This window comes from Melospiza melodia, chromosome 15 (assembly GCF_035770615.1).
Source record: "Melospiza melodia melodia isolate bMelMel2 chromosome 15, bMelMel2.pri, whole genome shotgun sequence".
Classification (NCBI taxonomy): Eukaryota; Metazoa; Chordata; class Aves; order Passeriformes; family Passerellidae; genus Melospiza; species Melospiza melodia.
Window position 1 is genome coordinate 9,717,376 of NC_086208.1, and position 265,001 is coordinate 9,982,376.

At 40.4% G+C, this 265,001-nt stretch overlaps 1 protein-coding gene across 13 annotated transcripts; it reads left to right on the forward strand.

Annotated features, from left to right (window-relative positions):
• Nucleotides 1-101,767: 101,767 nt before the first annotated feature.
• SEMA6D (semaphorin 6D) lies at nucleotides 101,768-231,423 on the forward strand. 13 transcript variants are annotated; one of them, XM_063169710.1, is made up of 19 exons: nucleotides 101,768-101,848; nucleotides 216,678-216,819; nucleotides 217,199-217,310; nucleotides 217,904-217,964; nucleotides 218,070-218,132; nucleotides 218,219-218,320; nucleotides 218,541-218,631; nucleotides 218,909-219,028; nucleotides 219,477-219,565; nucleotides 220,310-220,527; nucleotides 220,636-220,767; nucleotides 220,965-221,120; nucleotides 221,202-221,375; nucleotides 222,096-222,236; nucleotides 222,336-222,413; nucleotides 223,205-223,296; nucleotides 223,641-223,697; nucleotides 225,505-225,672; nucleotides 227,741-231,423. In XM_063169710.1, exons 2-19 carry the CDS (start codon nucleotides 216,711-216,713, stop codon nucleotides 229,042-229,044), a joined length of 3,267 nt encoding a protein of 1,088 aa, XP_063025780.1. In that variant the 5' UTR covers nucleotides 101,768-101,848; nucleotides 216,678-216,710; the 3' UTR covers nucleotides 229,045-231,423. The 13 variants fall into 13 exon arrangements, with proteins under 13 accessions (XP_063025780.1, XP_063025787.1, XP_063025790.1 ...); XM_063169717.1 differs by having other exon boundaries at nucleotides 223,235-223,296; XM_063169715.1 differs by lacking the exon at nucleotides 101,768-101,848 and adding an exon at nucleotides 117,390-117,407.
• The last annotated feature ends 33,578 nt before the right edge of the window (nucleotides 231,424-265,001 follow it).

The following is a 265,001-nucleotide window of genomic DNA, read 5'->3' on the forward strand; positions in this document are numbered from 1 at the left end:
AAATTGCTTAAAAATAAATGTCCTATTAGGTATGAGCATAAAAACCCCACTCTCATTTTAAACCCCATACATCTGTGTGTAGTGAATCTGCTAGAAGTTTTGCTTTCCTTTTTAGAAAAAAAGCAAGCAACAACAAAATCAATAGCTGAAAATAACTGCATCTTTACAGTTACTTGCAAAACAGTAAAGAATAGCCTCAAGAATATTCATTTTGATCGGTTTTGCCTCTTGAGTAGACTCAAGTGGGTTAAACAAGCCCAGGAAAAGGCAGCCATTGTTATAAACTCCTTGTGTTTGTGTACTATTGCTAAATAAACTGTGCTTTAAGAATGTTACTGATCTCTTCTCCACACTGCTCACAGAGCTCCAGAGAGGATTACAGCACTTTTTAAATGTAACTTTGTAACCCAGGATATATCTGCATTACCTGGGATATTCATACTGGTTTTATTTTACTGTTTTTACTGACTAAAATAGACACTTCCAGCAACACAGCCAGGAGACCAGAAGTTTAACGTAAACCCCATCCTGAGAGAGACTGTGGGATAAGAACTGATTCTTCAGGGACAGTGGGGATAGGATTACAGTTATACAGTGGCGGTGGAATTATTTTTTTTTAACTGTATTGCCGTATTTCAGTTTTTGAAAAGCAGACGACTTTTTTCAAAGTAGTTGCTGAAACTTTTATCTTGATTTGATTGTGTCTGGGTTTCTTTTATTTGTGAATATTCCAACATCCAGCCTTTGATGTTACCTTTGAGCAGAGCCTTATCAGGTCCTGAAAATAGCTTCACAGATGAAATTTTTTTCTATTGTGTTAGCCTGGTTTGAAAAGAACCTAATTGACCTGCTATAATAAAAGATTTGACTTTAAAGTTTGATCCCAGCTTACAAGGGTTTGCATCTCTTGGTTCTGCCTTTTGAACGCTTAAACAAGAGACATTTTTCAGTTTCTAAAAGCCTTCTAGCTCATCCACATGTATGGACAGTACCTAATGGACCCTACCCATTTATTCATTGGTCTCCACAGCTGTGAAATGTGATTCTTTTTGCATTTTCTATTTTTAGGTCAAAATGAAAAATCCATTTGTCTTATTTAGCTTTTAAAATATTTATTTTATGGTATTTTACATTCTTTCTGTTTGCCTTGGGGTATTTCTTCAAAACTCATTTTAAAATGTGCACATGATTGATTTAGTTTTTGAGACAGGCAACAGGAACCAGGTTTCACTTCCTCTGAAACTGCAGAAAAGTGATGGGGCCTTGTTAGAGAAAGGGACTATTGCATTTGCCTTGTAAGGAAGAAGAAAAGCTGTACTGAAAAGAATTACCATGATGAAACACGAAAAAGAGTAGGCTGAATTCTTTTTGGGATGTGCTGGCTCTGCAAGGTGAGAATCTGCCCCAAGAATTTTTCTGCAGTCTGTAACTTGAGAGAGGCATGAAAATAGATGCCTCTATTATGAATGATGCCTCTTTATGAGAAGTAAAGCCAACAACATTTTATTGTCCATAGATCTTACCGCCCCAGTGGAGAAATATGATGATTTCTTATTGAGAAGCAGAAATAGATTCTGTATTTGCAATGTCTCTCCTATTTCCACTCCACAGGTCTGCATAATCGAACATGTCAGGTCAAAGGATGGAAAATTTTCTTTCCGGGGGAAGGCAGTGATTGATCTGCTGAAGGCTGATTCTGCAGACAGTGCTCAGGTGCAGGGGCTCCTGCTCTCTTACACAGACCTATTGATGAGAACTGGAGCTCTGCACTTTACAGATGCTGGGCTGGGGCTGAACAACCCAGCTCCGTGTTTACGCGGTCAAAATTCTCACATCAGTTAATGGGAATTGTGTGAGAACAAGAATTTAGTAAAAAGAGAGAATGGCAGGATTTGGACCTGTACCAAATGCTTAGGGAAAGGCTGTGCTTCCTGCCCTCTCAGTTAGAAGTTGGGTGTTGTGAGGCAGTCAGTAATGCCAAGACAGTTGGCAAGTGAGCAAAAGCAAAATAATAGAATTAAAGGAGAGAAGGACTTCTTGCAATTAAAATTGCATGTACTGGCATTTCTAGTATGTGGCAGAGATCCTGCACATTTTACTCCTGACTAACAAAGAACAGAGCTGTGTATGTCACCATGGAAATGTAAATGGAGTTCCTTGACAAACAGAGAAATGTATGCCATTCCTTTATGCTCAGATGAACTGCTCATAGTGGGATGCAAGAGAAGAATGGGATGTCTGTTACAGAAAAGATATGAACATGCAATTGTAGTACCTTGTTCTACCTTCTGTTAGATTTTCATTAGGAGCTTAAAACATACAAGGAGGAAAAAAGAGAGTGATTTTTTTCTAGCTAATTATTTAATACGGTATTTATAGCAGCAGTAAAAAAATAATACTGATCAACCATGTGGCAAAGAGCACAGAGGTTAAAGTGTAGATTTGTACACTATGCTGCTTCTGCCTGAGATGTCTATCTGCTTATTTTTCCATTAAAAAAAAGGATGTATGTTTATGAATAAAAGGAACTTTCAAAAGGACAGGAAGCTGTGTTACAATATTATGAATCTGATTGAAGAGATTTTGTTTTGTTTAGTTTTTATGATCAACAGATGTTTGGGAAATTTTTGTTCTAATTCTGACTGCATCATTCTTTCCTTGCCTGGGGAATGAGAATGTATAGAGGGCAAGTTAAAAATTTAACAACAACCTGTACTGGGAGCTCAAGGATTCAACACTTTTCTAATATTCTGAAGGTATCAGATTATAATTTTGCTCTGTTCCATTTGGAACAGAGAGCTAGGTAAATAATATTAAACATTTTCTGAGTTTTTTGTTGTTACTTTAACATATATTTGCACTTGATTTCACCAAACACTCCCACAATGAGTCTGAGAACTCAGTGTCTGGCTCAGATGTTTGGATATTTGAACTAGAAATGTTTTCAGAGATCAGCAAAGGGAGATGGAGTTGCCAAGCCAGGTGCTCTAAGTCAAACCATAAAGGCAAAGAAAGCAGTGAAGGATTTAAATCCAAATGCTCTATTTACCTTTTTTACCCCATTTAGATTTATATTTTGTGACTATCATACGATGAAATAACTTTAAAATCTTCAGCAAGCCAATAAACTTTGCAGTATCCTGTTTTCCCCTTAGATATAAGGATGAGGTTTCTGCAACTCAGAAAGGAAAATTTTTAATGTCATCTGTTGTTCCTTTAAATTTGCTTATTTTAATTTATTTCTAACAGAAATCACCCTGTCACTTCTTTAACCCATCTTCCTGATTTAAAATAATTCATTCAGGGCAGCAATGATGGTTCACCCAGCCTGTTTTGGATATGGAATCTTAAATATTCTCAAGGAAGTTTGTCATATAGACAGAGAGTGCTCTTTGTAAGTTGCAGAAGATATTTTTTGAGTAAAGATAAGGAAAAAATTAATGGAAATCATGAGCAATCTGAAGATTTTCTAATAACAGAAAAGGTCAGTAAATTAGTAATTGTCTCTGAAATATAATCATAATACTGCCTAGTGACTAAATTGGCTTTTTAAAATATGCTCAGGAGTGACGATTAAAAGATTCTTTATGCATTATGAATTAAGTATATTTTTTTTAATTTGGAAGAAATTCACTTGTAGGAAAATTATGAAAATGCAAGGTATTCAAATATAATAATAATAATATCATTTCTGTAGATATCAGGTGAAAAAAAATGTAAGCCAAGGTGATGCTCTTTGTTTCCTTGGTACAAAAATGCAACTGGTTTTGATATTAAAGTGATGCCAGACAGCAACACTTCACATTCACTTGGGACAGAAAATACCCAGGTGACCATTCAGGATTGCTGTAGGGAGGCAGAATATTGGGCAGTCAGAGTGAAAACAGTGCTGGAGAAAGGACTGTAGTAGACTGTGTCTTCATTTCTCACAAGGTATCTATTTTCCCTCAAAAGTTAATATTTCTTCAAAAGTTGGTATTCCCCACCCAGGCTAATGATCCTTCAGGATAACTTTAAGGTACTTGTTTCCCAAATGCCTTCTGAAGGATATGGTAGCACTTTCTGCTTTCTGACCACCATGTCTCATAGCCTGGATCTCATCTTGATTCCTGCTGAATAACAGAATTTTGATGACTGCAGCTTCCTTCTCCCCCAACCACATCTATGTACACTGATAAATATTGTACTCACTGCTTTTATCCTTTGGGCTTCTTTTGAGGGAGAAGTTACCTGAGACTGGCTTGTTACATCTTCATGCAATGTTTAACTAGGAAGGAAGCACAGTGCTCTGTTCTTACATTGCCTCCAGTGACTTGTTTGCCAATCAGTGCAAAGCTCTGCACTGAGCCTGGTGTTCTGGGAAATGTTTCATTGTACAACTTTTTCTGACCTGCTCCATTTTCTGTTTACAGAGATGTGGATGCTGGGGGGTGGTTACAGCAGGAGAAGCAAGAACAGGAAAGTAAATTTGAGGGGATACATTTGCAGGCCCTTGTATGGAGCAAGTGCAATCAGTTGTTTTAAAGCACACCCCAGTTATGCTGGCATCCCAGGGAAGCTGCTCTGCCTTGCATTGTGCGCCCCAAAAAAGAGAAAGCTCATGTATCTCAAGTTCTTTTTTAAATGACATCTACAATTCAGCACAAAGCACACTACAAAGTAAATAGCATTCTGCAGTGATTGTTCTCAACCCAAGGGGTTCAAACAACCCTGCCTTGCCCATAGCACCTCAAAGTCTCCATGCTGTCTGAATTGTCTCAGGAGCCTAATTTGAGCTACTCAGTTCATAAACCCCATTTTAGACCAAAACTGAATGAATAAATGAAACTGAGAGTTTTAACATTGCTTTTCCTCTCTCTGTGGCTACAATAGACATATTTGCTTTGTGTTATAGTTGAATTATGCAGCCATCTGCCCCACCTCGTGCGGAGTTTAGCAGTGGGAAGATGAAGAGAGCTGGTGTGCATTTAGGAATAGGGGAACAGGCTTGCACAAAAGCTTAGGGTGGGTGTGTGAGCAACAAGTGTGCCTCCTGCTTTTAGGATTTCTTCCTGCAAGGACATAAAACAGCATTAGGTTTATGGTACTTTAATGCTACAGTGAGTGACTTGGGAATAAGAGGATTAAAAGACAACAGGCAGTATGAGACTTGTAGCTTTTAACTCTTCCCAAAATGGTGATGAAGAGCTGGATACAGAAAAATTAGATTTAAATTCTTCCTTGTGCAGTTTATGAGATAATGCCATTCATTATATTTAATAATAGATCTACTTCTGTTGTATAGATTTTTACTCAAGGATTTGGTAAATCTGTAAATTGACTATGACAGCATACAATTTTTTACTGTCTGCAGACAGAGGCTGTGATCCAGGCCACAGGTACACAGGAGCTGGCCTGGAGCTCATGGATCCTGGCCATCCCTTGCAGCAGGGAGACTGCAGGAGCAGGTAGGAAACAGTCACACGTTTAGTTCATTGCTAACAGGACACAATGAATGAAAGTTCATAATGCCTCGTGCTGTAACCCGGTGGTGAAAAGAAGTTTTAGCACAGTTCCTCTGTTTTCGACTCCTCTTTTTTTTTTTTTTTTTTTTTTTTTTTTTTTTGGCAAAACTTTTCTGCTTTGCCTCACTGCTGAAGTCAGATTTGGATGTCTGTTTTTCATTTATTTTCCCTAAATCTCACAGGTGCTTTCACTTTTTGTGAAAGAAAGGTACCTGTCAGGTAAGGACTGGTTGTGTAGGTCTCGAGATGAATTAAACCTGGGGCACACAGAGGCACCTGAAAACCACCAGTTTTAAAGGGGATGTGACACTTGGTTAGATGAACTCTGTTCTACCAAGGGTCTAAAATGAGCTTCTGGCTGTAAACAGCCTTTGAGGAGAGACAAGAAAATGAGTCCATATGAGCCCAGAATTGCTGCAGGTGCATAAATGCCCTAATTTGAGATACAATTCTGTATCATAATCATCCAAATAGAGAAAAAAATGTATTTTTTGGCTGCCTAGAACAGAGATGGTAAATGTTGTTTCTTGTGTTCCAGGGGGATTACTCACATAGAAATAATATGCCAAAGACTTGGCTTAGATTAAAAGGATTTTAAGCATAACAGAGAAGCCATCCCCATCTCTCTGTGAATAAACTGGTAGTTTCAACATAGTTCCTGGTATACTCTTGTCATATCATAAAAATTAATGGAGTTTATACAGCTGCATTTCAGCTGTCAGATTCACCGGGGAAATACTGACTTGCAAACTGAAGCAGTGCTTGGTCCAGCCTGGAGAGTGCTCCTGACCCAGTGTGGGCTCAGATCATGGGTCCCTAAGGGAAATCTCACACTACAAACCTTGACTGCAAGTTTGGTGTCCGTGTACAGAAAAATGGAGCTTTTGGGGCTGTCAGTCAGGCACCATTCACAAGGAAAGACTTCATTTCAGAAAGGGAGAGAGGAACCTGCCCAGAACAGTCTGGTTTGGAAGGACAAAGAGAGGAGCCAGTTTTGTGCATTGTCTGCTAGGCAAGGATATCCTGAATGAATCAATGGCTTGGATTTCTGTTAATTCTGAGGAAAGGTGGCATTATCACATGAGTCTTAGCTAGTTTGGCATGGGCTCTTTTTTTCAAATATGAAACCCGGTAGTATTGTATTCAAAAGAAAGAGCAAGACAGCCTGTATTTCAAAGCATCATTTTCAGCTAAAATCTCACTCTAGGCAGAGTAAAAGAATGCATTCAGTAATGAAGAGGAAAATGCAGAGATGGAAGAACTCAAGTTTTCTCAAAAAACCTTCTCTAAAAAGACTCAACTTAGGAAAGCTGTCTGTATCAGTTTTGATAACATGGCTCTTGAGGACATGTAAAATCTCATTAAATATATGAGGGTCCAGAACAGAAATGTTCAAGAGAAAAACTAGAGCAGATTTATCTAGGAAGCACAAAAGAAAAATTCTAACATAATTTTTAAAAATTTCTAAAGAAAAGTTTTAGCTGTCTTGATGAAATGGACAGCCATGTTTGTAGGAGGCCCGCTGAATTGTTACTGCTAATATTAATATTGGTAATAATATTATTACTATGGAAAATAGTAATTACCAGAAAATCAGGTATTGATCTGAATTAATAGTGATAAAGCTAGACATAAAAGTTATGCTACTAAGCATAACCTTTTACCCAACATTTTCTAGAACATCAGAAAAAGCTCATGAATCAAATGGAAAGTTTAAATGTCAAAACATGATATTACTGCAAAAATAGAGCACAGGCAATTCTCTCTTTGCTATGTTCTCTGAATGGGAGTTCCCTGCCTTTGTAGGGTAAGATGCAGCACAAGGACACAGCTCATTTCCCAGACTGTTCCTACCCAGTATCAGAAATATCATGTTCAGCATTGGTTTTGCTGCTGTAGACAGGTCTGTGAATGACAATTCGGGAATTGTCAAAATCCTCAGTGAAGTAGACAGCTGGAGAGCTTGTCACAGAAAAATTGCATTAAAAGATTCCAGTTCACCAAGTCTTTTTTCCCATGTGCTCAAACATCTGGAAAACGGAAGAGCTTTCTGTATGTATGTATGTAGCCAGACAAAATGTTGTACAGACTTCTGCCTACTAGAAATTGGTATAATATTTGTTGTACTTAGATGCCCAAGGGACACACTACAGTCAGGAGCTGACAGGTACCAAGTATCTACAAAGATTTATAAAGAAGAGCTTGAAAGATGCTTGAAAATTATGTAACAAAGAAGGAATAATATATAATAAGCTGATTCTGTTCTGATTTACATCTGTATATGTCTGAGGTAATTTATGGCAATCATAGCAGAATTCTAGATTTGTATTTTGACTAAGTTTGATTAATGCAGGAGACACTGATCTTGCTATAAAGTTCTAAACCTTCCTTTTACAAGTTATTAAAAACCCCAAAATTCTATATGTTATTCACCAAGAGATGCTAATGTTATTACTTTTCAAAGGTTTTTAAACTAATTTTCCAGTTTAAAATACTGATTTACAGAGAATCACTAATTGAAAATACAGCACAGTATTCTTTTCTGGTGCCTGCACTACCTAGGAGTGCTCTTCACAAAAAAGTATTCTTGTCTGATAAAAGATTCCACAACTAAAGTCATTAATAAAATTAAGATTGAACAATTTTCTTGAATCTCTTCTACTTTCTGGAGGGGTCATGACTGCACTAATGAAGGTTAAATAGACTGAGGAATGATTGGTAGAATATCTGTGGGAGACCTCAGAAATGTGTAGCTTATAGAAAAAGCATTATAGCACCTACCACATCATCTGTCATATCAGGTGAAAAAAATCTTCCTTCAATTCCCCAGGCATTTCAAAGATAATTACTCTAAATACAATGGGTGAAGAATCCTATTAGTTACGAGTCAAGTATTCAAGCTCATTTTTTTTTTTCCTCCTTCTGTTTTACAATATTTGGCTGGTTTTTCACCATCACTTTTTTAAATGTACAACTGTGTTGAGTCCTATATTGAAACTGAAGCCACAGGAACATGTAGGACGTGCAGTGCCCCAGGTCAGTTTGCTATGCATGAGCAGGACAGCAGGCAAGGAGCCTTCTTCTGCCAGAGGCTGGTCCAGGCCCCATCTGCATCCTCTGGTGTAAGGATCAGTGCTAGGACTCCCTGAGCAGACAATGGAAAGTAAAAAACTTTGATGTGTCCTTATATTTGTAAAGAACAGATATAAGGACGCATTACAGACTTGTCCAGACATGAACTGAGGAAGGACATGTTGTGCATTGTGAAAATAGTGCAGCAAATGTGGAGTCATCCTGTGAGAATTTGAGACTGGGCATGTTTACTGTGTGCAGAGTACAGTTAGCTTAGTGGGGAGATGTCTGCATCTGAAGGAAAAGAATAATTCATGATTGCCATCGCTTTGCAAAGCTGAGTTAAAGGTTAATACCAAAGCCATACATTTTGCTATTTTTGCTGTGGCTGTGAACCTACAAAAATTGCTTTGTGTTAATGGAAAATCCCATGACAGACTAACAAAAGATTTGACTGTGGCTGGAGGAGATTGACTTCTTGCAGAAAAAATGCCTATCAGGAAACCAAACTAAAACATGAGGTTTGCTCATTAAGAGACCCTTGCCTATGTTGGCATGAAGCTGGTGAGGTGTAACGACATGGGATGAGCACAAGAAGTGCTCATCATTCCTGGGAACCTGGGATTTTATGTTTTGTATTTCCACTGCCAATGGATATGATCATTTGTTGTTTAAATGGGGTTTTTTTGGCCAGTATGCATATCTCCCAAATGGGAGAATGCCAAAAAGTGCTTGAATTCCGGTGGACAGAGTCCATGGTTATATGCAGGGTTCAACAGTTTCTGAGCAGTTTTGACATTTCTTCCCAGAAGAGACAGCTGGCTAGGAGTGAGGTATGAAAGGAAGCAGGTCCAGCTAACTGCATATCCTTAACAGTATCTTCAGGGACTCTCTGCAGTGTGTGCTCAGCCTGAGTGCAGATCTTCAAGTCCTAAATTCTGTTACACCTGAGATTTCCATCAGATTAAAGAAAACCCAATCTTTCTCTTGCCCAGAGCAATTGTAGGCCCAAACTTTTATAAGAGACTGACTGATGATGGTTCTTTTCTCTGCTGGTAGGAAAGTCATAGACATTAAACCACCATCAACCTTTAGGTCAATATGTTAGGGAAGACACATAAAATTGGGCAGCCAAGCAACTTGAAATCACTGATGCCAAATCAAAATTGTTCAAACTCAGCAAAATAGTCACATTGGAAGGCAACATGCCTTAGCAGTCATGCTAGTAATAAAGAATTCAAGAGGAATCATATTAAAAATAGGAAATATAGTTGTAGCAGAAAATAGAAAAGTAGCAAAATATGAAAAAGTGAAAGTCATACTGCAGTACAACAAGAGTGAGAGTTTTAAACTCCAGTGCAGTCTTGCTGCTAACATATGGCTGGAGAGCTGGAGCTACTCAAAATGTAAAATCAGACACCCTAGAGACCAAATGTCTAGAAGAGATTCTGATTCTGGATAAATACACCTTTAATCAACATGAAGAGATGAGAAATCAGAATCACCAGGCAGCAGCCTGTCTCCATCAGTATGAAGAGCACACTTGGTAGATGCAGTGTACATCAGATGCCAGGACACAAACACTCACCCAGAGCTGTCAGAGACTGACTGGTGTCAGGAAAAGAGGCTGTGCAGGAAAGCCCTTGGAAAAGCCATTAGCAAGCAGGAGGCATTAGCAAGGCAGTCACAGCTCTGTAAGGGCCCTTGGACACAGCAGCAAATGGCAGGAGGAGAAAAGGCTGTTTCCTGCCCCATTCACTTACATTGGCAAGGAGTTACTGAGGCAAAGGGAACAATCATTAGAAGGGTCCACATCCTTAGGTCAAAATAGCTGATTCCTTGATGAACTCAAGTGAGCAAAATCTTCTGCTAAAACTTTGAAGTCTCTGGCACTTGCAGCTGATCAAATCTACCTGATAACATCTGCATCATTTGTAATATTATTTTCGACAGAGAACAGTATTTGTCAGAAACCTTGAATGCTTTAATTGTATACAGGAGGCTGGCAGGGAAGGGCTGAGGGCTCAGTGTGTCCCAGTTTATTTGCTGCAAATATTTTGAAGTGTATTTTTCATCATGGCTTTGAGACAGCAAATGCCCTCTATATGAAAAATGCAAAATATTACCTTCCCCTTTCACTGTTTTGAAAGTTGGAGGGATGAGAGGAGGGATGAGTAGGGGAAGCTGTGGCAAGAGAGTGATGTAGAGGAAGATCATTGGCTTCAGCAGGATGGATGTTATACACTTGCAACGGTTTGGACCCCTGGTCCCAGGTTACAGAGAGAGCACAGAGGCTGTAATCACAAAAGAGAGCACTTCCTTTGAATTTGAGTGCCCTTCATCTCTGTCATCCAACATATTTTCAGTTTCTTCATTAGATGTACGTAAAGCTAGTAGTGAAAGTCTCTGTTGCTTTTAAAAGCTTTGCTAAGCAATTCGGCTTTGGAAAAAAATAACCTGTGAAGTAAATAAATAAATAAACCTTACAAATGTGTTTTTACATAACTGTGCAGAACTGCACATCACCTGCTGGCACTTCTGAATTCAGTGTGCTGCATATCTAATTGTTTTTGCTCTCCTGTATTTTGCTTCCCTTTCAAAAGCTTTTTCTACTTCAATTGGTAAAACATCTTGTGGGCAATTCCTCTGCTTGCAGCCTTGCCTGGCACATTGTTTTTCCTTCACAAATATTATAAGGAAATAGAGAATGACTGTCTGGGATGATATAGGTTCTTTTGTTGCTATTACATATGGAGAGACTTGTGTTGTAAACCAGCTACCACCTGTTTTCTTCTGAAAATGAAAAAGCAGTTTCTTGTTTTTTATAAAATGCATGAAACATCTAATTAATTTTGCTTGTATACATTCATTTACATAATAAATCCTTATAAAACTACATACTGAAATCTTGACCAAAATCCTCAGTAACCCATTAAGACTTTTTGTGTGTTTAATAGTATTTTCATGATTTGGAAAGGGAGGGGGTGTATAGTGACACACTGTGATACTAAAGTCAAAAAATCCTGCAAATCATTCACACTCAGTTTTGGAGTGACACCTCCTTTGTAGCACTGTGCAAGCCCTCTCAGGTCAGCTCTTCTCAGATCTTACAACTTTAGTGTTGGCACCCTGGAGTTGTTCTCTTGCAGATGGGTTGGGCACTATTGCTTCCAGCATTTATGCATGTATTTCTCCCAGAAGGTTTGGAGTTTGACACACATTGCCCTGTAGAGACTTAAGAGGGTGTACTCCACCTCCAGCTCTGCAAAATCAGTGGGATCTGTTGCAGAAGGTTTAAAGGCTTGTTGACAAATTTTGAAATCTGAAGTTTTCACTCTTTCACTCTCTATCTCAATGCACAAATCATGTTTAAAAAATGTTGCTACCTTCTGCTCCATCAAAATAATGCAAACTCTTTCTATACTGTTTCAGCAAAGAATCTGTCATATTAAGAGCTGTAAGACATTTGTGCCTCAAACACCATTCTGCCTTGATCGAGTAGGTATCAACAATTTTGTTAACAATCAGTCACAAACACAGAAAAAAAAAATGGGAGAAAGGCAGTATGGCACTCAAGGCCGAGCACAGATAGATGGAGTTTAATCATCTCTGGAGCCTCTCTGGAGACTGTGAAGGATTTTAGAGAAGGCCATATGTGACTGTTAAATTGGCTCCAACAAATCAAAATTATCTGTAGCAAAATTTGATTTTTAAATCTATTTTTTAAACCAAAGTACTCGAATTTCAAATAAAACAAGTGGAAAAGGAACTGTCATTTTTTAGGACAGAAAGCTGTTTTCTTCATTGAAAGTAACTGCTTCCTACATGGTTTTTTCTGAAACTGTTACTCTCCAATTAAAAAGATTGTCAATAATGAAACATAATCTAAGTAAAGTCAAATTCTCTTGTTCATTTAAATTTTGAGGTGGTGCAGCATTTGCTGACCAGGTCTGAGCCTCAAACCTCTTCAGAAAACCACTTTACAAAGAAAGATATGTTTGGTTCATGTCAAGTGACTAGAGTTCATCAATTTTTTCTCCTTCTTGGGGATAAAAGGACCTGTGGTTTTTAGCTGTTTTAGCTCCAGTGGCTAATTCTGAGTTCACCCCCTACTCACCCCTACTCTGTGAGTTCCTATGTCTCAATATTCCCTGCAGTGAACGAGGAGTGGCTGAGGGAGCTGAGGGGGCTCAGGGGAGACCTTTTCACTCTCTACACCCCCTGAGAGATGGGGGTCGGTCTCTTTTCGAGAGTAACAAGTGATAGGATGAGAGGAAAAGACCTAAAGTTGCACCAGGAGAGGTTCATTCAGATGGGACATTAGGGAAAAGATTCTTCTCTGAAAGGGTTGTCAAGAATTTGAACAGGCTGTCCAGGTAAATGGTGGAGTCACCATCCCTGAAGGTATAAAAATGTCACGTGCATGTGGCACTTAGGGACGTGGTTCAGTCGTGGACTTGGGAGTGCTGAGTTAGTGGAGGGATTCAGTGATCTCAGAGATCTTTTTCAACATAAACAACTCTATGATTCTGTGATTCCACCCTAAATTAATTCCAACAAGGTAACTGGTCAATTATGTATTTCTAACCAAACACTTGTGCAATTTTAGAGGAGTATTTTTCCAAGGTGGTCATAAGTTGCAAAGATAGTTAGCACTAGGCAATCATCATTTTGAAGAATAGATGTTGTCACCATTAAAAGTGGGTACTTAGAGCATATAGTAGCAGTGTCACATTCATCACAGCATCTAAGAGACAGGATGCTTAAATGCAGTGAGAAGGCTGTTAATGCAGAAATGTTTTAAAACTGCCATCAGATGTCTTGTAGTCAATACTGGTACTTTACATAAAAATTGCCTGCACTGATGATAAGGTAACTTGTCTGAGCTCAAATCATTGGAGAACAATCAAATATGATAAATGATTGCCAGCTGCTGCCATTTTCAAAGTGGAGACAAAGAGCTGAGATAATGCAACTAAGACAATTCACAGGAACTTCAAAGGAGCAACCCCTTCAAGTATTGTGTCATCCCTGACACTCAGTCAATGTAAATGATACCTGATTTTTATAGGCAGTAACAGGCTTATTTTCGATACACCCAAAACCATCTCTCTGTATTTAGTAGACACCATCTATATCAAAAAACAGCATTATATATCTAACTTGTCCATAATTATTATTTAGAATGCCAAATTATTGAGACTGCCAAAAAATATTATCACCAGACCATCTGTAGTGAGCAATTGCAGTTGTTGGTGACTGTATTCATGGTCAAGGGGGCAGAACACTGTTACAAAATAATGTCTGACTGAACTTCAAATTCAGTGCATTAGCAGAGTGGGTGCATAAACCAAAGGATAATTTTTATTTTATAATAAAAAGTTGCTATATATATTGTATGCTTTTATATTCAGGAAATTTCCATGAGCTTACGTGCAGCAGGGCAAAAATATACCTAATTTTTTTTCGATGAGAAAGGAAACACCTGTTTGGGGACCAATTAAGAACTTCATAGAACTATCAGTCCTAATTACTAAATAGCTACAGGATTCTCATTTAAGCAAAATCAACCATACTTGAAAACTAAACTTAGAATGTAAATGATGCAATCATTCATAATTCATTCTGCCAAGCACACAAAAGCAGAGTCTGCAGTAGGCTGTTTTTAAATCTTTTGTGCAGATTAATACAGCCAATACTAGATTTAAAAAAGCTGTTAAGGAGAAACAGATCTTCTAAGTGTACTATTTTTTATCCAGCATTTTATTACTAATCTTCAGCTTGAAAACATCTGTTTTAGAAGAAAGACTTAGCAGAAAACGTAAAGTTACAGTTTCTGTTTGAGAAGAGTAATCTACATTTTCTGCTCAACAGAAATATTAGCTGCTCATTAAAGAATGTGGTATGGCCATTTGGAAGATTCAGACTTGCTTGTAACTGTTCAATTAAATCTTAAATCTGGCAGCAGATAATGTCTACTGTCCATACATTAGTGGAATCAATGATCCAAGGTAATCCAAGGATAATTTCTCCGGCAAGCTAACTGAGGGCAAGACCTCAAGATCTCAGGTGCAGCTACAGCTCTCCTGGGGACAAAGAGAAGGCTTTAAATATCCATCCTTGATTTGCAGGTCTCAGCCCTTTTGCAGGCTAGAACAACCACACAAATTAGTTGTCCAAGCTCATGTTACTGCTGCTGTTTCTTTTATCAATGGAAACTCACTAGAGCAGGTGAATATCAGCTGATCTTACATGGCATTTTTATGTGAAATCACTTTCTTCAGAGAAATAAATACCACCCTATGCACACATAGATATTATCCCCAGAGAAAGTTGGTTACTTAGTACAACACGTTCCAAAGCAATAAATTATAGTTGTTTAGACAATAACAACAACAACAACAATAAAATGAAACATATATGTTTATAGTGTTATTCACTTACCAAAGTGCAGATTTTAGCTGAACCTGAGCAGTTCAGTCTATGGTATTTCTTTTTACCTGTATTAAACACTTTCTAAGCTACTATTAATCCTATGAGTAGCTTGGGAAAAAAATTGCACAATAAATTATATTTATGAAATTTAGTTTGTAATTGCTTGAAATAATTGTGAGATCGTCTTCGCCATCTCATTCTTTATCAATTATTGCGGAGAGAAAAAACTGAGCCTACTCATTAGTCACAAATTCTTTGCTGATGTCGTAAATATATATATAAATATAATGTATTCCTGTACATATAATACTTTTCTATTCCACCTCTGTGATCTATCCCTTCAGAAAATATTATTAAATTCCCTGTGCCTTAACCTTTGTTTGACAAAAAATATAACACTCCTTCAAAACCGTTTTCCGCAGCCATTCCTAGCAATAAAACACTACACAATATAACATCTCCCTAATTTCTGTCTTAGTCTACAGGACATACAGTTTCATGAAACCATTAAAACTCCTGTGGATTTGCACTATCTCACCACTAGGACTCTGTTTCTCCCGTGGGACAGTGTCCAAGCAGGGCTGATGGGATCCATGTGAGTATAGCACTCACAGGGATGGCTGGGTACACACTATCCTCAACAACCTCTTCACCATTAAAGCTGATTTAGGACATTCTGTTAACTCTTGTTTTCTCCTGATTGTTCAGCTTCAGTCTGTGATATCATGTATTGCTTCCCTCTTTTTATTCACTCTGGTAAATCACTTTAAATGGGGCTTTCTGCAGATGGTCACTGTAGGAGTGCATCTTTGGTTGAAGATAGATGGTAAGAAAGGAAGTTTGAAATTGCAGCAAATCATGGATGCTTGTCCCTCCTGTCATACTGAATACCTGTATATTCACTCAAGCTTTTACTTGAGTTGAGGTTTGTGAAGAGTTGAATTCCCTAGAGGGTGTGCTGAGATTTTTAATTTAATGCTCATTACTTCAAGAACCACGATGCATTTGCATTTGCAGGGCAGGAAAATAAATGTTTAAATGGAACTTAACCCCATCTTTTGAAAATCTACAATTTATTTGATCTCTCTTACTGGTCACTTTGGATTTCATTTAAGAATGATGGCATGAAAAAATAGGAAATCACTGTATTCTTTCATAATTTGAAAATATAACATTACAGGTAATCGAATATAATTGCCCAGAGATTTAAGGAAGTGTTTCCACAGACAATAATTTATCTAACAAGAAAGAAACCCCCATTGTACACTCAGAAGGGTTAAAGGTGAGGAAGTGGGAATACAAGTTATGCTATGCAATCAAATTCTTGACATAATTGCATTTGTCTTTGTGTTTTGTGTGCAAAAGCACATTAAAACATGTTCTAAGAGTAGTATTTACTTTAAAGAAATCTTTCTGCGCGTGCATTAGGAAACATGAAAGAAACTATGTAAAAGTTCAAGCCTTCAGCATGTTTAACCATTTATGAGTAGTTTATGAATATTTTATTAACTGTTACTTGAAAGAACAACAAAAGTGCTGCTTGCCAATTCAGAGAAAGTAAGTGATCTTTAGTTTAATGATTTAACACATATAAGCTTTATGAAATGTGCTTGTTGCTATGGTACACATGCATTTCTCTGACAGAATAGATGCACATGTAACAGGATGCACATGGCATTCTTTGCGTGAAGAATTTCAGTCCTTTTGGATCATTTTTACTCTGTCTGACTTTTTTCTTCTACAGGCTTTGTTTCCTCCATTTACTCTTTTTTACTGAATAGTATTCTTTGCTCTAGGAAAAAATGCATCCAGCAATTGAATCAACCCCTTTCTGAAAGTGAACAACCTTGTGATGCACTTTTTGAAAGTATCTGTTGCCTTTACCAGAGTTGAACTGTGACATATTTTGAAAGATTCTGAAAAAATATTACTATTTCTGCCAGTGGGAAGTGCAAGAGATGTACTGAAAATTGACCTCAAATTCTTACTATACAGGGTATTTTTACCTCTTTGTATATTAAACACTATATAATATAACCTCTTCCTAATTTCTGTCTTACTCTACAGGATATACACTTTCTTGAACCATTCATAATAATAATAATAATTAACTGTGAAATAGTGGTTGTTATTTTGACTATGATTTTTTTAAAATGTCAGGTGAGTGTAACAGAATGTTCTGTTTGTGTAGATCCTGAAACAAAGGAGGCAGTAAAGGAGGGACAACTGAAACATCAAATAATTTGTATTATTAAAATCTGATTGAAATCAAAGAGATATAATGTTGATAGGAAACTATCAGAGAGGATGACATGTAATAGGATATTTAAATGTAGAGACAACTTAGAAGAGAAGAAGCTGGGGATATAATAGATGAATACGTTAGCTAGGACATGGAATTATGAAGAATGATATTTGAGACACTGAAATGGCAAGTGTAGATAGAAAGTTCAAGTGAATGTGTCTATTTCCTGAAGCCAATAAGAAGAAATAATGAGGGAAGGCATATTTAAATTACAGGCCTAAGAAATCTGCCATTCCCACTTAAAAGTATGGAGATCCTAAGAGTTTCTGCTTAGAGATTAGATTGTCTGTGGGACAATCTGTTTCCTGGTTAAAGCAGAGGAGGTTTTGTTTGGTTTGTACTACTACAAAGACAAAACTATAGGCAGTGCAAAAACAAGGTCAGCTAAATTTTGCAGGAAAAAGATCATGTCAAAAAACCCACGCAGTGTTAAATAGATACAGTACCACCAAAAGAAGTCCAGGTAGGAGGACTGGGAGAGAGACACAAAGACTAATTCAGTGCATCTCCACTCAAGAGAAATAAAATAGAAATGTATATCGGTGATGAGTCATGAGGCAAAACTAAGGACTTCATATACCACTGTAATAACCATCCAAAAAAAAAAAAAGTGAGAATTCCAAGGAATAAGAGGATATCTGCCATATGACTTGAATTGCTTCACAAGCTCTTGATTTAAATGCTCTGCAGGAAAAAAAGGCTGCTATATTTGCAATTGAGTTATTAGATCACAAACCAATTCAATTTCAGCTGAATCATGGGACCAGATGCAATATGAGCCTCAGAAATATTGATGATATTACAAATATTACACTAGAGAAATGTAGCTGAGAGCTGGTGATACACAGTATATGTACTGTGAGTCCTGTAAGCAAAAATAAGCTGTTAATAAGAAACCTGTGAAACAAGCAACATTATCTCTCAGCATCTGTAACAGCTGACAGGCAGAAATACCTTACTGAGCAACAGTGCAGCATAAAGAGCAATTTGCCCAACAAGGGCCATCAAAAGTACTTCAAACTGAAATATCGAGGACAGCAGCATTGATAGAGATCCTCCTCTTCCAGCAGCCCTAGGAAAACTATTGAAGAAGAAGCAGGCATATCTCCAAAGGGGTTGGTACATGTCAGAGCAGCACGGCATGAATCTGCCTCCAAACAGCACTGACAAAGTCTTTTGGTAAACTAGACATGGGCATTGGCTCAGAAACTCTTAATGGTGAAGAACAACATTTCTCACAAACAACCTCTGAGGGTTCTTACCAGCTTTGCCAACATTCAGGAGTGACTATATTGTGGTAAATTTTACAGGCTCTCCTGTCATCTGACAAAGTCTTCTTCATCTTATGGTAAGTTCCTCCAAAGCCAAGTAGCTATGGATGCTTCCAGGAAGCATTCTAGTTTACACCAAACTGAATGAGGCATTAAGATCAGAGCAGATAACAGCTTTTATTTTAGGAAATTGAAAGGGCAAGGATAAAGTAATGCAGTGCTATGACATCAAATTACAGTGACTGCTGACTAAGAAAAGAGAGAGCACAAGGCTGAGTGGAGAAAAGCTGGTAATAAGCTTCCCTACTTTGGACAATTTCTTTGTGCATCCAAAGCTTTAGAAAGCTACCAGGAGAAGTTATCACCACAAGAATCAAAACCGCCTTATCCCTCTGGACTTAGTTTCCTTTCTTGTTAGTGATTCACACCCACATTCCCATATCTGGGAACAGTGTTCTCACCAGGCTGCAAAGCAGGGTTCCTTCTGCCTCGCTGGCTGGAGCACTGTTGAGCTCCATGTGGAAATAAGTATTGGCTGAGAAGTATGAGCAGGACTTTATTCTCCTGGCTCTTACCTGAGATCTGATCTAATTCCTCCTTTAGTTAATGTTATTTGTACATATTGAAAAATTATTGGCAGAAAAATAATCTTCTTTTCTCTTTCCTTGCACCCCCAAATAACTTAACAACTTAGTAGATGACAATGAGAGTTGAAATTCACTCAGACAGAGAACAGAATGAGATCTGAATCTCCATGCTTCAAAATTTACCTAGCCTTTAAGATACTAGAAAAGGGAAGATTGATGAAAATTACCCATTTGTGAATCTTTTCCTGAAAAGATGCCAAAAAACTATTCAACAAAGATAATCCAAATCTGTTAAGTATTTAAGGGGACTAAGTGAAGCTGCATCTTTGTTGAATTTAGTGCATAGGAAAAAAAAAACACCCACCATTTATCTACAATTTTGTTTAAAGGGAACTAAGCATAAATTCCAGGCAATTTAATATCTGATTTTATAAGACAGACAAATGCTCACAACTTGAAGCAGACATTGTCAAGAAGAAGCAAGAGAGGGGGAACATTCTCTTTTCCAGTAACGAATGTTCAACTGAGATCATGTGTGGGGCAGAAAGGGAAGTGCAAAGAGTACAGTGATTGACAGTGAATAGAGATTTCTGCCCCATGTGGTCACAGTGTAATTGTACAAAGGAGACTGCCGATACAAATACACGGGCTGACCTGGCTCCAGGACGTTCACACAAGTATTGTGGTCAGAAAACTGAAAGGTGCTACTGTCTGCCAAAGTGCCCCGTTCAGACAGTGTTGCACTGCAGTGAAATGGGATGATTCCCTGCCAAGCGGGCATTTCAGTGTAAGAAATCTGACCGCGGTACCCTCAATGCCTTCTGCAGAGTCAGTGGGAAAGGCAGCCAAGAGCTGGGTGGTGATGGCAGGATGGAGAGAAAAGGATCCCTGTGGCAGTGCTGGACCGTCACAGCACACAGAGGTCTGTAAGAGCCTGAGCCGGCCCTGCTGTGCTCCGAACAGGATTGTCTGTCTGTCTGTTCTCCAGTGCCTGACGGCCCCGAGCCCACCCGGCCATTCCGCCACTGTCCTCCTCCACAAGGCAGGGAACACAGTGAGGGGAAAACGTCATGGATCGAGATAAAACCAAGATGAACACTGACCAGTGACTGCCACAGGCAAAGCTTGATTTGGGATAAATTTATTTAATTTATTTCCAATTTAAAATAGACCGGAACAAAGTTAAAAACACTCCGTTCCCCGCCACCACCACCTTTCCCCTCGGCGGAGCCTTCACTGCCTCGCCCTGATCCTTCCATCTCCTGTGCCCTGAGGGGCTCCCGTGAGGGGCTCAGCCCTGCCCTGGGGCCGCTGGGCTCCAGCCGAGTGCAGCCGGGACAGCCCCGCTCGCCTCACGGCCGCCCCGCACCTGGAGAGCGACACCCGGCACCGAGCAGGGAGCGCAGGGCAGCCGGACAAGGTGAGCACAGCCGGGACAGGGCCGAGAGGTGCCGGAGTGCGGAGGGGAGCCGGGCTCTTTCCCACTCGGCTGCCACCCCAGCACTGCCACCAGGTCAGTCCTCCTGGCTGGGTCTGGTTCATGGTCACAGTGACAGTGAAATCAGGTGCAGTTGCAAAATAATGGCCGACACTGAGTCCACTCCCAAAACCAAAGAGAGAACAGGGACCTAAGTGCTTCAGCTCCCTCGGAAAAGTAGGAAGAAATGGGGTTTGGAAACCTCAAAAACGCCACCAAGACTTACAGCAGCAAAAATACTGAGGGCAAATTCCCCGCACAGTAATCCCCCAGTGTCAGACCGACCCAGCACACGGGTTTTCAGGCTGAGAAGGGCAGCGGGACGGGCTGTCCCTCAGGGGGGCTCTGGGCGGGCAGGGCTCAGCAGAAGAACAAGTGACAAAGGCTGTGGCACTGGACCTGCCACTGATAGAAAAGGAAGGAGAGAGGGTTTCAGAGAAGATATCAAAGTCAGCTCCCTTGCTTATGGCTGTAAGCCAAGCTGCTGTTGCAGAATCTGAAAAACAAAATTTGCACTACAGGACTGTAACCAAAAAAAACCCCAAAACCAAAAAAACACCACTATATAATAGTGTCCTCATCCCCACACAAGTATCACTTTCCCCTGTAGCAAACCTACTACTTATTTGTAGAGGAACCTGTATCTGGAGAAGAGTGTGATGTTTTCCTCAATAGATTATGCATGAAGATAAACTTTAAAATATTTCATCTATATGCTTTAGTTTCCACTATTTCCAAAGAGAATATCTGTTTTCTGAACTCAGGACTAACCAAATGATTTTTATTTTTCAGTAAAAGTGAGAGTGAAGCATTCAGATTAGACATTAGGTTGCAACTCCACGAATGTTGGTCTTTAAGAAACAATGGCAAAAGACCCAAACCAAACCAAAAACTAAAACTCAGAGGCTGCAAAGAAATGAGCTTATTTTTTATTTTTTAAATTCAAAGCCAGCTCTCTCTAGTGTTGGTTGAGGGTGTTCTGAGAAGTTAGTGATGCAAAACCTGTAACGACACAAACCCAAACCGAAAAGAAAGATTTCCGGTTCATACTAAAGTCAAAAACTGGGGCTTTTGCTGGAGAAGTTGGAGCCCCTGAGCTATCTGCTCTAACTGTGCTGCAGGTGCTAACGAGGAGCGGAGGCGCACTCCGAGCGGCGCTGCCTCGGCCGGACGGGACCCGGCAGTCTCCGGGAGCCAGGTGAGCCCAGGGAGTCGGCCCGTGTGCCACGGGAAAGTTCTCCCGGGTAGAGCAGGAAAAGTGGAAGAGTTACTGTGCAGAGGACGGTCTCTGCCTGCCGCCTTTCCCCGCGGCTGAGTCAAGTGCCTTCTGCACTGATCGCTGAGGAGGGCTCGCAGCGCGGCTGGGGCCGGCCGGGAGGCGCCCGGGGCAGCCGCGGGGTTGCTCAGACGCGGCCGCGCTCCCTGCAGGGATGCGGGAGAGCGGCCCGGGGCAGCGGGGCCGCCTCACGGCTGCGGGGACAGCGCGGGCACAGCGCGGGAGGCGCGGCAGGGCCGCGGGCAGGTGCGCGGGGCGGGCGGGGCCGCGGACAATGGGCGGGGGCGGGCGCAGGTGCGGGGCGGGGCGGCGGGGCGGGCCGGGGCGCGGGGCGGGGCGGGGCGGGCCGGGCTCCAGCCGCGCCGCCGAGTCCGCCGCGCCGCCAGCCGCGCCCGGAGCCGCGCAGCGCCCGCCGGCCGCCGCCGCACCCGCGTAAGTCCGTCCCTCTCTCCCTCCCTCCCTCCGTGCCCCAGCGCCGCGGCCGCGGCTCCGGCCGTGCCCGCCCGCGGTGCCGCTGCCCGGCGCGGAGCGGCCGTGCCGGGGGATGCGGGCGCTGCGCGGGGCTGCGCCGGGCGGGTCTCGCCGCCCGCCCATTGTCTGCGGCGCCCCGAGCCCGGGGGCGAGGTGGGGCCGAGCTGGGCCGGGCCTGGGAGGGGGCGGCTCGGAGCCGCTGCCGGGGTGATTCCCGGGGGCTTTCGCGCACCCCGAGCCCAGGGACTGCCGCGGGGTACGTGTGTCTGTCCGCCCGGCACTCGGGGCGATTGCGAGCTCGGCGCTGCCGGGGCTGCCGTTCCCGTTAATTCTTGTCAGGTGTTTCTTCTTTCCAGTTTTGCTCCCAGCTGGAGCCTCAGACGTTTTTACTCGTTGAGTAAGGAAAGGTTTATTTGTTTTAAATGATGTTACCTCTTCTCGGTTGTCTCGGAGCAGAAGCCGCCGTGCTGGAGCAGGTCTCTCTCCGCAGCATTCATGAATCCCCTTTGCCATCATAAGACATGTGCATCTCGAGTAATCAGTGAGATGTATGAGAAGCATGAATATTCTGTGACAGGGACGCTGAGCACCGGCACCTGCGAGCATCCTCTCCTCTTACAAGTCTGTGTCCTGATCACTTTGTTTGCTCACCCACAAAGATGTATTTCTTTAGCTGTGCAAGGCAGCAATAATCCAAAATATCTCATGTAAGAAGTGGTACAACTCGTGACACCCAACTGCTTGTGTGCATCAGGTGGTGCTGGGTGCTAATCTCAGTGGACCGACCAAATGTGCGTGCCTGCCTTGAACGCTTTTTGTTTGATGATCCTTGGTGGACTTGCTAAGTGCATTAGTCTGCTGAGGCTTAGAGTTTTCTTGCCCTGGGGAGCAACACATCCTATGAACACCTCTGTCTAATGTAGAGTTTGATTTCAAAGGGAAGCCCATGATGTGGAACCGGCATTGTGATTATGGAAACTTACGATAGATTTTCCTTAAAGAAACAGGAGACCTTATAGTGGTTTTAAAAATGAAATACAAGGTTTTTACAGGAATAAAATGCTTGCATTATCCCTCAATGCAGCCATTTAGTCCCTCTCTACAACAGTAGCAATTTGTTTTAATTTTCTTTTTTATTTCTCTTTCTGTAATGATTTTCTCTTGATTCAATTCCTTTTCTTTCCTGGCACTGTGGATGTTGGTCTCTGATCCAATTCTTAACAGCATTTGTAACTACAGTTCAGTTTATGCCCTCATCTCAAGGAAAAGAAAAAGCCCAATGTTACAGGCAGAACCTCTGTTAATTTCACAACTTTGAATCTGTAAGATTTTCTTTTCCCTTTATTGTTTGTTTGTGTTCTCTTTCAAATGTTAGTATAACTTGGCCCGTTTCAGGCAGGTCTTGATTGAGAAGGTGATATAAAAACACACTGGCTCCCTTTAATGATCATTTTGATTACTGCGATTGTGTGTTCTCCAGTTACAGTGTGATGTGACTTGTAAGTCTCTACATCTCTTCTCCCCTTGTATTATTCCTTTTCACCAAAATATTTAGCCCCAGCAAGCCCATTTTTTACATAAGTCAAATTTGGTTAATATGATGCTTAAATACACAGAATCGCTATGGTGTTTTTCTTTCCTCAAGAAAAACAAGAATGAAATTAGGATGTGTATAAGGAAAGGCTTAATAGGCAGTGGAGAACCAGAGATTTCTTATGGAAAAGAGCCTTTACCAATCTTTATTGAGTTTGCTTGTCTGCATGAAGAAAAGAACTGTTGTTTTGTTATCTAGCAGCTGTAGGAAGATTGACAGCTACAAATTGCAAATCTATGAAGGATCTGCCCATGACACAATTTTTAGTTCATTTAGAGCGTTATCCTACACATCTTGTCATTTGCAAAATTATATAAACAAGACCAGTAAGTTTGTGAAGAAGATGTAAATGCAGTGAATATACTGTAAAGATTTTGAAGCTCTTTGGGATAATTAGCAGAAGCTTGCCTGAAATATGACATTACTACAGTAAATTTAATTCAAATAGGAACACGCCATTGAAAACATTATATTGTAGAAAAGAATTACATATTTTAAAACATGCTAGCTCTGTCAGAAGAACATTAAGTGTAGTAGTCTTTTTGTTAAGAGAGCATCACTGCTGTTGTGGTGTGCTTTGCATTTCTAAATAGAATCTAATGAATTACAAACATTCATTATGCTACAAGCAATTGCTGAAACTTCTCAGCACCCCAAAATAGAGATTTATTTATATGCTCATATCTGCATGTTTTCTGATTATGGTGTCATTGTAAAAATAGAAATAAATAAAAAAAACCCAACTGTTGTTCTGAAATGAGTTCTCTCCTAGCTGCAGATCTTTGATTGGTCTTCCTCTGTCTTGGAAATTGATGTTTAAATACCTCACTGTGTTCAGGTTATGGAACTTTCTGTTGGGAAGTGTGGGAAAGCTACAGGAGGAGTCTGAGAACATTCTTTGTTGGATCCTGGAAGAGTTAAGGGCATATGATCTGCAGCAGAAGGTCAGGTTTGCCAAATGTCTGAGAAAGAAGATAGCTGAAATTTCAAAGGTCAAAAAGAGCAATGTGCTAATTTTAAAGGACATCTTGCGTAAATATTACTTTTCTTAACATGCTAAAATGTGAAAAAAAATTCTTGTTCTGTGTTTTTATGTAAATGTTTAACAACTTAGTCTTTCTTAAGCATGATATTTGTAACACAGTTATTGTTTTTCTAATGCTGCTTCCTTCTGTGTGGACTCAAGAATGAGCCACTGGAAAGGGTCTGTATTTATAGGCCCAAAGCAATTTACAGCCTTTGAATGCCTCAGTTCATGGCTATACTTGGCACTGTAGATGTGAACTGTCCCTTTGCAAAAATGCATTTCTTTAAAACATGTGGGTCTTTGGAGTTCAGTTTCATCCCACATGCTCCTGGGTGCCATGGGAGCCCAGCAGAGGTGGGGGTCACAGCCAGGGACAGGGGGAGTGGAGCCCCCCTCGTGTCCCCTTGTGCTCCAGCACTGGGGCTGACGTGCTGAGGGCTGAGACAACACTGGGTGGTTCCTCTGGGGATGTGAATGGAGTGGGAGGATCACATCTCTGCTGTTCACAAGGAGAGGTACTGAAAATTTATTATTGAGTTCTCCTGCTCTTTAGCGCTGGTTTTAATTTATTTTTAAATACTCTCTCTTAAACCTTTGTCTTGGGAATCAATTCCTGCCTTGGCACTGTATTTTTAAATTAACCCAAACCCAGGTGGATTCAAAATGCAGGAGACCCTTTTATAAACGACAGTGTTAATGACAGATGATGAAACACAGGCTGGAGAATACATACCAATTTATCTCTTGGTTTTCTGTGCCATACTACAGCTACATTGATTATTCCTGATACTCCAGGTGATTCTCCTTGAATGTGTTGTGGTGAAACAGAAAATTGCAAAAGTGCACATCTGCAGGAACTCTAGGTCATAAAGCCAGTCCTGGGTTTGATCTGAAGCAATCAAGTATTGTCGGTCCCTCAAGGAAGTGCTTAATGCTCATCTCTCTTCCAGACAAGGAATTCAGTCAGTAAGCATGGCAGGTACAGGAAGTTTTAAGGGAGAAAAGTCTGTGTCTCAAATTATGGTGATATTGTGGATACGTTAATTGTGAATTAATGTAAATGGTGTCCAGAAAATCAGACAAATCTTCAACATAATTATTAAAGTAAGAGAAAGGAAAAGAAAGATGAAGTATTTTTGAAGGCTGATACTGGGCAGTGTCTCACAGCTAGAAATGAATGTTATTCAGTGAGAGAATGAGGGAGGGGTTTTGGGGAAGGTTTTTTTGATGGTATAAAACAACTATTTCTTCCCTTGTAAGCTGAATATCACTTGACCTTTCATACAATTCAGATGTTTGAGACCAGCCTCCTTTGGCAAGCCAGAGTCATTGTGTTTCAGTGTGCTCTGCTCCTGTGGCAGGCCTGCAAACGCTGCTGTTAGCCAAGGGTCTGCTTCTTTAGCTTAAGTAGGGAAGATCTCCACTTGGAAAGAAGCCTTTGAGTCCTTTCTTCCAGAGCAAGAGGAGTTCCTATCAGATTTGCAGTAGTACTTTTAAGCAGCTTCAATTACATATTCTTAACTTTGTTTCACTAGCAGGAGCTCCCCTTTCAGTATCTCTGACCTTTTTCAGTGAGGTTAGCTTAGCTTCTGCTGAATCCACCCTGCCTGTTCTGCTAGGTTGTAATTCCCTTTACAAAGTCCACTTTTACCTTTATTTTGTGACTTCTGGTTTTGATCATATTCCTTCAGTTCTCAGAAATATTTCGTATTCCTTAATACTTATGTTTCCTGCTGATACACCACTTCTATCTCTTTTAGTCTATCCAAAGAACCCAATTCCTTTTCTCCAACTGTTTGGTTTACTCACTAGCTCTAAGATCTCTTTACACCTACAACTTTTTCTCCCACTTCAAAGCTAGTCATGACAATGTGACATATTTTCTGTATCCAGCTGTAGCATGTATCTGTGACTGGTATTATGTTTCTGAACTTAAGTTTTCATGCCACTAACACCACACATGAAGTTTTCTCTGTGAAGAGGGTTTGCCCTGCCAATAGTGTTACTGTGAAAGCAGATGAAACATCCATGTTGTTGAAATCAGCAGAATTGCATCCTGAGGGTGAGAGCAGAACCATTGCACAGAATGGCTGAGACGTGATCCTAATTTTCTTTGTTAAAAGGTAACTGACAAACTGCTGATGAATTCTGTTTGCTTCTAAACCAAAAAGAGCCATCTTCTTGAGACAACAGCATTGCTCCTTTTCCTTGCCACTCTTCCAAGGCTCAAAACTTTGAGATATATTTTCTTCTACAGAGCTTAGTTTTGGTCTACAATGTGTTACAAGTCTCTCTGGGAGGGGTCAAAGCCTCCCCAAAGCCAAGATTTTGGCTTTTTTTTTTTGTAGTTGCTCTAAAAAGGAGTAGTCCTGCATTTCTTCCTGACTATTAATGTCTTGCTTGTTCATAATGGGAAATACTATTGCATTTCCAATACTGACCAAAGTTTTAAAATCTGCTTTAAAATGCTTTAACCTCATTTGTTTGTTGGTGTGTGCTAAGGAAAAGAGTGAGTTCTTCACATATAATGAAAATGCACAGTAGAGAATCAGACATAGCCAACCTGAAAATGTCAGATCAATGTTCAGCAAATCAAATGTTCAGCATCTTTGAATTAGGTTTGAGGTGAGGGAGGCCCACTTTGTCATTTCAAGTAAGTATTACTGTTTTCACTTTCCCATAATCAAAGAGCAGGTGAATGAACCTGTCTAAGGCTGTAAAATTAAAAAGAAAAATTGCCTTCAGAAGGATTAGAAATCAACCATTTACTTCATAAAGCAAAAGATCAAGATGAGACTTTTCAGCTATAAATGAGAAATTACATAAACATTATTAGCTTGAAAATGTGTGTTTATAGTGCAAATTCTAATGCAGTAATCTGTCTTTTTGTTTCATAAAATAACAATAAAAGTGAAAAATCACAGCATATAAATGGTAGTCAAAAAGTCAAATATCCAAATTTTTTCTAAACTAAAGCTTAATGTTTTCTAGACAGTCTCCTTAGATTTCTCACCCCTGTTCTGGCAGTGAGTCAAATCTTTTTCCTACTTGAAAAGGGACAAAACTCCACTCTTTCTCCAAATTGCTTGAGGAGAGAAGATTTTCCTGCTCATTGCCTGGATAGCTCCACCAAATTTTAAAAAACCAAACAACTAAATAAATCTGGGGAGGGTTTTCCCATGTCCCTGAAAATGTAAGATAAAATGTGTTGAACACATGCTGAATTTCCAGAGAAAACAGCTGTTTAACTCTAAACTCAATGGAGAATTTCCCACACTTATAAAGTAGCAAGTTTTTCTTCTTCCACATGAATCATTAGCCTCTGTCATGAGGACATATTAAAAATTGTTTTGTTTTGATGAAATATCAAGTGTTTTCACCAATACATGAAAACCTTCAGATTTTCCCAGGAAAACATGTCCCTGCTAAAGCATTCCCATTTTGTCTTAACAAATCACATACAGCATAGTAATGTCCTTGCTTTATCATACATCACTGATGAATAATTTATTTAAAAAGGAAAAAAAAGGGAAGGAAAAAGCCTTTATGTAAAATGTCCATATGATGACATTTGTAACAGGAAATGTTGGGCAGCTTTGGGCAGGCACACAGCTCCTGTCCTGCCTTGGGCACACCATGGGTAGTCTGGAATATTCCGTGTGCAGATCCCCAGGCCTGCAGGGATGTGTCTGTGCTTGAAAGCCAGTTCAGTAGGAAAAGCAGTGTGAATTAACACAACTGGAGCCCTCCACTGCTGCGAGGACTCCTGCATAGTTTGAGATTCCCCACCTTGTACTTCTGTACACAGTGTCCCTGTGAGTGCCTCTGTCTGGGGGATGGAGCTGTGCACTGAGAAGCCATTTCACTGTGGGCATCGAGCTGGCAGGGCTGCACGTGCGTGGGTGAGGGGGAGAAATTACCTGATGGTGGTGGCAGCAGAGATTCCCATAGCAATCCAGCCCAGGACCACTGCATACTCACAGTGGTGGTGGATGGGTGCAGAGTGGAAGGGATTGGTACGTGTGTAGGTATTTTCTGGCTTGAAAATAAGCTGGAGTGAAGAGCAAATGCAGTTAAACCTGAGAGCACTGCAGTCTGAGAAGTAACACTGCTCTGCAACCACACCACCTTGTAGAAATGTGGTTCAGCTCATTATCTGTGAGTACGGAATTTCTGAAGATGGAAATTATTTGCAAAAGGGGATTTACCTTGTTAGGCGTTCAGTTGTTTAAAAGAGTTTTGTAGTTTAACTTCGGATGTGATGAGAGGAAATACATAATTTTCATGGGGCTTTTTGCTTTATTGAAACTGTAAATGTTGAACTCTTCTTCCTTGTGCATTATTTCAGTGTGCTCTGAGCATCTACCAGACAGTCATTGAGAAATTGTTGGAAATGTTTTCACCACTTTGTTTTCTGGCAGACAGTTGTAATCCAGTTTGTCAAATGAATTTTCTTGATTGCCTTGCAGCATATGCAAAGTACTTAAAATTGTTGTAATTGCCTCTGAAGAGCTGGGGTGGGGGAAGAGAACAACACAAAAGAAAACAAGCAAAAATCCAGCTTCTATTATTATGTAAGTATAAAGAAAATTGTGCTGAATAAAACCAGCACAAAAAATATAACAGGGGTAATATAATGACAGCAATCAAATCCTTCAGAATTGTGTGCAGTGATTGGTCAGGGCTGAGGGGAACACAGATTGTTGTGTAAAACATTGAACAAACTAAACTTGGACACTCAAACCCATTTACTGTCTGACTCACTTGAATATAAATATTTGAGTTGTCAGTTCTGCAGGACTCTTCCATGTGGGGGATCTTGCTACGGTTCAGGGGTATCCTCTGCCTCTACGTCCACTGTTCAAAACTGCTATAATCAATTTCACTTCCACTACTGTGATATTTAATGTATTTTAGAAGGCTTGTATGGAATTACCATCTCTGTTTTTCTGCAGAATTTGTAACTTACACTGAGTTTGTTGCCTCCAGTGAAGAATGAAGAAATGTTTTTTTCCGCATATTATGATAGGTTATAGATAGTCTTAAGCTATTTTTTTTATTCTTTGTTAACTTACATTTTTCTTACCAAAATCACGCTTACAATATTTGTCAGGAATCCGTGGAGGGCAGAGGTATAAACTCTTAGCAAACAGACAGGGCTTCATAGTGAAGTGAGAAAACACTCTGCAAGATTCATGGTATGAATTAAGCTCCTAGTTGATTAGCTTTTGCAGCAATTTTTCCAGCCACTCAAGAAAGGCCAATGTGTGGTACAATAAATCCAGAGATCTTAGAGCTGATATTCCTGTATTTTAGCCTCTCTCTTTCTAAAATGTCAGCAGTCCTTGTAAATCAGGAGGTTCTGCTTGGTATTCTGGGCAGTGTGCCTTAGGAGCCAGGCTGGAGGGAGCACCAAGATTGTTGCATTTTGGCTGAAACTCGAGAGTTTTCTGGAGAAAGCACACTGCGTGGGAAAAGACCTTCTCGATTTGTTGCCAGGAGGTGTCACTGCAGCTCAGGAGTAACCATTTCATCCCTTGAGGCCCGTTTTTGTGGTGTTGGGGTCTCCTCTGAGTGCTGGTGTCGAGGGATACAGCAAGGCCTGGCCCTTTATTGCGTGGCTGGGGGAGCAGCGCTGAAACTGTGCAGATTATTAATTGATATATACACAAGTAAAGAGAAGATATCAATGTGTACTAAGCGTGTTGCTCCCCAAAAAGGCCCTTTCTGCATCCCTGGTGAATATGCAGTGCAGTGCTAGTGGGGCCTCCTGCCTTTGGGAATTTGTGTGTGCATGGGGCTGCCTGGAGCAGCTGTTTGTGCTGCCCTGGTCCCGTTCACCTCTCAAGGCTGGAGCAGAACCTCAGCAGTCTCTGATCAAATGTGTCATGCTGGAATGAGCATGGCAAGATATCTGGTGAAAATGCCAGGCTCAAGAAGCTGGAGCCATGAGTAGTTTTGGGAATCATATCCTTGAATGCTACTGATAGCAATCTTTCAAAACAATTTAAATAATTTATTTTAATGCATGAGGAGCTTTTTATTCACAATCAGTTTTGCACAGCATATTATATGTATTTTATACAGCCTGCTAATGAGCTGAAGACTTGTTAATTATATGTGTGTGGAATGCCATAGCTGCTGAATTATGCACATTATTTTTCTTTACAACGAAGCCTTCCTCTTAACTGTATCTGCACCGCTTGAAATGTGCATCTCTGGCTGCTGATACAAACTCCTCTACTGTCACTTGGTTATTGTAAATCTTCTGGTTTTGATGATGTGAAGGATTAGTCTGAAAGGTGGAAGAGTTGGTTAGGCAACATAATATACTGTTTGAAAACAGCTTCCTGTGCTGCATAAAACAGCTTTTGGGTATTTTATATCCCCTGAAATAAAAGAAAAAAGTTTGATAAAGGAGCATAAAATCTGTAATGGTTCACTTAACTTTCTTCATCTGTCTGGTCTGTAATTCATTACTGTTTTCTTATTTAATATTGTCCTCTTGATGTAGAAAACAAAAAAAAAACTCCAGGAAAAACTCAACAACAAAAACTAAAGTTATAGGTATTTTTATAGCAAAATATTTTAAAATACCAGATTATTATTGTCAAAATTGTAATAAACATAGAGATAGGTGCCCTTTTTCCTGAATTTATGTTTACAAAATTTATAAAATGTAGTGGCAAAGCTGATTAGCTGTTTCTTACTTTGGTAAAATCCAGAAAGCCACAAAAATATGCAATGCTGGTGATACCAGTAACTTACTAAACAACACATTTTTATGAAAACTTGGTGTCTAGTATAGAATTTAAATCATTACATGGAAATAAGAGTTTCAAAATCCCTGTGTCTTTTACGATGAATTATTCATATTAATGAATACTCAGATCCAGCTCAGTCTGTTGAATGAGAATGATGTTTCATTTACATGTGTTGGAGGTCATGCTGGTAGATCTTGGGGAAACATGGAACCTTTGCTTTTGCCAAGAGCTTTAACCTCACTCATATTTACTGTGGGGCTGCTGCTAAAGTCTGGCCATGGAGTGCTCTTCAGTGGGCTTGTCCTGGAAGCCTCCACCCGTGAGAGATGGGCAAAGAAAGTGAAACCCTGGATGGAAAACTTGGAAAATGTTGTTAGCTGGATGTTTGGCACCTCTCTCACTTCTCCATCTCCTCGTGGTGCTTCCAGGTTTCATTCTGGCACTCAGTGTGGTGGTCTGGATTTGGCAGCCTTGATTTGATGGAGATCAGGATGTGTTGGCAGCTTTCTCAAGTCAGTGTTGGACTACCCAAATTACTGGGCTGTGTCCCCCTCCTGGGGATGGGCTCTGTGGGCTGCTGGGGAAACACTCCTGTGTTTGTGCAGGGAATGTTGGGGAGCAGGGGGAGTCTGAATTGGCATTTCTGTCATGTTGAAAATCCTGAACTTTAACAGTGCCACAATGGCAGCAGGGCTGGTGGGCTGAAAGTTTGAATTGCTTTTCAGTAGCAAACACTGATTGGCATTTTTGTGTTTGTTTTTGAAAGAAACACCCAACAAAAAAAAACAAACAAACCTCCAAAAACAACCCAGACTAAAAACACCCCAACAAAAACCTCTCAGTTTTCAGTTTAGAAAAGTTTGGGGTCCTTCTTTTTTTTTTTTCTTTATGATGATAATTGTGTTGTAAACCCTAAATTTGTGCAAGTGGGTAGGAAAAAGTAATTTTGCTGAAGATTCTTAAAACTTTGTTGGTAATAGAGAAGGGAAGAAAGCAAAGCTATAATAGTAATATTATGTGTTTAATGAAAGGAAATACAGCTTAATTTATTGTCCTAAATTTTAGAGTTTTTAGATGAGGGAGTTGTATATGGCTAAAATAAGCTGAAGAAGGTTAGTGGTCTATCTTGATCACAGGCGCAGACTACACGAAAATCAGTACTGCCTTCAACAAACAAAATATTTGTAAAACTTTCACCTGAAGAAGTTGTTTGTGAGAACAGCATTAATACACTTCAGACTGAGCATCTTCTACATTTTCCTCCAGTTATGGGTTATTTTTGAGATTCACAGGCTGCATTCTGGGTATGTCCATCTCAGACGTGTGCTCTTGGGGAGAGGAACAGGTGCAAGGAACAACATCCTAAATTAGCCTGCAGGTTTTTCAGTCTTTGCTGTTGTTTGTATGGGGTGTTCGGGGGATTTCATTTGTTGTGCTAATGTCAGCTTGTTTTAAACAAGCCGTGAAATGACTGCTAGATTAGGAGCCTTAAAGGATTATATACATCCTTCAGCTAGGTGCTGCTGCAGTATAAGCACAGTAACAATAATCAGCTTAGTTAAGTTCAGACAGGTGGTCTAAAGGGAAAAGTTCATTTTCCCTCCATCCTCAACAGTGGAACATGTGATTACGTCAAAAACTAGAGAAATTGCTTTGGGCCATCTTCAAGTCTTATGTTCTAGGAAGTCAGGGTTGTTTTGGTTTTCTGGGAATTGATTTAACACTGATTTTGTGACATCATAACATGGCATGGACATGAAGAACTTCAATTTCCTTATCTGCTTTTTAAAGTGGTAAAAGTCCACTCACCATCATGGCAAGATGGTGAGTGGGTTTCCCTTCCTAGCCAGCTGATGACCTTGTACTCATTCAACATTTGGTAATGAGAACAAATTCCTAGTTTTGTTTTGTGGGACTTTCCCCTTTGCTGTACACCATATTGATTTTTCTCTTCCCGCTTTGGAAGTGTGGTACCTTTGCAAGTGAAGAGACTCTTTCTGCGTGTGGTGAGGAGAGCCATGGGAGCAGCTTCCAGGAGCGCTGAGCTGTGACTCTGGGCAGCTCCTTGGCTTCCCCCTTGGGCCAGCTGCCTGCCCCACAGCCCGGGGTGCTCAGGGTGATCTCATGTGCAACATCTTTGTAGGTAAGGCTGAGGGGTAGCTCCAGAATGACTCCTAACCACTGCACCTGTCCCAGCAGCTTGGGATTTCTGCTTCCACAACAGACCCATTCTGTTCTCCTCAAGTTCCTATGTCTAAATTAGCTTATCTTAGAAATAAACTCCTTGCTTTGTATGTGTAAATGTAAGTGCCAAGTTAAAGGGATATACCAAATATGTTTATACCTAGAAATAACTGTAAAACCAGGAAAAGGATATGGAGCTGTGCAATTACTTGTGAGGATTCTGAGACTGAATGAGTTATTTTTAAGCATTTCATTACAGGGCTTAATTAAGTGCTTGCCAAACTTGGTAGGTTAATGTCAATTGTTCACAACCAGTTTGGAGTACAATTTATTGTACTGTCTTGGAGAAAATTCATGTGACCAAGAAAGTGTCTGAGGTAATTGTTTCTGTTGTGATTTAGGAATATTTTCTTTCCTACAGCATTACTTTGGGTGCTTTCTGTGATTGGTATGAAACCATGATAGCTTTAATTTTGGCAAAAAGTATTTCTATTATGACCATTCATGTCAAAATATAATAAAATAAACACACAAAAGAGGCACAGTTTTAAGACTCTGAAATAAAGCCATAGAAATTTTAGTTAATTGGAGGAATTCATAATGTTTTTTTTTGCTTTTATTTGGAGTTTATGTTTTGGGGAGGGGTGTTTATTTTGGGGGGGTTGGGGTTTTTTTGTGTTTGTTTGGGGGTTTTTTGTTGTTGTTTGGCATTTTTGTTTTGGTTTGTTTTTTAATAGTGATTTAAAATTAGCCTAAAAATTAACATGGAAATCCCTTGAGCTACAGCTGAAAAGAAATTGGAGGCAAGAGGTGCTGTAAAATAGGCACATTTTGTGGTTTCTTTTGGGACAATCTTTAGAAGACCATTCAAGTCTGAATATTAAACTCCACATAAGTAAATTTCAAAGTAGAAGCCCAGGAAGAATTTGTATTGTGTTATAAGGAACCCTTTTGTATGCCTGAAGACTCTAGATACGGAAAAAAGATTATTTGCTATAGTATTCTGAGCTCATTTTTTCATTTCACCTGGATGAGATGAAAGTACATTTGGGATGGTAGATTTTCAGACTCTTTGTCATTATCTTGGTTTTGATTCTTTATGGATTGTCCAGATAGAGATGTCAACATAGTGCTTTATTGCAGAGAGCACCAATATGTAAAAAATGCAGAGAGAAAAAAAATCTTTATTTTTCCCTGTGCTGTGCCACAAATAAATTGTGAGAGAAATGAGCAAGAAACTGATTCCACTTGAATTGTGGTTGAAGAAGGGCATTTCATCCTTCTCTGTCATGCAAATCCAGTTTGATTTTTTTTGGAAATGCTATTACCCTCCAAAACCTGTTCTAGCTTCCCTCATTGCAGTAGCTTTTGCTTATAATAATGCACGACATACTGTATCCTTTTGGCACAGATTGATCTGGGGGAGCAGAGTGGAAACATACATTAGTGAGACAATGTAAAGATTTCACACTCCTGCTGCTTCCGTACTGCTTGTGTTTGAGATAAATGACAGACTCCAGGACTCCAATTCTCCCCCTCGTTTGCACTTTCTCTAGACACCAAGGAAAAGATTCAGAAGCCTAAACATAGATATCTAATGCCATTTTAAATGCTTTGGGTACCTGAGACATCTGTCAGGGCTAGCAGGTGTGACAGATGACTTAATGCCTTTTTTAGCACCGGTTGAGAGCCAGGGTGGGAAGCCCTCAGGCATCTGAAATAGCACCGAATGTCTTTCTTTAGGTACCTGTCTGGCTCCTGAATGCTCTGCTGTAAAATGAAGTAGATCAGGGTAAAAATGCTTTAAACAATTGTGTAGGCATATTTGTATGTGGTTAACCAGGGGTAATTGGTAAGTGAAAGTTAGTGATAAAAGTGAAATTTCTCTGCATTTTCTTTTGTATCAATTTAAATTCCTTTAAAACTCGCTTGTAGTACAACCTCTATGCAAATTTGCAGTTGTACAACAAGTGAGGCAGGGGCTTTGTTTTTTAAATGATCAGTTACAAAGCTCTAGATAATCCCTCCTATTAAGCTTGTTGTGTTTTGAACTACAGAGGTTGCCGCTTGTAAGCTAACGAGTGTCAAACTCCCATCACTGGATCAGGCAGGTTTCCAGCAGTTTGAGCAGACACTGACTGTTCCCATCCAGCTGGGGCCATTGCGGAGGTGAGGCTGTGGATTGTGCAGTGCAGGGCTGGGAGCAGGCAGAGCCTTTGACCAGGCTGTGCTGAGGTGAAGCTGTGCCACAGCAGTGCCCTCTGTGCAGTGCCCTCACACACCTGGGCTGTACCTGCCCTGCTGTGCCCTCCCCTTGTCACAGGCAGGGACAGGGACAGGGACAGCTCAGACTGAAATTCTCTCTGCAGCGGAGGTGCTCTGAGGAACCCTCACCTCACAGCCCATGCCCTGGGTGTGCTGTTAGTTCAGAAGTTTGTGCAGCATCTCTTATTTTGAGGGGTTTGGTAGCTGGGTAATGCAGATAGTTAAATAAATTCAGTAAATTCTAAATGGCATATTCTGGAAGCAGTAGTTACCCATCAAGCTCTGTGATCAAAAGGCAATGTTTTGGTATTATATTGTGTGTTAATGTCTCTGTAGTCAATGTGTAGTTAAACAATAAGGCACAACAGGCATTAATCCCTTTTAAATATACTCCTGTCATGATGTCAGAGGTGTCCCTGGGAATGTGCTGAGGAGTGTGGTAGTGTAACTGCCTCAGTGGTGCAATAATCTTTCATGAATTCATTTCTGAGGGCATCGCATTGCTGCTACGAAATGGAAATTTAAATAAATAAATGAAATCCTCAAGGAGTTGCTCTGCAGTTTATAGGGGATTTTGACTGAAGTTTGGCCTCCCTGCTGCTGCATTCTGTTTCCATGTGAGTTCTTGCTTCGTTCATGTCCAGACCAGTGTGCCATGGTGCCAACTACCAGAGCTATCAAAGCTGCAAAGCACACACACAACTGCACTCAGTGGTCCAAGTAACTTCTCCAGTATGTGCTATCCATAATTTATTCAAAGCAAAGCCAGAAATAATTTGTGCTTTAAAAACAGCTTGGGTGGTGAAAACCATAATGCAGTGCAAGTCATTTTCTTCTTTTTAATAGCGCTTGACACTTTGCAGTACAGAACATCTACCTAACAGTGCATTATTGCACAGTGCAGGAGGAGCAAACAAAAATAGGAGCAGACTTGTTTATTGGGGTTTTGTTTTTTTTGTACAACCACAGTTAGTACAAGATGTTTTTATTTTAAAATATGGAAGTGTATATATTCATAGGTTTTAACATCTGTTCATTTCTAATTGTTTTCTTACCAGCTATTCTTAAATGTTTCAGAGAAAACCCAAAGGCTTATTAAAATTTTTAGTGAGAAAGCTTATTTTTTCAGGGCATACAGAATGTTGCCTCTAAAGAAATATTAGTGAATTTCTCCTTTCCCTTGACTTTAATGACTTTATAATTATACTTTGTCTTAAAGGAAATCTACACAGGTTCACTGTTTTTCATCTTCCCTGGATAAAAGCTAATCTTGCCCTGGAATGTGGACAGATGGGGAAAACCATTGTAACCATTAGTTATGACTGTTTCTGCGCAGAAATTGTTTTTAATTTAATTTTACTCTGAGAAGGAAAACAAATTTATCCACATCCCACCATGTTTTGGTTGCTCTCTGTGTGGTGATCAGCTGGAGAACAGTGACGTAGAGCATTTCATAGGCTGGAAGCCATGACTGCAAAATCAACATGGACAGATAATGTTTTGTTAAGAGATGGCACAATTAATAAGCAGGCAAGAATGTATTCATTTTGTTTCCTTGTCAAGTTATGTCAGGCTAGGTATTGACTTGAGCAGGGCCTTTTCTGTTAGGGCCACTGGAAATTATTCTTGTTGTCTTTATTGTGGGGTATGATCTGTTTCCTAGAGCTATTTAAAATATTTCTTTTAATTGGCTATTTTCATATGAATATGAAATACAGAAAAAGCCTTTGGTTTACTTTATATAGTGGGGTTTTTTCTGACGTTTGGGATTTTAATGCTGAAAATGTTATTTTTCTCTTATCTCTGTATTTTGTGGCCTCAAAGGAAGCTGTGGAAGGGGATCCCCTTGTGGAACTGGCTTGATAGTGTCTCTTACAAGTTGCATGTGACTCTGTGAAGCCACAGTCGTGTCTTTTCCTGCTTTTGTGCTCTAGTCCTGCAGCATCTAATAAATGTGTTAAAAAATAAAAGCAAAGCAGCCAGCAGTACTGTGACAGTCATAAGGGTGAAGAAGGAAAGATAGGAATTTTCACTTTAAATCTGATGGCAAACGGAAGTGTTTGTCTAAATATTTGCAATATCTCGTAATGAAGGGCTATTCTAAAATAGAACAAAATTTATTCCTTATCCTTTCCTGAAGCTTAGGTATTTATATATCTGAAGTTTAGGTATTTATATAACAACTGTAAATTTCTGATGTTCAGCTAAACAGAATGTGCTGCCTATTTATTTATTTAGTTATCAAATTCTTAGTCCATAGCTTTAGTATACCAGGCCTTGTATGTTCATCCCCTATGGAAACTCAATATTCCTGGCCTTTTAAGCCTTCTTCCTTGCCTCTAATCATTTCATTGCCCATCCCTGGACCTCCTCAATGTTTTCTGGTGTTGACTCGTGTAATTGCCTTATTGTATTTTCAATGTTTATTCTGCTTCTCCATGTGCTGATACTTTTCCCCTGTGTGTTTGCAGTTCAGATTGAAGCTAATGTGCAAGCAGGACTGTGCAGGGGATAGTTCTAGCAAATGGCTCTGAACCTCCTTTAAAACATGGGGTAAAAACCTTCTGCAGCAACCTCTGCTGCCTTTCACACCTTCCTTGCTCTGTCTTCCTTCTGACTCCAGCCAGGACCCAGAACCACCTCCAGTGCAGGAGGAGGGAGCTAATTCTTGATTCCTGGCTGCTGGACCCCGGGGGTGTCACTGGCCATTCCAAGTCCACCTCAGTGCAGTTTGGCAGCTCCAGCTGGTGTGCTGCCTAGGAGCTCTTGAGGAATTTTCCTGGCCTGGATTCTCTGCTTCCTCCTGCTCATAAACCCATTGTGAGCTACATCAAGGACTTTAAAGTGTGGAAAACTGGCATGTGCAAAATATTTTCTTTTTCCTTGTTCGTATCTCTGAACTGGCTTAACTGCAGAGGTCATGCCAGGGGAGGGCTGAATAAGCTCCCTGATAACAGGCAGTAGTTAAATCTGGCTGGTTTTGTCCAGCTGCAGCCAGAGAGCAGTCCACATTGTTCCCTCTGAAGTGCCCTGCCTTGTGCTTGAGCTTATTAATTTGCTATACAAGTTTGTTTTACAATTTACCATGTCTTCTACAGAGACAGGGCAATTCATTATGTCACTCTGCCTTCATCTCTTTGTGCCTTGGTAACCACACTGGGATACTTGGGAAGGGAAAGACCTCATGGCACACTTGCTCAGGGTCTGGATAGTAAACCAGAAAACTAGTTAGGTTAAGAACTGCATGTTCCATTTGCTAATTCAATTTACTGGTGGGTTTTTCAAGTTTTGTTTTGTTTTTCCTTCACTCTTTCCAGAACAAGAAAATTCAGTTGGTCCTGCTTCTTCAGTGAAGTTTAAACCTTTCAAATCCTCTCTGAGTTGCACAAGTAGCAGAATAATGCTTATAAAACTTAAAATACTTTGTCTTTCAGGATGAGAGAAACAAGATAGGTGGCAGAGTTTTATTATAGACTCTACCAGAGACCCGATTAAAGCCTGCCAAATCTTTGTCTGCAAGGCTAAGCAGTCAAATCAGTTTTATGCCTTATACCCCATATTTCAGTAAATGCTTTTTTGTAACTGTTGTGTGTAAAGTGAAATCAAAATAATTACCAAAATAAAGAGGCCACTGTACCATATATACTAATGCATGTCAAATTAATCCTTTAAACTGTTTGAGGGCTATTAAAACTGTTCTTTGCTTTGAGAGAATTGGATATTTCTCTCAGGGAGAAAAAACCAAGGTCTGGAATTTATTGAGTGTAATTAGCTGCAGCTTGCAGTGCCAGCTCTTTGCTGTTCTTCAGCAAGCTCTAATTCATTTCCCCCACACCTGATGATGCTGCAGGTGCTGAAGGAACTTAGGAGGAGCTTATGCATCACGAAGTGCTTGAGTGGTGAGAGGTTTTGAAACATTTAAAAGAGGAAATGTAAGAGGAGAAAGAAACTCCTGATCTTTACAAATATAGAAACAGGCATCCTACACAATCCATCCTGTAGTATTCTGACGTAAAGCTGTCGAATGAATAACTTGGCATGCTTCTCAAGACATATGAGTGTATATGAAATAATTCTTCTCATGGCATATTCTATAAATGAATTTAGGGTACAAGAGAATATGCATTATTCCTTCTGTAAATATAAAATTAACTGTTGGATTTTCCTATTTTGACAGACATACTGCTATTCAACAGTTTCATTTTATTATGCATGTAAATGTGTATACAAGCAAGAAAAATGTGAATCATAATTTTGAGTCCATATGCTAGAGACCTTCTTCTGAGTTTGTCATTGCAATATTTATTGAAGTAGAAGACCAAAAAGCTCTTTCAGCCTTTGGGTATGAATCTTAGGTATGGTGAGCAAGTCTGTCTGAACTGTGTTTTATTTTGTACATGCATGTACACACAGCACCCATCTCATGGAGAAAAGGGTAGGGTCATACTGTAAGCACAGAAGAAACTCCCATTTCTTCCATGTGGCAGTAATGGATATTATGGGGTGGGGGAAAGCTGTATTTGAAGTAGAGGAATAAATATTCTATTCTTCTAACTTAGTGCTCAGAACTGACCTTTCTCGTAACTACTTGACTCACTGCAGAAATTGCTTATGTGGTCCACAGGGCCCCTGTAACACCTACCCTGCTAAATGAGGGGGAAAATTCAATGGTCAGTGGGTAACACCATGGACTGGCCAGAAAGGTAGTAATTTTTGCATGTGAAGGTGTTGAATTTTTCTCAGACTTCCATAGTACTTATCGGTCTGCCAAAGAATTAATAAAAAGAGTTTAGATCCTAGACTAAAATATGGAAATTGTAGTCTACACACTTTGCATGCAATCAGTAAGTGCCTTTCAACACTTGCTCTGTTGCTGAAAGCAAGTGTGCAGCTCTAACTGCTGCTTGGAGATTACATTCAGTGAAAGTAAGGAAGCACATTCCCAGGGGAAGGGAGCTGAGTACAGAGAGGTGTACACAGGTGTATTTTAAGGTCAGTGGTTATCTGTGCAGAGCACTGCATGGCATCCAGACTATGGCACACTTCAGGTCCTCCTTTAGGAAGGAATTCTGCAGTAAACTTTAAGGCAATGTGTAAAGATGGCAGATCAAAGTTGTTATTGACATAGGCAGATACAATCCCACAGACACATCCATTGTGAGCTGTAGTTTTGAGGCTTGGTGTTAACTCTGAAAGGAGCTAACAAAGCCAGATGAGCAGAGAGCAGGGCGGCACATGAAATTGATTTTTGACAAGTGAAAAACTGCTCATACTGGAAGAGCTCCATGTACACATTGCTTCTTTCTTCCCAGCCTCACGTAGTGCAGTGCTCCACCATCAGCTCTCTTTCAGGTGATAAATCATTTTGAGGTCTCATCTACTTACTGACTTCTCGTGTATGTGGAATAAGGTAGCAGAATCTATCCCTGGTAAACCTAATTATATCTCTGTGACTGTGAGAAATCAGCTCTTTGTCTCAGAAAAGATTGCCTGCATCTAACACAACCTTACGAAGTCACAGAAAACCTGGGGAGGGGGGGAAGAAAGGAGCATGCCAGTGCTGCCATTTTAAGGAATTTGCCCATCCACTTAAGAAGAAAGGAGAGGCACTGGCTAATCTCAATATTTGTGTCTCCTCTGTGTTCTCACAGTAACTTGGAAACATTAAAATATTGTCAGAAATTTTTCATTAAATGAGTATTCTAAGGAAATGTTCACTAAATATGAATTTCAGGAAATTTGGTCTTCATTGAAAAAAGGCTTCACATGTCATTAATCACTTTGACGGTATTTGCTTAATAATTGTATGCTATAGAAATAGCATACAATTAAAAAAATCTGAGTTGAGAGTTTACTTTTAAGGAGAAGGACAAGCTGACTTCAATTGGGTCATTTTTCACATCGAATCTCTGGAGTGCTAGAAAGGGGGGGAAAATAGTTTCTAGGGAAAAAAGCTCCTGTCTGAATGAAGTACTGAATTTGAAGCTGATGGTGACCGAGTCTTAGTGTTCTAACAATTGTTAAAATTCTTTGATACATTTTCTTGTGTTTTTAGAAGACTTTTTCCTCTTTATTATTTGCCTTTGGCTGTGTCAGTGCATTGAATGTAGTCTGATGGAATCATGTAACGTGTACGTTGGTTTATTAATTATAATTAGAGTTAAAATACAACTGCTCAGATCTTAAGTTATCAAAATGGATTTTTTTTTTCTTTTATCACGAGGTAGATTTATCTTTTGCATGTCCCTTATCTGGCAGTTGTCCCTCTGCTCCCACTGTCAGTCACCACAGGTGTGATCTTTACACTGCTCTTGTGGAAGCAAATTCCTACATTCAAGAGACAAAATGAACTGGTTAATATCGTCAAAACATTTGTCAATTTCTCAAATTAGGTGCAAATTAGAAGAGGTATTTTGCTAAGCAGAGCTGCTAATAGGAGCTATATTAATAATGAAAGGTAATTTAAAAGCATGACTGCACAAGCAGAACAAGGCTTTGAAAAGGTCCGAACATATGCCTGTGACTGAATAAACCCATTAATTCCTTACACATTTCCATTCTTATTCCAGGCAATCAAAATGAAAATATGCAACTCTTCAATAGCAGCGCTTTAGTGGAGCAAAGGAAGATGTGTTACATGCAGGATATCACAGTGCATATGTGGTTGCCTATAAAAAGTCATGCAGACTGGCAGCACACTATTTTCCCCATCAGAAAAAAAAGCATGGATTCTTGTGGAGGATGCTTTCCTTACAGAACTTCCCTTGCTGATCACCTTTCAGTTGCATCATGCTCAACATTTAGCAAATCAAAGTTAAAAATTTATGAATTATGGTAAACACACCACCTTGCTGATTTATGATGTGCAACAGGGACAGAGAAATAAACTACTGAAACATTGTAGCTTTTGTCCTACTGTGGGACCAGCCTGTCTTGCATGTTTTTAAATGTCCCTGTATAATGGAGGAGTCATTCAAATATATAAATATTTACTTGAGTGGTGCTGCTGTGATATGTTGATTTGCAACATTTTTTTATTTTTTAAAAATCTTGGTGCAGAAGTTCTGTCATTACTCAGTAGACCTGAAAGGATGGATCTTGCTTTAAAAAGAGCTGATGAACTGTTCTGGCTGGATTTGCAAAGAAAGAGTAGGGTTAGATAACAGGTCCTGTAAGTGTTCCCTAACCTTTCACTGTCCATCTCTGACCTGCTTTAACCAAACCAAGAATTTATGACTGTCACTAAATGACTCTGCATGATTGAGGTTTGTGTTGCTGTTCTCTTTGCCAGCTGTTCTCTCTGTGTAAGAAAGGGCAAAAGTCTAGTACAGGTCTTATTGATGGTCACAGCAGTTTTACAAATGAATGAGAATTCTTCCCTTGAGATCCTCTGCCACCAGTGCTGAAATATTTGATAGAGGAACTTGCCTGAATATTTGGTGGATGTGAATATCTTTGGTATGATGAGGAGACATGGTGACAGAAAATAGAGAACAAGAAGGACTATTTCAAGGGGAGAAATGAGGAATAGGAGAGCAAAGAAGACATAAGGAAAATAATAAAAAGGTTACAATTGAGGAGGGAAAGAGAAGGTGATAATGGGAAGAGATACGATTTTTAAAAAGTTGTATGAAGAGTTCTACACTGAAACCTGTAAAATGAGGGAAGGCAAGAAAAAAGAGAAATTGAAAGAGAATGGTTATTTGAGTCTCTTGAGCTAATAACTTCTGAACCTCTGCATTTAAAAGAATTGCTTTTTAAGTTCAAGGAAATTAGAGAATACATCAAAAAGACATGCTGTGAAAATGGCTGACAGCAATCAGGAAATTCAGAGTTAATGCTAACACTATCTCTACTGGCTGTTGTACTGCTTTGTTACTGGGGTGGCTCACACTTGTTGTCCTAATCTTTAATACAAGATGTATTGTGCTTCCTATCAGAAAAAGGACACACTACCCAAATTGGTACACCCATTACTTCTCTTATCATCCCCTGCTTAGGCTTTGCTCCAGGTAATTTTAAATGAGAATTTCTGAAATCTTGAAATTAAACTTTAGTTATTAGACATGATCCTTCAGACCTTGTGTAGGGAGCAACTCCTCCTCATTCTGAGTTTGATAAATGCTTCCCTGCATGTATAATAGAGCAGCCCTGAATGAATTCATATTTGCTTTTGCCTCAGGAAGAACAGCAAGGTTAGGTAGGTGACTCTTAAGTAAGATCCTTTGTCTATTGACATTATTTTTGAACACTTCTTCCTCAGGCTGTGGCAATGTGTACTAAATAAACAAACATCACACCTAGCAAAGCACATGCAGCCACAGAGGTGAGTCCCAGGTGGCTGAGAGCTGTGCATGTGAATTATTTATTTGGGGAAGGGTGTTGATAGTGTTATCCTGTCACCAGTTTTCTCAAACTACTAGTGTTTCGCTACTCAGTGGTGGAAATAGTTAGTGTCTAGCTTATTTTTTAAAAAACTACAATTAAAATCAGTAAAGTTCACTGTTACACTGTGTCTGAACCATCAGAAAAACTCCCAAGAATGGGATAAACTGCTGCTTTTCCAGGTGGCTGTATTGCTAGTCCTTAAGGCATGTCCCAGAAATTTTTGCCTTGCATGCATAATGTTTGTAATGGTAAAAGTGCTAATTTCTTGTCTGATCAAACAGATATGCTAACTGGTGGAATACTCAGCCTCTTCTAGGCCACTTTCATTGTTTACTTGCAATAAACAGAATACAATTAGGTACATAACCACATATAGCAAACAACTTTTGTTAAAGAAGTGAAGTACCTTGATTCCAGCTTCAGCTGCAAAGAGAGTATTATCTCTGTCCATCAAATTATCTGCAGGATGTGTGTCTCGATTTTTCCATAGATGCCAAAGCAGTTAATATCATTTACCCACTGCTTTTACAGCAAAAGAGAAGTTCCATGTGATAGCTGTGGTGTTCTCATTCTGAACCAGTCCATTAAACTGTGGGAGAAAGCCTGTCAGGAAGGTCGCTTGGAGAAAGGGACCAGTGTTACTAAGAGACTCAGATATGAGGATGGAGCAGAAATTACTTCTGAGTCTAAGGGGATCGATTATTCCACTGACTGTGCCTTTCATGTTTTATGTTTTGTGCTGTAAATATTTATGGCTCTGGTATTTTGTTTGTTGTTTTGAAACATAATGAGTTTTTGTAGCATAAGCAACCTCCCTGCTCTGCCAGCCCAAAAAGAGACAGTGAGTGCAATGGAAGTGTCAGGAGAAGCCTGGCATGGCTATGATGTGACACTTTGTCTAGTACATTGCCATGTTATTCCTGCAGAAGTTTGCTAATTAGTCATTAAACTACAGTCACCCCTACAGTCTTGTCCAAAATGTCACATGGATAGCATTGATTCAGAACCAACAGACAAAAATGATAATTTTTTTCATCCTGTCTGCATAATGTTGCATTATTTCATGTGGTGCCTTGCAGTCCCTGCATGGTATGTGCCCATTTTAGCAAGTGCTACAAGCTGGATTTGGAGAGGGGAAACAGCCCTGGGGCTTGCAGGCTGGAATGACAGAGCCTTGTGCAGCCAGGGCTGCTGTGCAGCTCAGTATTCTTCCCATGCTGATGATGTGTTTTACACTCCTTGCTGGATTGGGTGCTGGGTTTGTATGGGGAAGTGGCTGGGGCAATACTCTGGGTCAAAAATTCTCCCCTGGCTGTGCTTATATTAGAAGGAGATGGTGCATATGCCCCACTGCCTCCTGTGCCTTAATGTTATTTAAACCCTTCTAAGGAGTAAAGTGGAGTTTAGAAGGCAGGAGGAGCCATGTGCCAGCCCTGTGAGCTGCCTGCAGAGACCTGGGCTGGGGGAAGCTGTTGAAATGGGGTTTCAGTAGCAGATGCATGGTGTCCACACTTAGTGGGATTTCTCTCTGGTTTTAGTGCTAATTTTCACTGAATTAAAAGCCTGGTAACTTGCTGCAAGCTACAGATGTTTTTAGTTTGCCCTAGGGGACAGAGCTGTGAGGAGTGGCCAGTATAACCCTTAGAGAGATGTTCACTATTCTTTATTATTTGGCTGTCACTTAAAAACCTAAGCCTCTCAAGAGCGCTGAGAACCCTCTGTGTGACAGGGGGCTCATGTGGACAGCCTGGAGGTTCCTCTGTCCCAGAGCTCTGACCCAGCCTCCTCCAGTGTGAGCCAGCCCCACATCCAGGGCCACAGTGGAACAGCAATGAACTTCCCCAGTTAAATCAGCAAGATGAAACATTTGGCACAGTTTTGTGTACTGTTCTTTCTGGGAGAAATCACATTTGATGATCCTGTCTCCCAGTGTAAAGTTCAGCTGCTCCATCAGTTGTGCTTTTACAGTGCTTGGCTGGGTGGCTGCATTTATGGATTGTGTCGGGATTCTTTTTACCAAAAGTGAAACACCAAAAAAAATACTCCCACAAACCCAAAACAACACAAACAACCCCCCCTCAATTGTCACCAGTTTTTAATATGTCATAATTTTTAAATAATACTTCCTTACCCTAAACCAGCAAGCAGTTATTGTGTGTTTATCCATGTTGTTTTTTTTCAAAAATGAATGTTGTAAAAAGTTAAGTGGTGCATAAAGCTATTTGAGGAGTAGGGAAAATATTTGCAGTGTACATTTGATAAGCCAAGTCAGCACATTTAATCACAAGTTTATTGGAAAGTAGTTGAGAAGTCTAAATTTTTTGTAGGCAAAAAAACCCCAATAAATAGAAAGGGTACCTTAATTCAGTGAAAAGGGGCAAAAAAAGTTCACATCTAAAAGGGAATTTTTGGGTTATTGTGGTGGGTTTCTTGTTTTTATGTAGTAGGTCTGATTAACAATTAAAATGATACATTGGTAGATGCAGTGAATTTTGTAGGTTGTAGTGATGTTGGCTTGGAAGCCTTTGCTTGAGAAAGTAATTGAAAATGCTGAAAAGAGACTGTAATTGAAAAGAAAGTCCTAGGCTTTGCACACTACCTAAGGATCACTTTTTCATGGCCTTGTAGATCACAGCAGAGGAGCCATTGTGTTACTCAATATGAGGCTCAATATAGTTTAATTGGAAAGCAGATACTTTGGTTATTAGACTCGTAATTGAATTAAATGAAGGTCAGATTTAAATGGCTAATGGCCTTTCTGGCTCAAAACTCTTCTAAGATGAGTAAATGGTAGTAGCAGTAAGCTCTTCTAAGTGATGATGGTAGTAGCAGTACCTCTCTTAAACAAAAAAAAAATATGAGAATGGGAAAATCCTAAAATCTAGGAAGATCTAAGTGGAATTTTAAACTAATGTTCTCTTGGCCTTATTGAGCAATTGAGAAACAAGTTTGTAGCAGCCAAGAACTCTTACAGCAACTAGAAGTGACTGGGAAGTTGAAATAGATCATCCCAGAGGCAAAGAGGAGAAAAAAATTCAGCCACTCCACAGTGTGGAGAAGAAATGGAAGCTATCAGGGTTGTGTGGGAAATGCATTTCTCTAAGAAAACCAAAATTTTGATTTCAAATCTATTTTTTTCTTTCCTTTTTGTTTACATCCAGGTGAGATACTGCTCTTCATTGATTTGACCTATGGGGAGAAGTTGAGAGCAGCTGTAAGTGACATTTTGAGAAAAGTTAGATCCTAAAAACTGCTCATGTGAGTGACTGGCTGTGGTGCTGGGCAGGGTCTCTACAGAGGTGTTGACATCTGCTGTTGTAGAAAAATTGTGCAGCAATGTTTGCTGCAGGCTGTTTCTCAGTGCTGTGTGTGTGCCCTGTGTGGTGCCTGGGAGATGGACATTGGGAGCCTCAGCATCACCTTCAGGGAGAGCAGGATTTGTGCAGAATCATTTCACAATTTATCCAAAGTTTGGGCAGCCATTTGGGCACCTGATTTCAGCACGTGGCTCTGGAATGGGAACCTTGCATTGCATGTCTGATATTCCTTTCAAAGCCTTGTTAAGTAATGTGCTGTGCTCTTTACATGATTACTTTTGGGCCTCAACCAACAGACATTAACATGTGGAAAAGCTCCCATTGACTTTAATTAGGGCTGCCTTAGTCACATGCTGAACACTTAATTGCTGTCTGAAGCAAGGCCTAAGTGAGAGGTACTTTATAGCTACCACAGGTAAACTGATATTATTAGAATGATTTTATTTGTAAGTAAGTAGGAAGTACAATTGTCTGTATAATTCTTACTATTTTGCCCTGTTATTTACTAATAAATAAAATCAATTTTCATTTAAACTGTTGATTAGGTACACCATGGCTGTACTTTAATATAACATGAGAATGATGTTGCCTGATTTGAATTTTTAGAGGTGGAGCCCCAAGGCGTTTTTTTTTTACTGTCTTTATATTAGATTTATGAAAAGTAGAATATGTGTACCTCTGGATGGTTCTAAACATGAACTTTTATTACTTGTATTATTGGTCTTACTGATGCTTCCTTTTTTGTATGAAAATGTTGAATAATTATACTAACTTGTAGTAAGATGGAAAAGAATGCTAATTTAGAGGACTTCCCTTAGTACTCTGAGCTAAGTCTGGGACATGCCTTTTGGATACTGTAATGCCTTCCTCAATTACATTTTGCAAGGAAAAGGAGACTTGTCCCAGAGCATATGACAGATGAACAGACTGTGGGATTGTATGCATGTTAAATTCCTGTTAACATTAATCAGAATTACACATGCACACTGAAATGAATAAACCAGCTGATTTGCCTCAGATACCTCACAGAAATGCCTCTAATTCCTGCAAACTGTGCCCATTCCTCCAAAGGGTGCACTCATGTGGAATTTGGGAGTTGAATGTGACCATGAAAGAAAATGTGGGTACCAAATGCAAAGGATAGAGTAGCATGACCAAGGCAAAAAGCAATAAAAGTTATTTTTGCTGCAGAGTTATTAATGAATAAGCTCAGAAAGGACATAAACCCACCAGGAAGAGAAATAGGTAACATGGAAGTCCAAGCCCAAATTTTTAATTAGTGAATGAGAAACAGCATGTGGTAGATGTTGCATTAAACTTGTATGTGACTTGGCTGGTGGTATTGGTTAGATTTTGTCATTTGGGGTAAGGATTATAGGTCTTCCCTCTTTTTAGATGAAAGTATCTAGAGCTGGGTAGTTTATTTGTGACCCCTTGGGTCTGGTGTGGTAACCTCAGCCCAAGTGCAGATGTAACTACTCAGAGACAAGGTACAGAAGAGGTCCAAAGGCTGAACCACGGGGTTCTTGTGAAGGGCATCCTGCAGAGAATTAGAGAGGTAGAGAGAGAATGAGGAGAAAGAAGAGCTGAGGGAGGGAAAAGACACTGAGCAGAGTCTGATCAGTGCTTTTAAGCTGGATCTGAGGGTGAAAGAGAAGCTGGAATATTGACTGTTGCTAAGCTTTTTCTAGGAATTTGGCTATCCTTCCAGGAAGAGCTGCATGTGTTAGAAGAGCAGGACAGATGTGACATGGGAAAAACGGCATGAGGCTGGCAGTGACATTGAGGAGTAAGAGTTACTGGAGCAAACAGGGGATAAAGCATGAAAAGTGATGAAAAACTTACATTTTGATGTAAGTTGACGCTGAAGATATGAGAGGCAACAAAGAATGACATAGGGAAAGTGAGCTTCAAGGAGAAATCTGGAGAAATCATTAGATACACGGGAAAAAAAAGAGAAAATGTTACCAAAAAAAGGGAGGAAATAGTTAAAATCAAAAAGAACTAACATAAAGAAGTATAGGATTACAAGCATACAGTTCTGCCAGGGCAGAAAACAGGAGTATTTTAACTAGAAAGATGTCAGAGCTGAAGGATACAAACATTTATAGTAAAAGATGTCAAGTTGGTCAGTTGTCTCCTGCCAGCAATGCCCACAGCAGGACATAATAGTGGAGAAAGCAAATTTTGTGGATGAGCTGTGCCTGTAGGTTGGCAAACCAAGCCTTCCTTCTGTAGGGAATGAAGAGAGAGCTGTGGTTAGGAGCAGAGCCTGGAGAAAAACAGAAGTTCACAGAAATAGACCTGAAGAAAAATAGGAAAGGGAATATTTGGAACAGAAGAGAAGTCAGCATTGTGCATAAGCTGGAAGTAGTTACACAGATAAGTATGAAAGAGGGGCAACTGGCAAACATTCTGAATATTAAGAAAATTGTGGGTGTTTTGTCTGAGTACTTCCAATTTGGGGACAAGTTATGTGTTAACACACACCAAAAAACTGAAATGTAAGATCAGAGCTGCTTTTATGGGACCAAAAAAAAAAAAGGAGTTTTGTATTATAGTGAAAGTATATTTATTTAGTACCTTTTGGCTATATAAAATTGGTTTTGGACTGGTTTTAGGATTCTTCATAAAACAAAGACTTATTAAATTTACTTGGCAGCTGTGCAGTAAGGTAAAAATGAAATAAGCTGTGCTTGTTTGAGTTTTTTCTTTTTTTTTTTTTTTTTTTTTTCTTTCAGCCTTTGGCAGTTTTCCAGTTTTTATTTTAAGCAGATTAGACCCAAAACCAGTGATTACATTTAACATCTTTGGAAACTTTTGATCATATTTAGCTATCATGAATTGTAGGGGGAAGTGTCCTGGAGTCCAGTTTGTGACCTAATTCAGTGTGGGTTTCGTGAAGGAGCTCTGCTGGCTGGGTTAGCTGGGGTAATTAGGGCCCTGAGAGGTGGCACAGTTTCTCTTTCATCCTGTGACATGGGCACTGTGCTCTGCTGAGGAGTGTTAATGAGAAAGGGACTGTGCCGACTGAATTATTGCTGTTGAGCCTCACAAACTAAAATAATAGAAAATAATAGGTTTTTTTGAAGTGTCACTCTACAGGGGTTTTAAATATGAATGGCTGTATTGACAGGTCAAAAGTTTTTTCCTGGAAATATTTTTTTAGGACTAATTAGTCATTTCCACCCATTACTTTAATGAAGAAATTTAGATTTAAACAGGTTTCATTCATTTGCAAGGACTGGCAAAACAGTTTTCTAGATATAGTATTCAAAATATTATCTACCCTCTCCAGTAGGTATAGGATTAAGTCAATAAAAAGATTTGTATGCTGACCTGCTATTCTTGGTGGTAACATTGGAAAAATGAAATAAATATATATAGACCTTACAAATACAGAGCAGTGTTTTCAGAGGAACACAGGTAGTAGGCTTAAGAGAAATTACCTAATAAAAGGTGCTTGGTGGGTACTTTTCAGTATTGCTATCTTTATGTAAAACCATCTTTTTTTGTACAGTTATGGATTCCTTATTGAATTTTGAATGTTGAAGTATTTTCCATCCTCAGTAAATTTTATTCTAGAGCTTGACTTCTTTTTTCTTTCTAACTTGGACTATTTGAGCATAGTTTAATTTTGTATACCTATGAGATTCTACAGAAGATTTCAATTTCTTTCCTTTTACTGGAGTCTTAGCTTAAACCTCACATAAGTTACATGTTCTACTTCATTTGTCATCCTTACCTTCTGACTGAAAAGAAATATTTCATCTGTGTTTTTTGTTGTTTCGTGGTGGGGTTTTGCCCCTCTTTATGAAAGACTCAGATTTTAGTACCAGTGCTGCCTGTGTTGGCTGAAGGCTGTAGACTGCAGAAGTGGACTGCACTTCAGATCTGACTTGTTAAGGGAATGCTTTCTTTAAATGCAGCCTTGTAACTTCTTTGATGTTAAAAAGTGAAACTTCTGCAGGAGTGCTTCAAGTGGAGAGGTCATTGTTCAGCTGGAACTAAGCTGATTCCTTGTGATCATAAAGATGATGTGTGGAGTTACTGACTTTCCCTGAGTCTTTTCCCAGATGCACCAAGGGCAGGCTATTTTACTTTGCTGTTAATTTTGTCATTATTTATGTGTTCTCTCTTGAAAAGTTTCTGTTATTGCTGTAAATTGCTTTACTCATAATAAGTATGTTGTTATGTTGAACTTTTCGAGGGAAATCTATTCATCTTCAAATTGAAATACAGTTTTCAATTTGTTTACAAAAGAGAGGAAAGTACATTGAACACTTGAGACATAAATACTGGTGGTGACTCGAGGAGATTTTTGTGAAAGTTGATTAGGTCTGTGCTTAAAAACAACAGTTTGTTGCTTATGTATTAGAAATTCTAAAACACAGTACTTGGGCAAATTGAAAAGCTTCCTGCAAGATGAAAAGAGATAAAATTGAAGCTAACAGAGGCTTACATTGCTACAACATTTAAATAAAATTGTGTTGATTCTCTGATGTTCTATTCATTATGGCCTGAACCTTTAAATATTTGTGCCTATGAATAACTGTTTATTTGAGTAAATGTTCCCATTTGTATATATATTATCAAGAAAAGATTCTTGGATCTAAAAAGCTTTACAGAATCATTGTGCAGATCTTATCTTTATCTAAAACTTTTATTTCTCTATTCATTAAATATAATGTAGTATGTGACCTATCTTAACAAGCGCTAGTTGCTTTAGATTCTTGAATTTTTAAGGGTTAATGTTTCCAGCTATGTGTGAGCATCCCTCACCCTGGGAGAGATTTATCACAGGACAAGTTCAAAACTTTGTAACTTGATTTTTTGTGCACTTGGCTATTTTGTTCTAGATGCTTAAAAAGCAAGGGGCAAATATAAAGGCAGGCTCGCTGAATAATCACCTCCAGCTCCTGAAGGAAGCAATTCTGAAGACTAACTAAAACAAGAAAGGGACTTTAGGACTGAGTGAACACTTCAAATAGCCTATAATTCAGAAAGGCTACCTGCAAGGAAGGAACGGATGTCATGAAAGGGAGGCAGAAAAAAACCCTGAGTGTGCCACTGAGCAGCTGGGAGAGTGATGAAGTACTAAATTCTACCAAAACATTTGAAGATAGAGCTGTAGTATACCTTAGTGCCATAATGCATCTATATGTATGCAGCTGTCATAGGAAAAATTGTGGATGACTTATTAAAAGTGAGAGAGTTTAGAGAATGCCCAGCAGAAATCCATCTAGAAATTCAGGCAGTGAGGATACCATCATGTGGAAATTGCCTGATCTAAGGGAGCTTAAAAAACAACGTTTCTTTGGGGTTGGTTGTAATCAAGATTTGTTTTTCTCTCTGTAGGTCCCTTATACAGGGAAAGAGATGAACTTTAGTTCCAACAAAGATACATAGTCCAGAATGCTCACAACTGGGCTCTTTCTCCTCACCCATTTATCAGCTGGCTGTGTCCAAATGAGCAGCAAGGACAACCAAAAAAGTGTTATGGGCCTGGCCTGTTCAGAAAAACTGACACATTTATCTAAAACTGTGTAGAAAAGCACTGGCCTTGCAAACATGCCAGTCACTTCTGGCCTCTGGAGTTTTAAAGTTTTAAAGGATGAAATTAACTCAGGGCAATACTGTTGGTTGGCTCTCATGGTACTCGAAATGCAAAAGCCTCAAAATTGTGTTCACAGTGTTGGCTGGTACAGTAATGCCAATGTAGAGTGAAAAGGTTTCACACTGAGGAAGGAATGTGTGCAAATAGGTTCCTGCTCAGCAAGTCTCCTCTCCCACAGATGTGTTGTGTTGTTCACTCCTCTGTTCATGAGGTGGGCAGAGGGCGGCTGCCATTATGCCAAGTGCTCCTGGTTATGTGCAGCTGCCATAAAGCCAGGTGGTCCTGGGCATGTACCACAAACCTGTACCTGGTCTCTCTCTGAGCAGCTGTTGGCAGCTGCTTTGCCTCTCAGAGTCACCTGTAAAGCTCTTTCCTCTCAGTTCATGCCTCTGTTGGCATTGAAGAAGGTGGGGGTCCAGTTGCATCACTGGGGGTGAGGCAGCAGCTCCAATAACTGAGGGCCCTATGGGTCTGCAAAATCTGATGAGCCTAATTAGATTTCCCTGGTTTAGTTTCATTTCCAGATCAAGCAATGAGTGGATGAGGGGGGGAGGTGGGGGTGTAGTTATGGGCAGGGGAGAGATCACCTTGTTACCTGGTTATATTGTATATATTATATATATACATGAAACCAGGCAGGGCTAGTTTTATAACACAGAAAGCCCAGTAGCTGTAATACTTAAGTGTAATTAATTGGAACTTGAGATAGTGAATAAAAAATAATCTGAGAGAAAAATTTTAAGTATAAAACCATTTATGTGTCACTATAGTTTACAGCAACATATGAAATCCACAGCTGTATGCAATATTTTAGTGATAATGTTCTTTTAGAACAGAATAATATATTGCTCTGATATTATATTATCAAAATGCAAGACTTCTGAAAGAAACAGTCTCTTTTGTTTAAAAGATGAGTAAATACTGACACAAACTGTCGTGATGTACAACCTATAAACCTGGAATAGACAATTATCCTTACAGGGGGTTTTTTAGCACCTTCATTTTTCTATTAACAGACATGAACATAGTAAATGATAAAGAGGATGAATGATGAGAGAAGGAGAGGAAACTGAAAATACTTAAACATGGGGTTTTTTTTCCCCCAGGTAGTAATGAGAAATCGAGTAAATAGTAAGAAATGGAAGACACTGTATTTGCATAATCAAGGTTCACAAGTCATGAGCAAACATCTCAAACACATTGATAGAAAGGTTTTTTTCTTTTTAGTTCTCCAAGGTCTCACTCTATGCCATTTTTAGGGTGGTTTTTAACATTCTGGGGCACTGCTGCTTGTCATCCTGCACGTCTCTGTGGGAGCAGGAGGGGATGGGGACACTGGACCCTCCAGGCTTGTGGCAGCTGCTCCCACCAACACCAGTGAGCATGCACGGGGTGAGGTGGGACCAGTGAGGAGTCTACACAACGGGAGCTCCCTCCCAAGGTGCCAAAACCCTTTCAGAGCCCAGAGTGACCGGCAGGGGACACTCGGTGGCATCCTGCCCTTGCAGGTGCTCTGTGTGGCAGGGTGGCAGGGCTCAGGCTGGGATCCACGTGGGGACGCTGTGTGCTTCAGGCTCCAGACTCTCCACACCAGCTCTGTGTGTGTAACCATGCAATCAAACTTAGCTGCAGTTGGAAACTTGTGTTAGTTCGTGCCCTCATATTTGTCCTGAGAGATTCATTGCAGTGTATCCTACATTAAGATTTTCAGCCAAATAATGTTGATAAATACTGTTGGAATTGGTTCAGGGGCAGAATTGGTTGAGCAGTGAACAGTGAAAAGAGAGTCCTGTGCCTTGAACCATGAGGGATAAAACTAAATCAGAGCAATCCCTCAGGTCCCCAGCATGTGAATGGAATTACAGAAGTAACAAAACAATATTTTTCAATGTAATTATTTTATTTACTTCCAGTGCACAGATTTCTAAGCAGAAATGAATTTAGAACAACAAAAAAAAAAATTCTTGCTGTGGAAGCAGAGCTGTATTTTAACTTCCAAGAAAGGCAGACATATACTGGTGTTGTGGAAACATAAAAGCTACTTCTATAAAGCTAACTACCACATGAGTATGTAATCTTTGAAGGCTGCATTTACTTTGATTAAAGAACAAATTATGCACATCCATAATTTTATTTAATGCAGTTTGGATTGCTTTGGGTCATTTATCTTTGGCAATAGGAGTAAATTTGATCGGCGAAGCCAAGAAACAACAGGTTTTTCAGTTTGATCACCATGAAAGCTTTGTTATGGGCAACAGATTTAAAAATAATTCCAGGGACTAATCTGGAGTAATGGCACAAGTTAAACTGTGATTTCATAAGGTTCAGGTAAACCAAAGAGGCAAAAGTATTTTATTGTCACAGATTATGTTGCAGTTTTGTTCTTGTAATACAGAACTGGAAAGAAGCAGGACTCCTCATCTGAATAACTGTGTATTCTCTGAAAAAGCTCTGCTTTCATATTGCAATGTATTAGTTAACAAAAGCAATCATGCAAAAACAGAGTACATTAATGCAGCCAGATAATTTCTTATTGTGTACAGCTGTACAGGAAACAAATACAAAGTTAATGTTTAAATTTATCAGATATTTTCCATTAACTCTGTATTTAACAAATTATCAGCTACTGTGTGTAATATCCAATCTCCAGAAGTCTTAATGATCATGGATGTGCACAGTAAGAGATTAGCATAAAATTAGCACTGATGCAGCTATTAAAGAATCTCGAAAGATTGTGATATCCTGGTACATAAATTGGGCTGCAGAATATATCTGAGCTTTGTCAAAACCCCCAGGCTAGCTGAGTTCAAAAATACTTCTTTTCCCCTGGGGTGCAGTCCCTATGCTCCTTCTCCCTGTTTATTACTTTGTACTAATCTTCAAATTCACAGAATAATTTATAAAGCTGTAGGGGACCTGCTTCCAGCTGATGCATCTGTTAGGATCAAACCTGAGAAAGGAGGCAAGTTGCTGAGTGAGTCTTGGGCTTCTAAGTGTTTTCATTTCCATATTTGCTTTTTTAGCACAGTGCTTGGGGTGGGAGTTGGGGGGTGTCCTTGGTTTTTTTGGGGTTTTTTTTGGTGTTGTATTTGGGGGTTTTTTTCAACTTTCTGAAGGTTGCACTTTCTGGAAGGGTGCAGCAGTCTCACTGTGTATCATGTCAGGGTGTCTATATTATGGCTTCACATCATCTGGTACTTACTGTAAATCGGTCTTTTTAATTATATTGTGATAATGTCCCATTTCCAGTAATTTTCTTCAACCCTGCTCTTCTCAGAGGGTCACACGGAATTGCAGCTTTTTACCCCATTTCATCTCTGTTCTGAATGCTTCAATTTTTAAGATATCTAACAAGACTCTCAGGGAGCCAAGCATATTTTTAAAAGGATCTCAGCCCTGTAGGGAATATTGTCACTAAAATGAAATATTTCCAACATGAAGCAAACTCTTTAAATAGTCTGAAATTAATTCTGAATCTTTTCAACACCAGAATTTGGGATGATGTGTTTTCTTTCATATTCCTCCTCCATCTCTTCAAACTGGCTCGTTTGTCCCTTTTGGATACAACTTCCTTCTACTTGCAAAGCAGTAATTATCCTAATTACGCTTCAGCATTTAAAGCCATCTTCTGGAAGATGATTTACAAGAATTACATAAGAGATCTATATACAATGACACACTTGCTTGTTTGGCCTGAAGCATTTTATGTTTTCCAGCTTAATCAGAATTCTTGTGATGAGTAGAGAAGTTCTAATGAGTTTCTGCATGAGTTTGTGCCTGAAGATGCTTTCAAAATTGTACTTTTTTCTCTCTGAACAGCTGAAGTAGTAAAGCAATGCTGTATTACTGTGACTTGCTCTTAGGTGCTGTGACTGTTTGAGATCACAGTTTCCACCAGTGTGTGCAACAGTTTCCACTAGCTGAAAAGGTAAAAAGGAGCAAACACTGAGTGGAAGCTAAAAATGGTATCAAGAACTACAGGCAGATTGATACACTCGTGTGAACCAACGCGTGATTCTTGTTCACAGCAGAAAATTTAAAGAAAAGTGAACACAAGATAATCTGCAAAAACACTGAAGCTTTTCTGCCTCTGCTTTTGAGATCTCACAGCTGAAGCTTGGGACATAAACTTGATCCTCTGAGTGGTGGTAGGGTAAACAACAATGGATTTTTTTTTTTTTTATGAGGACCCTATGGCAGCATTTGGTTCTTCTGTCTGTTTATTTATCAGATAAAGTTATCAGATCAGCTGAAAATGAGTGGTGGGGCAGGATATGGCAGTAATTTGATTGTGTCCACTTGAAGTTTTGCAGTCCTACCCAAGATTAATTTCAACTTTGTTCTGCATTGTTATTTTGGAAAGTTGGCCATTGACACACAGACAACATGCACAGTGAACTGGTATTGCAAGATAACACAGCAATGAGAGTCATGACTCAGTGAGCTTGAATCCATCCTGAAAAGCCCACAGGAACATGACTATATGGCTCATGGTTTAAATTAGCAGCCTGGTTCAAAAGACTCCCATCACAGAATGCTTTCAGTGGAAAATGTGTTCTAAGTAATTTTCTAAGCTTCCAAACTATAATCCCTAGAACATTTCTGAGGTGCAGTGCTTGCTTGCAGCACAGTCTGAAAACACAATCTTCAAAAGCTGGTTTTTCTTCACTCTTCAGAATTCTCACAGGAAAATTGAGAATTTATTCCAATCCCATTTGGCTTACTACATCTCTATATACACTACTAAAAGTATGAAGTATCAACATAGAAGAGTTTAATATACATTTAAAATTGATTATAGAATCATCCAGGAGCTTTGCTTCTTGTAGCTTTTGCATCTGCCTCTAAAATAGTAATGGGAATGTGGTTCAGTACAGAAAATCTGGTGGCTTCTTGGGGTAAAACTGTTATAGCAGAAGTGCTTGTAATGAAAAGTAATTGAGTCATCTACCATAAGATATTCTACTTTCAAAATGTTGAGGTTATGATGATGCAGTCTTGTCCTAGACAATATTTAAGTTTTTTCTTGGGATGAGACAGGCTATGCCAAGCTGTTTATTAGGTGAGATTCTCTGCTCAAAGTATGTGTTACTGCTAGCACAGGGAATGACTTATACAAAGAAATAAATTATTGACTGATGTTTTCTTAAAATATAACATCAAATATTAAAACTTTCTTGCAGGGCAGGTTTTTTTAACAGACATTTCAAGTTAATTTTTGAAACTGCAAAAATGCTTCAGCTGCTGACCAAGCAGCTGGAAAGGTCCATCTATGCTTCAGTGTTGGTTCAGATCCCATTACTCCTATGACCTTAAGTTATGGGATAGAGACACTTTAGAAACCTCAGTGGGGTAAAATTGGGGTCTTGAGTGAATTCTACTGCTGGATATTCCTACACCAGGCAAGGATTATATTAGTACTTCTCTAATTAGATTACTGCCTTTTAATAAAAGTCTGCAAAGTAATTGTGATGTAAATGACCGTACAGATTTCATGGATCTGGACCTCATTTGGACTCACATCTCATGTTTTGGGAGGCAAAATGTAAAAGGAGGACTCCTGTCTATATGCATACTAATGAACACTAAATTGTTTTGGGAAAGAATTAGGTCTTCTGATTATTGTGCAATGTTGTTCAAGTCAAATATGACCTCAGAAGCTTAGCAACCAAATTAATTTCCAACTCCTTGCTCTTTAGCCTGCTTTGATATTAAAGAATAATATTTTCCTAGGTGGGTCAAAGTTTCTTGTATTGTGGGAAAAATGGGCAAAAAGTAATTAATTTTCAGATTATGCTCTTATTTAGGAATGTGAAAACTGAAGGAGATTGCATGGCTTAAAGCTCAGCTAGTGGTCAGCATAATAGAAAGTGAAATGTGATATTGACCAAGGCAAAGTTCTGCACATTAAAGCAGTTTCAACTGCTCATAGAGATTACAGGCATGTAATTACCTGTAATCACTCAGGGGGGGAAAAAAGTCTCGTGGAAAGGTTAAATAGATGTATCTTTGAAACAGCACATGGTGGTCAGGAAAGTTCATAACACTGGATAAACCTAGAGAATGGGGGTTTGGAAAATAAATCTGAAAATACTGCAGTTCTGTATTTGGAATCAATTGTCTACCACAGTTTTAAATCTTGTATTAAGTTCTGACGAGCTATTCTAAAAATGATATTGCAAAGAAGATAAGGATTGGTGGATTGGTATTCACTGCTGTAGCATATCATTGTATCAAAAAGCTTAGCAGGATTCAAGACAGGATTAAACATTTCTTCTAGGAATGAGAACACCCATGTTTATGAAAAATAGGGTAAAAAATTTGTTGCAAATATGCCCTGAAGCTGAAGGGCTGAAAGGTCAGACAGTGACTGGAAGTAAACAGAAACAATTTCTGTTAGGACAGTTTCCCTTGCATTTGCTGGAGCTTCAGTGCTGGGAATCAGCATTGTACACAAAATAAAAGTGGTGTTTAGCATAGCACAGGGGCTCTGTAGCTCTCTCTATGTGTGAGAGATGTACATGTGTCTCAGAATTCATCGTGACAAAAAATTCACTACACTGACTTGAGATGTTACATGTTTTACACTTTAAAATCAGCCAAATGGAAGCTTGAATTCTTCCTGGAAGAGATTATCAACCCAATCCAAGGAATTCATGAAGAAACTCAGATTTCTCAGTGGGTTTTGAGGTTTCTTCCTGAGGGTATCAGTGTTACTATCACTATAGCTAGATGTAAACTTTAGCAAACAAAATTCAACAAAAACTAGTGTCGACATGAAATCACACAGCCCAGATCCTAGTGAGATTTTTTTTTTTAATTGCATCTTTCAATTTTGTAAAGTTTTCCATAAAATCTTATTCCTTGTTCTGTATTTTGCCTCTATTTTTATTTTTCTTAGATTTAAGTGTTTATACAATGTGTGGGATTTTTAGTTCAGTAGCCAAACTTTAGCTGTATGTAGCTACTAAAGGTAGGAAAAATTGGCATCAGTGAAGAGACTATTTCTGCTCAAGACTGTGTGTACCCATTAATACCTGAGCCTCCAAGAGAAAGGAGGCTCTTGGCTTTATTTGCTTGCACTTTTCCTGTTTTCTTTCTGTGACAAACTACCCGTATTAAAGATTTTATCATTTAGCATTGCATAGGAAGGGAGTGTGATTGCCTAAATCATATTTTATAGTGGTTTTGTTCATCATATTCATTCTAATTCAGTGAAACCCTGGTTTTGCTGAATTAGCTTTCCTGGAAACAATAAGTAATACTCCCTGTCAATCACCTGGCAGGAGGTGTTTCCAAGAGTGCTGATTAAGCAACACATGGAATTAGAGCCTGTAGGAATCACTTAAAAAAAAAACCAAAAAAACAAAAAAAAAAAAAAAAACAAAAAACAAAAAACAAAAAACAAAAAAACCTCAATCAGAACATTTAATGAAAATACTTTTGCTGGGTTTGGGAACCTGAAGTGTGAACACCAAGGATGGTAATGCTTGAAAGCATAAGAGAAATAAGATTGGAAAGGAGAGAGTAAATTTAATTTTTTCTCTTCAATTTACTCTTACCTTGTACAAGTCTTTTTGAGTCAAAAGCTGAAGTTTTCCATTTCCTGTAGAAACTGTTATGGATTTATGTTGCTGCTTTTTTCTATTAACAATATTGTCATTTTTCTGGAAGTCTGTCAGCTTCCTGATAACATCAGAAGTTGGTGCCCTACCAGAAATCAATGATGCAGAATTTTTGTAACTTACTTTATTACATGCAAATATACAAGGAAAAAGAGGCAGCTTCAAGTGCTACACAGATACTCTTGTATTTCCAATATCCAGGTCCCAGGAGTTGCTTCTAAATATGGAGCATAACACAGAGAAAACTTCTCTATCTACCACCAATTTTACATTAATAATAATAGTAATTAACAAAAAGCCAAGCAAGTAAATAAAACCAGCCATTTGTCCTTGTACAATCTAAAAACTCACACTGTTGGAGAAGTCGTTGACCTGTGCATAATTGCACATTTTTAATCCCTTAAGACCAAGATTATGCTCAATGTGATATTAAATAAGGACAGCTGTATGGAGTCCTGCTAGAAAATTGCATCTAAATTATTCAGTATTGTAGCCATGCTTATCTTCTTTCAAAGAGACAGGTAGGGTCCTGATTATACAAATTTCTTAGTGCTTTGTGCCAACTACCTTTACCTCTTTACCTTTAAAACCCCATCCACATGTTTTTGTGTTGCCCTCAAATTGCTCTCAGACATAAACCCACACTGAAGTATTTTATCTTATATTTTGCCTCTGTGCCATTGCTGCTCAGAGTTTGAAGTGCTGCTCAGTGTTGGCAAGGGTCTCCAGTCAAGAAAGCAGCTGAAGGGAGCCCAAACCAAGAATTCCCAGAGTGGAGGGAGATCATGTCGGTGCCAGGAGCAGGGGCAGGGCCCTCCTTGTGGCAAACTCAGGTTGGTGCTGAAACCTCTCAGAGGAAGGCAGAAATGTAGTTATCACAGTTTGCAGCTGGCAAAGGCCACTGACACAGTAGGAGCCAAAGCCTTTTCCACAATTTCTCAGTTGGCAGAAACCAGAAGGGTTTGGTTTCATGAGCTGGGCAGCTGGGGCTGACAAGACTGAATTTTTTGAGAATGAGTAAGCCAAGAACTTGTCATAGTCACAGAATGGTTTGGGTTGGAAGAGACCTTACAGACTGCCCACTTCAACCCCCTGCCATGGGCAGAGATACCTTTCACTGGAACAAGTTCCTCAAAACCCCATCCCACCTGGTCTTCAATGTTTCCAGGGCTGGGACAGCCACAATTCCTCTGGGCAATTTGTTCCACTGCCTTACCACCCTCACAGTAAATTGGAATTCCTTATATCTAATCTCAACCTGCCCTCTGTCAGTTTGAAGTCCCTCAGCTTGGTGTTCACTCTCCTTGGGATGCAGTCCAGGGCACATTTGGCTCTCTGGCCTGTGGGTGCACATTGCCAGGTCATGTTGAGCTTCTCATCCACCCTATGTCCTTCTGAGGGCTGCCCTCAATCCATTCTCTCCCCAGACTGTATCTGGGCTTGGGACTGCCCAGCCCAGCTGCATATATAATGGATATTAATTACATTGGTGTTTCTTCAGCACTTTAATGCAGTGTGTTTTCTCTCAGCATCATGCATAGTGGCATATTTTAGAAGTAAAGATGCTGGGCTCCTTGAGGCTTGTGAAATTGTATGGTGAGGGCTTTTTTGAAGGTTGTATTTGGACATCTGAAGCTTCTACTAAGTAGAGCCTTTGACAGCCAGGAGGGTCAGTGCTGTGGAACATACCTGTGCTCAGCACACCTGTACCTGACTGAGGAGGGGCTTGGTGTCTGTGGTGCTGAGAATCCCTGGGGTTTAAAATGCTCATTTGTCGACCACAGTGTAGCAGAGTTCCAAATAATGCAAATCTACAGGCCACAACCCCACCTGCTATTCATCAAGGTGTAATTAATGACAGTTTGGAAAATCAGCAGTGTATTAGATTTCAGAATTAAATTAATAATGGTGTGTTACCTGTCTATGAAATCAGAGGGAACAAGGAGCATCTCTTCATGAGTAAACATCTGAGGCTTTCATTTTCTGCCCTTCTTACAAAGCTAATGCCTTTTCCAGGTTCAAATTTGCAATATCAGATAAGTTGCAATTGCTAGAATTCCAGGCTATTTAAAAAGTATTCAATTAAATCTTGTAAAATTGTTAGAGTGAAAAAGATTTATTTTTTTTAAGTTTATATGTAATGACTGCATTGCTTACTCTTGCACAGGGAGACTTATTCTTTCCATACATCAATCATCTCTTTCTGCTTCCTTGGAGGAGAAGAATAATGGGTGCTTTGGGTTTTTGTGGAAAAATCAGAATGGTTTCTCACTCCTTGGGTAAAGAAGAGCTGCTGCCAGCTTTGTGATAGATTTGGCCTTAAATGGATAAGGACCCTTGGCTTTTTATTGGGAACTGAGGGAGCCCAGAATTAGCCTCCAAACCAGGTCCTGATACTGAGTGATAGATGATTCTGTCTGAAGTGCCTACAGCCTCTCCTATCCTTTCCCTGCAGTGACAGAGAGAACATTAATTTTCTGTAAGTGTGTTGCTGCAAATATGACTTTAATATAATTCTCAGATGTTTGACTAAAGCCCTAATGTCTTCCAATAATTCTCTCCTATAATCCTGTGTCACTGATGACTGTAGACAGTGACAAATGCCAGACCATGCCTGACGGTTGTCTCCTGCCTCCAGTTACCTTACTGGTTTGGATAATGTAATGTTCTTTGTTAGGCTGCTCTAAGTTCATTATCCTTCACAGAACAGCAGTACAGGGGTTTGATGGATGGTGAGTGCACCAGCAGATCCAGAGAGCTGCAAGCCACCCGGGAAGGAGGGACAGGAGCTGGGGGCACACTGCAGCTGAAGGTACAAATGAACATGTGCTTGTGGCTTAAATGGCTGTGGTTTTCCCCCAAACCATTACTTTGCACAAGCCAATAGTTTGGGGTTTTTTTTCCCCATTTCTTTCCTCTTTGCTTGCTTACTACACAGGTATCTTGGTGTTGCCCTTCTGCTGCAACGTAGGCTCCATTTCCTTTACTTCCACTTCCCATCCCTGAAATCCAAGTCATGAACCCTGGGCCTTTGTAGAGTCCTGATGTCCCCTCGGTATCCAAAGCTGCCCTTGCATTTCTTCTCCTTTCTGGGTTTCAGCCTGTGCTTTGTCTGCCTTTTGCTCAGTGTCTGTAGATGGTAAAGTAAATGTAGCGGAGGGCAGAATTACAGAGAGGAAGTTTATCTGCTGTGATTGTTCTACTTTGTTTAGCATCCCTGCTGAAGAAAAAGACTCAAAATGCTACATTTGTGGCATTAAATGGTGTCCCAGATACCAAGAGAATACTCACATAGTCTCTGATTAGTCTCTACCAGTATAATTGAATTGGATTTGTAGGAGAATTTGAAGGTTTTCAGAAATTGTAGCTGGCATTAAATTACTTTGAACATTAGGGGTACAAGCAAGTGCAGCTGACCATTTGCCATTACAAAAAGCCTCTATATGCAGTATAGCATCAGAGAGGCACTGCATCGTGAAAAATATTAAGGGGAACAGACTTTCAAATGCAATTGCTACTAATTTCTTAGCTAGTGGGCAGAAAAATCACTGCGATCATACTTAAATTTTGAAGTCAGCAGCCACTGTGATCTTACTCCTTCAGAGAATTTTATAGTAAATTCTGTTTTGATTGTTGACCAAAGAAAATGTACTTGAATTAATAAGGAATGCTGCGCATTGCATGAGGGAAGAAATGCTGTTTAGTTACCGGCTTGTGAAGGTTTGCTGTGTTTCTCTAATTATTGAAATGGTTTTTCTGTTTACCTGTAGGGGGATAGAATATAAGAAAATAAAGATAGTGTAGAAACTAATCTTACCCCTAAGGAGTTGCAGCTGGGCCAATTAGCAAAGATTGGGAACAGGCCTGACTGTAACAGGCCACAGCTGTAAGCAATGAGAAGCAGAGTGCTGTAAAGAGTGGGGTGGATGGGTGAGAAGGGACCTGGAGTTAGTTGGCTGCTTTGTGAAGAAGAAAGAGTCAGTGCCCTGAGGAGTTGCCCACGAGGAACCCCAAGAAGGTATGGAACTTTTGTGATGAGGATACAACAGTGCGGAACCCCTGTGATAAGATGACAACACTGACCTCTATAAATCTCTGATTCTTCTGTATGTAGACTGAGATATCTAAAGCAAACTCTTAATGTTGGTTGGGTTTTGGAGTGTTTGTTGTTTTTTGTTTTGTTTTGGGGGGTTTTTTGTTGGTTTTTTTTTGGGGGGGGGTTGTTGTTTTTGTTTTTTGTGTGTGGGGTGTTGATTGGTTGGTTAGTTTGTTTTATTGGTTTTATTGATTGTTGGGTTTTGGTTTCTTTTTAATTTTGAAGAGTATGCCTTGACTCTGCCAGAGTCCATTCAACCTGGTTTAAAATTGTTGGATTACCCTTGTTGGATATTGTTGGAATACCCTTGTTCTTGGCTGGGTAGGCTTTTCACTTGGCATCCTCTCACAGCTGTGTGATAAGAGAAACAGGAGAGGAAGTGTCTTGTCCAATGGGCCAAAAGACTTGTATGGAAGATAGCAGGAAGGGTTGAGAAGTGCTGTTGCTGAACTCGGGAGTGGCTTCCTATGGAAATTGCTTATAGTCTTTGCTGCATCCTCTTCCAGAGGTGCGTTTTATTCACCTCTCTTTAGACAGCATTAGCTGTGAGAGAGGGGGTTCAGGGCAATATTGCCACCAAGGGCATTGCTGTGGTGCAAGAACAGGGGGTAACAGAACACACAGAGGGCCAGATTCACCCTAAAGTTATTTAAAGCTGAGAATAGAGTTGATGTCATTTGCAGACATCTTTTCTGTCAATGGCAATCTCTCTTTGTCTCTGTCTTTCCCCTCCTTTCACCCCAACCCTGGGAGTCAAAAGGGGATTTACTGGCCCTGGCCAGCAGAAGTCAGAGCTCTGAGGATTGACAGGTGTCACAGTGCTTTGCACTGGGTCAGAATGCAGTAAAGATTGCAGTTCATTAACAAAATGAGTGATTGGAGAGAAGGAAACAGGTAATCAACTTTTTAGTAAGGAAGGATTGTTTTCTTACCATAGCTAAGCACTGACAAAAGAGAACGATAGCATTATTTCCAAGAACTCCTGTAACTATTTCAAGCTTTATGGCTTTGTACTTTAGTGATAGGTGGGGGCTCCTTTCTAGCTAGCATTGGCCTTTTTCATTGGGAATAGCAGAACTGAAACTGAGTTTGTATTTATCTGAAAGGGCAATGTCTTTTTGTTTTGGTCTTGTGACATTTCTCTTGCCCCTGCATTTGTTGTACCATGGTGTCATGAGATTAAAGAAGTTCATCACCTTGATCTTTAGTGTTATTCTAACACTGGTCTTGAGATCTCTGCTTTATGGACATTGTTTTCTTGGCATAGGGCTGCTCCCAGAAAAATGGAACAATATGCCATGGTTGAATACAGGTTTCAATCCCATAATTTCCATGAGCTGGCAAATAATAGCCCTTTGCAGGCTGAGATGCATAATTTAAATCAAAACACATCTTCTGTAGAATTGGCACATACTGTGTTAAGGACTGCAGCTGATAATCTTCCACAAGACAATCCTGGTGACTGTATGAATGCATGTGCTAATGCTGGCACTGTTCTTCTGCTGAACACTGGCGTTTTATGCATAGAGTCCTATTGCTTTATTTGAATAGTTTGATGAACAAGGGAGGGAAAGAGCTTTCTTCAGAAGGACTAAGATGGCAGCATCAAGAACAAGGATTAAGCAATGCTGCTTCAGGGAGAAGCATTAGACCTTAATATTTGTGTTGTTGCCACTGAGATAAGTATCTTAGGCTAAATTCTCAAAGGTTTGCAAAGGGTTTAACCACACATGCCATTCAAATCAAGGGAGTCAGGGAGCTAAAGCCCCATGTAATGTTTCATGAATGTATCTCCTGGGTGTTAATTTCATCATCTAAAATATATAGCATAATGGATAGTTGCTGCATGAATACAAAGTTTTAAGTCCCTCTAGGGGCTCTGCTAACAGCACAAACCATGAGAGTGTATCTGAGTTGTTTATGAACAGAAGCAGAGTCCCAAGAGTGAGACACAGCTATAAATTCTCTGCAGTCTGTGCCTATCTATTGTTATTTGTAATAACTGAGAGAGCAGTTTTGCTCTAAAACTACTTCCTTTAAGAGCTTTAACTGAGAAGCTCTGCTTGAAAATCACTCCTGATAGCTGCAGAGCTTTGCTGGAGAAAAGACTCCATTTTCTCTATCAGTGTTCAAGTATTGTATCACACTTTCATTTTGTACTTAACATGGTTATTTAGGCAATTCATGTGAGTGTGTCATTGCAAATGAGTTTAAGAATGCATTTTATTTACTGGACCTTATTTGGTAATAGATAGTCTGTTCAGACAATTATATGTTTCATTAAAATGTGGTATTAACACAAGGGATACGGACATGCTTAAGAGACTTCATACAACTCAAATGTTATGTTGGGTGGTTTTTTGCTAAGAACAAAGAGATGAAAAGTCTGAATTGTTGGAGTGTTCAGTTCCTCCCTTTTTCTACCACCACACCCACTTTAAACACCAAACCCAGTCAAAGCAAAGGTAAAACATAATGGGGAGGAGAAATTCAATTTTCAACCTTGAAATTTACCAGTCTATTTCTGACAAGTGTTTTTATGAACACAGAATTTTTATAAGGTTTGATTTTTATTAAAATGGTCAAATGGTGCTGTAGCTGTCATTAGAGTGACTTAAATAGTAGCATATTATTACTTTTGGTTGTTATATATTTAGAAAATATGTCTTTATTTAAACAGTGTTTTTGTTTCAATTCTCATAATGCTGGCTGACAGACATACCTGTGCAGGTATGGTTTACTCTGGGGCTGTGGGCTGGGAGTGGGCAACACTGACTGCCTCTGTGAATCATCAGATTGGAAAGGTAGGAAAAAGGACTCAGTAGCAAAGAAAGCTGATAATACTTGTGACAGCATAAGTATTATGAGTCCCTCAGAGAAAAAAACAGTAAATTTCACACATTGCTTCTGTACTTGATAAGGAAAAGGCTCAGATCATTTTTCTTGTCCTGTAACTTTTGGCTCCTACCTAGAAGAATTTACCACTTCTTGCATTTGGCAGTATTTTGGGGAATTAAAGTACTGGTGGAAGGTTTTACTTGGTGCATAGAGGACACTGTGGACACAGTCTTGTCCAGCATAATTCTTCTGATAAACCATTTGAACACCAGGGATTTCTCTCTTGGTCATTCCAGACCTGTTTTATTTGGGTTTGCTTTGTTGTTTCCTTTGCTGCAGAGGCCTGACAGCACCTGCCTGCTCACTGCCCCTGCTCTGTGGGGCTGTTTCCCCTGAGAAACCTGCAAAAGAAAATGGGCAGAGTGAATTCCCATAGTGTACTTAGTGAAACTAAAGGAAAGCAAACAAAAAACCCTGGAAAATGTAAACAAGAAACCCAAACCTGCCAAACTTGCAGAATTTTTTAAGTGGCCCTGTCATCAAAAGAGAGGAGGCTTTAAATTCATTCTAGGTCAGCAGCAATGGGAAATTGTTGTGGTTTAGAATAGATATGATTATATCTGGACTTGAATTTCATCAAATTCCAGGTTTTGGTAAAATGTATTTCTGCAGTAACTCTAGAAATTAAGTTATTACTCCATGAATTCACTGGCTATCAAAACAAACTTTCTGTTCCTCAGAAGCAGCATGGTAGGAAAAAAAACCATAAATGCTTCGGTTCTTGTTTCCTGGCAGTTTGTTTTGAAAACAACGAAATCCATTCCAGTTCTTCTCCCTGTTGTTTCTTAAATAAACTTTATTCTACTGAAATAAGCAAGTGCTCCTAAAACAGTATCATTTAAAAACTTCGTTTGGACTGCTATGTTTAGTTTGAGGGACAGGGATTTTCTTAAAGAGGCTTCTGTGATAGCACCACAGTTGAGAAGATGATGTTGGTAGCAGTTGTTCTGAGCAATTTACTTTACTGTGCACACAGAGGTTCCTTTTTTGTCCTCCTGTGAAGAACAGGGTATTAAAAAAGTATAAAAACAGTAATTGATAAGGACATACATACACATTGTAGTCAAAAATACATGAAGCAAGTTTCATATCTACAGAGAGTTTCAGACCATGTAGAAAATCAGTAAAGTGAAAAATTGGCAGGTTTTTCCTTCAGTTTTTCAGGCGAGAATCCTCCTCTGCAATCCAAGTGCCCAAGCAGCCAGGACAGGAGCTGTTCTTTATATCTTGGCTCAGTCTTGCCTAGCATCTTACTTTTAGAAAATTTAGTTATTCAAAGGAGGCAAGTCAAAACTAAATCTGCAGTCAGGAAAAAAAAAACATTCAAGGCAGCTGAAGGTTTCCCATTCACTTCAGAGCTTGGTAGCTTGGGCTGCATGCACTTGGCACATTGCCTTTATCAAACCCCAAAGGCAAGTAAATTTCCTGAACTTCTGGAAACCACATGATCTTTTAAAAGTTTTACTTCTTTTCAGCTATGCAGTATTTCTGCATTCTTAATGCTCTATTACTGTGTCCTTACCTGCTGGCTCTTGTAGAGGAAGCCTTCATTGAAGGCCACCATCATATTTTAAAATATGCACATCTTGAGAATCTCCTCCAGTGAAGTCAAGCTCCCTCATTCCTATGAGCAATATGTGATACTAGAAAACATTTGTGTGTAATGATGTGTTACGGTACAAAATGTAGTCAAAAAGCCAAGTTGTGCTTGTTTTTCTCAGTAGCCCTATGTGTGGATGAAAGCTGGGCATTTCACAAGAGAGGATGCAGTGTCAGTGATCCTGAAAGCAGCAGTGTCTGCCAGGGCCCACCCTGCAGCCATCCCAGGATGAGTGACCCAGGGCTGTTGTGTTTCTATTCACAAAAAAAGAAAAGTCCTAAAATATCTCTAGGATGTGAGGGAGGAAGTGTCTGCTCAGTTCTATGAACTTCTGCAACATTTGGGAACTGGGCAAAGCAAATGAATTGGATGCTTGGGTTGGTGACTGTAAGACCTGTGAAAGCAAACACGGCAGGTGATGTGTGACACTAATTTCATCTCTAAACCATTGTACTCAGATTTACTTCTTTTAATTTAGGCCATTAGCACAGTGAGAAAGGTTAAGCTGTCTATTATGAATAGCAGGTCTCAAGGACATGTGTTCCAAAGGCTATTTGAAAGTCCACAAAATGTGCCTTAAAGGAGCCAATTCATAAAATATTATTTGGTCTGTTTCCATGGGATTCTTGAAGTATTTCCCACTGATAACCATTCTTTGTGTACAGTTTCTAAGACAGTTTTCACTCTCTTGGAGTTCTTCCACAGTCTTCTGTGCTTGTATTTTTAAATAAGTCCTGTCCCATTTCCCCTGCAGTTCCCTGCAGGGAAATTTGTATCTCTCAGCATACAGTGATTTCTGACCTTAAAAAAAAAATCAATCCTGATTATTTTCAATTGCTTAAAAAAAATTGATGGCTATTGCATAACCTTTGTTTTGCACAAACAATTTTGCACAAATTGTTGAGTAGATTATTGAAAGCTTGAAATAGTACTCAGTACAATGACAGTACAGTGATTGGTGTGAAGCAGGAAATGAGATTGTACAACAGAACTAAATAGTGGTGGAGCATTTGCCAATATTCACTCTTTTGGTTCATCACACATGTAAAAAAAATATTATCTGTTCTACTGCTCATCTTTCACATGACACTAAAATCTTAAAGGAGGTAAATAACTGTGGGGTTTGTTTTGTCTAAAACAGACAGCAGTGCACATAATTAATAATGTTAGCAAAGCTGGAACCTAAATGGATATATAGACAAATGAGAGAAAGGGGATATTTGGGGACCACATCTGAGCCTGGGAGCCCATTTCTGCAAGAGGAACTTGTTCTGGATGTCTGAGGTATTTCTGTAGTTTTGTAAGCAACGGGATAGGAAAGTTACATTTGAGGAAAATTATAGGTTTAGTCCAACAGTATGTAAAAAATTATTAATAGCATTCTATGATCTCTCTGAAGTTATTTTTTTATCTCCTCTTCTACAATCTTTTAATGTAAAGAACATATCTAATATGCAATTAGATCTTGAACATAAAATATGCAAAAGAATGCACATTTAAAAATTATGCTTTCTAAAGATGTCCCCTGCATTTTTTTCTGAACTTTTTGGTAAAAGGGCACAGAAAGATTGACCTCAAATATGGGGTTTTTTTGCCTAAGTGTTGACTGTTGGCATAATGTTATTTACCCAGGAGATATCTTGTATGGTTTTCATCTGATATAAAGGCAGATAGCAGTTACATTAGAAATGGCTGCCTGCCATTCTGTTTAAAAGAAGAACTTGTGTTATTTTTCTAAAGGGCTTAAAATCCACATTGAACAATCCTCTAAGGCTGGCAACAGTGTAGGAAAGAGAAACCAAGAAGGTTTATTTAAGAGTTTAATCTGCCTAAAATGTGTGTGTCCAATTGTCCATCCCCTTGGAATGAAAAGGCTCAGAAAGTAGGTTCTGAATTCATTCCCAGTTTATCATCAAGATTCTGCACATCCCTGAAAACCTATTTAAGCTAAGAAATAGCAGGAATGAAAGCATAGTTTGAACTGATTAAAGATGGCAAAATTTTAGATTTTCCCATGTTGAGTACCTGAGTGCTCTTCTTTCATGCAGAAATAATCTCAAATATGTGTAAGATGTGATAAAGAGTGAGTTTGTGATAAGGCAGACATTTGGAGAGAACAAAATCTCAAGATTTCTAGTATTAATATGAATAAAGAATTGTCTCCTTTGCAATATCCATTAATTTTAAGATTTACTGCACTCTCTTTTCCCTTCCCTAGTTATTCTGGAGCAAAAGGAAAATAATGGTTTTTGTCAGCAATTGTTTTCCCACACTGAACAGTATCTCAGTCTGTGAAACTGTCATATTGAAATTAGAATCCAGGCTGAAAAATATGCAGTGTGAGCAAGCCTGGGAAAAAAAAATCTATTTTTATACTTATTCTAATCAGTTAAAGAAGTATGACTTAATCGCTGGTCCATTGATCATAGACAGCCCAGTGCATGAGCAACAAATTCACTGTATGACTGTGCTTGCAAAAATTAATCCCATTTCTGCAAGCAGGGAAACTGTGGAAATGGAAGTAATCAATGGGAAGTCAAAGCTTAGGCTGATCATTGCTGGGCTGTAAATGCAGGCCACTGTAAGAAATGATCCAAAGTTTTTTGTTGCATAGACTAAAAAAACAATGACCTGAAGTATGCCTGTTGTTGAAATGTCTAGCTATTGCAATATTATTTGAGAATGAAGAATAAAAGTCATAAGCTTAAAAAAATACTCATGTCACAGGGCCCTATTTGACTAAATGTTGACATTTATTTCTGGTAAATTACTTTTGACCCGTGAGTTCTGGTGGTGAATTTGTGTAGCAGTTTGGTGTCTCAGGATGCCCTACATTAGCATTCAGCCCAGAGCACACTTTGGAAGTGGCTCTGCCAGCCCTTCTCCGTGTGCTTTGATTGCTGACAGAGCAGCTGTCAAGGGGAAGCTGAGCACCTTTTGCCTGCAGCCACTCGGAGGATGTGCTGCAGGTGGAGACCTTGTGCATTCCAGCTGCTGATTGCTCTGTGGTCCAGGGCACCAGCCTAGGACAGCTCAAGTGAAGCAACACAAAATAGATTATTTGTAGACGTTTGGTTCTCACCCCAAACTTCAGTGCCTACAGCTGCAGTTTCCATGGTTAGACTGTACTTTCTCTGATTGCACTTCTGTGACTCCAGGTGCCCTCTGGGTTTGTCTCCTCCTTGGAGCACGCAGACTCCCAGGAAGGCCGTAATGGAAGAGCAACAGGAAAAAATCTCCATGGTCCTGTCTGTGAATTGAATACTTGAAGTTTTGTGTTTCTCTACAGAAATTAAAAAGCGTAAAGAAAGCTTTTATCAGAACAAATTTGGTTTGGATGAAAATTCAATTTAGTCATAATAAACAGTTTTGCTGGACCTTTCATAGCAATCCATCTAGTTACCTGCCAAGGTAAGTGATACTCAGATACTGTCGTTTCATACTGATTGCTCTCACAATTAAAGGAAGACTGGGACTTGTATAGTGTTTCCTTTAACTATCTGAGTCTTACTAGGAAGACAGTGATTTGAATGAATTGCCCTGATTTAGGCAGGTCCCTGGCTTTCATAATGGGGGCATATTTGGTTGCTTGGTTACCCATTTGAGATGACTGTATTTTAGATAATCACTGATGGAAATGTAACCCAGAAGGTGAGTGAGCAGCATGATGCAGATTTTCAACCGGCCACAAATGTAAAAATAGATCTGTGCAAGCAGAAGAGAGATTGCAATAGATAGATGTAATTTACCTGTTTGCCCACACTTGCTGAACACGTTTGCACACCACTTGTATGTGCCGCTTTGTTGTTGCTCTTGCATCTTTAGGCTGAAAGAAAGTGGAAATTACTGAACTGTGTGCTTTAGATCAGTGGGAATGGTGATAATTGATATCCCATGTAATGTTGAGAGAAAAACTTGAGGAAGGGCATAGAGAAATGGGGCTCTTGCAGCTGATTAGACTTCTATTTATTCTGAAGTCTGCAGCGGCTCAACCAATCTTTATTTTGTAAGGAAAAGTTAATTTGTTTATAAAACATGAGAAGTGCAATCTTGAGTATGTGAAATAAGATTCATTAAAATGTTGTTTCTGATGAGAGGTGACAGCTGTTGACTTGATATGGGGCACCAGTTTAAGATTAAGCCTGCCTAGAAGTGAAGTCATGCTGTACAAGAGTGTGACATGGAGGGTTTAAATGTGTCACCTCTGTTTAATTATTTTGATTATATATTTAAAAAAATCAAGCTTACCAAAAAAAGTGCTAATTTTGCTGTTCAAAGGTAGTTTCCACAGAGATGGATGAAAAGAGTTGAGAAAATGGCACAGATAGTGCAGGTGACAGTTTTCAACTGCTTCTACTCTGTTAAACCTCAGAACACACCAGTGTGGTCAACACTTGTGACAGTGGCATTTTTTTCCCCTGAGTCTCATAGGTCTGAGTGGGTCTTCAGCCAGCTAAGGAAACTTGCCTTTGATGGCTGAAAAGAAGTGCACAAAAAGGCAGAGGAAGAACAACTTAAAACAAACTTGGAAAAAATGAGATTGTCTTAGATACCTCTAAAATTTTTAGTTTATCTTCAGATATCTGTATCTTCTCTATCTGTCCCATTAAAAGTCCATTGATATTTAAATAGTTTAAACTGGTGTTATTTTAATCTGAAACTGAATTAATTTACTTTGAGATGGAGATATCATTGCTTTCTGCCAAGAAATACTGATGTTGAATAATTGGAGAGGCATGAGAGCAAATTCCAGTGCTTTCATGGGGGCTGGCTGGTTATAGGAGCAGCTCTTATGTTCTCCATACAGCTCCAAGTCTTACTGTGTCAGGCACTGTGACAACTGTGACATAAGATACTCTGCATTTGAAAGATTTTACCATGTGATGAAGACTAAGAGAAATTTATAGGTAGACAAAAATGGATATAAAGGGGAAAATAGGATAAGAATATTTGTAGTTGTTAGCATTTTAAATTTTTGCAAGGGGAGGTCACCAGAGTATGTGGGATAACCCAGCCATGACTAAAGGTTAATATTCTGCAGTATTTCCAGAGAGAAGGTTGGAAAATGCTTATTTTCTTACAATTCAAATATATAATATTCCATAATTTATCAGAATTTTTCTGTTCTTTACCTCAAGATATGAATTGTTTGCATTCCAGCATTTGAGCTTTTAGGGTATGCTCTGTTTTTAAGCTCTTGCATCAAACTACAAGAGCTCATAATTCCATGCTTGGATTTTTTTCTTGAGCAGTTTAGGATTTTATTTTTAAGAAAGCAGAAGTTCTCATTTAGTCAGTTGCTGCCAGGATATTGCTTTTTCAGGAAAGAACTAAGTATTCAGACTAGGCAGTCAGAAACTAGAATTTAATAGTTTGAGGTCCAGTTATCCCAAAATCAGTGAAGTATTCTGGAGGAGGATGAAGCGTCATCATTCTGGGGGTGGCCTAATGTAATGTGATATATGAGGCAATAGTACTAGATCAAAAGTGGGGTGTGTATTCCTTTGAACATGAAGTTCTTGAACTGTAGCTGATTCAGGTGTGTGACCCACTGGGGCTGAGTGGCTGCTCATTGGCAATGTTTGGATAATTGATGTCCACTTTCCATTTCAGGAAGGGGTGAAAATTGGAGCTGGTAAAAGCTGGAGCTGAATGAGCCAGCGCAGTTTGGTTGCCTGAATCTTTGTGATCTACTTCTCTTATGCTCATCTCTTTTTCTTTCCTGTTTGAAAGCATGTAATTATCCACTCTCCTTACTGACTTGTGATACCTAGTTTTCCTTTCAGTCTGTACTGTGGTAGGAAGAGATTTCTACTAAAAACACATCTCTCTAGTCATTAGAAACCCTACTGCCATATAGCAGCTCTTTAGTGTTTTAACTGCAGCAGTGCTTCTGCCTTATGGGTCTTTATATTGATTTTCCTTGTGGGAAATTTAACCCCATCATTCAAGAGTAAATAGTGGAATCAGCTGTTTACAGAGTGAAACAACAACTTTTTCAACACTAGAAAGGGCAGCATATGTTATGGCTGGCCTCCTGCTAGTTTTATTGATGGAGTTTTGGGGAGCTGTTATGTGCAGACATCAGGGCCACCAAAGCCAATGGCTTTGCAAGTGCATCTGCATTCACTGTGAGACCTGCAGAACAGGCAGGCGCTGGGTGGAGCTGCCTCTGGGGCAGCTGGCACCCTGCTCCTGGCCAACAGACTTTGGTTACAACCCTGTGTGTCTGGACAAAGGCACATGTTCATCTTTGCTCTTATTTAGGAGGCAAACTTCTGATGTGTAATGTTGAACCTGTTCTTTGTATCTTAGTATCATTATGTGACTAATTTGGCCCCACAAGTCAGATTCGGGACAAGGAGGTCCTGAAATTCTTAGGCCAGTAAATTCCCTGATTATGGTACACCTGCACTTTTCTGGCCTTCCACTGAATTAGGTTGCTCTTGGTTTCATTCTTATCTATTGGAAGTTATCTATATACAAAATTTCAACTTTTAAATATTTTGCCTTTTTGTATTGTTGCAGAACATCTAACAGATGTCATTTCTTCTTCATAGCAGTGTGGAAACAAACATATGCCATCATTTCCTAGCAAAGGAACATTAGTATATTTATAAATGTGTGGTATTAGATGGAGTGATTTTGTTTTAGCAAAAGCACACTTCAGTTTTGCCTTAAACTCTTATCTGACTTTAAAGCCTGAATTTACCCATCATTCAAGTCATCATGGAAGAGACTTTACCTGGGATTTGAGTCCTTTGGGCTTTATAAAAATAGGATTATAGAACATCTGGCTGCACAGTAGGAATATTTCACTCTGAACTACAAAAAATAAAACTACAAAAGATAAAGAGAAAAACATTCCTGGAAAGAAATGAACCTTTTCTTTATGTTTCTTGTATCCATCAAACACTAGCCTCTTACAGATGGAAGGCAAGGAGACAACAAAAGAAAAATGGAGAGAATTAAAGAGCCACATCATATCATTAATACTTTGGCAGTTTTGACAGCCATGAGCAGCAATGAAAAACACTGCTGTTTCAAAGCCTGAAATAAATTGGGAGCTTGGTAGCTTCTCCAAGTCAGGCCCTCAGTTCAAATTCACAGAAAGTAAACATTCCACACCCTTACTTGATGATGATATACTTAAGAGCAGAAAATTAAAAAGATAAAAGGTGAAATAATACCTGGAGAATGTTTTTTTTTTAAATCTGTAACTTCTATGAACCAAGAGGTTTTAAATTAAAATTATATATATATCTATAGATTTATTTTTTTTAAAACAAAAAGCCTGATTTTCAGGGATCATTTGTTCACATCTTAAGTAATTTTTTGTGTCTCAGTTAAAAACCCAAAGGGAGCATATCCTGGGGCTGAACAAATGTTTTTACTCTTTTATTTCTGTCTTTTGGTAATCATAAAGATATCTCAAAAAAGCTGAGGTTTGCTGTATTTTCATTAACATCATGTCAGTACAAGAGTAACTTGTTGTGACAGTCATTGCTTGCATAAAATAATAGCTATTGTTTGGGATATTAATTAAATATTAATTATGTGGCAATGGGGCCATCAAAGTAATTTAAAAAATAATTTCTTAATCCCAAGATAAAAAGCAATAGCTAGGCATATTAGTTATAAAAAAAAAAACTATCTAGATAATGTATTTTATAACTAAAAAAGCATTTGTACCTCAGAGTTGCATTGCCTTGTATCTAATCAAGAAAAACAAACTTGCAAATGAGATATAGTTGAGGTAATGTGGCCAAAGGATATGATATAACAAATCCATTAAGTGTGCCATGATTTAAATAATTAATTTTTTTAAAAAAATGGGCAATTCAGTTTAGGAAAAAAAAAATTCCGACAAACCACCCCCCCCAAACCTTCAAGTACCCTTTGCACTCATATCTCTACAAAGCTGACCTTCACAGCCCCGGCTATAAAGGTGTTGGCTTGAGAGCAATGCAGGCATTGGCTCCTTGGTACATTTTCCTTGCCTTTTGGGATGGCATTCACCAGGTTTAGCTGGTACATGTATTTAAATTCCCATGCTTTGCTTTGCTTGCATGCAGGCCACTGGTTTTTTGCACTGTGCTATTTGCACTGTTGATTTTCAAGCCACTTCTGCTGCTTGTGTAGCAAAGAGAGTGGAATGCTGTAACTCACTCTGATGACACAAGGCAGCTCCTCTTCTTGTAGAAGTCAGCATTTCCCATGTTAAGGCATGGAAAAAGTGCAGTATTAGATAAGCATTTGCTTTGAGTTTGCTGGAGCTCCAGAGGCTGTGATCAATTATTACTTCTGTTTTTAAAGCAGATTCCTCTGGAATCAGGTCCTCTCTGCATTTGTGCCTGTGCAATGCTGGCTGCTTCAATGTCTGCTTGGGGTGAAAGGAGATAAAAGCTCTCTGCAGACGTTTGTGTGGTGTTCTTCAGTGCCTTCCTTTTTATAAACAGGATCTGAAGCTGGGATCTGTCACTTTCCCATGTTAGTGTTTCACCATCTTCAGGGGAGGAGGAACGTATTTCCCAGTTTTGTGTTGACAGCAGTAATATACATCAAACAGTTCAATTAAATAAGTGAAAGCAGTCCTGTGCCTTTGTCTTATGGCCAGTGACAAGTGTTTGGCTCATTACCACTTCCATTTAACTAAACAAGAACTATTACTTCCAGGAACAGGAATCTTGGGAAGCTTGATATCCAGCTTTCCTGCACTTGTGTGTTTGCTGCCCACCAGCAGCTGCTTTGGCATCCTTCAGTGTAATGGCAAATGATCTCAGCAGAACCTGTGTTCCTCTTTGCAGAGTGATGCTACAGTGGTACAAAGTGATGCATAAGCAAAATGCCTTGATTGTTTTAAGCAAGCCACCATTATTCCTAGAATAGATAGGATCTTCTGACATGATAAGGAATTTTATATAATTTCTTTCAAATTTTTTGATATCTTTCCAATATATTAAAGATTTGCTAAGGAAAGACTGAATAATTTGCAAAGGTGTAATACCTTCTTAGCAAATTTCTTTGCCTTATGTTTTAATTTTCCATGATGGTTCACCCACACTACTTAAAGAGCAAATCAAAAACTACTGTTGTGATTTTAAATTCTTTTCAATTGCAGTTGGAAAGGTAGATTTTTCTTTAATAATAAAAGATGGCAATTATCTTGAAATGAGGTTCAGACTGCATCTTGCTGATGATTACAAGAGATCACACTGCATTTTAATGTGAGCATAATGTAAGCATATTAGAACTTTTTTTTTCACTTATGTCTTAAACATACTAAATCTTTGGGTATTTTTAAGATGGGCAGTTTACATTTTTAAGTTTTTTTCTTGTTAGAGGCAGTAGAAGTCTTAAATGTTTGTTGTACACATTGACCTGGATATGTGTGAGATGCATATCACACCAGAAGGATTTGTGATGCGTCAATACAGTGGTGAAACAAAAATACTGGAGTATTTATTTTCTACATTGAATATCATTATAGTCTTACCTGTTCTAATACCAAGGATTTATCTGCCAGGGAGGGCTCTGTGGAACTGGTGAGGGCACAGCCATTTCCCAGCTGAATGCTTTTGTACCTGCTGAGCTGCTGTGTGTGAAGGGCTTTTACTGTACACAGGGATTGCCATCCAGGTTGGTAATTTACAGTGCATGAAAAAATTATTCATTACCCACTAGCTATTAGCTACTTAATAAAGCCCTGCTTAGGAATGTTTTTAAGTGTTTATATTACAGCAGCTCACAGAAGTATCCAATTACCCAGATAACTGTGTAAGATTGTAATACAATGCAACCCTTACTCATAACCCTATAGAAGGTAAATGATTTGTAAATATAGGCAGGACACAAAGGCACCATATGAGTTGTTCACAGGTATATTGGAAGCATGTGAAGTGTCCAGTAAAAGGCTTTTGGGTTCCTGTAATACAGGAATGCAGTGCTGTGGGCAGGCTGCTCTTTGCACTCAATACTGACAACACAGCCCTGGCTTGTGTTGTGTGCCCACAGTTCTTTCCAGAGCCTTGTGAAAGCATCTGTCTGCATTTCTGTCTCTCCTTCTACCCTCATGACCTATGAGCTAATGGGCCAATTGTGGGGGCAAGAAGCAAAAGTGGAGCACTTTGGGATAAGTTAGTTCTTCAGATAGGTAAAATAGGTACTCTGTGACACAAAGTGGAAAGCTATGGAAGGAATTCAAAGGACAACTCTCTGTTTCCTAAGTTTCATGCCCTGACTTATGGGAGGGATCAATCAGCAGTTGCACCTTACCAGGCAGCTAAAAGCTGAAGACAGAAGTCTGCAGAAAACCAGATTGCCCTAGCTGAAATGCTCAAAACTTCTCTTCATTTTTAAGCAAACTCTGTGTGTGTGTATTATGGACTTCTTATTTCAGCCACACCCTTATGTAGTAGCTGAAAGGAACCTGGGCAAAGATATATTTCAGATGATGCAGGTCCAATTCTCCCTTTTCCTGGAAAAGTGACCAGGGCACAAATTGTACCATAATGTTCCATGTAAGGAGAAATGGAAGTTTCATCCTGTGGAGTTCATGAGAACTCCAAGAAGAGAAACATGGAATCATGTAGCATGCAACAAAGAGGAAAAGGGCATACGGACTTACCTTAAAAAATTACTCAAAATCCGGGTAATCCACACAAAGTGACCTGTTCTGCAGCCCGTGTTTTAAAAACTATATAGCCTTCTAGAGCAGAGCCACTGATTCATGTTCCTACAGAGGGGAAAGATTGCAGTGATGAGGATATATTAAACATTGCTTAGTTCTGTGCTGGGACAAACTCTCACTACCATGCTGAAATGCACTGGAGTCAAATGAACATTTTCCAGGAAAGTATCTGTCACATAATTTCGAGACCTATAAATTGGAACTTCTCTGTAAAATAACCAACGAGTCTCTTAATGCCCAACTTGTGTTCCTGCATTCATTTTTTCCAGTTTCTGTATTAATCTAGTTAAGTGAATATCTCAAAGAACTATTTTGCTCACTAACAGAATATTAATAGGAAAAATGTATGTGACTAAGCAGGTAATAAAAGCATAGACTCTAGAGAAGCTTCTTCCAGACAACAATCTAAATTATCATTAATACCTCCACCATTTCTGTTTTAAGCATTTTTCAGGAAAGGCTTCATCATCATATAATTGTGTTCAAATTATTTATTTTTATCTTCTGTTTTTATTTGCAATTAAATTCTAAAGAGAACAGACATTACTGTTCAAGGGCTGAGTGCTAATCCTGTGTTTAAAAGGTCTTTTTTCCTTGGCAATTGAGTAAGCTCAGCCAGACATAGGATGCTGTAAAATTTCCAGAGCATCCACTCTGTGCCATAGTTTTTATATAACTCTGATTTTATGGGTTTTGAACTTAAAAATTATGTGGTTTACATCAAAGAAATTGCACAATTCAGGGCCATACTGAATGCTAGGAAGGAACTGCTGCAAAAAAATACATGTTGCAGTACTGATACTACAAGTTTGCTAAATACTGGGGAAAGATCTGTTTATATATCAGGTAGATGTGTCAGTCCCTTACTCCCTATGTAGTGTTCTTTCTAATCTCTTAATCAAAACTTTTCGTAGTGATAGCAGTGCAGCATTTCCAGCCTGGCTGGAATAGGCATCACATCATGGTGTGTGTGTCTTCCACAGCCAGGTCAGAATCAATATATGAGTGTATTACTTCAGCCTTCTCTTTTGTCTCCTGTAGAGGCACTCAGCTGTTATATCTGTGGCCATCCATAATTACATAGGCTGTTGTTTCTAGTTCAGTTAAGTATCATTAACAGGTATTCAGGAAGTGCCTAAAAAGAAGATCCAATCTTTCCTGCAGCCTCTTCATGGTTACAGATTTTCATCTCACATGGACCTGAGTGAAAAATTTTGAGCGTAAATAAGTTGCTGCTAAGAAAGAATTTTTGTGATCCCTCTGTTTCTACCCAACTTAGATCTGCTATATTTGGAAGTGTTCTGTGGTATTTGTGTCTGTCTGTTTCTTGAGGCTTTGGCTCTGCAGGGAGTTACTCAATAACAACAATTTCTGAGTGCTGATTGCAATCTAAACATTTTGGTTAACTTAGGACATCTCTGCAAGAGTAGTATTAGGCTGTAGGGATCATTTAGGGAAGAGGAGGAGACAGTGGTACCATCTTTTATTCTCTGCAGAAGAAAAAGGGTAGCCTTGTAATTTAGGAGACAGAAATTTTTCAGAACATCAGGACTCTAGCAGCTAATTCTATGACTGTTTAAATGTTTTGTACAAAAAACAAGTGCCTTTCAGAAAACAGCTGGAGGGGGAAAACTTCATTTCTCTCTATTTTCCTAACATGATGTTTCAGCTTCTCTCTAGATCTGTCCCAAGTTATGAAAGAAGGGATTTTTGAGATGGGTTTTCTCCATCGAGTGTGATTGACATGAGCACCAGCTTAGAAAAATAATGGATCCAGTATTATGAAAGGCACCTCAGCTGTCGTGGGAGGCTAAAAGACCTGGCTTGAGAAGTCCCACTCTGCCCATAAGCAGTGCAAAGCCATTTTGCACCATTGCCACAGCTGTGTGTTCCGTTCTCTGACGGACTGACTCATCCTGGGCCAATCCCAGTACAAATGGAACACTGCAGGCTGCATTGTTGCTCCAAGCTTGCTTTTGCTCCTCAAAGTGCAGGCAGTCAGGCCTGCTGGCTGCCTGTGGGAGCCTGAGAGCTGATGGCATGATCACAGCTCGGGGCTGTGCTGACCTTGTGCTGTGCCTGCCCAGCCCAGCTGCAGGGCTCTGTTTAGAAGGGGCACATGAGTATTCGTGTTGAAAGTCAGCCAGTGTCTCTCCTTGTGGCAGATATTTATTGTTAGTAATGTTGCTAATATTTATTATGGATATTTTAGTTTAATTTGTGAACATAACTGTAAGTTGCTAATGTAGAAATGTAAGCTGATAAAGCCCTCAGATGAATGTGTTTAGGTTGCAAGCAAACTTTTTTTCATTCTAAGGAGGTGAGAGATGCACAAATCCTGTTGTTTCAGAAGTGATGCCAGATCCCCAGATAATGTCTGCCTGCAAGAAATGTGAGATACATCTGAGCAGGATAACAACAAAGTGCAGCAGAGATAAAGATTTGATGTTGTTTGAAAGGGATATCCAGTAACATTTTGTAAAAGACTAGATAACATTAGCTTCAAGCCAAACACAAATGATAGCAATCTTTTTTAAAAGAGGTGACCATATGTTTAACAGCTGATCAATTTGCTACAATACAAAGAATTAGTAGGAGGAAATTAGGAAAAGTAGAGGAGCTTTGTTGGCTAATCCATGTTCTTTTTGCACGCCTTTCTAATTCAGATCTCCATTTTATATTACTCTTTATTTCCAATTTTTTGCTCCTTACTGCACTGTTACCTTTATTTCAATATCATTAATTCATTTTGATCTTGAGCACAGTTGGTTGCAAACTGCTGTCTCTCTGTTACAAATTGATTTGTCCTTTAAAAAAGGGAGACAGACAGAAATGTCAGACTTGTTTCACAACGGGAATGTTGAATGTAAGATTTGGCTCCAATACAGTGTCCACCCAGTGGTTCTATGAATAAGTGTTTATAGATTGTACTGAGCCTTCTAGCCAACTCCTAGTGTCTCCTATAATTGCTACTGTAGGAAACAAAAATGTTCATCTGAAAAACCAAACTCTTCATTTAAGCCGTGCAAAACTATTATTCTGCTTTATGTGTAGTTTTCTAAAGGACTATAAAACTTGCATGTTTAAAGAATACAGAAATACAAGATTGACTCACCACAGATTTATATTTTTTTCAACTTCAGTGATGGTTGGCAATATGGCTCTGGTTTACTTGACTTCTTTTAGGACCTTTCTGGTTTTTAGCATTTTCATGGGGGGTGAAAGAAGTATTCCATGTACTGATCTTGGTATTTTGTGAGTGTTGGTCCTACTCAAAAACCTTCTATCATTGTGTCTGCATGCATTTTTTCCATTGTATTTCCTGTTGTTCAAAAATGTGGACAAGATTAGTTCAAAAGAAATGGAAAAAAGTAATCTGAGAAAAATCCTCACTATATTGATAGAAGTAATGATTTGCAGCAGGCAAAGTAGCCAGGAACAGCTATAAAAGGTCTCTCTAAAGGGCAGTGGAAGAATGTGCAGAAGTACACACTTGTGTCTGGCATATGGGATCATGCCATTGATGATTTATGGGGTTTTTTGTTGTTATTTGCATTAAGCAAATTCACGTGAATTAGTCCATATAGCATTAGCTTGATTGATATTGGTAATTGCTCTTTGAATGTATTAATATGGGCCATATGCTAAATCTACCACTAGCTGAAAGTCATAATCTCTAAGTAAAACAATTACTAAATGGTACAGTAACGGAAGTAATTAAAAACTCTGAGATGTGTGTTGTAGAAACTGTCATTGTTCTACAGTGCCACTCTGCTTTTTAAATAAGATGGGTCCTATCTAAACACACAAAAAGCTATACAGTAAAAAAAAGAGGGAATATAAAGAAAAATTGTATACCACCTGCTGATGTGTGAATTGGATAGCATTGCAGGAAACGACATGTGTTAAATTACTCTGATGATACAAGGAAGAAAAGTTAGAAAGTAAAAGATTTATTTCAAAACACTGAATTAGAACATAGCATGTGTTCAATGTGAAACACAAAAGCTGAATTCAATATAGTGTTGGCCACTATCACTTACAGTTTGAACAAATGCAATGGCTCTATGATTTAGGCATGAAGTAATAGAACATATTGCTATAATGTGTGCAAAGAATTAAAGATTATACTTTATTATATTTATATCCCTTGTCTGAAAGCCTTTCAGCCTCAAAGCCCATTTGTATAGGAGCATGTGTGCAATAATGTGTGTGCTTGTGCATGGAAATACAATCAGAGTTTTCAAAAGCTCCATGGACAATGCACTTGTGGCTTTATATGCAAGTGTCAGATATACATTTTTGTACTGCTTATACACAGGAAGGTAATTTTTTAACTTTACCCTTTGTATGTGCTATTCAGCAAAAAATGGCAGGAAAATTCTAGAAGCAAATGTACTCATTTGTGTAATGCGATTCCCTCTATATTTATGATCCTTTAATTGAGACATTGCTGTGTATCCAAAATGTCAAACTGCTATTTTATATTAGAAAAATTAATCGCAAATCTTGGCAGTTTGCAATATCACATCACTAAAGGAGGCAGCCTTGGTCATAGGAAAATGTCTTTCCAAAAGGCTGTTTTGCTAAGTATTTGTCAATGTGAAATTTTAGAGGATGTGGGGGTGGTGGGATGACACAGGACAAAAACAGAAGTTTAAATCTGGATTTGCTCAGGAAGAATGCATTTAGTGTCCAAAAAGTTCCAAGTGCTCTTTCAAGAATGAGCAAAGATCTGGCTTAAAGGCTGCTCTAACTCAGGTCTGAACTGTCAGCTGGAACTGATAAGAAATTAATAGCAAACCTTTTAATAATGGAAAAAAATATAGCAATCTATATAAAGAATTCATGAAAGAGAAAATTGAAATGGAAAGGTAGAGTTATCTGGAGAAAAGATATAGTTGACAATGCTACAAAAATGGGTCAATTAGGAAAAGGTTACATCCAAGCTGTAGTTTGGCCTGTTAGTCAACAGGAGTTGCACGATCACCAATAAAGCATTAAAAATGCAATGTACTTTTGCTATTTATTTTCTGTCTTTGGAAGTATGCAGGACAATGTGCTCATTACATTAAGAAAGCAAATAATTTAGTAACCAATGAAAATATTAACCATAATTTAGGTCTAAATAATTTATATAACATCCACGGTTCTATTTGAATCCTCTATGTAGTTCAGAGGCCCACATTTATGTGCTGTGACAAATCAAGAAAGATGCTGAAAAGAGAGATAAGACGGTTGTAGTGTTTCCTCTCCACAAGAAAGACTCTTTATTCTGTGTAGTTATCTCATCCCGGAAGTAAAATCATAACAAGAATCATCAGTTGGAAACTGAAACAATAAATTCAAATGAGAAATCAAATGGAAGATGAACAGTAGTGCTGATTAACCTTGAACAAACCTAAGGGAGTGCAGAGGTTTTCCAGTTCTTGGCAAGCTCTGGTCAGGACTAGATGCCTTTTTGGGAAGTCACATACGAGATTTTAAGCTCAATACTGGAGCAAGTAATGACCTGTGATATACAAGGTCTTATAAATGCCTCTGACTTAAAATATTGCAATTTATTAATCTTGGAGAGGGAGAAAGGAAGTTGAAAATCTGTTTTGGTCCCTGGAAGACAATAGGCAAAAGCCAAGATGATTCTCTGCTGAAGGGAGGCAGCAGGTGAGGCTGGCACAGGGGCCATGCCCAGCGGGCACTACCAGGACAGTAAGCAGCTGGCTTTTCGAGGGGTGTTCTTCAGAGGCTTTTCTCTCAGTGGCTGTTCCTCAGGGCTGTCCTGCTCTCCTCTGGCCGTGGCTCAGAGCATACTGAAAGCACTGCTGCTCTTGTGCATAGTCAGAGTTGTGGAAAACATCTGCCAGCAACACATCATTTCCTGCGGTTGTCCTAGCCATGATTTTTTTACATTGCTCTGCCTTCCCTCATGCACATTGCCCTGATCATGCTGCTTCCCTCCCCTCATTCACTGGTCCAGGTTAGCTTTAATGTAGAGACCAGCTTGCACTGCTGATCACTGAGTCTTTTTTTTCCCTCCTAAACTGTATGGAGAGATTAGGTCAGGTTGCTCCTCTTGTGCTGACTAGTTGTGATCAGTATGTGACATTCCTCTGCAGTTGTTCTGATTATGCCACGTCCTACTTCATTCCTTAGACTCTGCAGAGCCAGATTTGCAATAGTCTCCTTTTCCTCTGCCTCGTTTCTTTCAGACAAGCAGATGTGCCCGTCTTCCAAAGGGTGAGTATTGACATATCTAGAGCAGTAGTAATGGGGCTTTTTACTGCTGTCAGCAGCTCAGATCATCCAACACTCTTGTGCTGTGCACCCAGCAATGAGAAAATGGGGAAACCACAGAAATACAGCTGTGTTCCAAGTAACTCTTGTTTACCACTGTGTATAAACATGCATGGCTTTTCTGTTTAGATATGCTGTCTCTCTCTGTCTCTCCACTCTTCTGGTGGTTTCTACAGCAGATCACAGGAAAGGACTTTATATTGAGCAACTTAAACTAATTTTTTTGTTCGAACACAAACATGAAATGATCCAAAATGATGATTATTTGTAACAAATCAATATATACAAACATATTTTTGCAGGGTTTTGTTTTGGTTGGGTTTTTTTGTTGTTTTTCTTTTTTTTAACTCCAAATTAAATTTTTTGAGGCATTTGCACTAAAAGGTTTGGAAACAAAAAGTAATCTCTGACTGGATTTTAGTTCTTCTGGCAAAGTGGCAGAGATACTCTCCGTCCCACTGAGCTCAATGATTTCATGCTTAACCCACCAAATAAAACGAAAATATGGGCTAAGAGTCTGGGAAATTGTGTTTACAGAGACTCTGGAAAAAGCCTGGGATGGGTAGGGCAGGAGGGTTTGGTTTAGTTTGGTTTTTTCCTTCTCCTTGGGGGCTTGTACTTTGGAAGGAAAGGTGGATGGAGAGAATGGTGTTGTGAGGAATGCATTGCCCTCTGCAGTATTGTACTCAGAGCATCAGGGAGTGTAAAGGCTGCTCAGTAAACAGAAGAATTTGGGAAACACCTAAAGAAATAAACAACTGAGCAGCAGATATACCAAAACAATAACAGTGCTGTCCCTGGGAGATGGAAAAGCAAATTGTAGTTTTGACACCACAAAAAAAAAAGAAATACTGATTCCAGAAACAGGTGGGGCTTTGTGGCTGGTTGGGGTTTTGTGGGATGAGGAGAGGAGGAGATGGAGTGGTGGAACAGAAAATATTGGACATTTGTGAATCATTCACAGGTTAATGTGAGCCCACCCATTTTTCTGATGACTTGAAAAAGCTGTTGCATGTGGAGGCTTTTATTGAGAAGGTTACAAAGCTCTTGCATCCAACAAAATGTCCATATTTCCTTTTGTAACTAGCAGAACACACAGGGTCCTGCATGACAATGCTCAGCTCAGGAGGGGGCCTCTGCATCTTAATATTCTTTAGTACAGTAATGATCCAGTCTGAGATAAGAACTCGTGTTTAGCAATTCTGATTTAATTTACAACTCAGCTAGAATATAATTATTTTCTGATTATACTTAGAATTTTGTGATAAAAGATTGGTTTTGAAGTTTATAGGAAGAGGAAATACTCAAAACCTTTTGTAGTCTACATTTATTTCTAGAAAACTGATTTTTCTGCTAATACAGAGCAGATGATGATTTTTATTTACATTCATGTCAGAATTTATTTCAAGCTGAAGGTAGGTAAGAGCTAATTACAAATTTTAAACCCTAATGCCCACACAAGAGTTTTGTTAATTTGTACTGATGACTGAAAGATTTTCAAATTAGCTAGTAAATATTATTAGAAACAACACAAAATTATCATAAAAGGTCAATGCTTTCATTGCCAAAGACTGCATAGGATTTGGATATTTATTGTGAAGCTAATGTATTAGCAAACATAGAAAATAAAGACTTATGAGGCATCAGTTTAGCACCATGTTGCTGCTTCAAGCAGTTTTTATATTCCTGTACCTCTACTAGGTTGTATTTCAGATGGTTTTTTCTCTTGTGTAGTTGCCAGCAATATCTCTGAGGGGAATCATGCAGGAAATGTGGAAAACCAAGGATGCCTCCTGCGTGTTGGCAGCTCCCATCTCTCTCCTTGTCCAGGCTTTTTACTGCCTGTGTCAGGACTCCAAAAGGTCCTCTGCTCTACCATGGAACTTCTCTCTCTTAATCACCATTAATTTCATATATTTAATATAAAGCATCATTTTTCCCCTTGTAAATCTCATTAGATCCGTGAAAATATTATCAAGGCCACAAGCCTTGTCCTTTCAAAACATCTGTACAAATTCAAGGCAGATGCTGTACGTATGTCTGGTTCTTGGGAGAAACCCTCATGTATCCTTGACTAGCACATCTCTCTGCTATCTAGGAGGCATCAGACAAACTATTACAACTCTACCACTGGTTTCTCAGGAGTCAAAGGTACCAGCACAGGCCTATTATAAAAAACCTGCATCTGGTCTAGCATACTGTGCATCAGTACAGCTCAGAAATCTCCATTAGAGGAGGGAAGAACAGATGATTTTCAGTCAGACCCTTCTGTTCATTGTCCAAGGCATCTTCCTCATCCTCTGATTGTACTCCCATGTCTCCATCCCAAATCATTCCTGGGAATGTGTGATGCAGTATTAGGAACTGTTGCTATGGCTCCTGCTCTGAAGCAGTAACCAGTGCTGGCACAAATTCTAGAGATAGCAAAGACTCTTACAAAGTTAATTTATCACCATAATCATGTTCCTCATGTTATCCTGCAGAAATCAGGTGTTGATAAATATATTTCCTCCTCAAAAACCTGATTTCAGGCTGCTCTTCTGGCTTAGCTGTGCCTCTGGTGCCAGGGGTACAAGTCCTGTGCCAACAAGTTCGTCTACTGACCCAGGAACTGGTGATGCTTCCACAGAATTGTGCATCCTCCCTGTCTGATGACTGTCACAGCTCTTTTGGGGACATCCAGTACACAAAGAGCAGCAAGCTTCCTGTTGTACTTACAAGTGAACTGGTTTTGACAGCTATCACTGATCAAAAAAAAAAAAAAAAGGATGGAGGAGTACTATAATGTAGCTCTACGTTTTTTTCGTTCTTTAAATGGGTGCAGTTTCTGTATTTGCTGACAGAACCACAGTGTGCAGAACAAGAGGCAGCTGCATCACTCACCAGGAGCTTGTTCACCTCAGTGCCTCCAGCATGGCAAGGCTGTCTCACCTGCAAGGGCTTGAGAGATGGTGAAACTCTAAAGCTGTTGTTAGGTTTGGAGGAGAGATGCTCCTTTCAAATTAACTTTTATACATTTCAAACTAACAACGCTAGAATATGTGTGAATACTTACTCCAGAATTAGGGCCCAATTTATGTATAATAACTTGTAATTTCTGCAGGAGGTATTGACCACATGGATGTAGCTTGAGGGCTTGTCATGGTAAAGCCTTTTTTGAGCAGGGAAGAGAACACAGTGGTCTGAGGAGGTGCTTCTTGTGCAGCAGGATCTGTGTTAGCTGAGGCACAGGTCTGCCTTGGTTTGGGTCACTGCAGGAATTGTAATTTTGGCCCTGCAGGGGCTGAGGGGCAGGGTGGGGTGCAGGTACCCCGTGAGGGGAGTGCGGGCCTGCCCCGGTTCCCGCCATGGGGCATTGCTCAGAGGCCCAGCCCCTCAGAGAGGCTGCTGCAGCCTCTGAGCAATGTGTGCAAGAGCAAACAGAGCCCCACAGATGGTGTGAGGGGAAAAGGGTGAGGAACAGCCCTGGCAGCACCCAACAGAGAGAAACAGGTGTGAGAAAGGTATTTTAGTCTTTGTTTCTCACTGTCAAACCCTTCTAATTAGCAATAAAGTAATTTTCCCTGTGTCAAGTCTGCTGTGCCTTTGATGGCAGTTGCTGAGTGATCTCCCTGGCATTACCTCACACAATGAGCTTTTCAGTCTCATTTCCCCCCTGCCCTGTTGAGGGAGGAGTGAGGGGGTGGCACTGGGTGACTGGTGGCCAGCTGGGTCACTCACCACAGCCACCTTGACACAGGGCTCTAAAACATTTTGACGTTGCATCAAAATACACCCCTCGTTTCTTCTTGCAGCACAGAGTGTGTTTGGGGTTTATGACTTCATTCAAAGCAGCACAAATGGAAAATGAGGGCAGCTGAGAAGGCCTTGTGCTACAGAGCAGCTCTGGGTGATGGGGCACCCAGGGACTGTCCCCATGCTAGAGCAGAGAGCACGGAGCAGGATCTGTCACAGGCCTGGGAGAATTGTCGGGTTTGGGGCTGGGGCTGCTCTGAGGGCTCAAAGCACAGAATGTGTGGGAGCAGAACCATCAGACAAGTGTTAAAGGCAGAGCTCGCCTTTGTCTGGAGGTTTGAAATGGAGTCGGGGACTCCCAGAGATAAAAGCAAAAGCTTTTGCATCTGACATACCACACTTAGGTGCACTAACAACATATCTTTGTGAATTGGTGCTGAGGGAGGCTTGTGAGATGTGATAATGGTTTCCTCCAACCCTTTTCCCTTCCTGGTCCAGCTGAGTGCATTGGTCACCCTCCAGTCAATACCTTGTAGCAGAAACTCAGAGTTGACTTTAATCACAAGGATGAAATTCACCCTTGTGCAACACCAAGTGGAATTTGAGACCTTTCTTCACGGAGCTGAACTTAACCCTGGAGGAATAACAACTTCACAGATTATACCAAACTTTTTGATTTTTTTTCAGACCACACAGTTTTTCTAGGGAAATGACATGGTTAGAGATGGAGGATTGAAAGCACTAACCTATGGGCATGGCTATTGCATAAGAAAATAGTTAATAGTGCCTCTGTTGTATTTCATGTAAATATTAACAACAACTTCCTGATGACTCAATAACATATCCTCATAGCTAATTAATAAATATTTTGAAGATTATTACAATGTTGTCACTTACATGCTTCTAACAACTCCCTAGGGACAGGACAGCTAGTTAGATCAGTAGATCTTCCTCAATTAGGCCCCAATTTCACATCAGCATTAGAGCTTCTATGTTGTAGATATTAAATATTAATTTTGATCTATGTAAGGGGTGAATGCCTAATTTGCCTGTGCTTCCTGTTGATTTGAATGGAAAAATTGTAAGGGTTAGAGAGAAATCTTGCAGAAATACTTACATGTGCCATTCAGACAAGCATCTCAAATGTCCTAATTTGTTTTCTTGTTAGAGAAACTTCATTAAAATTTTGAGTATAGGACTTTGAGTAATATAAAAAAAGTTGATTTATTGTGTCTTTACATATTTTAGTAAAATTAATTTCAGAAAATATTATCACCTACCTTTGAATATGTTACTCTTTTAAAATAATGGTAATTTTCAAAAAAGAAGTGAGTAGTAAGATACATGGCGTTAGACGTTGTTACATGCTAGAAGTACCTTTTGTTTTCTCCTGTTCCTCCATTTGAAATGGTTGAATTAGATTACTAATATCTCTCAAAGGGTACTTAATCTAATCAGGAAAGGGTTTCTGTCCTCCCAAAAGGACCTGATAGGGTTGTCCCGTCTGCCGTGTATTATTTGCATTAGCAAAGAGAGCTTCTAGTACTACTTAATGAGAAAGGATAATGGAATCATATATATTAATGGTCAAAGCCTGAGTAAGAGCTGATGCCTCCTGAAACAAGTTCTGAGTGTGTCCTTTGGGAAGCATTTCCTGCACAGATGTTTTTATTAAATGTATGTGGAAAATGCACCAGGCAATACCACTTCCAGCATTAACAGGTTCACATGCACTTGTCTTGTAGTAAAGGCAAAATCCTCAGACCCATGGCATCCATAGCCTACAGCTTGTACCAGTTTCATTAAAAGCTGGATCAGATCTCCTGGTATATCATAAATCATAGCCTTCCACTTGGTTACAGCAACATGAGTTTTAATAGGTTTCTCTAACTAAAACAAGCTGCTAAGCCATACCCAATCCAATTTACTACTGAATGCACTGCTCCTCCTTAGAGTTTCTAATGGGTAATTTAAGAAAAGGGAGTTGTATTTGTAACTCTTAATTTGCTTTGTTTCAGCTTCTAGCAACTAGGTCTTATTATCCTTTTCTTCTTGGTATTAAAGCACCTCTTTGTAGCAAGTATTTTCTCAGTTATGTTCACCAATCTTCTTTTGCATACAGTTAACAGGTAAAGCTCTTGGAACAGAGGAGGCCTGAAAACCTCTCCAGTCCTCAAAACATTTCTCTTGTTTTCTTTTGTGATTCTTGATAAGTTAGGGTTTCTTAACAATTCATTGATTTCTTGTCTTAAAGGGAAAAAAAAATCTAATTCTTTAATGTATGTGAGTGCCCCTGTGCAGAAAGTACTCTGATGACAAATATAGTTGTGAGGTTTGTCCAAAGCCATACTGCTGCTCTCTCTTTATGATTTGCAGTAGCTGCCAAGATTTCCTTTTCAGTTCATCCTTCAGCCCTTCAGGGATGAAGGCTGGGTGAAATAGGGCACACCTTTTTTTTTCCCTCTAGCTTTGTTTCCTAGTCCAACATGTGACACTTCATTTTCACTGCCTTGCAAATGCCACATGCATCTGTTTCTTTGTGTAGCAAATCTTAAGATTTACATAAGTAAATAGCTTTCAGCACTCTTGAAGCCACAACAATGTACAAACATGTTTGAAATTGTTGAACTAAAAATTATATTTGACAGCCTACTGTGAATAAAGATTTAAGAGACTGAAAATTTTATTAATGATTTCAGTGTAACATCTTCATACTGAGATGATTAGGCTGACAGGTTAACACTGTGTGCTGAAGTTTTGGGGCCTTGTTTTTGGTATGAGCTTCTCCTGGTAGAGTTTGAACCACAATGCAGTGCCTTCATTCCTATGCAAAAATGGTGAAGAGCCAAGGTGTGCTGTGAGCAGGAAATTGTGAGATATCTCAGACTCCTCCAATAGTTTATTTTCATAAAGGGATTATTAAGGACACTTGATTCTTACTCAAAACTTGTTGTGGTTTTATTTGGCAATGTAAATACATCTTCATACTTGTACATGGGGAAAAATATTCTAGAAACGATACATGTAAAAATACAATATCACTACCATTAAAGTTTTCTTACTGGGGGAAATATCCACTGCTAATCTGATGATGGCACGTGTCCATTTTCCTCCTGCCTTTCCAGTATCTATCTGCTGTTACTTTTATCTGGCACAGTTAATTTAAGAGATGAACCCTTTAATGGTGCTCAGAAGGCACCTGTCACATATGGGACGCTACAAGGTGTAACACAGTGATGATAATCAGTCCCAGAACTGAACTGATGTGATAGTAAATGTGAAGCCTCTAGATTCCCACTTCCTCTGAAACCTGTCAGTTATCTTTAAATAGAAGAGCTGGACTGTAAAAAGAACATAAAAAGAGCTTCATGTGATAGCTGAAAAATGGAAATAAATGCCTGGCTATTTAAAAGAATAGGTGCCTGTCTTCCAAATAATTTCAAAGTTATGAAAAAAAAGAATAAAACCTGTTTACAAGTCCACTTTAGCTAGACTCTAATTTAGACTCATGGTTCTTTATCAGTGGCATATGTATGTAAACACATGCAAATATGACCCATATTTTGATTTTGCTGGTAATTTTTTTCAGTTATTATTTGATTATACATAGTCCTTTACTTAAGCACTTTGTACAAATAAGATCTTTGAAAAAAAAATGGAATGGTTTCAAAAGGAATAAATACTGTTCTGTGAGTTCAGCCTTTAACATAATGTGCAAACCATTGGATTAAAAGCAGTGGATATCACAGGTCAACTGCACTCCCTAATCACTGCCTCAGCAAAAGAGATTGACTTTGTTGCTAGCTGGTTGCAGTAAGAATAGTAAATCACTTCATAGTCTTTCTGTTTATTCAGTTCACAGCTTGATCACCACTGTTTCACCTTTCCTCTGAAAAGCAGTAATGCTCTCTGCTTTGTCCAGGAAATAGAAATTGTTCATGGAGTCTCCTCACTATTTGTTTTAAGTGAATGAGCAATATAGCTTATGCCCACTGGTTCCTGAAATGAAGCACTGTCATAGCATGAATATTTCTGTTGAAAACTGGGAGGAGAGATTTTTGCTTGGATTTTTCTAGACAGCCTCTGACAGACAATTGTGCTGCTTTATGCATTACAGTTTCTGTATTTTGTTATCTGTGAAGACTGCCATAATATAGCTTTGCAGGTAGAGCTGCAGGCAGGCATCTTCTGAAGGATGAGCCACCTGGGATACTGATTGCATTACCATGCTAAACAAAATTCCTGTAACAAAAATGTTTAGCCAAATCCATCTAGGAAAGGGTAATGTTCATTCAAATGCATTTTCAAAGGGAATCTTCTGAAATGGACAAAGTACCTAAATATGCCTTTGAAGTAACTATATATGCAGATGTTAGATGAAAAATAAGTGTGTGTTGACATACTGTTTCAAGCTGTAGAGTTCTAATTTTATTAAGAATGAAAGTGATGAGTTAAATACTTACACCAACGTGTCTTTGTGCCAAAGAACACGTCTTTATGTTTAGAGCTAGATTTGGAAAGATAGATTTGGAGAAAAAAATTGGTCTATAGCAAAGAACTGCTGTGCTGAGGCTGTGGGACTGAGTGTTGCTGTGGAAGGTACATGGAGATGTGGTCTTGGAGCAAATACCCCTCTCCACTGGCTTCACTGGTTTGGGCAAATGTCTTAAAAAAGCAAAAGGTTGCATCAAATGTGAGCTACAGACAGGTCTGCAACAACAAGTGGTAGTAGTAGATAGTGTGTCCTTCTGTAGCAAATCACTAGATAAAAATTTAAATTGCTGCTTTGGTGGTGGGTGTTTCTTCTCTAACTGTTAACCTAATAAGTTCTAGGTATAATTCAATGTGATTATCAACAGGTGGTTATGTGATCTGACTGCCTTGGAAAGAGGGAAAAATGGTTTCAGTTCAGAAGTATTCTGGTTCACGAAATGGGGTTTGGAAGATGCTGAATCTTTGCCTGAGTACATATTTCAGGTCCTGTTAACAGTAAAACATGCTGCTATTAAACTATGAAATCAAAGAGCAAGATTACCCTTTGTAAATTGGCAAATCAAATGGCAAGGTTGCCACTGATTTTTAATTCAGTGGCAAGAAAAATGAAAGTACAAAAAATTATTATTAATTTAGGCCAGAGTTTCCAAAGCTATGTCACACATGCAATTGCATTTAAATGAGTATGTTCTACACATGCAGTTAGGTTGGTTGTGGTGCAGCTAATGAAATACAAGCATTGCTTTTCACATACCCTCATGAGCATTCAGCCCTTAATATATTATTGTGCTTAAGGCATGGTCTTCAAATATGGGAGTGATGTTATTGTCTATTAGTGTCAGACATTTGAGAGCATGATATTGCCATAAGATAAAGAGATCTTAAATCAGACATAATAAAAGAAAAGCTTTTTGATTAGCTATTATTTTAAATTATAAATTGTAGCATATCACTGTTACAAAATAAGTAAGTAGTAGTAATTCATTAATCTGTCATGTGTCATTATTTTGGAGGGTTTGTGCATTTTGATAAAATGTACCTTTTCAGGAATTTTTCTTTGTAAAAAGGTTTCTCTGCCTTGATATTTTAGTGTATTTCCATCATTCTTACTGCTTGGCCTGGGAGTCACATTAAATTCATACATTTGGTGGTGAGAAGTTGTGAAGTTTGCATCCGTTTGGAACAGAGGCTAGGTAGCAATAGCAGTGAAACAAGCTGTGTTATGGTAGAAAGGGATGATTTTTGTAGAACTGGGGACAGTTACATTTTGGAAAAGACTACTAATATTTAACTGGAAGGGAATACAGCTTCCAGTAGGTCCAAGTGTGCCTGACCTGGGGTGTCAGCTCCTTCATGCTGACTGAGGCAATGTCACAGAGAACATGGGCATTCACCACATGCATCAGTAATAGATGAACCAAATGCAGGAATCAAATTATGTGGCAATGAGTAAACAATTATACATGTCTTTATGGAGATAGAGAGATAGATATGCTTATAATTAAATGGTTTTTAAGAATTATGTGGGGCACATTGTTCTATAATGCATATTCAGAGCAGGATTCCTACAGTTTCTTGGGGATCATGAATAACTCTAGCCTAATTAAAGCATGCCCAAGGAGAAAGAACTATCCTTGCAGGACAGAGGCAGACCTGCATGTTCCTCTGTTCTGTGGTCCTGGGCTGCTCTCCTGCAGGGTGTAGGAGTGCTGAGGCAGAAAAGAGCTGTTGTGTGAAACCCCTCACCCATGTTCTGTCTTTATGGGGGAGTCCAGATATTCTTGCCTAAAGTCTGTGTCTGAAAGCCACTCCCTTTTCCTTGGGGCAATGATAACCACAGCCAGCAACTACAGGGAAATGGGGCACTCAGTACTCTTTGGGTGGGAGGGAAAACTAATCCATAAAATGTTTCCATGACAGTGGTTTTCTATCTCTCTTCCAGACCCTCAAATATTAGTTCAGTAATACTTATTATTCACTTCTGCTTCTTCATTTCTCCAACTAATGTGCATTAAAAATGTTCACTTATCCACCTGGGCTCAATGGAGTTTTATATACCATATGTACTTCTGTTAAAGTCTGAACCTATTTTTATATTACTTCAGGTTTTCAATTAACCTTGCTTCTACATATTTCACAGCATTAAAGCAGTTTAGTGTTAAACAGAACTCACATCTCTTCACACCTCCTCTCCTTCCCTCATAAAACATTAAAATGCAGCTTTTCTATACTGTATGAAACCTTGTGGCAGCTGAGTCACGTAACCAGTTTGATATTGGATTGATATTATTTTGAGGCAATAACTCCAGTAGTGGTTTTCCAGTGTTTCATTGCACTGTTAGATCCACTAGCAGACGTTGCTACACTGAGCTGCATTTCTTCTTAGTGAAGCATGAACATGATTTCAAGGTGGATAGATGCAGTTTTTTGATGTATGCATATACATCTAAAGAATTAAAAAATTATTATTACTATTTTGGAAAATTCTGTTAAATTCCATGTGTTTACATGGAAATAAAGAGTAGATTCACAAAGGAGAGGAAAAATGGTGAAAATCTCATTCTAAATTGTTATATTTGGTGCTACTGGATTTTTTTCTGTGGTGTTGTGAAAATAGTTTGCACAGAGTAACAATGTGTAAATTAATGAGTATTTTATGATAATCTATTCAGTCAAGTTAAAGGATAAAATTAAGCATTGGGTTCCTACAGAATTTTTTAGGGCATTACCAGTTTAAGCATTAGTTTATCTTTCTTATCTCTAAAGTTTTGAAAGTGTCAATGTTTGCTTGAGAATAATGTTCCTCTTGCTTTTTGTCTTTGTTGTACTGGATACCGTCTGTGACACGTTGTCAGCAAGCTGGAGTCATGACTACCATCACAGATCCTTCTCATTTACAATATAAATTTCATTTTTAGGGAATCATCAATTATGTCCTCTCAGCTGATGGTTTCCCTCTAAACATGCATTTGGATGTGACTTGAGGATATCTTAAAGCTTTTTCACTTAAATTTTTGACCATTTTTCTCATTGTCACTCCTTTAGTCTCAACCCCTGACTTTGTTAAAACAGTGTAAAATTTCATCTGAATCCTTAATATGAAAATGTCTTCATTAAAAAAATTATCTATTTTCAATGTCTTACAGTAGTTTACTTTCACTAAGCTTTCTGGACCATTAGAAACACTATTATCCCCAAGTTCTCTTTGCTTCCCAGGACTATAAATTTGCCTCAGAAATCATAGCATTAGCTTTCTCAGACATTGTACCAGCCATTTGTCTGACAATATTTTGAGGGGCTCACTGCTGCCTCTGCTCAAAACTCTGTGCTGAAAACCATCTGCATTGCCAGAAATGAGATATGCATCTTTCTAGCTTAGAATGGGCTTGACCATGAAAAGAATGGAAATTTTAACCCAGATCACCAACTCTTCATGTCCTCACTCTGAAATATGTCCCATGAATATTAAATATTTCATATGTTTTTCCTCAAAGTACAAACCATGGTATTTTTCTGAAATAAAAAGCATAGTGGAACAAATATGCCTGTATCTTTCAGCCAGTTCAGGTGTCATGTCTGAATATAAACCAGGTTTTCAGAGACCTTTTTGAAGTCATTTTTGAAGTGCTGGATCTTCATGGTATATTAAATTTATCCACTTGTCAAGTTCTTATCAAGTTGTATTCACCTGTGACAGGCACATGAGAGTTTTAAATAAAGACCCACTTACTACTTGGTCTAGCAAGGGTGGAACATGACCAGCAACTTATTGTCTCTCCTCCCTTAGTCTCCTTGCCCAAAAGCAAGTGATGTTCTTGAACTGATTGAGTTTAACTTCTGCCTTCTCTCTGAATCTCTCAAAGCCACCAAGACCACTGTTCCTGTAGATATTTTCAGCAGAGAAACTTTGTGACCAATCGAACTCCCTCCCCTACCTACTGTAATTGAAATCTTCACCACAGCCCTAATCTCCTCTTCAGCACCTTTGAGTCATTCTTCAAAGCCTCTTCTCCCACTACAATTTCTTTTTCTGAGAAGGATCTTGACAATTTTTTCCCTATGAGAACTGATAAACAAATGATCTTCATAACTGCTCCCTTCACTGGCTGCTCTGTGTCTGAAACAGTCCTCTGGCCTGTCACAAGTTATGGAGTTTTCTGCTGCTGTCCTCTGCTCACTCTCTTTATGCTTTTCCCTGTCTGATCCCTTTTATCCTTCAATCTGTCACTCTCTTTTTCCCTTTTGTTACAACTGTTCAAGCTTGCCTTAGCCTTTCCCTTATTCAAAATATCCCAGTGTTTACCCAGCCTGTTCTTCTGAGAGGCTCTCGTCCCTGAATGCATAGAGGATGCTACAGTCATTTCCATCTAATTCCCACTCTTTGTAGTCAATGGGAAGTGCTCAAACCAGTCTGTAGTAACTTTCTTCAGTCTAATCAGAGTGGGTACTCCACCTCTGACCCTGTGAATCAATCAGCTGTTTTAACTTCAATAATCATACTGCAATGCTCTCTTCTTTTGGCTTCCATAGCACTCCTCTCTCCTCCATGTGCTCCTTAGTGAATTTGCCTTCTCACATCTCCAGTTGTGGAGGTTACAGGGAAGCCAAAGATTACCTTACACAACTCAAATAATGATGTTAGAAAAGTCATTTTCTTAGTTTCTTCTCTTTTTTTGGCTGTATTGTTTACTGACCATTATTCTCAGGTGACTCTCCTTTTTTTCAGCAGCTCATTTGTCCTTTCTCCACTCTGTGTCAATTTCCTCCTCAACTCTTGTTTTCAAGGCAGCACCTTTGTGCTTTCTCTGGAACACTTCAGATGCTTCTGCTAAGCTGATTCTTCAAAATTCTCCTCAAAATGTGCCTTTACCAGGTTCCCTGGAGAAAGTCCTGCCTGTCATAATGGCTATTATCTTCTTTTTTTTCCTGCCTCTTACTTCATACTGACCTATTGCCTTTTGTCCTCAGTTCACGGTACAAATTCTGAGGAGTGTTTCCACTGTGCATTTAGCAAGGACTGATGCTGTGGAGTCCTGCTCCATGGGTAGAGCTCAGAGGTGCTGTGGAGGGAACAGTAAAGGCCAGGAGCAGTTGAAGTCATGGCTATATCCCTGCAGAAGGGCCTGGCACATTATTCTAACAGTTGATATTTTTGGCAGAAATACAGATATGGAAACTATGTCCACGTCCAGATGTGCATACAGAGAGCTGCCAAAACAGAGTAATATGCATGTAACGTGTGCTGTTTTCATATGTATGAGGAGATGCAAGTACTTACCTTGAAAGAAGGGAAATCCTGAATAAACTCTGGGATCAGCTGCTATGGTTCTGGGGTGCTTAACCAGCTAAGTCATTCCCTCTAGCACCCTTTTGTTGTAATCTTCCTCCAAAGTTATTAAAAATACAGAAACCTTGGCCAGGTTGTGGTCAATCTAATTTATAAAACCTTTTCTGGATATTAAAAGCTAAGGCAATGCACTTTTAGCTTTTAAATTGTGTTAAATATACTGTAAACTCCCTGAAAGAATCTTTTATTGAAGATTATTGTATGAAGATTTGAAGATTAAAGTGTCTAGATTAAAGATTAATGTGAAGTGCACTGGGATATTGTTTGATGTATAAGGAGCTATATAGTATATTTATACACTTTTCAAAACTGCCTGGGGGAATTAGACACCCAGTTCCCTACATGTCTTTGAAAAGCTCACTCTAAGGAATTTGTTGTTACATAGTGAAAATGGTAATATTTTCATTGGTATCTTGAGTCAAAGAGGAAAGGAGAGATGTGGAGGTCCTCTGAATTCATCTAGGGCTTGATGTCGTCTCCTTACAGTTTTTTTCTTGTTTTGAATTTGTTCTGTCATTATAGAGACAACTTGGATTTGAGTGTTACAAGATCATAAAACTGGTCTGACCCAAGAACATTTCACCACCTGCCTATTTCTTGTTATCAATCCCATGTCTTCTTTGCTCTCACTTCAGGATAGTTTTCATGTTCTCCTAAACAGAAGACATTTAAACTGTGTATAAAGTAACCATACAAACATTAATGAAACAAATGTATACATGTACATATCTGTATTTACAGTAACATATGCAAATTTATGCAAAAATAATTATGTTACACATGTATTTTTTTAAATAATCCTTTTGCTGGAGTTTTTCAACAAAAAAATTGACAGAGAGAAACAGAAATACTTTAATTAAAGAAACCTTCCACATATGGTAGAAATTACAAGTTTTCTTGTTCCTGAAGTGCTGCAATACAAATAAGCTGTTAAATGCCAAATCTGAATGTTATTTTTCAGATGTTAAGAGAGATAGTCCTGTACTAAAACTATTAGGAGGCAAATTTATTTGAACTTCAAAACCCCTTTGATCTGAAAGGAATATGAACTGCATATGAGTTATACGCTTCGTTAATTTAGGGTTGGCCAATTTTGTGCATTTTTGTTTGTTTGCTTTTTTTCTGGGAGGCGTCCTTCTATTGAGGTTTTATTAAAACTAATACTGCAATATGGTGTTATTCTTTTTCTGGTAAAATATGTTGGATTGCTTTCATGAAAGGACAGTTTCTCTACAGAAAGTACCCTCTGAGAATCAGTATTCAGGTTCACATTGAAAAGCCAATGTGCAGGTGTGTTGCATTCAGAGCTATTGTAGTGGTCTTATCATTAAACCTGCAGTAGGCATTTATGAAATAAGGCTTTCATGGGTACTGGCTAAGTGTGATTAAAAATAATCATCTGTCTGATGAATATTTTCCTCTGACTTTTGGCAGGATAACGCATCTGAAGTTGTGCCAGAGTTTACAGGAACACTGATGCCAGCAATTTAAGGATCTTCACATTTGGTCTCAGTGGTAAGTTCTAAAGATGCCATAGAATTTCATGTTAGAATTTTATTCCTATGGAATATTCTGTTCCATGTTAGAATATTACTGGTGTCTGTCAGGTTACATTACAATTGAATCTGTGTGAAAAATGAAGCACTTCCCCTTGACCAATACAACAATAGAGAGATAATAAGAACATATATTGATCTGTGAGAGATTGAGCTCAGGAGCTCAGAACACAAGTTCTGAGCAATTTTCCTCAGACTAAAATCAAAAGGGCTTTTTTTTATTGTCCTCTCTACTAATGTAACTGCTCTCAGAAGGTTTGACATTGTATTTCAGAGAATGTAACCATTGGGCAGATTCCAAAGAGAAAGTAAAATGTGCAAAAAGGAAATCTGGTAGCTTCTTCTTGCTGAAAACAAAGCAATAAGTTGTAAAATTACAAATTCTCTTCTAATGTACTCTCTGTTGTAATTAGTCTGATTCATCAAACCTTGAGTCAGATTTTCAAATACTGCTGTGGAGAAATTTGTAGGGAGACATAATCTATCTGCATCTTGAAGCACAGAAATCCTGCTGCAGAGATGGTTTCCCAGGCTTTGTAAGAGAAAGGGAAGAGAGGGTAGCTGCATCCTGCTGTACTTTTGTGTCATTTGGAATAGACCTTCTACAGTAGCTGGGTAGCTGGTTTAACTGGAACTCCTGTTGGTGCCTAAGTGCTCAGCTTTTTCAGGAAGAAATGCCAAACTTTAGATAATATTATTTGTGATTATATTGTTGGTCAAAATGATATGCCATATACCTTGTGGAGTGTTTTGGGCCCTGGCAAGGTGGGAGGTGTGGGAAGTCACCCCACTCCATGTGACACTCCTGCACACAGCAGCCACCAGGGCCACTGCTGGAGGCAGGGCCTGGCCAGCCCTTGGACTCAGCTTGGCCAGTCGTGCTCGTGCTGCTCCTAGGTCACTGTAATACAGATGTCAAGTACCAGCACTTCCAAGTTCTTACAGTTACAGGCTGTTGAAGTATATATTTTTTTGAATTAGATTACACTGCAAAAGCAAGAACTTTTCTGACATGGAAACATTCCTCTAGCATTATCATTTACCAAATACTTCAATAAAATCACTGCTACTGTTTAAAGATGAATTCAACAACAATAGTTTTCCTATTCAGTCATGCTCTATTCATATAAAAATGAGCATAATGCTGTGTTATCATGAATCCTCAAGACAGATTACATTTCATTATTGCTGGGTGACTTTTATAATGTGGGAATGTGATTCTAATAAAGGACAGTATCTCCCTCAGTGCATACTGTTCTAGCAATGTTCTTTATTAGAAATAAAAGAATACAGCATTCATATCATGTTTCTTGATCACATAACCAGTGTGCAGAACAACAAATTATCAAGGCAGTTTTCTAAGGAAACAATATGATCCTAAGAACACTATTCTTAACTTTTCAAATTGCTATCTGCCATTACTAAAATCTATAAGTGCTGTGACTCAGAGTTGAAAGTCAATGCTGTTCTGACAGACAGAATTCATGAAAGCCAGAAGTGACTGGACTAAACGACTAGATCTTTTTCCCCTGAAAAAAAGCAGGACAGCAATGACCTAGCAAAGGAAAATAAGAGAGCTGCATTTGTTGTCTCTTAGCTGAGGCAAATGAAAATCCATTAGAAGTCATCTGAATCCCAGCCCTGTGACAAAACTCCCATTCACTTCAGCAAGAGCCACTCGGGTAATGGGCATTTAAGGACTATAACTGGGTTAGATGAAGTCCTTCAGGATCTAGGAGAAAAATTTGGCAGACTAGAAAGACATAGAGGGAGAGAGAAAGAGGAACTTGCATATTCATGTTATCAGTAAATACATAGCATATGCCTCAGAAGGAGGAATGACCTTCAGGGCATGCAGATGACCAGCTCGCTTGTTGAACTCTTATGGAGTTTAAAAATAGTTCAATATTCTGTGCAATTAAAGGAAAGTGTGTATATGGATGTCTGTTAAATGAGAAAAAAATAGTGTTCCTTCTTCCTGCCTTTCTTTATTTGACCATCCCTTCACACTTCATTTCAGCCTTTATATGGGTTTTGTGTTCATAGTTTATTATTTTCTTGAGGCAAGAAAGATTTTCAATCAGAAGTTGATGAATGTCCATATTAAATTGGATCCCTTTTTTAATTAAGTTCATCTAAATTTAATTTTGCAATTTTACTTCAGTAAACTCATCTGACTCCAGATGTTGAATGTGATTTTTCTATTCCTTCTCTCACATAATTTTACCTGTAAAAGATTTATGACTTAGAGAGGCATTTCTGAACACTTTTGAGTGTTTTTAGCATGTGTTCCATGATTGACTGGTACATATGACCAATTAGCATCCAAAAATACCACTCTGCACCTAGGCCTTCTTTCAATAGAGTGTTACTTTTATTACTTGAATTTTAAACAAACAATCAGCTTTTTAAAAAGCATTACCAATGCATTTTAAATTAAAAATGGATATTGAATTCTACAAATATTTCAAAAGTGAAAGACTAGTCCTCAGAAGCTACAGAATTCCATAAGAAAAAATGTAAGAATCACTCACTTTGATTAAAGAAAATTCCAAATAATCTGGGAAGGTGGGTTTGGACCATTTTCTCTCATTACAACTGTAGTGGTAAATTGTTTGGAGCATGCTATTTGGACTTTGTAAGCATGGGAAACTGAAGTGCCTATTGGTCTTAAATATTTAAGATTTACTAATTTTTTAAGATTTACTCATTTCACTAACAAGAGCAAAGGCATTGCAGATTAAACTGTCACTGCATACTTTTCATATTCTGTCATGGCTTCTGGATCAGTGTGAATGGCTCTAATTTTAAGAATTCCCCAGAATCTGCTCCTTAAATCTGGACATATCGAATAACTTTGTGACACATACGAGGCATTGTATCGTGAAGGCTCTGCTTCTCATCAAAGAAACAAATACCCCAATGAAACTTTCAGATAATGCTAAAAAGAGAATAGTCCAATTGTAAACAAAAGGGTGGTTGTATTCTTTTTTTTTTCCTTCAAAATGAAATAGTTTTCCTTGAGATTTTTTCTGATATATTAATTTGAACTATTTATCCATGCAGTCAATAAATCCAGTTCTGAACTGGATCAGTGTGCAGTTTGAACTATTTATCCATGCAGTCAATAAATCCAGTTCTGAACATCTGTGTCAGTTCAAGGCTCAGGGGATGCAAACTGCTGGGGGTGTGATTGATTGGCAATGTGCTGCTCCAGGTTTGTTTGGAGACTTCTTCAGAACAAGTGGAGTTCCCAGAACCAAGCAGCAGCAAGGCTAATATGAATCAACTTCTCTAGGTTCTCTTTTCATGTTCCTCCAAGCTCTGTAACAGTACTTGGCACTGATTAGAGGGTTTGAGGAGGTGTTGTTATTGCTGTGTTAGGGAAGGGAAGGGTTGAGTGACCAGCTGGGAGATGTCAGTGGCAAGTCTGCAGAGCTGTGTCTCTAATGATTTTCCATAGGAGTGGGGAAGTCAGTTGCAGGGAGCTCCTCAGTCAGAGCAAGACCATAAACCCTGGAAATTTGGCTCTTCTTTTGTACTTAGATCATGTCTTTCTGGTGAAAAAATGACCTTCTAGTGAAAATCTCACTTCTCTGAGTGTTAGATTTCAGCATCTTTCTCATAATGCGTTTTACTACCTTTATATTAATTCATCTGTGTTTTCTAAAAGGACTTCTCTTCATTCATCAATAGCAGGTGTGATTTGCTGGTTTTTCTAGCAAAAGAAAGAAACATAACAATCCTCCATTGGGTGAAATGCTTCTGAGCTTGAAAGGCTTCATGTGTGAGTCTGGATGGGACCCAAAGAAGGAACCACTTAGAAATTACCAAATGACACATTTTATGTTATTGTTAAATTGTCGAGATTTTCTGTAGATTTGCAGAGATTGTAACCATACAGGGTGTTTGCAAAGACACTACAGAAGGGGATGTTAAACCTCCATGGTTTTAAGAATTCCTAATGACTGCCTGCCAACACGGCTGAATCCCGCAGGGTAATGGAGGGAATGCCTACCATGTAAATATAAAGGGGGTTATTTAGGAGACCCAGTGAGCTGTGAATTATTGCCTAGGTTGTCACAAAAAAAAAAAAGGAAAATGAGTTGTGAAGAGGAAAGAACGTGTACTGAGTTCTGAATAGCTTTGTAAGACTTTTTCTGAGATAGATGGAGGAACTTATATACGCTGCAAAAAGAGATATCTGTTCTGTCAGATTGCAGATGCATCAGCCACCCAGATTACTGTGAAAAACCCATTAAAGAAACAAAACTGGGTTATTTTTATGCCTGAAAAATGCAAGAATCAAAAGAAAATAATATTAGTTCAATAGTTGAATTTAAGGTCTTTGTGGATCTTGTTTCTGGTGAATCAGGGACGCTGTTTCCACTGCATTTAGTAGGACCTGGCCTGGCCCTTGGAGGTTAAAGAGTTAAGAGCTGGATTGATAGCAGAGGTAGTAGAGACCTTCCAAGCCTGGTTGTGTTGTGCATCATTAGCACAAAATAATTGAAATTATGAATATAAAAATACTTCTAAAAAATTTCACTTAATGCGCTGAAGCACATAATCTGTATCCCAAATGGATAGTCTGTAAATCTACACTGTGCACTTGTATAATATTACATATATGCAAATATTAATTTTTTGGTGGGAAGAATTTTATCTGAATTTTGAAACTCATCTTTCTGATCACTTCAGGCACTTTGTCACAATTGAGGCAAAAACCCCTAGGGTAGTGAGCTCTAAACAGGGCATTGTATTTACTATATGAAACTCATGCAATCTCTGTATTTTTTGTTCCATTATATTGTAACAGGAAGCTAATTGCCCTCAGCATTTTATCTGTTTAAATGGAGCCTGTGGGTTTATAAGTATGGTGACAGAGCATATGAAATGAAGGAGACTTATGTCAGCTGTGTTCATTTTTTGCAGCTACTTCCTTTAAGCAGGTCTGGCTAGGAATAATGTCTTGGGTTTCAAAATTCAAGCATTTTTTATTTTTTTAAATCCCACTTTCAGTAGAATAAATAAAATTTAATGCAAAAAAAGACTGAATAAAAGGAGAAAGCTAAGGCCACAGAATGCTGAAGAAAGGGTATTTCTCAAGGAGTTGATGTTTTTCGAGAGAAAGAGGTTTGATATTTTATTGCTGAAAATGAACAGCTGAAATTAACAGAAAAAGTAAATGTTTTTTTAGTCTACATTTGAAGGTGGAGTAGAATTCTTCAGATCTCTCAGTAATTGTTGTTAAGAGCTTTCCCTTCTGAGCTGAGTGGTTCTAAATTAAATTATTTGTTTTTCAATATAAATAAGATTTTCTTATCAGTTAGCTTACATACAATCAACTTAAACACAGTTTTAGAATGAGATGAACCATGTCAGTGTATTTCCTAGGATGAGAAATGAATACCTGATGAACTTCATTCTTCCAAGATAAAATACAATGCATTACTTTAACATTTATTCCTGGTGATTCTGTTAAGTAGTGTTACGGTGTGGGTTCTTGTTACATGTTCACCAAATTATATATAAACATACTGACATTCTTGTAAGTCCATTAGTAGTGAAATATCCCTAAATATCTTCAAGATTTTTCTAACAGAGATTTTATCAACAGAACTCTTTGAGAACATCAAAATACAATTAAAGGCGACAAATTAGACCAGCTAGAAAAGATTTGGTTTTGAACAAATCAGTGGTTTTGGAACATATATTTGAACCGTTGCCTTATTTTTCCTAGGTTTCACCTGGCAAAGGTGAATAAAACTGTGGTCTGAAAGTAAACCCAGGCCTCAGGGAGGAGAGAGAGATTTATGGCAGCAAGACAAAGTGAGGTAGTGCAGAGGATTTGGCATTAAGCTGAGTTCCATTTCCTCCAAACAGACTGTGAGATGACAGCCCAAACTCTGTGAGAGATCTTGGAAGGGTCTGTAGGCAACTGCTTGGGTGCCTTCCATGAAGTGAGGGTTTGTCCTTTCCTGTTAAAAGAAATATGAAATAGGGTGTTTGGAAAAGAGTGCAAAAGGCAGATCACTAAGACTCTTACATGGCACTGGTGCTTTGTGACTGTGTGTTACATTTGCAGGTGGGATCACTTCAGAAACAATTCCCCCTTTTTACCAAGGTCTGAGCTAATGGCTTACTGGATTTCCACGTTATGGTGTGATGGGATGATAGTGTATTCCATAAAACTGGAATCATTCTTCATTCATGAGAGTTAATAATACACAGTACAATCAAATCGTTAATAAGGTCCTTTATTTTATTACTAAATGTTCACAGTCAAAGTGCAAACAATAAGTAGTAATTTAAAACAAACAAACAAAAAACACCAAAGAAACAAACAAAAAAAAAGCCCCCACAAAAACCCTGCTGGTCCTTCGATTGTATCTGTTACATGCTAGTGCAGAATTACTAATGAGAACATGTTTAGGTATAAATAAATCTTTTATCCTCATTATAATTCCACTGTGTTCCTACAGTGAAGTCATCCACACAGAGCTGATTATGGGTTGAAAGCCTCAATAGCCCCTTTTATTTATAATAAATATTGCATACTAATGTTAACAATGTCATTGTGCAGTGTCTCAATAGAGGATTATGACTTCATGTAATGTTAGCTTGATGTCTCTCCTCTCCTGTAATGGAGTCAATTTTCCTTACAGAGGAGATGAGAATCACTTATTCACAAATCTTGTAACAAATATTCTATGTACATACTGTGTTAACCCAATATTAAGGTGGCACAATGAAGCTCAAAGACAGGAAACACAGAGTTGAAGTTCAGTGCTTAATCTTAATTTACCCCTGTTGTGTGCACTGATATGCACTTTAAAGTTAGAAGTCTCTATTTCCCCCCAGATATGTGAAATGTGAATTACTAAATTTGTAGCTGTAACTCCACAAATAGGTGCACGGAATATTCTTAACTGTGTGGGACTGAAAATAACAGAATCAGAAGCCTGATTTTTGTGGCACACAGCTCATGCAAAGAGAGGATGAGATCTATTTATATTAATGAGCAAAGAGTAAGGCAATCTTCCATCAGCTACCAGAGACAAACAGCACGTTGGGGAATAGGGACCCATCTCAGGCAGCACTTAGGCACATGCTCAACCTCAATTATGGCATCAACAGGACTTGAGAAAAATCTTAAACACTGTGGAGAAAAAGGAACTTGAGCATTGGCATTAAGACTCATATTTATATAATAAAGCAAAATACTGAGTAAACAATGGCACAGTCCTTTGATGCATGTGTAGAGATATTGTGTAATATTAACATAATACAATTGGATGCTTAGCTCCTGAATGCCTTCAGAATAATTTATCTGAATGCTCATGAGGGACATACAGGCTAAGATGAAAAGCATAAATCCACCTAACAGCTAACAAATAATTCACATTAACTGAGGACATGTGCAGAATGCAGGATTTTGTGATAACCAGAGGTCAGAATATTGCAGCTCTTGTGAAAATAACAGCTGATATTAGTGCAAGTCTGCAACTTAACACAAACAATAAAATTAAACAAGAATTGGCCTAAAACAGAATTCAAGTAGAAACAGAATCCTTTTTAGTGGAATAGGGTACCTCTGGTAGGAAACAATTTCAAAACCAATTCTATCATCCCAGTTTTTCACATCTGTACAAAAGTAGATGTCACATTGCATAGACCAGTGCAAGTACTGAAAATACAGAGGTATTTCATGCAGAGAAAAGAATGTTTGATATTTGAGACACTTATTTCTTACTTAAACTAAACTCATGTCTATATTTTCATTAGAATATCATCTCTAACTGCAGTATAATCCTGCCTGGTTTGTCTGGAGATCTTGCAACACGTTCATATTTTAATCTATGTTACAAATAATGTTTTTCAAGAGTCATTATTTCAGTTATTTATTTTAGGAACTGCTGGCTAGATTGTTTTCTTTCTGCCAGTATAAATTTGGAGGTATTCCACCCATGTCAGAAGTCAACTTCACATTTACACCACTGTGTCTATAAAGGATTAAGCATTTACCCTCTGGCCTGTTTTCTAAGTTTAATTGCATGCTCATAATTTTCTTTTAATTTATTTTTTATTTTCATATTACTGTGTACTAATTAGGAATAATTTTAAACTAGAGAATTGTGTTAATTGTGGTGGAATGAACAAGAGGAAATATGTACATGATACCCGGTGGCTGGAAGAGATGAGGGCTCGTGTGTGCACAAAGGAAATTGGTTGGGAATTACCTGGCATTTTTGCCTGTAGTCAGTGGAGTGACAGGGGCACAGGACTGAAATGAGTGTGAAAGGAGGGGAGCAGTGATCAGATTTAGTTCCAGCTCATTGACAAGGGAACATTTCAGGGGAGGTGTGCAATGCTTCTGGTGCTCTAGTTGTGTTTACTGGTGGAATTCATTACCTTTGTGGTGTTAGCTCAGCTAAAAAAATGGACTTTTTAAAATTAACTCCAAATAGACAGGCCTTTGGCTTTGTGCAGGACTCTCTGTAGGATCCATGGAGTCCCAAACATTTCTATTACCTCTGATTCAATTTTTCTTGAGTGGGGACTGTTCAGCGGGTCAGTCAGGCTCGGTGTGTGATCACAGCTCTTTGGGACTCTGCCCTCACTGCAGGAGGGCTCAGGCACAACAGTCTTGGAGTTTTGGAATGGGGTAAATAACCAGGCAAATGAGAGGCTCAGCCATTTTCACAACATTAAAAAAAATCCAGAGGAATTTTCCTTCAAACTTTAGAAATACCTGCTGAATCATGGAACAGCCCAGCACAAAAGCTGCAGATTTTGAGAATTTAAAAATGAGTGAAAATGGGGATTTTTGCTGAGATCATGTTTCCAGTTCATGGGATGCACTTTTAACTGGACTTCCTTCTCTTTTAATAAGCGGGGAAAAGCTTCCTCTGAGTGAGGGAATTCCCCATTTCTACCATGTTGGTAGGCATGGAGGAGCCTCCATGGAAAGGCCCAGAGCTCTGCCCACTGCCAGGATGAAGGATGGCCACTGAAGGATGGTCATTCTCTCCCCTCTGCCACCCAGGAGGGATGCTGGGCACACATTACAGCCTCTGCAGTGAGAGCCACGCATCAAAGGAGTCCTTGTAAACCATAATTGACTTCATGTTCAATTATATGCTCAAAAATTGCCTGATAATTGATGTTGAAAAAAAAAAACAAAACAAAAAAACACTCCAAAAAAACTAGTTCAAATTTTGCTCTCACTGTACTCATTACAAAAAATCCCCCAAAAACTGTTTCTTGAATAAATAAGCTTCTACTTACATGAATAAAGGAGCAATATTTAGATTCCAGTTCAACATGTAGGAGAAATCTGGCAAACCTAATGTTTTCAAATCAATTTGGTATGTGTTATGAGAATAATGCCGGTGGAAAGGTTGCTTTTTAATTTTTTCTCCTTTAAAAATGTAAAGGAGAAAGAAGAAAGTTGGCTTTGATAAACAGAAAAACAGTGCTTTAAATAGCTAGAGCAGTGATAAGGCAAAGAGCTTCTAAATAAATGAGGCATGAAAAGGTTTTTTTTGAAACTCCAAATGAAAGTTGTGTATTCATCAGAACAGCTTTATATTTTGTGAAACAGGACAGCAATATATTTTACAGTTTTGAGCAAGGAAGCAGAGTCTTGCCATATTCTAATATGTACAACATCTCTGCAGAGAAGACAAATATCAATACCTAAAGCACTTTCACTTTGACTATAGAAATTCTGTAAGATAGAAGTAATTTTGATTTTGCCAGAATAACAGGACACTGGAATCTGGAGTTTGTTGGAACTGTTCTGTTGGCTGGGAGGTTTGCCTTTCAGTTGTGTTTGATGTGATATTCAATTCATTTTGCCAAAATATTTTATGCCAAGTATTGCTATTAAATCTTTTATATTGCAGAGATTTTTGTCAACAGACACACGAGGATTGGGTTTTAAGTGGAGTTAATCATGGAACTCAGAGAAGAGAAACACTGGGGGGGTTCTCTAGTACAAACCAACCACCATGCATGCTTTAGCTATTTCTATAATTATTACCCCATTTTCAGAATAGTGTAGGTAAAATATCAAATCTGTCTCTCCCTCTGATCTCTATTCATATATGTCTTGTAAAACCTATTAGAAGAAGCAGATAATTAAAATAGAAAAAGCCATGTATTTGCTGCAGCTGCTGGTGTATTGAGTCTTTTGAAGTTTGCCTTAAGCAATTATATCTGAGCACTTCTTTCGGAAGCCTAAGAAACAACATAGAAATTTCTAAAATATTTTTGTTTTCTGACTCTTTCAATTCTTTGTAAATAGTATATAACATTATAATGAGAGATTAAATGTTAATTCATGTAGCCTTTAAAAAACAAAATTTAAAAGGAAAAAGGATTGCCGTAGAAAAAAGTAGTGTCCTGCCTTTTTCCCTGTAGCCTCCAGCATGTCCGAAACAGTGACTTTTTTTTAAATAGTATTTTTAATTGGTGCTTGTGGTTTCATTTTACTATTTGATTTGCATTGTAAATGTGGGCATCTCTTAAATGGTAAATATATATATTGGATCTCTTCAAAGGTAAATATATATTGCAGAGGTGTGGTTCAGTGTTTTTGTTATTGCTGTGCACTCAGGTGTGTGTAATCCCTGAGCATAGATTAGCCTTGTAATGGGAGGTCCTGATAGTTGCAGCCATTTGGCAAGTGATCCCAGAGTGGAGAGGAGAAGTAAGGGCAAAGCTGCACATGGGTTGTACTGAGTAATGTTTAGCAGATTTTCCTGTGGTATTACTGAAACTCCCGCTTATAATTCTTAAAGCAAAATCTACGCTCCATCACCAAAAGCAGTGAGGTGTGGTAGTCAATTGTGGTTGGGATGTGGGGGAGAAAACCTGTGGCCCAATCCAAGATAAGAAATAGATCATAGCCTGACAGGAGGGCAGCTCTTGCTACCTAATGAAGCTGCAGCTCCTAATGAGCTTGTCCTCCTGAACCATTGAGGATAATGGATCTATGCAATTCTGGAGTCCTTTCCCCATTTCACAGAGCCCAGGCCCAACTGGGAGGCACTATGACATTTAAGGATGACTGCCATTTTCCATTGCTGACACTTCAGTTAAAATGATTTGTCCTTGTGTTTCTTACTTTCCATAGTAATCACTGCCATAAGTCTGTGTCCAGTGGCATTTGACTGTGAAAGTGACACCCACACCAGGGAATATGTCTGGGAAAGGAGCAGACAGCATGGCAACTGTTGCTAAAGTAGCATCATCCCTGGTGGGTCTCTAGCATTCTACCCCAAACAGGCAGCATGGACCAGAACTTCAGCCTGCTCAGGCCCTGCAGCTCACCAGCCACTGCTGCTGTGCATTTGGAATAAGGTGTTAGGTAGTGATCCTGACTTCCTTCACACCTGTCTGATCAGGAGTGCCAGGTGGATCTCAGGTGTCCTGTACGACCTGGTAGTCGGGTACAACAGCACTTGCTGCTGTGCATTGCCTTTCTTGGGTAGGCTGATGGCTCCTTGATACAATTGGCCAGGCAGCACAGCACAAAAATCACACTATGGATGCCACAGGTCTTACAGGAACTGCTTCTGGATGCTATGTAGGAGTTTTACAGGAACTTTAATCTGGCAGCACCCAAAAATATTCATTTTTGCAGTACTCACTTTGGCTACTGCTGTTCCTGCTGGGACTATAACCAGCACCAAAAGCTGACAGAGCCTGCACCTTCCAGCTCACCATGCAGCACAGAGGACGGCCAGGCAAGGAGTAATCCCAGTAAAATGTTGTTTAAGAAATTTCTGTGCCACTTGTGCAGCTCCCTGGATATGACAGAAAAGACTTAACAAAGACAATTCCATTTCTAAAAAAAGATACAATTCTGTTTCATGTTATTTTAAGGAAGATAAATGATGAGACTACCTTAAACTTTTGGAGTGTCTATAAAAGAGTATAAATAACATCTCTCTGAGCTGTTTTAAGCCTTTTAGAATTTGTATTAATCACAGAGATTTCTGTAACAAACAAACAAAAAATAAGTCCAGCAGAGAAACTTCTGTTGCAAGTACTCAAAAATAGATCCGTGCACTGAAATTTCCAAATTAGAAATTTTATTTCCATCACACTTTTTTTTTTCCTCTCAGAGGAAACCTAATAATTAGACTCTGTGCTAACCTGTAAGGACAGGCATGGTGTGGGGAGGTGGCTCTTCCAATGCAGTGGGTGAGTCCAGGAGATGGAGCTGAAGAGCAGCAGGATGAAGGCAAACACCGTGACTCATCAGCCCACCCACAGACAGGAGCGGTGCCTTGCGTGAGCCCTGGGGCTTTACTTTAAATTTAAGGTGTTTCTTCTGAGGGAGCTACCCATGGAACCCCGCATCCTAGACCGCTTTGTTGTGCACAGAACCACTGCCTGTGTGGCCCATGGTAAAGAGCAGAAGCTGTGTATTTTTAAAATAAAGAAACGTAGTCCAGTTTATTACCCAGTCCAAGCTGTTCTGGGGACAGTACAAGGACAGACATAAGGAGGATGATGTAGAAAATATGGTCAGTTTTACCCAGGGACACTTCAGGAACATGATGTGGTCTTCAAACCCTTGCTTTAGTCCAGCTGCAGAGAATCCTGGCGTACAGAGACTTCATGTAGCCAGGGCTTCTTTATCTGTCACTCGTGGAGAAGGAGACACTTGTGAATGTAAATCCCTGGATTGAAGTCTTGAGAAGCCTAAACAATCCAGGAGTGACTGGGTCTTGCAGCCTTGTAAGTTCCCAGAAATCAAGGCCTGAGTCTATCACCAGAACTCTTGCTGTTACTTTCGTTTTTGCCCAAATCATAACATCCAGATGTCCAGCAGATACAGTAGTGCCTTGCTGGCATTGATAAGTAAGGAATCTTTTTCTGAACAGAAGTGGAAACAGCTGCTATGTAATGGTTCTGAGTTACCTTGAAACATGAGCAGAGAAAATGCAATGTGTCTCTTGCCTACAAAGTCCCTCTGAGGCTTTAAGTTTCAATCAAAAGGTTTTTACTCTCCAAAAATTACTCCTCACTTAAAAAGAGGAAGGATGCCCTTTGCTGCTTTTGCCTAGAGCCCAATATCTTCTGACATTCCATGGCAGCTGTAGCAATGCTCTTCTTAATGCAAAGAACATCTGGGCTGCCTGCAATTCTGGGAGAGAAGTGTCAAAAGTGTCATAGACATCCTTGAGCAAAGAAGGATCTTCACTTTTATTACACAGAAGTGTCAAAAACAGCATTATTGAACATCAGGTTGCAATTTGGCAAGCAGAATGTAAGTCTGAATAGATGTGACAAAACCCCTTCTAGGAAATTGCTACTTAGTGTTATTTTTTCATCGTTTAAAATTAGCATTTAAAGGAAAAGCACAAATGGGGAGCCTCTAGGTAACCCTGACAATGACAGATCTCAGCATTCTTTTTTTTGTGCTTGCTTCACAACCTCATTGCTGTCCATTGAGTGACTGAGATTGATTAGATCATTGTCATCATCAGTGAGGTGCACTGCATCGATCCAGCCTCACTCACAAAGCCAGCTCATGTGACACAGCTAATTTGAGATAATTGAAAGTTCCAGCTCCAGAAGGTCACCGAGCTGGACTCAGGACACTAGTTATCATTTTATCCTTGCAACAGGGTCAGCTCTCCTGAGAAATACGATGGCTTTTTGTCACACTCTTAATTGTTTCTCCATGGTTTGTATAGGATAAACCCAGGCTTTCATACTTTGATTGAATTTTTATGGTGGACAGAAGATAATTATCACCTCTTAATGCTAAATATGTTTTTAAAGTCAGATTTAGCTCTTTGTTTCTTAGTCAAGCACAATTCTACTAAGAACAGCTTTACATAAGGACAAAAAAAAGTCTTTAGTTAGGGATGACAGTGTGAGACACATCATGAAGTACTTAGCTTCCAAAGGAAAATATGGCACTGGTTAAAAGTTTGTTGGGACAGTGTTGACCTGTGTTCCTCTCTTTGTTACCACATCCCTCTTTCCCATCTTCCCTTCTTTTCCCGTTTTCTGCTGTGCTCTTCTGAAATTTGTTGCTGCAGTTGAGATGTCAGGCTGAACCAAGTTTGAGACTGTGGAGTTGAGTAAACCCAAAGGTCAGGCACAGTCAGAGAACAGAGGAGCTGCAGAAGGACCTGCAGACAGGCATCGAGCCTGGCTTGTCAGCTTCTGAGCACTGCCAAGGGGTGCAGCAAAACTCCTCTGAGCAGGGTCCTGGTGAAAGGTTGTGCCTTCAGGAAAATGGCCATTGGGCCATTTGCCTCCTGCTTTAGGATGCACACCAAAATCCCACACCACTTTCAGGGATGTATGGTTTATTGTAAGCAGTGCAGTATGAAAATGCTTGTGTGAAAATTCTTTCTCTTAGAGAAACACTGAATGTTTGGAAAAAATTGTTTCTTTTTACTCAACAGAATTCAGTGGGCAAAGCTAGGAATTTAAGTAGGTCTTACAGTCTGTGTCATTGCTTTGTTGTCCCTCTGCTCAGAATGAAATTAGCAGTTTACCCTTTATTTCTTTCCTCGTATTTGCTGTTAAAAAGTCGGCATATCCCAATAGCTCCCATTGCTTCCTATTCCAAACGCAGGTCAAAATGCCTGCTTCCTAACAGTGAATGTCATGTATAATTTCTCATAGAAAAGAAAGTCCTTGATAAAATCTCTGCAATTGTTTCTTCTTGGTTTTTGTTATTCATATTAGGGTTTTATGTGTTCTCAGGCTTTGTTGGTTCCTCGGGCTTTTGGCAGTGTTTGGTGAATTGGGTTTTTGTAATGGAAGCTTGCCTTTGGTCATCTGTAAAGTAAGCAGAAAAGGAGAGGCACCAAGGTGCTAAAATATGAATAAATAGAGGGAAAGACGGCTGTGGTACTGCTGTGGGACAGAGGCTTGACAGAACTTTTGGTGATGAATTATTGTATCATAATTTTCGAATTGTTCAAAGTTGATTTGTGGGAAGGATTTTTGCAAACCTACCAACAAAGAATTAATAGAAGTTTGGCAATACATTTTTAATTATGATTAACAGAACAGTGAGTTAAGGTACCTGGTTTGTAGAAAGACATATAGAAATAAATATAGAATTTTTCTTTTAAAAATTTTGTATTTTGACATAGGCATAGAAATGGGTCATACATCTGTATTAAATACATAACTCTCCAAAAACACAGGTCTAATGCAGGCCAAAGGTAAATGACAAGCAATAATTGTTTTATCTTTTGTAAGTCTTTCAAAAGTTTCATCCTAGCAGCTTTTAAAACATAACTTGCAATCGACAAATCCCACTGGGCTGCTATTTATAGTATCCTAATTTTCAAAGAAAGCAAATCAGGCAACTGTTTTTAACATGAATAATATTGCTCCCAGCACTCTGTCTCCAGCCCACACATTGTGTTTTTTGGCATGATCATGGCAATTAAAAAAAATAAACAGCTCCTTTAATTTTTTTTTATACAGCCAATGCTGACACAGCTGGCAGAGAAACTCAGTGAAAGGTAAACATTCTGCTCAAAATGTAATCTAACATATTGTTGTGTTTAGTTGTTAAAATGTAATTTTCCTGGAAGAATATATTTAAAGTAAGTTTTGTGTTTTTCTTTTAAATAGAATTTCTAGTATATTGAAATCTGATTACAAGAAATATTATTAGTCTTTTAAAGCAATAGCACTCATAACACTGGATATTCAGTCAATGGCTCATTGAATTTTTAAAAATATTCTTACTAAAAATCAGGAACAAAAATTAGGTATGATGCTTTGTCCTTCAGCAGAATATAATAGTCTGAGCTAGTAAAATCAATTTCTTTTAATAAAATTCTGTCAAAGCAGGAAGTTGAATAATAAATGTCTTCAACTATTTAAAGGGACGAAAAAATCTAACAGAATTAAGAATTGTTTCTGATTTGCTTCAACAACAAAAAAAGATTGTCTAGTTCCTTATAGTCTCATGCTCATAGTCTCACCTAATTACTGTGAGCATGTATAAAATGAGATTATGGAATGATAAATATTTCACTAGAGAAAACACATGAACATATTTCTTTTAGGCAAGGGATGTAGGTAAGTAATTATCTGTCACACATGCCCAGAAGTTCTCAATGCACTTTTATTTTTAAAAATCATGGCTTTGTGTCACTGCTTATGATTAAGATGCTGTAGTTCAACATTTTACTCCCTGTTGGAGCCAGTGCAGAGGCAGCCCAGCAGAGCTGGGTGCACATGGGACTCGTGTGCTCTGCACAGCTCAGGATTCTGAGCAGCAGCTGGGTGGTGCCTGTGTGCTGCAAAGCCACCTCTGCCCCAAAGCCTGACCTGCTGCTCTTGGGACAGCCCTGTGGGAGGGGTGCATCAACAAACAAGTGCAGGAAGCGCCCAGGGTAAGTGTGGGGAAACTCGAGGGTTTGTTGTGGCTGCATGCACAGTAGCTCAGCACTTACTGAAACTCCTGGTTTGCTCACCTGGTAAGAGCAGGAGATGTGCTGCTCTGTGCTACCTGGGCAGTGGGGCTGTGTCTGTCCCAAGCCATCAGAGTGGCCCCCATGGTCTGGTGTTCCTGTCAGCTGGCCTTCAATTGTTCTTAAAAGGAAATTTTTTAAAGAGCCACCTTTTCCTCTCACTGATTACCAGTATATCCTTGGTATCAGGATCTTCTAACACCCAGTTGTTTCTCCTTCTCTGAGACTGAATGGTAAAATGAGCAGGTGTGCTGCAAAAGAGGTATCTGCCTTTTATCATCTGTAAATTGCCTTCTGGGTACAAAGTTGGAGTATATGGATTTAAGCTTATAAGAGCAACTGAACAGTCATTTGTAGTGTGTATAACATGAGGTGAAGAGAAGCATTTAAAGTTTAGAGCGACCTTCAGTAAAGAGGAAAATTGTCTGGTGACTGCTATTGTTGATCTTGGAATGTGTTTCAGATGTTAGGTGTGGACTTTATACCACCCTCGGGGCACTTAATAACAACTAAACGAGCATTAACTGCTGAAGTCAGTGGAGTTTTATCAGTGTGAATCCAGGGGCATTGTTGTCTTTGTCTTGTCACAAAATAAGTTCAGAATAAAGGTGCAGAAAAAGGAATGGAAGAGAAACATTCTGGGGTGTGATTCTCCAGTTATTCCATCCTGTTACACCAGCACATTTTTGAACTAAACTTGTCCTGTCTGATTAGGAAAGGTGTAATGCAAATTATTTCAATTGAATAGAAAATTCTTTCTAGTGAAAATACAATTAAAAGAGGAAGAGAACTTGTACAGGATGGTGCTAGTCCTGGAATTTTTGTCTAACTAGGCTTTCAGCAACCTGTGTGTTCTCTGTTCATGGAGATCATCATACCTGGCTTATTATCATAAAAATAACAAAAGCCCAGGAACATGATACATTTGTGCCATAGGGAGGCTCAGTTGCCCTGATCTGGTTCTCATATAATTAAAGATGTTTCAATGCAACCTAAACTGTTAGACTATGGTATCTGGGGGCATCCCCCATCAGGTTTTCTATCGATTCCTGATCTGAGTAGATGTGGCCCACACAGTTTGTCCCAGTGTTGATGCTGATGCATTTGAGAAGAGTCATACCCTTGCTGTCCTTCCTGAGTTTCAGAGCAAGGTCTTTGCCAAATGCAGAACCCAAAAACAATGACTAATCAAGTGAGGTATGTTGTCTGAATCCAATATGCCACAAACCCTCCAGGAGCAGAACAACTGGCAGTTTGATGTGCCCCTGTCTGCTGGTGACAGCACCTCTGGCCAGGCTTTCAGGGCCATGGATACCTGTTTGTCTGCTCTCTGCTGATGTTCTTAGCTCACAACAGGCCTGCACACAGGGAAAGGTCATCTGTGCTGGGCAGAGTCCTGTGAGCAGATCAGCAGCTCTGCCTCCTCCCTGGTGCTTCCCAGCGAGCAGGCTGGAGCTCCCTGCAGGGCCGCCCATGATGGACAGCAGGCTGTGCTTTTCAGGTGTAGCCCAAAACCAATAGGAAAGGAAATCTTATGCAATGAAAGAAAACAAGTCTTTCATGGTATACAGCAGTGTGATGATCATGGACTCCGTATCAGACCCATGTGAAATGAAGTTGTTGATGTTAAGCACGAAAATATCTGAGATAAGTTTACATCCATTTGAAACAAAAGCGGAGGGGGGAACAAAAAAGGGAAAAAGCAAGAAATCGATATTTGTGTAGTAGAAAAAGGCAGCATCTGTAGGGAGAAAATTATAATTCTAGGGGTTTTTTAAGACTATTAAAAAGAATAAAGAATAAAAATATAGAGAGCTGGAAAAAGCAATAAAATCTATAAACATTAATTCATGGCCAGTTTTTTTGAAGTATATGACTTTTTTTCCACAAATCCACTAACAGGGTTCTAAATATGAGTGAGAATAGCAAATTGCTTTTTCCATCTCTTGGATCTATAGCTTCACCTCTACACTTGAATGAAAACATTAACCATCAGGCAGATACTTATTTCTTTTGTTTATGCTCAGCCTCAGGAATTTTTCAGCTGAAATCAATAATTAAAATGTTTACTAGCCATGATAAGTGTTATAAATGCAACTTTGTTAAACATGGATTATACATACCTACACACACATATATATATTTTCATATATATATATATATATATGTGTGTTGGATAACTAAGATATTTATGGCTAGATTTTTTTAGCCAAGTAATAGAATTTCAGGGGAGAGTCAATGTTTAACTTCATATGTGCTCAGTATATGCTGTATTCACTGTGGATATTCAAACAGTGTGGTATCTTTTTATTTTCTTTCCATAATAGAAAGCACTAACTTTTTCTTAAGAAAAGCAGATTCACACAGGTTTTATTTCAGGTGCTACAGAAAGCATGGGCTTTAGTGTACAAGTTTGTGAAAGATCATAGGAGAAATTATTGCAGGAAGTAGAACTCCCGATGCAATGAGAATTTTGAATATCCATCTCTGATTAGTAAAATATAACAAATACCTATCTGAGATTGCCTGTGTAGTTTTAGATATGCATATGGAACAAGATTGGGGTGTATATTTGAAAAGAGAGAATGAGCGTTTGAGTCCATGTCTTGGATAGAAGAGGGATCATGGGCCCCTACACAGTCCTCTGCCATAGAGGGGCAAAGGTTCAATAGACCCCCACCTCCGTTCCTGTTCTTCCCATGGCTCTCTGCCCAGGAGCAGTTTTGTTGGAAAGGAATGAAAAGATGGCTCTTAATTGTCAGGCTCTTGGCATTGTAACACTAAATTGAGTGAAGTAGGCTTAAAGCTTTTGGAAGATGCAACACCTGTATTTTTAGACATCCACAGAAATATTGATCTGATGGGATTTGATTTTTTCAGTTTTCCCTTAACAATTCCATGATACCAATTACTTTTTCCTGATGAAACAAAAAACAGTTTTCTCTTTTTGCTTTCTCTGAGTGTGTCTATCTCTGAAGTGGAGCTGCACATCCAGTTCTGAGGTGCTGGCCCAGGGTGCCACTGCTGCTTTCCTTTATGTCCAGCAGCAGTCTCTTAGTGAGAGTCAGTGAACTCTGCTGGGTTCTCCCTCCCAGCCACAGGACCTAATTCACAAAGCAAAATAGTTCAAAATGCTGTGTTGCCCCCTTGCTCTTCTCCTTACACCAGTTGTTCTAGCACAGGGTTCTTTATCCTCACATGATCACTATTTTCGCTCTATAGCTTTTCAAGTAAAGTGCCTTAGTTTAATGAACATATGAAAAGCTCTTCTTCTCTGAATATCTCCTTCAAGAAATGTCTGCTGTGATACATGAGTAGGGACACACAGGGACAGCAGGGGTTCTGTGATAGCTAAAATCAAAGATGGAGATTTTTGTTAAAACCTTTCAGATTATTTTAGAATCATTAAACTGTGAAACAGCTATTTTGTTAGCTTGCAATTTTTTCTATATATAACATTTATTCCTCTTCATCATTCCTTGTATTTGCTCCTCTGAATAAGCCTCAAATCTTCTTGCTCACTGACCTAGCACAGTAAAGCCAACACAACATCCCCATCCCTGCAAACAGTAATCAGCTCTCCCAAAGAAAGCATAAGCAAGGTAAGCAATGCCCTTCTCAGTGGGGTGGTTTATGCTGTTATCCAACATTCCTTAGGAATCACATTCTGTGAACTAGACTTTATTCTGCATTTCTTCAAATAAAGCAATTAGTCTGTAAACCAAATTCATGTATCCACATTTTAAAAGGGAAGAATTTATTTGAGTTTAAACACTCTGGATTTTGTTTCAAAAGTGGAGAAAATCAAGTCTAATAGGAAAGCCATCATTATCTATCTGGTATAGTAAACACTAACAACAAATCTCTAAAACTCTCCAGAGCTAGCAGCTATGTGCCCTCCATTTTGTTCTCATTTATAGCACTGATAGTACCCAAAAAATCCTTACAGTTCTTCGAGTCTGCTTGCTCAGAGTTGTGATCAGAGCTGGCCTTTTTGTTATTATTGATACTAACCTGACCTTACCAACTAAAGTTTCTGGCTGTCAAGGAGCTCTTCCAAGTTTTGCAAAGGACTGAAGGATTGGAAGTCCACTGTACTTCTGCAGTTCAAGGCTCTCTGTAGTTCTGGAGTAGCAAAGTTAGGATTTTGTGTGTATTTTCACTTAATTGCTTAAACATTTATCCAGAATGAGGGAAAAATATTCATATTGTATGGAAACTGAGTTGAGTGCAATTTTAGATACTTATTCCATCTTTTTTATGTCAGGGTTAGTGTAGCAAAGGGAAGTGCAAGGCTGGTAGACTCAGCTGCCTTTCCAGAATACTGAATACATTGTATGCAGCCTGGCATACAGGCAAAAACATTGCAAAAACAAAAGCAAAATTCTAACAATAATTAATAATTCTATGCTAAAGGACAAGGGCTGGTGTCTGGTGAAACTACAAGATAAGAAGGATACTGAGCTCCTGCTCTGCCAGATGGAGAGGAGATGGGTTTTGAATATGCCGTGGCTTTCCACACTTGGCTTGGAAAGTGCAATTCTGTGTGTGAAACAGCCAGCTTGCCTATGCCAGAGTCCCTTTTGACCCTGCTCAAAAAGGAAAACATTTATTAAATGAGAAATAGAAGATAGGACCGCAAAAATATGGCCAAATATATGTTAGTCTAAGTATATAATGAGTATGACAGGAACTCATCAGCATAAAAAAGATCCTTTTTTGTTTTTGGACTTGGCACAGACCCTGAAAAAGGAGTGGCTAATCCTTAACATGGCTGACTAGTTTTGAGATGCTGTGGTAGGAGGCAGCTCCTTCCAGCCTAATTTCATCTAGGTTAGCCCACAGGGACCTCTGTGCCCACAGAGCTGGACTATTTCTCATCCAGCAAAACTCAGTAAAGAGGAAGGTGTTCCATACAGAGAACTGGGACTTCTCATTACTACAGTAATACAAATAATCCATTATATGGAGTCTTTGAAAGAAAAATGTTTGACTGTATGGAGCAAGTAATGGTGTTTGATGTACCTCCAAAGGGGTAGTCAGCGGGTGAGCCTTGAAAAACTCAGCTGCTTTTCTCAGCAAGTTTCTGCCTTGTAAACTGTGCCTTTGTTTTTTGTCTATGTGGGCTCTGATGCCTTCAATTTTCCCTTTGATGTATGAATGAATCCAGTGCTTCACAACAAAACTCAAACTGGACCTGGAAAAGCAAAGAGGGACAGAAGAAAGAAGGGAAATGGAAAAGGTAGTTTTAGATATCCACACCACTAAATCTGGTGAAATGATCTGTGTACAGACAGGATGATTGTGTATTTGCTCTTTGTGGCCATTTGGGGCAGCTGAAGCTTGTGGGTGTACTTGAGGTTGGGTGGGTGGGGGTTTTTTCGTTTACTAGCACCTATGTGTATGAGCAGTGGCAACACAAAACAGTAAAAATTATGACCAGTGACTCACTGACCAGAAATGGTCTGATTTGTACTGTCTGAAGCTGTGCGGACAGTACATGAGTGACAACAGAGAACTGTCTGTAAAAGTTCAGAGGCAGAATTTATGTGTTTGCATCTGTCAAGTCATTCAATGCAGCAGCTAATTCAGGTGATTACAGTAACCTAATCTTGGACAAACTGCAAGAGAAATGGGCTGAAGACCAGGCTGACATGGCCTGTGTATAGCAGGAGCAGTCTGTCCTCTCCTGATGGGGAAGAAGGATCCTACTTTCTCTGCATCTGTGCATTCCCTGGCTCCTAATCTCTGAGGGTCTTTTAGCTGTCTGGTTATCCCATAAGGAAATGGAAAAGAGGGGCTGTGTCCTGTCTTGCCATTGCATGTCTGAGGGAGGGAGGTGGGGCTGTTCCCTGGGCTCGGTCTGGCAAGGCCGCAGAGTGCAGGACAAGCTGCCCTTCTCCCTTAGGTTTCCAAATTGTGAAACAGAGCCCAGCTGTACTGGCCCTCGATTTGTCTAACTAAGTTGTGTACTATAAATGGATTGGCCAGTTGTGACTGGAACCACAATCCTCAGAGAACCTTTCAACAAATCTGGTTTGAGTTTCAAGTTGCAGTGAAATATGAAACGAGGTGGGTTTCATGGAGTTTCAGGTTTTGTTGAAAACGTTTCAACCAGCTCTAGTCAGTAGCTGTTGCTTTTTCAGTTTCCTCCCTTTAACATGTCTCTGGTATTTCTAGTTGAATATGCCTCAGATTAAGTGTTAACAGGAAAAGGGTTGGAAACACAGCCCCTAAATATGGCTCAACTCACAGGGAACTCAAAATGGGTGCAGAGGATGCCCTTTCCTTATTAAATTCTTCTTTTGGTCCCCCTTCTTGTGGACCCGTACCAAACTTTCATTTTTGTGTGGAGATTTCTGGCCTGTTTCGCTCGCTGTGATAATACCACTATAGATCACCTCCTAACTGGCTGGGGCAAGTGGAAAAGGAGCCCTGCAGATTCCGTTTGGCAAGTGCACAGCAGAGCTGGAGAAGCAGTCAGATTCCCAGCTGGCGGCGGCCGCGCGGCCGGGAGAGCGCTCTGCGTGCCGCCGGCCGCGGAGCCGGAGCAGGGAGGGAGCTGCTCGCTGCCCAGCTGGCAAGGGGAGCACGGGGCCTGCAGGAGTGCCTGCTTTCCGTTTGGCTGCCCAGGTTGAGCCAGAGGCCAAGAAATGAGGTTCAGTTCCTATTAGCCTGTCTGGTTCTTGATTTGCTTCCTTTAGTTAAAAGAGGCAGAGAATACTGATGATGTTTTGCCAGGCACAGGATTGAAGCTGAGTGGCATGGAAGAATAGAGACTTAAATAAGCACAGCTCGCTGTCTCCACTTGCTTTTGTCAGTTCGTGTAACAACCTCGCTGCCAGCAACCTTCCTTGCAAAAAGAGAGGAAAAATCCAGGGTCACTGGGAGGTGATTGTGCAGTTCTACGTTTGGTACTTAAGCTTGTTTTAAATTATTGTAGAACCATTTAAATTGGTAGAAATACATTGTTAGCCTAAGCAGTGATGTTTTAAATATTTAGGAAAAGATCACTAATTTAGTGATTCCTTCCCAGGTATATTGGAAAATATATTTAGTTGTTCATGTGTTACAAGGTTATTTAAATACATCACAGACAATTGAAGTTTCATTTCCTCTGAAAGCATATTTGTATTATATGAATTCTTTTTAATACACAGCAGTTATGAGAGGGACAACAAGAGATCTTCTGTTAATGTATGGCTAGCGCCATTGTAAAACCTGATTTTTAATTTTTTCCCCTCATTGCCTTTAGTTATTCCTTTGGAATTTGTGGTCTGTTTTTTAAAAATCATTCCTGATTTCTGTGCCAGCCTTCACTGGAGTTTGTAATAACATACTGTAATTTAGGCAGCTCTGAGAAGGTCCCATGTGTAAAGTTATCTGTGTAGCACCTGCATGATCAGAATCCAAGACAGCCCCAATTTCACTGAGTGCAAGATATTAACATTTTAAAATGACTTCAGATCCATGATTCAGTAAAAGCCAGCAGAACCTGGACTTCAGGGCTCCCTGCACTGCAGGCAGTAGCACATCTGTTGCCTCACTTGTAACAGTGCTAATAGCCAAGACTCTGGCAGCACAAACTTCATCTGAGAAGCTCCCAAAGCCTTTGGAAGGTATGAGCAGCCTGGGCTGAAGTTTGTGCTGGTGCAATTCCCTCTTGGTATCTGAATTGGCCACTGTGTTTCATCCAGGACATTCACAGGTGCAGCTTTACATTTACATCTGGTCCCAGTGTAGAGACACCATGAGATGCTTTAGAGTTTTAATGTTGATTTTTTGCAGGTAACACCCATCCACATACATAGCCAGTGCTCTTTTTTTATATGAATCCCCTTTATAGTCCTACTTTGAAACCAGTCTCCCAGCCTCATCACCCCCCAGCCAAGTTCAGGGCCATGAATGGACTCACAGGTGTAGTGACTCAGTGGGCAGTCCTAGTCTATCACCAAGTCTGTCTAGGGAAATGTGTGTATCTGAGGATGTCTCCAAGGTGCAACACAGAATTCCAGAAAAATCAAATCCAAGCTGGTTCAAGTACTGCAAGCAGTATGACCAGCTTTCTCTGGCAGTCCCTCTGGACTCTTTATTCCATGTTATTCTAGGCTTGTGGGTCCTGAGTTGGCTACTAGGACCTCATTCTGGGGATGAGGTGAGAAGCTGAGGCTGTTCACCACACCCCAGTGTCTTGAAGCAGCTGACCAAGGAAAGCTGCTCAATCAGGGGGCACCTTCTGAGCTATGGAGGGGTATTGCAGGGAGCCTCAAAAAAATAGTGCTGGATGTGACTAAGCAGAACCAACAGACAGGTAATGTTCTCACTACTAAGTTATGTGTACAAGGCCAAGTAATACAGTTCAAAACATGCACTCTCAAACCTTCATTGACCCTCATGAGTATGATTTTATTAAAACACACAACATCCATGTGGAGCATGAGCAAACTGCCCTTTGAAAGCCTTTGAAAACCTTTTTTTAGGAAGCCAGCTCCAATGACATTTGGGGAGAGACGAATACATTACCCTGTGCTCTCTCACTGGGAACCAGTGTCCTTGCAACACAAACACAGCACAAGAAATTCCAGGGGAATTCATTCCAGGTTCACACTTTGCATCCCAAGCTGGACTCCCCCACTGCCTTGGGGAAAGTGGGTTTGTAAAGCTCAGCACATTCTCAGTGTACAGCTCACTCACAGAAGTAAAGGTGTATTTGTCTTTACTGTTGCAAAGTTCCACTTTTTCCATAATCAGTTTTAATCATAGTATTTATAAGTTGTTTCATTTTACTTTTTTTTTAATAACAGTTGATTGCCACGTTATATAGGCAATAACCTATAAACTGGAATTGCTTTACACTCATAAAGGCTTAAAATAGCAAGTCTAATTTGTTTATTAAAAAGTGATAAAAAAAAGACAATGCCCCATGCTGAGACTTTGTACACCACCTTTCAATTCTATACTGCATCTTTATAGCTGTGTTATAAACCCCTCATAAATGGGTTTTGTAGTAAAAGTGCTGACACAACTTTAACTATAGAATCTTGAACAGCAGCAATGTAATAAAAGATCAAACTGTGATGCTAGGTTATAAAGAAAGAATCATGATATGCAAAACAGAGCAAAAGGTTTACAGTAGTAATGGATCCTAATACAGAGATACTAAATATTGATGAAAGAAATAATCTGGAAAAGTTTCAAACCAGCCTTTGGAACATTCCTCATTTGACTTTGGGGCTGTTTGGGTCCAGAGAATGGCTGAAGCTCAGCTCACTCTGGTGGGTTTGTGTTGCCCCATTTTGGTATGAACAGCTGACTGTGCATGAAGGACACACAGTTTGCACTGCAGAAGAATCAGTAAACTAGTGACCTGAGAGAAATGTGCTTTTTTGCGGGGTCTTTAGTGAGACAAATCAGGTGTAAGACATTCCTGCAGCAATACAACCTGGTTGCTGTCTATCCATGCTCTTGACAGCAGCTAAAAGAGCATCCAAGTCAATAGCACTTGTTTGTGTTTCAAGAGAATCCTTCTGGGGTAGCATATGCCAAACAAATTTTTACTATAGCCTCTTATTTTTCAGATTAAAAGTCTGTGAATTAGTGGGATTCATGAGAAAAATCACAACTTTAGCCAAAGGAAGATACCTAGCAATTGTATGTTGTAATGGAAATGGTTGGGGGGCACTTGTGGAAGCGTTCAGGCTATGCCAAGTCACTTTGTTGTTGTTCAGCTTGGATGTACCTGTAACATAGTTTACCTCATGCAACTGAAAATCAATTTGTTCTCTTCAATTCTAAGCTACCTCTCAAATTAAGCTCTATAAAACATTTCAAATAGAACAAAGAAAGCTGGCTGAAATAGTATTTCATCTTCTGAAATAAGGGATTGTCAAAGCCAGCCGCTTTACACGTGGCCAAGGAGAACAGTGCTCATTTGAAAGGCTATTGAGAATCTGAGAGCTCATAAGTTCAAGTCCATCTGCTGCAGACTTCATGCACTGCTAGCTATTACAGTAGCTTGACAATAATCTCAGCATCATCTTTTATTCCGGTCACAAAGGGCTGTCAAAAACCAAATAGTAAGAATTACTATAAACAGCAATGATTCAGTCTCAATGGCAATGGCTCTCTATATTCTAGCAGTGTAATCTACTGCCTTACCCTTAAATTGGATATAGCATATGAAGTCCGTCAGCCATGCAGAAAGTGAAAATGTATATTGTCAAGGCCTTTGCTGTCTCTGAAACTGCTGATGAAGAGTCACAAAAGGAGTTTTAAATGCCCTAGAAGAAATTTCATTAGTAGTAACATTAAAGTCACAAATAGCAAATTTGACAACTCCCTCTGGACTAAGAAACCGCCTTCAAAAGTTTTATATTAGCTTCATGCATCATCGTTATAATTTATTAATGTACAGTTTTTAGTTTTTCAGAGTGCATGGCTGGGGAATGGTAACTGTAACTTCTTTTTCATGATAAACAGCTGTTGAAAGATTTGCCAATATTCTCTCCTCTTATAATTCAAAAATGCATGCATTGCTTTTCATATTTCTGCTTCCCCAAAGCATAATAAGATACTATATTTATGATTTAATCGATAAACCTGTTCTCCGTGGGTATTACTACATTGTTTAGTTTGCTAATGTGCATAGTTGCACCTAATCTATTAAAAATCAGATATCATGGCTGCATTAGGACATTTGCTGTGTGAATGCCATCTTTAAGGCTTTGGCTTTTTCTGTATTCAGTAATTCTCTGGCAATTCCTATTCATCTTTGATTACAATCTCAGGAGCCTGGAAGAAAGAAACAAAATTGATAGGCAGTAAAAATACAGAATTTTGAAAAGGTCACCTGCTAGCAGGATTAAAACTTTGAATCCACCTGCTCATTATAAAGAATGTACCAAACACAAAATGGCATAACTTGAAACTGTTCTTGCAGCAGCAATTGGTTTATGTGACTACCAAATGTCATTTACCATTCTTATGGCAGCCTGTGTGCAGAGAGATTTCTGCCCTGGCTGGCTATTGATTATGCCAACAGCTGATGCATGTGCTGTTCTAAGGAAGGACATTTTAGTTTGTCCAGCCCCTGCAGCTGCTGAAATTCTTAATTCAGGTCTGTTCCTGCCCCCTCCAAGTACAGTGTCTGTCTTGCTGGTTTGCATCCAAGTTTCTCCACGACCCATACATCTCTTATTTCCAGAGCCCATAGTCTGTCCTTGATCTTTTGTTCATCCCTGAGTATCATGACAACTAAAAAGCCATGGTGTTGTTTCTATGAAATATGTTAGAATTATGGGGTCCTTAATTTAACTGTACAACAAAACTCAGCTCTGGTAATATTTGCCATATTCCTTCAAAAGCAAAGTGTTGTTCAGTTAGAGACCTGAGTGAATTACTTTAGAAGTTGATTAAATGTAATGATCTTCTTAATATTTATTATAGTCAAATTTTTCATTTGACCTTAAGCAACTCTCAGGGTAGATTCAAGTAAATGGCAACGGGGAGATCTACAATTTTCTATTAAATTCCACCCAAAGTATTGCAAAGGCAAGATAGCTCATGTGCTAGATTATTCCTTCTAGAGTCAATGACAAATTCTTGATTTTATTTCATCTTTTGTGTCCCAGTTATTATGAACAATCTGGATTTTGGTAATAGTTATTTGAAATCCTTATCTCTGTTGCTGAAATAGAGTGCTATAAGTGGCAATAGTTGATCCATGGTACAGTGTGATTTAGTTACTGATACAGAAATGTAACACTTTTCTGCTTCCTTGCATCACTGCACATAACACTTTCTGCTTCCTCTTGTGCCTCCCTCAAGGATGGATTCTTGTACTCTTGCAACCCTTTACTAGTGTAAGGAAGTTCAGGAGGTAGCCCTGAGGATTCTGCAAAACCCCTGGTTTTTGTCAACAATCTCACATTGCCCTAAAGATGGAGTGAAATTTATCTCTATCAGAGAAGGGTTAGAGAAGAAGGCTTCAAAAGATAATTGAAGGAGAAGTGGAGTCACTGTGCAAGGAAAGGTGAAGTGGGAATGTGTGTGAAATACAAAGAGTGACAAATACTTTTCATTCTTTACGGCCTTGTTTTAAATACCTTTCATTTTGTGATGCCATTACAAAAAAAGGAAGGTGGAACAGCCCCCGCTTTTGGGCTTTGACACTAAGTCATTGTTCTGTTAGAGCAGTTATCTAATATTCTGGCCTCAGGCTGTTCCAGCACATATCATTACACTGATAGGAGAGAACAAGGAAAGAAGTCATTTTGGCTTCCTTTCTGCCATAAATGAAGCCATTCTAAATGTTTCAAAATGTTTGCCCAGTACCTTAGATCAGCACTGTAACCACAGCTATCTTAATAATTACCCAGGGACAGATAAACTAAGGACAGAAGCAAATGTTTGCTGTGTAGGCATTTAGGCAATGATAAATTACAATAAAATAAAGTAATATTTTGTTTTAATGGCACTGGCCTCAGGAATTGCTGTGCACCCTGCAAATCCATCCTCTACCTTTTCCCTCATCATAGTGGGTCAGGTCTACTCATTAGGAATATACAGTCAAGACATTCTGGCATTTCTAGCCAGAGTTCATGTTCTGTTTACACTGGCTCAGTTTTGAGGTAATCCTGTTAATTTCACTGGACCAACAGTGATTAAACTGAATGGATCTTCCAGGAGCTTTTCTTCACATCAGGGATTGGCAATGTGGCAAAATGTCCTTTAGATCTGCCTGGATGTTGCATCCATTAACACTCTCTAACACAGCAAATTTTGACTTTACTGAGGGATTAAAGTGAGACAGCGAGACAAAGATACCACTTGAACTTTATCATGATTCCTTTGGGACCACAGTCCCACACATCTTAGGTGGTGACTCCCCAATCTGAACATAGCATAAAGATCATAAAGGCTTTTAATTACGTTTCTGTTAAGCATCCTACTCCAAAGTGGGTTTCTCCTGACACTCCAGCTATGTAAGAAATTAGTACTCTTTGTTTTCTTGAGGATATGGATAGATCACAGAGAAGCCAGTAGAGATACACAACTGAATTAGAACTGTTTGGTGTTTTGCTTTCCACATGTTCTGTCAGTTCATTTTCTTAGACCTCATCACTTTCTTTCTAGCATATGTCACTATTTTAGAGGGACAGGAAGCACAGTCTGCTTTGATATGAGCTCCATTCTGCCTTTATTTTAGAAATTGCTACATAACAATGGATACAAAAGAAATGAAGGCCATAATCTGTTCACAGTTGCGAATTAAGTAAAATCACTGAAATTTTTCATATAAAAGAAAAGTGGCTTTGACCCTATTGTGAAGCAGTAAAAAAATTACAGGAAGTGATGAGGAGGTTCACATACTTAGATGGCTGCCTTTTACCTGTAAGAGTCAAGAAAAAAAAAAAAAGTTGCATAAAATCTATTTTATTGGAAACAGAATGACAATCTGAGCTCAATTGACATGAATTCTGTGATGTATAAACTGAATTATTCCTTTACTGCTGAAGGGGCACCTGACCCTGCCTCCTTGTTTCACCTCCACCACCCCCCTCCCACTTGCCAAGGCAGGCAATGCAGAGCTCACACCTCCACCTAAATGGACATACAGAAGATGCCAGGAATACCCTTAGTGAATTTCTGGAACCATTTTGTATCTGCTACTTTTTAATCTGTGTATCCTTGTCTTATGATTGCAGAACAAATAATTTAGTGCACTACTTGGTATTGTGATAGTGCTTTGAATTTAAGTATTTTAAAAAATAATAAGTAGTGCTCTGAAGTTCTCCTTTGGTTCACTCCATGTTTTGCTTTGCCCTCCCATTAAATTCCCCTTTGCTGCTTATTTTTCATTAATTTTCTCCTCCTCTGCAGTGCTCTGTCTGCCTTCTTGCTGCTGTTCTCATTGTTTGTCCTGCTCATTGTGGTGGCTCCTCTGTGGGGCTGCCTCAGGTGCTCAGAGCTGCTGTGCTCTGGCAGTGTGAGTGTGCAGATGGACAGGGAGCTCCTTGGGAGGGCTGGGATGAGCTGTGTGGTGTCACAGGCAGATCTGGGCACCTTTTCTTCCAAGGTTACCTGGTGCCCAGACTCAGGGCATTGGAAAGCAGAGTAAAGATTTACATAATATGTGCAAGCACTCTCAAAATAATGATAGTTCTAGGGGAGATGAGCTTTCTCAGAGAATTCCTTTTTCCATTCAGCTTCTCAGTCCTGCCTGGTTGAAGTCCAGCCACTCATATGGTATGAAGATGTCTGGCCAGGAATAGTTGCACACAGCTGAAAATTGGTTCATTTTTTCTCACCTACTTTCCAAAAGTTTCATGCTGATACAGAATAACCTAGGGAGAATCCTGGGCCAGGTGAGGGCTTTGAAGGTCAAGAAGCAGATGCTCAGGAAGAACCCTCATTAAATACAAACAGAGCAAAACTTTTCAGTGAATTAAATCAAAAGACCATGGAAGCATCAGGGACAAATTAATGGTACAACATATACAATAACTACCTCTTTACACATGTGGCACACAGTTCAGAGCACAACAGCCAACATCCTGTTCAATGAACCCAGTGTTCAGGAAGAAGCCTTAGAATAGCCCTGCTGTTAGCTTTCCACATTAAGAATTTTGTTTGGAGTGGGCAGCTGAATCCATATGCATATTTATGCCCTTTTTTTAGCTTTGTATCAACACTACAGACAAGATAGAGACTGACCATGGCACTTGAAGGAGGTTTGCAGAGTGACTCAATGTTTTATTTCTAATTTGGTAGTGTATCATTTTTCCCCCACCTGCACTAGGGTGTCATTGTAAGCAGCTGAAATAATTGCTTGAATAAGTAGGATAATGTCAGATTTCCCAGGCTAATTCATTGAAATCTGCAGTGCAGTCTTAATTCTGGAGCACGAATCGTGCAAGAGAAAATATGATCTCTCTTAACTAAATGATTCTAAGAACTAAGAAATTATTTTTTTAAATGATCCAGAAGAGAGCATTAGCCAGTTACCCAACCATGGACCTTCTGTGGTTACATCTCATGGTCTCACCTCCAGGTAGGCAAAAAGCTGAGCCAGTAAGTGTGGTTTCAAAAGCTGTGTGATTTTAGAGTGCTTTGTTCCTTTCCTGTGGTTTCATTCTAGGTGAGTGCACATGAGCAATTACAATTCTTTCAGTAGATAATTGGCTTTAATGGTATTCTTAGTTGTAATTATGAAGCAGCACTTTGACTGCTTGTACAATGGCTGTAGGTACAGTAGTGTCAAGAATCCCCTAATCTGGCTGTAAAGCAATTCTTTCGAGATAAGCTTTAATGCTCACCATGCCTGTACATCGTTTTCCCGTCTTCTGCCATGCGAAAGAAAATCAAAACTATTTGTTCATCTTAAACGAATTTAGTTCTCATGTTGGTTTCCAGTATACAGTATTCTGGCTGTAACTGATTTACTACATTTCAAATGCCTGTTTTGGTAGGTGTGATTCACAGGAAGTACTGACAGCTCGTTAGAACTGGGCCTATAAACAATGCTTTGGGTTTACCAGGCCTTTGCAAGAGAAGATACAAATAATGCAAAGTGAAAACACTTTATTCTTCTTTCTCGTCTTACCCTGAATAATGCCCAAGCTAATATCCCTTCTTATTATTTCCAGTTGTTTTACACAAAGGCTGTTATATATAAGGCCAGAATATGTGCAACATATGTTAAGCTATTTATAGATTTACAATTACCTCATCAGACAGAATCAGGCAGATGGTAAACATTACTACCAGGCATAAGTACATTTAGAATCAGACATTTAAATAAATTCAGATCTGTCTCAAGCTTATTTAAAGGGTTTTATCTCTTAAGCCATTTGAGGTGTCTGGTTTTGCTGAGTATATTTGTATCACATTCAGATATCAGGCTGTATGACAAACAGCCTATAGATAGCCATAGCAATCAGATTACATTAATTCTTGTTTTTTCAATCTGACATGGCCAATTGAACTAGTAAGCCAAATTAATTTGAAAATAAAGAGAATAAAATTTTTAGATGGAAAATGATAATGGCTGACTTCTTTTATGGTGTTGAAAGAATATACATGCTTCAGGGAACATCAATTGGTCTCTCTCTAAAGCTGAAAGACGGCATATAGAGATTAAAAAACTGACAAAGATACATGCCAGAAGGCCAAATTATAATCTTTCAACTTCAAAACCCCAGGCTATAGTTGCTTTTCACATAAATCTTGCAGAAGAACAAAAATAAGAGTTCAAACTAGATCTGAGAATTGAGTGAGCATTTCAGTTGAATGTGATTAAAGTTCCTCCAGATTGCTTAAAAATGTTTGCATTCTTCAAGGTTGTTATTTTTAAAATATATGTACAGTTAAATTTTGTTGACAGATGAAACCAGGAAAAGTCAGAAAAGCAGATTTTGTCATTTGAATTGAGCTACCTGGCTTTGGGCATTGTTTTTTTATCTGTCAGGGCTCTGTGTTTCTTCAGAATTCCTGATCTGATGCACTGTGGTGCAGATCTGTTAACCTGCTTGTTCTTTGGATGGCAGGGAAAGAATGCAATGCTCCAAATTCTACCCTTTATTACTACAGTGTTAATCCAGAACACTGCAGTGAAAGTCAAAGCAATTCCTTCAGAACAGCTGCATTATAGCTGAAAACAGAATTTGGCCTGAGGTCCCTTCAAGACACAGTCTGGGCCAGGGGCCCAAAAATACAATACAAACCAGAGGAAATACAAAATGATGTATGCAGACATCAGCTCTCTTAAGGTAGAGCATCCCCCAGCTGCTGGCTGCAGGAGGGGATGTGTGGCTTCCACATCAGCACTGGGGTAACATCCTCCTGTCTGTGCAGCAGCTCGTGAGACAGCAGCAGGAAAATCCTGCCAGTGGGAAATTGCTGTGCTGTGGGGCACACTGCCACAGGCTGCAGGGAGGGAGCCCTTCCAGCAGGGACAGGCTCCCAAACCTTGTCCAAGGTGCCTGTACCAGCCCCAGCCCTGGCCAGACCGGTGAGCTGCTGACAGCTACTGGCATTTTTTAAAGCATCCACTGGATTAATCTACAAAATGCCCTGAGCCACTGCCCCTGGGCACCCAGGAAGGGAGCAGGGCTGTGGGAGCCTGCACAGAGCCCACTGTGCTCTGCAGGCTGCCAGTGCTGGAGCAGGGAAAAGGGTGAGCACAACCTTCACCTCCATGGGAGAGTTCATGCAGTTAATTCTGTCTGTGCTATCACACACAGCCCCCTTCAGCAGCCTTAGGTATTTCTTGCTGGTAGCTGATCTGTAAAATGAATATCCACTAGGACATGGCCACAGGCTGGAGCTATACCTCACTGATCAGTCAAATCATCCAGCCTTTTGAGATACCCTCTGGATTTTTTCAGTTCTCAGCTTCACTGTTAAGTTCAGGATGCACGCCACTCTCTACTCAGAGGGTAATTGAACCATGTCTGTCTTCAAGTATTTTCTGAGGCTCTAGTTACACTTTGAAAGGTTTCATCAGTATCCCAGAATTATAAGGCTCAGAGTAGTTTTGCACACCAAGAAGAAAAGAAGCAGTGATGTATTTGCAAGCATTTCTAAGATGATTATGGTAATTTGCTATACCAACTACCACCTAACTGCTAGGGTGTTGGATTTTTTTTCCAATTTCCTGTAACTGTGTTCCAGAACCTAAGGTTTTTCTGTAACTCTAAACCTTCAGCTTTTACAATGTAAAAAGAAATCTTTGAAACACTAAATTTATCTGTATGTGTAAGGGGATAGTGAGCATTGTTGTGATAGCACAGGGGTTCAGAAGGGTGATGAGGGGGACAAGCATGAGTGGAGACACTGCTCTGTGACAGCAGCCTCTGTGGATACCTGCAGAACATTGTCATTATCACTGAGAGCCACAGAACAGCTCACGTTGGAGGTGACCTTGAGAGATCATCTGGTCCAACCTTTTGTGGTAAAGGGAACCTAAATAAGATTTTTCTGGCACCCTCTGCAATCACATCCTAAAATACTCCAGTGACAGGAGCTCTGCCTGTCCTGAGGAGGTTGCTGCCATGAATGATTGCTCTCACTGTAAAAAAATTCATTTCTTATATCAAGATTAAATAGCTTTGTATTATATATTGATAGAGACTGCACAGGACCCACAGCCATCGTAGACAGCCTGTGGACATCCAACAGCAGATACATATTACCATGCCTCTTCCTGCATATTATGAGATAACTCAGAAGATATCTTTATTTGGTCCACGAGTGTGTTAAATCCTAGACAGAATTGAGTCTGAATACAAATAATCTTCATACTGCAGCAAGTGATAAGTATGAATTGTTTGTTCAGCACTGTCATATCTATCAAACTCTATTGTTAAAAATACAGAGTACAGCTAGTGTGGGGCTCACTAATGTGTTTAAATGTTATACTTGGTTTCATTAAATATACTTGCAGGTCTGTCTTTGGATAGATAGAATTGTCTGGAGGCTTTAGACCTTTATATTCCAAATAGCATTAACATGCTAACCCTAATCTCTCCTGCCAAAAATGAAGAATGAACATTCTCTTGGAGAAACTGTCTGCTTGTGGCTTGGATGATGTACTGTTCACTGTGTACAAAAGACCCGTAGATGTGGCACTTGGGGACATGGTCTAGTGGTGGATTTGGCAATGCTAGGTTAACAGTTGGGCTTTGTGATCTTAAAGGTCTTTTCCAACCTGTATAATTCCATGGTTCCTTAACTCTCTTATTGTGTCTCAATCCTAATTTCTTGTTGTTTGAAATTCATTCTGCTCTTGTATTGCTGTACTTTCAAACTTTCTCTTCATCTTCCGTTGCCTTTTTAATAACTGAAACCATATCAGGAGGGGAAAAAAAGTAAAAAAATTATTAAACTTGCAGATAAAAGAAGCTTATCTCTAAAATCATCCTGATAGTAGAGATAAATCATGGTGAAATAGAAAGCTTAGTGTAGTCTTGCTAATTTTAAATTAATTAATACTGCATGTAGTCAAACCCTAAACATTTGGGTTTCTGATCACACTGCAGTGTGATCAATAGTATCACCATACTGATATGCAGAAAACATAATTTAGAGATTCATGTTTTTTCATGGTCAATTTATTTCTGATAAGAATTCTCCTTTTTCTTTGCTGCTAAGGAGGATCTGGCTAAATAACCAAACCATTATTTCTTCCTTCCTGTAAATATAATAAGCTTTAATTTAGAAAAAATTTAGGTCAGTATTATTCAATCCTGCTTTAGTAAGTTGTCAAAATAATTGCTAAATGTAAGTTAATAATTTTGGTCCTTGATGTGTTTAGCCTGTTTCTCATTAGTTGCTCTGATTTGTTTTTATGTAGTTAAGAGCAGGGTACTTTGATCTGAGATTGCTCCATTTCATTCAGTATCTTTAACTTCTAATGAGTGTAATTTTAGTGATAAAAACGGTTCCTAGCAGAAGTGTTGTTTCAAAGTCTTTGTAAGGGAATTAAGGAATTTACTGTTTGTGAAGAGAGTTAATTGTAGGGTCGTTATGAATCTCGAAGAGAGAGGGTGGAAGTTACTGAGTTATCAGTAAACCAGCAAGGGCCCTTTTATCTGAGCTTGAATAAGAGCTCTGAAGAGAAAGGAAACTTTCTGCTTGTAGATCCATAAGTTTTCTGAGGAATGCAGAAAAACTATGTATGGAGAAATTGAAGGAAACATTTGTGTTTTATCAAGTAATTATGAATACTTCAAGTAGTGTAGCCTCTGGATTGCATTCAATACAATATAGGTTTGAAATGTCCAAAACCAATAACTGTTTTCAAAGGAGTTCAGCTCATTTCTAGGTCCTTAAGTGAGTGGAAAGTTTGGAAATCTGGCCAGTGGTGTCACACTGAGAACTTCAAGTGGTTAAATGCTTTGAAAGTCTGTCCTTAATCTTGTGCCAAATGGGAGGTGAGCTCTTTTGATAATTTGGACCAGAGTTTTGTAGTTAAAAGATTGGTTGCAAATCCATTTGGAAAAGTGGCCTTTAATGAATTTCCTAAACATAATTCCCATCTTTTCTTGTTACCAAGTGCAGTGGTAGGAACAGGAAGCCTTCTCTAATGCTAAAATTCATAACTAGGTCTTTTGAAAAAAGTTCTGAGGTTTCTTTCAGGTTTTTTTACAAGATATACAGTGAAAATGAAGTGTTCTAGTGAGGGTAGCAGTAAGAAGCTATGGATTCTTTTTCAGTGTACATTACTTTCTGAAATTCAAGGAAAACTACTTTTTGGTCTTTTTTTTTTTTCCCCACAATTATACAGGCTCCATGCAGAGCATAAAGCATAAATCAGGAGAAGAGTTTGCATATTTTGTATGTCAGCTGCAGACATGTGCAAGAACAATTTACAGAAATTCTGGACATGAAGCCAGAAAATATACCTTTTGTCTCCAGCAAAAGTGTTTGATTTTTAATGAAAATTGGTGAGAAGAGACGAAACAACAAAAGATCTGTGAGCAATCTCTTTGCACTCTGTCTGCCACAGAATCTAGGGGAAGTCCCTGGGGATATAAAAAGATATGAAATACCTTTTGCACTATGCACAGTTGCTGCTGAAATTCTTGGTGCTATCTTTTTGCCAAAAAGGTCTCGTATGATAAAAGTGACTTATTTGCTCTAGTCACCAAAAGTAAGGTTGCTTGACACTGGCAGGAGAAGGCTGGTGCTGTGCCACAGAGGAGCCTCAGAGATGAATTACATTGTACCTGTGTGGTACAGCATGGATGTCTCAGCTGTGTGCTGACAAATGGAATATGGCATACACATCAGTTTGGAGTGAAAAAAGCCTGTTGCCATTTTATTTTCAGATGTAATAACTCATTGTGCTGGTACAAACCAAATGTCTTCAGTGATAAGCCAACCTGCCCTAGTTTTCAAGGCTGAATGGTAACTTCAGGATTAACAGCAGGGCCATGTCCTGAATATATTCCTGTTTATCTAGATATCACTGATGATATTAGAGTCGTCAGAAAAGGGAAATATTCAGCCTGCCATTAGGAAAAGTATGTGACAGGAACATATCTTGCAACAGAGAGATTTCACAGCTGGGAAAAGCTGAGCACTGTTCCCAGAGGCAGGGCTCCTTGCAGAGGCCTGGAGCCTGCAAGGCTGCTGCTCCATGTCCCAGTAAGCTGCACGTGCAGCAATAAATTGTGCCCTAGGATGGCTGGTTCTGTTAATTGGGATTGGCAGGCACAATGGGGCTATGATCACAGTCACATTAAAATGATGCATACTGACTGGGCTGAAAAAACACCCACATCAGGACATGCCCCTAGTGACATTCCTCATTTTTGAGGATATCTGAGAGGACACCACTAAATGTTTCCTGTGTTTCCTTCATGATTACTAAATAAGCTAATTAGAAATGTTAGATGTAGGCTATTTCATTGCTAGGGATTTAACAGCACCTGCAAATAATTGTGTGAAGCGAGGCAGGCGTTGGCCTGCCATATGTGTACAGTAAACAGAACCAGAACCTTTGCAGAAATACACAATTACTGAGTTTTAAATCAATAAGGAATTAATGGCTGTATTTAAAATGGTCATGAAAGGAAACAGATTTGTTTTGGGACCCAGTGTTTCTGTACTGTATTCTGGGGAAAGCTGAAGTTCATGATGGTTAGAAGAGGTCTCCACATGAGAAGTTTTCCAGTGCATTTTTTATTTAAAGCTTGAGCTAGTGGGTGACACCACAAGCAGATATATCTGTAGAATTTCTGAAGGTGTGGAAATTAGAGCACCAAGGTCATGACTGCATGGTGGTTCAGGAGAGGGGGAGTTGGAAATCTCTGAAGCTAGCCTTGCCTGTGGAAACACTGTCACATAGGGCCCACTCTGAGGCTCAAGCAAAATGCAGTTTGACATTTGAAAAATGCACATTCCACTAAACAGAAATCCAAACTCTCTTACTAATGCATCTTGCTCAAAAGAATACAATTCACATAGATAAAACCAGTAACATTACAGATCATTTATTTGGACTGGAAGGTAAAAACATCTGATACATCTTGATATTTAGGTATCCTCCAGCTAGTTAGCTGTGGGTCCACACTGTGTTCCAGGCTTTGAACTCATCTCACACCTGATTTCAAGCACATGAGTAATGCTGGTGAAGGTATCTAATGTGCTTTGCAGAACAGGAGGCTTGAGAAAGTTTGGCTTTCTGGGAAAGTTTCTGCTGTTTTTTCTGTGAAGTTAGCTAGATTCACTGAGGCAAGAGCAGTGCAGAAAGTGTAAATTATCCCAGGTAAGGGCAGCAGTGCATAGTGCACAGTCACAATGTGAACTTTAAACACCAGAGCAATTAAGTCGGTGCTAAAAATCAAGATGTTCCCATCTCTCCCCCTTCCAAAGTAGATAATTCAAAAGAAGGCAAATGGTTTTCTTTCTGCCTTTCTCCAGGCTATGGCCTAGCATAGAAAATTTTAGCAAAAAAGGACTTCTGAAGGTCTTTTAGAGAGTGTGAAGTGACAAGGTAGAATGAAAGTGTTGCCTCAGCCGTAACTTTCAAGTCTTTATTAAGTTACATCTTGAATTTCTTTTTAATTTCTGTTAACTGTAAAGTGTCAATGTTGGAGTTTTAAATTATAAATAAAATGTTTAGTTTGACATATTTAATACGATCTCATATCAACAGCCTGTCTGAATTGTTAATAGTTACCATAGCAACTTCACAATTTTTTTCTCAGCCATTATTTTCAGCCTTTGGTCACATCATTTTAAGTTTGCTTTCTGTGATAGCATAGCTGAGTTGCAAATTTATTCATGCCATTCTTTTTTTTTAAAGGGCTACCCATTTTCTGCAGAACTGTCAGAGTTTCTAGCAGTTGAAAGCAAACTTGCTGTTGCTTTTACAGCACTACACAGGCAGTGGCTGCAATAATGGTTTGGGACTAAGCAAGAAGTGAGCCAAGTCTGTGGTTGATAAACTGGCTGGTGGTTAACTCTGATAACGTTGAAAATGTTCCAAGTCTGAACTGTGGGATTATCAGGTTTAGCCTTTAATGTCTGTAGATTCCAATTTTCCATCTATAAATACTTAAAGAAACATAATTCCTGGTATGTATAACTGCTTCCCCCCCTCCCTGCTTACTGCTTTGTATATTAAACTGAATATTTCAGAGAAAGCCTCACACACCCACTTCATGTGGTCCTTACTTCAACCACCCCTCTGCGTCCCTATTTATGTTTTCCATCAATCCAAGCTCCAGCTACCCAAGTTACATTTCCTTTTCTCTCCTTGACATTTCAAGACAGTTGAGATAATTTTTGAAATTCAGAAGTAATTGTCACAGTTCAACAGAGGAGATTTTGCAGTAGTAAAAAACCATATTTGAAATGGTTTTGCTAAACTCCATTTGTCTCAGAGTATTTGCTTCATGCCATTTGAGAAACATCCAATTAGTAGGCCTGTAAGGGATGTGTCATAGTCGAGATTTCTTTTTTGGAGCATTGGGATATTTTTGAAGGGTTGGAGTTGGGTTTTTGTTTAGATTTTTATTTTTTTTTTCATGTAGTAGGTGAAGGCAGTGTTCTTTTGATATTTTTTGGTGGAGTATTATTGGCAATTATGCTGCATTGATTGAATAAGAAAAGGTTTAATTATTAATCTGTGAGATTCACAAATTTTTCTTTGGACATATGCCAACTATGAATGGATGTCTGTAACTAGAAGTGAGTATGTGAAGCAAATAAATGGCACAGTCAGTGAGCTTTACTTGCTGTTTCACCTCAGATGATCCTTTCTTTGGCTCTGTTCCATTCCTTGGGGTGACAGCACACTTCATCCCTTTTGTCCTGATATTTTTCAAACCTCACACACCCCCAAATGTTTTAGTACTTACATCTAACCAAGACATTCTTTATGCATACTGCTTCTGGCTTGTCCCACTAGTTCCCTTTGTATTAATTTTACTTTTGGCTTTGATTTGGTGTCCTTGCCTCTGTGCCAACATCCATTCACCACTCATCTACCCCAATCACTTTCCCAAATATTTTTTTTTGTTTATATACAAAATTATTACAATGTGGATATATAAAATCTTCAACTCAGCCACCTGGATGATCTTATTCTAGTGATTTCAGGTTCTTCGAAGCTTTGACCTAGCGGTGTTTCACTATTTTTATGTCATAATATATGGAATCCAGAAATAGCTAGAAATACATCGTGTTTTCTTTGTATATTTTCTCTACGTATTTTTCTACACAGTGGTCTCTTTAAGTGAGCCTTAAGGCAGGATTAAATCTCCTAATAAGCAGCAATTGCCTGCACATTATGTCTTCTCTAAGACACAGAAATAGTAAGAAATACAAATGCTTTCATGCACCTTCTCTGCTCTATACAATAGCAAACATTTTCATTGTTTTTTAAATGCTCCTAGAAGCATATGAAGGCAACTCAGATGTTGGGCATTGAGTGCTGTACCTGTTAGCACATGTTGCAGTAAACTTTGATTGGTTAGCTGGATTTTACTGGCATCCTACTGACACAATAGATAAAACAAAAAGCAGAATGGGCTCCACTTCACCCAGATTATCAGGACTGAAAGAATAGTCAGGTACTGCCTCTTAGAAGGGTTGGGTGCTGGAGGGGAAAAGCCAGGATGACCTTGAACTGCATTGCTTGTTGCTCACTGATCCTATTCCTTCCTGGCACAAATCCTTCTCAGCATCATTGCAGTCCTCCAGAGGGTGCTGCAATGGACACAGGCAGAAAAGAGCCAATGTGAGGTACAGAAAAGGCAAAGACAGAAGAAGGGAAACCTTTGACCAAAACAAAGAGCAAAAATGTGATGGGTGCTATGAGTACTACTGGAACAGCTCTGTAATTTCAGTTTAAGTCCTGCCACAAACATGATTTTCTACTGCTCTTCCAAAAGTATTGGAAAAAAAAAAACCCTAGTCTTTAAATAGCTAAATGTTACATCTGCAAATCATCTGTGGAAATAATCTGTCTGTATTTTAAAATGGAGAAGTATTACCCATGTCTGTTTCAAGAGCTCAGGCTTTAAAGTGTTTTACTCTGCAGCTGTATTCTCCTAGTCCCCTAGAAGAGGAGCCAAGTGTGAAATGAGACAAATGGATGGAGTTAGGTTTGCATGTATTCTGCAAAGTGCTGCTTTGAGTATAGACATGGAAGGGTATCTGAGTATTTTAACAGATCTGCTCTTCTTCCTGAATATCTTCACTCTTACTGCTGCTTTCCCTTTAAAATCCTCACATAAGAAATACTTTCCATGTCTGTTGAAATCTGTTTCTTTCTGCACCCTCACAAGCTCTTTAAGGGCTTTGTTGGTTAAAAGACTATGGCAGTAATTACTTTTGTTGCTACAATACCGTGATAGGTGAGACTAGGTGTAGCTCCCATACAGATTCACTACAGAAAGGTTCTGTTCGTATTCGAGGACATTTCCAAGTGTAAAATCCCACCGAGCTCCATGTAACAAGTCTTGTAATTTTGTGTCCTAAAATAGCTTTGATCAAAAAAATAATTGACATAGATCAGCTGGCCTGCACCATGCAGGAGAGGACTGTCTACAGCCCGCTCTCCCTGCCCCTTGTTGAAATAAAAACACAGGGTAGGGTAGGAAGAGCAGCCTCAGCTGCAGACCCAGCCATAGAAATGGCAGAGCAAAGCCAGAGTGCTGGGGAGCCATGAGTTAGTTCCCTCTGGCTGTCCTGCCCAGGAGGGTGTGACAGCCCTGGCCTGCTGCCCTTTGCCCAGAGTCTGTGTGCCACACGAGCCCTGCTGCTCTGTGCAGTGTCACAGGCCAGACGTGACATTCTGCACACGAGGTCACCACAAAGTGCTGTGGGAACCTAAAGGCAGAGGGATGGTTTGTGTGCTTGGGTGGGAGGGATGAGGGCAGCCTGAGGGCTGGCTCCTGTTCAGATCTGCCTGCATTGCAGTCATTTCTTTGAGTGATAAAGAGAAGTTCACATGTTGCAATTCCAGCTCATCCATAAATACTCTCAGGCAGTGCCAGTCAGCATCCATGGCTTCCCAAAGGTGAATTTGCACACAGCAGTCATTTAAGCACTAACACATTGCTGACATGGCTGGTGCCATGCTCCTTTGGGCTTCTCTCCCTTCTTCCCGAGGGACAAAGCCAGTGCACAGCTGGTGCTGGGTTTCAGGAGCTCAGGCATGGGATGAAGCTGTGTGTGCAGGGATGCACGTCCCACCTGCAGGCTGCATGGAGTGGCACAGCATGGCACAGCTCCTGGGCCCTCCAGGCTGTGCCCAGGACAGCTCCCACAGAACTGTAAGGTTCCGGCAGTTCCTCCTGTGCATCAGCCTGTTTTGATCTGAAATTGATTAGTGGGATTTAAAGGAAAAAAAATGTGTAGGAAATTGATTTGCAAATTAAGGTAAATCAACCTGGCCTGCTACATTATCCATCATTTTTTGCGAATAAAGGGGACACATATTGATTTACATTGTATCTTATGTAAGCTCTTCACCACTCAAAACTCTGTATGTGGCTGGATAGTCAGTGTCCTGTTTTTGAGAACATAAGTTCTTCTTTAGGCTTTTCATATCTTGTTGTGTTGTTGATTGCCTTCTGTCATACCCCTTCATGTTACATCAATTCCTGTGCCAGTGTGGCTGAAGGTCAACAAAATAGTATTACATAGTGGTAAAACCAGAAGGCAAATAGGCCTGTCTTTGGATGAAATATTGTACCTTCTATCAGCTCAGATAGCGCACAGTCAATCCCAGTTTAAGGCAGATAGTTAGGATTCTGTTATCTGCTAAAAGTGGGTAATTTTCTCTAACCTTGAACCATCCATGGGGACTGAATACCTGTCCTCTCTATCTCTAATTGGTGCACTGCAGATGTGCTCTGTAGTTTTGTACTTTTTTTTCCCCCACCATGAAAAATAAAGGAAAAAATTGTGTGACAATCATCATTCCATCTCCTCGGCTGCCCAGAGGGACTGAGCACGTGTGCAGTGCAGCCCAGGCAGCCTGGGGAAACCTTGGTGTAAGGGAGAGGGGCTCTGTCCCTCTCTGCCAGCAAAAGGACAGGAAATTGGACAAAATGGTTCTCATAAATGCATGCTGACAATGGAAAACAGTTTGCAATGATGCTTCCACCATTAGGCCTCATTCAAGAGCAGTCTATAACACAGAAGTCATTTTGGATGATTGCTTACTTATTTTTCTGCTCTGTGTACATTAGCCAGAATTTTTAATATGTAAGTGGTGTGTTCTTTAGAGTTGAGTGGTTGCTTTTGCTTAGTTTGAGGTGGGTTTTTGGGGGAGAAAAGGGAGTTTTGCAATTTTTCTACTGAGGAGGATCCTTGTGGGTCCCTTCCAACTCAGCATATTCTATAATTTTGTAACATAATGCAAACAAGTGTAATGGACTTGTTGAAGGTACACATAGGACCCTATAGTTAAGAGCCCCCAGCCCAACAACATTGAACACCACACCTTCAGGAGTCAGATTATTTTCAAATTTAGTAAAATATAATTTCTTTTCCCCTCAGCCAAACAGACTTCACAGAAACCTCCCACTCCACATGCAGTCCCTCAGCCTTTGTAGGAACCACCTGATCTCTTCCCACCTGGGCCTGATAATTGAAAAGAGCTTGCTGGCCCCAAGCCCTGTGGCTCTTTATGAGGGAGACCACCCTCAACACTCATACTTTTTTTCAAAACAACTTACATTTTTTTGGAAAAGGAAGAAACTCTTAAATTAAAGATGGCAAACACTGTAAAAATACCAAGTTCCAAAAACATGTCTGTATTTTTAGGAGCTGTGAGATATTCACAGATGGTTTTTTGGAAAGTAGACATGCACAGCACCTGTGCATGTTCATGTAGATGCAGGCACAACTGCTTGATGGTACTGGTGAGATTCCCGTGAGGAGCATCAGGTGAAAACCACAGGAGTTGTATAATCCTCTTGGTGTTTCAGAAATATAAATGCAGACCTGCTCACCTCTTCCCATTTTGTACTGCTCTAATTCAATGTCATGAAAGGGTTCAGAGAGATGGAGTCCACATTAAGAAAATTTGATGGCCTGTCCTACTCTCTTTCTGACTCTTCCTAGCACTATCTTTGGCACCAAACTGAATTGGGAATGCTGGTTTTATCTACTCAGAGCACAATATCACCTTCCTTTTTCTAGCCTAGTGATTTTCCCATTTCAGCCTTGGTGCTCTCTTTCTTTTATGGAAATTCATCCCTATGAAGGAAAAAGGCACCAAACTATTCTACAAGTTATATAGAGAAATTATAGAAACAATTATAGTTTAAAAACTCTCAGAGGGGTTCTGATCTTGGTAATACTCTGTTAAAACACCCAGGAATCCAAGAAAAGGACAGGTTTAACAAGGCCACTTGTTAAGTCTAAGAGAAAAAGAGAAGGCAGCTAAAGGAGAGCATCCAAAAGTCAGTTGAAATCGCTTCTAAAGTTCAAAGAAGACAGGAGGTCAGTAGTCAACAAAATGACATTTTGGCTGTAAAAACCCTTTATTGCACCTTGCTCCTGTATCACATGTGGAATGATAAAGGCTCCTTTCAGTGGCAATGTCAGGTTTCCTTCTCTCTCTCCTTTTTTCACCTTGTTTAAGTGTATCTCTGCTGATTCTTCCATGGAGGAGCCTTGAGTTGTCTCTGATTACTGAGAGATATAACTTTGCTTCACATCATTTCTTTTCTGGACTGTGAATCCAGAAAACCTTAAGGGTATGTATGAAGATTAAAAGATTTATCCCATCTTTGTTCCTCCTTTCCATAAAGCCTTAGGAAGGTGTCAGAGAGCACACTTCATTGGGATGTCTGCAACAGCAGCATTTGCTGACAACAAACCAGAGACAGAGATCCCCACATTGCAATATCTTGGTTCTTTTTACTGGCAAAGTCAACAACATCCTTTACCTTTTTTTTTTTTTTTTTTTTTTAAAGGAAATTAAATGTAAAAGATACATTAGCACGGCCTTAAAGCTGTGATTTAGACATGTTTTCCAGTGTTATGATTCCCACAGCAATTGTAATTCAACTTCACTGCACATTCTACTGCAAGGCATAAAAATTAACATTGTTAACATGGCACTGTATACAGCAGAATATATTACCACAGCACTCAGAAATACTGTAGCAATTTGAGAACAGCATTAGGTTCTGTCTACTCCAAGTTCATGAATGAGGGTAACTTTCAGCATTAATATGGAAGTTACTTGGTTTTGGCTTGTGTTTACAGTCCACAGTCCCAGGTTAGCAAGATTTTGTACTTACATGTAACTTGCAGCACATGATTTTCAATTTTTTTTTTGTGTTTCTTAGGGATTACTCAAGTGCTTAAAATCACATGCCAGTTTAAATACCAACCTTCTGAGACCAAGACCATTTCCACTCAGGGGTTATTTGAGCAGCTGTTTATATCTTTTGGATCTCTTCCTTTTGCTTTTCAAGCAAAAATTTCCCATCTTCGGTCACTGTTTTTTAGTTACATTTAAAAATTAATTAGAATAAAGTTTCAGAGAATAAAGTTTATTGTTTTTGAGAATGAGATGAAGCATAAAGGACACTTTCCCCATTATAAAAATTGCATGGGACTGTTAATGAACAACACAAAAGCCACAGCAGTAGGGCTAGGAAGCTTAAATTTGGCAGGTGTTTGGGGGAAGAGGTACCTTCAACTGTTCTGGTAAAAGTTTATTTTGCTTTGCTGAGCACTTGAAAACCATTGCTCACTCACACTTGGAAGTCTTTAGCAGAAGCCTTCTCTCTCTGCTGATGTTCCCAAAGCAAATGGGCTCTGTGGCCAGTGAAAAACAAGTTCATTAATGAAAGTATGATAAATTTATGTACCAGAAGAAGTAGAGATGCATTTCATTACACCCGCTTTTACTGCTTCTTCAGCTCTCCCTCTCTTAATCTACTGTAGAGTCAGACCTTATGCTAAGTATGATTTTTATACTACCCATGCCTGGCATGTTTCTCTCACTAATATTGCATAAAATATTGTCAAGTCAAAGCTTTTTGAAATTTGAGCCACTACTGTACTGCTCTAGCAGACAGAACTTAAAAGTTTTGTTTTATTCTGTATCAGTTTTGTGGTAACTCAGAAGCACAACTCTAGTTGTAGGCAGTTTGTAGACCATTACTGATTTTATATTTGACACACAGAATATGGAAGGCCAGGTTTTTAGAGCAGAGCTTATTATTGCAGCATGTGGAGACAGCTGGTGCTCTGCTGAGATGACTGCTGGTTTCTGGATCTTTTATTAGCACAGAATACATACTGTAGCCAGAAACACCTCTGCCTGGACTAACTTCATTTATTTTTCTGGCCTCTTCCTCCTTGAAGTGTATGAATATCCTGGGGAATGTGCGCACATGGCAGCGGGGACAGCTGTACGTGTGAGGAACACTTGGTTGTTAGTCCTGCTGTCTGTCCCAGCTGGTGATGGAGGCGAGCCAGAGCCTCACTGACCCTCTGAGGGGTTTTCCTCTGCCTGGGACACGGATCAGCCTCCTGGGGCAGCACCTCAGAGCCTGGCTGGGACAGAAACCTCCTCCAGACCAAACCAGGGAGGAGCACAGGCAACTCCACAGAGAATATTATTACAGTAGATCCAGGAGCCTGGAAACACAAAGTGTGGGAATTGTTAGATCTTTGTACAATCTGACATGGACCCTTTCCCATTTGGAATAGTGGCTTACTCAGTCATAATCATCTGCAGGCAAATAATTGAAATATTTCTTCATGCATTGTTAGTAATTAGAGCATTTAATAATAAAATAGTGAAGTGACAAAATAACAGTTTTCCATTATATTTCTCTGCAAAAATGAGGAGGAAAAGGCAAAGGATTTCAGCAGTATTTTAGTCTCCTAGTGAACCTACAGATTGCAGAGTTCATGAACAGATGAACAAATAATGCTTTTCCACAGTGGAATACAATGTTTTTGGAATTGCAATAGCATATGAATTTAATATCTCTAAGAATAACACATTTTCATTACTGTTTGGATACAGAGACTCAGAATTTTTCAGAAAGGGCTGAGAATGTGACAGTATAAAAAGAACAGGCTCACAAGGAGGTTTGTAGACCTACAGGCAGTTTCCTCTGGAGACTCCTCAGAGCTTGCTCCTGACAATAGTAAATATGATATGATTAAATAGATGCCAGTTTGAACCCTGTTGAGGCTAATAAAGGTAAATAATTATTGTGATTTGGGTTTTTCAGGCTTATCTGCAGCAGGCATCCCGCAGCCTCCTGTGCCAAACATCTGTTTCAAGAGCCAGGTGCTCAGAGACCTCCAGTGCTCATTGCTGGGGAAGAGCTGTGTGGAAGGGAAAGCTTCCCAAGGAAGCTCTCACTGAGGCATTCCCATTGCAAAGACAGGAAGGGCCTGGGTTTCATTCAGCTTTCCAGGGGACAAAATCAGAATGGATAATTACAGTCAGGCAAAATATTTGTGGGTCCAGATCAGAGTAGTTTACATCTTAAAACTAACTTTTTCTAATTCTTCTGCTATTTCTCATATCTGCCTTGACTGAAAGAAAAATGTTCAATCACTGCATCCCAGCTTTGGTAAGAAATCCACTTCTGGAGGTGTTTGAGCAAGGATTTGCCAAATCATCTAAGAAAAAGAATTGTGATATTTTTACTTTTGTCATGGATTTTTCACATTTCTGATGTTTAAATTATTGTTTCCATTATTGTTCCCCTCTCCAAACTAGTATCAGGAAATAACATTGTCCAAAAAGTCCCATGGAGTTAAAATAGCATCTCCACAGTGTCTCAAGGAAAGCTGATGAACCAGTCTTTTATGTGTTTTGGTGCTGTTACAAGTCAGGTACTCACAGGCATCTACTCTTAATATATTTCTGTAGGTTAGACATTGAATTCTACTTGTACCTCTGTGTTGTGGATTTGAGTCTTTTACTTAGAAGCTTTTTTGACATCACTTGCAATTTGAAGGGATTCCATCTGAAAGATTTCTTCTAGCAGTATCTATACTGTAAGTCAGTGTTTATTCTGTGGTGTTCAAAAATGCATTAGTATATACAGATTTTTCAAATTTGTGTTTCTTATTGCTGTTGAAAGTGAAGTAAGTGGGGCAGACTCAGAATCATCAGATTTAGGGAGTCTTCAATATTCAGACCCCTGAAAAAACAGCTGAATTCTTCAGCAGATTATTATAATAATAAATACAGTTTTATGAAACATCTGTGCCCAAAGGCCCTTTCAAAAGCACATTTAAAATGTTAGCATATTGCAATCTCTTCTGCTTCTCATCACATCGCTTTGAATTGGGAAAGAACTGCCCACAAAATACTCCTGCAAAAATGTCACAACAGTCAGAGTTCACTGGAAAAAAAAATAAGGTAAGATACTAATGGATGAAATATATATGATTACAGAAGATTCTTTGTTTCCATATAAACAACACACTGCCCAAAAACTATTGCTAATGTAGGCTCAGGGTCGTGATGTAATGCTCTTGCCCTGTGAGAGCAGGACATCTGGCTGGAGAGCAAGTAGGGCAAGAGAACTGATCTTTCCCTTCTGTTTGGCATTTCTGAGGCTGCATCTGGAACATTGCAGCTGGTTTGGGTGCCTGAGGACAGCAAGAGTCCAGTGGGGAGCCAGGATAGGACAGTCGGGGGCTGGAGCCTACAATGTATGGGGGAGCTTGGTTTGTTTGACCTGGAGAAGGCTGAGGAGGGGCTGTAATCAGTGTTACACTGCCTAAAGAAAGGGCTACAGAACAGATGGAGCCAGATCCCACTCACAGTGCACAGTGAAAAGACAAGAAGCTGTAAACACAAGTTGCAGCAAGAGGAATTTTAGTTTGGCATAAGGAAATAATTGTCACTGTGAGAGCAGGGAGCAGGCTGCCCAGAGAGGCTGCAGGATCTCTTGTTTGGAGGTTTTTAAAACACAGCTGGGCAAATCCTTGAGAAACACGATATAACTTTGAAGTTAAACTTGCTTTGAACAAGAGTTTGGACTTGATTATGGTCTTCAGTGGCCCCCTTCTAACCTATTTTTTTCTTTTCTGTGGTTCAATTCAGCTAAGGTACAAAGTGACCCCATAGCTGCATACCTATAGATGTAGACCCAAAAGAGGCTCCAAACTCAGCCGGGAATTTGTTCCAGTGCTAAATACCCACCTAAGCTGCCTCAGCACTACTGTTGGAGATGTCTGTACCCTGAGTGATCTCATACTTGTTACATTTGTGCTTTGTTACATTTAAGACAAGTTTATACAGTTTCTGTCAGGAAAAAATCGAGATAAATGTACAATGATAGTGCCTCTACATTGCCAACATTTCTAATTGAGTGCATGATGTTGGCTTTAATCAAAATAGGATTTGTGGAGTCTTTGGGATAAAAAGGGTAATTAAGGCTTGATGGGCTTCATAGATTGACTTAGAGATCCCAACTCATCTTACCAGTGTATCTTGTCATCCTACAGAAATAAACATGTAGGGCTCTCATTCTGATCTGCCAGCATTTGACACTGGCCTTGCAATAGGGTAAATAGCTGCAGTGGCAGGGGGTTATGAGTTAAACTCCCAGTATTTTTTGATGGACTGGAGTTATATAGAGTCATTAAATAAATTAGCTCAAGAGATTCTAATTCATTGAAACATTCTTTATGTTAGAATATAGCTAGGTGAAACTATTGCTTCAATTTTTTTAGTGTTCACTTAGCTACTTCATCCAGTAAATCCCTAATAAAGTAATCACAATGTGATATGCACAAGGAGATAAAACACTGCAATCATAAACACAGCAAAGAACCAAGGTGTCTGAAACTATTACTCTAAAACTATTATTCAGTGCAAGGCAGGAGGGGAGTGGGGATTTGTGTTGTTGTGGGTTTTTTTAAAACATAGCACGTGTGGCAGCCTTTTATGAAGCAATATTTTACCTTCCACTGCAGGACACAATGTTTTCAAACATCCAGATGAAAGCAAACAGGGCCTGAGGATCTGCTGCCTCACTTACAAAATCAGTTATAGACATGTAGATAAGCTCTTTCTTGCAAAGAAAGGCACGCCTGCTGCCTCATTAAATATAGCTGGGATAAGCTCTGCATTCACTGACTAATGCACAGCAGAATGCCAAATGGAGCCTAATCACAGTGCATTCCAATTTATAGAAGAGATGAGCCAGAGACTTGAGGTTGCCCTCATCAAAGAGTGCTGATATTGTTGTTAAATCGTATTTACTCATCTCTGACATTAAATTATAATCTGAACAATGTTTTTTTCTCTGTTTTTTGTGAAGGGAATCAGATATGGTTTGAACATCCTTACCAGTTTTAATTGTGCTTCCTTGCTGAAAATTGAGCCCATGAGCCTCTAATCATAAACCAGAAGCAGTGGCTCTGGGAACTAGGAAAGGTTTCTGCTTTAACTGCACAGTTATTCCCTATTTTAGCTAACACAAGGCATGTGTATGTGTGCACACCATGTACATACATTGAAGAGTATGAATGAAAGGGAAATGTCTATGAGCAAAGTGCTGGTAAGGACCAGTGATGTGGCCCCCATCTCTGACTTTTTTTTGTCCTGGTGTGTGTGGTATTGCCAGTCACCCAAATTTGTCAGTTCATAGATGGTCCCTGTAGCCACAGATATTGAGAGCACAGAATACCTCCTGATGGATCATGACAGACTGTCAGTTTTCCTGTAGGAAAACTTGATTAATCTCTTTTTACATGGCACATTATGTTTGCATTAGCATGAGCTGTTAGGCAGGCTATGTTGTTACTGCCCTCTTGAGCTATTACTCAGCCATATATTTAGTGCATTTTACATGCAAACTTTTACAACTTGAGCTTTACCTTTCGTTGAAAAGGTCGTGAGTTCATTTCCCAGTGAGAATGACTTTTCAACCCGCTTACCTGAAATACAGTGTTGCCATTTTTAGCACAACTGCAATGTTCATTCCACCCGAGAGAAAATCATCTTGGAAAAGCACTTAGAAGTAAAACAAAGAGCTGACCTTACCATATTCAGCTTTGTAGGGGTTTACCTGGTATCTGTGTAAATGGTCCCTATAGCCACAGCTATTGAGAGCACCGAATACCTCCTAATGGGTCACGACAGGCTGTCAGGCTTCCACTAGGATGCTAATTGATTATCCAGCTTTCAGACTCACAATATGTTCATCCAAAGCCCAGCATTCTACCTTTTTGCGTGGAACACTTTTCAGCCACACCGTGCTGGGTTTTATGGCTTCAGAGCCAGTAAACAGACCAAGGTGCATTTCAGGGTTTTTAAAAAGTATATATTATTTGAACCTAAATTACGTGTTTTTGCAGTCAGCTGCTGTGAAACTAATTATAAGGAGTCTATATGCATTCAGTTCTGCTTCTTTAAACATGCAAATAGCTCTCTTGTCATTATTATGGTTCAGTGAATAGGAACAGGGGCAAGGAGGGAGTTTAGCTATTGATTTTTGCGGGGCAGGAACTTCACTACAGAGCTCTCACTTTTCTGACTTGGGTGGAAATTGTGTAAGACCATGATAGTAATTATTCTCATCTCTGCTATTTCAGCAATGTTTAAACCTGGGCTTCAGGTTCCCTAATTGCAAAATGGGGATGGTGATCTGTGCCTTGTGCTGAAGAGGGTTTAGGACCAATGGGTGATTTTTGAATCCCAGCCAGTGGTTAGTGTTCAGGTGAACGAGGTGAGCAGGATCTTAATTACTCAGTGTGAAATGCCAGATTGACAACAGTTGAATTGACAAATTCTCTGACTTGCTAATTTTAAGGCTATCCCTCACCATATACAATCAAAAGAAGCTGCAAATTACAGTCATCATAGTAGCCACAATTAACTGAAATCAATTTGCATGTTTTTCTGAGAATTTCTTCTGGGGATTTTTTTTTTTCAGCAGCACCCAGCTTTATCATTAATTTCACAAACCTGGCACGGACCAGAGTGCACACAGAATTATTATGGTCTCTAAATAGGGAAGCAGCCAGTGAGAACTAAAACCTATGCCTGGCTGAGATCCTGCACCGTGGGTCTGCTTCCTCAGCTGACCCCTTGCATTTTTCAAGAGTTGGGTTTTCCAGTGTGAATTTATTGAAACCAGAATGAGAATTACTGATCCAGTAATACCCATTATTGGAAGTGAGTTGAGAACCTTCAGTCATGCTAGAGAGAGAACTGGCATACCAAAATGTACTTATTTGCTTGCCTGGAAAAAGTATTTCATAAATAAGGCATACATTTTAAAATATGTCTTGTAAACTATGTATTTGTAGTGTTGACTGTCACTTTTCTTGTAGTACAAAAGGATGGAGCTCTTATTTCTCCATCTGGGGGTAAAGTGCCTTCCCTGCCCCTTTGTGCAGGCAGGCAGAGAGCAGTGCAGCCCTCCCTGGTTCCTTAGGAGCAGGACTGGCTGCTGGAGCACAGAGCAGCTGTCAGGAGTATCTGCCTGCAGGCCCAGGGCAGAGCAGGCCATGCTAGAAATTAGGGGTTTGTAACTGGCTGAGTACCACAGTGCACGAGCACAGGACGAGTGCTGATCCAAAACAGGGTGGAAATGTTAAATTACACACTCCCTTAAGGACTGAGAGTTCTGAGGGACCATTTTTTTCCTGTACATCAAGCTAAAGGAAGGTGGAAGCCTTGTGATAAATATATAATGAAGAACAATAATTAAACCTGAATAATAAGGTCACGTGGCCTTTCTTTGAATCCATATTACTAAATGTTCTCATCTTAGTCTTTTGCATCTGTTTATGTCAGCCCTGAACTATTGCCTGAAGAAAGCCTGATGTGACATGACACCTGTTCATGTCACCTGGTAATACACTCTGAAAGGGACCCTGATTTTTTAGTATGTTAAACTTGGAGATTATTAATTGCAAAGCTTTGCTGGTGTATTATGTTGCTGCTAGTTGCAGCTGTAACAAAAGCATCCAAGACTTTATGGCTAGTACAGTTCAGCTTTAAATTTATATATCCTATAAATGCCATAATATTGTTATTTTAATCTGTAAATCAGGTTTGTCGTGGACTACATATTAAAAATGGCTCTTGTGTCCAATATAACTCCTAGCAGCCCCAGTTTTGGTGGATAAGTGCTGATTTTAAAAGGACTCTTATGCCCTGAGCTCATCATACTCCTGACTGCCACAGAGCAGCCATGTTATGGAAGATCAAGAGGGAAAAATATTTCTGTTAGTGAAACATTTATTCTTGGCAGGCATTGAAAGTTTGCTGGATTTTCAGTTCTATCATTCCCCAGAACCAAGACATCAGTCTTCTTTTTTAAAGCTGAAACAAGTGAGAGTGATGGGACCAGCACAGGCAGTTCTGTGCTATTTGATAAAACTCCTCCACAAGGAGCTGTGAGCCTGGGGGTGTGCCACAAGCACTGCCCATGCTGGCCAGCTGCAGCCCAGCTCCACTCTGAAAGGTCAAAGCAGAGCTCTAAGCCCAGAGAAATTAGCTTTATTCTGAGGCTGGTACTGGTACCAGCATTGTGCTAACATTGGTGTGAAGCCTCAAGAGCAGAGCTGGCCTGAGTGCAGCCAGCCTGCAGTGTGGACGGTGCTAGGCTGAGCAGAGTGGTGTTCCACAGAAAAATGGAAAAAACAGCCTTGGTAATTTTATGGACATGGTCAGTGAAGAGTCAAAAATTGCAGAGCAGGAGCCACACAACACAGGGACCTCCTGTGGCAGAGCTCATAGGCAGGGTGGGAAAATTCACCCTCTCCTTGCAGGAGCAAGGCTCAGGTGAAGACATCTGGATACCAAAAGCTGGGAAGGATCCAGGGAACAGAGGTTAGCTCAGATATTGCAAGATGCCTTTAAGCCTTGGCTCCCACAGGGGGTGAATATGTTGGTCATGTGTTGGGAGATGGCACCCAACAAAGTGTGACACTGGAGACCTGAAAGAGAGGAGGCTGCAGGAAAGAGAGGAAAGGGGCAGGTGCAGAGTGAGGATGTGTGTTTGCTGCTATTTCATTTGGCTTGCCTGTCCTGGAGAGTGTGACATCCAGGGGCTGCTGGATAAGATGACATATTATCTAACAAAAGCAATGGGACACATCCCAGCCAGTGATGCCTGCACCAAGGGGTCAGTACTGCTGGAGCTGAGCAAATGTGTTTGTTTTTGCCATCAGATCTGGGTGAATATATCTGCAGTTGTTAAGTGTCTTTTAGTTGTTCCCATGAGTATTTGAAGATTCTCCCGAATTAATTTTGCATAGTATCTGTTCAGAAGAGAAGGGTACTTAGAGAAACAGGCTGGTTCCTGATGAGATGGAGTGAATTAAAAGAAATATTGCTGCTCACAGGCATGGGCTGATCATGTGCTTTCAAAACTTTCAGGGAGTCATGAATTTTGGAAAACTTTAGGCTGTATTTTCATGTTAATGATGCTGCCCCTTTTCCAGTCTCTACTGAACACCAATCCCACCCAGTCAGACAAGGGGCTTTACATTATTGGGGTCTTTAAAGGAAAAGAAAAAATTACTTTCCTGCTGATATTTTTTGGATAAGATTTATGGAAATGGAAATGCTCTCATTCCCCTGCAAAAGGGGATACTGGAGAACAAAAAGTAGTGTAACTTTCCTTTGATTTCCCAAGTTGTGCATGGCCTTAGTTACCAAGGAAAAGTTCCACTTAGTCTGACCGTTTCCTTCCCTAGAAGGACAAAGAAGGTGTTTTGCAGTTGCTGATGAATGTTGCTGTGGTCACAGCTGAATAGAGCACACACCATTCATTTGAGTAGCGAAGCTAATCCTCTTATTCAGGACAAGGCTCCTTCATCACTTGGGCTGAAGGAAGATTCCCCAGACCTTGGTTCCTCTCCCACACGTACAGAACTGGGGCAGCAGCAGCAGCCCTGGCACCTGACCTGAGCCAGGTGCTGCTGCCTTTGCCCATAAGTGATTCAGGGAGAAGCAGGGGGCATGAGACCACCTTCCCTTCTGCAGGTCTCATTAGTTATCTTCCATTCAGGGATTTAAAAAAAAAAAAAAAAAAGTATTTCTTCTGATATAATTTCATTGACTTTCCAGTTCAGATAAAATTTCAGGAGCGTTGAATGTGAAATAGTAGCACTTTTGGACTAGCCTGTTAGTGGGAAGGAAACAAAACCCCTGTTTCTAATGTAGGACAGGTTGTAGATGTTTCAAACTAGGAAAGAACTTGAGTTACCTCTTTGTAACACATTGAAGAATAAAAGTCTGTGCATTTCCAGTAGCCTGCTTTTACAAAGGTTCTGATCATACGGTGTGGTGGCAATAAAACAGATTGTGCCCTGCCTATGCACCCAAATCTCAAATGCTTAATGATTGTTTTGCGTTCTGATGCCAGCATTCCTTAATGCAGAAATTCTTCTCCTCCATCCAGATTTCAGAGCAGGATGGAAGACATGATAGATATGCTATTAACTATTTATACAGTAATTTCCCCTTGAACATCTGAGTAAGAAACATGCAGGTCTGTCATGTGGTAGTTAGTGAAATTTTTGAATGGGGACATGTGGTGCTTGGCCAGAGAAGAGAGCGAGAGGGAGCGTGAGTGCCAAACCCCAAATGTGTGCCTGCTGGCTCTCAGTGTGAGGAGCATGTAACCTGCCCTGCTCTGCTCTGCAGGAGCACCGTCACATCCTGCTCCCTTTGACTTAAGTGTGATTAACAAGGGCAAGGTTTGTCCTCTGAACTGCAGAAACCCATGTGCAGTAGTCTTTTAAAAAGTCTTCTTGTATCTGTATTTGTGGATAATTTTGGTATTTTAACACTGTAAATTTCTGTGCTCCATTACTGGAAGATGTGCCTGACCTTAGCCCTCTAATTGTGCAGTAATTAGCATCTAAATACCATGCAGAACTCCCTGCAAATCAACCAATTGGAATATTAATTCTTTATCTAAATATATCCTTAAAAAAAAAAGGAATTGGAGAAGTGCAAACTCAGTCAGTAGAAAACTGTTTTCTCTGCATCTGGCATTTCTGTGCAAAGAGGGTGTTTGCATTTCAAGTGTATCCATATACATGGGAAGGTGTCTCTGAAAGTGAGTGGATCTCAAGCCTCCCTCCAGTGCCATGGGTTTAGGCCTAGAGCTCCAAATACTTTAATTCTGTATATACAAACTCCAAGCAAGAAAATTGAAATGTGAATTGAGTCAGATCTTACATTCCATTATTATTGGCCATAACCACATGGCACATCACAAGTCTTCTGGATCTAGTAGAACATGTGTAGTGGCACCACAGTTTGTGACAGGTTACACTCACAAGTACTAATCTCCCAGGACCTATCCTGATAATGAATAATGAAACCAGGACCTCCTCATCTCACAGCTCATGGAAAGGCAGCCCAGGTAGTCCTTCCCACTACCTACCCATGAGCTAGAGGAGCTCTGACCTGGTGGGTTGCCTGGCCCTTCACATGGTCCAGAGTCAAAGAATGCCATGGCTGTGATGTTTTAGTACTGAAATAATTTTATGAGCAGAGAATTTAAATTTTTTCCTTTTAGTATTTTATTTTTAAAAAGACAAACTTCTCAACCGTTCACTAAAACTATCAAAGATGTTCAAAAGACATGAGCATTGGGGGGGAAAAAAATTAACCCCACAAATTAACTCCCACAAAGGGGAGTCAGCCTCAGAATACATAGTGCCTAAGGGAGTTTTCCTCACTGAGTGCAAAGTTAATTCTAAAAAATCTAGACATGGAAATTGAGAGACAAACCCACAAATTTCAACCTATAAATAAGAATATTCTATCCTATTATGGGCTGTTTTATCAGGAGGCATGCCTAATATTCATTACTACTTACGTAACGTGCAAACACACACTACGCCACTCCAAAGCTGTGCAAATTGATCTGTATGTACATTGTGGGAATTAGTAAGGTTTGGGAACTCTGGTCATTTTAATAATGGTATTTGATTTAATATATGCAAGAATGAAAGCTTTATGGTGTCAGTAGCAAAACATGAAATGCTATATGAATTAGGAAAAATCCAATAACAAACAGCAGGATGCTCCATGCATACATATCACTGTTGTGGTTATGAGCAAATACAAGACTGTACATGATTAACCACAATTTATTCTTACTATAAACTCTGCAGACAGATGTAGAAGACATACTATAATTGCATACACATTTCCTCCCAGAGCTTAAAACCAATAAAAATATGGTAATTTTGTATAACTTAAGACACATTCTTTACCGCTTTTAAATAAATAATAGGGTTTTAACATGCTTCCATTGTTTTGCTTTTGCAGTTCTTGAAATAGACTGTGTTTTGAATGCTGGTATGTGATGAATTAGAAACAATATTATCTACAGGAGACTGATATTGCTGTAGAGAAAGATTTGCTCAGTTAAACTTAAGAACATATAGGGGGTTGATTCTATATAGTCCCAGCTATTTTAACACTATAGTTTCTCTAGTATTCAGAGTTTTGACTGAGATGGGTTTATTGCATGATATTTTGCCATCACTGGAAAGGATATTTTCAATTGCACAAAGTGTCTTTGAATAAAGACAAAACAAATGTCCAAGCCAAAATCAGCCTCCAGATCTCAGAAAGTGGATACAAAATTTGACAGTAATTAAAACTATGGAAATACCAATTGTTTCAGTGTTATTTTAAACTAAACATTTCTATACGGACTCCAGAAGTGTAATACAAGTATATCTAAATATACTGTTAATTGCATCAAAATAGTGCATCCATCTGTGAGTTTTGTTCTAAGCTTGCTGAGCGAGTTGAAAATACAGAATGTGATCTGCAAACCAAGCAAGATACTAAGTAGCTGTGGAAAACTTATCTAAAGATAAAGTTGGTTTGCTGAAGTTTCCCATTGCAGCTCTGACTGTAGCCAAATGAAACTATTCCAGGGCAGTCTCAACAAATTCACTGTTTACAAGACAAATGATTATATGAACTTGACCCCCTTGCCTCTTCTTTCCCGCTTCCAATTTCCCTGAAGATTTCTTTCCCTGGGTAAGGTAAGCACCTCTTGAATATTCATTGCCTCGGGCCAGTGCAGATGAGAAACTTCCCTCAGCCATCCATGTCTCTCTGCTGTGCCAGAAAGGATCTCTACACAGGCCTTAGTGGGAGGCTTCTGGAGTCCCCAGAGTGACTCTGTTTGTTTGTGTTTGTGAACTGGGGGATCCAAACAAATAAAACAGAATGTGGTTTCTGAATACTCAGATCTTTAGCTGGAGAAAACCAGTTTTTGTCTTTAGTTTTCCAGTCTGATTAATCCTTTTATAGAACTGAAAGCTGCTAACCTCTGTAGCTGGATCACATGGCAGTGCTCTTTTGTCTGCCCCTCTGGTGCCACAGTGCACCTTCAGGAAAGCCAGTTCTTCCAGGAGGGCTCAGGCAGGTTCCCTCCACAGATCACTGTGATGGTGTATTTTAATTATGGTTTGCCATGCCTTCAGACACTCCAGCAGGACTGCCTAATTAACAAGGTTGTTCAGCTTTCACATAGTATCAATCAACTAGTTGCTGAAAATGTCTTGATCTCATTTTCTGAGATTAAAGTATAAACGAAGGACACTTTGCTCCATTGTTGCTAAACTAAGGCACTACCATCTGGTTTGCAAATGTGATATTAAAATCTCTGGAAATGTCTGAGGCCCCAACTCAACAAAGCAGCAAGCACATGCTTACCTTTGAAAACACAAGTAGAGCCATTTATTTCAATGGAATTACATGCTTAAGGTTGAATGTATGTTTAAGTATTTTCTTTTAATCATGATTTCATAGATTCATTTTGAAATAACAAACTTTTCAAAATAGACAGCTGTGAATTAACCTATTTGTATTTGGGAAATCATAGCTTAAATAAATTAAATATCCCAAATAGCTTGTATCTTATAAGGCTCAATAACAGTGCCTGATGAGATAGTGTAAGTTTAATTCAAAAATCTTCCAAAACTACAAAACACTGTGTTTTGTATTTTGAGTCAAAGTGTTAAAACTGTGCAAGTCATACACAAAAAATAAGAGTGAAAGAAAATGGTCATGACTAGAAATAATTTTTATCCAGAATATATGATATCCAAACATTTAATATCTGTTTGGAACAGTAAAATACTGCTGAGGATTGTTATTATACTAGCAATCGAGTGATGGTTTAAGTAGATTCAAACTAGGTTTTAGCTGAACTATAAAATTTACCTCTCCCTTTTCTCCTCCCAATTTGCTACGTTATTTGGAAAATTCTGGCTTCTGAAATAGTCACCGATGATTTCCCCCAAAATCTGGGGACAGTGTGTGCAATTGCCACCATCTGCAAGAGGCAGCACACTGGATGCAGGGGTGTGTGATGATGCAGAGAGTCAGGTCAGCTCCCAGCACTCAGCTGAGTTGCTGTGATGTGCCCCTGCCCTTTCCTGGCACAGCTCCCCCTCCTTGCTGGAGCCCTCCTGCGATCCCGAGCGCTGCTCCGGGCCAGCCCAGGGGCAGCAGGAGCCTCCTGCAAGGACCAGCCTCCCTCCCAGCGCAGGGCATCCCATGGAGAGCACGTGCAGTGAGACAGATGGTGCTGTCTCCTGCAGTGCCATCCCTTGGCACTTGCAGAGGAGTGTGATGGAAACCTGGATTTCAGTGCTAGGAGCCCCAGCCCAGCTCTCTGCAAAGAGCAGGACCTCTCCCCCCACTTCAGAACAAGCCACTTCAGTTCTGTTGTAGTGGCCTCTGTGTGAGCTTAAGTGGCGCTGAGGGACAGATTTTACTCATAAAATCATAAATGGATTTCATTAAACCTACATGGTCTTTAATATGTCAGACATAGTTGAGACTCAGGAGTTTAAAAAAAAAAAAAAAAAGGAAAGAAAATAAGAGAAAAAGTTATATTAGTTCATTTCCCTCAGTCCCCTCTCCCCCAGACATGAATCATAGATGTTTCTGTGCACTGAAAAATAAACAAGATTAGAATAAGAGCTGCATAAAAACAAGGTAAAGTGGCCTTCCTGGGAGAGAGAAGTTGTTAATGTGTGTATGTAGATGTGGTTTGAAATCAGCAATAACATTTTTAAGCCTAATTAAAGAAATATATAATCCTTCCTCAAGGAAAGCAAAAACAAGAGTCCACAACCAGAGAAGACTAAGTATTCAGAGAAAAAGAACAGAATATTGTCTTTAATAGTTTCACTGTCTCTGAAAATAAGTTTTTCAGTATCCTCTTACCTTCAGAGGTACCTTTTTTCCTTAAGTTACATTCATTGTTGATGTATTCAAACCTAAATCAAAGGTCAAATGCATACAATTTCCTTATTCTTAGTCCTTGCTCTTTGACCAAGTTTATACAGACACAGCATGTGTTTCCATATTACATTGGATTTTGAAAAATCTAAATAATTATTCCTACATTTAATGCATGGTTTTGAAAGGAAGACCTTTTTGTAGTAAACACTGATATGTTATTAATATTCTGCACGTGTATATTGGAGCAAGTACTGGCAGATGTAATGTGCTGTAGAGTTAGTAACCACTTAGGTTAAAAAAACCCTGTGTTTCTATAGGGTAGCTATCTTAAAAACCCATGTAGCTGTAAAGATTTGTGGATTAATTTTGAATCAGCAAAACTGCTTCAGATTAACAATTCTTTTAGCTGGTGCCATATTTTTTTTTATTCTATATAATAGAAAACATGATTAGCACAGAAGTACCATGCTCTCCGTAACCTGTTTGTAATTGGGAGAATCTGCAGTGTGTGTCCTACAGTCCATCTCACACTGAAGATTGAGGTGTAATTACAGTGCAGGCAATCTCATCTCTACTAATTACTGCTGTCACCATTGATCCAGTTAACCAGGATAACAAACTGCTGAGCCAGAGCTGACAGAGCTTTCTGCCTAAACCCAGATTGCTGTTTAAGGGGGGGTTTTGTGGTTTTTGAGAATTTCTGGTTGTCGAAACACTGGTGCTTGAAAAGTAGATAAAAAAATATTGTGGGTTATGGATTAGAAAACAGAAAGCACAATCCTGTTTCACTTCATCCTCAGGACTGGGGACTCTCACCTTGCAAGGCAAACAATGAAAATGAAGGCAATCCCTTACAGAAATGGGCTGGGTGAAGCAAGGGGCAGGACTGCTTCCTGTGTACAGCTCAGGGATGTGCCTGCTCCCCACAAGGGCAGTGCAGAGAAGGAGGCACTGCCTGCCAGAGGGCACATCTGCAGGGTGAGGAGAGGGGGTGCAGGGAGCCCCAAGCCTGTCAGACCTGCAGCCTGGGGTCCCTTGCAGCTAAAGTCTTTCCCAGTGCAGCTGCAGTGCAGATATTACCTCTCTTTCCTCTCTCTGCAGACTGATTTCTTAAAGTTGATTTTAAGTACTCATCAGTACACCACAGTCTAAATTGTTTGAAGAGGAAGACAAATCTCAGTCTGCAAGTCAGAGTCTTAAAGTGTAAGTTTTAAGCTTGGTGGAAAATAAAACCCAGAAGGCTTTTCAGTTATGACCAGGAAAGGAAATGGATGCCTCTTCAAAAGGATATTAATATTTTTCAGAAGTTTAATAACAAGAGTACAACTTCTTTCACTATACTGCAGTACAATTGTTTCCTTTCTGTGTTATAACTCAAAGGCAGCTGAAAACTTCCCTATAGGCAGTTACAGATCCCAGTGTATTACAAACTGTTGCCTTGCCACCATATTATGCTCCAGATTTAGGATGACAAGTTTTATGTAACTGGGTAACAGTTCCATCACAGGGGCCCATAGTGATTTCACTTGAGGAATAAAGCACTCTTCCGTGGGTTTAGACTAAATTTTTCATAACAGAGAAGAATTTTGCATTCTTTGTATCAGGCACTTTTCCAATCCCAACTTGGACTGTTAGAATATAATGTACTTAGGCTGCCTGACTTCGTGTTAGAACAAGTCATGAAGATGCAAGTGAGCAAAAATATTTGATACTTGCTTCTTTCAGAAGACTCCAAAGTATTACTATGCTAGGCTAAATGCTACAGTTTTGTGTTTCTGTCTCTCTGGCTTTTTAGGAAAAAATACAGGGTTTGAGGAGGTTTTCTCTTTTCAGAATTTTTCCTAGTTTCCAAAACTATATCTTGAGAGAGGTTTGGAACAATTTAATCTTTTCCTCACACAGTTTTATCTAGATCTTACTAAACCACTCTAAGATATGCAGAATGGCCGTTATACCAGTGTTAGCAATGAGAGTGACAGCTGTAAACTCTGAAGCCAGAAAGTTACAAAATAGTTCATCATCAGGCTTAACACATACCAGGAAACTTCTTTCCAGAATGCCACCAGAAGAAAACAGAAGAAAGTGGCAGATCCAAAATTTGTCTTAACTGCATCCCCAATTGTAGTGATAGCAAGACAGAAAATACTGTAGGTAGAGATGTCTACCTTAGAGAATGCCTCAGAAAAAAATTTGGAACACATTGGCTATGAAGAAATTTACCTTTCCATGAGCAAAGATATCAATTTATTGGGTAGGCTGTAAGACAGAACGAATCCACACAACCAAAATGCCCAGCATCTTTCACTCCTCACTAAAGCAATATATAGGCACCTTATGTGCAGTACTTTGCCTTTACTTGTATTTATAGCCCCACTGAAGAAAAAAGTCTATTGGATGTACTCACCGTGGGACCATATATACTCCAGCATCTGAGCAGGACATAAAATTATCCACCAGATGCAGCACTGGCTGTGCACTATGCAGTCATCTCTGTGTAATACAAAAAACCAAATGTATAAAAAAAAGAACTGTGAAGCCATGTCCCATCAATAATACAAGGTATTGTAAAAGGGCTGTAAATTGAGACAACAGCTTGTTGGTTTGGGCTTTGGTTTTGTTTTGTTTCTTCGGTGAATGTGTTTGTCCAAGAAAAGCCTTGCAGTGAATCAGTGCTGTGGTGGTAGCTGTATTTTAAGAAATGTTTCCTGGCTTTTCAATGAGCAGCACAATGAGCAACTGGGTTTAATAAAGAGGTGTTTTGACATCCGTTCAGATCTTTTTGCTTTCCTACATTTGTATACAGAAGACTTGTAATAAGGACATCTTAGAGGTGTGATTGCTGTAAACTGTGCAGCCTTTCCTTGCCCTGATTGACCCTTTGCTGTGCTGCTGCAGCATCAGTCAGAGGGTCTTGGAGCCTTTGGGGAACACTGATTATTTTGCCAGAGCAGAAGGATGGCAGCTGCTAAGAGCTGGTTCTGCTTCTGTGCATGTCAACAGTAGAACTCCCATTGACTTCAGCAGAGATGGAGGCATGGTTATCAGGAGAGAATATCTTCTTCCAAAGAGAAGAAAGCAGATGCATGAACTTGCTCCCTTTCTTAAATATCTGTACACAGCACAGTGATAGACTGGGTCAAAAAATCACATGTGAAGGATGTGACAACCCAGGGCTGAGCCTGTGCTAGTGTTGTATTTAACCACCATCTCTTGGAGGTCCCCAGCACAGGACAGTTCTAGCTGGCTTTATTTCCTCTGCTTTAGATGCTCTTTCTTTTAACTGGGCTAACCCTGTTAAGTGATATATTTGTCTCATGCTTGAGTGTTTACAAATGCACCTGTGTCTTGGACTTTTTCAGGTACATTCAGTGTTCTGCATAATGTTAGTGGAGCACAGCTACCACACGAAACTGCCTCTGCCATGCCATGCTCCACTGCATGTTTTCTGGCTGTACAGCTTAGTGTGCATGTTTTATTGATACTCAGAATGAGATCTGTAAACATCTTAACACATTCTGGAAGGGAGGGGGTGAAATGTGGTCCAGTATCTCTTAGTTGAGGTTTTCATTTGAGAAAAATTCTATGACTTTCCTTTCTCCCAAAATGCAGATCCATATCCTCTGTAAAAAAATACTGTCTTTGCCTGTTCTGCACAGCTCATTAGCACTTCCCTCCATACACTTATTTCTGGTGCCATTTATTTCTTCTGATATCATATTATGCAAATGTAATACACAGCCTTGGTGTATAAATAAGAAGCCTTCCTTAGCACTTATTTCTTTTTTCAAGCTCTACAAAAGTGCATTTCACAAGCACAGTTGCTCTAAAACAATTGCATGAATTGGATAACAGATTAAAAATATGTGTGAGAAGAAAATCCCCAAACAGTTAATCTTAAAGGTCACAGACTAAAGTAGTTTAACTTCATAAAATGGGATCCTGAGTCCTGAAGGCTGGCCAGGAGAACCTTGGAATGTCTTATATGAGGAGAGGTGAAAATCCTTGCATGTCTAATGGCATATTTATGACTAGACAACCTCTAAGGAAGTCTGTGGTTGGTTTTTTGTAATCCTAAACACATCTGGTTTGTTAATTGGAAAGAGCTTTTAATGAAACTGAATGGTGGGTGCTTTTTAAGTAACCCAATTCAATAACAACATCCTTGCTTGAAAGCTGAAGCAAAAACTGCTGCTTTTCCCTATAGTGTATGTATTTGGAAACAATTGTTCAGTTTTAGACATTTATCAGGATGTGTCAGAATTAGAGCTGGATTTTTTTGCTTGTGTCTAGCCCGGAAAGAATATATTTAAATGTCAGTCTCAGCTGACACAAAACATTTTGCCTGACCTAAGAGAAAGAACTTGATTTTCTAAGAGAGTTGTTTATGGTTTTTTCATCCCAAAAACCAAATGGGTCTGTCAGTTTCAAAATGCAATGTTACTTTGGAACAAAAAGTCAAAATATTTCACCTAGAAAATGTCAATGAATAACATTTATACTTCTCCGAATTTACTCTTTTGGCCAAACTGTTTTACAACATGATCTGACTTTCTGAATAGTTTCATTCCCTCTGAGACTGCATATCTGTGAATTTTATGTACCCTGAAAATATTTTCAGCCCCCTCTACTTAACATGCAGGTACTGCTAAGATCTGTATTAGCTTCAGTATCCCTCTGCAAAGGCACATCCTTAGGGGTGAGGGCTGCCCCAGGCTGCCCACAGGGCTCTGACCAAGGGCAGTCCCAGACAGTTTGTCTGCAGCCAGGCAGGATCGGGCCAGGGTAGGGTCTCCTGCTCTCAGAATTCATGTGCCAGCTTGTTCTGCAACTCTGATCCTCTTATCTCCCCACAAGGTTTTGCTTTCCCTCATATCTACACACATCTAGGGCCTTATCCTGGAAGTTCTTGCTCATGCCAGTAAATTTCATTGCCAGGAGATTCCTCTGAAGGCAAAGCAACTGTTCCCAGTGTGAGCAGGAGTGGGTGTGGGCAGGAGCAGGCCCCATGCACAAACACCTGTGCACTGCATTTGTGGATGTTCATCTCTTACAGTGCTAAGGAAGCTGTGCTGGTAAAGCCCATTTTCCTTGAAGATTGTCAGTCTTAATAAGAACTAAGCAACTAGAACAAAGCCATCATGAATTCTAATGTATTTGAACATATGGCCCTAGGACCTGTTATTACCATATCAGTCAGATAAAGGAGTGGGAGAGTGGTTGCAACAGCACAGAAGGAAAAATGTTAACACAGCAAAAGGACTCTTTTAATTTTAACGAAATATTCAGTCTGTGAATTTAGTTTCCAACTTTAAAAAGTCTTGTGGATAGTATCAATTTCTTTCAATTCATTACTCAAATGCTATTTTTTCAATATTGTTGAAGTAATTATTTTTCTTTAAAAATGAGATTTTTCTGTAAATCTGCCTTTAGAGGGAAGGGTGTTTGAAATACTGTATTTACTTATTGTTCATGGTAGGCTAGGGAGATAAGTAAAATAATCTCAAGCAAAAAGTGAATTCAGGTCAGAGTCCATTTCCAAGGCACATCTAAAAAGCTAATCAGTTCATTTAGTCTCTGTCCTCCAGCTCTGAAATGTATATCAGCAGCAAATGTTCAGTTCCCAGGTCTCCAAACAGCAATCAGCTGATTCTGCCAGTTGCATATGTGTGAGAGAGAGAGAAGGAAATGTATGAAACCATTTAATTATATGTATCTGGAGCAAGAACTGGACCGGGGGTTGCCATGAGCTTAATGAGAGCTTTAATCAAGTTTGGCTGTAACTCAAGATCCTCTAGAATTCCCAGCCATCCCAGACATGGAGAGTGTGACATTTTCCTCTTAATCCATTGTAGGCAGAATAGTATTTGCAGAATTTGAGAAGCAAAAACTGCATTTAATAGATTTATACATCCTGCTGTGGGCATGGATGCCTGGCAGCAGGTTAGGGAGTCAGGATGAGAGGTCTGGTAGATTTTCCTGAATGCAGATGGTACAGAGCCAAGATGGATGGTCGTGTCTTGTGATAGACTACTACCACCATGTTCCAAAGCATTGCACCATCTGGATTGTGATCATTTGAAAATTTCATGGTTTGTATGTCATTAAAACATTTCTAAAGCTTTACTTGGGTTTTATACCAATCTTTCTGCTAAGTTTACAGCTGAGCAAATACAGAAACATTTGGATAATTGCTTTTAATACTTGCATTAGCCTGCATCAGCTTTTTTTAAAAGGATTTCTCTTTGAAAATGTTCCAGTGTCTTCTTTCTTTACACAGATACCCACATAAATCACTTTGCTCAAGATATAGCAAATTATCTAAGATAGATTTATCCTGTATAGAGGACCATCACAAAGTCTGCATCATTTAAGTATTGTGTTTGTCTTCGAAATAGACCTGAAGTGACATCTAAATGCAGCTTCAGAGATGTGCCGGCTTTGAGATGAACATCCTCACAATGGGAAGGTGGAAAGGCAGGTACCAATCTCTTCTCTCTGGTGACCAGTGACAGGACCTGAGGAAATAACATGGAGCTGAGTCAGGAGAGGTTTAGGTTAGATCAGGAGAAGGTTTTTCACCCTGAGGGTGGTTGAGCACTGGAACAGCCTCCCCAGGGAAGTGGTCACAGCACCAGGCCTGAGAGAGTTTAAAAAGCATTTGGACAACACTCTTGGGCATTGATGTGACTTTTGGGGCTGCCCTACGTTGTTGGCAGGAGTTGATGATTCCCTTGCAACTCAGTATTTTCTGTGATTCTACACTGACCTGTATTTTATCCAGTTTGATGTTTAAGAATTCAGGTAAAGCAGAGCAGAAAGCAGATTATTCCCTGGTTCACTGGTAAAATTGAGAAACTTGGGGTAGTCATTTTGACCAATGACAGACTCTTTACATGAAGGATACAGTAGCAATTGAGGAACATTTAAGGGTCTGTGCCTATTTGTAAGTATGCATTTAGGGTATTAATGTTAAGAAAATTTCTGCATTGTACAACCAAGAGCAAGCAGTGTGGTTTTAGTTGGTTTTCTGTTATTTCTAAGTGTTCATGTTTTAGCTTCTGCTAAAGGAGAGGATGAGAAGGGAGCCTGGGAAGAACTGAAGTAGCTCTTGCATTAGATCTGTTTTCCAACAGCTCCAGCATGAAGGAGAGTCAGTGGTGGATTCTGGTTCTGGGTTTGCCTTGCTCACTGGGGACTGGTATCACCCTGCCTTGGGCAGCAAAGCCACATCTGTCATTAGGGAATGTAACTTTTGCACTGAAATGCACTCACTCAGTCCAAGCTGTTGTCAGCAAGATTTTCAGTCCTACCTTTTGTCTGGTAGGACTGATGGATTTAAGTTTACACAGTAAGGAATATGATTTTAGCTTGGAAAGGAAAAACTGAGAGAGTTTTTTCTGCTATACTCAGGTTACACTGAATATCTAAGCACTTTCTTCTGTTAAGATTGTCAGATAGGTTTCACAACAGGCTAAACCTCACTCTAAGAAAGACCTTAAGGCTACAAGGCTGATTTTTTGCTTCTGGCTCAATTTTGCAGTTAAATCTTACTGCAATAGCCACTGGTTTTGTTGGGCTTCTTTTTTCCTTTGACATCTCCTTTTGTAATGTATGTTTGTGTCTTTATGATGTTTTAAGGAAACATTTCTTATTACCCACAAAAAAGGCAGGCAGAAAGTACTGTGTAATGCTGAATATGAGCAAGCTTAATACTAACTGACACCTAGTGAAAAGAAAAGGATGAAAACCTTCATGAAAATTTGTCAACACCTTGAGACTGGAATATCCCAAAGACTTGCTAAAAACTCATCACATACAAGTATGGAATTACTTGCCAAAAGCTTCTGAATGAAGCAAAACAAGCTGTAAAATATTCACTGACAGATCACAAACAGAGTGAGAGGCTACATTTGTGCACTATAAATTCACTATAATTTGTGTACTCAGCTTCAGCCAGTTTATAGGTTATGCTGGAAATCTGACAGGTCCTGGTACAGCTGAGGCTCAGGAATGCAAGAAGAACTCTTGTTACTGCTTATGATAAGAGGTTCTCAGTGCTCCTTATGATAGTGTCAAATGCAATGAAAGTAGATGTGCTCCCCACTGAATTTCAGTGCTGCTTGTGGGCAGTCAGGTCAGAACATGTCACTGGATGTGTGCCACCAGTAGGGCCAGGCTGAGGGGTGGTGCCCTGTGCCAAACACCAGTGTCCAGGACAGAACAGTGATACCCACACAGCAAACAGAAACAAGGAATGGCTTAGGATGTTTCCAAGAGGATTATTACAGGCCCTCATGGCCTGAGAAAGCTATGGCCACCAGCTGTTGAGAAATTTCTCTTTATGCCCTTGAATCATGCCCAGCTTCTGCATGGGCTGGAGAACAGATTGCTGCTAATGCAGCAGAGGGCAGCAATGGAAAGTGACCCTTGGAGATTCCCTGCTCTGTGTATTTTACAAATAATAAACAGGCACAGGGTAAATAAAACATAAAAAGACCAGAGCAGAACAAACACTAAATAGATCCTCTAGGAGTAATCCTCCAAATACAGAACATTCAGGCAATGGTACAACTTAGAAATTATCAGTGCAAATATTCTTTTCTTCTTATCTTCACCCTTAAGCAAATCTTCTGCTAAAAGAGTGGGGGCCACAAATCAAACTGCCTCCGGGGCACTTGGAAGCCCAGTGGTTCAGTATCATGGTACTGCATGGAAAATACTGTGTGGAAAAGATTGTTCACTTTCCATTGTCTATGCAAGAGACATGAAGAGAGCATATTCATAGCAGTGAGAAACAGAAATTCAGTATTTAACATCTGTGCACAGTAATAATTGAAAAGGGTGTGAACACAGATGACCAGCTGATGCAGCCTCTGTCCTTCTGGTGGGTTTAGTTGCCACTTGCTGAGGAGCAACCTCAGTGTTGTTGCCATGACCTTAAAAATCCAATATTTTCAATGAGACAATATCCCTTGGTTATTGAAAATAAATTAAGTTTATTCTATCAATCTGATACATTTAAATCTGATAAAATTTTAGAAACACTTCTGTGACTAAACGCTAGGTTTTTAGGGTTAAACAATTTTCAGTGAGTCAGCTAAGAGTAATCTGCTGCAATCAGAGCTCTGGATAATGGCTATATTTCAGACATACATTATGTGCACTTTAGGCAGATAAGTGTTAAAAAACGAAGTTGAAATAGCCTTCTTGTGAACTGTGCTAATACAGAATGGGAAGGATAGCTTAACTGTGAAACTTGAACAAAGGAGGAAAAGAGATCATTGCAAAAACTTAATTCTGAAATGGTGAGTGTGCGTGAGGAACACAGGAAGACAGAATTATTACTGTGTCCAAGCTCTTCGTGCCCTGCAGAAGCAGAGAGGGTAATTTGGATCCATTTTCATTTACCAATCATGCCTTTTGAAGTGATGGAGTTTGGCAAGGGTGTTTATGACTTGTTTAACAATTACTAAATGAGCCTTTCTGTTAAAAAATCAAGCTGACTGTGACTCAGTAACATCTCAGATGCTACTACTGGTTGATTGTATTAGATTGAATGATGTCTTGAGACTTGCATGGCCCTCAGAGAACTGTCATTTACAGTATTTAACATATATTCAATGAACAAAGATTGTGCTGAGCTAGAAAACAGTAAGCAAAAACAAAAAAAAATCCTGGGTGATTATAAAGATAAGTGTGCTGGTAGTTGATTTGGAGAGCTCTGATGTGTCTGCTCAGACATGCAGTGGAGATTTACTCTGCCTCCCCAAGTGTTCTTTTGGAGATATTTACTGTACCTACAGCAGACTTTGCTGAAATTGCATTCTGGAGGATACATGTAATGTGATTTGAAATCAATAAGATAACTCCAGTGCTTCATTTTAAAGATGAAACTTTGTGAATTTTAAACAAATTCTAAGTAAAATGCACTCACACTGCAAATATTGCATAAATCATTCCCCAATTTTATCTTGACTGAATGGCAACTTGTTAGCACCAATATTTCTCAACATATTTGTTTCATAACCCTATGAATGACAGAGGCAAGTGATGCTTGTTAAATATACACATTGATATTTTTTACCTTCTTTTGCTACCTGAGGTAATCTTAAAGTACATGCTTCGCTTTCAAATGTGACAGCTGTTTCATTTTGTTTTTCTTTGAGAGCTTCAACCCATATTAGATTAGTCAGTCTTTGGTGTTCTGCAGAAGTTGTCTGTATTCCAGGCTGCTGAAACAAAGAATATTTTGTATCATCTGGCATATTAAAGCCAACATGTTATAAAATCAAGCACAGTATCATCTTTACAATATAAAACGTGTGAATCATTTATACATTTTTTGCTGTCAAATGTTGTTTGACAATCATCGCATGATAATGAAATGTATAATTAATAATAAAAATGCCAACATCTGTTAGATTGCTATTACAGACTGATTCTAAGTGTACTACTTGGAATATGTCATCATTAACTTAATTAATATTAAAATCCTTTAAATACAATTTGTTTTCATTAGTTGCTAATGTAGGAAGATACAAGGCATACAGAGTAGGTTCTGTTTTTTGACTTTGTCAATAACCAAACTTCAAAAATTATTTTCAAACTGTTTAATTAATGTAAATGTCCTATTAGCAGATGAATCCAGTTAGATGAATGTGGTGTGATTGACTCAGCCTTTGCCTTAGCCAGGTTTGTCCTTTTAAGGGGACCCTCTCTCTGGGGGCTGTTGTTTTGCCTGATGTGTCCTGCCCAGTAACCTCTCTAATTGCTCTTTTTGCTGCCAAAAGCAGACACGTTTAGGTGCTCGTTCCACTCCTACTGCAATATGCAGGCCCTTGAGCTAATATTATGCAGTTATACAATGCATGTTTATAGCCCTGAGACATTCTGCTCATTGAAGAGAAAAGGTTCTGAGGTCAGGCTCCCCTGGAGGTCTGATCAGCAACTGAAGGAAAAAAAACTCCCCATAAATGTATGTATGTTACGCGTGTGTGTGTGTGTGTACATACATATATATGCACTTACCTGTGTATGTATGTGTCTATCTACTTGACAAGAGAGTTACTGGGCACTTGGAAGATGGTATGGTGAACAAACAGAAGCTGTTGGAGAGAAGAAATTCCCATTTCTTCTATCTTGCCATCTGCAGGGAAGATCTTATCTCTGGGACAAACTGTGAGGGACTGCAGAAAAACAACCCATAAAGCAAGCCTGCCTGTCTTTTAACATGCAAATTAAAGTCATCCTCCAGTAGTCTGAGGGCGACCTAGGGATTTGCTGAGGCCATCTGAAAGCTGCAAAGCTGCTCAGTAATGGGGGTGAAAACATCTGGCCATGGATGAAGATCTCCCAGAGACATCCCATTCTTCTGGTCACAGCTGAGCTGGGAGGCATTTTGTAATTTTTGTGCTTGGAGTCTGATGGTCATGTGTGTCCCTATCATCTTTCTCTGAAAAGCTTCTAAGGCTACTGAAAGCAGTAGATCCACATAGACACATTTCATTTTGATTTATGAAACTGATATCTAAATATTTGTGATGAGTGATAATTATGTTTAAATAATCCCTACATTTTTGCACTGTTGCAATTTTTCATAGGAACAATGCATACAACAGAGACTGACCACACTGTTCATGTCATGCAATTAAAGCTGTCCACAAAAAATGCCCAGATCTCCATTTCCTGCCTGAGAAAGGATCAAGCTGGAATAAGTGAGAAACTACTTTTTTTCCACATCCTTTTCCTCTTCATCAAATTTTCCATCCACCATTTTGTAGTGATTGCAACAGAAATCAACTATTGCTGGTTTTGTGGAGTTAAAATAAATATTCATGAGTTGGAATTAACAGATTGTGAAAATACACTAGTTAGGAAAATGAAAAAAAGAAAAAAAAGGAAAACCAGCACTTATGCTGACCACAAAGATAAAACAGCTTTCTTCAGTTCACAGTGATGTTACGGAAATTAAAATCATCAGTGAGGCTTTGTTCATAATTTAGGAAGAGTGATGCCATATTTCAATTGATGCCATATTTCAATATCAGCTGTAATACTTCAGTCTCCTGGAGTACCTTCACTTTTGTAGCACTCCTCCATCTGCAGGAAAAAGAGGCACCTTCTCAAATGAACCTTTCCCAGCTAAGCTGGTTCACTAAGATTGGCAGCTGTGTCTGGGAGCTCCCAGGCACAGCTGAGCTGGCTGACCTGAAGGAGCCTCCAGGAGGGGGAAGGAGTGACCTTTGTGATTTGTGCTCAGGGCACCCATCTCTTCCACCAGGACTGGGCTCTGTGTTTCTGTAAAATCCCTGCAGCTGCATGTACCAGTCCAATGCCTGTGGCTGGAGTTAGGTACCTGAGTCACACCTTTTGTCTTCATCACTCATGGGAAGAGTGACTAATTTCTCCTAACCACACTCGGGAGCCGAGAGAATTTTAAGATGCAAGTAATTTGTCACAGCTTTAGTGAACAATAGAGCAAGCAAAATAAGCCAATACTAAGAGCAAACAATAGAAAGGGATGCAAGCAGGAGTTTGCTCTGAGGCTCTGTTTTCACGTGAACAGCTTCCCTGTTGTATGATCTGTGTGGAGCAGTAGGATGGAATAATATTTTCAGGCAGGCTATTAGCAGTGGGTCAGAGATTTGGGGTTGGTTCCACTCCAGAAGTTTTTAATAGTGAATTGTAATTCAGCTCTGGATATAAAGACTGCCTGAATCAATGATTATTGAAGCTATTTACTTTAATGAACTTCAGACTGGATATTTATGTGAAAATCTGGAGAAGAAAAAAAGTTTTTTTGCATTTAGTTTGTTTTTCCATCCTGATTTTTAAAAAGTCACAGTTCTGGGCTCACATTCTCTATAGACTCAGCCTTCTGTTCCAACCCAACTGCAAGTGCTCCAGTGTGCCAGTGGAGCTGCTGTGACAGCGCCTCCCCCTTCCTCTCAGGCAAAGCAAATCCTTGCTGTGCAAAATGTGCAGACTTGGGGGGTTACAGGTGTGAGCTGACTGTGGAAGAAGCTTAGCTGGTTGATCAGAGTAAGCCATTACCTCTGGAAGCAGGAGTGGAAGCTTGTCCATGTCTAAGTGACCAGACCAGAAGCATGCTGAGGATGTGTGATTCCCCCTGTGCCTAACCCTGTTATTCCCTTTTCCCTCAGTCTCCCCTTCCATCAGTTTATTCAACAGGAGCAGCTTGCTATGCAGCAGTTGATGTTGGCATTGCTGCTGTTACAGTATATGTGTGCTTTCATTTTAAAAAATGAGAAACTAAGAAATTTGTAAAATCTCTGATGCTGCTAAATGCATGTTTGACGTATTTGAATATATTACCCTTTAAATAGTTCAGCCAATAAGTATGCTTATTTCTAAATAAAGATGAGCACCCTTTAGCTGGCCACATGTTTTATGCAGAGGAGATCAATAGTATTTACTAGCCTGCAAAAATTGGATAAATACAGTATTCTGCAAGCAGAGTGTGCTGGGTCTGCACACTGATACCACTGAAACCAAAGTTAAAATGTACTGATTTTAGTGGGAACAAGTTTCAACTTTGAAAAACAGAAATAAGGACAAAGCCAAATCAGTTAGGTATTCTTCAAAGAATAACACTTAATGTAAAGGAAAAAAAAATAATATTCCTGCCACAACTGGTCTGTAGTAAGTGTAATATACTAATGCAAATATAATATTTGCATTGGCTCATGTATCCACTTTGTTTCACACATACAAGAATTGCATATGCCTAATAATCTGTGCTTTTAGCATGAGAGAAACTGGGTGTGGTCTGGCTTCTTTATTGCAGAAGTGAATCTCTCCACTACACTTCTGCCACTATCATTATTATTTGTCTATCTAATTCCCATCATAAAAAAATGCAAACAAAAGGCCCTCTGATTTCTGCACTCTGTGTACAGAACTGTGTACCCTCTACCCTTTCCCTAGTCCAGGTAAGATTGTTATCTTAGATTGTATTGTTTAATCAGTGATTGAAATGTAAACAAATCCCATTTTCTCTTTGTGTTGGTAATGCTTTTAGTGCATCCTTGCAGCCTGCCTGGGCTTTAGAAGACAATGAGTAGTTTCTGTACAGAGGGTGAATGTTGCACTTTGTGCAGGTACCATTAGCCATTTGAGGGTCTTTTATAAAGCATCCACAAGGTCTGAAGGAGAGAGCCCTTCACATGAGGGACTGTAACCAATCAGGTTTCATTTCTGGGTGTTTTGCAAACCTCCTCAAGTCCTCAGATTTCAGTTTTGTGGCAGTTCCAGAGTACTTGTATTATCATTTTATTGAAAATAAAATAAAACAGTAACACAATTACTTATACAGTTCTATTATTTGATATTCTCTTCATTCTCAAATAACAGAAAAAGTTCAGTGTTCAGATGTAATGAAATGAAAGCATGCATTTACTAAGAATTCTCCAGTTGTCTGATGTTTTGCTAAGGAAATAAACATTCAGGTGAGAAGGGCAAAGTGGACAACAGTGCTATTTAGATACCTGAATTGCTTATTGAGACCAGATTTGATCAGTGCTAGTGAAATACAAACCATTGTAGCTCTATAGCTCTTCCCTGATCATAGTGATTCCCAATCAGTGCTGTAGAATAAAACATACCAATGGGCTTGCAGCTAAAATTAGTAATTTTGAGCGTTCCTTCACCCTGCAGATTGTTTCTGTATGATTTTCAGGTCTGTCTCCCTTGGAGGCAGGTTTGTATCATGACTTTGGTTCTCCAGCTAAAAGCTGCACAATATTAAAATAAAAGGACCCTAAGTGACCCATTCCTCTCTAGGAATGCCCCATCACCCTATTCCCTTTTTTCCCTCCCAAAGTAGATGTAGTTCATATATTTCTAATGCTGAATATATTCAAAATTATGGCAGCAGTTTTCTAGGGCTTTTAGGATTACCTCTGCTCTGAAAGGAGTCAGATCACTCGCATAAGTGGCAAAGGTGCAGCTGTTTTGGGAGATGACACCAAGTCCTATAGAGAGGTGGATATGAACACAATCAAGCAAAGAATAGGTACCTCAGTGAGATACACCAGTGCCAAAGTTTCTGTCTGGCATCAGCAGCATGTTTTGCCCCTCAGTATCGGGACTCAATGAATGAATCTTAATTCATCTGGTAACTGAAAGAACCCTCTGATCAAATTTTGAAAACCACAAGCCAGTAACAGTTGTGTGGGTAGATGAGAGGTCAGATGTGCATCAGTGTAAGACTTCTGAGTGTTTTGATACTTCATAACAAAAGCAGCAAGTGTAGCAAACCACATCAAACTCGTACTGTTGAACCAATTAAAAACATCAGCAAGTCATCTGTGCACTGAAGTCCATAAAGGTTAGTGAGATGAATTATTTCCTGCTTAAGGACCACCACGAAGTAGGGGAAACTGCTCAATCTTCCTAAACAGGACACATAATATTTTCTGTCTGACTTGGCATGGCAGCATGGAGCTGAAAGCAGAGGCAGGGAAAAAGGAGTAAAGAGTGTCAGTATTCATCACTGTGGATTTATTTATATTTTTGCTAGGCCGGTGCACACCTTTCTCTTGAAGGTGGTATTAACTGAGGCGTGTATTCATCCTCTCCTTTGTTTGACATAAGATATAAAATCTGATCTCAAGATGCTTAAAGGAAATTATTTTTGAGGGTTGTGTAAAAAAACCATATTGGTTTGGTTTTCATCAAGGCTGCAGTTCTGGCCACAAATAGCTTAGCAGAAGACCCTTTAATTGGGCTGTAGCTGGCAGCTTGTTACACTCCCCTTGCTCCAAAGCTATCTCGAGCCACTCTCTCCTGATTCTGTCACACATGTTTAGCTCGTGATGGCTGCTCAAAGAGCACATAAAACAGTTACCATCACTGCATTTTTTGAGTCTAAACTTTGTGCTTACAGTTTTCCTTGAGAGAGTAATATTTTCTATGAAAAGTATACTTTACAATGTATTGGAATTTAACTACAAAGATATACACCTTCATAAGTAGAGGCTATTAAAACAATTTACTGGTATGTCAACAAGTAGCGATATGTACATAAAACCAGAATAATTTGGTTTGTTTTAATGCACTGAGCCAATCCAGCAGTGTGCTGTCAAGTGCTATTGAGAATCACTTTGCACTAACAGAATGACATGACTGGAATCACATTCACTGCACATCTTAGTTCTATTGAATGATGCAGAGCTGAAATGAATGACTGACACTTTGTGAATAAAAGAATAAAGCAATTGTGCCATTCACACTGCATTAAGGGTGAAAATTTACTTTCATTATATTGGGTGTTAAGATTCACTACGTTAGAGTTCATTAAAGTAAATGGGAGAATGGGACTCAGTGAATAATTAACAATAAGTCATTTATCAAGGAAATCTAGTTTTTCCTTCTGTTTGTAGAAAATCCATAAGTAAATCACAGCTGCTTAAGAAGTGTTTGCTATGCAAACTTATTTTTTTTAAAAATATTTTTCCCCCCCCCAATTCTTTACTGTTTGGATTGATTGTAATTTTTTGGTGAGGCTATAAGGTACTTGCTAGTCATATAGCATTGATTAGCTAGTTTGTCAGAATTCTACATGATTAGCTGTCTTCCTCCTACTTGGATGTGTTTGCCTACTTCTCTAGAGCAAATACCAGCGTGTGCACATGCAAATGTAAATTTTTTCTTCATCACAATCTCAACAATGACACTTTGAAGGCTATTTGCCATGAATGCTGGTGCCAAAAAAGTGACATTTCTTGAATTTCTTTAAAATGTAAACAAAAAAATCTGATGTAGAAGTAAATCAATTTGACATAATGTCAATATTTGCAAAGTACTTCTACAATATTTCACTTTCTTTACAAAGTTGTATCTCTGTATATTCAAATTTGAAAGAAACTAGACAAAGAAGCCAAATAGTCAAAAATAATTAGTCTGACATACAATATAAGCATCAAATAGCAAACACCTGCATTACAGTGTGCAGTGCTTTGTTACAAAAGGCATATTTTGAATACAGAGACCGTGACAATATTTTTGCCAAAGCTTTTTTGTGTTTATGGCTCCACTGAAGTAATTTTGCCATTAAGTGCAGTGAGATCAGCATGTTACCCAAAACAATTGACCATTGTCCTTTCTAACAGCCCAGTGCATGTTTTCTGCAGGCTTCCTCCTTCAAATGATAGGATCCCTCATGTCACAAATTTAACTTTCCTCTAGTAGTAAGTGCCAGTATCTGGTTGAGATCAGTGGATTAAAAGCTTTACAGGAGGGCTGAGAATTATTATTATCTTAGTTATCACTATTTTTCAGAAGTATTCCCCAGGACTGGAGACACTCTAGGCCTCTAGATTGCAGGGTCAGACAATGCTGAGTGCCTGACACTATAATAACAAGAGAATTCATTCAAATACAAACAGTGGTTTTCTCCTACTAGATCTGATAGCTGTCAGGTAAAGGAAAGATGTCAAAGGATGCATATGGGAGGAGATCTATCCACAACCCAAAGCCATCCATAAAGTCAATAAAATAATTTCTTATTCATGGCTTTTAGAGAAAAAGGTGCATTTACAGTAAAATATAGGTACTGAATCCCATTAGCAAAATAGCACATCTCTTACACTTAAGTATATATAAAGCCCTCTTTGAGTCCCTTTTCAGAGCTCATGTTGCCAGCAGTTATGCCTCAAGTCTTTCATGTGACAAACTTGCCTGCGCACCTGGCAGGCAGCGGGCTGTGCTCCCTGATGGGGGAGGATTGGGTTACAGGGGGGCAGTGCCAGGAAAGTCTCAGGAGGGGTGGCTGAATTATTTTTTAAGAAGAAAAGCTTCAAATGGAAAGTGTAACCCAATGCTTTCTAAATGTGGAGGCATGCCTAAAGAGCAGCGCTATTTAGTTTCTCTCTACTTTGGAGAAATTTAAATCCTCGGTAAATAAATCCTGCTCTTCAAGTAGTGAACAAATGAAATTGCCCGATTAAAATTTAGAGAAGCTCCTGCTGCATGTTCTAAAAGCAGGAGGGATGACAAGAGAGTCAGACTTGCTAAAAGGGAGCAAAAGCTCAGCCTCTAGCCCCCAGAGCTAAATTCTGTCCTTGGGTCAACTCAGTGGAGCTGGGATAGCCTGGGTGTAAGCTGAGAGCACAGCCTCACCTTCCTGGAGGAACATCACAGCCAAAGTGAAGGCACTCCTGTAGTAGAAACAGCTGCTTTCAGAATAAAAGTCTTCCTCAGTTTGAAGCCTGCAGGCATGACAAGCACAGGCTTAGCAAAAATAGACAAGGGGAGAAAGGCTGGAAAACAGAAGATTATAGGAATTTCTTTAAAGCACCTAATGTACGTGGAGAAATTCTTTCATGTTGGTGTGCAGTTGTGATCTGCAGGCACAGGTGTGAGCACAAACACATTCCCCCACAGAGGAGGCTGCCAGCACGGGAGAGCAGCTAAAGCTGCTCCTGCTGCTGAAGTGCTCTTTGATAACATGTGCCTGAGACGTGCTCTCATAATATTTGTGCATGAGTATGAACAGGTCTGTGGCCAGAGAGGCAGTGGGGATGTGGTGGGGCTCATTCAGAGCTCACCTGCCCTCTTTCAACAAACAGTTTGGTTTAGAGTTTCTTTTTTTCATAGAAAAATGTCAATCAAGCAAAAGCAATCCCCATGCAGCAATTCAGCTGTGCCTGTTCACTCTGATGAGTCACTGGAGCAGAGACTCAAACCTGCATCATTGACACCAAAGATGAATGCTCAAACTTGCTGGATTGTAGAATCCATCTCTCATTAAATTGGATAATATTTAATTATTCCTACAAATTGGAACAGCTCAAGAGTGACAGAAAAATCTCCTTTCAAGTGACCAGCTCTTAGTAGTTAGAACAGGTATGTGGGATGTAAAAGTTCATGGTTTGAGTCTTTGCTTTGACCCATTCTGAGCAGATTTGAGACCGTGAGGTGAAAGATCCTAACCATGAACTTACTGGATAACTCATTGTGAGGCCTTCTCTATACTCTTCTAAAAGTGAGAGAAGATGTAGTTCCTCCTTATATAATAGAGAATAATTGGGAATCTCCCTCCCAAACACCTGAGAGAAAACCTTTTATGCTCCCCTTGCTCTAGGCAGGAGCACAAGTACATATTTATATGAGGTACAAGAGGTCCTTCAGGTGCAGGGTAGCTTGGACAAACACAAGGTCCCATCTTGCAGAAACCACGTTTACACATCTGTGAGGAACTCAGCCTCATGTGGAAAGCTCAGAAAAGGGCTTCTATAGTATTTGTTTCATCTTTTAAGCCAAGTAGGGCATTAACTTTTCACAGTTAGATCTTTTCACCCTATTCCATGAACTACTCTACCCTCAGTAGCGATTTTCTTAATTATTTTATCTGCTGTCATTGTTCACGATGAGAGTAGTTGGTATTAAAGCCAGGGAAGAAGATGCAGATGTTTGTAACAGTGGTACAAGACACATGCAAACTAAACCTATTCTGCATCCTCTTATGGCCCTTAAAAGAGTACTGAAAAAGGGCCAAGAGAGGTCCCACAAGACTGAGGGGCCTTCGGTGTATTGTTCATGTTTTTCCCACAGATAATTTGGAAGAAATACAATGTATTTTGCATGCCCCCAAAGTAAAATTACAACCAGCTGATAGAACTATCTCAGCAGCTATGAGAGTCAACTCAGAAAGGCAGGTTTTGTTGCCAAATAACACAGATTGTTTATAATGAATATAAACAATTACACTGCTGACCAGATTCCCAGTACACTTCCATCTACAGAATATACAAAATACTGCTCTGGCACTGGTCTCTCAAATATTTGCCATATATTGAGCACTTTCAATGAATGAAATTCAGTGAAAATGACAAAGAGGGAATTCCACACCACACTATTCTCATTCCCCAGCATTTTTCATTCCACATATTTATTTTTGCTTTTCATAACATAATCCTCCAAAACAAAATGCTTCTTGATACACCATGATCTCCCCCCTGATTCTTTGGTCCCACATTGATTTTCCTTGTCTTCTCATGTAACAGGTTTAACATTTGGCACCAACTGGAAGACAAGGGGAATTGTTGTGGTAACTCTTGCAGGTTTTTTTCTTACCTGTTTCTGTGTCACATCTTGGTGCAGATCTTGACAATATGACCTGTCTTTCCAAAGCTGAGACCAAATGTAAATTGGTGATAGTACAGAAAAAAGACTTTCCACTGTAGCACCCATACAAGTGTACTGAGCATGGACACTGTCAAGCTTTTATCTGAAAGCAGAAACTTCAGAGGTCTCTAGTGTACTGTAGAATTTTAAACCCTCCTATGGGACAGTATTGAGGGAATAAAGTATTTCCAACAAACAAGAAGAATCTTGCAAAAGAAAACTCTTTCCAAAGGTATAGTGATAGAAATACATTACATATGATGTTAACACAGGTAATTTGCAAGAAAGTTCCATAAATCATAATTTCAATGGGTCATGAACTTCAAACTGAGCATTCACCTCAGCAATTTCATTAGAGCAGAATAACCTTATTTCCATACAAAGAGCAGTCATGGTGCTAATTCTAAAGTAACAAATTGTCCTTTTGTTTCAAAACTTATTAGTACTGTCAGTGACAGATACAGGGAAGAAAAAGGAACCAAAAGAACTGAGAAGAGCTGGCCTTTTCAATGTTGTCCACAGAGGGGAAGTTGGAGAATGATGAAGACCACAGCACACTCATTGCAGTTTTCTGTTGGAGAGAAATGTGTTTTTCTGGCAGGAGATAAGTTGCTTTAGTTATTACTGGAGTCAAAAGCCAACTTTGTGTATACCAATTTTGAAAACAACTTCTAGCAACTGCTTTCAGATCTCAGTACTGTAGTCCCACATCTTTGGGGGGTTTTTTTCCTGTAGAAAGCCACTAGTCTCCACAATGTTTTTCTTGTAGGAAACAAGAATTACTGTTACACACTTATGCAAGAGATAAAAAAGGCGTTTTCCTCAAACCACTCCCACCAACTTTATCATGAGTGTTGGGAAGACATCTGGATTGAAGCTGCATCTGACTTTCCAGCAAGCTGTACCTGTGCTGCTGCCCCATTGCCTTATTGCTACCTCTCTCCTTGCCCATTCCCACCTGCCACCCCATTGGCAGTCAGCAGCAGGCTTTGAATTTCTGACTCTCATCTCAGCTAAATGCACTCTTAATACTGAACTCACTCTTCATATTTTCAGTTTTGTTGAGTTCAGTTGTGAACTTAGTAAAGCTCATGGCACTGACATTGACTGTCAAAAACAGGGCTGGGTCTCTGATGCTGTGAGTGAAGTTTCAGGTGAAAATACAAACTCTCTTGAAAACAATGAACTGCCATATAGTATTAAGTGCCAACAGACAAGTTATTTTCTTGGCTTCCTATAAAATTGCAGGGCCTTGAGTGTAGCAAATATGAGAAAAATAATGATAAAGTATGATACATTTCAGTCTGGCCTTGAAAAGCTGCAGTTACTGCAGCTGTGGTGCCTTACACTAACTACATCCTGTTTATAAACAGCCAGCACAAAAATGTCACTTTTCTGATTTGAAGCCATTTGCTGTAGCCAAATATGCATTTCATGAAAACAAAAGTGTCTTAGCCAGTTAGAACTCATTTCTCTCCCCTCAAATAAAGAGCAATCAGCTCACCCATTGGTGGTGGTGGTGGCTCAGTTTGTGTGTGCTGCTCCTGCTCTCAATATGCAGATCTCCCCACTCTCATTAGTTCCTGAAGTGCCTCTGTTCACCCTTCCTGCTGTAGCTGGTGTTTCTGAGCTGATTGGATGACAATACCACAGCTAAAGACAAGGATAACTTTAAAATGTATATAAAAGTATAAAAGCATACTGTCACAAATCAAATTGACTGGTGAATAATACTGAGAAATACTAAGAAAGAGTGGTAGGAAAACAGCTCTTGCAGATGGAAGGACCTTATCTGTAAGGACTGGATCAGGCAGGATCTTTCTGCCATGCCAGTAAACCTGGTGGGAGTGTGTTTGCAGGGTTAGGTCTGAGTATGGCACATCTCAGAAATGAAGTTTATTCAACGTATATGCTCTTGCTCTCAATATAATAGTCTGCCTTCTCAGCACTGGCTGGTGCTATGCTTTCGATGTTGTTCTAGTTTATTTTTTAATAAAAGAGAGTTTAGAAGGCTGCATCATGTTCCAAAACTTAAATTCCAAAAAATAGGGTTTTGTTATTAAGAAAACCCTGAATCAGCAACTCCTGTAGGCTTATACACGAGCTGCATGAGCAGGTTTGTGAAGGGTGTGTACATGCTGATCTTGCAGAGATTTACATCTGAGGGTAACCCATCTCTCTCTTCCCCCCCTTGCCCAGTAGTCTCAGAAAAGTGGTTGTGAACCCACAATATCAGTTAACAAACCCTTCCTGTGGTTAAGGCATCACTGCTTCACTTTTCCCAGCTACCAGTCGAGTGTCAGAAATTCCCCCACTTTTATTCAGCAGAATGGTCTCCAAGACCATCCCTGTTTTTCTGCTAGGCTGTTATGGCTTTGAAACTACATGAGGTTTAAATAGTTTAGCAGGTGGTTAAGCTGCCTGCCTGATTTTGCCCAGAGAGCACAGGGAAGAGGCACGTGCTGTGTTCTGCCAGCAGTTATGGGGAGCAATTGCTTGGCAGAGGGGCAGTAAAAAGCAGCTGGGCCTGGAAATGAGCATCAGCACGCGGGAGGGAATGTGGTGCTCAGCCTGAGCACCTGGGCCTGCCCTGGTTCTGGCAGACTCCTCTGCCCCAGCAGAACCTCAGGGCTGCCCAGCACACTTTGGGAAGTCTTCTGGCTCATGTGAAAACTGCTCATTCTGTGTCAGAGGTCCTTGAGTGCATGTTCATGGCACAGCCACCTGCAGATGGAAGGGAACATCCAGGGAATTCAGCTAAGCCACAGCACATCACCCTGCAGCAGCTACCAAGGGCTCAGCTACCAAGGGCTCACACACCCTGCCCCATCCACCCCTTGGTGGGACACAGTGTGTGACAAGCAGGTGGTAACAAACAGCTTGAGGAAAGCTGCATCTGCTTTGTTAAGTGAGCATGTGTCTGAGCCCTGAACCCATCTTTCAATCAAGTCTTTAATAGGCAACTGCAATCCTGAAAGTTATATTTCTGAATAGGACCCAGTAAGGAATAGATGCACGTTTATATATGGTTTTGAGTGAGATCAAACCAAAATATTCCAAGTGCTATTAACAGGTCCCATGGTGCTGAAAGCAATCACAGTTACACCAATCAATTACGAAGTTTGAAACTGGCCAATCTCCTTGGCTAGTTTAGCTTGCAAGGTTGAGTCTGTCCTGAACAAAGACAATCAACAGTAAACCAAAGAAAAATCTTGGGGAATCATGTATCCAGTGTTTGCATTTCCAGCCCTTGCACTGGGCTATGATAAAGGAGAGACTAGAAAAATACGGATTGTAAAATACAATCTTATCTTGCTACTCCCCTTTTAAGATTGATGAGTTATAAAAGCAATTATCCAGAAATGTTTTTAAAACTTGTCAAATACATTATTTGACAAATATATTAATAAATCATGTATCTAGTAACAAACTGCATGAGCTCTGAAAACTACCTTATCATTTTAAAACAACTTGAAAATCTCATTTCATCCATTGATGAATCACCTGCCCACATTAGCAATAAACTGGCACAAGTAGGACAGAGACATTTTTATCTTTCAAATCATATTAAGTGCATTTCAGGACACTTTACTAAATTTAAGCAAAAGCAAAAGAAGGCACATGTGTATGTGTTTTGAGATAGTGGAGGCACACACATAGATTTGGGGCAATTCTCTACACCTGTGCAAACTGCCACTCTGGTTTCTCTGCAGGGACTCTCATCTGCACAGGGAGTGGTGGAGGTCCACAGCTGAATCTCTGAAATGATCCCCAGCCCACCTGCAACTTCTGAACTGGGAAAAAACCCAGTCCATTAGGCACTCAGAAAAAGAAGTTACTGTAGGTCAAACTTTACATTCTTATCAGCAACTTCAGTCTCAAGCAGTCAGGTAGCTCCATGCAGACAGCTCGTGCAAAGATTATGTGTCACCTCCAGTATAAACCATTGGATGTCCCCTTCCTTCCTCTGGCTGAGGTCTTGCCAACAGCTGAATTTGATAAAAATGAGAAATCTAAAATCCATATTTATTTAGCTGTTTGTGTAATTGCAAAAGTTCTTGTCCTGCATGTTTAACTGGCAGTGGCTTTCATACCTGGATGCTTCATCTGGCAACTCTTTTTTGCCTCGTACACTGCTCAGGATGCATTGTCCCTTAATTGGGTTGAAATAAAATGAGCAGAACCAATCCAATTTTCCAAGGTTATGGACTCCTAGCTGTGTCCTGGACTGTAGCACCAGGTTGCTTTGCACTGCCAGGGGAGGTACATTGTGTGCTTGGTTTGCTGCCTGAGCAGTGTGCACTGAGCTCCTGCTGGCTTCTCAGGGAGTTCCTCAGCTGTGGCCAAAGCCAGCTTCACCAGGTACCTCTCCAAAAGAAAAGATAAATTCTCAGTTCCTTGCTAAAATACAGCCATTCATGGTGCATCTCCAAATCATGGTCAGCTCATTTTGCTCCTGTTTTCCACTGTGAGTAAGCTCATCATACTGCTGTGCTCTTTTTCTGCCATGTACTCAGACATTTGCAGATGGGATGGCTGCAAGTATGATGTCTTGGTGAGGGAGAAACAGTTCAGAGGGCCACACTGGTTATCACAAAAGTTTCATTTGGAAAAGATTTGAACTAGTAAGAAGGGAAAGAGTAAAAGAAAAAAAGAAAAAGTCCTTTAATCAAAATTAAATACCCAAAAGCATGGCTTTTGGTGAAGAGATGAGTGGGAACCCACTACTTAGTTTCTCAGAAGTTTCTGCAAAATAGAAGTATTGCCTGCTGGATCGTTTTCTCCATTTCAGTCCGAATGTCAGCTCTTACCTGAAAAAGGAGCACAAATCTTGGGGTCAAGGTGCATATTCTCTTGCTTTTCCCTGAGCATTGTTCCAGCTCATCTCTAGTCACTCACAAGAAGCCATACCATATATTAATAGACAACTTGGCCTTGGAATTTATTTTGCAGGTTGTGTTATTGTCTCATAAACACAGAGATTCTTTAAATTGTATTCTAATTGTAATTGTGTTCTTTAAAATATATTCATCAAAATACATCACGGTAAAATTACTGAAGCAATAGAAGAAAAAACCTACAGAACTGCTACTCCAAATTCTACTTTAAGTATTGTGCTGCTCTTCTGTGAAATTCAGTGTTCTTGCAGGGATTTAACAGCTTTTCCATATTCTTTCACTGATGTAGGTAGTCCAAAAGAAGCAATCACACCTTTAGTAAAAGTTGATTTAATTTCCATGGGACCGTGGGCTCCAATCTGCTAGGACCATCTTAACTCTTTTTAGTGCAGCCAGCACTAACTGCTGTTCTTTGCTACTTTTCACCTTAGACAGACGTTTCTAGCTGAGTAAAGTGGCTGTAATTTATATCTGAGCAAAGCAGGCCTCTTGATTTGGAGCACTTTCCATGGGTGTAAATGACAAGCCCAAGGCAGCAGCAAATCCAGCCCAGGAGATACAGTTAGTCCTTTCCAGGGAGCTGGGAAAATGAAACCTTGATTATTGGGATGTGTGCTGGGTAGATGTTGCAGGCTGTGTGACACTTTGCAGGAGAGGAGAAGTTTGGTTTTGCTGAGCCATTCAGTGCCTCATTTCCCACACCTGGCGTGTGACAGGGACACCAGGCAGGGATCCCTGTGCTGCCCTGCCCTGGGTGGGAGCCTTTCCACAAGACTTCCTGCACCTCACTTTGGGGAGGGCTTTGGGAACCCCCCAGATGTACAGACACAGATGATGTTAGGATACAATCACTGTGGTGCTCGGTAAATAAACTCCTGGGAAATGGCAGTACCCAATTAGATGGCAGTAAAGATTTTGTTGTTTCAGTTTTATGTGTGTTTTAAGACAAAATCTGTGATGAGCTGCATTGTGCATGCTTGCACCAAAATGAAGAGGATAGCACGGCATATAAATAAGTTTAGCATTAGACCGGTATCTTTTTCAAATTATGACTCACTAACAGAATTTTCCAGCAATTTGATTACAATTTTACTGCATGGAGGACTCTTTTGCATCTGTTTCACTGATATCCACCTTTTAAATTTTATTTAATTTGTATTGATTTTTCCTGCACTTTCATAAGCAGGCATCACACATCTGAGCACACACAAAAATGATTACTTAAGTGATGATTTTTAAAAAATGGATGTACATTAGCACATAAATGATTAATTCCTTTTTGTGAGTACAAGTATCCAGGCTATGGCTGAGTAAAATATTGATGGTACAAAGGAAATGAGCTGTTTCTTAATTTAGTTTTGTTCTGGTAATGTGTAACTAATGTTGTTCCCTTCTAGCAGTATGCATTTAGTGACCCTTTTAAATTTTAATACCAAGTGATAGCTAAACTAATAGTTTCATGGGACATATAAGACGAGATTTTGAAAAGATGCAGATAGAGTTTACATGCTTTAATTTGAGACTCTGTGAGACATATAACACGAACAGGTACCACAGAAGAACCTAGATAAAGTCTCCACACACAGGCTGGCATTTCACTAGAGAGAAGAGGCTTTTTCTGGTACAAGACACATTGAAAGGTAGAGACTTCATTGTCATATCAGTCTCACGAGGCTGTGGCATATGAATCCCAGTTCATCGAGGCCAGATGCTCTTGTGAGGCACTTGAGAGTGTGGGGATTTCTGAGGCTGGAACAGAGTGAGACTGCAGCACTGCTCTCTCCACCTGGCACGTGGGCACCTGTTTACTCTAAATGTAGGGGCACTGTGATTAACCTCTGCTGGACTCCTGCAGCTCCACTCAGAGGTGCCTGCATTGTGGTTTTTCACTGTTCCACAGCTGTTGAGGTCCTTCTGGAAGTTTTTGCCTTGACTACAGCACCCTGAGGTGTTCTCCTACGTATTTGCTACTAAATGCCACAGTGGGGAGAAAAGCACTGAAAGCCAAGCACTGCTCAGATGGTCCTGCCCACACCTTCATTGCAGAGCATGGCAGGCCAGCCTCACCCATCCCAAACCTAAACCTGGTGCCAGTGAACAGAGCAGGATGGGCTGCAAATCAAACAGAAACCTTTCAAATATGCATAGATGTGTGTGAGCAGCAAGGTGTGTAAGGACACAGGTTAAGGTAGAGCACAGCTCCAGGCTTTGACATCCTCAGATGGGAATACAACCTTGTTACTCAAGGCTGATATCCAGACTGGATTGCTGGCACTGCCTACCCCTGCCCATCTGCTGGAATGGCACTTTGCCCACAGCGTGGTGACATGCCAGGTTTCATCTGAAGTAGGTGTCTTCTAACAATGGGTTTAGAAAGCAGCCTGTTGAAGACAGCAACTGACACTTCTTTCTTCAGCAGGCTATTTTTGGAGTGGGAACACTTGCTGGCAGCAAGTGCAAAGGGCCTAAATCAGTTTCTGCTAGTCAGCTGCAAAAAAGAAAAATCTCATTTGCTACAGTAACAGAAGGTTTGGGCTAAAAAGTAAAGTGATTGCTTCCATTTGCTCTTGCTGGCCTCACATGGGAGTGTTTATTGTGGATACCTAATCCCACTTTATCAAACTGCATGGCAATTGCAAGTGAGAAGGGAAAAAGAGGAAGAGGAATAGTATTGCTTTTGAGACAAGAAAGGGTGCTGTTTTGTTTAATTTTAAGCCATGATCCTTTGATATTTTCCACTGCTGCAATGGATATTATATGGTAATCCTGCCAGGACATTTTATATGTGAGGAAGAGTTTGAGGGTTGGCTCCCCAGGATGACATTTGAAAAGTACAGTTCATATTTTTTTTCTTTTGGCATCTGAGAGAACAGAGGGATCTTCACTCAGTCCCAACAAAAAATCAAGAGGCTTTCTGTCATCAGGTCTGTTTGAAAGGTTTTTGAAGATCCTAGGGAAAACACAGACTTAGTCACTGTCAAAAGTTCATGAAGGGGTGTAGATCAGAGAGCAAGTTAACACATGCAGCTCTCCCGAGTGCCATTCTGGATACAGGATGCCTGAAACGTGGGCAGGGTGTAAAACCACATGGCTTTAAGAGCAGCCCAGATGGCCAACAACCCCAGGAACACATGCACATGTGCTATCCTGATCCTTCTAGGAAGGATTTGGAATCTAAATTGTCAGCCTGACATCAGTGCCATGACATTACTGATGGGCAGGACTGATAGATGATTCACCGTGCAGAGAGCTCCTTGCTTGGGTCTGTAGTAAGAAGTCATATGGCCTCTTCTGACATGTCCAAAGCTCATCTGAGCCTGAGTCCTGGCAGTGTGATGTGATGGGAGGCCAGGGCTGGCCGTGGCCCTGATCTGCTCTGCAAATCCCCAGTCAGCTGGCTGAGCATGGACAGCCTGCTCTCTCCCCTTTCCTGTCTCCCCCTCTCTGCACTCCCCTCGTGCCCTGGCAGTGCCTGGGGCAGAGCAGGGGCTGGCCAGGTGGCAGGGAGCCTGCTAAGCCTGTGCCTCATGCAGCTGGTCTCACATATGGAGGGTGTTTCTGCATGGTCTGGCTACACTCAGGGGGAGACCTTTCCATCCCTCTCTGGTTTGGTGCTGAGCTCTTGGCCTGGTGCACATTCATGGGTAATAATGGCAGGGAGAGAAATTACCAGCTAGGCATTCTCTGCCAGCATGCAAAGTACATATGCACAAAATAAACAATCACTGAGATTCTTCTCAACGTGGGAAGCTGTTCATGCAGCATCTGAAGTACTCAGATAAAATATCCAAGTCTGAAACAGCTTTTGATAGGAAAGCTGAGAATAACCTGTAGTTATCTTTGGCCAGTGGACAGACTTTATTATAAAATTATTTATTTGCTGTAACATGGCTGCTAAATCCTGGCACCCTGTTATGCAACTAATTAAAAAAAAAGTCAAATCTATAAAAGGAGCTGGAAAACTTCGACTGGAACCACAAATACTGTTTCTTCCATTGCTTCCCAAGTAGTGAACCACTTTTCATGCCCTCCTCTTCCCCACAAAGACACAGAAGAGAGGAGATCTGTAGCTAACAGCGACAGCAGCTACGACTGCATCACTCCAAGCAGCAGAGGGAACAGAGTGCCTGCAGCAGTCTCTGTGATTTGCCAAGAATGGAGATGTCACAGCTTACTCTTTTTTCCAGCTATGTCAGATAATAGTGTTGGCATTCCTACCTGAGCCTGGTTTTCCAAGTCAAGCACCATCCAGAGTATTTAGTTATAACTTGATTATTACTGGCTGTTGCTTTGTTGTATGGTTTTGCAATGTTAATTCTTCCAGCATGTGATGCAAATAGGAGATTTTGTAGGATAGAATAGGTGCCATGGCTAATTTATATTGCCTTGGATCCAAAGTGCTTTCTACACTTTTGACCCCACACACCCCCCTCTCCTAGAGCAAGCCTCCTCCCTTGACAGCTCCTTTGCATGACTGTTTCCTGCATGAGCTGTCACAGACAATGGTATTTCCCCAGACTCTGTGGAGCTTTGCATCACTCAAGATTAGTGGGCTGACATGCACAGTCATACAAGCAGCTGGCATACTGTGATCAGTGAGACAATGTGGGGCTGAAATGGGCCACCTATCTCATTGTCACCTGCTGTCACCTCAAAGGTGAAAATGTGTCATCTTGCATTCTCCAAAGGAAAGCAGTAGGATATGTCCCTGGATCAGTGACTTTAGACACTGTGAACATTTCAAATGTTGATGGGGGGAAGGAGCAACTCCAAAGGATCAAACAATCTGCACTCACTTCTGCCTCTTACTATAGAGAATAGCAGCACAGAGAACATATAGAGAGAATATATAACATACAGAGAATAGTATGAGAATATATACAGAGAATAGTGTGTGTGCTCACCTTCCATAAGTGGAAATTTTTCTTCTGCAGAAACGTGCAAAGCACAGAACAGAAGAAAGGAAAGGTTTCATGGATGGCTCTGTTACAGCTACTCAACAGAAAGGATTTTGCAGCCCACAGCCAGCACACTAGAAGGAACACTGAGGTACATCAAAGCTAGGAGTCATTTTTTTCAAACAAACAGTAATGTTAGACAAGGCTGTAAGTGTCGAAAGACTAATTAAAGGTAATCACCTATGTCTCAAGAACAAAATATCCTGGGCTGAAGTCAGATACTGAGATGTCAAGGGGCACACACTAAGCAGAAACTCAGAGTAATATGCCACAGGCAGCAGCTCCTGTCATTACTGAATGGGGGCCATGGACTTTACTGTGGATCACGGAGGTAAAAGTAAAGAGTTTGATCATCTTTCTTCTTACCTAGGATAAGAGTCTACCCTCTTGCTGGATAGGAATGCCATGTGGTAAGGCTTTATTTCAGAATTCATTCAGATACAAATTTGCAAGCAGTTTGTTTACCTTTCTATTCTTAGTAATTACTGGTATTAACTATTTTCTAAGCACCCTCCCTACCTCATCCAAGGATAATGTCTGTCTGATCCCTTACAACTGTTTCATTGCCACCCAAATGAGGGAGGGTTTTGGCTCCTGAGTCAGTGCTAGGCTGGACAGCTGCTGAGCTGTGACAGCCCAAGGAGCTCCCTCAGGCTTGCCCAAGGGGGACTCAGACTGTACTAAATTACATTCTTAGAGGCTTATTTAAGGCCTTAATCCATGGAGTTATATTTGGTGGGACAGTGAAGGAGCAAGGTTTATGTGTGTCTGTGTGTGTCTGCACATGCACACGTCCAATTACTTGTTTTCTGTAATACTAAAACCTCCATGATTATAAAATGTCATGAGCTGCTACCTGTGGACTCACCTTTGTGTAGGATGTGATTGTTTGTGTACGAAGTCAAGCTGATTCATGTTGGATTTTATGGACTCTGGAATGAGTAACATGATACAGATCTATAGATAAACTAATCTGCTGGTATTTATAACCAGTGAGCAATTGCTTCATCCCTTTGCAAGTTTTGAGATGTGACAGTTACAGTAGAAAGTAGCTTTACTGTAGCTCTGAGCTGTTTGAGAACGTGTATGATTGGCTACATTTCTGTGGGAATATTTGATTTACCTTAAAGAAAACATCAATCATGTCTTTGGTCATTCCTACTGATAGGGAGTAATTCTTCTTCTTCTTCTTGGTCAAGTCTTAAAACACTTAGAATTCTGAGCCCAGTGAAGTAAATAAACAGATAAAAACATCTGCTCTCATCCTATATATTCTTGTAATTTACACATTAAAAACAGTGAAATAATGGAATGTTTTCAGGCCTGTGCCTGTTCTGAAGGTCAATGGGTCTCCACAGGACAACAAGGACTCATCACACAGAATCAATTACAGGATTAGGTAATCCCCTAAAATGGGAATGAAGAGTGATTTTGTGTAACAGAAGTTGCTATACATAATATATAAATAGATAACATTAAGTGTCTTGTCATCTTGTGATTATATGCCATGAACACAGATTTGTTACTAATACATCTTTTCATCTGTCTATGCCTGGAAAAGGCAGCACATTTTACTACTAGTGAGGAAAAGTGTAGGTAAACACTGGGATGGTGAATCTGTACTGAGTAGCAGTATGACAAATGAAATTTTGGAAATTAAAATTGTAGGCTGTGAGGAAGATCACCTATTAATCCTGGAAGTGTGCCATTAAATCTAATTACAGTATTTTGATGATATTACCTTAGATGTTTTGAATTAATTCCCTATCAAGAGATGGGTGCTGTAATACACCAAACTGAAAAGCTAATAATTGTACAGAAAATGGAGTTTGTTTTGCTTTCAGTCATTCCTGCAGACATTTAAAGTGCTGAGGGGAGTGAGCAATACACAGCTCTGTACCTGGACCCAAAGGGCACCATGGCAATGCCTTCAGCTTGGCTTTGGTGTTGGCAGCTCTCTGCCTTGTACAGCTGCCCCTCACTGGGATTATTTTACAAAATGATTCTTTTGCAAGGACCAGGAATTAATCATGTTTTACTATTGCAGTGATCATTGCAAGAACCACTGGCCTGAAAGAGTTGGTTTTTCAAAGTTAAGCCTGATGGGGAGCTTACAGGCAGGAAAGACCAGTTTTACAGGACTGTGCCCAGTTATGTTTATTGCTTGAATCCCTTTTATTGGCTTTGACATACAGTCATCCAGATTTCACTCCAAGCACATTTCATCCAGATTTCACTCTAGGCACATTTCAAGTTGTAAAATACACAGGACAACACATTGCAAACATTGGGTCTGTGTCTCTTCTGCCTTTGCTGACATGGGGTTCTCTCCACAGCCTCAGCAGAGGAGTCGTCTCTGGCTTTCCACTGTCTCAGGTTCATCTGCACAGGATCCTGCAGGATCCCTGCTGGCTGACCCATGCAGCATACTGACAAGGCTTTAAAAAAATTATTTGTTTTCCAATTATTTTTATTCATTGCTGGCACATCTCCCTTGCCTCCCCAGAGTACAGATGGGGGAATTGGAGAGCCAACACACTGAATTTGGGGTGGACCTTTGCCTGAGAGCAGCTATTAGATTTATCACTTAAATATTCAATATAGAGGTAGTTCTGTGGGCTTCTCAAGGCAAACTGATGTCAGATCATGGTGGGTGGTCATGAATAACAGTGTGAGCCCAATTCTTCCACCAGCCAGGAAGCTAAATCACAGGAATGAAAGCACATGCACATGCTGGTCCTTTACAGAGACAGGACAAAGTTGCCAAGTTGGGGTGCACAGCCCAGTATCAGTGTTGGCAAAAAAATTATCACTACACCTTCAAGTGACAGGCATACAGCCTGAGATTTTTGCACATCCCTCTAAATGAGGAGGAAGATTAGAAAAATATTAAAAAGGGAACAATGATGTTGCTAATGGTTGGACTCAGTGATCTTAAAGGTCTTTTCTAACCTAAATGATTTTATGTTAAAGTGAATTCTTGACAGTCAGAAATGCTTTAAACATGACTCTCAATACAGCACCCAAGAAGATACTATAAAAAAGTGCTGGAGTTGTTTTCTCTCCTCCCTATATTTTACAAAATGGTAATTGCTTAAAAGCACCTCCTATAATTTTCTGACAGCTGTCAAGGGTGAAAAGAGGGGTCTCCCATCATTTGGAAAATATGAGAAAATTATCTTCTCTCTTTTAAGCATTATAAAGAACTACCCTCATGTGATACCTTGGATACTATTTACACGGATAAATTTATTACATCTTTTCTTAAACTTACCCCTCTTTAAATAAAACTTGACTTATGAACAATTATTTGTCTGTATCAACACAGCACAGGCTTGTTATATTAGCAATTTGCTATTTTTAGCCACTTGGTGTAAATCATGAGCAACAGTGTTCTGAAATGTCTCACTTCTGACTTGCATTGATACTGCTACAAGCTCAGGACTCAGAGAAGGAAAATGGTTGGCTCAGCTATATTGCTTTGCCAGCCAAACACTGGGATTTTCACCAATATCCCCCCTGGCAACAAGGTTTAGGGTGATTGAACAGGGATATGATTTAAATGCACTCGAGGCAGATCAAAGACCCTTCTCAGGATCTAAGCCATGGGGAATGAGTGGCTAAAGAAGGGCAAAACCTACAGAAAGGGTTCATGGAGATGGGGTGCTAAAGCCAGGAATGGTTGGCATCCCTCTCACAGAGGTGAGCAATAGGAAGCATGGAATTCTGCATTGTGCAGGCTGACACCATAATGGGTTATCAGTTTCAGCTTATGTGGCTTTAACCCTGTTCTGGTCATGAGCTGTGAGGCATTAAAGCTTGATCTTCCTATTTTCTTCATTTATGTTCTTAAAAGTCCAAAGGAGAGAATTCTCCACCAATCAATAGAGATAAAAAGCCTGTTTTTCTTGGAAATTGTCTTACGTTTATTCACGTATTATACATGCCTGCCCTGCCCCGTGCAATGGCTCCCAGGATATTGAGAAGACAAGAAGACACATAAAACCAGAGCTGCATGAAAATAACTTTTCTAGGCTGTTAATACGAACAACTATTATCAGGCAGACAAATGTTTACCCTTTCTATGGGAGCATTACTCACTGAATAGCACCTTAAATTGTCCAACTAATTTTATTCACTCATAATAAATAAATTCTATTCTCTTTTACTATCAAACTTAATTACAGTAAAGGTAAGTCATAACATCGCACTTTGCAATTGAGATTTAAGGATAGTGAATATAAAAACTGCATGTCTACTTCATCAGGAATTATGTATCGATCCATATTAAATTACCTCTCAGTTCCTCTATGCAATGCCTTGCAGTAGGCAGATGTCTGTATGCACTGGCAAAAAAGAAGGGAGGAAGAAAATATTTAGCTAAAACAAAATGACTCTTAGGGTAAAACATCATCACTTCTTGGCACTGCTGTGATTTGACCATACCCCTGTAAATGACATTTGCTGTTTTTATTGGAAATGACACAGCTTAAATGAACGTGTCCTCAAAATATAAGTTTGATATTTCATTCAGAAACCATTGTGTCCGTGCGTTTGCATGCTGAGTCACTGATGGAGCTCTGGCTCGGCCAGGGGTAAATTGTCAATTCCATTTCCCTCAGTACTTGGTATTTCCTGGGGATGTGCCATTTGAGCTAACTCTTCCTGAGCTACCATGATCTGAAGGTGTTTTCCCAAACTTGCTAACTGCCCTGCACTGTGCACTGGCACTTCCTCACCAAATCACCATGTGGCTGAATTGGTGATGTCAGTCAACACACCTGCTTGCTGAAATCAGTTCACCTTTGGTTATAAACCCAGTGGAGGCATTCAAACAGAATGACATGCCTGATTTAAAACCAGTTTAGTATTATCCATATTTTAATAAATAAAAAAATAGGGATGTTGTTCTAACACAGGGTGCTTCTGTTACCAGTAGGTAAATTTTTAACACTTTGCTTATATTTTCAAATTCATGAATAAGAGTTGCTCAAGTCTGTAAAGCACTTAGAGGGTGAAAAGTCCTTTGGACAGTAGGAATCACCTGTACACCCTACCCATGAGACCAGGTGGGTCAGGGCTCTGTTGCCACCTGGGACACAGGGACAGTCTCATTGAAGCCAAAGCTGGTCCCTGGGCATTCCAGGCTCTTGGGCTGACACTCAGTCCATTTTATTCTGCCTCTGTACTTTCAGATCCTGCTGATGTGTTTCTTTTGCAAATCAATCATTCTAGGGGTAATTAACATTTAAAAGCCAGGTTTCTTTTAATTCCATTAGTATATTTGTGACAAGAAATGTGTTGGCAGAATCCAAAGGTTAAGAGTTACAATGAAGAACAAGTTTTAGGATAAATGAAAGTTAAGGCCTAAAATAGCCTGACAATACCCCATTAATCTGCACACTATTGACACAATAGTAGTCTGTTGTGTCAATGAGGATTTAAGAAGCTTTGCAGCACATGTTACTGATAGTTTATCATATCAATAGGAGCCTGCATATATTTGTGTTTAAAAACCTGTGGCTGTGTAATTCCCTGACTGCAAACATATTGTAAATGCACATACTTTAAATCCTTACATAAAGTGGTTCCTAGCCATGCAGCAAATTTTGAAATTATAATAAACTACCATATATAAGTGTAGACACAAGATATTAGTCTTGGCTGTACCAAAATCCTCCAAAATGCTGTACTTCTAGCTGAAACTCTTTGCCCTACGGGAATGCGATCTCATTCTCAACATTGTGTCACCTGCCTAATTGAAGCAGAAGGAGATTTAAACTATATTAATCTTTCATCCTGATATATGGAAACCTTGAGTGAGCTTGTGGCTCGGAGGTATGGCAGGGAAGAAAGGTCCCTTCCCACAGGCTGCCCTTGTCAGAGCAGAGGGGAGCACACAGCCACAGCCCCAGCAGTGCCAAGGGCTGGGCACCCGACACCTCCCCAGCAGGGACAGCAGAACAACATCGAGGAGTAATTTCTACATGGCAGTCACAAAAGGGGTGCATTGAATGAAAATATGAGTGGCTCTTCCAGCACTGCAGTTTTCCTGGCTAACACTACCATCAGGAGTTTCAAAAGCCAGGGAGCAAATTCCACATTTTTAATGTCCTGGTGTGGGTAGCTTACACCTAGGCACCCATCCATACCCAGCACAAATCCCCACCGCAGTGGGTCTGCTCTGGGTATCTCACTTCCAGTGCAAAGGCCACAGAGCTATTCTGTGAAACAAATCCTTCTTTTGGAAGCACTTTCAGCTTTGTTCTCCTGAGGTTGTGATTCAATTCTTAACCAAGCGAGTGGTCTCTATCGTGGCATTTTCATGCACTGTGCAAATTTTTATGCTTTTCAGATTAGGGCTGTTCATCAGAAAGAGAAAATAATGTCCTTACACCTTTAACCAGGCAGCAGCTCCTGGGGTGCCACATAGCTGTGCTGTGTTCGCTGTGAGGAAGCCCATAATGATCTTGCCTTTAGCCTGTCACCACTAGGAAACATCAGAGAGAGACAGCCAAGGGGGACTGAGTTGCCAAAAACGTTCTATTCCCATGGCTGGGAGATTTTGTTGGCACCATCTCTAAAGAGAATTTACTATGGGCCAAATCCTGGCGCCCTTACTTAGATGAATCAGTTCTCAAGAGGCAACGCTCCCGCTGTGAGTGGTGCGTGTGTAAAAACCTGCCAGATCAACCCAAAATGCTGCTTGGGAGTATCAGTGCTTGTCTTCCTGAGGGGTAGGAGAGCTGTGGGAAGCAACCAGCCCAAGGCTTTACTGTGGAGCCAGTGCTCAGCTAAGGGACAGGAATTTGGGAACTGCACGTATATATTCCCCAGCAAAAATCTCTGAATTACTTTTACTTGGATTTTTTTCTTATTTTCCATTAAAAAAACACAGATGAAACTGTTTGGCAAGTAATCTTTTTTTTTTTTCCCTTGCAGGGGCATCCAAAATACTCCATGGTACTTTAAGCCTTAATTAATTTATCTTTCATGTGAAGAAAAATGAATTAGTGACAGCTATTTCCTGGACTTCATTTTTGGGATTAAACCCTTTGTTTCTGGAATATCTGAGGGGATTTTGGACAGGCATTTAAAAAGATGTCATTTCAAGGACATCCCCCCAGCACCACACGCAAAATACTCGTTTGCAAAATCGAGTCTCATTAGCTCGCAAAATTGCATTGCTCGCAATGACTTTTTCTTCCCAAATAGAAATGAAAATTTCTGTCTTAAGAAGCGAAGGTGGCGTCGACGATGAACAAAACAAATTCTCGATGGCTTCGCTCCAGCTGTTTACCTCGGCGGCCTCGGGGCGGGGGCAGGTTTGCCGAGGTGGGCTGGGAGGGGTAAAACTACGGCCGAAGTTTGCCGGAGCCCCGCACGGCCGGCGGGGCCGGTGTCGGTGTCGGGGCGGCGCCCGGCGCTGCCCGCGGCGGGGGAGGCGGGGGCGGGGGGCAGCGGCCGGGGCGGTGCCGGTCCCGCCCCGCCATGGCGCGACTGGCCGAGCTCCGCCGGCGGCCGCGGGCCGCGCTCCCGCTGCGGTGAGCCCGAAAAGTTGTGCGCGGCGCTGCCGGGGCCCGGGCCGGGGGCCGCCGCGGTGCGGGGCGCGGGCGAGAATAAATCCATTGGCGGGAGGTGGAGCGGGGGTGGGCTCTGCCGGGCGCGCCTCCCCCGCGCCGCCCCGGCTCCCAGCGCAGCGCCGGGATGGGGCGCCCGGCGGGGGACGGCGGGCGGAGCGGGCCCCGCCGGCGGGCGGCGGCCGCGGGCAGCGGCGCGGCGGCTGCAGGTACCGGGGAGAGCGGCCGGAGCGCGGCGGCGCTGCCGAGCGGAGCGGGCGGGAGCCGGCGCCGGCCGCAGACGGGGCAGCCGAAGCGGAGCTGTCGGGTTTATCCCCGGCGAAGTCGCCCCGGGGCGCTTGGGGTGAGTCGGGGCTGGCGCCGCGTCGGGGGCTGAGCCGGGCCGGGCCGGGGCTCGGCGCTGCCGGCGGGGCGGGGAGCCTGGCGAGCCGTGATTTACGGGCTCCCCGGCAGCAGCCGGGCGCTGGGAGGCAGAGGGAGCCGCGTTTCCAGCTCCCCATCAATAATGGATGGAAACAAATACTGGAGTCAGTTCTGAATTATCCCCGTGCCGCGGCAGGGGCAGCTCCGCGCCCGCCCTCCTGTCGAAAACAATGCTCAGGTGCAGAGCGGGGAAACTTTGTTTTTTTTTCTGGGGGGGTGGGGGCGTTTCATCTGCAGAAACCGATACAGCTGCTTTCAAGGAGTAATTAGAAAGGGTTTAAAGCCTTCTTTATTATTTATAAGGATGAATGGAAATGAAAGGTCACACAGATATATCTAGGTGGCTATTGCGCCTGTATCTGTATTTTAAAGGGCTGTGGGGTGGTTGTGGAGGGTTTTTTTTTTTTTTATGTTTGTTGTGTTTTTATCTTGTGAGTTGAAAAATTGGATTAACTGCTTTAGGTTGATGTGTTGAAAAAATTGTAGTTCCGGTGGAAATCCCACTTGTTAGCATGAATATAACTGGTCTTAAATTAGTGGGCTTCTGCCAATCTCGCAGTTTTTTCTTACTTCTGGTCAAGATTATGTCTGTAGCACAGGCATTAGCCTGTGAGTAATTTGAGCAAAATTCAGCCCTCAGTGTGTAAAGTCATTTGTATTTGTATTTGTGTGTGGCTTAGAATACATTTACTTTTGAGCATAGCAGCAGCAATGATGGTTCATAATGCTCACATATGTGGCACTTGCTGTACAGATGGTATTGTAGCTTATCCATGTACACACACACAACGCTTCACACATAATGTGCAGGAATTACAGCAAACTTCCTCCAGAATACTGTTCAGTGCTCTCTAAATGTGTGGCATTTTTTTCTCCTGGTTATTCCCTTTGGGGGGGAAAAAAAACATGCATCTTTACTGGGATACCTTTGTGCTTCAAGTTGTTGGTCTTACTAATGTTCCCTAAATATTATTTGAAGAAACAGCTTCCTACTGTCTTAGAGGCATTTACTGCTGGTCTGTTGCTCTCACATACAAATACTTTCACAGAGAATTTTCTGAGGTTCTCTCCTTTTCCCAAGTCCAACAGGAAGCTCATTGTAAAGCTTTGCAATTACTTTTGTGGCAAAAGAGAATAGACGTTTTCCCTGCTTTATTCACACTATAAAATTCTGTGCACCTCTGAAGTCTACTTGAGTTCCTTTCAGTAAATTAAGCTGTATGGAATCATGTTTAATGTTGTAAGTGACGGGCATATTTTGTTATGTTGGCAGATATTGTATAAACATTTACTCTGGCTTAGATAAAAACAAATTGCCAGCTTAGTGCTCTGATTTCTTCTCTATATAATTATGAACTTCAGCAGTTTTTGTGTTAACTAATATAAAGCTCAGGGTTTTTTTAAATCGGGAAGGAAAAGTTTGTAGTAAGAATTTATTAGGATTCTGAATTATGTAGCTCAGATTTGTTTTCAGAAAGGCAGCCAAAAAAAGTATAACCCAGAGGCTCTATGTTGGTTTATTTAACCAGCTTCTCACTTTCATCTGCACCTTTCGTTACAGTGAACCTTCCTCCCCCATATCCTGCAGTCTGTCACTACCTGCTCTCCTTTATGGTGAGATGCAACGGAGATAACATCATTTTCTAAATGTGCTTTGTGTGATGCAGGAGTGTGTGCCAGGAATACAGTGATGGCCCTGTCAGAGCTCCACAAACCAGCTGTGTGGCTGCGGGTTTTCCCCCCAGCCTCCCGCGCCCTTTGAGCTGGACCATCTGAACGTTTCTGGGAATGCCTGAGCTGAGCTGACTGTTAGAGCAGATATTTCAGCCCCTGGAGCCACCATAACTTTGCTGTCTATTTATGAAGAGCACATTTACATGGAATGCTTAATTATAGATGCAGTTCATTCACGGTTGATCTTTGAGCCAGTCGGTCCTGTCATGAGAGGACAGGACCGACTGTGTGAAGGAAAAGTCCACCTTGGAAGTTCAGTTCAAAGTGTATATTAGGCATTTGTAATAGTGTATCTTCTGGTCTAAGTACAGTTGGTCACATTCAGATTTCAGTTCTGAATTTTTATGGGTTTTTAATTCTTTCAAAACATTAGTGCACTTAACACAGGACTCAGTGTCCCCTGAAGTCAGGTGTAGCCACTTAGATGGACAGAACCTGCATGGAAATGTTGAAATGCTATGCTTTTTTGTCCTTCTGAAAAATAAAAAGCAGTTTGAAATCTGAAGTCAAGTAGAGATTAGGGGTGAATATGGTCAGTTTTCATCAGGTGTGGAAAAGTGGTATGACGGAGACTCTCAGTTCTAGTCTTTTTTGGTAAGACAAAGGAAACAGGTACTTCAACAGCTTCTGTGCCTGTATAAGCTTATGTGGAGCTTACTTATGTTGCAGTCTCTGATATTTTTCAAGGCTTAGGCTGTGTGTTTGCTAACTGAACAGGGGAGATGATGGTTGATTACATACTCATATGTTAAACATACCTCCAATTCCAGATTGATAAAATCAGATACCTTTCCACTTGATAAAGTAACAATTTGCTCCACAAGTAATTAAGAAAAGATGGAATAAGGCATATTACTGGCATTGAGTAGCACAAGTTATTTTCAGTCTTAGCAACTCTATGTAATTAAAACAGTTCAAATGTTGCTTTCGTCAAAACTGCTGCTCGAACAGATGATCCCTTCTTATGCATCCGATAAGCTACTGCAGTTACTGTTAAAATCCATCTAAGCCATTTTATTAAGCTGTTATTTGTTCTGTGAATAGCTGCCAGCCTTGAGTTCAAAAGAAAGTGGGTTGTGATTTGTTCCCATGTCACATGGAAGAGGTGTGCAGTGAGAACAGTGTTACTGCCCTTTCCATGCTGTTTGTGGAGCTCCGTGTGTTGTTGCCATAGCCTGATTTCCCTCGTCGTGGCTTGACAGTAATTACAGTACAGCTAATATCAGAAGTTGGTTCAGTTTATTCAGACAGGATGACTGTTGAATTGTCCCACTTCCAAAGTCAAATGTTTGTGTTAACCACAGAAATCAAATCTGCCGTGCATATATACAACATATGAGTAGTATTGATTTCCCTAACTTTTCTTTTCCATTCGGCTTTTGTTAAGTAGCCCAGATTAGCATTTTAACAACCCTGAAGTGAACTTCTGCCATTCTCCCTGCTTGGACAGTGTGTGTAGACCATCCATCATCCTGTCCTTGGCCACAACAGGCTACTGGCTCCATAACCATTTGGAGCTACACAGAAACCACCCGACTGTGAACAGCACAGCTGGCTACAGCAATTTTTTCTTCCACACCACTGGCAGCATTGTCTGGCTATGGTAACTAAAGTTAACATCCAGAACGTGAAGTTTCTTTCATTCTGGTGCCCCTGCCCAGCCCCACTGCAGCTCGGTGTGCACACCTGCAGAAGGAAAGGCTGGAGAATAGCTGGGAGGAGTGAGGCAACTGCTGGACTCTTGCTTTTCAAGGCTCCAGTTTGGAGACAGCAACCTGTTGTTTGGAGTGGGACGACATTAACTCTGTCCATACTCGAGAGGGAGCTTGCTGGCTGCATCCTGTGTGTGCTCAGTGTGCAGGCTGGGCTGAGCTTGGGAAGTGCCAGCTACAGAAACAGAACTTGCCACTTTAACTTAGCCACACAAACTGCCAAGGAGCACAGAAAGAAATGGAGAATTTCGGCTGTGTATTTCACACATTCTTGTAGAAGCCTTTTTAGTTCCACAACGGAAACCATGTGATTTCACAGGATCTGTGCCCAGACTCTAATACTTGCTACAGATGCTTTCCTTGGTTTGTTTTGCAGATCTATGAATGCAATAGGAAAGAAGTTGTTTCGGCATTTGTTGTTTTAATTCTGACGTGTGCTTTGAATGGCAGGTAACCAGCAGGTGAATGTACTTGTGACTCTATGCTAATTTTACTTGTTGAGATTTTTGCATAATTTAAATAAATTGGCCTAGCATGGCTGTCTGTCATGTGTGAGCCACTGCTTTCTTGCTAGAAGAGAACTTTTGCTTTCAAGAGCAAAGGAGGTCAAGAGGTATTAGTGGGAAGGGAGGGGCTTGGTGGGAGTGGAGGAGCAAAGAAGTGGCGGTGGAAGAGGAGGAGCAAGGAGCTCAGGCAAGCAAGTAACATTTGTTCTGTCCAGAATGGTTACAAACCTTTGTAAACGAAATCAGTCCCTGGACAGCTTTGATTTATATTCTCACACAGCAGATTGGCCTTGGTCTGCCTGACCTTGGTAACATAACAGAGGTCGTATTTGCACACAGAGACTCTCCTGCAGAAAGGTTTCTTGTTGCCGTTACTTTTTGTTAACCGTTACATCTAAGAGCCAAATCGCAGCCCAGTTTCTAATTGGATGGGCACTGGGGAAAACACAGAATGAAAGGGATGGATCCTGTTCCCACAGTGGATGGTTTAAAAGAAGAGATGGCAGACGGGTACAGTCGGGCAGTGGCCTCTGAAAGCAGGAGAGCCGTGCTGACCTGCATAATCAGCGGCTGTGCTGGGGCAGAGCCACCTAAACACAGCCGAGCTGCGTGTGTCGGGGACAGGGGGCACACGGGCTCTGGCATCAGAGGCAAAGGGGAGCTTTGAAGAGAGCCTGGGATGAGAATGAGGAGTTAATTGGCAGATGCCTGCTAGGGGGCTCTTCAAGTGTGTGAGGGACAGCAGGGAGGCAAGCACAGAGTTGCTCATCTAGAAGAGTAACGAGTGGCTGTTGGGGAGCAGCATCACAGACTGGCTGCCCACCAGCGGTGGGAGTGAAACCTCAGAAGAGATGAGAGCTGATCAGCCGGTCACTCAGCTCAGCTATTACTGCAACAATAGGCTTTTCTTAATGTGAGCTACACAGTTCATCTTTATTTTACCAAATGGTCATGGCAGCTGGGACTCTCTTTCTCAAGCAGTGGTAAAGAACCAGCTCACACCTATGTTGGGTAGAGCCCTCCTCAGAGCTTTATTGTGGTGTGAAACAAAAGGTATTTCCCTCAAGTGCTGCTGCCTCTCTTCCCGGGCGCTGGGGGTGGGCAGGGACTGCAGCACCAGCACAAAGTGGTGCTGCTATTTCTGTGTCTGTCTGTCATGACAGATGCACTTTGGGGTTGAAAGAAAATCTTCATGCTTGTATGTCAAGCCCTTGTTTATGCTGTACCTCCATTTAGGTACCCCCTTCCCATGTTGTACACCTTCATGCCCCATCAGGCTGTGTAACCATTGCGTTTTGGGAGACCACAGAGAAGAAAAATGAGTATTTAATTTTAAAAAAACCTCCCTGTATAGTTAAGGCTAAGTATTGCAATTTTAGATGGCCCTTGAATGTAGCCCAGAGAGGGAGCATGGCTCTGCCTGTTGGTGAGGTGGTAGCCAGAGCAGGAAAGGGCCGTGCAGGCAGTGCGGGTGTTCCCTGAGCAGGGCAGCTCCAGGAGGGAAATGCCAGAGCACTGCCTGGTGGGTCAGGGCCCTGGGGAAACAACTTGAAGCAGCCAACCTGGAAGGCAGGAGAGGGCCCTCTGGCTCTTCAAGGGCTGTCCAAGAGCCAGCTTTGGCACCCCTTGCAAATATAGCTCTTTTGTGTATTGCCACCTGGGGACGAGTGCTGAAGAGAAGGGAGCAGATAACAGAGGAAAAGCAGTAGTGGGAAAGCTGTCAACAGTGTGTGAACAATGTCCCCAGGTGTCTCATGAAAGGAGTAATAAGGGAGGGGGAAAATAATCTTGCAGAGTTGAATGGTTTCCTTCAATTTGCAAACTTCTCTCTGTGACACTTTCTTTAACCCAGCACGTGTTTATCAAAGATTAACACCGAAAAGCCAGTAATTTGTTTTTGCTCAGTAAATCATATTTTCTTCATAAAGTAAAAGCTGTGTGGATATTTTTAGCATTATGTAATTTTTTTCCTTGATGATAACCTCAGACAAAAATAATCAAATCTCATGCTTTGGGGATTAATCTGATTTCCTGCAAGGGTATGGATAGAAATTTTTTGTCTTGCATACCACTGTACAGGTTTTACTGTGAGAGTGGATTATGGCTTTTCCTCCCCCTAAAGCATCAGGTTTTCATCCTCACCAAAAACATAACAAACGCTGCTCATGGCTGAACAGTGCTCTTCAGCAGCAAGCTGTGCCAGCACAAACCTAAATATTTGGCACAGAGGGGTAAGAAAAATAGACCTGCCGACGTAAATAGTGTGGGGGATAGGTATGATTATCTTGTCATGTTGTTACGCTGGCTAATATTCCTTGTGACAACCCAAGGATTTAAGGAAACATTGTAATTGTATTGGGGATCTGGGGAGGCCAATGTGGAAGAGAGAATAGAACAGGCTGTAATAGAAAGCTTTAAAGCCCTAAGTCTCATTCCCTGATTTGGCAGAGATTTCCTTCTGACCTTGATTCAAGCACTTGCAGTCCATGTGTTACTGATTTGAATATATTTTTTTTTTAACATTTTACTCTGAAAGGTCTGATCTGTGACTTCTCTGTGGCTCACAAGTCAAAATGCCAAAGTATTGTGATGCAAATATTTCCCTGTCTTGCAGAGTGAATGTTGTCATGAGGTGATGGAGCCCAAGTAAAGCAGAGAGGGGGGAGAGCTGAGCCCAGCGTGGCTGCATCCAGCTGCAAACACTGCCATGGATGGGCTCTGCAGGCTCTGCTTGCTCTGTGCACAATGGGCAGTTCTGTGGTGCAGAGTTCCCCAAATCAGCACAGGGATGTGCCCAAGCTTGGGACCCAGAGCAGGGAGAGCCATGGCACACATTTCACAGTCCTGTCTCCAGCCCCAAACTGGCAACAAATAGGCGCAGTTTACCTTAGTGCATTTATATCAGTGTAATAACTTCAACAGAATGCAGGGCCAGGAATCTGCCAGATCAAATGCTGCACTAATACATCTGATTTTTAAATACATAAAAATAAATTTTTCCCTACTGCTCTGTGTTTCTGGTAAGCCAAATCCCCCAAGAGACCCTCAGCACAGGCACCTCTCAAGGTGTGTCCCTGTCCCTCTGACCATCCCCAGGGTGTCACATGAGCACGGTGTTCCCCCCTCCCCTGTGAATATGTATATACATACACACACAAATACACACTTGGAGACTACAAAGGCAGCAAATGTGATAATGTGATCCAACTGTTCACTGCTAGGCTAGAAAGAAGTATTTTTCTGCCATTATGTGAAAATTTAGCGTGACTGGAACAGAGTCTGCATTTGATTAGGCAATTTAAGAAATGGAAGAGACTTCATACTGTAGGGCAGTGCTGCAAAACAATTGCTCGGAACATGTTCTAAAATTGGTTTGCCTTCACCAGATTTCCATGTGTTTCTGCACGACATCTCAAATGAAAGTATGAGCAGTCACGTGGCAAGTGACAACATTTTGGTGTTATGGTAAATAAAAGCAGCCCTTTTTAATAATTACTCTAAATCCTGAGAAGACTTTGAGATAAAGGAAAAAAAATAAAACCAAGAAAACGAAACTCTCTATTTACTGTAAGCCTGGGAAAGACATTTCATAACACATCCTTTTACTGGCATAGTTAATCTTTAATCCTAACAAGATAATAGCAATTGTTAACTTCGAGCTCAAGGTTCCTCCAGGTTTTCATGCCTGTGTTTTGTGCATGTAATTGATGGTGCCCAGGAAAGGGGCACAGCACATGCTTTGCATTTACAAATAGGTAACTGGGTGGCCTGCTACCAGATTTGTCCGTGCAGAAAAGGCAAGGCTAGTTAAAAGCACGTTGTTCCCCAGTCTCTGTGGGCAGTATTCCTGCAGACAAGGCTGGCTGACTGTTCCAGCCCTGAGAATGGCACTCAGAGAATACCAGCACAGTGTTTAAGATCTCTCACGTGCCTCTTGCTGGTGGAGTCCTCTCCTGTCTCTCCCTTTGCATTTTCCGCAGCCATTTACCTTCTCTCTGGAGTGAGAGCAGTGACATGCAGCAGCCTTTCCCCAGCAGCAGCAACTCAAGCCAGCAAGGCTCCAGCAAGGCACAGTGATGAGATGCTGGAGGGGTGTTTGTAGCAGGGGAGAAGGGTGGGTGGAAAGAAGTGATGCTTTCTGGAGTGAGGTTGACAGCAACATTGTCTGAGGCACAGCCTGTTGAACAGCAGATGTGCCCTTTCCACAGTGCAAATCCCTTTTTTCTCCATCTGCCCTGCTTGTTGGTGCATATTCCTTCCCCCAAACCTCCCTTCCATTTCAAAACATCCCATTCACTTCATGCAGTAGGCAAACCCTGACCTCCTGGGCTCCAGCCAGGCCTCAGATGGGCAGCACTTATCTCAGGATGGGGCTGCAGCCCTGCTCAGGGGAAGGCTGCTTTGGCTGCTTAGACTGCTTTCTGCAGGGCTGGGACACAGCAGGCCCAGGGTGCTGCCAGCAACTCCCTGGGCTTGTGCAAGTTGTGCCTGAGACCTTTGTTGTGTCCTCACCTGCAAGTACTGGTTTATTCCTGTCTCAGAGTTACCTTATCAGATGATGCCTAACCATGCTGAAATGAGTGGCAGTTTTGCTATGTAAATCATGATCTGCAGGCTTCCAGGAAGAACACTGACTTCCTTCACTTACAGCACTGACCCACACTTGCAGCCAACCCTCCTAGAGGGGGGAGAAGTGATACTTTGGTCAGGTTTTAGGCTTTTGTTTCAGGCCAAGGGAGGTAATTTGAGTGTTACTGAACCTACATCCAAGCCTGTGTGTACTTCAGGAGATAATTAGGTCTTTGCCATTATGGTTTAAAGGTTCTCCCTAGTTTTCAGGATAAAAGTATTTGGTCTAAAACACATTAATCAAAAGCATCAGACACCTCTGACACAACTGGAAGCTGGAGGTGCTCAGGACTTCACCTTGATGAGCCACAGCTGCTCTCCCCAGCAGGGTGGCTTTGCTTTTCTGGGGTTGGGGTCAGGGCAGGGGTAGGAATTCCTGCTGCCCATGGCCAGGAATTAATGGAGGATCAGTGCCCAGAGTATGAAACAGAGGTCACTGTACTGACATTCTCTGCACCAGTCTGTGGACACCTCCACGAATAAATTTAGTATATCCCAGGGCAGTCCCAGCTGGGCATGAACAGTTTGAATTAATGAAATGCAGGTCTGCTAAAATGGTGGATCCAGAGCACTGCTGGAGTTCAAGCACCTTGCACTCCATCACTGATAGCCCAGCCCTGGCAAGCTTGTAGGAAAAGCATGTCCTGCAGGAGCTCTGCAAAACAGAACAGATGTGACCATAGATGTTAGCTGAAATCCAAGGTTGGTTTCAGGTGCAGGACTTCCATGTCAACCTTGTAAGAGAAGGTAGTTAACATTCAGTCTCAAAAATTAACTTAAAATAACCATAATTGAGGCAATCACTTACAGTTTGCTTAGCATTTTATTTCCTTTCCTGCTGAAACTATCTGGTGTTCAAGTAAATTTCTGATCACAGGAGAATTTAGCCCTCAAAGTGCTTCTAATCAACCACTAAACACTTGCATCATTAAAAGTCACCCCAGCCATTTTGCAAGTTCTGTCAACTCGTTCTAGAGCAAGAGGGATGCGCTTGCTGCAACGTTCAAAGCCTGCAAACAACTGAAGTGTAGCTGGCAGTGCCATAAGCCAATTAAGATGAAAGCTGTGATACTCACTGGTAGGGTTTCATCACTTTAATATTAAACTATCTTTTTTTACTTAGGCATAGATCAAGAGGTGTTAATGCAGAATCCTTAAAAGAAGTCAAGTATTATCTTAAAATAACAGACCTGTTATTTGCACTTTCATGCTCAATTAATATCTCAGCTCTAAATATCCTAAGTTTTTTTTCCTCAGAGCTGCAGACTTTAAAGTTGTTATAAAAAGTAAGGATGGCTGCATACTGCAAGTTTACATTTGGGTGTATAGGACAGAAAGAGTTATTTCCTATTCATTCATACAAAATCATGCCTCATGTTCCTGAAAGGCACTGCAAGAATTCAGTACCTTTCTTTCATTATAGCCACAAATATTTTCCTGTGTTATTTGATAATTAGCTGAAATAATCTGTCACCAAATTCCACAACATGGATTTATCACATCATAGAGAATCTCTGAGATTTGAATGTACTGTAAACCACTGTGTCAGGCATTGCCTTCAGGAACTTTATTGAAGTCAGCCTTCATTAGGAGAAACACATACTGGAATGACATTAAAAAGAAGACATTATAAAGCAAATCACACTTGCATTGATGCTGTTGTATCCCTGTTTTGGGAGGACTTACCACGCTATAATGCAATTGCATCACTGGAAAACCTATGTATAGATATGACCTAAAATGGGAATCTAATCCCCTGCCTTTCCTATCAGAAATACTGATACAGATTTTTAAGGCAAATGTTGCATTCTATGTGGAATACTTTCTGGCTTGTAAGCAAATGACTCATCATACACATTTCACACAGTAAGACATTAAAAAAAAAGACCAAGACCAAAAAATAGAGATAGGAAAAAGAATTGTTGGCTCCCTCTCTGGAGTTTGAAACACCAGACCCTGGGCCATGCTGGTTTTATATTTCAACTCAGATGGTACAAAAAGGCTCCATTTTCCTATTTTGATTACTAAAACACACTTTTGCCTGGTTCCCCCAGTGCATGGCTCTGCTCTGGAGTTATTTTACTCCAGTCACAGTAGGGATGAGGTACTATTCTGGGTGGATGTTCTGGTGCATCTCTGGTTGCCAATGTGTACATTTCTACAAGTCTAAGGTGCCCCTGAAGGCAGCCTGTACCACCTTCATGTATTTTCTTCTAAACATTTTGTCTTCTGAAAGGATTGACCTGGTTGACAATCTGAAATTGAGCAGCACTCCCTTTCTGTACTCTGCACTCACTGGTGAGCTGTGTTCTCTCTGCAGCTGGCTCAAGTTGAACTTCCCCCTCCTGGCAGCAGTTACCATCAGCAAGTAAAGTAAACTCAGGTGCAAATCCTTAGCCCCCCTAAGCAGAGTCACTGCCTGCAGGCTTTTACCTTCATGAAGCCCAGAACTTGAACCATACCCTTTCCAGGTAGTGTTTTTTAACTGCTGTAGACCATAAGTGATTTGTACATCAAAAGATAATCCCTGAGACTGCAGTAAACAAGATTTTTATCCTTTCTGCACTAGTCCTTTGCATCCAAAATAAAGGGGAGAGGTGCTAAACACAAGTGAGTTCCCATTCAGCCTTTGTTTGGGTGCAGGTGGAATCTGTGACTTGCTCTAGCCTGGCCAATAGATCTTTGTTGTTGGAGTGTTCTTCTGGTTGAAGAGCTGCAAGGTGCTGCTTTGGCCAAGGGCTCAGGGCCTGAAGCCACTGTCCAGGGCTGCCCTGAGCCCCTCAGCAGGGCTTGTTTCAGTGCAGGTTGCTGGGTTTTGCACAAGATCAGCTTCACTCTGCATCAGGGACTGAAGTCTCAGCTGTAGGCCCTCAGAAACTTGTTGAACATCTGTGAACAAGCAGCAGTAAAAAAAAAATTTTTGTTTTGGCTTAACTTTTATTATTAGAGTGGTTTCATGCTCAAAATTTCAGAAGGTGCCATCTGAGAAAGACACTAATCAGTGCCTTTGCACTAATTAGTGCCCTCAGGGAGCCATTTGCATGCAGGAAGAAATAGAGGACAGCAGGGATTTCCTGATTTGTCCAAGTCCAGTCAGCTGGGATTGTGGGAAACCACATCAACATAAATTGACTAGGCTCAGCATATTACTAATCAATTCTGCCTGTCCCCCCTCAACATTATGGCCAACTTGTACTACAAGCACAGAGGGGATCCTTGGTCTCACCCAACAGCCTGGGTCTGGTGGAGCAGGAAGGCGATGTACTCATTTAGTCAGCTTTTATTATTGCAACCCTTTCCTCCATTCCTTGCCAAACTCTCCACACTTTTAGGATGTATCTTTTGCTCTGACCTGTCTTGAACTTGAGCCTGGGTTTGCTGTACTGCACTCCTGTCTGTGCTTAGCATTTTGGGAAGCATTTATCGTGTTAAGAAGATTTTTAAGATTTTTTTGCCCAGTAAGTAGAAAATATTGCATCAGTCTGGTTTGGAGCCATTTTATATTTTGCTTCTCCCCAGCTGGCTGAATGCCCTTTCCCTTCCCCCTTCTCTTTTACGTGGCAGTGCACGGAAAGATGATTGATGGAGCGTCACCAGCACATTGTCAAAGGCTGGAATAGATTAATGGGCAAGAAACACCAGCCTGTTCCCCTTCGTGTGTGATTGTTTGAAGGAAGGCTCATATTTTAACAGGAATTATATCCTGCTTCTCTGGATTCCCCCAATCAGGAATTGAAGGATGGGATTTCTATCTGAGATTGAAAGGTGGCAGCCACAAAGAGCCAGTTTATTACTTGGGACAACTGCCTGCCTCCCATCTGACCAACAGCATCTCCCTGAGGCCTGTCTCAGGCAGGTTGCTCTCCTCCTTAACAAGGTGGATTTTTGCCACCAGTTAACATTTACACCTCTAGTTCTTTCTCCTTGCAGACACAACTCATTATGGCACAGGCCACGTGGCCAGAGGAGCTCTGATCTGTAACCCCATTTTCACCTGAGGGACACTGCTCAGTGTGCCCATGCTGCAGGGAAGGGGCACATCTGACCCCAAGCAGCTCAGAACCTTTGAAAAAGCTTTTTTGGTGCTTGGCCTGGGCCACAAAGTCAGCCTTGATCTGTGCCTCAATTCCCCAGCTGCAAAACAAGGATAGCAATGTGGTAATTTCCAAACATTGCACTTGCCATGGATTGTTTTCTAGCAGAAATGCGAGGAATGCAATTTATAAGAGAAATTAATCAAAGACTGGGCTGAATCCTGGCAGGGGAAAATAATCAAACCCAGAGTATGAATGTTTTCTGCATTTTCTTGAAGGTAGACATTGCCAGCATTTCGTAATCAGCTATTTCAGGCCTAACAGATATTTCAGCATTGTTATTTGTAGTCCCCAGTTGTGGCCTCCACTGAAAGGTTTGAATGTGGCAGGAATTACGTCTTTCACACCAGTCTATCTGTGTCTACCAGAAGGCTACACCTGGCTGTCATAAACCCCTGCTCCAAGGGCTAGATGGAGCCCATTTTTCTGATTATCCAGGAAACAGCTGCTCTTCCCAGTTTATTCTCTCTGCAGTGGTTCTGATCTCGAGCCTGTGTCCAACCAGATAAAAGCTGCATTTAAGAGCCTCTTGAAGCAGGTGAATTTTCTTTTCATATGTAGCTGGAAAGCAGAGCTACTGTTAATATTCTTTTAGTAATTTTCCAAGCAAAATAATAAAGAAATCTCTACTTGTTGCCTGGCTGGTGAGAAGTGATTACCTGTGGTTTGCTGATCCAGTGCAACTCTGTCTGCTTTTCTGTCTTGTTGTGACCAAGGTCTGTTCTTCATGTCAGTATTTTCTTTGATAACGATTTGCAACAGATGATGTTTAGTTAGAAAAGATTGCTGAACATAACTATTCCTGTCCTGTGTGTTCTCAGGGTTCATCTCTGGAGTATCCTGAGATGTTTGAGGGTTTTTGGGGGAATGTGAGTTTGTTTCTGCTCTGGATGCAACCTCTGGGGAAACACATCCTCTGGATTTACATTTACAAAACTTTGCATTCTATTAGTGAGTTTGATACCCTGCCTGAAATTTAAATCTGTTTGAGAGAACTGATACTTTATTTACCTGGCATTTTAGTTGTTTCCTGTTTGCTTTTGTGACAGTTTGCTGCATATTGGCCATGATAATCATGACCTAAAAACAAGTTGCCCTTTGACAATTGTGACCTAAAAACAAATATAAGTTGCCCTTTTTTCTGCAGCCATTTCCTGTAGTCCAGAAGTCAGTATCTGCCTCTGTAAGGCAGGTTACATGGAAGATTCGTGATTGTCACCCCAGTCTATTCTTCCCAGATGGAACACTGGAAGGGAAAAGAAGCTTCCTGTTACATGCCCCTGCTTGGTACAGGTGGAACTTGTACAATTTGCAAGTTGTGTGCAGTTTGAAGCTGGGCCAGGGTCTCTTTGAGTCATGATGTGGGCCACAAGCAGCCTCATCTTCTATGCTGACTGGAGCCTACGTGTCTGGGAGTGCTTCTTGCTCTTTGGCAATTTGTATTCATTTGTTCTCCAAGAATACAAGGCTTCAGGGAAGACTTTTACTAAGCACCTTATAGATGTTACTGTGCACCAACTCAATGTGCAGTTTATGTGTCTCCCCTTTCTCTTTCACTGGAAAAGGAATGGGCTGGATCTTTGGAGCTTGCTTTTCCTTACAAAAAGCCCAAAAAAAAAAAAGATTGTGCAAGCATTAATGATTTGTTGTTGTGTCTGGGAGCCACAGTGCTGCAGGACTTTGCTCTAATGGTGCTTTCACAAGAAAGAACTAATTTGACTAACTTTATTAATTCCAGTTTGTTTTAAGTTTGCTCATTAGTAATTTAACGCAAGATGCTTCAGCTGAAGAGGCCATGTCAGGACAAGGAAGAGCAGAGGGAAAGTGCCAGGAATCATTAGTGTTTATTAACCACTGCACTCATCAATCTTGACTAAGAGCACAGCCCATTCGTTCTGGACTGGTGGACTGAGATACAGAAATATCATTAACAGTGAAAATGCTTCTTTCCAGGTCAGTCTGTAATGGGCAGGCATCCAGACAACACCCCCACCCCATCCCCAAATGTTCCCAGCCGTTCAGCTGCTCTCCTCACAGTGCAGCCCAAACTGACAGCTCAGCAGCCTCTGGAAGGAGGAAGCCCTGCCCCTAGCCAGCCATAGGATCAATTAACAAATACAGCATTTTTGTCCCCCATAAGCATTACTGAAAGGCTAAGTGTTGTTATGAAGGGGTTTTTTAATTGCTTTTCAAATTATTAAATGAATAATACTTTTGTGCTTTGCTGGATCAGGTCTGGCACTTTGTGTTGGCAACATATTCTTCTCACTGAAAGTCTTAAAACATTAAAATGAAAAGGTTTTGGGTTTTTTTCTGTTTAGACAAAGCATTTAATAACCAATTTCAGCAACTGCAAGGCACTGAGCTGATGACTCAGAGCTCTGACCTGTGAGTCGGGGCTGAATGAATGCCTCCAAAAGGTTGGAGGAGGGAATAATACTACATTTGCCAGGTTTCTAATGAGAAATATGACCCCTGCCCAGTCCACTTGCAGTCATTAAGGATCACATTTCACTTTGAGATGAGTTTTCTTGCATCCTACCCAAACTGCAATTTGAGTAGTTAGATTCTGCTCACTGAAATATCCCTGTGGTTTAATTGAAGAAGTTATGTTTCCCTTCCCCTCTTAAAAGCTTTGTTGTCTAATGTTGTGGTGCTGTCATGATCTGTGCTGTCTGATCTGCAGAGCACACACACACAACCCCCAGGTGAAAGCCTCTGAAGCCTTTGACAGTAGGAGATAGAGTGAGGGGGAAAGTGGGATCTTGGGAAGGTGGTTCAGCATTGCATCCCCATTTGAGTCTCTTGCCACCCTTGTGAAGTGTGTGACAACGCTGTCACACTGCAGGGGCAGCATTTTGCATTTACTTTACTTTTACTTTACTTGCACAGGTGTAAGTTACTGCACAAGGCAGAGCATCAGGTGCCTGGTCCTGGACTTCAGGTCTGTGACAATGGGACGTTGGGCTGAGCACTGAGATGGCACAGCCTGGAAACAAGCAATGACATTAAACACAGCAGGGATGTTCAGACACATTGTGTGTGTCAGGACGCTTTGTGGATGAGATTTAGGTGCTGCATGGGAAAAGGGTGTGTTGGATGACATTTGGTGATTGAGAGGATGGAAAGAGATTGCAGTTTAATTAAAATTCTAATCCCAAGTTTGACAATATTTCTTGCCAGGTCAGCAGCCTGTATGTTCTATTTCCTATTCTGTGAATTAAATGGGCTGACAGTTGTCATTTCTTTGGAAATGCCTGCAAATCCAGCTAAGAATTAGCAACCATCAATGGTTCAGAGCAGCCTGGAGCAGGGCCGTGTCACGCAGCAGTTTCCCAGCAGTGTCCCCTGCTGCCAGTGCCCCATGCTGCTGCAGCCTCACCACTGTGTCCCTGTCCTGTGTGCAGGTAGTTGAGCAGTGCTGTCACCTGTCCCCAGCCATGAGGCTCCCCGTGCTCTGTGCCTTGGTGACACTGCTGAGCCTGTCCCCGTGCCGGGCTGTCAGCTTCCCCGAAGACGAGGACCCCATCAACGTCGTGGACTACCACTGTAAGTAATCTGCATAAAGTGCTGATAAGCACCAGGGAAAAAGTTCTAATGTTGATTTTATTTTTTTTTTCCTTGCCCCCCACCATGGGAAATTAAAAAAAATCTGATTCCTTTCAAATTGAAATGTGTTTACTGGCTTTGTATCTTTAATAGAACACTTAATCATTTTCTTAAAAAAGCAATCAGAAATACAACAATAATTTCAGGAAAAAGAACATTTGCTGACATTAGCCATCTTTTCCTCATTTATATTCAAGACATTACTCAAGGAATTTAGTTTAAACCCTTCTACACCTAGTATATACAGCTAATCAATGCCATGTATTGATTCTTTAGCTCTATAATCCTGAGTGATGGTGTAGCCCATTTTTACTTGCAGATTCAAGGCAATATCCAGTATTTAGAGGACGCCCTTCAGGCAATGAATCTCAGCACAGACTGGACTTCCAACTAATGTTGAAAATTCGAGACACACTTTATATCACTGGCAGGTAATTTTCCTTCACTCAGTTCATAAGACTAAAATTCTTTTCTCTTCTGGTTTTGCATTTATGTGTAAAATTCATTTAGAAAAATGTGCAGAATATGATAAAAATTAGAATTGGGGCAGAATTTCCCAGAGAAATATACTATATCCATGGCCAGTGCATGAAAATTGGATTTGAAGGCTGCAGTTACTGTAGTTAAGCTTAAACCAATGATCAAATGCTCTTTTCCCTCTTTTATATTACTGCCCTGCCTGATAAAAACCTCTCCTGATCATTTTAAACTTGGACTGACACGTCAGGGCTGTAGGAAGTGAGGATAACACACTTACATATTTACAGCCCGGGTTAGTCCTCAGCAGAATGGGCAGACCGGGATGGACAGCTGGACACTGCAGGTGCTGTCTCAGGACCACAGCAATAAAAATCAAAGCCACCCCATGTTACACATGACAACCTTCTTCCATTTACATTAAACACAGAATTCTATTTCATAGAAGTTGCTGGTCTAACATAACATTCTGAAAATAGATTTGGCTTATCAAATAAAGAGGCACAGAATTAATGAATTTACTGCTGTCTTTTCACTCTGCAAACAGGGACCAGGTTTATACTGTAAACTTAAATGAAGTTCCGAAATCAGAAGTTATCCCAAGCAAGGTGAGTAGATGCCTGCTGGAAAGGGAGAGGTGTTTTCTTTCATTTTAATGGGTTGTTTTAAGAATTTGCTGTGGCAAGGAATTCAAATGTTCCATTTCCTTTCAGAAATTAACATGGAGATCAAAGCAGCAGGACAGAGAGAACTGTGCTATGAAAGGCAAACACAAAGTAAGTTTATCACATTATAGAAAAATGACACTAGTATTTATTATATACATGGAGTTTGTGATTAATACATCTTACTCTCTTTTCAGGATGAATGCCATAACTTCATTAAAGTCTTTGTTCCAAGAAATGATGAGATGGTGTTTGTCTGTGGAACAAATGCATTTAACCCTATGTGCAGATACTATCGGGTAAGAGTACTGAAGATGTCATTAATCTGTTACTGGTTTTGCTTGCACTGGTTATACCATAGCCAATACATCCAGTGTGCCTGGAGAGTGCTTCAAGGTGAAATAAAAACAGACAGAAGCCAATGTGCTGAATTAAGTTTTGTGGAAAGACAATGTTTTGCTTTTGTGCCAGTGCACAAAATAGAAATGACACTATCACCCATTTATTTTTCTTCTCTAGTTGAATACATTAGAGTATGATGGGGAGGAAATTAGTGGTTTGGCAAGATGCCCATTTGATGCCAGACAAACCAATGTCGCCCTCTTTGCTGGTAAGAACTTTTACTTGTAATGAGTCTAAATGATTAATGACACCAAAGGAGACAGAGAGCTTTTAAAGCAAGCACAGGAAAGCTAAAGGTGTCATGGTGCCCCCGCTCTTAAATTTTTTAAAGGGCCTCCAAAGGATTAGAAGCTGACCTGTTAATAAATAGGTTACAGCAGTCTGGGGAAGTGTGACAGTAAAGAAATGGGGAAAAATACAGGCTAGTCAGAATTCTCTAGATTATTAAAGGCCTCTTAATACCATGTTTTCAACTTCCATTTTAGATGGAAAATTGTATTCGGCAACAGTAGCAGATTTCCTGGCAAGTGATGCTGTTATTTATCGCAGCATGGGGGATGGATCTGCCTTAAGAACAATAAAGTATGACTCCAAATGGATAAAAGGTAATTTGGGGAGTATTTTCCCATACACATGGCAAATGTCATTTCAGGAGCACAGAAGGTCAGGTTATTCACAGTCAGCCTGGTTTACACATATGCTACAATGTCAGCATGTATGAGGCTTTCAGAATATTAAAAAGCTGCATAATGCAAAAAAAAAACAGACAAAATTTTTGCTAAATCCTTCAACAAATGAATTTGTAGTAACTAAATACCTTAGTTGTAATGCAATTTCTGTGGGGCCTTGTTACAGTACATTAGCCAATGCTAAAGACTTGAAGTTCATTTGAACTCCAGTGCACCTGTACATGGACATCCTGAAGTACCTGTAAGACTGGAGCTCACCTTGGCTGGTGTGGACCTGGGCAGGAGCTGCCAAGTCTCACAGTGTCACTGTCATGTGCCCACTGAGCAGTTCTTTGAAGTAACTTCTCCTTGCTCTTTCTTGCAGAGCCACACTTCCTCCATGCCATAGAATATGGGAACTATGTTTATTTCTTCTTCCGAGAAATTGCTGTAGAGCACAACACTTTAGGCAAGGTCAGTATCAGCACCGTGAGCATTGAGTCACAGCAGAAGGAGTTCATCCTAAAACAGCATCAGAAACAAGTACAGTTCATAATATAAAGAAGGAACTAGGACAAAGCTTGCACAGTTTTACCATGGTTATAATTTACAGGGAGGGGAGAAAAAGCAAACTAGAGCAGTGCATTCTTCAACCAAAAAGCTGTTTCTGTTCTCACTGTCAGTGAGCTTGCTACAGGTGTCTTTCAATGTGCTGTTGCCTCAGTGCTGCTGTTGCCTTAACTCTTGTGCCAAGTACTGAAAAAGCTGAGGGTGTTTTCATGCTTATTAAAAAAACAAAAGAAAACAACACAAAAGGAGAGCTTCAAAGAAGTTTCTCTAATGTCCCTGGATATTGAATAATTCAGTCATGCCAGTACAGAGTATAATACTCATGCCTCACCATGGAAGGATATTCTACAATAAATTATTAAATCCCTTACACATGGTTAATTAAAGTCTTTAAATCTCACTAACAATATGATTTTGAAGGTGAAAAGGGTGGGAGCAAACTGTGGAGATGCATTTGCTTGGTGATACATTAAGTGCCTGTGCACTACGAGCTGAACACCATTTGCTTTCATCATCTCTGTGCAGATAAATGGCAGCTTCCTGTTAACAACATTATCTTGGTGTTTTATTAAGAGTTCAGAAACAAGCACTGTTTCCCTAGCATCTCTCAAGCCTCTCTCCCTTTTTCCTTCTCTTTTCCTTTTACAGGCTGTGTATTCCCGTGTGGCACGCATCTGCAAAAATGACATGGGGGGCTCCCAAAGGGTCCTGGAGAAGCACTGGACATCCTTTCTGAAAGCTCGGCTCAACTGCTCAGTTCCTGGGGATTCATTCTTCTACTTTGATGTTCTGCAGTCCATCACAGACATCATAGAAATCAATGGAGTACCCACTGTTGTGGGTGTATTCACCACACAGCTCAACAGGTAAGAGATGAGCAACCTTTCATCAAAGGCAGATCTCAGGTTCTCTCTTACACTGAGATTGGTGCCATTGTAATCTGAGTTCTTGAAACTATTTTTCAAATTTTACAGCATCCCTGGTTCAGCAGTGTGTGCTTTCAGCATGGATGACATTGAGAAAGTCTTCAAAGGAAGATTTAAAGAACAAAAGACTCCTGACTCTGTTTGGACAGCTGTACCTGAAGACAAAGTACCAAAGCCAAGGTAAAAGGTTCTTAACTCACAATGTCATAACATTGTCCCTGTAAAGAACTACCTTAAATCAGCTGCACTCTTGAGTGCCTTGCTGGGTAAAACCCAAAGCAGAGCTTGATGCTTCAGCCATAAGGATGCTCATTAACCGGCTGCCTTCTCTCATTAACTAAAATATCAAGAGGAAAACAATATTGTTCTCATTTCAGACCTGGCTGCTGTGCAAAACATGGCCTAGCAGAGGCTTACAAAACCTCCATTGATTTCCCAGACGAAACGCTCTCCTTCATCAAATCTCATCCATTGATGGACTCAGCTGTTCCCTCAGTCACTGAGGAGCCCTGGTTTACCAAAACACGTGTCAGGTATGACAGTTCAAAAGTAACACCTGTGAAAAGTAAAACAAGACAACTTGCTGATAATTATGTGTCTTCTGGTCTTGCTAGATACAGATTGACAGCAATTGCTGTAGACCACGCTGCTGGACCCTACCAGAACTACACTGTCATATTTGTTGGCTCCGAAGCAGGAGTAGTACTTAAAATCTTGGCAAAGACCAGGCCTTTTTCTTTGAATGACAGCATATTACTGGAAGAGATTGAAGCATATAATCATGCAAAGTAAGTATTACCAGAACATCTAAGCTCTTCATCTAGTCCTTGGAACCTAGCTAAAAAAAGATTATGGTAAACTAGCTCATTATCACCAACATCACCACTTATTTGTCATTTCATTATGTTCCTCATGTCGAATAACCTGAAAGTATTTGGTCACTTGCCATTTTGCATGGGTTGAATGAACAATGTAATTCCTATCCAGTGACGTCAGTGACATGGTCTAATTCTCCTGCAAATACTTCTGAAACATCAGAAGTCTTTGGTGATGTTAAAAAGAAATGATCTGTGCTTAATCTGAGGGTTGCTCAAGAGTGGCTGATAGTGTATAACCAATATCTGATCATTTTAAAGTTGTTTATTTTTTGGCACACATTATTTTTGGGAGTGGAAGCATTCCGGTTAAACTCTACAGCCATCCAATACAGGACTTCTCTTCTGCTCTCTCATGATACTTATGCTGACTGAGAAAACAAAGAAAATGGATTTGGATTTTTTTTCCTACATAGCTCTGCAAACTTCTCACCTAGATGTTAGCAGGAGGCAGAATCCAGCATTTGATAACTCAGAGGTTTGTTTAGCAATGTCTCAGCAAAGAGTCACAGGTTAAATTTATGTATGTGAGAAGTTTCTGTTCAGTAGCTACACAGACAATAAATAAAATGTTTAGTGCACAAAGTACTACAGTCACTAAAGCAGTGGCCTGCTCTTGTTTTTGCTGACCAGGTGTAATGCAGAAAGTGAGGAGGACAGAAGAGTCATTTCCCTCCAGCTGGACAGAGACCACCATGCTCTGTTCGTGGCATTCTCCAGCTGCGTCGTTAGAATTCCCCTGAGTCGGTGTGAGCGTCACGGGTCATGTAAAAAGTATGGCTCCCTTCCTGATCCCCCCTAAAGCAAGGGCACCAACATTTCTTTGGAAGGAAGTTAAAAATGCATGATCTTTTGGGGTTTTTCTCTTGCAAGGGCGTGTATTGCTTCACGGGACCCGTACTGTGGCTGGTTAGACCATGAGGCATGTGGAAGAGTGACACCAGGCATGCTGTAAGTACTCCTTTCTAAGTTAGCCCAGCATCTCTAAATATGCTTTACACGAGCTCATGCCCTGTGCTCTTCCCTTGCACACAGTTACTAAATCTCTGTTTTTTTAAAGATTTTTTTCCCAGTGGACTGTATCTGTAAGAGAACTGAATGCTAAGTCTGGCCTAATTCTGGAACCACTGGGTGCAGACTTGCATTCAGTAGGAGTTTTAGATGTGTAGGAGGACAGGCAGACCTGTAGGAAGAGCAGTTGGAAGCAGGAAGGCAAGAAATTGCAGCATGAAAACCTGAGCAGCTCCAAGAGGACAGGACACAGTATCCCCTCCCAGACTTGCTCGTGGTCAGGGCACAGGCAGTTGCAAATATGAAAGCACAGGATTCACAGTGGGAAGAGCAAGGTTATGCCTCTGCAGTGGAGCTGGGGTGTTATATATGCATACCAAAGGCATTTTGCACAAATCAAGTCTGTAATATATGGTGCACTAGCAGCTGTATCTTAAAAAGAGGCCTTTGTAGCAGGCCAGTGCAAACTTTAACTGGTATAATTGGATGGTTGTATCTAAACCCAAGAGCATGCCCAATGGAGAAGACATGATGTAGTTGTTAAAAAATGGGATTGTTTTACTTCTCTTTCCTGGCATAAGCACACAGAGATAGTTTTAAAGCCAGAACTATCCTGTACATTTTGTACAATCCTTTGGGCCATACACTGGCTGTTGTGTATGTTTCCATCTGCTGCTATCAGGAAAAAAAAAAATCTCCATTTGTATCCTTACTAATACTGTTAATTGCAGGTTCTCTTTGTTTGTTTCATACAACCACAGCACTGGAGGATACGTCCAAGATGTCGAATACGGCAACACGGCGCAGCTTGGGGACTGCCATGGTAAGGGACAGTCACTGCTGCTCCTTTGGAATGTCTCACCATAGTCTGTGGCCACACCTCACTGTGGATGTTAAATTTCTGATGAGCTTTTCAGTAACATGATGAACACATCACCTGGTGTTACTGTGAATGTTCACAAAGCTGAGCTTTTTAGTCCTGGGTGGCAGAGTTTTTCTCTTTCCTTCACCAGTTTACAGCTATTTGGGGTCTACAGCAAAGTATTGAAGAATTTATTTTTTGTAACCAGTGATATTTTAGTTTTTATTTTCCATTACTCAGGTTTGAGATCTTTTGCTTTCTTTTTGTTACTTTTTACTGATTACTTGTTCCTTTAATTCTTTTAGAAATTTTGCCTACTACAGCTACACCAGATTACAAAATATTTGGCGACCCAACATCTGGTTAGTTTTTTTTAATTTTTTTGAATTAATGACCTTTACTTTCCTTCAGTTCAGCATTTTCAGCCCTTTTTTCCTTCCTTTTGCACAGTTGGCAATCCTCCATTTTTGTGCTTTTACTCATGTTCCCACTGATGGTAAAGATAGTCAGACTCTTCTCACTCAGCACTTCACCCTGTGTAGCCGCATGTTAACAGCTCATTATTTATTGAGACATCTTTTATTAAAGAGCCTGATTAACATAGATGACATCTTCACTGCACGAAGTCCACTAAGCTTTACTCTTGATCCCCAGCCATGTGTTTGTGAATGCCCCTCTTGGTCATCTCTAGTAGATGAATGGCAGAACTTCATCATCTTCCCCCTTACCTCTCCTTTTCTCTTTTCCTTCCTTCCCAGCAAGCTTTTTGCACAAATACACATTTTCTAAAATGTGTATTTCTTTATTTTTGAAATGCTTTAAGTAGCTTGTGCTAGTGGAAAAAAATTTAACATCACAAACTGTGTAGCTGAATGAGAAATTGTGTAGACAAAAGTGGCTTCAAAAAAATGTTGTGCATTGTTGTCAGATGGACTTTTGCATCCTTTTCTCCTCCAGATTTTTCTAATAAGGTGTTCACCACCAGCCCTGGTGTTCAGGGACACCCAGTGCTCCTCTGTTGAACTCAAGAGCAGAATCTGTGTTGACTTCAACAGGAGCAAGACTCAGGCCTTACTTTCCAGTCTTTGCTTTTGGAACGTGGGCCTTCGCTTTCAAACCAAGGGCACATTTCTGACTGACAAATAGGACAATAATCTATTTGTATGTTAAATTTGTAAGAGTGCCACAAGAACATTATTGGTGGTTTGATTTCTGACATTTTCACTTCTGTTACTTGACAAGAAGTAACATTTGAGATAAATATTTTCCAGATCTATTTAGCCACAATGCAAGTTAGAGGCTCACTTAAGGAAACAAAACAAAACAAAACTGTCACACAGAAATGCTGCCTGGCTTTATGAGTGCTTATCAACTGAATTTTCAAAGTGGTATTTTATGACACAGATACAATTGAACCTTATTTTTCAGTCCTGAATGAGTGTGCTTTTGAAGTACATTTCTCAAGTCTGATCTGAAGCCATAGACTTTCCTGCCTAAACCTACTGGGACAGTGAACACAAAATACTCAAGGGTGCAAATGAGACTGGACTGTAAACACAATTTTATGAGTTTCCTCTTCTGTGCATTTTCACATAGGCTGTGGTGGGTCTGTTCAGCAAACATATTACAGAGGAGCCAGAATCTCTGCAGGATTGTTCCTTAGGAACCATTACAAAATAGGGGTTAAAAACATTCCTTTTATCCCCACCTGCAGAAATGGCTCATTCAGCAGTTCCTGGTATACCATAATAGCAGTAATGGAGCTGATCTGGTTTCTCAGGCATAACCTGTCATAGTGTGCATCATTCCAAGTAGCTTCTTTTTTTTTGATGTTTAAAAGGCAGCCAAGTATGTTGTCTCCAGTGAAGAATATAGCAATTAAGTAGACTAAGTTGTGCTTTTCACCCCCACAGTTGCTTGCTTTAACTTTTGCACTGCTTTCACAGTTGACTTCTCTGGCTTTTTGGCTAGCAGCTGTTGAAGTGTAAATGTACTATTTTCATACTTCCAGTTTTGAAGTAATTGATTTTAATCAGCCATCTGTACTTCTGCAGAGTGTAGGGGGGGGTCACATTTTGCTCTGACATGTAACTCCCATAAAATACTGTGTCCAGCTATAGCTTAGATGTGCCATGAAACACATTAATAAAAATCTGTTTGCCACCACAGACATGGAGTTCTCCTCAGCTTCCATTACCACAATGGCAAGTATCCCAGTTATATCACCTAAAGTGATTGGTTCCTGGAAACCTAAAGTGACTGGCTCTCGGAAATTTGTAGTTCAAGATGACCCAAACACTTCTGATTATTCTGATCCATTATCAGGTGTCCCAAAGGGTAAGGCCTTACCAGGGAATACATTTCAGCTGAATGGAAACCTGATAGTCTCAACATTGTCTAAGGCTTAAGTTAAATGTAAGAGCTATGATTGTTGGGCTCTATTTTACACCCATTTCCTGTGAATATGCAGACAGTGCAATCATGTTTTTCATACCTACTTATCCCATGGACAAAGTGTTACTTAGAGCTTATAATGGAAAACACAGATTCTAAGCTCAGTTTTTTAATCCTAGAGTGGTCCAAAACTCCCCTTGAAATCAATGGCAGTTCGGGATACATTAAAAAATTACCTTCTGCACCTCCATTTATTGTTTTCAAACTGTTTAAGCAGTAATTTAAACACTGGTTTAGACTCATGAATGGTTGCTTATGTTTTGGGTTTTTTTTCATTTGGGTTGAGGGTGGTGGCAAAACAGAACACAAAGCAGAGCTCCGTGAGACATCTGTGTGTTAAATGGGGCATATCCCAACCTCTACTTGCTGGAACATGGTCCTGAACAAGAGTCAGAGTAGGAAACTGCTGAATGTTTATCCTCTGGATATAAGCATCAGTTTAGAAATGATCTCAGTACATACTGAGACATCCAGAGGTTTTAAGCTGAACACAAGAAACCTAATCTCCCTGTAGTTCATCTTTCTCTAGCCATTCTTTCAGCTAAGTGAGCCTTTGATTAGGTTCTTATGGCAATGAGACTTTAATTCAATAGGACTACTGCAGTCAACCACAGGATTGAGAAGCTTTCAATCCCCTAACCAAAATTTACCACAAGTCTCTCTCAGTGCATAGCAAACAAGGTGACAGACATGTTTGCACAATTCTGTACTTACTGAAAAAATCTCACCAGCCAAAAACCATTTCTGTTTTATTACCATTCACAAAACATATCAGGTTTCCTATCAGCCATTATGGCCGTGCATTTGTCATTTTAATTTGTTGCAGTTATTTTCTGTTTTGCTTTAAGTTTTTATTATCATCTGCTCTTGGTTTTGAATCACATTTTGTGTCATAGCTATTAGTGAACTTTACTCATATTTTCCTTCTGCCTCTGCACAGTGCCATTAAAACCTGTAACCCTGAACATTAACAATATTCAAAGGCCTTGCCTCTAACAAAAAGTGACTCTATTCCTTCCCTCTTGCTCTTTCATTTTAACATCTCTTGGGATAGCAACAGAATTACTTTCATTAAAAACTAACATTGTCTTTGCTGCAAGATGTCTGTGGTTGCTTTAAAAAATCTAAAAAAAAATCAAAGGGAGCTTGTTAATACCCAAATAAAAAAAATTAATCAAATATTCAATTTCTTGGTCTAAGCTAAAAGTTTTAACATTCTCTAATAATTTAACCTAAGTTGTTTTTATAATGTTATGCAAGTATTATGTTTGTTATTGGTAAAAAATAAAAATCAGTGCTCTAAAACAGAATCACATTACCTATCTTCAAACTTGCACATGTATAATGAGTGCAGGTGTGCCACTCCAGGACCAGCAGCCTGGGAGTGGAATAGTTTACAAGTTTTCTACTGTATTCCATTAGCGTGGCTGTAACAATGCAGTATATATGTTATACATTTTTACACAACATTTGCATAATCCTGTCTCTCCTTCGATACTGATTTATGAGTTGGGCAGAAAAGTGAGAGAGAAATCCATCCATGAGTTATTAATTGCTGTCTGGCCCAGTAGGACCTTCTAACCTCAATTTTCCAGCAGAAATCATTAATGTTAATAACATAAGGCCCCTATTTGTGAGCCTTAAAGGAAATTTGGGGACAGGCTAAACAAAACATAAGGAGAGAAACTGCGACAAGCATTCCTTATTACAGAGAAAATGGACAGTCTTCGTTTAGCCTTGTCAGTGCACACACAGTCATTTTATAATTTTTATAAAATTATTTGCATTCACCGGTGGAGTAGATTGCAGGATCCTACTGAGTTACAGCAACACCACATCCAGAGCACTTAAAAACACTTAACAGACACTTCCATGAGGAAGGGTGCCTTCTTCTGAAATGTGTCAGTATGAAATAGCTGTGGATTTATGATATCCTGCCTGTCTTTTGCAGGTGTGAGGTGGGAAGTACAATCAGGAGAGTCCAACCAAATGGTGCATATGAATGTCCTAATCACTTGTGTCTTTGCCGCGTTTGTCCTGGGAGCCTTTATTGCGGGAGTGGCCGTTTACTGTTACCGGGATATATTTGTGCGGAAATCCAGGAAAATACACAAAGATGCGGAATCGGCTCAGTCCTGCACTGACTCCAGCGGGAGCTTTGCCAAACTGAATGGGCTGTTTGACAGCCCTGTCAAGGAGTATCAGCAGAACATTGATTCACCCAAACTGTACACAAACCTGCTGACCAGCAGGAAGGAGTTGCCTCCAAACGGCGATACCAAGTCCATGATGATGGACCACAGGGGACAGCCTCCAGAATTAGCTGCACTTCCAACTCCTGAATCTACTCCAGTTCTCCAACAAAAGACTCTGCAGGCTATGAAGAGTCAGTCGGACAAAGCGCACGGTAACCTCAACGCTTCACGAAAGGAAACCCCCCTAAAAAGCCCTCAGTTTTTTCCTTCTAGTCCTCCACCCCACTCTCCTCTAAGTCATGGACATATTCCCAGTGCTATTGTTCTTCCCAATGCTACCCATGACTACAACACATCTTTCTCAAATTCTAATGCGCACAAGGCGGACAAAAAGATGCAACATATTGATCATCCACTTACAAAATCATCCAGCAAAAGAGACCACAGGAGATCTGTTGATTCCAGGAACACCCTGAATGATTTTCTGAAACACTTAAATGAAACTACTAATAATCCCAAAGCAATTATGGGAGATATTCAAGTGGCCCACCAGACTTTAATGCTGGATCCAATGGGCAATATGTCTGAGATCCCACCTAAGGTTCCCAACAGGGAGGCGTCTTTATACTCTCCTCCATCGACTCTGCCAAGAAACAGTCCCACAAAACGAGTGGATGTTCCCACCACTCCTGGAGTACCAATGACCTCTTTGGAAAGGCAGAGGGGTTATCACAAAAATTCTTCACAGAGGCACTCAATATCTGCCCTTCCTAAAAACTTGAACTCACCAAATGGTGTTTTGTTATCCAGACAGCCGAGTATTAATCGTGGGGGGTACATAGCTCCCACGGCAGGCACTAAGATGGACTACATGCAAGGGACGCCTGTCAGCGTTCACCTCCAGCCTTCCTTGTCCAGGCAAAGCAGCTACACGAGCAATGGCACCCTGCCTCGCACAGGAGTAAAGAGGACACCCTCCCTAAAACCTGACGTGCCACCAAAACCCTCATTTGTCCCTCAGACGACACCAGTCAGACCACTGAACAAATACAGCTACTAGGACATGTCTGTGCTGAAATGAGTGTGGCACTGACCTGTACAGGTTCTGAAATGATGTTGTGGTAGACACATAAGGCAGAGACTTGCTTGTTAGTAAGGAGAACAAAGTGGCCAAAGAAACTGTCTTTACTTGAGCAACATCTGTGTCTTGCCACATGTAGCTGCAGCAAGACTTCATGTACTTGCTACAAGCAAACACAAAAAAAACAAAGGAAAGTGCTGGTCATTACATTTCTTTTGTTTGGAGCTAAGGAGACATGTAGCACAATGGGGTGGGGGCTACGTTACTGTTCTAGATAGCTAAACAACAGTTGTTGGGAAAAAATCAGTAAGCAAATACTTGAAAAATGGGTTCCATTTTAGACTGCCATTAAGTGTGGTCATTCCCATTAAATGTGAACATTTTACTATGTATGCATTCACCTTGCCTCTTGCACAAATGTCAGAAAATGGTAATGTCTCAATGAATAGCTGGGTTAATAATCAATTTGCTGGAATTAAGTCTCTGGCCCAACTGTAGCATTCTTTTTTTCTCTCCATGTGTGTGGCATTTTGTTTTTGCCACAGATAAAGCTGTGCGTGTGTGTGGATGTGTGTGTGTACTGTACACACTAGGATGTACTTAGATTCCCATTGCATCTCTTATGCTATGGAATTGTTTACATTGAGCATGACTGAACAAACAGATGACTCTGCCTTCTGCAGCCCGCTGGGCTCAGCTGGAGCCAGCTACGGATGAACTGCACATCTCTGACAGCCTTCCGAGGGGAACGCCTGCATCAAAGAGCCACCCAGTCAAAGAGTGCAGATATGGTTAATTCTTCATAACTCTGTTATGCTGCTATCGATTCAGAGCTGTGCATTTCAAATCTAGTGTTTTGGGCTGGAACGGGGGAGTTTTGCTGTGTTTCCACAGTGCCTCCATCCAATACCTGGCCACTGTGAACTCGAGCCCCTGTACTTCTCACTGAGGGCAGCTAATTGTCAGTTCACTTGGCAAACGCCGGTGTAACTGGAGAAGGTCACGTTTTTGTTGCATTTAATAATGCCCTACACGCTGATAGACTCTTGTCAATAAAAAAGGAGAAACATTAATTGGCCTGGCAGAAGCAGTCTGTGAAAACTCAACAGTAGTGCAATCAATTTGTTTTTGTTGTGTAAAGTAAGGTTTGTTTTTTTCCAAAGTCATGCAGGTAATGACAATATTCTGTAAATATTATGTGTGAGTTTACCTGAATCTGTGCATTTTGTGCCTTATTCATGCAAATGATAAAAGTACTAAAAAAAATTAAATCTGTCAAGTGTTCTCACTATAGCACATATCTCCCGAGTGCCAGTTGTAAAACCTCTCAACAGCACCCAAAAAAAAAAAAAAGATAAAACACAAGAATAATTAATGGTAACTAAAGGCAGCCTACAATCCAAGAAGACAGCAGCATTAAATCACCTTACCATGATAAACATTCCACTCCAGCTCTCTGAAGGATCAAACAGTTATAATGTGAAATCAAATGAGGTTTCTAGGGTAATGGAACACCTGCTAAAGTTGTGTAAGCTATTTAGTAGGGTTTACAGTATCCACTTGCAGCTGATGTTCAACACAGATGGCTATTTTAGCTTGCAAACTACACACTACCACATTGTTTATTGAACATAACTATAGAAATAACCATGGCAGAGGAATATTCATGAATTAGTGGGACAAATAACTGCACCGAGTTTCAGAGACGGTGGAGATTTATGTTATGTGTTCAAAGGGGAGAAAAGGTTAGTCACTAAAAACTGGATCTCTGTTACAGTACAAAGAATAAAGGATAGAAGTAGTCATTTTTTTCTTGTAAGGCTGTAAGGGACATTTATTTCCTGAGACCTCTGGATCCAAAAATCAATGATCTTTCTTCCTAAACACTTCTGTCTTGCAACTAAAACACTACAGATTAATAACTATTAAAATGTACTCAGTTGTCAGAAGACACAAACTGATCCGATTTCACTTTACAAATATTAATACAGACTTGTGTGACCCGGAAGATAAATGTATGTGAACCCTGATAACCTCCTGTAACATTGTGCTGCCTTGTAGATGGTAATGTGAGTTCTCTCAGTATTTATGTTGAAATTTCTAACATTCAACCTAGTCCTTATTCTGTTAATTTAATAATAAAAGATGCTTTATCCATTTGTGCAAAGGTAAACGCAGATTGTATCTTTTTTAATGGTACGGCATAAAAAAAGTAACCCTTAAATGAAGCTGCTCTATTACTATAGAGTACTTTAACATGTATAGATATCTTGTAAACTTGTATTGTGGATGTGTAAATAATACGTTCTTTGGGTTTTTAACACCGCATGTAAAGTCAAAATAAAATATTCCCATGTACTGAGTGTGTAATTTCATTATTGGTGCAGATGTACTGTGGGGGAAATCTCTGTTTGCCTGCAGCAGCTCTGCCAGGAGGGCTCAGCCGCTCCCTGGCTGCAGGGCTTGCAAAGGCTGGGGTGACACACCAGGGTCCTGTGTGTCCTCTTCAGCCACTCCGAGCTCTGTGTCCCTGGGGCAGAGTCAGGCTCTGTCAGTGACCTTTGGCCCCCTGAGGGGAATACAAAAATCAGAGTAACCAACATGTGGGGGCAGAGCTCAGTACAGAGTCAAGGCTGCCCACACAACACCAACACCATGCACTGAAGTTAATCCCTGGGGCTCCATCCAGGTTCCAGCTGGGCTCTAGTTCCTGCAAGCCTTTCTTATTAAGGTAAAAAAAATACCAATTTTGTGCAAATATATACGATTCTGAAAGGAGGTAGTGTGTTCCTTCTACAATGTAGATTACCAAAGACAGAGCTAATTCCTGACCAAATTAATTGCTAACTCACATAGCAGGACATTCCTAAATACTTATTAATGCTTAATAATTAAAACTCACATTTCAGGCAGACAGTTAAAGCCCAACAGAAAAATAGATGCTGTATATTTAGTATGTGCCAAGATCCCACACAATTTTAAAATAATCAAGGTAATTTAGTATCAGAAAACAAATATAACATTCTTTTAATTAAAAGTTAATTTTAGATAGTGGATAAAAACGATTTTTTTACAAGATTATGTTGTCAAGGTATTAATCATTTGAAATTGCTGTGCATGTTATAACACTATAACAGCACCTAGTTGTATCTTACCAAAAAAATCGGAAGGAAAAAGAAATATGGTGCTTAAATGTTCCAAAGCTATAATGGCTCAATATATATTTTCTAGTACCAAAGAAAAAATTCTCTTTTTTTATTAGCATAGGGTTTTCTTCATTGGATGTCTTCTTATATGAAATGAAACATCAGACAACACAGCTCTCACAACATGCTGCTTTCCCACTTTAAAATCAGCCATGCCTTTGGCACCAGTGTCAGCAGTGTGGCTAAAGGCTTTCCCTCTGGAGGGGCTGTACCTGCCTGAGTCATCTTCAGCCAGGCATTAAAGGTCATCACGAGAAAATTACAAATAGCTGTTTTAGTGCATCTGCAGCACAAATCCTGGGATAATTTTTGTTCAGAAAATGTCTCTGTTTTATCTAAAATATGTCAATTGACCATTTTCTGGGGTTCCATAGTTTGGTCTGTGTTGAACCAGCCTTCCCTTAACCAGTCTGTGCTGGCTGGATGGGTGCAGCCAGACCATCATCTCCCAGCATGCTCTGTTGGGCTACATGGTGCATGCAAATACCATGTTTTATTTATTTATTTTTATTTTTAAATACCTGAAAAATAAATATTTAGAATTTGTTAGAAAAATACATACAAGAAAACTCTCCCTTCACTAACAGAGATGGCTTGTGTCCAATGATAGTGCCAAAGCAGCCACCCACAGCAGCCCCATTCTGAAAAGGAACTTCAGCAATAAGGATAAGTTTAGCAAGAAAAGAGAGTTTTTCTCCCCCAATGCTTTCCTGGGTGAGGCAGTTGGTTTTAAGCATCCTAAGGTCTCTCTTGGGGAACAATACGAAGCCACAGGTGATAAAGGAGCACGTGAAGGGTGCTTTTTGGACCTGGGGTCACCCCAGCAAGGGGAGGTCCCAGCACTGAGGGATGTGGGGCAGGGCAGCTGTGGACAGGGAGGGAAGAGGAGAGGCTCCTGCTCAGCTCTGGCTTGCTTTGGGTTTTGTAGAAAAAAATAGTTTTGAACAGAGCACAGACAAAACACCAAAGGGCTGCAGGCCCGTGCTAGTGAGATGATTGCAAGAAAACCAATTTGTAAAGCTGTGAGCAGTTATCTCTATGACTGCACTGCCAGAACAAACCTATGGCCTTTTAAATTGGGGTCTTAAAGTAATCACAGTAGTTAGAAAAATCAGGATGCCTCTGTCTTAACGCTGTCTTGCTAATGACTCACTCTGTGACCCTGGGAAGATTATGCAGGGTTTATGCAGTAAATGGCTCCTCAGAATGCAGTGGGTTTCGTGCAGTTGGTGTGTTCTGTACTGTTTTCTTCTAATGCTTCCTTCTCTCTCTGTGATTCTGAGCACTAGCAAGGACATCTTGCAGGTAAATAAAGGGAAAGAGAAATACCTTCCCATCTGGGAAAGGTTAGTATTTGCAGGAGTAGGGAAGAGTTGGTTGGTATTTCCCCAGGTGCCTATTAATTTCATGGCATGGAAAAATATTTTTTAAAAATTGAGCACTACAAAATACCTCATAAATGCAGCATCTGGACTTCAGCTGGGATGTGCAAGCTTTTCATATAAAAAGTACTACCAGGAGACCAACATACCAAGACTGCATTTGTTGTTCAAATGTCATCACATCACAGTATGAAAGAGCAAGAAAGCAAAGGATTTGGGAGAAAAAAACCCCCACACATTAAATATTTAATTAGATTCAGCTTTGCTTAGAGAAGCAGAGATTCTCACCTTTTTATTCAACCCTGCTAAAGTTCAGCTGGTGTGAGTGTCTGACTCTGGTCCAGCCATTGCTGCCTGCTTGCAAACATTTTCACTGGCATATTGCATTGGCCTGACACACATCTGAAATTATAATCTGTCCCAAACTCTCCACTGAGAAACTGTTTCCACTCTGCCTGAAACAAAATTTATTGGAAGTTCTGATTTTATTAATGCATTCTGAATTCATCTGAGGGCCTGATTTATGGTCTCTTAGCTTGCTTTTCTCCTACAGTCACTAATAACTTTTCTGAGCTCTTCTCATTAAAATTGTAACTAGATCCCAGCCTGTGTCCTACAGAGAATGCTGCTGACCAGAGCAGAGGTGTCAGAGGGTCCCCATGTTTAGGGAAGGATTGAGAATTCCTTGGGCTGCAATGGTGGCACTGCATCCTCCCTATCAGACTGGTGTCTTTGCCCTCCATGTCAGACAGAAGTGTTGCTTAAGCTCCTGTAATGCTTTAAGGGTAGGGGAGGAGAAGAAAATCTACCACATAGACAAGCTGTCCTGACTATTTTCAGGAACGATCCCCATTTGTCAACATAAAAGGAATTTTATGACAGAAAAACCTAATGGCCAAAAAAATAAATCCCAACCCCCAAACTGACCTGTACACATCTTGCTGTCCTTGTTTTGAGAATGAGAAATTGTTTTCCAGGGCAGAGACTTACTGAACTGCACAAAAATGAGCAAAGAATATCAGTTCTCAGTGGAGGCCCTTCTGCAGGATCATACCTGGCTGTAATAGCTGGTTTGTAAATTTTTCCAGTAGCTGACCTTAGCCATTGGCAGAGGCAGTCCATGAGCTCAGTGGTTTGCTTCTGCAGCAGTACTGACAGCCTCTAACATATGTCTGTTCCTGCACAGAAATGGACAGCTGCCTAGTAAGAGAAGAAAGGTGGCAACTGGCTTTTAATTTGGGTCACTTCAAGCACAGGGTTATTTCTAAAATCTTTGATTTACAATACTGGCCTCACATGAGGAAAAAATAATCAGAAGCGGATCAGAGCAGATGGATCATAAAAGCAACGCTCAAGCTAGCTGCACCTTCCTTTTCTGTGCACTGAACATCCATGTGATTACTCTGATTTCCTCAGGAATACATGCTGATCAATTAACAGCCTGAGATGTTTTTTTTGTTAGAGACTAATGGCAAATTTTTATGATCAGGCTGTGCTGTATAACTATGAATGGCCATTAGTCACAGGTTATCGTGCCTGGCCAACAATTAGGTGAGAGGGAAGCACTTCAATATTAATGTGGCGTGTGAGAATTGATTTCTGTGAAAGCTTCTGCATGCAGCTCTGACATTCAGTGTCTGTCACTGCTGCTGGGGTGACATCTTGCCTCCATCCAGGGAGATGGCAGAGCTGCATGGGCCAGGCCTTCCCCCTCACTCACTCAGCTGTCCCCAGCAAATGTTAAAGAGGTGTGAGCAAGGCCAAAGGAAAATGGGAGGCACATCTGCAGGAAAGCATTTGCAGCCCCCCACTTCATCTCTGGCCACAAGTGTTTGATAGGGATCAAGGCTTCAGGGTAAGAAAAATGTCTCTGTAGGAATGACCTGCTTTTTCTGGTCATTGGAGAGTCTTCCAGCAGGTGCCATCATGGGAACTGAACAGGCTTGCTTGGGCCAGCTGACATTTTGTGTGTGGAGTCCTCTTGCCATCCCTGGACCTCAGTGTGTGTGGCTGCAAGTCTGCTTTTAAATTCACAAGCAAATCCCATAAAATATTGGACTCAACTGGGGCATAAGGTGCCAAATGCTGAGCTCCCAGGCACAAGAGAAAATCCAGGTGAAGGTACCCAGAGAGCTCATTGAGACTGCTGGGAGGCCACTCCTGCTGCTAACGGAAGCAGAAGAAGGTGTCTTGAGTTTGTTTCACTTCTTCTGCTAAGTCAGGCACATCTAAATATGAAAATCACAAAATTGCAGAATGATTGAGGTTGGATTGGACCTAAGATCATCTGTTTCAAGCCCCCCTGCTTAAGCAGGGCCACCTGGAGCCACTCAAGAATTCAGGAAATCACTGACCCGAGCTAGGACCCTGGACTGAGTGACAGTAAAAATGATTATTCATTCTTAAAACCCTTCCTAAAAGAACTTTCAGATTAGGTGGGTCTTCTAGCAGACAGGTGAAGTCTTCCTTCTACCCAGACTGAGGGGAGTTTAGATATCCAACTACTCTTTTTATTGCAGCACTTACTTCTCTTTGACAAGCATAGAGTGCACATCTCAAACAGTCCTTCTCTGTTCAGATCCCAGAGGATCTCTGCTGCTCCTAATGCACAGTGTACAGTTCTCCGTGCGAGCCTTTCATCTGAAATGACATCACGATCAAAGGCAAGGTTATACAGAGTGCAGCACACTGAGAAAGTCATGTGATATTTCAGAGCTGCTTCATTACTGGGACGACAGTTCAGAAAGTACTTGAAAATGACATTTTACTATACATGATATGTTCCATATTACAAGCATTCCTTGCCAGTCCCTGGTGCTTCAGTTAAACTGCAGTACTGGGTAAAAGACTGGATTTGCTCTTCCACAGGAACCAAACTCCAGGTAGAATTGCTCCCCATACTCTGAGGGAGGGGATATGTCTCAAAAGGCTCCAACTACAAAAGGTATTCTAGACCAGGAGGAACAGAATATCACATAGGGACACAAAGCAAGATCAGTTGTCAAAAATATACTTTTTGTCACATTTCAGATGAAAACCATTTTGAAACCTGTCATCTCACCTTGATGGCAGGAGGGAGGAGAAAATGTTTGCCCTGAAACTGGTTGACAGAATGGACAGCTTTATGATGTTGGCTTCTAATACAATCTTGCACAAATGCCACCCAGCTAACAATGTCAGCAGTTTCTATCTAAACCCAGTACTGGAGCTTTTACACTCCTCCTTGTGTTCTCTGAAACATAGTCTAACTTGCTTTGCACAGAACAATAACTAACCTGTCATGAAATTGCACTTTACTATTTTAGTAGTTGTTTGTTTTTTCACAAAGTCCTTCCAATGATGGCTTCTCTCCTGAACTGCTGCTTTGTAGGATACTCCAACCCCACTCCCCCTCTGCTTCAGACACAAGGTGGAGTCAGGATCAGAGAAGCTCAGCTTCAAAATGGCAGACTGCACCTTTGTTATGTCCAAGTCTCACCCCCAAAATTGCCACAGCATTAATGACAAGACAGAACCTTCTCCAGGATGGTTCCCTATTAAGTCCTTCCTATCAAGCATGGGCTCCTCCATCTCATCAGTGTAACTCAGGTAATGACATTTGTCTCTATGAAAATTTCCCCAGATCTCCATCAAACACCCATAAGTAGCCTGTCCATAACAGGGTCAGGGAGAGCAGTGGGACAACAGACCCAAACCAGGGGTCTGAAAGCAAGTTTGGAAAACCAACAGAAACCAGCAGAGGATCCATGTCTAAATGCCACTCATGCCTTTGAAAATCCCCTCAGCTGTTAGGCCTATTTAATCCCTGCTCTCTGCTCAGACATTACCAAAGACGCCAGCTCTGATGTGTAACATTCACCCTGTAGACATGGGGAAGACCCATGGCATCACTGGACAACACACCAAATCCTCTAATCCCAGCCTACAGACACTGACCAGCTAATGCCTCCTGATGACAACAGAATTCCAACCAATAACCACAGACTTACAAAGTCCCTAATACCTTTTTTAAGAATTTCTCTACTATCCAGGGTTACAGAATCTGTTTCCATTTTGGGGGCTACTGTCCTCACTGAGTTTTTCTGCTGTTATGGTTGTTGTTTTAAAAGAAAGCAATTCTGGAATACTAATAAGTCTATGTGAATTTTTTCCCCCTAAGATTATTACAAACGTTGACATTAAATGTACTAGCCTGAACTCAGTTTCTGTCTGATTTAATAAATTTATGCCAGCCAACCAGCAATTTTTTTTAATTAACCCTGGAGGTTAAATGGAAGTTTACTAAAATGAGAATATGTTAAATGAATAATTTCTCTTGCCTTCTTTCACGAAGTCTCTCTCTTACCCCAATAATCAGTTCAGCTGCAAAGAGATCAATAAGGTCTTTCAATTCAATGAGTAAAAGGCATACATTAAAAGGTTGGTAACAAACCTGATATACTGGAGAAGATATTTCAGCTTTTATGGGTTTTTTTGACACTAAATCTATCTGCTAAAAATTCTTGAGAAAAGGTTACTGCCCATACACTAATATTGCCAAATGGCATAATTTGTTAGCAGTGCTTGGGAAGATATCCTGGCATTTATCCACAAACACAAGTCTTGTCTGTTAAATCCTCATTACAGAAGAAAGCACACTTTTAATCTTAAAGCAAAAAACAGCTTCAGAAGCCAACCATTGTTGGCTCTTCCTATGCCATAAATGAGCACAGCAGGTTATCCTTTCCTAGACTGTAAAATCCCAGTTTAATTCAGCCCTTCCCATGAAGCAGACTCCCACCTAACAGCTCACCAGGCACGGTGTGTGCAACCCAACACTCTGCACACACGCCCTTGTCACTGCTGTTAGGGACCTGTCTCTACACAGGAGCTGGCTATTGCTCACCCCAGGAGTGGTCACTCACAGCAGTTCAGTGCAGGTCATGCTTGTGAGCTAAGATTAAATTTACCACGATTTAGTGTCAGTCTCACTGAAGGACATTGAACAGTATAAAACCCTTTGGTTGTGTCCCCTTTTGGGCTGTAATTCTACCAATAGCTTTAAATCATTAAATGTACCCATCATCATACTTCTATCGATCTCAAAACGTGCAGGCTCCCAGGGAGAAGGAGTGAGTTTTTAAGAGAGTTGAACTGGAACAAGGACTCAATGACAGCATCCATGCAGAGCAGCAGAGCTGAGCTGTGCAGCTCCCAGCAGAGCAGCCAGCGTGTTTACATCCACTGCAGGAGGATGCGTTCCCAGAATTTCATGCCGCAGAATCCTCTGCGTGGATTGAAATCCTCAGAGACACAGAAGTCTTGGTTTATTCCTGTGATACTTCAGTAAAACAGAAATCACCTGGCAGATGCTTCTAGTCATGTCTGGCAGGAATTTACTAACACTGGTTCAGTTCTCATCACAGTCTTGAGTTCTCCTCAGTGGCCCCATTTAGTTCTTGTTAAGTAAACACAACTAGCACTCAGGAAAGTGCTCAAAGTAAAGCGCTTTATATGAGGTGCCTGACTGAAATAAGCATTTCAATTAGATTCATTAAGTAAGTTATTACTTGCTAATTGAATAGCAACAGACTGCTAAGGATCACTTACTGAGGTCTAATAAGTATGTAAGAGTGAAATCTACTCTTCATGTAATTCCATCAGCAATAAACTAGTATAATTAGCTTCTTACTAACAAACTTAAATTGTGGGGAATGTTGAGGCAGATAATTGGCACTTAGGAAGATACCTATAGCAAGTTAGTGGGGTATCAATTAACATACTTATGAAATGTCAGTTTAAACTCTGAACAAATAATTTATACCAATGGGCTTGGGTACTTACTTAAAAGCTATTTAAATGCTTAAAGTTTCATGTCCAGAAAAAAATAAATTAAGTCCTCTCACTGCTCTTTTAAAAAACTTATTACATATGCTTCATTTCCAGGTGCATAACCTATGAATTACCTTCAATAACCATCAGTAAGGACTCTGGGGGTGCTGGCTATAAATCCTCACATGTGAGTGGTTCAAGAACCTGTTTTCCCAGGCTGCTGTCTGCTCAGGAGCATGCTTGCCTTTCACCCCTCACTCTCTCACACCATCTGAAGCCTATTTAGCAACCTATTTTCACAAAATTGTGCTTCCAAAGGAGTATTAATCATCTGAGAAACAGCTAATTCGTGCTCCCTGCACTTTCAGACTCAACCATCACAAGACCTCACTCTAGTTTGATCAAATTAGGGTTCATACCCCATGACTGAAGTCTCATTTTATTACATAGAGAATCTGAGGCACCAAAGCAGCAATTTTTGTCCAGAGGTGACATGGACAGACCTCATGGGATCAATTCCTTCCCCAGGAGCCAGTAGATAAAACACCTTTCTATGTCATTTGGACCAACCAATCTGAGTGAGGGAACAACATAAACATACTAATTGTCTGGTCAGGAGAAGCAGCAACAGAAGCAACATTCATGCCTCTAGTCCAGGGAGCTTACCACAGCTCCATCTTTTCCTAAAGATATTCTCCAGATGTTCTGGAAATTCTTTGTCTTCATGTCAGAAACTGAAATCTGTCTGCTCCCTGACTTAATATGCAGCTTGGCTGAAGGAAATGAAGCATTTTGCAATGGCACAGTGTGTATGGAGCACTTCTGTTTGCATGCAAAGCCTGAGCCCTCAAACCCAACAGAGGCCTTGGGAGGAAGGCAAAAACTCCCACTTCAGGGAGCAAGGGCAGCTGGTGGTGGCAGAGGTGTTGGGCTGGAGCCTCAGTGCAGGTGTTTGCCTGCAGTGAAGGTGGGGGCAGAGGCACCAGAGGAGGTGGGAGGATGCCAGGGCAGGAGAGCTGAGGACAGCACACAAGAGTCCCCAGCTGGGCACACCAGGGTGTGGAGCAGACAAGGTGCAAGGGAAGGGGGAATACAGGGCTGGAGTCTGAGCTGGGTGAGGACAGGAGGGCCAGGAAGCAGGAAGTTATTGGCAAGGGTAGTAGTACTTGCCATTTAAAGGGTATATGTGCAAACCAATTTTAGAAACTTCTATTTTAAATTGGGTTCACCCCTCCCCCTTCCCCACATACAGAAACACACACTGATCCATCATCCATTTTAAAAAATTGTCAGCATATCCCTGTCAGCTAGCTGTGATTTTTTTTCAGCTATGCCAGCAAAAGCCCTAATGTAGACACAGATATAATATGAGCAAAAGGGGGAAAAAAACCTTTATTTTTGCCAATACAGCTTCTTTTGCTCAGGCAACTGATACGAGTTATATTTTTGCAGGTTTTTTTTTTTCTAGTGTGAGCTTCTGTACTCTAAGTGATTGCATCGTCAGTGCAGCTGTGCACTAGGTTCAAAGAAGGTGTCCACAAGACCTTAAATTGTGTTGGGGAAAGGACAGGACCCAGCTCTGTGAAATCCTGTCAGTGCCTGGAGCTCATAGGCATGGATGCAATAAAAATACAAAAAAATACAGAATTTCAAGCCCTCCATTCCCAAGCTCCAGAGTAATGGCTGTCAAATTTTCCTCACTTCCCAACCTTCCCAAGAAGCAGCTTCAGCCCAGTGCAGCACTGCAGGTAATCAGTGTCTTCTTAGAGTAAATTACATCCTAAAACTTAGAGCTGCTTCATTGTCCAGAAGCTGAGAAGTATGAGAAGAACTTTTCTGTTCTGTATGAATGGAACAAAACTTGAGCATCTAGGGGAAAAGGCAATCTCAAATTATAAATAATGCAGAAACTCCAACATACCTTTTAAAGCCTCAGTCCCCTTATAATTTAATGTTTGAAATGCTATGCTATTCCTTTGGAAGCTTTTTTCTCTCCACTGCTGATGATGGTCCATCTTCTTAGACACTTGAATAATGTCTCTCTTCCTCTAGTAACACCTTTTTTGACTGCTGCTCATGCATAGTAATGTTAATAATCTTGCAGCTTTCAGCAACATTTTTCTTCCTTTAAATGAAAGCCTGGTTTTATGCAGGCTGTTTTGTTCAGTACCTTGTCTCCTGCAGCCCCTTTCACTGCACAGGGTACCTGTGTACATACAAATGTCTATTTACTGCTGCCCATTATGAGCTGTTCATGTTCCATTTAGCAGCACGCAGGAGAATGGGACTAATTGATTACCTATATTGTATCAATTTTAGCAAAGCATAAATGATACAGTCAAGATTAGCTTGTCATTATATTCACTATTTTACAAATCTATACGTAAGCATAATCCCTCCCAAAAGAACTTATACCATCATTAACCAGGGACCTTGTGCATGTGAAATGGACTTGATATCCAGCAAATTACACAGCAGATAATACCATGTGCAGTCAAGTAGAAGGATATATTTTATACTACCTGACAACCACAGAGTTTTACAGTTCTTTCCTTAGAGAAGATGAATTCAGATCCTATCGCCTCCTAAATTTAATAACGTAAATATAGACAATAGATAAGTATTAAGCTCATTTGTCAAGGAAAACCAGGCAATTCACCTCAGGTCATGAAGCAAGAAAGGACAAAAAAAGCCAACAGAATCCAAAATTTAACTGTTAGTCTGGTCCTATAACTGGTGGGACCACACTAATGTGCTTTGTGCTTCTAAGTTATTTTTAAGCACCTTCTCAGTCATCATTAAATGTTAAAAGGATCTCGTATCTTTTGGAAAGGGTGCAGTTGAAGATCCTGACTATTTCCAAAGCTTCCTGAAATAGAAATCCTCACGTGTAAATGGCCAGTATAGAATTACAACTGCATTTTATATAAATAATTCTGGTAGGAAACCTGGACTAAAATCATTCTAATGACTTTGATACAAGTGCACAGTTGGTCTGTGAACTTGCAGCCGCTGCAAAGAGTAATCACGTTAATCTGAACACTATTCCAATGACAGCTGACAACGAAATGAACACCAAAGTAGTCAGCTCTGGCCTCTCCTGCTTATTTAACCAATGCTCCTGCTGCACTCAATATTATCACTGTAAAATCCAGAGAGAACCCTTCTCCTTAATTATAGTCTGGAAACAAAGTCGTAGGCTGCATTCTCAGAAGCAGTCACACACTATTAAAACAGAAGGAACAAAAAAAAGGAAGGAAATTATAAACAAGAGCTTAGAATAAAGGTGAAAAACAGAGACACCTTCAGAACATTGAACATGATTACAGCAAGTGCCATCATTTGCTTTCCCTTTGAGTTGGTGTTAACAAGTATAGCATTTTACTTGTCTTTGTTTACCAGGAGAACATAAATACTGCATAAACTACATCTTCTTGCCAACTAAGCTTTGTCTGCAGGATGGCAGTTTGTTCTAACTATGCTTACACTTTCAAGGAGTTGAAAGCTCAGTGGCTGAGCAGGAACAATGTGGAATGTTATATACATGCGAAATGCATTCTTCATTATAAGTACTTGAGAAACCTTAAATATCTCAGCTGGAGATTGCCCAAAGGTCTGCGCTGCTTGTCAGGATCTATCTCCAACAAGTATTTCATGAAACACCTGAATTTGGAGCCTAGATCCTAGTCTAAACAGAGGCTTCCTAAAGGATTTAGAGCCACCCTTCCTAGGAAGAGGATCATAAAAGCTCTCAGGTCTTTCTGAGGTGCCAATGTACTACTAGACAATCCAGCAGTGCCCTGCCTAGGCCTTCTGTGTGTTCTGGCTTCCCCAATTTTTCTCAGAGAAGCCCCTCTTCCTCGTTACAGAGTGGCTGCCCAGAGCTCTGCAGGCTCCCTTCAAGGAGCCAGCTGCCCCAAGCCTTGATGCACTAACACCAAAGAAGCTGGGATCCTGGTGAAGCCTTCCTGTTCTGGGTGCAGCATTGCCAGGCAGGGCTGTGTAAACACCTACAGTGCCTACAGAGCTTCACAGGGCCACCCAGCTAGCATGGAACAATTTTATACAAAAGAGCTTCAAGATGGCTCTGAATGGAGAGCCACAGCACTGAGTGGGCTCCTCGTGGATATTCTTACAGAGCACACATCAACTGATTACAGGGAAGGCTCTTGCATTATTGTGTGCTATTTTGTGGGGATAGAAAAAAAGCCCTTTTTGTCCTTAGCTTCCCACCAGGCAGGCACAGGGCCTTCAGCCAATTAAGCATGAGCTGATCTAAACTCAACTGTTTCAGTCTGCCTATGATGGGCTGGTTCTGCCTCCAGAGCTGCAAGCTGGCTGGAGATCTGTTGTTAGGACCTATGGATTGGGAGGAAGGAGTAACAGTTTCTGCTGAGTTTGTGCAAAAGTGGAGCTGGGCTTATGAAAGAAATTATATCAAAATTTGTCTTTCAATTAACCCAAGGATGAAATGCCCTGAGTGCATTTGCCTTCCTTGATCAACCTAATTCTGAATTCCCATTTCCCATGGAAGGAAAACAGAAGAAATTATACACCTAAGCCTGGCTCCACTATCTAATACAAACTGGGCTGTACTCCACAGATTGCTGGATGAAAAATTAGCATCAAGTACCAGCATGCAGTGTGTAACATCTGGAAAAAAAAAATTACAGAGCCATCTTCATTATATTTTGGAAGAGAAGAGAACCTGTAAATTGCAGAAGGTATAAGAAGAAATTCTAACAGATTGTACATTGTCAGGGACTCTATTTCCAGCTGAGGAAAACCTGATAATAAAGCACACTATCACCTCAAAGTTCAGACATCAGCAGAAACAAGGCAGCCCCCATGGAGAGCTTCCATGCAATATGGGCTTTCAAAATGGCAGATCCCCACAGGTAGAAAAGAAGTCTGGATGCTTTGGAGAAAGTCTGAAAATGTTTAAAGGATCAAGGTATAGCCTTGGGTAAGATATTCCTTTTTTTGTATCTTTGGGGGACATTTTCCTTGTTTTGTGCATTACATAAAAGAGAGTGAGGACACTTTACTTACCATAATATCCTTGATAAGCATATATTCTTAGGAGAATAAAATGAGGATGATTAGAAAGCAAAAACAAAGGAGACAGAAGGAATTCTAGGGACAAAATGTTCTTGACTGGCTGTGGAGAAAAAAAAATCAAGAGCTGCAAAACAGCAGCCCCTGTTATTTGCAAACACGTACCAAGGAGGCTGAGAATAGATCCAATGACAGCTGCAGCCTAATTGATAGGAGACTCGCCTAACAGGTTGTCAGACTGCTGCGTGGCTCCAGTCCAGGCCACGTTGCTGGAGGCACAATGTTAGAAATACTGACAAACGTTTACTAAAAATAAATAAAAAATATTCCAGGGCAAAGGGAAATATGGCTCCAAGTGACTACTTGCAAAATTGTGTTAGATCTCTAGGAAAGAGGAAAGTAAGCGACAAAACGTGTGAGAGTCCCCCCAGGGCCTGCAGGACAGACGCAGGCAGCCTGCCAAGGCACTCCAGGATTGTGCTGCCTGTCAGGAAGGTTGGCTCTGGGTGTGCTGAGAGCAGCTCTCCACAGAGGCAACAAAAATAACCACCAGATCAGCAAAGAGCACAATCAGGAGAGTTGACTAGCTGCAAAAGCAAATTATATTAGATGTATAGAGATGGATCTATTTAATGGTAGGAAGGAAACCACAGGGCAAGTCTTTGAGCTCTTTTCTTACTTACCAGGAAAAGGATGTATGGTTTCCTTGGCCAGTAGGGATGGGAAAAACTATGAGAGAGTTGAAAGTGGCTTAGGTACAGCCCTCAGCCCATCTCATGCAATACACTCACAGCCAGTCACATTTGGGAGTCTTTGAATGCATTCAGCTACATGCTAGGACAGAAGGCTTGAAAGAATCCTTGGTCTTGAGCTCCCAAGGCAGCAAGACATCCAAGCAAGCTGCAGAGCAGAGAGGTGAACAAGAGAAAGCTAAAGCAGAAGGAGGAGGGGGAAAGCGAGAAGCCACATGGATGAAAGCCTGCTAGGACTGTGAAGGCTGCTCTCTTTGAAGGAGATCCAACCTTGGTAAAGCTGAGACTATGTGGGAGGAAAACAATCTTCTGAAGGTAACACCTAACATTTTAACAGGCACCTAGGGCAGGAATATTGCTGTGCATGTGTGCACAGAGGAACCATGGGACATGAGTACACAGTCCCTCTGGATTTACCAGGACTACTGATCAGACAAGTCAAGTCAATGCCTGAAGAGAGCTGAGAAAAACAGCACTGGCTGAGTTCTCCATCTCTCCTTGTTGTCTTGGGATTACTGCACTTGACACTTCTCTGTTAATCTCTGGTGGTAATCAGCAAATTAACACATTCAGAATTCATTCACCAAAAAATACTTCATTAATTTCTATAGAAAGGAACTTGGGAACAAGCACTTTCTTTACTTGGTCATACCCTGATATTAATTTCTGTCTCTGAGAAAGCCCAAAAATGTTGTGAAATACCCATAAACAATGTTATGCAGAACGAACCAAGTAATTTGAAACAACAATAAGCTTATAAACTTCCCTGTCTTCACACACTGCAAAAGAAAGGCAAAATGCAGCCAGGAATCATTTGCTGCTCTCTCCTTCATGGAAATTGACATTAGCTCTTTATGATCCCTGAATTAAAACTCAGAGGGCACTGAGTTTTTCCACAGCAACATACAGAGATCTAACAGAGGGCCACCATGAAAATCAGTGGAGAAGCCATATGGCTAACAGGGTACATTCAATATATGCTCCTCAGCACTGAACAAATCCCTAGGTAGCTAAGGAGAACACAAAAATTACTCACAAGTCAGGGCAATCTGGATGAGTGGAGCTCACTGCAGCCAAGGGTGCTGCCATGTGACAGTGAGGCACTGTCACAAATGGGTTTCAGAGGTAGATTTCTGCAGAAATCTGAAATCCCAGCCTCCTCATCACAATCTCTCCCTGAATAGCAAAAGCTGGGGAACACTTCTCCTTTACTAGCTGTTTCTAGTATGGAAAATAGGGAATAACAAACAAGAAACTCAGAGCAAGAATCATGAAACAAAAAGTTACTAATAAATGGAGCCAAAATTCTCAAAAGTTTTATGTTTGGTGGATGCCTGTGTACATACAAATACCCAGTTTATGCATGCTGACAGATCAGAAGACTCTCTGATAATTACAGGAGGAGGTGAGCCTATTTGCAAGCTTTACAACCAAATCACCTCTGGATTGTGCACATTCTGAGAGTATCAAATTAAGAGAATTAAATCACACAAAACTTTGCTACACATTCATAGCCCCAGATCTGACTTAATCTATTAGTTATCCCCTCTGCTGTTAACTGCAATGAAAACTCAGTCCCTCAGCCATGGCGAATGTAAAGTCCTGTGGAGGGTTCACCTTCTGCTTCATAAGGCCCAGTATTCAGCACAGTCCAAGGTGCTGTGTGGGAGAGAAGGCTGTAGACAGAACCACCATTTCTGTATTTTTATGAAAAAGGCTCCCTGAAGAGTATCCTTGCATCACATTACTGCACAAATGGTACTACAGCTTTTGCTGGAAAACAAGCATCTCAATTTTTCACATGAAGTTTTTTCCCCCCTTATAAAAGCCTCCAACTTGGACTGGGTGAAATTTAGAAGCACGATCCCCTTATTGACCTTAATAGAAACAAGATTGAGCTCTATAATAAGCTTTTATTTAAGGCAGACAAGCTCTTTTGTACTGTGTTTTTGTAACTTCACTAGACCTTAGAAAGCACTAACCTGTTTTGAATTCGCAACACTACTCCTTAAATAGTGGACTCTCACCCAAGAGAGTAAGGATGCTGGAACACTGACCTCCTGCATCCAGGGACTTTGATCATGAGTTTGCATCCCAGAACTGAAGGTCAGGTTTAGATCTCAGCTCAGTATATGAGCACATAGTGGGAGTGAAGAGTTATTTTCTAGGGCACATGAGTCAAATGCTCCATGCTGATAGAGAAAATTGTATGGTTACTGAATGTAAAGGAGTTGCTGCTTCTTTACAGCCAGCCCACTTCAACAGAAACCTCTGCAGAAAATAATATGGAACACTTTCTTATGGAGCAACCTACTGAAAAATCTTGTTTATTGACAGGGAGCAAGAGATGTGAGATAGCAGAGCACAGGAATATGCAAATATGGTTTGGGGTTTTACCATAAAAACATCTTTCTGTTTTTAAATGGAGCAAAATGTAGTTAGTCTATTTCCCCAGACAGCACAATCAGAATTTTTGAAATTCCATTAATTATTCATAAATTGCATCTGTGTCATCCCAAGAAGCCCATCTAGGCACAGTGCTCAAAATTCAGAAAAGGGCTGCACATGTCAGAAGGGGATGCAAAGCCCCATACACCAAACTGCCAGAGCACAGATATGCACATTTGAAGCTCCATCCCTTATTGGAGCATAAATCCTGGGCAAAGCTGCAGGAATCTTCAGCAGGGCTTCAACACTCAGAGTGACACAGCCATCTTCTGTATAGTGTTTTTGAGCTTTCAGGCACTCACCTGGGCTCCTGCTCTGCTGCAACCAACCAGCATTTGATTCACCTTTCACATAAAGGAAAGTGTTTCCTACTCTGCTTTCAGCAGTATAGTTTATAATTAATTTACAACTCAAGTGATTTGAGTTTCAGTTACCATTATTCAAGGCTGACGTACAGCAGGCATTGGCACCCTAGGTCAAGGCCATTTGTTGACCATTCCTGATGCCCTCCAACATAGCAACAGAACTGCTCAAGAACATCCTCACTGCAATCTGAGAACTGCAATCTCCAACTGTGTTCCTCCAGCAGGTTCACACTTTCCTTTGGCTATGACAGTAAAACTCATCTCTGTGGGATACTACCCAGGACAAAACTGTGCAAAGAACTCCCCAGAGGCACAGTGCCTTACAGCTGCACTGTCTGTGCTAAACACATTTCTAGCATTAAATCCAAATCCCTGCATAGATGACAAGAGCAACAAAAAACCCAACTCCCTTTTTAAACACCCTAAACAGACCCCTGTAGCCCAAGTGACTGCTGTTGGGAGGCAATAGAGGATACAATATACTATTCACAACAGACAATTATTTCAGGTTCTATTTGGAGGTACATGAAGGAAGGGGAAAAATTTATACAGCAGAGCACTGCTGCCATATCCTACAAGATCATTAGCACAACATTCTACCTTTGTCCTTTAGCACTTTTAGGATCAATTCCTCAGGTTTTACTAAAGCAAACAGACTGTAAAACTAAGCCCACACCAAGTCCTTTCTATCATTAACATTTCCAGGTACACACATTTTCTTCCACCAGAAAGGAAGAAGCCCTGTACTACCAAGGACACCCTAACCAGCAAACCACCCACTCTGCACACCACTGCAATGGCCTCAAAGAAGGCACTGGGCAATGCTGGATCAGAGCATTCCTTCATTCCTCCAGAGTCCTGTATATAGTGACTAAAAGTTGTATATTACCCATCAATGTTTTGGCACTAACTGCAGGGCTGGAGTCAAACAGCTTTTGTTTGGCTGCTGTTCACCACCCCCCCCACCCCCCCCACCCCACCCCCCCCAATTAGTGGTTTTCTTAATCATGTGAATAACAGTTGTTTTGTCAAGTTGTTTTTAATCACTATCAATTCAAATAAAGACTTTGCTAATCCTTCAAGCCATACAAAACAAGCAGGTCACAACAGTTTCAGGGCAATCTTTTATACTTACTGCTATTGGAAAGGATGCTTTACCTGAATTGTTGGTATTGGAACTCTTGCTGTTTAAAATGCTCAGCAAGAAACTGTCTTCCTCACAGGTGTTGCAACACCAGAGATTACATGTTGGTTAACAAACTTCAAGTGCCACATAGGAAGATTAAGCATATGTACTAAACATAATTTGTACAACTTTGGTCTTATAAGGCACACCTAACAGCCCATTAATGATCAATTTGTCACTATTATTATTTACTGAAAGCAAACACTATGTCATGGTACAAAGGGAAATAAGATCTACTCCTTGTCCCAGTAAGTTAGAAAGATTCAATCACTTGGCTTCAATGAAGAACTCAAAGAGGCCAATGGACAGGTGAGTGACACTTGCTGTAGACCATGTATGAAAACATTCAGTGGCAGAGAGTGCCTTGGAAAGCTGTAAGGCTATAAAAACAGAGGTGTATCCTTCAGTGCACATTAATCCTAACCAGTTTGACTTAACCTGACAGTAAAGTATCAAGCACTAACAATACAAGAAGCCTGAAACAGTGAGAAGACAGACAATCTGCCTCATCCAGTCTCCTGGCTTTTAAACTCCACCCCTGCAAGCCTTTGTGATGGCCCAGGTTGACTGACTTTGAGAGGAGTGCTCGTGGCTTAGGCAGACATTAGATTGCAGGTGAAGAGCAGTAATGGCCACAACGACCTAGGTCCCAACAGGATCACCAGCTACTGCTTTTGTTTGGCCCAGTTTCATCAGGATTATTGTGTAAAGGAACAGGGTTAGCAAAGGAAAGATAACCAAGAAATTCAGGTCCTTTCTGCATGACCTCAGCAACATTCTCTGCCCTGCATGTGTTTCAGTCCATTACTGGTAAACGAGGGCCAATCTGAAGGACAAAGTGCTGTGTGATAACCCAGTGAGCAGTCTGTCATTTTGAAGGAGTCCCACAGATTGTATTTTACACATGGTAACAGACCCATTTGAACATGCCAATTTTAATTTTGTTTCACATGTCTATGTTTTTTACTGTCTTGCATAACAATATGATTACGAGTCACCCCTTTACCACATGGATATATTCCATCTTTCTATACTACAGTAGTAACTTACTGTGTATAGTATGACAATTATGACTGTGTTTCCCAGAAAAATTCCTGAAGAACAAAAATGTTAATTATTGAAATTATTTTCTCCATGTGTGTCAATTCACTTAATCCTGTGTACAACCCAGCAAGCTTTAATCCTTCTGCATATTTCCAATTCAGTTATATCACCCTTTTAGCTACTGCATTTGCTCTTAATAGAAATTTTCCCTTGTGGCTCATTTATATTCAAGAGACTATGCAGGTCACCCAGTGCAAATATTTTTGGATCATTGGCGATGTCATTGTCCAGAATCATATTCACTCTATTTCCTCCATTCCCAGAATGAATTTACTAGGTATGGGATGTTGGAAAAAAAGCTCTTGCTCTCATTTCATATTTAACTGAAGAAGCAAAAGAGAAAATAAATGAAGTCTGATTTGCATGAAATCATGCATTCTGTACCTTAGTATTGATCAAGAACACAGACATTCTTTGAGTTCTTTCATGTCTGTTTTCCATATTTAATTCATCTCCTTGTCACCTTCTGTTGAATTAAGGGAATGATACATTAAGTTATCAATAACTTAACACCTTCCACTTCATCTGGCTACTAACCCCACCCTAACAACACTGCCTTCCTTTGAGCTGGAGATGCAGCATTTGTTCTCAGTACTCACAGTCCTTAACAACCAAATGCAATTTAACCTGTTGAAAAATCCACAGAAAGAGGGACCACAGGGAGGCTCATCCTCCCTGTTGGCTTCCCAGCAGAGAGCAACAATGCATTTATATTCTGCAGCTCCTGCTTCAGAGAATATTGTGCTCCCTTGCTCTCTGGTGCACTTTGATCCCCCAGGCAGAGCCTTCTCAGCCACCTCCAAACTCTGCTGCAGAGATAGCCCCAGACAAGCCTGTCTCCTGGAACTGCCAAGTGACAGATCAAAGCCAGAAAATTGCCCTTGTTTCCAGCGCTGCTTCTGCAGTTAACACTTTGCGCTCTCCCCGCCAGGCACTCAAGAGGCCTCTCTGGCTCCTCCAAGTAAAACCTGGAGCCTGAAATCCTGTGGGTGGGAGAGAGCCCCAAACATACCCCTAAAGGCCCAGCAATCAGATGATGTGCCAAGTTACATGAAATTAGCTCCCTTGTTTCTCTTAGAAGAGACAAAGGAAATGAAAGCTGAGCTGGAAGCGAGGCTGTGTGTACCCCCTATTCCTTACCCGGCCCCTTTATTTACAGCAGCACTGGAAGTGCTGGAGTCTGCCTTTTAGAGCTCACTGAAGAAGGCAGTGGGAACCTTTCCAACGACTCTGTGGCCTTGCTGAAAATTGCTGAGGTTTGGTCTGTGCTCCTTTAAGGCTGCAGTGAGAGTATGAGTGGTGGGACACAAGCTAAACTGAAACTGCTGCTGAAGGAAGAGGTAAGGGGAAGAGACACAACACCAAATTATTCTCAAAGTTGAGAAAATAATACTTAAAAAAAAAAAAAAACAAACAAACAAACAAAAAAAAACTAAACACCTTCCAAGCATTTTTTTTCAACTTTAAAGAGCAGCTGCAGTTGGAGTGGTGCCCAAACTGTGCAGACTCACTCAGCAGACACAGGCTGAACATCACAATAACTTTGGGTATTGATGGTTTTAAGACCTGAGGAGCTGGAAGATAGTCAGTGTTGCATTTTCCAGCCCCTTAACCCTCAAGTTGCTGCAGAGGCCAAGGAATACCTACTGCCAAAAGAGGCACAGGTTTAATCCTTGCACAGCCAGCTCAGCCCTTCATCTTGCACAGACAGATAACTTGAAAATCCTACAATTCATTGAGCATAGGCTGTCATGACACAGCATTAAAAACAGACTGGAATGGCTTTACAGCATTTTTCTAAGTGTGTCAATTTGCCATAGCACTCCCTGTCTCTCCATTCTTCTGCAACATGCTGGATGAGATGGCTGCCATTACTGCCATGTGGCAAATTTCTGTGACCTATTCCTATTCAAAAGAATTAAAACAGCTGCATGAACATAAAATGACAGATAATCACAAATGCCTGCAATTTTCAGATAAAAGCAACACACAGAATAACAGAGCATTTTTAAATTATATGATTTTGATTTAAAAATGCAGCTTCTTTTTCCTGACCCTGCTACTCAGATGGACAAACTTTACTCAAAGGCAATCTGTTTATTGTGGGTACATATCTTTCCATGATTTTATTTAAAGAATACTTTGCTGTGCTTGAGTATCATGATTTCACATCTCCCATATTAAAAGAGGGGTTGCCTGGTACCACTCTCACCCTGGTGTGAAGGAGAATCCTCAAAAATGACCGTGCAGGAGGAGCAGCACTGCAAGACTCCAGCTAGTACAACCTTCAGCAGCAGATGGATTTGAGGGGCATGTTAATTAAATCACTCCAAGCAAGGATAGAATGACCCGATGCTGTGCTGTCACCCAAAGCCTCTTGCACCCTAGTGAACCAGGTATCACTAGCACAAGTATTGCTTGTGTGGGTTTCAGTGAAGACTTCGATATATGTTTTCCTACTGCAGTCAGAAAAACACAAACAGCATTTCCTGTACTACTTCCTCTGCTTGGAAGATGGTGTGGAAACTTCATCTGCTTTTTCTGGATATGTAGGAAGAGAAACAAGGAGGTGAATATCTGGAGAGCTGGCAGAAGTGCAGTAAGAGGAAATAAAAGCAAACCTATAGAAAAGAAAGCAAGAGTAGACTGAATGCCCCAAACTTGCACAGGCAGTGGTCAGTAAACTGAATCAGGTTCTGTGAGAGAGGGGGAGTTAAAACAGCTTTGTGTGGTAAGCACATGCAATGCAAGTCCCCAAAAGAAGAAAATCTTCTATGGGTGGCTTTATTTCCTGATTCCAAGGGAACCAGCAGAGCTCAGCAGGATAGGGCAGCAAGGAAGCAAAGAGATTAGTAGAAACTGAACAAAGCAAAAGGACAGGGAGTGAGGCAGTGGAAGAGAAAGATACAAATGAGGAAAGGAATATTATTTTGTAGAGCAATACAGTACTTCGCTGGGTCACAGCCAGTCTGAATGTACCTTAAACTCCTATTTCCCATTCTCTCCCAGCTGGAGAGATAATTGCCTGACTCTAGAAATATATTAATCATTTTTATGTCTGTGATCTCCAATGCCAGTACAAGAAGTGCTGTTAGACAAAGCCATGTCTCACCATAGGCTGCAAGTACAAAACAGGACCCCCTTCCCCTCCTGTATCTGAGATCAGTGTCTAAGAAAAGCACAGGAAACATCAGGAATTCCCAAGGATCAATGGGGTAAGATCTTCCAGTGGTTTCAGGCATATATATTGTATTCCTTCCCCAAGACTTTCATAGGCAGCCTGATTTATTAGCCTTAGTCAGCATTCTGTCTTGTACACCTGCCAGAAAAGCACGGTAGGATGAAACATCTGGTAAATTTGCTCAAATTCTATTATGAAATATCTTCAATTCAAGTTTCAGTGAAAAGTAAACAAGTCATTGTCTTTAAAAAGTGCTTTGCTTTGCTGTCAGAAAACCCTGGCAATCAGCAGTAGGCATTAGTCCTCTTTTCAGGGCTGTCAAGGCAGAATAGCTCTCATTGTGAACCACTCTGGACCAGCAGAAGACCATGTGTATCACTGCTAGTTCAGTGACATTTGACTTGTTTGCCAGTGCTGCTGTGGCGCTGCCATGCAGTGACATTTGCTTACACTTTAGGAGCACCTGGGGATGCACAGAGCACATGGAACACAGCAGGCTTGTCCTCCCTGCAAGGCAGGATGCTGAGGAGCCTCCCAGCCCAGCCAGCTCTCAACTGACTCCAGATCTGGGGCAGTTTGACAATGGGCAGGTTCAAGCCTCCCCAGAGCCAGCTTGGGGGTGTCTGACAGCACAGCACGGTGCCTTGCAGATGTCACCAAGTGCAGGCTGTGGCGATAAACAGATACAGCTCTCGAGCTCCAGGCAAGAAAAGGAGGCGCTTTAAAAATGCTTCTCTATTCCTCCATGCTGGCTCCACCTGTACACAAATCCATTGGTCCCACATTATCTTTCCATATAGGGCAGAGGCCAGAAGCCATTTTTTCAGTGTCTAAATTGGAACAACACCTACAGAGAACCCGCTCTTCATTTCTGCAGGTGAGTTCCAGCCCTCCTCAGTCACTTGGGCTGTTTGTGGAGAGAGGTGAATGTCCCCCACTAAAGGACTTTTCGGTGGTGGTTTAATTCCTAAAGAGAATCCTTCCACTCTTATGGTCAGCAACTTTAATAAGTGGCTGTGCTGCAGGAAATAAATGTATTGGTGGATCAAACTACAGCACATGACTGTATTGATCCACAGGGGATATTTCTTAATTGGTGAGAAGCCCTTACAGAGCCATCTGACTTTCCTACATACCTATGGAGCATGGTATATTTGAGACAGATTTAGCTACAAAAGACCAAATCAAAAAGACAGTGAACACTTTAGAGATCATTACAGAAAACAGAACTGCATTAAGAACTAGTCCATCTGTATAGGAGCAGATACCTACACTCATGGCAGGTTGTGCACTGAATGATGGTATAGCAGTGAATATGCTTATCTATGCAATCCACACTACACACTGTCTGCAGTCAACACATTCCTACGTGCGCTGGCATGAGCCATTGGAAACTGATTTTCCATTTACGCCAATTCTCATGTTACACCATGCCAGGGTACTGGAGCTTGGACACTGAACTGAATGGGGCAAATCCCTGCCACCCTCTTTGGCTCAGGGTAACTTCAGGACAACACAAAGCACTTGGAGTAAAACAAGATAAGACATACAGTGAAAAAACAAACCAATTAGAAGTGCTGTCAGAGCTGGAATTTCTCTGGGAATGTGTGATACAACTGGAGAAGGTTTAAAAGTGCTGCACACAGTAATGTGGCTGCCAAAAAGAAAGCAGCTGTCAGAGCAGAGAACTTTTTTGGGTCAGGGCTAGTCATAAAGAAGATGACATTTTTCAGAGCTCTCATTTAATCTGGGCAAAGAAGGCTGAGTGGGGAGAGGTGACAGAGACAGGAGCAGAGCTGCAACCGTGGAAGATTAAAACATTTCAGAGTTGTGTTTAGAAACAGTCTGCAAAAGAGGCTTCTGGCAACAGAGAGAATTTTTGGACCAATCCAATAACAGCACCAGTGCTTCTGAGAAATCCTCTTGGACTTGCCAAGAGGAAGTCAGTCAGTCCAGACCAGAACTGATGGGGAGAGGACAGTCCTCTTCTTTTGCAGGCAGGAAAGAGAATGTAAACTACCATGAAGAACAAGACTGAAAGTGGAAAGGTGCAAGGAACCTATGGCTGGAGCTGAGTGAAAAAACAACACATGAAGCTACAGACAACACCCATCATTTGGAGAAGAGGCACAAGAATGTGAAGGAGTTCATTTGAATGGGATCACAGCATGGATATCACAGGAGTGCCAGAAACAGTGACTTCAGCAATGAAAGAACCACCACAGATACAAAGCAAATGGTAAAAAAACCCTCCCATTTACCAAGCAGGACCCTTCACTAATCCCCACTGTGGGAGGATGTGAATTGTATGCTTGAATAAATAATGAACTGGGAAAGAAAGAAAGAATATGTGATAAATAATACCGTGGAGAAAAGTACAGATCCCAGGGTAAAACACATGCCAAGGTCCTGGTCTCAACAGAGTGAACCAAATGTGGACAGAGGGGAGCAGAGCAGCTGGGGATGCAGAGTGGGGCAGGCTAACTGCTGGGCTGGCAGAGCTCTGCCGGAAACCAGGGACAAAAGTGGGGAGGAGGAGGAAGGATGAGACAGATAACAAAGCTACTGCAGACTGTCTCCATGGGGAAGAGCCAGGACTGGAGGAACCTTGGTCAGCCAGTACACTAAATAGATGGGAAAAGTTTTACTTCTCTAGTGAAGTGTAACTAAAGTCACCACAATGATAACATAAGGTAGGATTAAAATACTGTTTATTTCACGTTCTGGTGAATTGTGTTTTGAATGAAGTTTTTCTCCCTACCACAAAAAAAAAAAAAAAAAAATATTTTTCTATAAGAAAGTAATGTAGCATCTGCTGCATCTGTCATCACACCACACTCAAATAATGTGTCCTGATCATCATGTTTGGAGGAGGCAGACAGCAGCTCCCTGCAAATCTGCAACATGGATAGGGAGCACTTTCAAAATGTTAGAATTACACAAAGGGTTATTGCCTTGCTCAAGACAGCATAATTCCACTATGCCAAGCAGTGCTAAGAGAGCAGATCAGGCCTGTCACCTACATGCCCATTCTGATATGGCAAGGGACAGCTGCAATCACACTGCCCCGGGCACGCTGCAGGAGCCTCCCTCTCCCTGTACCTCTTCCTCACCTTTCTGCCCTGCTAGGAAGAAAAGGCCATGAAGTAAACTAGAAGAAAGTACAAACTGTAAGAAGTCTTCCTGCAGGACTGCCAGAATTCACCCTGATCCAATGGATCAGCAGAAATCCAACTTATTCCAGGCTCAGAGACTCTGGGAAAGAGCATCAGGGGTAAGGATATGGACACAGAATGGGTAGTGAATAAGTGTGAGAGGTTTGTGAACAGTGAAGTGGAACAGCTCTTTTTCTGTGTGACCCATCAATGTGGGAGCCACTTTCACACTCCAGTTGTCAGACAGGGATCTTGTAAGCCCCTTTTTTTGTTGCTTTCTCTAGCTGCTATCTCAACAGAACATTATTTTTATTACTTTCCCTATAATTACGGTTTATTTGAATCAATAAATTTAATGATGAATTATCAAGAAAATACAGCAGAGAAAAGAAGAGAAAGCTGGTTTGTGCTCTGAGTGGGCTCTAATCATTGGCAAACTGTTTAGGAGCCCAGTCCCAGCTATCAGGAAGCAACCCCTCAGTCACCAGCCCTCCCTCTCCACCCTCCAGTTCCCTTTGCTATCCTCAGCTTGGGCCAGCCTCTGGTGTTGGGCTGTGAGGGTAGTGACAAGGTAAGTGGGAGGCAGGGTAGAGAATGGAAGGGATGGACAAGCTCCATATTTCATCTTCTCTGTTCCTTGTAAAGCTGCCATCGCCTTGCTCTTCATCATTTCTGCCCTCTTCTCTATGGCTTAGAAAGAGCAAGATCTGAACAACACAGAAAAAAGATTATAATGCTTTAGGGATATAATCAATATAAATTAATGATTTTTTCCCCCCAGGGAAGCATAGGCTCTGTACTTCCTTCTGTCTTTTCTTGCAGCCCCCCCAGGCCTTTTGTCCTCTGGCAAAAACTCCCCATTGAAGTGCATGGCATTTTCTGGGCACTATATCTTCAGTATATTCTTTTCAGCAGTGTAATTTTTTTGATAGTCACTTGAATAATCAGCAGTCAGTGTTAGAATACAGCATTGTACACTGACACCCCTAAGCCCCAGGAAGCACCAGAAGATGAAGAGGGAAGCCTGCAGCTCTTCCTGGCCTTATTTTCTCTCCTTGAGAACTGGCTCTTTCTTTCCTGCCTACAACTACCCCACACAGTTAAGGCCAGCCCTAGTTATCTATATCCAGCTCTTGCTCCCATCCTCAATATCATACAACTGGACCATGGGGGCTGCTTAGGCCAGTAAGGGAGTAACATGAGCTTCTGAAATTGTCCCAAAATGAGTTGTTTGTACAACAGCACTCTGTATTCCAAACATAAACCTCTCTTTAGATGTGGCAGTACTTTTATTTAAAAAGGCTAGTAGAGTTTTTTTCATTTGTAGATCTATGTTGATTTTTGAAATGTTACCACAGAGCTAGTAAAGAATCTGGCTGCTTTAGGTCCTACCCTTTCAATACCAGGATGCATTTTGTAAATAATTTAACATGGCAGAAGAAATTAAGGAAGGAAACACAGAGCTAAGTCTGAAGGAAGGAAAGACTGTTCTTTTATCACAGCTGAAACAATTTACTTTTGTTACATGTACTTATATTATTTCTTAAGTACTCAGCTCTTTTAATGTTAATTCAAGCTTGCTGTTTCTTGCTGACAGCCAGCCATATGTGACCTCCTGTTCTTTATAAACACTACACACCGTGCAAGATGATTATGTGGTTGCAGACAATGGGATTTTTCCTCTCTTAAATTCTATCAGCCTGAACCATTGGCTTTCTGCCTTGTCTCCTCTCCAGCTCTGAACTTGCAGCATCAGAGGCTGAGATGTAAAAGATTTTTCAGTGAGAAGTATATCTCACTGGAGGCTTCTTCTGCTTCCCTGTAGCTTCATTCCTGTCCTCTTCCAAGAATACAGCTGTTTAACCAAAAGCTAAATGGAAAACCAGGAGAGGGGATAGTCCCACCTGAGACCATGTAATGACTGTCAGAGGGTTTGTGGAAGCACCATCATCCTCCTTTAATCTTCCCTATCTGGTAAGCAGGAGAACTTTCAAAGTCCTCAAAACCTGCTCAATTACCTACACTGCTGGAAAATCTGCTTGTGCCACTGCGGCAGGGTTGAAGAGAATAGTCACAAAAAGAAGCTCTATTGGCATTTTTAACTCAAGAATTTCTGGTTTTGCGATTGAGCTCTGCAAACACATGCACAGGCCTGATCAGGAGAGACACAAAAACTTCAGGCAAGACACTGCACACATACCAAGCAGAAGCTGACCCAGAAATCACAGGGATGGGGTTAAGGCTGAAACAAGGCCAAGTGGAAGCTCTGTCTTACCAGAGTCAATAGGGGCACTCAAGGAGAGCATCTCAGGAAAGAGAGGGAGAAGAAGAACAAGCAGGCTTTTTCTGGGGGAAAAAAAAAAATCTACAAGCAAACTGTGAGTTTGCCATGAAGGAATCTGGGGGAGTAACCCAGACACTTACATTGCTCCTGTTTCATAGGGAAGCCAACCTCTCAGAACATTTACCCCTAAAAGCAAGTGCTGGAGTTTAGCTTTAAACATGATCACAGTTTCACTGAGGACAAGCACCACCAAAGGTAAAAACAGACACAGAAAGAAAAATGAATGCATGTGTAACTAAAAGATATGAAAGGTGTATGAGACAAGGGATGTGATATCGATAAGTGAGCAAGTGCTGGAATAAAACTAAAAGAATACAATCTGGCTAGGAAAGGCTGAAAGGAAGAGTAGAAAATATTTTCAAGGAATAAAGACAAATAAGAATTTTTCAAGTATATAAGGAGCAAAATGTCAGCAGGGCTCTAAGAGAGTGCTAGGGTTATTTAGTAAGAGATGAAAAAGATTGCAGAAAAATGAAATCTTTACCAAGTGTTCATAAGAAAGGATGTAAGACTGAAGTAGGAGAGAGAATTACTTTTTCCATGAGAGAGGGAAAATGCTCAAAGAACTCCAGGTCACAAGTAGAAGGAATAAATAAATTACAGCTCTGCATAGAACAGACAGTCCCCCTGCCAATCATAGATGAGGCAAGAAGGTCTCCTAAGAGTGAATTTTAAATATCTTCTGTGAGAGCCAAGAACAGAAGAAAAATGGATTCCTATTATATTCATCCATTGCACTCATTTGTCCAACATGAAACAGAAATCTATACAACCTTCCAATCTTAGGTACTTTGAGAGCACAGATCACCCTCAAGAAACTATAGCTATGCTATTTTAGTGCCTCTGCTCCTGCAAGGGTCAGACAGGGAAAAACTGGTTTTGTGTGTGCGCACAACAGCTCACATCTGGTCCTACTTCATACCCCAAAGCTGCTGGGGGAACAACAACGCTCTGAATCCCTCCTCCATGTTCATAACTCAGGAAGGGATTTCTGGATGTTGCAAGGTGGACCAAGCTTACCTATGAATCCTGTCAATGGCTTGCACTGGGAGCATTCACCACATGAATAATGAACTGGGTTAAGCTGCATACAGAAAACCACAAGTACAAAGTGAAAACAGAGTAGCACCTCTGAGATGGGAAAGGCTTCAGGAAAAAGTTCCTGGGACTTCATAGTCCAACTCTCTCCACTGTTCTGATTCCTTTGAAGAAAAAAAAGTTTTTTGCTTGGGGGTTTTAATTTTTTTTAAAATTTATTTAAGGACATGATATTGACCAGGCACATAAGCACATGGCAAGAGAAGGACCTCCTCATGTGGCCTCTTCTTGAGAGTTACAAAGTGCCATGGCTGATGTGCTTTGAACAAACCTCATCTGGATGTGTGTCCCAAAGGATAAACACTGCCAAATGGCTGTCACCATTGTGCACTCTTTGAGCTGCCTAGCCCTTAACTCGTATTCAATTTCATATTTTATATTTAGCTTTTGAAAACTAAGTGCATAGGCATAGGGTTGCTGTATTATAGCATCTTAGGGGACACTAAAGAAGTAATAAATATTGTCAGATGCTGATCCTTTCTCCTTAAAGTGTTTTTGCTGAAACTTGGCCTTTCTCTCTGCCATATCTCTATGCTTTTTGTTAGAACACAAGGTGACCTTTCCATGCTTAATTATCTGAACAACATGCACAGAACAATAATGCCAACAATGCCTCTTGAGCATTCTACTACATTTTCAGATCTTTGAAATAATCTAACCTAATCTCTTCATTTTCAGGTTAGGGTGAATGTAGTGTGAAATAACCAAATGAGTAGACAAGAGAAGGGAGGATGGACAAACAGATGTTGACAAATACAGGCCAAGCGACAGAGTGTGTGTGTGTGCATGCACAGGAAACTGCTCTCCTGCAGAGTTTGATTCTGTTCTGAAACAGACACTTAATAGTGCTTTGCCTTTATATAGAAATGTTCGTGCATCTCAAGGCATCTTTCAAACAGTCACAGGCAGCACAGTGTGGCAATCAGAAACTACCAAGAATAATCATTTTACAGAAGAGTGAATTGATTTACATGGTCTGGATGATTTATCCTCCTTCATCACAAAAAAAAAATATCAGAAGAAGCTGGGAGTACAACACAGAAATCACTACTCATGAGGCTCTAATTATCATCTTTGCTTGGTGCTCTTCAGCCTTGCAGACTGACAACACTGCACAGTGTGAATCCCTCACTGTGTGCTTGGCAAGGATGTGCTTCCTTCACAGGAGTACACCCTACCTGAACATTGCTTGGAGCCCACATTGATGTATTTTTGCAAGCAGGAACTGAAGCCTACACACTCATCTTGCTACCTGTAATTTGTGGCACATTCAGCTGATCTCTGGTACTTGAACTTCTCACCTACTGTTCATGTGATGAGGCTATTTCACATATGCTGTGGCAGTATAGCTGTGCTGGCACAAGCAAAAATGGGGCTCCAAATCCATTCTTGCAGGAAGATGTGAAAACTGAAGTCCAGTTGAGCACAACTATGCCACACTGGAATCGGAGAAACAGGAGCTATTACCATGTCTTATGCATGGACTACTTCCAGAGCTCCCCCAAGATCAGGTTCTGAGGGAGGTGTGTGCCTTGGGGCTCTCTCAGCTAGATGAAGTGTTAGGTAACAGCTCAACATATCACGCAGATCTCCAGACAGAGGCCTTAGAAAACTCTTCAGTAGGCTGGAAGCACGATAAAGCTCAGGCATACTTTGGAGGAGCTAAAGTGTGACACAAAAATGTTAAAACCTATTTCTATATGAAGAGGCACTTAAGTAGTTCAGCCAATTAGACCACTTGATTGGCTGACATTCCAAACACTTCCACTTTGCACACAGGGTGCCTCATGCATGAATGAACTGAACATGGCATTTGAAGGCTTTGCTTTTTGTCAGTGCTTGTATGTTTCTTTGTGGAATAAGCAAGATCATATTAATTTCCCTAAAATTTTTCTATAAATGCTCAGGGCATCTAATAAATTAAATAACTGTTTATTTAGTTACTGCTTGGTTATTTAAGAACATAAACATATGTAGTGACCTGAACTTGAATTACAGAATTCCTCATTTGCAGTTCAGCTATCAAGATATAATAGCTATCAAGACAGAACAGCTTCTCTTCACTGTCCCCTAGTCTGTCCAAGTGGACACAGAAGCAACTGAGATAATTCAAATGGAGACACCTCCAGGGTGTCACATGCTTTTAGAGAGAATTGAGAAATAAGAGGAACCTTTAATCCAGGAGAAAAATGTCCCTTAGGCAAAAAATTCACTAGGCACTAGGGACTTGTGGGATAATCCCTTTCCTCCACAAATGACGCAGTTCAGTCTTCAGCTCCTCACTGTACAAGCAGCCCTAGAAGATTTTGCAAACCTGCTCTTTCCTGTATGCTAGAATTAAGATGCTGTTAATTATACAAATAATTTCTCTTGTCTTTCACTAGAATACTAAGCATTTATACAAAATCCTTCACTAAACTCACTCGTGACACAGTCAGAGGTTGGCACTCACCATCTCTCTTTCCTGGATGACAAGAGGCATGGAAAGGAAAGACCTAGATTAGGAATTACTCCTTAAGTTTTCACACTGATTTCAAAATAAGAAAAGCTGTCTTTTTGCTTTTAAAGCAAGTGAAGGTGTCTGGATTGACACAAACCTTTGCCATCTCACAAGGGGAAGTAATTTAGCCAGAGGTACCCAAATTTCCAGGAGAATCCTTGGGTACATTTCTGCACACACAGATGGACACAGATCTCTATTTCTGCTCCACAGTGTCTGGGTAAGAACCTGACACAATTTGAACACCAGTTCACAGCAGTTTGATCTAGTACATGTCACCCTACCACAGCACTAGTTCTGTGAACTTCTGAGTAATATCCCAGCAAATGGCTTAGCAACCCATATGAACTCTTGCAGTCTTCCGTGATTGAAATAACAGTTGAAATAATTACTTATTTCAGGAGAACACAATCATACTCATTGATATATTTACAGGTCCCAAAGGTGATGATAAATCTCTTTGATCAACCAATTTCAGATTATCTACAGAGGCTTAAGAATAATTAGTCTGTTTCACTTTTAAGTTGCTTCATCTCTAAGCTGATTTTAAAAAATGGTTTCAGTGCCACTACAATCTCAGAGCTGGAACAAAGTTGAACTCTACTCTGCAATAAATCTGGAATAATACAGCATTTTGGGAGGACTGGCAAGGAAAAACATCCAGTTAGTGGGGCCAGGATTTAAGTGGTCCTTATTTGGGTCTCATGCTCTTTGAAGGGTCAGAATTGCAGAAGACCTCCAGAAACCACCTCCCGCCCTCCTGCATGGTGAGACCAGTGCACCTCTGACTCTCTAGACAGATGTTTGCCCAATCTGTTCAACAGTGCTCTAAGCTAGCCAAGGACTTGGTCCTTGACTTTATCTCAATCCCCAAGATAAGTGAGAAATCAGGCAGATTTTCTGTATATGTCAGAGAAATTAAAAACGCAATGGATTTTCATATCAGACTGCTGAGGACTAATTACAACAGTGTTTTCCAGCAAGCCAGTGATTGTAGGCTAATTTTCTGTTATGAAACAGAAACCAGGGTTAATGAGGCTAATTGTGTCTACCAGTGTTTCGAACAAAAAGGAAGCCAACTCAATTTTGAAGTGAGTTCTTTGTCAGGAACAAATTGAGGAAAATTGCTACAGTTGTACCAGCATTTCCTAAAATTGCTTAGTACCATGCTTGGGAAACCAACACTATAGAACACAAGCTAGTGGCACAGAAAATGAAGCTTATTAGACAGTCAGTATATTGAGTTTCAAATGCATGGCTGTGTAACATACCGTGATGGGTGAACTGCTGAAAGCAATGCATCAGGGAGTCAATAATAGTGTGTGTGACCCTCATTCCAGCTCTACTGAGGTACTACAAAGAGAAATCAAGGTATGTAGTAATACATGTCAGAAAAACAAAATCTTAAAGTTCTGTGTCTCATCTGTGACCAAGTAATTAATCACACAAGCTGGACTGGTAAAAAATGAATACATTGCCCTGCAAAGCAAAATTTACCAGCAGAAGTCCTTTAAAAAACAATCAGTTTAGCCTCTCTTGCTATGAGCTGATAATTGCATTAACTACTCAGAAGAACTGACTGACTTCAGTGACAAGAGACATAAACAATATATACAGTATAGTACAGCAGGTGCTGCTGGGGAAACCTCATCAAATGCACCTCAGCATTAGTGCCCCTGCTATTCCCTTCCCAGTCTCTGTTGAATCCCCAGCCACGCCAACCAGCAATGCTTTCAGTTTGTGATGTAACCAGCTGGAACTAAAATGCAGCCACATTCCTTTGCACTCCAGACTGGTGCCCAAATCAAGCCAGTGTGTGCTAGAAAGAATATGAAGGCTTTCAGCAACAAAACACGCAGGCACAATGCCTGCAATTTGACCTTACTGTAAAATTCAGGCTGTCTTGCTCCTCTGTGTGCTGAAGGCAGAAGCATCCTGGGATTTACAGGAAAGCCTTACTCTGCAGCAGGGGAGCTTATGTGGGGGAGATCTAAAGAAAATCCACATCTATACATATGGCTGTGCAAAGAGGATGGATCCTTAGGATGACAAAGCATAATAAAAAATTACAGCATGCCAGACAGCAAAGACGAAAAACAGGAAAACAGGCAAGTGGAAGAGGTCCTGTGGGGAAAAATGTGGCACTAAGGAAGGAAAAGAATCATTGTTACAATACAACAAGAAAAGAGAGAATAAAAAACAGATGGAAGAATGGGAGAATCTTAAAGATTAAGCACCAATAAGGAGACATAGTAGTTAAAAAAAGGAAACAAAAATGGGCATAACATTAAGGTCAGTAAAGGTCACCAGATCCTTGACCTACATTTCCTATCTGAAAATCAGTTC

What these genes read in the sequence shown, in the direction of transcription:
- SEMA6D (XM_063169710.1), top strand. Translation starts at nt 216,711, where the DNA reads ATGAGGCTCCCCGTGCTCTGTGCCTTGGTGACACTGCTGAGCCTGTCC. An exon ending in CAGAAGTTATCCCAAGCAAG is followed by an intron (nt 217,965 to 218,069) that starts GTGAGTAGATGC and finishes ATTTCCTTTCAG; the next exon opens with AAATTAACATGGAGATCAAA. An exon ending in AGAGTGACACCAGGCATGCT is followed by an intron (nt 222,414 to 223,204) that starts GTAAGTACTCCT and finishes TGTTAATTGCAG; the next exon opens with GTTCTCTTTGTTTGTTTCAT.